This window comes from Lacerta agilis, chromosome 12, assembly GCF_009819535.1.
Source record: "Lacerta agilis isolate rLacAgi1 chromosome 12, rLacAgi1.pri, whole genome shotgun sequence".
Taxonomy (NCBI): Eukaryota; Metazoa; Chordata; class Lepidosauria; order Squamata; family Lacertidae; genus Lacerta; species Lacerta agilis.
In genome coordinates this window covers 8,336,973-8,625,330 of record NC_046323.1, presented here as the reverse complement: position 1 = coordinate 8,625,330, position 288,358 = coordinate 8,336,973, and the positions used below count along the sequence as shown (strand labels likewise).

At 42.4% G+C, this 288,358-nt stretch overlaps 1 protein-coding gene and 2 long non-coding RNA genes across 16 annotated transcripts; 1 reads left to right on the top strand and 2 right to left on the bottom strand.

Annotated features, from left to right (window-relative positions):
- The first annotated feature begins 78,290 nt into the window (after window positions 1-78,290).
- On the top strand, window positions 78,291-239,158 carry ARPP21 (cAMP regulated phosphoprotein 21). Of its 14 annotated transcripts, none has more exons than XM_033165972.1 (21): window positions 78,291-78,422; window positions 124,382-124,557; window positions 126,320-126,480; window positions 127,209-127,250; window positions 127,719-127,802; window positions 131,359-131,509; window positions 134,312-134,390; window positions 137,407-137,466; window positions 138,423-138,563; window positions 159,434-159,542; window positions 161,730-161,831; window positions 171,856-171,893; window positions 173,660-173,713; window positions 176,860-177,092; window positions 193,718-193,948; window positions 194,960-195,123; window positions 197,215-197,319; window positions 200,370-200,630; window positions 208,989-209,115; window positions 236,618-236,769; window positions 238,367-239,158. In XM_033165972.1, the coding sequence occupies exons 3-21, from the start codon at window positions 126,358-126,360 to the stop codon at window positions 238,625-238,627; spliced, it is 2,517 nt and encodes an 838-aa protein (XP_033021863.1). In that variant the 5' UTR covers window positions 78,291-78,422; window positions 124,382-124,557; window positions 126,320-126,357; the 3' UTR covers window positions 238,628-239,158. The 14 variants fall into 14 exon arrangements, with proteins under 14 accessions (XP_033021863.1, XP_033021871.1, XP_033021867.1 ...); XM_033165976.1 differs by lacking the exon at window positions 78,291-78,422 and adding an exon at window positions 79,191-79,285 and having other exon boundaries at window positions 176,860-177,089; XM_033165968.1 differs by lacking the exon at window positions 78,291-78,422 and adding an exon at window positions 79,191-79,285.
- Window positions 205,133-205,906, bottom strand: LOC117055998. Its single transcript, XR_004427681.1, has 2 exons — window positions 205,876-205,906; window positions 205,133-205,342 (listed from the first exon to the last, which is right to left on the bottom strand). It is a non-coding gene; the product is annotated as an uncharacterized LOC117055998 (long non-coding RNA).
- Window positions 239,159-261,554: 22,396 nt separating the features above from the next.
- Window positions 261,555-284,217, bottom strand: LOC117055833. Its single transcript, XR_004427677.1, has 3 exons — window positions 284,183-284,217; window positions 276,473-276,549; window positions 261,555-261,568 (listed from the first exon to the last, which is right to left on the bottom strand). It is a non-coding gene; the product is annotated as an uncharacterized LOC117055833 (long non-coding RNA).
- Between the last annotated feature and the right edge of the window lie 4,141 nt (window positions 284,218-288,358).

Sequence of the window (288,358 nt, the reverse complement as noted above, 5' to 3'; positions counted from 1 at the left end):
TGATGGCTCTCATCTGTCTGGGTTGCCCCAGCCACTTTGGGCAGCTTCCAGTAAATTCAAACATCAAACACAGTAAAACTTCAAACATTAAAAACTTCCTCCAGATGTCTTCTAAAAGTCAGATAGTTCCTTATCTCCTTGACATCTGACAGGATGGTGTTCCACAGGGCGGGCACCACTACCAAGAAGGCCCTCCTTGTGGTTCCCTAAGAGCCAGTGTGGTGTAGTGGTTAAGAGCGGTAGACTCGTAATCTGGTGAATCGAGTTCGCTTCCCAGCTCCTCCACATGCAGCTGCTGGGTGACCTTGGGCTAGTCACACTTCTCTGAAGTCTCTCAGCCCCACTCACCTCACAGAGTGTTTGTTGTGGGGGAGGAAGGGAAAGGAAAATGTTAGCCGCTTTGAGACTCCTTCGGGTAGTGATAAAGTGGGATATCAAATCCAAACTCTTCTTCTTCTCACTTCTCGCAATGAGGGAACCGCTAGGTCTTCCTCGGAGCTGGATCTCAGTGTATTTTGTATTGACCAGCCAAGGATGCTGTGTGCCTTTGAACTTTCTGTAAACCCTGGACTGAAAATGATGAAGGCTCTGGTGAAATGGAACACATAAAACACCAAGTGGATTTCCTAATATTTCATCACTGGGGCTAGAGACATTTGCTTCTGGGTTGCTGGTTTTTTTTCCTGGCGTGTTGGTAAAAGACTAGCAGTGATTCCATGTGTCATAGCTTACTGGCAATGAAGGATTGTATCCAATGCTATTGAAATTAACTGACCTAAGGTCATCATGTTCATTAATTTCAATGGACCTACTCTGAGCAAGGCTAGTACTGGATTTGAGGTGGTCTGCAAGAGCCGAAACCGTTTTGGCTTTCAAAGAGAGTTACAATAAAATTAAGAATGATAGCACTGCAGCAGAGAATGAAAAGACTTGCAAAGGTTTAAGAGGGGGAATTGGCAAAAAGGTTTGAGGAATGTAAAAATGTTGTCCTTACAGTTTTGTGGAATCATTTGCTGCAAATGAGGAATTCTGTTAACAAATCACTGCAGCTGAAAGATGATCACTTATTGATGGTTGTAGAATTTGCTTTAGTTGTTGAAGTAAGAAGTGATTTTCTGTCAATTGGAAAGGAAGTATTTCCTTTAACAGGATATTTAGTCAATCCTGATGAAGACACAGGTGAGAAATGTTTAAGGAAAAAGAAAAGGCTTTCTGATGAAATTGAAGACAAAAAAACCCCTGTTTTACAAGGGAAACAAAAATTAATTGTGGAAACTTAACACAATTTCCAGTTGCACAACTGAAAAATAGCCTATTCAAAATCAATTTTGGACTTATTCCAGGTGCTTTTTGTAAAGCACATTGATGAGGCAAGTCAAGATGACAACATCCAAAAATTACTGGATATGTACTCAGAGGACATTGATTCTGTTGCTTTTGAAGATGAATTGTGACACTTCCTGCGTTTTGTCAGCAGTGAAGACTTTATATCATCTAATTCTGCCACTGCATCTTACAAGCTTGTTATTAGTGCTTTCGAGTGCCACATTTCCACATGTAGAGACAATTCTTTTTTGTTTTAACATACCCACATCAAATGCAACTGGTGACAAAGCATTCAACACGCATAAAAGAGTAAAAACAACATATGTTCTACTGTATTTCACAGAATCATAGAATTGAAGAGTTGGAAGAGACTATTCAGTTCAGCCCCCTACATCCATGACAGGTGGCCTCTGCTCAGAAACCTCCAAGGAACAAGAGTCCACCAGCTTCCACGGGAGTCCATTCCGCTGTCAAACAGCTCTTGTAGTCAAGAAAGTTCTTCCTGGTATTTAGTCCGAATCTCTTTTCATGTAGCTTGAATCTATTGGTTTGGGTCCTACTCTCTGGAGAAGGAGAAAACAAGCTTCCTTCATCTTCCATGTTATAGCCCTTTAGATATTTGAAGATCACCTCTGTCTCCTCTTATCCTGGGTTAACATACCTAAGTAGGTATAAGGCAGTTTCCTATGTTCCTTATTTAAAAACAATTGAGCAAAAATCTTCCCAGACAGTTTCTGTAATAGTGCCTATGGAGAAAATATCCTTCATCAAATCAATTGTATGGATTGTATAGATACAGTTGTGGTTTTTTTTAAAGGTTACCATCAAATTATTTGTCAAGTGGCCATTTGGAATTTGGTGCTTGCTAAAGACAACCTTCTAAATAGAGAGCTTTAATCTCAACTGATGCACGTACTGGATTTAAAGTAAATTTATGTATGTGTTGTTATAGTAAGAGGTTGTGTGTGTGTGTGTGTGAGAGAGAGAGAGAGAGAGAGAGAGAGAGAGAGATCTGGTTATTTTAAAGAATTGTTTTTATACATGCAATATTTTTATACGTATATGTTTTTATTATATTTTAAATCACTCCATAATATATCAAGGGAAACAATTTGCAAATGAAATAAGTTGTTAATGTTGTTTCCTAGAGATCCTTTTCAAAAGCCTTTGCATACCTCTGAGTGAGTTGTGATTAGTGTGCGGAAGTTGTGGAGTGATGGGTGCAGGGGAGAAATACAGCAGTCGAACTGGGAGGTATGGTTGAACTGGGAGGGTGCTCTCAGAAGACAGCTTAACTTTAGATTCCAATTTGAGCTAGCAGAGCTCACCCATTACTAATGTTGCTCATTTTATTTTTATTTTTTCCCCATTTTTAAAAATTGATTTTAGCCATTTTAAGCACTTTACAATATCGTTAAATTTTCATCCTCCCCCCCCCCTCTCACTGGGGGAAGCAAATTTTCACTCCCCTCTCTCACCGGGAAAGATAATAAACATTTCACATTTAACAATAATTAACATACTCAATATCATTGCTTAGGCCTGGCCCATTTCTGTAGGCCAGATATTCTTCCTTTCCTCAAGTTCATTTCGAGTTGACTTCCTCAGGTCCCCCCCTGTTGAATTCATTATGTATCCTCTTTATCAGTTTTCCAAATTCATAGACATATCTATTTTTACCCCAATATTACATTTTTCTTTCCATTTCCTTACCCTTTTTTACAAAATCATATAACACTAAAATCATTTTCCTTCTTACCAGTCCTATTTCTACCTAAACTAACTCCTTTTATTTTCCATACCTCGGCTCCTAACTTCTTCTGAAACTTTCCTAGGTCCTTATCATTTTTCCTTACTCCAACCTAATTTTATACACCTAAATTTCTTCTGTTTGAACCCTTCTCTTCCTCCGGTCTCAAAATTTTTAGCTATTTTTCCCACCTCTATCCTCCTAATTTTTTAACATATCTTCATTAATGCCAAAATCCAGCTCCAACCGTATTAACCACTTATAGAGGGGGAAATAATGTTGTCCATTTTAAATGACCATCTAGTTTAAGTTGGAACAATATGGATGTAAACTTTTTTTTTAAAGTGCTTATCTTCATGCATCTATACAAATCTGCTTCTCTGTGCAGAGGCACTGACATCCCCATTTTTTAAAAAACAGACATTTCATTGGTTAATATTAGCCGAACAGCTGATTGTCAAATGTGTACGGACGACAACAGGTGCTAGATCAACACAGCGCCTGGAATCTGGCACGGCCTGATATTGCCGCTGGCACAGGCCTGCACTATTCTATCAAGACGTGCCTTTGCGACTTTCCTGTGGTGCCCTGCCCCTTACATATCTGTCTCGACTGCCGAAGGAACACATGCCATTCATGGTGCTTGCTAAAAGGCAGCCGGTGGGAGAAAGGAAGTTGCAACACTTTCAAAGATTGGAAACAAGCAACATTTCTCGGTGGAAACTCGTGCTGTCTTCTCAAAAGGGTAAGGAGGCTCTTGCGAATGGAGGAATGGTGTTGAGGTCATACAAAGAAAGTTTCTGAGAGAGGGGTTGAAGGAGAAATATTAAATGTCGGTTGTGCAATTATTTGTTGAGTGCAGATTCTTTTTTAGCGGCACGTGGAATTCAGTTCGTTCTTTGAAAAGCCACGCTGCCTTTTATACCTTTGCATTAAAATTGCGTATTGTGCTGCCTCTCGTGGTTTGTGAGTTATATGAGGTGTCTCGTTTTAGAATGCAAATCCCCCTGCTATTCCAACGATGACCAAGTGGCGATCATACATTTAATAATGAAGGGCAGTAATATACAATGATGTGAACTAAACGGAAGGGGAGCGCCTGTCTTTTCAAGGGCAGGTGGCTCGAAAGCTCTCAGTCCCTTATAGCCTAAGACTTGGAAGCTCTTGGTGGTGAAAGTAAAAATCATACTGGAGGTAGGGGCCTTCAGGTTAGATGAAAACTGGGAGAAATATTCGCATCAGAAAGTGCCATATGGTTTTCACTACGCACATGCATTAGATAGATGAGATACCGGTAGCTTCAGTGTGTAAACTGACACAGTATAGCTGTCGTGGTTTGATTGCTGCAGTATGCAGGCTTAGTTGAATCAATTATTATATTTGTGATTGGTTTTTCTAGGCAGCTTTACATGTGAATGTATATCACTGGATTATGCAATCTAAGATGATTGCCTACTTAAACAGTGAACAATCTCCCCTTGGTGATGGCAGATGTTTGATTCAGAATGAATCTGTTTAAATCAGATATATTGGGAGGACATCTGGTAGGTATCTTAAATTGAGACAGAGGTATGGTAGAGTCGGGACATGGGTGGCGCTGTGGGTTAAACCACGGAGCCTAGGGCTTTTGCTGATCAGAAGGTTGGCGGTTCGAATCCCCACGATGGGGTGAGCTCCCGTTGCTCGGTCCCAGCTCCTGCCCACCTAGCAGTTTGAAAGCACGTCAAAGTGCAAGTAGATAAATAGGTACCACTCCAGTGGGAAGGTAAATGGCGTTTCCGTGTGCTGCTCTGGTTCGCCAGAAGTGGCTTAGTCATGCTGGCCACATGACCCGGAAGCTGTACGCCGGCTCCCTCGGTCAGTAAAGTGAGATGAGCACCGCAACCCCAGAGTCGTCCGTGACTGGACCTAATGGTCAGGGGTCCCTTTACCTTTACCTATGGTAGAGTCAGGAAGCTGATCTGCATGGAGGTGTGGAACCGATATTTGATGGAGTTTCATGGCCCCCAAAAGTCTAGCTTGAGGGTTCTATTGCACTCAGTGCTACCAGGGCTTCCCTAGCTGTACCCCTATCTAGAGAAAGTGGACCTAGCCACAATCATTCTTGACACCATTACATTCATGCTTGGCTGCTGTAATGCACTCTATGTGGGGCTGCATTTGAAGATAGCTTGGAAGCTTTGGCTTGTGAAGAATGCAGCTGCCTGGTTTCTTGTGGGTTCCAAGTTACTGGAGCAAATAACAGAACTTATGTACCAGCTGCATAGGCTGCCAGTGCATTTGCAGGCCCAACTTACATTGCTGGTTGTTAGTTAATGGTGGTAGTAACAATAATAATACAGTCGTACCTCGGGTTACATACGCTCTGGGTTATGTACTTTTCGGGTTACGAACTCCTGTGACGCGTGGATGCACAGAACCGTTCTGCGCAGTTTGCGCATGCGCAGATGTGTTTGCGCATGCACAAAACGCTACTTCTGGGTTTTTCGTGTGCTTGTTCGGGTTGCATACTTTTCGGGTTACGAACTGTAACCCAGAACCAATTACGTACGCAACCCGGGGTACCACTGTACTTAAATTGTTTTTTTGGGGTGGGGGGCGGACGCATCAGCAAGTTTAAAAGACTTGAACGGTGTCCAAAAAAAGTATCATAAACTTGCAAGAAAGTGCACAAATAAGAGAGTTAGTGTAAAAAGACAGGTGGAAGGAGAAGATCCAGAAGCACAGGGGAGGAGATTTCTTTGCTCCAGGTAGTAATGGGAGTACAGGTGGGTCCTGGATGGCTGTTGGAAGCAGGGCTTGAAATACCTTATCAAAATGAGAGTTTGTAACCTTGATGCAAAGCCACACCATGAAACTAAATGTAGAGGGTGTGTAGACGGGTATCTCTTAAAATCTACCTGACTCCTTTCATTTTTAAGCTAAATTATGGAAGTTACATAATCTTGAGCTTTTAGCCATTTGTTTTTGAGTTCCAGAGACTTAGATTACCTAAATTTAAAAATAATTCATAGACAGCCAATTTTTATCCGAGCCTTTAGCTCAGTTCTAAATTTAAATGGCTGATTACGTTAAGCCAGACAGTGGGTCGTATTCCAGGTTTAGCTGTAACAGCTGAGTCATCTGATCTGACTAACAAGCCCTAGGATTAAGAGTGTGTCTCACACACAACCCCGGCCTCAATTATTGGCTGCAGCAGAGGGCAGAATAAGCACACTGTGCAGGAGCTATGGTTATCTGTGGAGAGCAGGGTTTCCCAAACTTAGGTCTTCAGCTGTTGTTGGACTACATCTCCCATCATCCTTAGCTAGCAAGACCAGTGGTCAGGGATGATGGGAATTGTAGTCCAGAACAGCCAGAGAGTTTCCAAGTTTGGGAGGCCCTAGTGTACGGGATGAGAGCCATTGTGGTAGAGCATGGTAAGCTGAGAGCATCAGAGCTTGTTTGCTGGGAGAGTTTAGCACGCAATGGAAAATCCAGTTCATAAAAAGGGGATAACACAGAATAATTAATTATTATTTTACTGTTCTTCATACCCCCTTTTCTCCCAAGCTGTTTAAGGCGGCACACGCACACATGGTTTCTTTCCCTTTTATCTTTAGAGCAACCCTGTAAAGTAAGGTAAAGGTAAAGGGACCCCTGACCATTAGGTCCAGTCATGTCCGACTCTGGGGTTGCGGCGCTCATCTCGCGTTACTGGCCGAGGGAGCCGGCGTACAGCTTCCGGGTCATGTGGCCAGCATGACTAAGCCGCGAACCACAGCAGCGCACGGAAACGCCGTTTACCTTCCCGCTGGAGTGGTACCTATTTATCTACTTGCACTTTGACGTGCTTTCAAACTGCTAGGTGGGCAGGAGCAGGGACCGAGCAACGGGAGCTCACCCCGTCGCGGGGATTCGAACCGCCGACCTTCTGATCAGCAAGCCCTAGGCTCTGTGGTTTAACTCACAGCGCCATCCGCATCCCTTGTAAAGTAAGTTAGGCCATGCTATAGTTCCTGAGCAGGGATTCAAACCTGAGCCAGCCCGGCCCTATCATTAGGAAGTGTGAGGCAGCTGCCTCAGGTGGCAAATACTGCACAGCAGCAACAACACTGGAAAATATAGTTAGGAGGTCCCTGGAAGCTAAATTCAGGTTGTTCAGTCAGCAGTAGAAGACTACTGACACCTTGCTGCACAGTGAAATGTCCTGCTTCCGGTGACACCATGGTGAGTGGAAGAATATATAAAAGCAATATTTTTTTTGCTATAGCAGGGAGGCAGTGCCAGATGTGCCCCACTTCAGGCAACAAAATGTCTTGGCTGGCACTGCCAAGAGATAATTTCCTGGTAATACCACTTGTTCCATGCCAAGGGCCAACTGGAAAGGTATTGCTGCAGGGTTTCTTTATATATATATATAATTTTTATTAAATTTTACATACATTCTTTTAAACATCCATTCTTATTCATCCCTTATACATATTTTTTACTTCCCTCAACTGCTTCTCAGGATTTTCAAATTTTCAAATTTCTTATTGTATTTCCAACTTCACTATTATTTTTTATCACAACAATTATTAACATCCAAAATTATTTCCATAATATTTCCTAAATTTAACCTTACAAAACTTCTTGTGGGCCTATTAGCGTGATTTGTTGTTTACAATTGTCTTTCAAATATTTCTCAAACCTAGTCCAATCCTTCAGGAATTCCTGGTCCCGCCGGTTTCGAACTCTTCCTGTCATCTAATTCTGCATAGTCCAGGTATTGCTGCAGGGTTTCAAACATCTGCTGGTAATTTGTATGTAAGGGCACAGTGAAGTTCACACCAGAGCCATTAAAAAAAAAATCATCAGTGCCCTAATATCATGCATATACCCATATGAGAGCTGATATTGCTGTGACTAACCAGGAAGGACAGAGATCTGGTGGGGGGGGGTGGATAGCTCAATGAAAACGTCAACTTGGTGTGCAGTGGCAGTGAAAAAGGCAAAGTGAATGTTGGGAATTATTAGGAAATAAAACTGGCAGTATTCTTTTAGTGCTGTTTCTCTTGTTCTGTTGCTTTTATGCCGGACTGTCAGTTTGCAGGGTTTGTTTTTTTATTTAGCTCTGTTAAATGTGATTTATTTGAGCATGTTATAACTTGAGACTGTGGTTGGACATCTTGCACACACACACACACACACCATTTAAGGTGGAATGGCTGAATATAAATGTTTCGGATACATGAAATATGATGCAGTCACATTTTGGGATTCAATTCTGGTCGCCCCACCTCAGGATTGTTTCCTGGGAAAGAAAGAAAAGAGGAACTGAAATGACGATGGGAAGTTCTTAGAAGACCCACCCGTCAGGAAGCTGGATGAGACCATTGTTGTCTCTCTTAAACACAAGACCATAATAGCACAGGGAGCTCAAGGTACAGGTAACTTTAGTGCCACCTGGTGACTCAGCTGTATAATGATACTATCCACTTTGAGCATCTTAACTACAAGGGAAGGCTAATAATAAAGTGTTTGCAATTTTTTTTAGTTTGGAGGAGAAGATGATTAAGGAGTGCACTATAGCAGTTTATAAATTTATCGATAGTATGAAGAGCTTACGGAAGAGAAAGAGATTTCTCTCTCTCTCTCTCTCTCTCTCTCTCTCTCTCTCTCTCTCTCTCTGTCTTATTATATTAGTATTTCAGGCCACTCATTAAAATTGATAGGCAGAAGGTTCAGAATAGACAAAAAGAAGCACCGTTTCACACAAAGCATAGCTAGCTAACTTTAGAAACTGCTGCTGTGGGATGAGGTTCTGTGCAAAAGCTGTGCTGGCTTCCTTTGAAAGGGCAAGACCAATTTAGAATGGATTGGGCTTTCACCACGATGCTCAAACCCCTAAATACCTGCCAGTTCAAGATAGCGGAAGTGGACAAATGGGCAGATGCAACATTTTTCAGCTTCTCGGGCCTGTGGAAAGTTGTAGGTGCTAATGAATGAGTCTTCGAAACGGAACGTGAGGGCCATTGGGGCTCCAATCCTGGAGACAGTGGTGACGTACAAAAACGAGAACAAAAAAGTAGCAAAAGAAGGCACAGATCTGCATAACTTTGCATATGTTAACTTTTGTGCTTGGTGCAGATGTAGAAATAATGACTAAGTTTTAAAGAGAAATGCCATAGTGTGGAAGGTGACCTGTGTGCCGCTCCGTTGGCTGTCCAGGGGCATCATCATCATCATCATCATCGTCATGCATTATCTATTGCCCCAGTCAGCTCCCAACAAAAATAGTAAAACACAATAAAACATCAACCATTAAAAACTTCTCTATACAGGGCTGCCTTTGGATGTCTTCAAAAGGCTGCATGGTTATTTATCTCCTTGACATCTGACTAGAGGGCATTCCACAGGATGGGTGCGACTACTGAAAAAGCCCTCTCCCTGGTTCCTGTGATTTCATAGAATCATAGAGTTGGAAGAGACCACAAGGGACATCCAGTCCAACCCCCTGCCAAGCAGGAAACACCATCAAAACATTTTTGACAGGTGGCTGTGAAGCCTCCGCTTGAAGACCTCCAAAGAAGGAGACTCCACCACACTCCTTGGCAGCAAATTCCACTTTTCGCAGTGAAGGAACCACCAGAAGGCCCTCAGAGCTGGACCTCAGTGTCCGGGCTGAACGATGGGGGTGGAGATGCTCCTTCAGGTATACTGGGCCGAGGCTGTTCAGGGCTTTAAAGGTTAGCACTTTGAATTGTGCTTGGAAACATACTGGGAGCCAATGTTGTTCTTTTATGCTAACCATAGACGGACAGGTTCAAGGTCCTTCTTGCTCTCTCTTCTTATACTTCTTCATCATCAAACAGAGAACTCCTGCAAAAAGAGGATTGTCCTCTGCAAAGTAGGACATGTGGCCATCCTAAGCACTAAAAAGGAACTGGACAGTCCTCGCGTGGATCAGGCATGCTGGTTTGAGCTCACTGTATAGTTTGCTGGGGAATTACAAGTTAATTAAAAACAGCAGCTGATGTTTCCTGTATGTGAAAGAGAAAGCAGAACTCTGTGAGTGCTTCGGGCTTAGCCCTAATTGTGGTGTACAAAGAATTGGATAACGTAGACAAAGCGAAGATTTTGTTTAATTTTGCTTAATATGGAATTTCTAGCGCTCAGAGCTTTCAGAGGAGGGGGAATGTCACCTGTTTTATGTTCAGAGAATTGCTGATTTAGGTCCGAAGCCAGAGGGCATATCAAAACAAAGTTTACATTACAAACTCTCGACAGCTCTCTTATTTGATTCTAATGTTTGTTTTCACGGCATTTATTTATAGCTACAGTTTCAGAGAAAATTGATCTTTTAGCCATATTGTTTGTTGCATTACATAGTACACTACACCCCTAACATGCCCTGCCATCCTCTTTTTAAAATGTCCTCGGTATTTAGCTTGTAATTATTCTGCAGCCTTTCATGAGAAAAAGCAATTGCATTTCTAAGCTATTCTCCCCTTGCTTCTGTAAACACATTAGGTGGCCAGAATAATTCTAATTTGGTGATAAGCAAAGAAGGGAAATATTATTGCTGAATCCTTTGGTAATGCAACTGCTGATTAACGCTGTGGGGGACTGGATCTTGATGCTACCATCTTGAACAACGTTGGGCAAAATAGGTGCCTGCGAGCCAAAACAGGCCAACTTTTATTAAAAGAAAGCCCAAATTTTGAGACTGGAATTGTTCAAACGAGAAAATTTGTGTACATTTGCTTTCTTTCATTGTTTTATTTAAGCTGCCTCTTTTTGTTGCAGAACTTGTGGTATCTTTTTGTGCCCCCCAACCTCTTATGTGTGCTTGTGTGTTTGTATATGAGTGAGAGAAAAAGTTTGGGTGAACTGGGTTGTATTTAATGTCTAGAGCAGGGTTCAGCAACCTTTTCCAGCAGGGGACCAGTCCACTGTCCCTCAGACCTTGTGAGGGGCTGGACTATATTTTGAAGAAGAAGAAAAAAATTCCTATGCCCTACAAATAACCCAGAGATGCATTTTAAATAGAAGGACACATTCTACTCATGTAAAAACACGCTGATTCCCGGACTGTCCGCGGGCCGGATTTAGATGGCGATTGGGCCGGATCCGGCCCTTGGGCCTTAGTTTGCCTTCCCATGGTCTAGAGCAGGCATATCCAACAGGTAGATCGTGATCTACTGGTAGATCACTGGACGTCTGCGGTAGATCGCTGGTAGATCATTGGCTCCCCCCAAAGAAGCTGAACAACTGTGGCTCACCTAAAAAAAACATTTTACCTCCTCCCTGAAAAAACTCAACAACTTTGACCCAAACCCCAAAACCCCAGTTTTTAACTCTGTGAGTAGATCGCAGTCTCTTGGGAGTTGGCCACCCCTGGTCTTGAGGTTGGCAAGGGAGGCAGTGAAAGCCAGAAACCTGCACGGAAAAGTAATTGTTTGAACCCAAGACAGATTTGGATTCATCCACCTTTGGGAGACAGGTGGAAGGTCAGTTTCTAACCAATCCCATTTTGAACGTTGTGCGAAGGATGCAGACTCTGAAAAGTTTATGGGAAAGCTCCCAAAGATGTCTAGGTCCTCTCTTGCTCCTGGTGATGTTATTGGAGCCCCTGGGGCTTAAATGATGTGACTGTGACTGTTTTAAGACAAATTTAGAATGCCCCCCCCTTTTTTAATGGTTTGTTGTAGATATGTTTACTATCCTGGGCTCCTTTGTGAAAGAATGGCAGGATAGAAAATAATAATAATAATAATAATAATAATAATAATAATAGTATTTTTAGCTGTGGTGTCTCACCTGTGAAATGCCCTCTCCAGAGAGGCTCACCTGGCACCTACTCTCACATCTTTTCAACAGAATATTTTCTCAGGCTTTACCAAGCTGGCTGAATTGATTTTCTGCTGCCTAAATGTTGTGCTCTTCTTCTGTTGGTTTTATTGTCTGAGACGTTATTGTTTTCCTGACTGTTAGTTGCCCCAGGAGTTTATTAAAAGGAAGGCCAGGTTACTGTTAATAAAGCCATGGGGCAGATGCACCCACAGCTTTCTATGTGGATGGAAGCAGGCTTTGATCTGGATCGGGGAGCCTGTGGCATCATTATTATATAATTAAAACTGCATACACTTATGCGAGAGCTGAATTATCATTTACAGCTACCATATGGCATGAACTGTGAAGGGGAAATCATCCGGGATGTATAACACATACATACACAGCTTTCGTGAGCCTTATTCAAACTCTTGTAACTCCCCTCCAAATTCCTCAGTTCCAACACTCAATGGCAACCTAGGGATGTGTGAAAGTGGGTTTTAGCATTCAGTCAAACCATAAAAATTCTATTTCTGTCTTCCGGTCCATTGGAATATGTAGCCTTAAATTGGTACATAAGTTTCTGCAGTTCTGTGTTGTATTTCCAAGCTCATTATATCTCGAGTCTTTGGAGTCCAATGCATATAATGATCACATAATTGCTTAGAGCAGCTAATTCCAATATGGCTTGCAATTAAGGTTACCAACAGTGTGACATTATTTATCTGGACACCATGGGGAAAATAAAGATTGCGTTGGCATGGCAATAGAGGCTCATAAAGCTTATAATCAGAATACAGGGATGCTTCAACGTTTAGGGGAATATGGATAGGAGAGATCAAGATATACACTTGCAGCGGCATAGTTTTAGGTTTTAAAAAAAGAGGGGGGAATTTTGCATGATATGAGGCCCATGATAATGTTAGTATTGTAATGTCTCATTCTCACATTGCATAATGTTGCAGGTTGCATTTAATTACTTAATTGATGTATGAGTATTGGAACTATTTAAATGTCTCCTCCCTCTCTCTCTGCTCTCCTCTGCTGAAGAAGATGGATGTGAGAGTCGTCTTGTCGTTTTGTTATTTGCTTTATAAATAAAACCTTTCCTGTTACTATTAATATACAGTTGCTTCTGCTGCATTCTGCTGTAAAGGACTGAGTTTACTATCTGCAAACGGGCGTTTAATTCTCACAGATAATATGTGCAAAGTTTTGCTAAGATGTGAAGCTCCCACTTAAAATTTAAGAATCTGTTTTTTGGTTTTACTATTTTGTGAAAAAGAAATTGCAGTAACTCAATCTTTTCCTCCTCCTCCTCCTCCTCCTCCTCCTCCTCCTCCTCCTCCTCCTCCTCCTCTTCTTCTTCTTCTTCTTCTTCTTCTTCTTCTTCTTCTTCTTCTTCTTCTTCTTCTTTACAATCCTTATTTGACTTTTTAAAGGAAACTTTGAGATTCACTAGCAAGAAAATATTGCCCTACTTGACACAGAGGGCTGGGGAGGATAGATTTCCTCGGTTCACATTTTAATACAAAACTATCCAATTCATACTTTCCAAACCAATTTTGTTGTTCAGTCGTTCAGTCATGTCCGACTCTTTGTGACCCCATGGACCAGAGCACGCCAGGCACGCCTATCTTTCACTGCATCCCGCAGTTTGGCCAAACCCATGCTAGTTGCTTCAAGAACACTGTCCAACCACCTTATCCTCTGTCGTCCCCTTCTCCTTGTGCCCTCCATCTTTCCCAACATCAGGGTCTTTTCTAGGGAGTCTTCCCTTCTCATGAGGTGGCCAAAGTACTGGAGCCTCAACTTCAGGATCTGTCCTTCCAGTGAGCACGCAGGGCTGATTTCTTTAAGGATGGATAAGTTTGATCTTTTTGCAGTCCATGGGACTCTCAAGAGTCTCCTCCAGCACCATAATTCAAAAGCATCAATTCTTCGGCGATCACTCTTCTTTATGGTCCAGCTCTCACTTCCATACATTACTACTGGGAATCTTAATTCCGGCTTGGGATTCATCTAGTCCAGCCTTTTGCATGATGAATTCTGCATATAAGTTAAATAAGCAGGGAGACAATATGCAGCCTTGTCGTACCCCTTTCCCAATTTTGAACCAATCAGTTTTCCATATCCAGTTCTAACTGTAGCTTCTTGTCCCACATAGAGATTACTCAGGAGACAAATGAGGTGATCCGGCACTCCCATTTCTCTAAGAACTTGCCATAGTTTGCTGTGGTCGACACAGTCAAATGCTTTTGCGTAGTCAATGAAGCAGAAGTAGATGTTTTTCTGGAACTCTCTAGCTTTCTCCATAATCCAGCGCATGTTTGCAATTTGGTCTTTGATTCCTCTGCCCCTTTGAAATCCAGTTTGCAGTTCTGGGAGTTCTCGGTCCACATACTGCTTAAGCCTGCCTTGTAGAATTTTCAGCATAACCTTGCTAGTGTGTGAAATGAGCGCAATTGTGCAGTAGTTGGAGCATTCTTTGGCACTGCCCTTCTTTGGGATTGGGATATAGACTGATCTTCTCCAATCTTCTGGCCACTGCTGAGTTTTCCAAACTTGCTGGCATATTGAGTGTAGCACCTTAACAGCATCATCCTTTAAAATTTTAAATAATTCAGCTGGAATATCATCACTTCCACTGGCCTTGTTATTAGCAGTGCTTTCTAAGGCCCATTTGACTTCACTCTCCAGGATGTCTGGCTCAATACATGAACTAAAACATAGCTAATCCTTTGAAATTTGCACTTTCCCAGAATAAGTGATGCAGTTCTCTAATCAGAGCATGATTACAGGAGAGAGAGAGAATATATTAAGGGATAGCACACGTATAGAATGCATATATTAGTGAAAACAATGTAGAAAAAAATGTATTGTCAAACCAGCATCTGTTCAGGGCTGCCCTAAGTCGTCCTGAGACTTACTGTAACAACTTCATGATGAGTTCCGGCACCTACTTTTCTTGAAAAAAGAACTGGGTATAATTTCCTTTCCCCCCCCCCTCCATTTCTGGTGTGGGTTTGAGGCAAAATTGGCATGCACACACTTCCATAGGCCTTTTAAAATAGTCCGAGAATCTTTCACTCTTTAACCAAGGTGTGTATGTATTTTAGAATTTGCCACCTGTTTAAATTGTAACTTTGCTGTCTGAAGCAGCATTTTTATATATTCTGCCGCTCCTGTTTTGTACAATAAACCAAGCTTTCTTTATTCCTCTGTGTGAGAATAAAGCTGAAAGGGAACAGGGTTTAGTGAGCAGGAAGAAGAAGAAGAAGAAGAAGAAGAAGAAGAGTTTGGATTTGATATCCCGCTTTTTACTACCCAAAGGAGTCTCAAAGCGGCTAACATTCTCCTTTCCCTTCCTCCCCCACAACAAACACTCTGTGAGGTGAGTGGGGCTGAGAGACTTCAGAGAAGTGTGACTAGCCCAAGGTCACCCAGCAGCTGCATGTGGAGGAGTGCAGACACGAACCCGGTTCCCCAGATTACGAGTCTGCCGCTCTTAACCACTACACCAAACTGGCTCCCAGTTTGGTGTAGTGGTTAAGAGGCTGAGGCAGAGAGCAGTCCAGAATCAGAGGCAGAAATGGAGGCTGGGGAGGAGGGGAGCCAAGAGGCAGCGATGAGGCAGTCTGCTGAAGAAGCCAGGGAGTCTCCCCTTCCTGCTGCGACCAGCTCCCCTCTCCCCTGGTCTCCCAGAACATGCAGAGAAATGAAGAAGGTGGAGCACTGAGATGCAAGGTGACAGAGCCTTAGGCTGCTGGGGAAGGAACTGGACAAGGAGCCTTCGAGAGCAGTGGGAAGGTGGGTATCTTCAGTCATTACAACTGCCTCATTGGGGTGAGCCTCATTGGGGCAAGACCTACTGGGAAACATTGCTGTTATTACTAGGTCGACACTGTTTTGGTTTCTTTGACTAAAGAGTTGACTTCTCTCGACACTGGTGTTTTTGTTGGAGCAGCAATGTCTGGTGGTAGAGAACAGAAGACAAACCCATGAAGCAGCAAGACTGGACTTTGTTCATGCGTAGCTTTAAGAATTGTTTTCTGTTAAGTTCCATGTTCCGCAGTTACCGCAGCAGTTACCGTTTGTGCTGAAGGAGCAGTCAGAGTTTGAATTTACCTGCTAAGCGACAGCATCTACTTGCTCTAAGTCTGTTGTAATAAAACCCTGTTCAAGTCCAATCTTGCTGCTTCGTGGGTTTGTCTTCTGTTCTCTACCACCAGACATTGCCGCTCCAACAGGTCATGGGTCCAGTTTTGTGTGGGCAGAGACAGAGCGTGGAAAGACACCCAGAGACTGGAAGCGACTAAGCCTTTTCTCAAGCAGCTGCCTGTGTGAAGGCTGGGTGGAGCCATGGCTGGACTTGGAGCTGAAGCTCAAAGGTTGAGTTTCCTATTTTCCAGTAGAGAAACTGGGAGAATCCAATTATATGTCATGGAGTTTACAGATGCAAGCATTTTTAAAGAAAGAGCAATGTTGGACTGTTGTCGTTAACCCTTCTATAAAAGATGAGGATGCTGAGTTAGATGAAGTAGACCAAAGACTGGAAGATAAAGACTGTTTCTTTGCGGAATGATTCCTAACAGTTTTTTGACCTCCTCCTGACATTTTTGGAGCAGAGAGGTGAGAGCTAGTGTAAATATTAATTGCTTTCTCTTCTCCCTGCTTCTTAACTCTAAGTCAAACCCTCAGTGGCGTAGGAAGGGCGGGGCGTAGGGGGCACTCCGCCCCGGGTTCCAGGGGAGGGGGGTGACACTCCCCAGCCCCTCCCCTGCCACCTGGCACCCCGTCTGTTGCTCCTGCAGCGAGTGAGCGGTGGGTCGGGCAGCCCCACGACCTACCGCTCGCTTGCCGCCTCGCAGCAGCACCGGCCGGATGCTTCGAGCTGCCACGGCTGCTCCCACGGCGAGCCGACGAGCGAGCCCAACCTGCCGCTCACTCGCCAGCTCGGATCCACTATGCATGCCCAGAATTCTGGGCATGTGCAGTGCATCCGATGCGTCATGGCTTCATGACGCACGCTTTGTGACATCACGACGCACACACCGTGGTGCCCTGCCCCCAGGGGGTGCCTCCGTGCTGCCACCCCTTCTTCATAAGAACACCAGAGGCCTGTCTAGTTCATACCAAAGGCCTATGTAGTCTAGTGCATTATCCTGTTTCCCAAAGAGACCAACCAGATGCCTCCAGGAAGACCACACGCAGGACAGGAGCACAATGGTCCTCTTGAACCCACAGCATCTTGTACACAGAGAGTTGCTACCTCTGATCCAAAGCAGCTTTTAAATCAGAAGAAGATTCATTGGGCTACCGTGTTATGCGTTTGTGTGTTGGCTGCAATTTGTCCCTGAGAGCAGCATTTCAGCTTTAGCATTTCTCCTTACTGTCGGAGCAATAACCAGCTGAATGGCGCACAGTTGCTAGTGTTCTGACTTTGATGCAAATGAATAAGTAAAGTTTATGTGTCAATGACAAGGCACAGCTTGTATGCTACATCAGCTTTGTAGTTAAGCAAGATGGTGTCTGGTAATAAAAGTGACACCGAACAAATGCATGAGGGGGAAATCAATATTTTAGAAAATGGGGGGAAAAATATGATGAGGGTCTTTTTTATATACTTAGTCTTAGGAGGTATAAAGAACAGTCTTTGTGCATATTTGACTAGCAACTCACTTATAGAACTTGGGAGGTGTCAAGGGGTGCAATCTTGATAGGCTCTCCATATTAAGCCAAACCAAAAGAGGGGGACAAATAATGTCTCATGTTTTATCGTGTTTTTAATATTCTGTTGGGAGCCGCCCGGAGTGGCTGGGGAAACCCAGCCAGATGGGCAGGTGCGACGAACCTCCCTGCTAACTACCCCTCTGAGCTTGTTTGGAGGTTCTAGCAGGGGAGCGCAGCTATCATATACCCTTGACCGAAGAATGGTACACTCCTTCTATCTGGGATGGTCGTCCTCTTCCACCGAGCACGCAGCTTCGGGAGGGACGCACATGGAGCGGTGAGGGAGGAAGGGGACACCCGCCTAGCCAGCCAGATCAGCCGAATCAACCCTGGCGATCAATGGGGTGACAGATGTCACAGCCAGATCGCCCTCACATCCAAGACAACTTAGGGTTTGAAATCAAACAGCTAAAAGTAAGTAACTACCCCTCTGTTACTAAGTGTATTATTTCTGAGGTGTTCCGGGTCACTTTTTCTATCCACCCCACCTCGATCCTTGAGGTCCGTCTGTGTGGATAATCCCCTTTTATTATAACTAGGGATAACTTAGTAACGGGGTTCTCTTGTTCAGCTGTCATGGCCTGTTATATATATATTTTGCTCTGGGCTCCTGGGTTAAGAATACCTCTCAGCTCTATCAGTTCCGGGTCTCTCTCTCATTAGATCCCCCCACTGTGTCAGTTAGCTAAACCCTTTTAGCCACTGTGTAGCCTTACCAAGGTTTCTGCCCTTTTGCCCCTCCTGAGTGAAACTCCAAGACACAAACTATCACCCTGCAGGTCAGTTTTGTCTTTTCCCTGAGTTCACCTCCTCATGAGCATCCATATATCGCTGGACCAAATAAATGCCTCTTTTCTCTTGGCTCAACAAAAACAAGTCTTTATTTATTTCGGAACATCATGTTTCAAGTACTTCAATAGTTCATCAGCTTGGTTACATCTAAAGTATAAACTCTTTCAGTATAACCTACTATTCTTCATCCTATCCTAGCCTAACCACCACTATCCTGGCCCCACACCCCTCTTCTCCCTGTCTCCACACACACCCTCCCTCTTCTCAACTGCCAAAACAGCCGTTCCCTCCTTTTAAACTGGGGATCACCCCACCCCCCAAAGGATGAACTGTCTGTCAAGACGAAGGTGTCTTAACTCTTTCTGCGCTGGGATGTCATACCTCCTCCACCCTAGGGCCAATCCGTCACAGCAGGGTATAAATAATAAATTATTATTATTATAGCCACCATAATCAGAATGGTTAGGGGCACCATCTTCCACTCAGAAGAAGCCCTTGACAGGCATTCTTGATGCAACTCAAGTAGCCACACATGAGAGGGCAGCCGGGATGACTGCGTTGGCTCCACCACCCCTGACACTGTTCTAGTTGTCCTCCCCAAGTTGAAAGGTGAATGTGTGCCACAGGGAGCCTCGTGTGCTTTTTAGACCGTTTGGCCTTTACGACAGAGCAGTGTTTCCCACTCTTGGGTCTCCAACTGTTTTCGGACTACAATTCCCATCATCCCTGACCACTGGTCCTGCTAGCTAGGGATGACTGAAGTTGTACTCCAAAAAGCAGCCAGAGACCCAAGTTTGGGAAACATAGCAATGAATCCTCCATGAGTCTTTTTCTTCTTCAGCAATCACTTCTTCGGCGATCAAGTCAGATTGTCTTCCATGAACACAGCCTTAACAGTGAGTCCGTAAGTGACTGTGGAGGCCAATTCTGGATCCACACGCCCTTCCACAGTGGGGACATAGGTTTCTGGGTAGGAGTTGATCACAGTGAGGCTTTACCAAATGTGCATTTCTCTTAGCACATCCCCCCCCCTTTGTTCTGAGTTCAAGTGTCTTCAAAGCCCTTGACACCTTTGGTAAAGGCTGTTCTCCAATTGGAGTGCTCACAGGCCAGTGTTTCCCAGTTGTCAGTGTTTATACTACACTTTTTTTAGATTTGCCTTGAGACAGTCTTTTGTTGACCACCAGCATTACACTTTCCATTTTTAAGTAAAGAATAGAGTACAGTGGTACCTCTGGTTACGAACTTAATTCGTTCCAGAGGTCCATTCTTAACCTGAAATGGTTCTTAACCTGAGGTACCACTTTAGCTAATGGGGCCTTCCGCCACCGCGTGATTTTTGTTCTCATCCTGAGGTAAAGTTATTAACCTGAGGTACTACTTCCGGGTTAGTGGAGTCTGTAACCCAAAGTGTTCATAACCCGAGGTGTTTGTAACCCGAGATACCACTGTACTTGCTTTGGAAGACGATAATCAGGCATCTGAACAACATGACCAGTCCAACAAAGTTGATGTTGAAGAATCATTGCTTCAACACTGGTGATCTTTGTTTCTTCCAGTATAAGAGACTGTCTGCTTCAAATGTTCACCCTTCGGCATGTGCTGGCTCACTTATTCCCACTGCCTTCCCTTGCATGCTAAGCCACATTTTAAAAGTTTCAAGAAGCTTTCAGTGTTAGATTGATTGAGGCTAGTGACTGAGGGCCAGGTGTATAATTTTTCAGAGCGATGGATAGATGTTAAGATATACTAAATTAGAGGAATGGTCCACCAGACCTATACTGTCTACTGAGTTTGGCAGCAGCAATCTAGTATCAAATATATAGGTTTTTCTCCTTAAGATCCTATGAAGGAAAATGTCAGATATTGAACCTGGGTCCATATATTTGAAAGCACATATTTTGGCAAAAAGTGCCTTTCAATCTTGAGTTATGGCCTCGTGTTCCCACATTTAGCTTCAGGAGAACAACTGCTAGGCTGCATGACTGGAATCTTTCATTTCTTGATCATCAAGAGAAGGGTAAAGTGGTTTTACTTTATTTTAAAAAGAAAAAAAAAACCTGCAGTTTTACTCTGAAAAAATCTTTGAAACTTAATGAATTATAGGCAAAGCCAACCTCTGCTGAACCCACCAGGAAATTCTTTGCTTGCTTCAATTGATTGTCAGCTACCGAACCCACAGGTGTATTCCAAAGGGAAATAGCAAGGCAAGTATCAATATAATAAACAACTAATCTTAGACACAAAGTTATTGGAAATAGAGAACGTCAGCCGTGTTAGCAAAAGTGGAGCTTCTCAATAACAAAATAAATCAGTGAATAATGTGGATCCAAAGTAGCCTAAACGAAAGCATTTTTCTAGTTGCTAGATGTCTCAGAAACATTCAGCAGTGAAAGCTATGGTGCGTCTCATAAATGCCAACAGTTTCTGTTTCATAAATCCATGTTCCACAGTGCCATATACCAGGAATGTTGGTGCTTAATAATATCAAAAATTACCAGTAAATGCCAATCCTTCATTGTATCACATTGCTAAACCATGTTCTATTATAGTTTGAACTTCTTAGGGGGTCTGCATTGGATTCAGGTGAATCTCAAATCCTGAGCCTGAGTGAGGTGCCTCAGAGATTTTGGGATTGTCAGAGGCAAAACGGGATCTATATGAGAACCCTTGAAATGTTTCACAAAACCTTAGCAATCTAGGTGTCAAAAAATGTATTGTCTCTAAGCTCACCCACATAAGGCAGTGTTCACCAATATGATGCCCATGGCTGCCAGTACATCCTAGGGGACCCACAAAACATCTCAGTAATATCCCTACAAAAATCTACAATGCATAGGAGACAGTTTGCTCTTGCTACTCAATTCATGTTTGCACTGGCCTGGCCTCTCCTTCACTGAACACCACCACCCCTTAAACACGATCGTGTTTTATTGCATAAACAGCGATATCAAACCCTGCACCCATTTGTCTGCAAGCTTTAGCCACTCAGAATGGGTTTCGAATCTCACACAGTTCTGTCAAAACATAAAAGAGTTTTAGCCATCTAAGAAAATTCCCGATAATAGTGTATATGAAGACATGGAGCTGCCGTTTCCCCCCAAAATAAAATGTTGGTTTGGACCTAAGCCAAATTGGACTGCTTTATGAGTTATCAAACTGGTTCTGAATCAAATCTTATATTTGGTGTACAAATATTAGTTTGTAATGTGTTGTTGTTGTTGTTGTTGTTGTTGTTGTTTACTGCATTTTTACTCCTGGGGAGAGGCAGTTGGGAGTTCCCTGTCCCAGGTACCAAAATAACTCGAACCAGCTTTGGGTATGATGCACCTTGACTTGGGGAGGGCTGGGTCTATTTCTGCCTCAGGCAGAATGATGTCTTGTACAGGACCTCCTACCAAGTCTTGAAAGCCCTGAAAATTGCATTTAGTCCACGGATACGTAACAGATGAGCTGATTAAGGGGCCCCAAGGCACAACACATTTTTGTCTGTATCCCCTGGGGTCTTGAAATTCACTCAGTACTTCTGCAAATATAGAAAACAATGTTATGTAATGTGTCTTCGAAACCCAAGCCAGGCATTCAAGATGAAAGACAATCAGCCAGCTTGACTGCTGTCTTCATTTCTTTTGTGGATATAGCTGCTCAGCAGTTTTCATATAGGGATAATGTTTTTTCAGCTTCCCATCAGCCCCAAAAAACAAGTTAAGTGGTGCCATGATAAAGTCTCGGTGCTTCCCGTGAAAATAACCACCAAATGGCAGAATTCTAAACTCTGCATTGTTGTTGTTGTTGTTGTTGTTGTTGTTGTTGTTGTTGTTGTTGTGTATGACTTGCCATTTCTCCCACAGAGCCATGGGCAATGTACAACAAAGGATAAACAACAACATTGCATCTAGTACAGAACTAAAATGTTCATAGAGTAAAAACCTGTAGATTGCTGTTCAGGACAAACATTACCCTATGAGACTTTGGTCAACCGAAGTGTCTTTCAGGGCTGTCTTACCTATAGGCACTAGGGGTGCGGGGCATCTGGGCACCGGGCTCTCAGGGGCACCAGGCCGAGAGTCTGGGGCCCGAGAGTTGAGTCCAGGGAAGAGCCTGCTCATCCATCGGAGTGCCGTGGTTGGCTCCTCTGCTGTGGGCAGCTCTGTGCCACGAGTTCGGGGGCAACTGAGCCAGCAAGATGCTGAGGTTGCCGGCCGGCTCCCCCCTCCTGTGTGCCTGGGACTCGGCAACCTGGGGGGGGGGGTGTGTTGGGCGGATCTTTGCACCCTGGTGCCACATATGCTTAAGACAGCCCTGGTGTCTTTCATGCCAACAATGAAGGGGACAGATGCAACTCCAAGGGGACATTGTCCCAAAGTTGAGGCCACACTACAGAAAAGATTCTTCTACAAGTCTCTTCACCACCAATTCTCAGAGCCCTTCCCACCACTCCATAGATCATAAGGATAAAAAATGGCTGGTTTTGGAGGAGGCACTCCTGGAGATACTTGGGTCCTGAGCCATGTAGAACTTTATAGACATTTACCAAGACCTTGAACAGAGCCTGGTAGCTTACCAGTAGCCAGTGCAGTCTGGTGTTGCATTTTCTCAGCTTCCTGCCCCAATTAATAACTGATCCTGACTGTACTACCTGCAGCTTCTGAATCATTTTCAAGAGTAGCCTCCTGCAGATAGCATTGCAGTGATCCAAACATGAGGTCACCATAGTATGAATTGCTGGTGCCAGGCTCTCTCAGTCCACAAATGGCTGTAGCTGGCAAACCTATCAGAGTTGGCAATCCTTCCCACTGATGTCATCTTCACATCTACTGACGGGAGAAGTGCACTCAAATTCTGAACTCCTCAAATTATTAACCTCTCATTCCATTCCAACGGCCTCTCAAGCTATTTCTAGGAAAGCAAGTTTGGGTTTCTTGGCACAGTGGCCCCTGAGGTCATACTAGGCATAATGCAGCCAATGTTAAGCATTTGGAGAGAAGTAAACAGACACGGGTGGCGCTGTGGGTTAAACCACAGAGCCTAGGGCTTGCCGATCAGAAGGTCAGCAGTTTGAATCCCCGTAACGGAGTGAGCAATGACAAACCTAGACAGCATCTTAAAAAGCAAAGACATCACCTTGCCGACAAAGGTCCGTATAGTTAAAGCTATGGTTTTCCCAGTAGTAATGTACGGAAGTGAGAGCTGGACCATAAAGAAGGCTGATCGCCGTAGAATTGATGCTTTTGAATTATGGTGCTGGAGGAGACTCCTGAGAGTCCCATGGACTGCAAGAAGATCAAACCTATCCATTCTCAAAGAAATCAGCCCTGAGTACTCACTAGAAGGACAGATCCTGAAGTTGAGGCTCCAGTACTTTGGCCACCTCATGAGAAGAGAAGACTCCCTAGAAAAGACCCTGATGTTGGGAAAGATGGAGGGCACAAGGAGAAGGGGACGACAGAGGATGAGATGGTTGGACAGTGTTCTCGAAGCTACTAACATGAGTTTGGCCAAACTGCAAGAGGCAGTGAAGGATAGGCGTGCCTGGCGTGCTCTGGTCCATGGGGTCACGAAGAGTCGGACACGACTGAACGACTGAACAACAACAACAACGGAGTGAGCTCCCATTGTTCGGTCCCAGCTCCTGGCCACCTAGCAGTTCAAAAGCATGTCAAAGTGCAAGTAGATAAATAGGTACCGCTCTGGCGGGAAGGTAAACGCCATTTCCGTGCGCTGCTCTGGTTCACCAGAAGCCGTTTAGTTATGCTGGCCACATGACCTGGAAGCTGTCTGCAGACAAACGATGGCTCCCTCGGTCAATAGAGCGAGATGAGTGCACAACCCCAGAGTCATCCACGACTGGACCTAATGGTCAGGGGTCCCTTTACCTTTAAACAGATCTGCTAAGAAGCAAACCCCACTGAGTTCAAGGGGACATACTCTCAGGTAAGTGTGTCTAGGATTGCAGCCTCTACATACCCTCCCAAGCCATGGGTGTATCTCTCTTTGTGTTTACAAGCACCTGGAGATAGGTTAGTGACCTGTGCAGTTCATGAATACAGCAAGCAGAGGTTCTATTCCAGCCACAGTTGTGGGAGTCATTGTAGCTGTGTCCATGTGCTTCCGAGTTCATGCTAGCACATCATCCTGTAGTCACAGGTGCATACCTGGCAGAGAGAGGGCAATGGCCAACATGGGTGAACTGACAAATCCTAAGCATTAAATTTTGTCACAACCATTTCAAAAGGAACAGTGAGTAGGCTCCAAATCATAGCAACTAATAATTGTTCTCGTTCAAACTTGCTAAAATGCTTCTTGTTTTCTAAATTCCCTCATATGCATAATTACTCAGTCCACGCTGCTTTGTTGTTTGGCTGGAAATCAAGTGCATTTTTCAGTGCTGATTGCAGCTAATTTGATTTGAAGTTGCAGACGATCCGGACTGAATTCTGAAATGCTGCTTTTATGAGGAGCAGGGATATGTATTAGAAGGCATGCAGTGGTATTTAAAACGTACACATTTCCCCCTTTGGGCATCTGTTTTTCTCTTTTTGCAAGTGGCACTGAAAATGCATAGAATCTTTCATTTGTACCATAATCTGTTAGGAGTTAGTTCCATAACATGCCTCCTTTATTTGTCACAGATTACTGCAAAAGCTCCTGTGCCTGAGGGCATTATAAAGCCCCTGTGGTCATTTGTTTCCTGCCAAGAGATACGGATGATCTGTGATAAAATGCTGTTTTAGTTTTATCTCCCCATTGCATCAGCAGTGCTAATGTCACAAGTGGAGATGGAGGAGGTGATTGAAGAATTGAACTAGAAAATGTTGTGGGATGTATCCAGCTTTCTGTGTGTAATGTGCTTGTTGCTCAGATAATTATTGAGATAATTTGGGAAACACACAGAACAATTTCCTCAAGTCGCTCAGAATGATCTATCAGGATTTGGGGATCAAGTCAACTTACATTGATAAAGGTGAAACAAAATAAAAAAAATTCCTTCCAGTAGCACCTTAGAGTCCAACTAAGTTTGTTATTGGTATGAGCTTTCGTGTGCAGGCAGACTTCTTCAGATACACTGAAACAGAGGTCACCAGACCCTTATATATAGTGAGAGGGTGGGGAGGGGTATTACTCAGAAGGGTGGTGGGAATGGGTGATCGGCTGATAGGTGAGGTAAACCTGTTGACGACTGTCAACGACTGCAATTGGTCTTACAGGAAAAAGCAAGGGGTGAGATGGCTGAAAATAGCTTTATCATGTATACAGTGGTACCTCAGGTTAAGAACTTAATTCATTCCGGAGGTCCGTTCTTAACCTGAAACTGTTCTTAACCTGAAGCACCTCTTTAGCTAATGGGACCTCCCGCTGCCGCTGCACCGCCAGAGCACGATTTCTGTTCTTATCCTGAAGCAAAGTTCTTACCTGAAGCGTTATTTCTGGGTTAGCGGAGTATGTAACCTGAAGCGTATGTAACCTGAGGTACCACTGTAATGAGATAAGAATTTCATGTATAATGAGATAAGAATCCAATGTCTCTATTCAGACCAGGTTTTAAGCAGGGCCGTCTTCAGCTTATCTGATGCCGTGGTGCAAGGATCCTTCTGGCACCCCCCACCCCACCCCCATGTATCCCTCTGGGTGGGCAGCAGCTGGAGGGGAGCTCCTCCGGCGGGACGGAGGCCCCAAGCATGACGGAGGGCGGTGAGGGTGGTGCTGCCGGCGGGGCTGGAGGGCGGCTCCTCCGGCAGGGAGGAGGCTCTGGGCACAGTGCGGCATGGCAGAGGCGGATGTGGGTGGCAAGCTGATGCCGGGAGGCACTGCGTCCAGTCTCCGCCTCTTCCGTGGCGCCCTCCAGAACGTGGTGCCGTGGTTCCCCTTGCCACTAGCCTCTATGGCTAAGACGCCCCTGGTTTTAAGTTTGGTAATAAGTTGTAACTTATTACCAAATAAGTTATTACCAAATACCAAAGAGATATAAGGGTCTGGCGACTTCTGTTTCAGTGTATCTGAAGAAGTGTGCATGCACACGGAAGCTCATACCAAGAGCAAACTTAGTTGGTCTCTAAGGTGCTACTGGAAGGAATTTTTTTTATTTTGTTTTGACTATGGCAGACCAACACGGCTACCTACCTGTAACTTGATAAAGGTTTGCATTGCCCAGTCTACTTTAGACAATATTTCAATGTTGAAGTGTGTGTTATCCATCACTCTTTGTGGTGTGAGAACAGGACTCCAACCTCTGCAGTTGATGCCTGTCAAGGGCTGGCTGGACAAAGATGGTGTCTGGATCTGATGAGGGGGCACTGAGAGAAGGGAGGTTCGAGACTGGCTTGGAATAAGGGGATCAGTAAATAAATCTACATAAAGTGGACCCTAATGTGCAGCAGGTCGTCCTTTGGTATCTAGAATGCATTGTTCTAATAACTGAAGACAGATGTGTTGAATTATTCTGATGGCAGTATTGTATTGATGATGAGTTGAACTGCACAATAAGCTCTCTACATGGGAGACTGGCTGCTGAAGAATAGCTCACAGCATCCCTGTAAAGATCAGAATCTTACGTTGGCCGCATAGAGCTCGAAACCACGGTGAATGTGAATTCTGGATATAAATCTCTTGGCTTGTGCTGTTTGATGCAGTTGTCTGCCATCTCAAAAGTAACCACAAAGGAAATGTTTTTTATTTTATTTTATTTTATTTATTTGACAGTTCATTGTATTACTCTTCTTTCACCGTTTCCAGAAGAAGACAATATAAGTCTATAATATTGTGAGGATGTTTGGGCTTTTTCAGTTGGGAGATGTCAAAAGCGGCTCCTACATAAAATGAAAGGAACCCGTCTTGGCAAATCGGCTGAAATGGATGTGAGGCTGGGCAGGCAGAAATGCTTGATGGCTCTTCAATGCTTTTTATAGTATAACAACCATGGGTAATTAAAGCTGCTGTGTCTGTATTAAAAGTACGACTTCTCCTACTTCTCCTAAGCAGTTTAGCTGATTAACAAAAAAAAACTATGCATTATGTTTCACCCTCTAAAAGCCACAGTTCAGTGGAATTTCATTCAGACCACTCTTGCTTCATTCTAAACAGATGCTTCAGAAAATATTTAATTAATGAAAACAATTAGCAAGTTACTGCACTTTGTTATTAAAATGGCACATACACCTAACTGTGAAGACTAACACATGGCGGATTCCACTGCTGTTTTTCTAGAGAAAGAGGTGCCGGAACTCACCATGAGCATCTCCCTCATTCTCTGAGAATGGCAATGGTGCCCACCTGGGAGGTGCCGGAACTGAGTTCTGGCTGAAAAGAAAGCCCTGGTGGGTTCTTGGATCGGACATTTAGCTCCGTCTTTCCGATGCCATTAAAAGTTTGCTCTGTCCAGCAGGGAAGCACATAACCATTGTGACTGACTACTGCTGTGGTTCATCGCCTCCTCTCTTTTGGGCCCTTTAGAAGAGAAGGAAATTGAAACAGGAATGGAAGGAAGTGTATTGGATCAGCTGATCATTGGGGCTTGCAAATCCCTTTTTGGTCCAGCTGAGTCTTTACTTGCCCCACACCTGATGTCATCTATGACATCAGAAGTAGAGCAGGTGGGCTTGTGACTTGGCAAAAATGGCCTCATAGAACAAATGAAGAGGTCTGGCAGGACTTAGTAGGCCTCCTGGCCAGATGTTCCCCACTGCTGCTGTAAGGTAAAGGTAAAGGGCCCCCTGATCATTAGGTCCAGTCATGTCCGACTCTAGGGTTGCGACGCTCATCTCGCGTTACTGGCCGAGGGAGCCGGTGTACAGCTTCTGGGTCATGTGGCCAGCATGACTAAGCCGCTTCTGGCGAACCAGAGCAGCACACAGAAACGCCGTTTACCTTCCCGCCGGAGCGGTACCTATTTATCTACTTACACTTTGACGTGCTTTTGAACTGCTAGGTTGGCAGTGGATTGGAAAGAGTTTCTGACTCCTAATTGTCTAACAATAGCAGTAATAAAACAGCTTCTCAGCTAAATTAAGCTGCTGAAAAATAATACTTCAGGGGAATAAAATGAGGGATTGGCATGAAAGGACATGTGAACTTGGTTCAGGCACTGATCACAAATTCATGGGCTGAGCGTGTGCTCAGAGGCCCCCAGTTCCACAATTCTTGGTCTAGTGAGAGGACCTCAGGGTTCTAGAAAAAAGCAAAGTAGGTCTTGCAATCCTGAAGTCTGTCCACTCCTAATCTAGACAGATCACAAATGTGTTCCTCTAGTTTTTGACTCCAACTTCCATCAGTCCCAACCACCATAACCAATGGTAAAGGATTATGGGAGCTGTAGTTTAATAACATCTGGAAGACCACAGGCTTCCCATCCCTGAGATACACCTTTGGTCGTATGCAACCTTACCTGGGAACAAGTCTGATTGAACTCCAAGGGGCTTACTTCTGAGTAGACATGTATGGGCTTGAACTGAATATGCAGTTTTAGTTTAGTGGTACATATACTTGGGGACAGTGAAAGAAAGTCTTTCAAGGTTTGAGCACTGACTCTTTTCTCATTGTGCTTATTTCGAGCATGCCCAAATATACAGTATTCTAAAATACTAATGGTAGATTTGTTGAGATTGGTTTCACTTCACAGTGACTCAGAGGCTGACTGGATGTGTCATGACATATTTGGCATCCCCTCCGAACCCTTTCATTATCATAAGATCAGTCCAACCAGCATGGGGCATTCTAAAATTAAGTGGGTGGCTGGCAGTGTATGATTTTTCTGGAAGTAAAATTACCATGGTGTGTTTGGTGAGTGGATACCTGAGCGGGGGAAAGGAACGAGTGGGCTCTCCAACAAAATTCCTATCCTCTAGAAGAGTTCTCCTGCTCAAGGTTCTCAACAGCCTAGAACATGAACCTTATAGTGCTGTTTAGCCCTGTCAAGGTGCAAGAAAGATGGAGTTTCAGGACTGGCCAGGTGGGCCTGCTCCCTAGGAGAGGCCAACCAAACCCTGGCTCCTTGCTGGATCACCACAGAGTCTGTGGTCAGGCTGCAAAACTGCCCACCAATGAAGGTAAGTGGACTTTTTTTTTTTTTGAACATTTAAAAGTGCAACCGGTTTACAAGTCAATGGAACAGGAGGCTTCTGCATATAACCGAGTGCTAGAGTTGCATACTTTCCTCTAATGAACACATTTTCAAACATCTTTTTTGGGGGGGGAGGGTGGATAATCTCATCAGAAAATTCAGAGAAGTAAGAATAGCTTCATTTTGGTTTCCATATTGTTTGGGGAAGTATGAATTAGGCAGAATCGCATTAGAGTACCAATCATACTCCATTTCCTCCCCCATTTTTAGTGAGTGCTCCCATTTTCTCACATAAGTGTAGGCACTCTCCTCCAAAGACTGGGATTATAACATTTCATGCAACAAACAACCTGCAGCCACCTCCTTCCTTGAAACATTTCCCCCCAAATCCTTGTCAAGGCATCAGGTATTGCTAGACCAGATACAGTGGTACCTCAGATTAAGAACTTAATTCGTTCTGGAGGTCCGTTCTTAACCTGAAACTGTTCTTAACCTGAGGTACCACTTTAGCTAATGGGGCCTCCCGCTGCCACCGCACAATTTCTGTTCTCATCCTGAAGCAAAGTTCTTAACCTGAGGTACTATTTCTGGGTTAGCGGAGTCTGTAACCTGAAGCGTCTGTAACCCGAGGTACCACTGTACGTAAGGGTTTTCCTGGTTTATAGCTATGACTATTCTCTTAAAGCAGGGGTTGGAAACATCAAACCCAAGAGCCAAATATGCCCCCCCAGCTCCTCTGTCTGGTTTTGGGACACTCCGCACACCACATCCCCACTTCTCAGGCCTTACCCTTTAACTGCCCCTCTTCTGCCCTCTCCTTAAATGCTTTTCCCCTCATCTTGCTTGCTGCAGTGGTGGATACAAGTGCAGGAGAGTTTGGCTCGAATGTAGTCTACTATAAAAATATAAGAGTCATAGCCATTGCTCCACCCACTTTTTGCCTCTGGCTCCACCCAACTGGGCTGAAAAGGGTTTCCCACCCTTGTCTCAGAGGGCATTTGATGTGTGGCCTCTGAAGCAGCAAACCATTCTTTTTAAGAATGCAGGGTGGTTTTTGGCTAGAGCAGTGTTTTTCAACCTTTTTTGGGCAAAGGCACACTTGTTTCATGAAAAAAATCACGAGGCACACCACCATTAGAAAATGTTAAAAAAATTTAACTCTGTGCCTATATTGACTATATATAAAGTAATTTTTCAATTTTTCCCACGGCACACCAGGCAACATCTCGCGGCACACTAGTGTGCCGCGGAACAGTGGTTGAAAAACACTGGGCTAGAGGCACGTTCAGGCTTTTCCTGGCTCGTGTGCTAGAGGAATAGGAGTGTCCCTCTCCTCTTGTCACAGATAAGCTCCTCCACCTGGATTCTTCCATTGTGCAACATGGGTGTCAGATTCGGCCTCTGTTTCACCATCGAACTTGGATGCAAGGTTAATTTAATTGTTTGACAGCTCCAGCAGTCTCTCCCTGCTCCTTTGTAATAGTGCCGAGAGAACAAAGAGGTCTCTGATATTATCTTAAGACAAGAGAATCTCTTGCTTGGCAATTTTCATGCTGTCAAATATGAGGTTGTTAAGGAACTTATCAGTAGGTGGCTTTTGATCAATATTTTGTTAAAGCAAAGACAATTACATCCCAATTTAGCAAATATATGACTAGCTTTCAGGAAAATACTTTCCGACACAATCTCAAGGCTCCTGTTCAGAAAGCCACCCTCCTTTTCAAGTGAAATATCAATGTTTTCAACATGCAAGTGCTCACAAACTTATGACAGAGCACATTCTACTTAAAAATGGAGCCAAGAAGAGCTAACATGATCTCCCATGGAGACAGATTTAGGGCTTGTGCTAAAATGAACGCTCGGCCCACATGAAGTTGTATCAACTTCCTTCTGCTTATTCCTGTTTTATCTAAAATCTTCGGCATCAATAGGGAACGATAGCTGGGTTACACAGTGAGTGAGAGAGGATGTGAATGACTGCTTTTCCAGGGTGTGATATAGTAACCTTCCCCATCCCTTGACAGGGCTTCACTCAGCTGTGGAAGAACTCTAGGAACCAATTGTCAACTTTTGCCAGGGGAAATGTTCACCTGTCACATTCGCCTTTTCCCCTCTAGGAGTTCATTACCACCCTGATAGGTGAAGTCAGACTGCAAGGGAGAGACTGGTCCAAGGAAGTTAGGGCCAAATGACACGTTAGGCAGAGTTTTGTGTAGTGGTTTCTTGGGTGCTTTTTGTTTTTACACGAAAAGCAGCTGACTGAAGTTGCATCTACAAGTGCGGGAGGCAGTGCCGGATTTACATATAAGCTAAACAAGCTATAGCTTAGGGTCCCACTCTCTTGGGGGCTCCAAAAAAAGTAATTAAAGGGAAAAATAACTGGATGTACAATTCCAAAATATAAGATAAAAAACAAATAAAATAAAACCTACATACAGCAACAGTGTTTTGTGTTGTGTAGGTTCCTATGATGTAACTAATGGACCCCACCTGCTAGCCTGCTTCCTAAAGTATCACTGGTTTGCTCAATTCTATATATAGGGTGCCTACATTCTGCATGGACTGGTTGCATGGCAACAAGTGCAAAGGGCTTTAGATACCTATGAGGTCCATAAATTACCATATAGCATATATTCGACACAAAAAACAGCGGCAATTTGTTGTTGACAAAGGACAGCTGGACATATAAAGGGCCCCATTACCTTCAGTAGCTTAGGGCCTCATCAAACCTAAATTCACCCTAGCAGGAGGGACAGGGTGAAGAGGGGGTGCTTATCTTTTCCTCTGGTGATCTTTGCTCCTGACAAAATTGCTCCCTGTCCTCCCCTTTCCCTTTTTTTTAAAGAAGTGGTACAGTTAGCCCTGGGGATCCCGCTGATGTTTGTTTTTATGCTGTTCTTTAGCTGTTTTTTAAAAAAGTTATTTTAATCATTGTCTTATATTTGTTATTAGCCACCCTGAGCCCGGTCTTTGGATTGGGAAGGGTGGGGTAGAAATAAAATTTATTATTATTATTATTATTATTATTATTATTATTATTATTATTATTATTATTATTATTATTATGTCTCTGAGCCGTGGAGTACTGTGCAGTGACTATAGAAAAAAACCCCATACAAAATGATTTTCAAGAGTTTTATTTCCATTTAAACCAATTGCAGGTGGGAGTTTAGCTCACATAAGCAGAGGAGCAAAAAGGTCACACAGATGATTAGCATGGATAAGCAAGTACTTCCCCCCCCCCAGCAGTATTTCAGACAAAATATTCCGATTTCTGCACTCAGTTTGTCTGCATAATCTGAAGTCTGGAGAGGGGACTGGCCCTGGTGGTTTCATTCATTTGCAGCATTTGTGTCCCACTCTTCAGCTGAAAATGCCCCCAGAGCAGCTTACATAAGATCAACAGAAGCAAAACAGTTCCTGCCTGCAGACCCAAAAGGAAAGGGGGAGGAGGAGGGAAGAGGAAAAATAAGCAAACTCAGGCACAGTGTCTTAAAGTTACATTGTGGTTCTCATAATGAAAAGCTGGAATGGAAATAGTTTAGAGGGAGGAAGAGTCAAAGGGAACTGGACTTAACTTTATTATTGTTGCAATTGTCATAGTTTTTGCAATTATTGGTAGTCTTTGCACCGTTTCCACGCTTGGGTGCAATCCATATATTTGCTCAAAATGTCAGATTGCCCTCTTACATGTAAATTATTCTAACTGTGTGAAGCTCCCCCCCCCCAAAGGAAAGAAATGAAGCACCGAAATAAATGCTAGTTTGCTGGATTTGGGGGGTGGGGGAGAGAAGGGGATAGACAGGCAGTAACAGGTTGCCTGTAACATGATTTTACTGTATTATTTAAATCAAGGAGAATAGCCAGTAATCAATAGTCACTTCATTGTAAGCTTTTATTGCATTAGGCATTGATCAGTTCATTTTAAAAAATCCCATCGTAATGCATCTTGTGATACTGCTTAAAGTTGGCCCCAATGAATGCAGAATGCTGGGCTAGATGGGCCTTTGATGATATGATCTACCAGTGCTCATGTTATGTAATTACACCAAACCATAGCTTGCCACCCGTTTCCTTAAACCTTCTCAGGCAGCTTTGCAGGCTTCAGGTCTGGTGCCTAAACTCCCAGTGTTGTGCGTTGACACTTGTAAGCAGGAGGGATGGAAGCCTGTCAGTTGCTTGAGAGACCTCACCCATTACTATCGATCAGTTTTAAAAACAATAATATTTTAATGGTTCCAGTCACATGTTTCTAAACTGAGATTGGGTTAAAACATGATTTTACTGCATTTGTGTATTTTTTTTTTCAAATCAAGGAGAGCACCCAGTAATCAATAGTCACTTAATTGTAAGCTCTTATTGCATTAGGCATTGATTAGCTCATTAAAAAATCCAATCATTATGCATCTTGTGGTGCTGCTTTAAGATTATTATTTTTTTAAAGCAGACACAACACTTTGATTTTTCATAATTTTAATATTTAGTATTTTTGGTTTTTTTATTTTGCAAAATATTACAACTGACTCCCCACAGCACCCGGCAAACCGGAATATGCCCTTGTACTCTGGGCAAGGTAACGTGACTGACACATGATGATGATGATGATGATGATGAGATGATGGATCTTTCCTGTCAGGATGGAGGATAGAGAGGGATGTGGTGGAAAGTAGCCTACTGTACACAGATAAAATTTATGTTCGGTGCTCTGTTCACTTTTGCATCTTGGCCTGCCGGCTGTGATCACATGGTCCTTGAAAGTTTGCACAGAAAGGAATGTGGTTCTCAGGTTCCTCACCCCTGTAGCACATTCTCCTGTATCCTGTGTGACTCCGTGCATGTTGTGAGCAACTGCGGCCATTTTCGAGCCACACACCTCATTTTGCCAATTGAAAACTCCAGTACAATTTTGTGCCCACTGGATTGGCTCTGGGATGTAAGAGCTGGAAAGTGATTCAGAGGGGTACCAGCTGGAATCCCAATATGCGTAGTGTCCCAGACTTGCCAGTCGGAGACGTAAGTGAACATGACAAGGTTGCATATTTCATTAGAGCAGTAGTTCTGGCATCGAAAGACTGATAAGCAATTGCAGACTCCCAGGACTTCAAAGAAACACGTATGCAGAAGCCCCTAAGATGATTGTTTTTATATTGTTGATTTTACTGTTTATGTCACTTGGGGGGCTTTTTTTTTTAAAAGGAAACAACCGAAAAGAATTTTTAAAAGCTAAGCAGCTTCTGTCTGGAGTATCTGGTGGCGTTTGAAAGATTTTGCTTTGCAGACAAGCTCTTGTGGAGCTATTTTTAGCATCTGTTTTAATAATTGAGTTGTAGCAATTGTGTTCGGCAGTCAGAGGAACAGGCAGGAAAATAGCATCTGAAAGAAACAGTACAGAGGGCTAATAATTTAAATCGAAGCATATTATTCTGCATCCCCCCCCCTTTTTTTTTGAAAGGTGGAACGCTGCTGCATGCTGAGCACCTGGGGGAAATGAAAAATGGACACGTTTACGGAGTGTGATGCAGCAAAAATCCATCATGGGGTGCTTGGGTAAAAGAGTGGGAAAGGCTACAGTGGACTAATTGTGATCTGGCAATGGTAATTTGATGGTTTCTGCTGTGATGACCTTGGTTTCTTCGCTCAAGAAGCAGGTTTTGCAAGGAAACACTCAGCCTGGTGTGAGGGCGGGAGGAAGGAAGAGACATGGAAAATGGAACTGGATTTAAAACACAACCCCCTCCTCCATGTAAATGGACGGAGGGGGTTAGGACGGTGCATTGCTGGCTCTCTGCTGGCCTCCTGCAGCAGAGAGGATGTCACTGGTGGTGACGGAGAGTGGAATATCCACCAATGCAGAGGTCCCACCTGTGCCCAGGCTGGTGGAAAGAAGCTGCCAGCAGTTCTTCCTTCAAGTACAGCAGGACAAAAGTCCTGAAAGAGGGGATCTGGGGCTCGCAAACCAGTTGATCCAAAGGCCCACGGATTCCTCAGCCAGCCCACTCTGGGAGACCACCAGCCATACCAGCATGGAGTTGGCATAGCAAAACTGTAGGAGATGGGGTTGCCCCATGGCTTCTGCCCTAGTTTGGGATGTGTGAGTGGAGCCACCATTTTGCTCCACCCCAACTCCACCTAGGAGTGCTCTGAGAGTGGGATAGAGGAGGGAGAGAATTAGTTTAAGAATGTGACCACTGTATTTTTCTAAGCTGTAATTCTTTTTTTTTAATAAAGATTTTATTGGTTTTCCACAAAAACAAAAACACAGAGACAATACAAAACACAAATACAACATACAACAATTACAAACAAACCTAAACATAAATACATCTAAATCGGAACACCAACATCCCTTTACTTGTTACAAAAAAAAAGTTTCTTGTTTCAAATCTTCTTGGGGTGACTTCCCCCGTTTTCTCTCCTTTGCTTTCAATACTAATATACTTTGATAACATCCATCTTTAAATTTAAAATCCATTATCATTATCCATTATCATTAAAATAGCCAAATAAACTTCTTTACCTTTGATTAACCTTATAGTACAACATATTACTTCTTAAGTCAATTCTAAAATCTTATTTACCTAAACTTCTGCTGATAATCATTCAAATATCTCTTCTTTAGTTCAAAATCATAAAAACTTAACATCTTATAATACAACATAATACTTCTTAAATCAAATCTTAAATTATATCTTACTTAAACTGCTGCTGATAATCAATCACATATCTCTTCACTAGTTCAGAATCCTAAAATCTTAACACGCTATCCTCAGGGTACCATAGAGCCGTCCTAATTATAATTCAAACATTTTCACCCTATCCCTCTTCTAACCATTTTCCTTGGCCATCTCAGGCTCACCCACCAGACATCTCTCTATCTCCCTCCACCGTCCTTGTTCAGTATCAGCTCTTTTTCTTTAATGCCAAAAATCAAAACACAGTCCATAGACTTCCTCGCAGGGAGCTTCGGGGAACGCCAACTCTCATCTTCCAGCAACACCATTTCAAAGTTCAGATTATCTTCAACTTGTATCTTCAAAAATCTTCTCACCTTCATCTCTGGGCTCTCACTCCAGAGACAGGGTATAAATCTTCCAACCCTGGGTCTCTCACACCCCCAGGGTTTTAGGGCACCAACCCTGTGTCTCTCACTCCAGCAGGGTTTTTCAGCTCCTTGGAGTTGCGAAGTCGCTTTGTAATATTTCTCCAATATTCCCTCCAGTTCCCTGACAAAGTTTACTTCCAGTTTGGCAAAGTTCTCCAAAATCTCACAATTTTTTCCTGATCCATAAAACAATTCTTCGAAATTCAGTCTTATCAAATCCAATTTCTGATTCAACAGTTCTAATTTTAAAAGGGTTATCCTTTGTTCATGGGTAATGCCCGGATCTAAAACCAGTTTGAAAACGAAAGCGAGCATGGTTGAAGAGGACAAAGGGTATCAAATTTCAGTACTTTCCATCTTTAACTGCTAGTTTCCCAGCGCCATTTTTCCCTGAGGCAGAGTGAAAAGAACAATCCAAAGCTCCAAAGAAGGGATATTTCCAATACCTTCAATCCCCTAACAGGGATTCAATCCATCTCATCTGTCAAGAAACTTCAAAACAACATTGTATCCAACGGTTCAGCTGCAGCTACTGGAAACTTAGTTATCTTCTCTGTCAACAAAGGAGAGGGACGGGCTTCCTTTTAACATCCCTCCCGGTTCCCAATTGTTAAATTGTAATCCAAATAGTCCGTACTTACAGCAGCCGGGGTTTTTTTTTTTCTTTTCAGTTTTCAGAAGAACGACGCGCTCATGCAGGCGGCGGCCGCCGCATCGCCGCCCGGTTGGGGCATTGCCTCCACAGCCCGGCGCTGGGTACCCTTCACTCCCTTTCCCCTTTTACAAGGGGATCGGGAGAAGAGCCCAGCGCTATAACGGGCTCGCTGGAGAGCCCAAGCCGCGGGACGCTCTTCCCGCTTATCGGAGCCCCGCTGTGCGGTAGCGGGGCTCCTACCCCCGGGCTGGCCTGGGTCGTCTCGCTACCGAAATGACCCACGACCGCTCAGCATGGCGTCCTCGCCGGAAGTCTTTTCTAAGCTGTAATTCTGACCACCATGACTCTGTGTCAAAACATCTGTAGGTTGGTTTTTTTCCTGTTTGAAGCATTAAGTGATACTTTTTCTTCATTGCCTCATTCCAGATTTTAAAAGAATACCTGCATTTAACCATGCCTCCCCCAAAAATTTTTTGGGGGCAATCTTAACTCCTAGGAAGTAGTGTGCAAAGACAGAGGGGCTCTTTCAACTCTAGGTCTCAAGGCATCCAGCACTTTACCAGTCTTCTGTAAAACATTGGATCTGACCTAGAAACATATTGACAACCAAGGTAGATCTTTAAAAATCAGAGTTACGGGGCTCCACATGATAGCCATGCAAAAGATGGGCCACTGGGTTTGCAGTTTCTGGGCGTTCTTCAAATGATGCTCTGCATAGAGTACCCTGCAGTAATCCACATGGAGCTTATCAAAGCATAAATCATGTGGCCAAGTTATCTCTGCCCAGGGATAGCCCACTGGCTGGAATTGAGTAAAAGTGCTTTGTAATAAATACGAGCTAAATAACAGGATCAGGGGGTCAGAATAGGCAGTCGAATATCAGGAAAGGAGTGGGTGGGTTCTCCCAGTTATCTGTGCTTCTTCAAAATAACCTGCCGTTGGGTTGGGCAAAGAGGTCATTAAGCTTGTTGATGACACTAATTGATTCAGGGTAGTGGAAACTCAAGCAGACAGCAACAAGTTCCACGTGTAAATGGGCAAGAAACAAGCAAATCAGGTTCAATGCTAGGATGCTTGAGGTGACATAATCATAGGAAGTTGCTTTGGACCACTGGTCCGTTTTAGCTCAATATTGTCCAGCGAATCTCCAGGGTCTCAGCCTCTAACCTGAAGTTGCCAGGGATTGAACCTGGAACCATCTGCAAGGAGTGGCATAGCGTGGGAGGGGCCACGGGGCACAAAATAAAGGCGCAAAATTTCAACACCCAGTACTGCTCCTCAATACAGCTGCATGCTTCCCTCGCTGGGCTGCACTGAAAACAGCTTCTCCATGCGAACTGGGAAGCAACCTCTCCAGACAACGGAACGACTCTTCTTATCTCTGCAGCTGCAATCTGCTGGGTGATGTGGATGCTGTTCGGCAGTTCAGTACTCTAGTTACAGGCAGGTAGCCGTGTTGGTCTGCCATAGTCAAAACAAAATAAAAAAAATTCCTTCCAGTAGCACCTTAGAGACCAACTAAGCTTGTTCTTGGTATGAGCTTTCGTGTGCATGCACACTTCTTCAGATACACTGAAACAGAAGTCACCAGACCCTTATATATAGTGAGAGGGTGGGGAGGGGTATTACTCAGAAGGGTGGTGGGAATGGGTGATTCGCTGATGGGTGTGGAAAACCTGTTGACGACTGTTAACGACTGCAATTGGTCTTACAGGAAAAAGCAAGAGGTGAGGTGGCTAAAGATAGCTTTGTCATGTATGATGAGATAAGAATCCAATGTCTCTATTCAGACCAGGTCTCTCCATGGTTTTAAGTTTGGTAATAAGTTGCAATTCAGCAACTTCTCTTTCCAGTCTATTTCTGAAATTCCTTTGTATTAAGACAGCTACTTTGAGATCTTGTATAGAATGTCCTGGGAGATTGAAGTGTTCTCCTACTGGTTTCTCTGTCTTGTGATTCCTGGTGTCAGATTTATGTCCATTTATCCTTTGGCGTAGCGTTTGGCCTGTTTGTCCAATATAGAGAGCTGAAGGGCACTGTTGGCATTTGATGGCATACACAATGTTAGAAGATGAGCAATTAAATAGTCCTGAGATGGTAATATTTGTTGTTGTTGGGGCCAGTAATGGTGTTGTCCGGGTGTATGTGGCAGCAAAGTTGGCATCTGGGTTTATTGCAGGCTCTGGTACCAGTGTCCATGTTAAGTCTGGTTGTTGCATTATTGTGGGTGAGGAGTTGTTTAAGATTGGGTGGGTGTCTGTAGTTGTCACTCATGTGTACTCTGTCCATTTCCCTCCCACCCACCCCCTGCTCCACATGACCCCAGGCACTGGCAACCCATGCTATGCCACTGTATGCAAGCACCACAAATGCTCTACCTACCACTGAGTGACGACCTTCCTCCATTAAGAATGCACATTGGGACAAAATTTTTACTTCAGCCACACACTGATGGAGTCTGAACTAACTAGGAGATAGGTGATCGAAAGCATCAATTTCATGTGCAGCAGCTGTGAAAAGGGGAAATTCTATTACAGGGAGTATTAGGAAAGGGATTGCAAATAAAACAGCCAGTATCAAATTGCCAATATATAAATGTGGTGTAACAGCATTCGGAATGCTTTGTAGAGCTCTGTTCTCTCTGTTTCAAAAAGGTAGAACTGGGAAAGATGCAGAAAGGAGCACCCAGAATTATCAAGGTGTTGAAGAACCATCTCTTTGAGTCAAGGCGAAACTGCTAAACCTTTTAAGGATATTTTGGTGTGTTTTTTCCAATAACGGCAACTAAGAGTGACTATGATAGGGATCTATTGAATTAATGCATGGTGTGGATAGAGAGAGGTCTTCCTCCTCGATCATAATACTAGAACTTGGAATGGGTGACCTGATGAAACCAATTGTATTGAGATTCAAGACAGGTAATTGAATGTATGAAATTATCTGCCATCTGCTGTGGTGATGGCCACCAGCTTATCAGAGGCAAATTCATGGAAGATACGGGTTGTGTTTTCATGCTCAGAGTCACTAAATGTCACTTGCTGGTGTTAGAGGGCTTGTATTTCCTGCTTGTCGGTTTCCTGAAGACATCTACCGTATTTTTTGCTCCATAAGACGCACTTTTTTCCTCCTAAAAAGCAAGGGGAAGTGTCTGTGCGTCTTATGGAGCGAATGCATGGTCCCTGGAGCCAAACTGCCCAGGGGGGAAAGGCAGATCCTGCTTTTTCTGTTGTAGAAAGAGCTAAAGGCTAACAAGAGGGAAAGAGAGTGCTGAAAAGAACCCGCTCAACAGCTGATTGCAGGAGATCGGGGAGGGAGATAAGGGAGCTAGCTCCCTTCCTGCCCCGCCCAGGCCCCTTGCAGAGTAGGATCCTGGGAAATTGAGGATCCTGGGAAATTGAGTTTTTCAGCCATTTGGGGCTGTTACTTTTCCTCTTGCTTTCTATTACTTGCTGATGCATACTGGTTTGCTTTCTTCTTGCTTCCTATTACCTGCTGGTGCTTACTGGTTTGTACTGGTTTGCTTTCCTCTTGCTTTGTATTACTTGCTGGTGCTTACTGGTCTGTACTGGTTTGTACTGGTGCTTACTGGTTTGTACTGGTTTACTTTCCTCTTGCTTCCTATTACCTGCTGGTGCTTACTGTTCTGTACTGGTTTGTACTGGTGCTTACTGGTCTGTACTGGTTTGTACTGGTGCTTACTGGTTTGTACTGGTTTGTGTTCCTCTTGCTTCCTATTACCTGCTGGTGCTTACTGGTCTGTACTGGTTTGTACTGGTGCTTACTGGTCTGTACTGGTTTGTACTGGTGCTTACTGGTTTGTACTGGTTTGCTTTCCTCTTGCTTCCTATTACTTGCTGGTGCGTACTGGCTTCTACTGGTGCTTACTGGTCTGTACTGGTTTGTACTGGTGCTTACTGTTTTGTAAGCAATGCTTTTCCCCCTTTGCAAAAGCTGCACAAATCTGAACTGATCCTTTGCAAAAAAAAAGCTGTAAAACTTTGAGCTGATTCTCAAAAAAAAAAAAAAAAACCATGGGTTTTAGAGGAGGAAAACCAGAAAAATATTTTTTCCCTTGTTTCCTCCTCTAAAAACGAGGTGCGCCCTATGGTCCGAAGCGTCCTATGGAGCGAAAAATACGGTAATTGGCCAATGTGTGAATCAGGTTGTTTGGCTAAATGGACCTTTGACACGGCTGTTCTCGTGAGGGGTGTGTTAGTCAGACCCAGTGAGATAGCATCTACCATTGTATCTCAGGGGGTTCACAGCAGATATTACAGGCTTTTTTCACCGTGCCTCATTTTTTCTGCCTGTAAAATGGAGGCAAACTGTTTCCGTGTTATCATTTCACAGAGAGTGTACTTAATTGAAAATAAATTAAGTGATGTTTATCACCGGCACTGAAAGTGTCGACAGGCTCTATTTTGGCAAAATGCTGCGACAGAAGTTAATGACGGTGAATATGCAGATGAAATGCATTATTAGCTTTATGAGGCAAATGGAAGCTCTAAATGAAGTGTTTGATTTGATTGGTAAAGCAAGACAAATTGATAAACCTTACTCCATCATCTTGTCATAAGTCTCATTAACTTTTCTCAAAATATCCATTCTTTGAAGACTAAGGAAGCTTTGGAGAAAGTGGAAGTTTCCGAGTGGTGGAGCTTGGCCTTGAGCATCAATGATAAGATTGTACATTGAATAGCAATGGACAGGTCAGGTTATTTCCATTCTGTTTATCATTTGTTCCCTGCTCAGTCCATTCTGTCTCGTTTCCGCATAAATGTGCATATTTTCTTAAAAAGAAGTCCAAATCACCCATATTATTACAACTCAACATGGTGATTAAAGGGCTGCCTTTAACTTATTTTAATTGGAGAAGCTTTAAAACTGGAATGGGTGCTGTTGTCTCTTGGAAATGGACTAAAAATGTCCCTTGAACTCTAGCAGATAGGATGACATTCCCTTCCTCCCAGGTACTTTGTATGAAAAAAAAAAGTGGCTGCCTAGCCCCAGTCTCAAGATTTCATTCCTTAATTGTTCTGCCCAACTTTTATGATTTTTCAGACTTCGCAGAAGCTTGCTTACTGTTTCTGCGGTAACAGAATTAGCAGTATTAAGAGCAATGACAAATACAAGAGTTGACAAGTACTGAAAGAGAAGAGGTCTGATCAGTCACATGCATCTTGATAGTGGTGAATTTGGCAGTTCTAAACAAAAATCCATAGAAACACCACCAATTCCCACTTTTTTATATTCCATATTTTTTTAATCTTACCTTAAATTCCTCGTTGTTAATACGTTGATAGGACTGCAAGAAGCTTTGTAGATTATTGAAGAAATGTCATTGTAAATATGAAATTACAGTGATTAAGTTGGATATGACGATTTAAAGCAATGATTGAGTTAAGAAGTATAGTATAAAGAAATAGATATTAGAAAATCATGTGGAGGGTTTGAGGGAAGTCACGGCCCTAAAAGGCCAAAATGTTAAATGAATGGAAAGACAAATGTGAAAGTTTTTTTTCAATGTATTTATATAAAAAACAATAAAAATGATATTTAAAATAAATATAAAAAGGGGGAAAAATAAATTCCTCGTAGTGAAAAAGAATATGATTAGTATTATATCTTCTAAACATGTTGTGTAACGTTCCCCCTATTGTAGAATAACATTTTTGCTAACTGAGTCATATCAATACAGTCATACCTTGTGTTGCGTTTGCTGCAGGTTGCGAACAGCGCGGGTTACGAACGCGCCGAACCTGGAAGTACCGGAACGGGTTACTTCCAGGTTTGGCGGTTCACGCATGCGCAGAAGCACCGCATCGCGACCCGTGCATGCGCAGAAGTGGCGCTGCGGGTTGCATCCAGAAGTACCACTGTATTTTCACCCAGTGTCTCCAATTGTACGACATTAATTTTTTTTTATTAAACAGCAAAATCATATACATGACTCAACAAAACACATGACAATTTCACAACACAAAAACACACACACTTCTACATACAGCCCATACATAATTTAACAATACTAAAAGAATACATTAAATTTTTAAAGGTATTCGTAGTGCTATTGAATTGGAAGCAATTCGGGTAACTCCTCCATTTTGTCCCAAATTGTATTTTAGGAATAACTCATCAACAACCCTAATTATACCCATTTTATTTTAGAGAAATGGGAACACTGGAGCTACTGGTGGGTTGTTGTTTTTTCAGTTGGTGAAAATCTGCATTTGCATCCTACTTCTGATCACAAGGGAATATGTACATGAACATGGAGAGATCCCAGCGTGTGGTCTGAAGGCACATGTTCTGCCATCTTGCTGAAACAAAGGAAGTCAGGGTTTGGTTGGTGTGTTGCTCTTGTATTAGTAACTTTCAGAATCCAAGATGTTCATAAATATAAGGTGAAGATTATTAACCATCTACAAAATGAAGAGTATGTTCAAGGAAGCCATAGCTTCTCTCTGGCATTTCTGGAGAGAGTAAAAAGGTAAAGGGACCCCTGACCATTAGGTCCAGTCGTGTCCGATTCTGGGGTTGCGGCGCTCATCTCACGTTACTGGCCGAGGGAGCCGGCGTACAGCTTCCGGATCATGTGGCCAGCATGACTAAGCCGCTTCTGGCGAACCAGAGCAGCGCACGGAAATGCCGTTTACCTTCCCTCCGGAGTGGTACCTATTTATCTACGTGCTTTCGAACTGCTAGGTGGGCAGGAGCAGGGACCAAGCAACGGGAGCTCACCCCATTGCAGGGATTTGAACCGCCGACCTTCTGATCAGCAAGCCCAAAGCTCTGTGGTTTAACCCACAGCGCCATCTGTGTCCCTTCTGGAGAGAATAAGGGGTGATAATAATAATAATTTATTATTTGTACCCCGCCCATTTGGCTGGGTCTCCCCGGCCACTCTGGATGGAGTTCTGAGTTGTTCCATCTTTTTTGCCCCTTCCTCTCTCCCTGGTCTTCTGTATCCCCCCCCCCAGCTTCCATGTTGCTCAGTCCAGTCAATACCTGGGTAGGCAACAGCCTTGGAGTGACATACACATCTCCTTGCGTTCAATGGAAGGAACACAAGGAAGAAATAATGTTAGAAAAGAATAATAGTGAACATTCTTAAAGCTGATGGTAGGGTGACGCAGAGTATGTACCAGAAATTATTTCCATGCTTTACCTTGCTTGTGAAAGGTTTTGGAATACAGGGAAGCCTTCACATGAAGAAGTCAAAACATCAAGGATTCCCTGAAGGGCTGCTTCCAGACTCTTGACCCAGTATCAGCAATGGAAGCAGCCATGCTCCCAACTGGGACAGAGTATAGCTGATCTTTTCTCCTGACCAAAAGCGACACCATCCTCCACTGCTGACTCCATGGGGAGGGCTGCGAAGGGTGATACAGCTCAGCTGTTGTTATAAATAAATAAATAAATAAATAAATAAATAAATAAATAAATAATACCCTGCCCATCTTCCAACTGGCTGGGTTTCCCCAGCCACTCTTCCAGCACATATAAGAACATAAAACGTCAAACATAAAAAAACATCCCAATTCAGGGCTGCCTTCAGATATCTTCTAAAAGTTGCGTAGTTCTTTATCTCGTTGACACCTGATGGGAGGCCGTTCCACAGGGAGGGCACCACTGCCGGTTCCCTATAACTTCACTTCTCAAAGTGAGGGAACCGCCAAAAGGCCCTCAGAGCTGGACCTCAGTGTCCAGGCTGGATGATGGGAGTTGAGATCCTTTTTCAGGTATACTGGGCTGAAGCTCCTTCCAAGCCCCTGGGGCCCTCAGCCAATGCCCCACCGGACTAGCTGCTGGTGCTGGGCTTGCTTCTCCACCTTAAGGCATCTAATGCATGGATGGCAAGGGCTGGGCCAGAAGTGCAGCCCCTCAGCCCCTCTCTCCTCCCTCTCCACACATGTGACAAAGGGCTAGTATCGTCTGCCAGTCTCAACTGGCCAGCGTCAACCTCTCTTTCCACCACCTATTAGGCTAACCAATCAGACTCGGAGCAGAACCTTGCCATGTGTCACTTCCACCATCAGCTAAGGCAACCACAAAGGCTAGCGGCCTAGGAAGTGGAAGTGAGTTTGTAGCCTTTTACATAATTTAATGCCGCGCTGTAAATTTGTAACTCGTATCGCACCACATCAAGTCAGAACTCCTAATTAGAACCTTATTGCGCCATCTGGGAGCTTTGCAAATGACACAGGCTGTTAAAGACATGCTGAAAGGCCTATATTTAGCTAAAGCCTCCTTTCTTCTGTTTGTGTAATTGGAGGCTCCCAGAAGTTTTCACTCCGAGGACTGCCAGAGTCTTCCCAAAAATTACAGGCCCCCCACCTTACAACAGATTGCACAGCTCCAATGTACCTTGCATCTTAATCTGTAAATTGATTCCTATTATAGCTAATTCTCTTTCGACTCGAGGCCTCTTCAGTGTACAAGATACTCTTTGCTGTTTTCTCTGCATTATCATTTATTGAAAATCATTGCTTCATGTTGCTTTGCAGGGGAGAAATCCTCAGCCTTGTGTACATTAAGCAATTTCACCGTTACCGTTGCTTTATCTGGAATATGCTGCTTCTGCTTTGTAGCTGGCAATATCCTCAGCAACCCCCAGCAGTAATAATAAGTGTGAGGGGTGGGGTTGTGGATTTCAGAGTGACTGTGATCGCTGAAGGCTCCATCAGTTCCTTTTCCAGCTTGGTTTTTGAAATGTGGCACTTCCCTTTGAATAAATGCCAATGGCCTGAAGAGTGTTCAATGTTCAGAGCAGCTTCAAAATGTGCTTTTCCACATCTTCAAACTCTGCAGCCTTTCCTGAATGGAAAGATGCTCCAATCCCTTGATCATTTTAGGGTCATTACATAAAAACAGCAGCTGCACATTTATCTCTTTCTTCCCAACATTTATGAGATGACCTGTTTTGTGATTAGGGCTGGGTGATATATCAATATATATATCCAAAAGTGGTTTGAAGTTCATATTGTGGTATCAGTTTTATCATTTTTTTACCGGGCAATATATCACAAATTATGGTGTGTGTTTGTGTGTGCGCGCGCATGCATGCTATGCAAAAATCACAATGTGGGGGAAACCGTGAAGCCCACCAATGCCTCTACATAGCTCCATCCTTATTTCAGACATCACAATATATTGGTATATCACAATGTTTAGCTAGTGATATATCACGATTTTGAAAACCTGGGCTGGATCTACACAGATATAAAAAAACGCTATGCAAATGCTATGGGGAAAAACCACTATAAAAAATATGCAATTTGTCATTGAACTCTACATCACCATCTGGTGTTACGTTTTTATAATACACTTAATAATGTTATAATTGCAGCTGTGTAGCTGAGTCCCAGATACCACCTGGCCCTACTGTTTGCCTCTGCATAGTTCCATCCTTATTTCAGACATCGTGATATATAGATATTTAGCTGGTGATATGTCGTGGTGTGGAAAACGAGATATCGCCCAACCCTAGTGGTGATGTCACAATGTTCCATGTATTTCTGCTTTGGTGTTGTTTTTTAATTCATATTTAAAACTTGCTCAGCATTTAGCAATACGATAGTGGTTGTTGTTCAGTCGTTCAGTCATGTTCGACTCTTTGTGACCCCATGGACCAGAGCACGCCAAGCATGCCTATCTTTCACTGCCTCCCGCAGTTTGGCCAAACTCATGTTAGTAGCTCCTTCATGGATCACTGCCTTGTCGTGGCAAAGGGGCTTGAATAACTCAGAGAAGCTATGAGCTATGCCATGCAGGGCCACCCAAGATGGACAAGTCATAGTGGAGAGTTTTGACTAAACGTGATCCACCTGGAGCAGGAAGTGGCAAACCACTCCAGTACCCCTGCCAAGAAAACTCCATGGACAAAGACAACGATACTTAGATACAACGATACAAGAACAAACTTAGTTGGTCTCTAAGGTGCTACTGGAAGGAATTTTTTATTTTGTTTTGACTATGGCAGACCAACATGGCTACCTACCTGTAACTGGAATGATAGTGGTACAAGGCATTAAAAGCAAACACGATAAAACAAATAAAAATATGTATCGAGAAATACTCTGTGTATACCCTATACCTTCAAAGCAAATTTGAGGCGCATTTTCCACTCTCCAGATCTGTAGGACTACAACTCCCATCATCTCTGAACAATGACCATGCTGGCTGGGATTGGCAGGAGTTGAATTCAAAAACATTGGCGGGGGACATGGATTAACCCTCCCTGCCTTGGGCTCCAATCCTAAATACTGTATATACTTTCATTAGAGTCAGTCCCATCAATGGGGCTTACTTCATTGGAGGAGATATATATATAGGATTGCACTGTAACTGGCCCTTTTCTGTCCTGTTTCCACATCTGCTATGTCCTTTTTAAAATGAGCTGAGCCAAATTGAACACAATATTTTAAAGACGTTCACACCAGACTTCTTAATAGAGGCATTATGATAGAAGTCTGGTCCTAATAAACCATGCATGAAGCCAGAACCATTTTGGCCAATAGATGGTCACAAAGTAATGGCTATTCAGTTTTCAGAAATGTTTAAATGGATGTGAGCTGTAAAACATTATATGAAAAGGCTGTTGTGGGCTGCCATATTTTTGTTCACTCTGTTCTCTACATTATTTATTTGGATGCAGACTCCCTGCATTATTCATTGGTACTATGTACCCTATATTAAAGAGTGCCTGCATTAATTGGAATGGCAAGGTTATCATGTTACCAGACATCTGGCTTTTGAATTCAGTGCAAATGTATAGCGGCGAATGATGTTTTTTAAAAAGAAAGCAAAAAGCAGCTCTCAGTTATGATACTGTTCAGCTGTTTAGTAAGGCAGACAGATGTGGGGTATTAATTAACACTTGAATACGTATCATGATTAAATAAGGGGGAAGGGGCAGAGGCAGCAAATCTTGGCGCAAATCCATACTAAATGTACACCTATAAATATAAATTAGCACATGCAATTGTTGAGCAAATTTGTCGTCCCATTTCCTCCCCCACCCCCTTTAAGGGACTTGCTGGGCAGTCAGAACTGAAAGTTCCCAGTTCTAGCAGTATGATCATGAACATTGCAGGAGTATTTAAATCTTGAAAAAAGAAAAAGAAAACAACCAGTATCTTCCCCTTCCATGGTTTGCTGTATCTGCAGTGTAGCACCATCACTAACCATGGTTTATGCTAACCAAATTCTCTTGAAGAGCAGATGCTATGCTAGCCAAAACCTACTGAGACAGAGGAAGCAGTCACTACACCATGGTTGAAGCAATCTTTTTAATTTTTTAATTTCCTAACTATGCTTAGAAGATGAGGTAAAGACAGTAGTTTGCCTGCACTGCCCCCTTGTATTGAAAGGCATGGATTTCATCATTAAAACACTAAATCTCAACTCCTGGTTGGCTTGCTCACCATATCCATTAACATATTATATTTTCCTTCCCATGTTTTGCCTATATTGGTGTTGTTCATTGATTGGTCAGGACATGTATACAGCAAACAGCCTGGAACAGAAAGTAATAATAAAAATCTCTAGTTTTCTTGTTACAGGTGAGTAGCCGTGCTGGTCTGCCATAGTCGAAACAAAATAGAAAATTCTTTCCAGTAGCACCTTAGAGACCAACTGAGTTTGTTCTTAGTATGAGCTTTCGTGTGTATCTGAAGAAGTGTGCATGCACACGAAAGCTCATACCAAGAACAAACTCAGTTGGTCTCTAAGGTGCTACTGGAAAGAATTTTCTATTTTGTTTCTAGTTTTCTTGATGGGGATAATCAATAGGTATGAACTTTGCCTAGCAGAACCATCAGATATATCAAAAACAGATGGTGTTTTTAATTAATTGACAAAAGGTGTGGGAAGAAAAAAGAACCAGCAAAGAATCATTCAAGTGGTTCATTTTAAACACCTGGACAAAGGCTGCTATTCACTTGAAAGAAATAGTATGCATAGGCTGTTTCAAAGAGACTTTTATGAGTCATAAAACCTAATGGTGGACATCTAAAATAATAGGAAAATATATTACTGAGTAAAAGTCCTGATACCATTACTAGTTAATTCATTTCTATGCATAGTTATGAGTCAATGATTGAAGACAGATGTCATATTTCCAGCTTTTCACAATTAGCCTAATTATAGTTTGGTGGGGTTTTTTTTTAATGTTATTCATTTTGGGAGCAGAGACTAACTATGTAATTCACTGTTTGCTTCACTAAGCACCAAGTTGCCCTTTTATTAGATGCAAAACCAACATGTTGTGAGGAGGGGGGTCTAAAGGGTGTTTGTGAAGAATTAATGCAGAATAGCGAGACTACAAATAAATAGCTCCTAATGTATTTAAGTTACCTGTCTGATCTACATTGACTTGGGAGTGGGAATAGAAGGATCTGCCAGTTTCTCCATTTTCCCATCTTAAATTCAGTTCTCTACCTTTTGCACCAGTTTGTGGACTTTCTTTTCTTTAATCCCCATGAAGGATGGAAACTGGTGGAGTGGGGTGGGGCAGGGCGGGGCGAACAGGCAGAAAGGGAAGATCTAATATGAAGAGAACCAGATTCGTGGGGTCTTAATCAAGAATTCTGAAATGTGGTTATGTCTTCCTCAGCATCAGAATATGCCACTGGAGGTGTGAAGTTTATCTTCTCTTGCAAGACCTACCCCTTAGCAGCTTGCCATTATGAATTCAAACGTGAAGGGGCTGAACTCCATTCAACATTCCTCGTGGCCGCAGGAAAATCCTAGTGTTGGTTTGCTCAGCATTGTCATGGCAACAGTCACTTCCATAGGCACCAACTCTTTTAGGGGCCAAGGCAGTTTTTGCCCCCCAATTTTGTTTTGAGGGGGCCTATATTCTTTATTGAAAACTAAAAAGATAGATAGATAGAGCCAGGGGCGTCGCTGGGGGGCAGAGGGGGCGGCTCGCCCCATGTTCCAGGGGAGGGGGTGACACCCGACGCCCCCCCTCCCCACGACGCCCAGCCTCGCCCTGAGCAAGCTGCGGAGCGAGGCAGCCTCGCCGCCGCGGAGCCTGCTCACAAACCTGCTCGGCGGCCTGCTATTTCTGGCTCGGGTGGAGGCATGGGGCGGGGCGGGGCCAGAAATAGTAAAGCACACGCCAAACAGGTTAGCCGTCGGCGTGCGGCTTTGCTGCTTGGGCTGTTGGTGGAGGTGAGCCACGGAGGGGCATGAGAGGCCAAAGAGAAGCCCGCCCCTCCCCTCCGCCCACAGCCCAGCTCTTGGCTCTCTTCCTCCATATGGACGGACGGACTTCGGCGGCCCCCCCCCCCCCGGCGCTCGCTCTGCTTTTGCTCCGCTCTGCTGCCTCTTCCACCGCCGCGCCTCCCGCATCATCCCCCACGGCGCCGGCTGCCTCTTCTCTGCTCACCCTCTGCCTGCATTCCAGGAAAACAGCTGTAGAGCGCGGTATTATTGGTTGTGAGTGTGTGCATGTGTGTGGAAGCGGTTTGGTTTTTTGAACGTTTTGGGTTTTTTTTTTAGAGTTTATCTCGAGCCCATGCCACCTCTGGAGTGCCCAAGTGGCTTAATCCCTTTTCAAGGCTTTGGCAAAGTACGTCTCTCCCATTTAGAGACTCACTCCCAAAGTACATCTCAGTCACCACCACCCCTTTCCCCCCTTCCCATTAAAAACAGGCTCCTATATTTGTGACTGTTGCAGTCACTCTCTCAGACCTGAGCAGCACCCCCGGACGTTTAACGGTCTATTGGCAACTGCCCCGATGACATATGGTATATCCGCTGCCACCAGCCAGTATTCACTCTGGCAATGAATAACTCACTTCAGATTCGGATTGTGGTAAAAATAAAATATAAGTTTCTTTATTGTTTGTACAAAGCGTAATGGTTTCAAATGACTTGGTAAACCGTTTAATATAACTGTATGGTTATTCAGATAAGTATATTTCAACTCTCTACCTAGTATTCCAATAACTATCCCCAATGCCTCCTGTTAATTATTCAATCTGCTCTAGCTCTGCTCATTGGCTCTATCTCCCTCTCTCTATCCCTCTCCAACTCTGACTCAACTCAACTGCTTCACTTCCAACCGCTAACTGCCTTTTCTATCCTCTCTAACTGCCATCCTTCCACACTCTAAATGCCTGGAGAGCTCCCATTGGTCAATCTCCTCCCTGCCAAGTTAACCCTTGGAGAATCTTTAGGGGTGAAACACCACAGTGACCACCCTGAATTTCACCTGCCTTTCTTTGCCTGAATTGTGGGTTTATCTGCTGGAGGGACAATTTCTCTGGTAGCGGGAGGCTTGCTATTAAAGCGCTTTGTTCCAGGGTTTTAGCATTCGCTTCCTTGGTTGTTGTTTGTTGCCAGGCAACGTGGGGGCCGCCATTTTGCCGAGGTCACGTGTTCCGGAGCCATTTTGATTGCACCATGTGGCTGGTTGTTGTTCAGTAAATTAACCACATAATTGCTGGTGATCATTTGTTTGGTCTTTGGTTGTTTTATTTCTTGGTTACATTTAAAAATAATATTAATAATAGTAATTAAAATAAAAATAATTAAAAACAAACAGGTGGATTTAAAGTGCTTTGGTGGAGGTTTTGCTTTAATTTTATTTAATTTGGGGACGGGCTCATTGATAAGGACCGTGCTTTGGTTCTGTGACTGTTCCTCTTGCAGCACATTGAAGCAGCATTTGGCTAATTCTAAGCTGCAAATTAATTTAGGATCGGTTTATTTTTACATTAGGTGGCATTTCATCCTCTGGGGTGGATAAAGCTAATTAAGGGTTGCAATTTAATCGAGGGTTGCTGGACAATTTGAAGCTGTTTTTGATTTAATTAAGAGTTTGTATATATTCAAATTTGGTGTTCTGCTACGCCTTTTACTAGGGGCTCTATTGTGTTACTGAGTTATGTCTTTCATGAGTGACTGATTGCACAGGTATTATTTGCAAAGGCGGCAGCAAAGCAGCTCAACTGCAGGCTGGGTGCCACAACCCAGAAGGCCCTGCCCCATGCACCCATCAGCTGTATGTCTCATACCAAGCATTTGCTTTCATGGGTGAAGAGTGGGTGGGCAGATTCATGTGGGAATATACTTTTTCCAGATATCCTGGCCTCCAACTGTTTAGGGCAGAGATGGTGAACTTGTAACTCTCAAGATGTCGAGAGAGGACTGCGATGCCCATCATCTCTGATCATTGGCCATGATTGTTGGGGTTGATGGGAGCTGGAGTCCAACAGCATTTGGGAGTAGTCCACTGATTTCCATTTCATAGTTTAAAGCACTTTTAATTGTGCTACATAGAAAAAAACAGACCAGAAGCCAGTAAAGATGATATAACTTAAGAGTCCCATAATCTTGTGAAAACTTGAACTGCAGCAGAGTAACTGGGGCTCTTTTTATAAAATTTACACAGGATACACAGCAACAGTTTCTGAACTCACATACCTCTTTTTTTGTATACTGGAAACTTAACTGGAAATTCCTATTTCCAGTTGCATATTGCCTATATAGCTTCTTTTTTCCCCTATAACAATACGCTAACAGTATTTGAGTTGATTGTGTAATATTTTCATTCTTGTAAACATTATAATTTAAAAAAGAAAATCTGAAGGAAAAAAATCACAAATAAAAACTTTATAAGAAGGAAAGCATTGCATTTAAAGTCACCAATAAGTTCTCTCTGTGGTGTTGGATCAGTGATGGTCCATTCTCACATGCAGTCCACCCTTCTTGAAGTCATCAAATAATGAACATGAATGTATGTAGCCCATTGAAAGAACCCTTATGGGAATGCTTTTATTAGGTATTTTAGTCCAGGCTTTGGGAACCTGTAGCTATCCAGATGTTGTTGGACTCGCATCAGATGCAGCCAAAAATGAATTGCATCCAATGTGTCTAAAACATAAGCATAAAATAAAATACATTATAACAGCAACACATGCGGTTTATAAAAAATGCACAAAGCTCTCCCTGGCAACAACCCAAATCATGCCCAATGGCATCCCTCCAATTAAAGTACTAAGAGGTTGCCTTAGCAATCTTGTCAATTGAAAATAAAGTACCGGTAGCAAAGGGGATTGATTTTGATGATGTAATTTCAAAATCTGCAGAGTTGAAAGTTAGGAAAAAAGTTTAAACAGCTTATGCTCACAATATAAATCAACCAATGTAAATAAACAATGTAAATAAACCAGAATATAACACTTTTAACTGTAAGTATCTTATTTTTCCTTCTTTTAAGGGGATGGTGGGGGGGTGGGGTGACAAAATATTTTTTACGCCCGGGTACCAGTTTACCTTGCTACGCCCCTGGATAGAGCACAGAGTAAAATAAGATGTGAAAAAGGGGAGGGAAGAAAAATAAAAAAATACCCTTATTCAACACAAATAAAGAACCTATAAACATTACAAGATTGTTATTGTGGTTAACCAACATTTAACCTAATACAGTTTTTACAAATTCCAAATATCATTAAATTTGTCCATGCCAAACAAATTTGTTTATACACATTTTGTAATGTTTATACCTCCTTTGTAATGTTTTGTTTTGAAATCAGTAAGATAATTTAGTTTCCTCTTATGTCACTTTGAATATTTACTTTATAGTTTACTTTCTTCTGTCTTGGAATCAGCGTGTTTTTACATGAGTAGAATGTGTCCTTTTATTTAAAATGCATCTCTGGGTTATTTGTGGGGCATAGGAATTCGTTCATCCCCCCCCAAAAAAAAAAATTAGTCCAGCCCCCCACAAGGTCTGAGGGACAGTGGACCGGCCCCCAGCGGAAAAAGTTTGCTGAACCCTGTACTGGAGCAACTTTTTGTGAGTGCTAGTTCACCTCATCTACATATATACATATGTACTATGCAGAGAGAATAATCATGTTAGCATATTATAAAATACACAGTTCATTGTGTAGTTATTTGATTACACCTCCCAGATTTAAACTGTCATGTACCAATAATTAGTTTTCATAAGACAATTTAAAGCTTGCCTAGTTTTCTCAACAGCTCTTTCTCTCCCTAGAGACAGTCGACTGTGTTTATTAGTGTTCCCAGACTATACTCTGGGTTCCCTTTCCTTTAAGAGTTTTTCTTTATTTGCATGAAGGGTCAGGAAATTCAAATGCATTATTAAAAGTGCGGCAGAAACAGTATGAGTAATTTACTGTATACTAGAAGCTTACAGCTAAGGAACTGGGCTGTTGCTTCAAATCAACATGCAAAATTCAGCTCTCGCCGAATCAAATAACTGTGAAGGCTCCCCCCGCCCACCCCCTGTTCTGCCGTGGCAGCTGCTGTTGGTGGTCCTTCCTGCGGCAAAAGAGAAAGTCCAGGCAATATTTGTGGAAAGTAATAGCTGATAAACTCACCTAACATGGAGACCTACTTTCCCTCTGTATTCTTTATTGCCCAAAGTGAGTCCAGAAGTGTAGCCTCGGCTTCCACACCTGGAAAAAAAAAATTGCTAAGTCATCCAATTAGGCTGGGATTTGCACCATTTTTTTCATGTCACTCCTTCCCTATGACATTTTGACTTTTCTTGCCAAGCTTCTCACTTAGGGTTCTTTTACTTACGCACAGTGGCATCGCCACATACAGGATTTGATTTGATACATAGCGCTCTGCTGTCATACGTTCCATGCTTGGTTGGGATCATCCATGTAACTAATTCAAGAAGGAGAATGAACCAGCTTCCTATTGGGCAAAGCATTTCCGACAGACACCAAACAGTGTGGGATGTGAAACACAGCAGTCAAATACAACATTCCTAGAGTGGACATGAGAAGGGATGTTTGCTCCAGCCAGGAGAAAACTTCGTGTTGCATCCTGGGCTAGGGCAAACTTCCTCTGCATGTGACTAGAGGTGGGCGTGACCTTACCTGTCCAGGTGACAAAAGGACCAGGCACACAGCCCTCCTCCCTCTTTGACTCCATTCCTCGCAGAAGCAACAAGTCTTCAGCTAGAGATGCCCTGTTGGCTTCCAGCCAACAGAGCACAAAGGGACTATCTCCTTATGGGATAGATTCCACGTGTATATACTTCTGTAACTAAGTCTGCCTTCAGGGATCCATCTGTGAACTGAATGTGTGAGTAAACTTCATTTATACTTTTTACACAAGATTGTGTCGTGTCTATTCTTTTTAAGGGAGAGTAAAGTAGATTACCAGTAATCCTAAATTGAGATGCTTAAACGAGCTTGCAACAACCTAACCGCTGTGTATTTAAAAGGGCAATGTTAAAACTCTGCTGAGTTATAGAACTTGCTAGTGCAAGTTAGGAAGGATATTATTAAACAATATATCCTCCCCTGCCTCCTTGAACATTCCCACAAACAGAAATTGGGGGGGAACATACTTAAAAACAAACAAACAAACAATGTGGAACATACTTAAAAACAAACAAACAAACAATGTGGATGAGTGGGGCTTTTTTACATTTAAGGAATAACATTTAAAATGATTATATTTTTCCTTTTAGTTTATTCATGGTGCTATATAGGGGGATTCCTACTTACATGGGGGTTCTGTTCCCAGCCGCTGCATTCTGGCCCATTCTGCCCCCACCCCATGCCACCCCCATCCTGTCCTCTTTCAGAGCCAAAAATCACACATGCGGCAACAGGCATGCACATGCTGATCACACATGATTGGGGAGGTGCCTGTAGAGCAGGGGTCAGCAACCTTTTCCAGCTGTGGGCCAGTCTACCATCCCTCAAACCATGTGGCGGGCTGGACTGTTTTTTGGGGGGGGGATGAACGAATGCCTATGCCCCACAAATAACCCAGAGATGCATTTTAAATAAAAGCACACATTCTACTCATGTAAAAACATGTTGATTCCCAGACCGTCCATGGGCCAGATTGAGAAAGCGATTGGGCCACATCCAGCCCCTGGGCCTTAGGTTGCCTACCCCTGCTGTAGAGTTTTGTTATCCTCTCCCTAGTTCATATTCCATTTTAACTTTCTTCATCTGTTTTCTTTTTCTGCATTGGAAGCAAGTATTTCCGACATATAATGGGTTTGGCTACATATTGTTACAATATAATGTTTTTTTTTAAAAAAAATGAAAATAAAAATGAGGATGGGGGAATTCTACCCAGAACTTACCTGCTGCAAGAGAATATTCACCTTCAGCAGAGAATATTCAGAATGTTCTATCTTCAGCAGGGAATATTCAGAGCAGCATCGATGGAAATTCTTTTAGCTTCGTCTCCATGTGTTTCAGCTGAGTTAAACCATTTGCATAGGCCTTCCCTTCCTCTTTTGGCAGAATTTGATGGATTTACATCCTCGCCTAAAACAGATTTCCATCTCCACCTAAAGCAACATGCAGTGCAAATATGGAGATTCCTGCTCAAGTCCTGATAAGCAAGGGATTTCAAAGAAAAACGAAGAAGCTCTGATAGGGATTGAGAAATTCCTTGGTTGAGTTCAGCTGCTCCCAACTTTCACCTGAGTTTAAGGGAAGATGCATTTGGAGGTTCCAGGTCAAATTAAACATGTCAGGGATTTTTTTTTGGGGGGGGGAGTAAAGGCGTTTCAGTGCTGGTGACCTTTCAGAACCTTTCTTTAAAATGAATTGCTGGCCAAATCTGTTTACAGACTGTGGCTCAAAACGGAAGATAAGTTAATTTAAGGAAATTTGTGGAAGTTTCCTTTCCTTTCCTCCTCCCTACAGCCACTTGCACCCCCTCTGAAAGGTCTATCTGAAAGATCAAGGGATCCCCTTAAACAATTTAGTTTGGGCACCAGGATTTTCTTTGTGAGGGTGGAATTGCTCAAAATCAGGGTTGGATTCTAAGTTAAGTTAAAGAAGTTCACATAAGCCCTCATTGCCATGCTCCATATGGTCTTGGAGAGGCGGGCACATCTGGTTGGGGGGGAGGAGGAGGAGAGGGGAAGGTTGTTTTCCTTGAGTTTCCTTAGGATCCTTGTCTTAGGATCCAGGTCATTGGTAGGTAGAAAGGCAACAGATGGAGCAGTTATGCAGCCATGGAAAGGACTGTCTGTGTTAAAGTTCTGCAAAGCTTCCAACTCCTAGAGATTCTATAAGGTAAAATTGGAGAGTTGATACTGGCAGTCTAGGTTGAAATGACCATCATATTATGTACAATAATTTCAGTCACCAGTTGCAATAGCAACAGGTTGGGTGTTTGGGTTTTTTTTGCAATAGCTATCCACTGTGAACAATGCGCGGTTTTTATGAAAGCTTTATAATAAACATTTGGCGAGCAATTAAAAATTGCCAGCCAAGCATTAAAGGACAGCTTTGAAACTGACAAGATCAAATAAGTATAAAGGAGAGTGCAATCCCTAATTAAAAACAGACAGTGTAAAATTTGTATTTGCCCAGAACAGTACGAGAGAATCATTGTAATCTGTTATGGCAGATGCTACAGTAAAGGTGACATTTCCTATCTTAACTTTCCCAGAGAATACTGAGTGTTGCACAGTGCTCAAAGCACAAAGGTGCTATCTCAAATTCGGATATGATGGTAGTTCATTATTTTGGAATTGAGGGAGAATTGATCTAGGAGCAACTGCTCAAAGCTACTGACATTTATGGTGTGCTTCAGAGATAATGCTATCTCAGTTATCCTTACAACAATCCTCTGGTGTAGGCCAGTATTATCATCCTGACATTTGTTTGTTTGTTTGTTTGTTTATATTCCGCACCTTCCTCCAAAGGAGCCCAGGGCAGCAGGACAGTTTGAGAAGGGATGGGCACGAGACAGCATGGTTTGCCTCATGCCAACTTGTGAATGCATTGCTTGAGCAAACGTTCAGCTCAGGACCTCAGCTCACCTTATGGTCCATTGCACTCTGTAGTCATGGCTGGTATGGTTCTGAAGTCTTAAGCATATCCAGCGCCGTGGTGCAAAGCTCCCTCCGGCGCCGGCACACGCACACACACACACCCCGCTTCCCAGAGTTTTTTGGGAGGATGGTGCTGCCAGCGGGGCTGCAGGAGGCGGGCAGCAGCTGGGGGGTGGCTCCTCTGGTGGGGAAGAGGCGAAGGCTGGAAGCAGCACCTCCCGGTTCAGCTGGCCGCTTCGTGCCGCAGTGGCCACAGCAGATGGAGGCTCCGAGCGCAGCGCTGCGTCGGCAGAGGCGGGTGAGCGCGGTGAGCTGATGCCAGGAGGCACTGCATCCAGCCTCCGCCTCTTCCCTGGCACTCTACAGAACTTGGCACCCCAGCGCTCCGCGCCACTAGCCTCTATGGGTAAGACGCCCCTGATTCTGAATTTCTCAGACGTTTGATCTTCAGTGTGAAAGGTGCCATTTCAGAGGGCAAGCGGTTAAAGCTCCATTTCCTTTCTGCGGCCTTAGCTTTCATTCATCTTTTCAAATCTGCACACAGCCTCGTCTGCTGCTATTTCAGCATGTTTCCTTTAAAGCAAACAGGAAGAGAGAACCCTGAAATGGCTTCTTCACAGCATGTTGGCAGCCATACAGGGATCACAATTGCATCACATGTCTTCACCACCGGACCCTCAATGGTCAGGGGCAGTAATGCTTCTGAAGATCAGTTGCTGGAAACGGCAGGAAAAAGAGAGCGCCCTTTTGCTCAGGCCCTGCTTGTGGGTTTCTCACAGGCATCGGGTTGGGCACTGTGAGCACAGGATATTGAACTCGATGGACCTTTGGCCTGATCCAGCAGGTTCTTAAATTCTAAAGGAATTTGAAGGTGTTCTGAGAAAGAGGCAGATCGTGGAGAAACAGAAGCCTCTTTCTCAGGGAAAGAACACTTTCTCGGGGCAAGAAATTGGGGGGTGGGTTTGGGCACAACACTAAGCCTCATCCCCACCCTGCCCAAAATGGCCCGTCCTGCACTGTTGGCTCGGTGCAATGGAGCATGGGCCCAGCTCCTCCTTTTCTGTTTAACACACTTTCCCAAAGGACTGCTATGGGGAGACAAGTACTTGCCACCCATACGTGTTTTCCTAGCAATATACTCAAAAGAAAAGGCTTTACATGATGCCAGGGTTGTATCATTTCCTTGCCCCAATGGCAGCCAATGGAGCAGGGTGGTGAGGACATGCTACTGTGATGACGTCACCCACACTTTCCCCACTAAATGTCACCAGACAACGCATGAAGGAAGGCATGGTTTTACAGCGCCCACTCTTTGTGTTGTGTTGTGTTCTGTTGTTGTATAGTTTCAGCCTAATATTCCAGGCTTTCATTTGATGGGCTACATGTGGATTGGTTGTACACTATTATGGTAACTTCCAGGGCCAGCCCTACTGTTGGGCAAAATGAGGTGACCACTTCAGAGAACAAATGCGGGGGGCGGGGGTGGGGGCGGGGAGAGTGATGACAGGCCTCTAGCTGTTCCTTCTAAGCCACCCCCTCCCAACCATTCCCCTTTCAAGTGAAAAATATGTGTATTCCATGCAGCCTCCCTGGCCCACCTCCCCTAAACTAACCATGCTATCTGAGATGCAGTAGATCAGGCATCCCCATACTGCTGTCCTCCAGATGTTTTCGCCTACAACTCCCATGATCCCTAGCTAACAGGACCAGTGGTCAGGGATGATGGGAATTGTAGTCCAAAACATCTGGAGGGCCGAAGTTTGGGGTTGCCTACAGTAGATGATGCTATCTCGCCACCATTGTTGAATTAACATGGGAATCCTCTGTATGGGCAGGTTGCCATATGTCCTCTTTTCCCAGGACACACCCTCTGTTTTGAAATGAGAGTCATCATAGCGATCCATAGTTAAAAGCAGAAGTCGGCAAATGTGTCCTCTTTTTTGCTCTTCAAAATATGGCAACAGAGAGGAGCCAACATCTTGCCCTTTATCTCAGGCAGCAAAATATGTTGGACGAGCCCTGGTAGCTTCTGAGAGAAAGGTAAGGACAATAGAGCACACAGATAACCCTTAACATCCACAGAGTTTCTGTGCTGAATCAAGAGTTGCATCAGAACTTACTCAGGCAAGGAGAACAGTATCTTCACTTACTGGGGCAAAAGAGTTAATGAAATATAGGCAGACATGCAGATTTGGGCTGCATGTTCTGTTGTACAGAAGATTAGCAATTATTAGTCCTAAGTTATTAATTTGCAGCCTTTGGTTAGCTTGTTGTGCACCTGCATAATGTCTCAGCCAAAATGCATTTAAAATGCACCTTTCCAGAACTTCATAATGCTTGGGGTGTGGAAGAGGAAGAAGACAGAGACCTAAACAAACTGTTCTTTATGAAGAGGAGTTAACAATCGTTGATCAAACAGTTCAAGCCACCTGTTGTAGCTTTGTTCTTTACAAGTTCACAAGAAAACTGAACAATCCTTATTTTTAATATTTCCCTTTGGTTCAATAGTTTTGCTCCTCAATCCCCCCCCCCATTTGACATTCCAAGATCACATTATTGAGACCTCACATGGGCTGGTTTGTTTTCTCAGCAGGTCCATTTAATGACTTGTCATTCATCGGGAAATCCTTTCAAATAGCATGATTGATCCTAGCTTGCCTTGATTAAATTATTAATTTTTTCCCCTTACCCCAGAAGAGTTCGGTTAAGATGTTTTTGAAAGGATTGTGTTTTCCTATCTTTATCTTACTTAGTTCAGCTAAGGACAGATTGGTAGTTTTGCTAAAGGTCAGTTATTGTTACTCGGCTAGGAAGAAAAAATGTGTGGCCCTGTTACAAGAGTCAGTATATGTTACAAGTTGCAATGATCTGCCCTGCATGTTGTTGTTGTTCAGTCGTTCAGACTCTTCGTGACCCCATGGACCAGAGCACGCCAGGCACCCCTATCCTCCACTGCCTCTCGCAGTTTGGCCAAACTCATGCCATTCGCTTCAAGAACACTGTCCAACCATCTCATCCTCTGTCGTCCCCTTCTCCTTGTGCCCTCCATCTTTCCCAACATCAGGGTTTTTTCCAAGGAGTCTTCTCTTCTCATACCTTGCATACATTCTCTTCTGCCCTGCATACATACACCCAAAGATGGTAGATACAAGTCATTTCCAAGAGTGTGATCTTTGGAAGAGGAAAGAGAGGGTGGGAGATTGGAATCAGCCATCCAACAGTGACCAAAACTATGTATACTACCCTAGGTGCTGTATAAAATATGGGGATCTCACTACAGGAACTACACACGTTTGCAACTTTTTGCAAAGTGAGTCGGAGCCAAAGGAATGCATGTGTAACAAGAACCACACAAAAACCCAGGGCTGTTAATTTGCAATTTGCCTTTTTCAATGTGCAGACTACAACTGAGTATTAATTTTGAATCAGCTGGATTTTTAAATGTTGTACATTTACTGTATAAATTGGAATCTGTCTCTGGAAAGGACCTTGATTCTGACACACTTGACAAGATAAATCTAAGTCAGGCAGCCACTGTTGTGATGAAGGCTGAAGTTGGATCCTAGAGACATGGTACCTAGCAACAAGTGCTGTGGATCATTCCCAAAATGTGGCTTGCCAAAGTTGGGCAGATGCAAATAATCTTACTTAAGTACCTAATCATGCTTACTGAACCCAATGGTCTTGACTCAACTTTGGCTAACTTAGGGTACTGGTCTGCTTATTTTCTGTTCCCTCTCAGGAACGAACATACACTTTGGAACATCTTTTTGGAAACAGAAAGGTACAACCAGTATGAATTTGTCAAGGAAAATTAATAAATTATGAAACTTTGGAGAGTAGAACAAGGAACTGAAAAGCACATGTCTTATGAGCCAGAAGTAGCTCACCATTGTTATAAGCATAATGCTTGTTCACTTTTTGCACTAAATGCAGGCACAAGCTGTTGTCTACATATGTACAAGTGTTTGTGTGAAAGGGTGTGTGTTTGTTGTGTTGTACACCCCTACATAAACTATACACCTGTTGAATGCTACATGTGGGCAATTGTACAAGTGTACAGCTCAACTATGTGTACATAGGTACACAGATTGTACTCCTGTTGAACGTAACAGGTGAACACCCCTTCTTATGCACAATGTTTTAATTTCCTTTCCCCAATACCTACATGTGTGCAAATAATGTATTCATTTGTAAATCCCTCATCCTTCCCTCTTTTCTTTCCACCCACTTCTTTTCTTTCTCGATGTCTTAAGCAGGCCAGCAGTAGCATCTGTTAGCATTAAGATATACTGCAGCAGTTTTCTTAGTCTAAGGCCCTGTAGCATATTTTTTTAGTAGCAAGGAGACAGGATTTTCCGTCTGCATGATCTATAATGCTCTTCTCTTAATTTAAGATGAAAGGACTATTTTTGGACACTACCAATGACTCAGAATATAGAAGAAGCAATTGTGTAACAGATGCATAACTGAAACCAAGCATTTGCAAACAGTAAGACATGCATCTTGTTTAGCTTGCCGAACACCTTGAATAAAATGAGCAGAGCTTCTGTTCAGCTGGTAGAAGATTCCCCCATTAGCTCCTTCTGAAATCAATTCAGATTGTGTACTAGTACAACTTTTCTTTTGAAGGTAAGTGGTATGTATTACTTTTATCAGTTACTGCAGTGTGATGTGTAGTCTGCATTATTTTCAGAGAGGAGTGTTTTTCTTGGAACTGCATGAGCATGTGATGTTGTTGGCTTAATCTACAACCCAAACAACACCAGCAACTCTGCACTGAACACCCAGTCATTGTGGTAGAGTAGCCACATTGGCAAAATTATTTGAACTATCGGCCACTTTCTGATTATAGTATACTGACATATTTACCAGCCCCTCCAGGTTGAGAATCCATTTGCCATTGTATTGGGGACAGTTTTATTGTGCATTTTCATTGAGGAGTGTGTCCTTTTGTACTTGTTAATTGATCTCCTAGTTTTATGTATTGATGGAAGCCTACTAGCAATTTCAAAATGACACATCTGGCCAAGTAAGCCTGAAGGTCTAAAACCATTTATTGGGGAGGAATCCCCTTTGAATTCAATGTGACTTATTTCTAACATGATGCCACAGTTAGTCATTCGCCACAAAGCTAATGTGTCTGGCTTGTATGTGTGCATATGCAAATCTGGTACATAAGGTAAGTTTTACCTCTTTGATGCACAGGTTCAGAATTTTCAGTTTGATAAACATGAAGCTTCCTATAAAACCTGCTTGCTTGCAATATCTCACTGCATTGTTCTATTTTACGATAGTATTGATTTCCACCCCCACCCTACCCCTATTCCTTATTGTTTTATTCTTTTAACCTTGTGGAGTCTTAGGACAAAGGCAGGATATAAGGTGTTTTAAAATAAATAAACAAAATAAAATAATGAATACTTATCAGCTGATAAATAAAATATATTTAGATTTTGATAGGGAACACATCAAAATTTGAATGCATGCAATAGATGTAATGGGTTTCAATCCTGATAAGAGATAAGCATTCTTGTTTGGATGTCCTGAGGATCTCAGATCAGTTGTTCAGCCTGTTCTGGATGGAGTTGCAGTCCCCCTGAAGCAAATGTTTCTGCAATTTGGGAGTTCTCCTGGACTCAATTCTACACCCAGATGCTCAGTTAAAAGCATATGTTTCATCTGCTCTGTCTTGTACACCAATTGTGCCCTTCTCAGAAGAAATGAAACCTGGTCCCAACAATTCATGCTTTTACTACCTCCAGGGTAAATAGCTGCAATGTCCTTTATGTGTGGCTGGCCTTGAAGACAGTAATGAAGCTGCTGTTTGTTCCAGAATGTGGTTGATGGTAGTTATCCACTTGGATCATATTATACCCATGCTTAGTAAGTTTTCCTGGCTAGGCTTCTCCCAGTCAAAATTAACAGCTAAGAATAGATGGTTTATTCACTTTATCTATACAATCTCATGGGTTTCTGCAAAGAAATCATAATATTAATGCTAATGTTTTTAGTCATCCTTTGAGGATTAAGAAGTTTTCTGCAGCAATTTTATTCCCCCCCCCCCGGGTATTCCGCAAACAATCTATGTCCTTCTAAATGTGTTCGTAGGTAGGGGGTTATTGGTTTGTTTTTGTTTTCTTGGTTTTTATGTATTTTGGGTTCTCCTCATTTTGTATTTTTATGTTGTGAACCACTCTGTGATCTTCAGTTTATGGGTGGTATACCGAATGTTGGAAACTGCTTGCAAAAATGTGTATATAAGGGGGGAAATGCACTAGAATGCCAATAAATTTCATAAGGACTTTCAATTGATGGGGGGGGGAGAAACTGGCATTTGCCCATCACTGGCTCTGAGCCTAATACACAATATTCCTCCCCCCCCCCAAAAAAACCCCAAACTGGTTTCAGCAACCCCTTACAAAACAGGGCAGGTTTCCTTAGAACAGCTTTCCCCCTTACATTTTTCTTCTTACCTAGATCACCCCATTATTCATTTTCTTCATTACATGTTCCCACAGATCTCAATTATTACTGAACGAAGGCACATTTGGGGACATACCTGAGAGGACAAATACTTTGTGCTAAAGAGCTTCCATAGCACAGTGTAAATAATGCAATCTAATGAAATTTTATTGAAGACTATGCAAGATGCGTAGTAAAGCTTGCAGTTCTGCATGCACAGATCTGTGTTTCTAGATGCTCACAGAAGCAACCCTTCCGCCCAAATACAACTCTGGGGAGCCACCAGAGCTCCTGTAGCAAAACATCCCATGCCATGTTCAGTTTCTCTTACTCTGTGCTTGACGGCCGGTCTCTGTTGTGGGTAGGTGACTAGGTGCAGAAGCTGATGGGGGGTTCTTCACCTTTAAGAGTTATGTAGTAAAAGGTGGAAGATTTATACGATCTGAGGAGAAGCCAGAGTATGGAACCTTGGAACATATTTTCATGCTTGGTGGGAACGCAAAATTGTTTATATGTTTTGGACCAGGGTCTTCTATATCCCATCCAAAATGGATAAAACAACCTTTCTCTCCAAACCCAGCCTTAGCCCTGCTTTCACTAAACCCAGATTCCAACCCTACTATCCAGCAGAAAGGTTTGATTCCCCCCCCCCTTTCTGCTGGTGGCCACATGTCTAGTGATAGCATCTCACTGGAAATCCTAGGCAGAGCTGCCGCTTGAGATGTGCTTCCATAATATTTGGGATATAGCTAGTTCAGAATGACTAACCGGGCTTAGAAGAGTTGCAAATTGGGTTATAAAGGAAAATACCTTGATGAAACCTGATCTCCCCTCTTTTCATACGTAAGGGGGTGCGGGGGGGGGGAGAGAATAAATCTCTCCCACCAGCCCCACCTCCCTGTCAGTGGAAAACCTATATGGACTGCTAATGGTTTAAGACCATGTAAAATGACACCATAAACTTAATGCTATGTTCTTTTCTCTGTGGAGACTGTATTGTATAATAAAAATTATAAAATTGGGGGGGGGGGGTAGTTATGTAGAAGAGGGAGTTTCAGCAAGTGCAGATGTTTGACAATATTGACATTTTCTCATTGGCCCAGTTATGATGTAAACTTCATGCAACTTGAGTGCAAACAAGTTCTAGCTTCAGACTTTTTGAAGAGGCTTTGCGCAATGCAAATTTGAGATTTCAGGGTTTCCTGGAGTATCTCAATCTCTCTCCCTTCTATTCTCTTCTACTGCTAATCAGTATGTTTTATATGTGTTTCAAATTCCAGCTTTCTGACTGACTCGGGGGTATCTTAACCATTGCAGAGTGCTTACAAACTCCCTATTTGGGGGAGAAGTATATACTTCTGCAAATGTTCTGTTCCCAGACTTTTATAGAAATCAATGTCTGCTGCAAGACTTCAGCTTTCCTGGAAGCTGAAAACATTGTAGCTGTTTCTGCGGTGCAATTTGAAACCCCCATCTTGATGGATAAGTGCAAATATTCCCCATGTCAGATTTTTCTAGTAATGCTGCACCAAATTTTAGAGCTTATCGAGACGTGGATTTTGACACCTTTAGTATTCATGCAGTAGGCTAGCTCTACCTGGGAAATTAGGGTGTTCTGCCAGCTCTGATGTGTGCCACAGCATTGTAAATGTGATTGCGGTTCCTAAGGCTGAGTAAAACATGGGACAGGTGACATTCTCTAACATATAAATCTGTTTAACTGCCTAACCACAATGGCTTTGTTCTGCCTCCACTGTTGAAGGCAGAAGGCTCCTGAGTACCAGTTGTTGGAAACCCACAGGAGGTGAGAGTGTTGTTGTGTACACAGGAGGCAAGATTGTGGGTTTCATGCATCCCAGAGGCATCGGGTTGGCTACTGTGAGACCAGGATGCTGGACCAGAGGGACCAAGTGGCCTGATCCAGCAGGCTATTCTTATGCTCTTAATTGTTTTGCTACAATGCACAGCAAAATACTTCTGGGCATCTCCCTGGATCAGTTTTATACATTTACTAGCTTGTTATTTTGACTGTTGAGGTGAGTGCAAATGGGAGCCTTGTATAATACAAGGACTGCTGTATCCAATGTGACATGCAAAGGGTTTTTTACACGGGTATAACCATGTCCCCAAGTGCAACCTTTGCTTTTCTCACCATCCAAGTGAATGGCAGCCATTCTTAGCTAAAAGGAAACTGTCAGGCAAAATTAAACGTGTTAAGAATAGGTATTATTGCTTTGTGTGCTGCTAATTTAGAGAAATTTCCATTTCTCCTGGGAAGCTGTTTGATATATATTTGTTTTCAATTAAATTTGCATATATACTGCTTTAAAGAGATTAGATATATCTCTGTGTTTGGTGGTTTTCCTGAGGAGAAACGTACCCACTTCTTCTTCTTCCTTTATTTAATTTACAACTCTGCGAGGGGCTCAGATTGTGGGCACATTACGAAGAGGTATTAATGTAGGCTAAATTACCACGAGCTTTTGTGCGTCAGAAAGCTAAAATCCATCTGCCTTATATCTGGGGTAGTGGAGAGAGAGAGAGAGAAAGAAAGAAAGAGAATGTTATGAGTGAGATGCAAAACCTTATAATTAAAGAAGCATGTAAATAATAATGGAAGTCATTAGTGCTATTCGGTTTGAAAGAATGTTACAAATGTAATTGGAGCATTAAAATGAAAATCCATTATGACAAAGCATTCATGAAAATGTGTGACTTTTATTTTGATAAATGTCAGTTCTCCCCATCTCTAAGGCACCACTAGTGAAAAGTAAAAGAAAAATTAAATGAAATTTTAAAATGCCCTAAACAGTTTCATTTTATGCTTTTAATACTTTTTGCTGCATGCTACTTGTGAATTTCACTGATACACTTGAACGAGTTTTGCACTTGTGAACCTAAGATGACTTGTGGATCCAGAAAGTTTAAGATTTATTGAATGGAAGAGCAGATATGAAAAGTTTGCACACAGAGGAGATATTGTTTTATGGCTCTGTGATTCAGTGGCATAGTGCATCATGAGGCGAAGCAGTCTTAGCTTTATTAAATCTCCTGTCTCCTTTTAGCTGTACCTCCTTGGATGCTTCCTTCTTCTTCTTCTTTAAAAAAAACAAGAAATAAAAAGGAAGGGTGGCAGAAGAGGAAGAAAATGATTTCGCAATTATGGAGGAAATTATATGATGCTAAAATTATACCGTGTTCAGCTATTTGAATGGAGGGACTTGCGCCTTGAAAGGGCTGTAATTTTAGGGTGTGAAAAAATGTAGATTACAAAACAAAGGGAAAATTTAAATATGTCTAATGGATAAGGCAAAGTTGGGGGGGGAGCAGCAGCTGGAGGAAATTTTGAGGCAATTAGGGATAAAGGAAATGTGTTATTGTTGAGGGCACTGAGTGATAAATAAGGCAGCTTGGCAATCAGGTTTGAGGGCCCAGTGGCAGCAGAAGCTAAATATCCCTCCCTCTGTGAACTGTGTTGTGTTTTTATGCCAGTGTCCTTTGGTGCTAAGCAAATCAAAACTTGAGATTAGCAACAGTTTACTCTTTATGGAAACTCCTTTATAACAGATGAGCATGAATATGAGTCTCATGCCAAATTTAATAAGCAAAAAAAGTATGAACTGACAGACAGATACTGATCAAGTCCATCTTTGTGTTGAACTCTTTGGAATGAAGGTAGCAGGAGCAGTCAGGCATTCTGAATGTCCTCTATGACTACAGAATGACTAGGACATCTTAATTTGCTTGTTAGAGAAATGGGAAAAATTCTGGGAAGAATGGAAAATATTATACAACCCTAGCAAAAGGGGGAATGTCTGTAACAGTAATTCTCTACAACTGGTTGACCCATGCTTACACATCATCTGATCTCTGTATATTCAGTTTCTAGATACTTAGTGTTAGGTAGCCAATGCTCTGAAGTAACCAGGTTTGAAAAGTTTTATGCTCAAAGCAATGGAAGGTGATATTTGTGATGACCCTTTCACACATTCAGTATATTGTGGTTAACAATATTAAGTGATGACTATGCAAATGTGAAGTAACAGTTTGAACCAGATTTAAAGGGCTCAGGAAAGCAATTCAAGTCACAAGGCAGGCAGGATCACCTATGTACTAGCACGTCCATAAATCAACACATATAATCCAGACCAGAATTTGTCAGCCTTGCGAAGTACATTTTCTGTTGGGTGATCCCAGTAGAATAGTCAAATAGCTCTGTACGTTGCAAGTAACCAAACCAAGCCAGATGCTCCAAAGCCCTAGGGACACCAGATAGTTGAAACTAGTTAAATGATTTACTGTGTTTCAGCTATATAGTAACTTACCTTAAGTTTTTAAAAAGAGGAAAGAAAGACCTATCTTTGCAGGCAGGAATTCAAAGGAAGCCATTTACCTGGGTTCCAGGAAAAGCTGAGAGGCGAATGCAGGATGCAATGGGTGGCATCTAGAAGAGTCCAGATGAAGGTGAAAAGTGGAAAAATAAAGGCGAAATATAAACAGCACTTGGGAGAAAGCAAGAATAAAAGGCAACATCTGTTCAAAATTGTTTATGGGCCATATCCCCAGATGTCCACAAACAACTTCAGAACTGAAGGAGAGACAAGTTCAAAGCAAGAAATCTCCGGTTCTCAAGAATAATAAATAAAAGGCAAATGAACATAACTCTATGGGAAGAACACGGAGCTCACCAAAAACAAAAATTAAGCAAAGAAATGGAAGAAGTGAGCTCTTCCATGGAGTACAGTCTCTTTTTGATCTTCTTTGACACTCTAAAGTTTCTGAAAATTTATTGGTCCTTTTCTGTCACCCCCACTAAAAATTTGGTTCTCTGTTGGTCATGGGACAGACTTGTGCAGAAACAGTTTTGTGTTGTTTTAGGGACAGACAGGAAGAGTCATGAAAGTCGCCAGCGCTGCTAGCCGCATAGAGCCACAAACCTTGTACTTTCTTCACACGAGTGCATTGTCCAAACTCATCTAAGGCCTTGTCAGCTAGCAAGAAAAAGGCATCTGCCCATTTCCATCATGAGCCAAAGTCTCTTGACCAAAGTTTTCTTCCGTTCCATTCTGGGGCGATCACCTTCACCATACACACAGATGTATCCCCGCCCCAATTTTGCTGATTAATACCTCTTATAACACAATCTTAACTATCTGTACTGAACTCATAAGTAAGGCCCAGTGACTTCAGCTGGCCTTAATTCCAGGTAATACAGTTTTGATAATGCAGCCCTAGTTTCCCTGGAGACAGAAGGTGGCTTTTGGTATGACGAAGCACAGAAGCCTGAGAAACTCATGCTTCCTGTCACCACACCTCCATATCTTACTCAAAGCTGAGAAATATGCATATATTCACTGGGAAGCTTCATGTTCTCACCCTACATCATGACTATGCATGGAGAAGAAATTCAGAGGATCCACATTGCAAAGTGGAAGCACACAATCTCCCCAAGGGTGGCAGCACCCCTGGGGATTTGTGCAGTACATAATAGGATCCTCACTTTCCAGCTAATATCAAGAAGAAGAAGAAACACATCTTATACAAGATTTTAAGGGTCGTTAAAGGATTGTTCCCTTAAAATTTGTACAGCGATGGAACAGACCAAACCCGCCAAGGAACATTTATGAAAGGTTCACAAGCCATCTTAAGTCTGTTTCACCCATGCATAGCCCAGTTACACATTTATATCTCCCAGCTTCAGACAAGTTATGAAACTATGATGTGGGTAAGCATCACAACCAGAGAAGGCTACAAAGCAAGCAAGCAAATACATACTTATCATGTCATAAATTGCAATGACATTTTAATGACATTTTCAAGTTGGCAAGTTGCTGAGCTGAGTCATGGAAAGGTGGTAATACTACAAGATCAGACCAGGGTTGTTTTTCCCTTCCTCATCCCACTTCTGCAGAATAGTATCACCTAAGATTATCACTGAGTTAAGGACAAATATTTGGGCCCAAATCCCCAAATCTGGTTTCTCAGCATCCGTATCAGTAACAGTAACACAGGGAACTGTTAGCTGCCAACACTTTTCTTGCACAATGCATAAACATCCCATTCTTATGGTGTCTTATAAATTGATGGTTTCAGAAAAACTAAGTACAGTTTTCATTCCAATACTTTACAGTTCTTTGGGCAGAATTCAACACCCTTTTGCAACAATAGTTAATAATACCTTGAGGAACAAACAAGAATGTTACTTCTCTGGGACCAGGGCAGAAAATACCGGTAATATACTTGGTTTTCTTTCATATCAGTTCACATTGGTAGACTGATTTTATCCAGAGTCACAGTGATGACCACTATTTTAACTGCTTTGTGTTCTGCTAAGCAAACAAACCAGAAGCCTTTTAGTTTCCTAGGACTAAGAGGGTAATGTTTAATATAATGCTCTAGATTATTATTATTTTATTAAAGTCAGTTATTGTTAGAGGTTCCTTGTTGATTTAAGAGTAATCATATTGGTCTCTGATGTGAAATACTATTGAGCAGGGCTTTTTTCTTTAAAAAAAATGTTTAGGGGTACTCTCATTTTCCTACTCATATTGAAATACTGCTCCTCAATGAGGCCAAGCTTAGATTCACAAAATGTTTAGGGGTATGCCTACCCCTGCACATACACACACACCCAGAAAAAAGTACAGCTATTGAGCCATTATAAGGCAATTCTATGGCAGCAATGTTACATTTGTAAGCTTTTTTACCTAATAGTTTGTGTTTTCGCTAATATTATTTTACTCCAATTAACGTTAAAGTATTTGTTTCTTAACTGCCTTGATCCTCCCTACAAAAATAATTCAAAAAGTATGACACGGGTATTTTAAGTGCTCTCTTTTTATCGTTGTTGTTGTTTTTTAATAAAAAAAGAGATATAGCTAATGTAACAGTCTTCAACTTCAAGAATTTATCTTTAACTTGGATAAATGTTTTCTCTAGAAGTATGAATCATTCCCCCCCCCCATATGTGGCAAAACGTTTCATGGGCAAGTGTCTAATTCATGATAATGTTAATTGAAAATGGGGGATAAAATGTTTTCTGGCAAATGACTTGTGGCCAATGTAACATGTGATTATTCCTTGATAGACACCCACAGATAAATGCCTCTATAACAAGACTTTGTGCATATGACATTTTACTATGCATTCACAAGGTGCAGATCATCACCATCCTTGTGGGGAGTTGTAATGCCTACAGGAACTTACACCTAGCTGTATCGACACCCCCTAACAATTTGGTTTTTTCAACCTACATTTATCGTTTGCAGCCATGGCAGATGTTACTGCAGACTCCTTAAAAAAAAAAAAAAAAAGAGGATTCCATACTAATAGATACCATCTCACATCACCTGACTAACAAATTTTATTTTCAGTTTCCCAATCTCAAACTCAACAATAACAAAGTTGCAAGCTGACACCAGTACTTCAATGGTTGTTTCTTCTTCCGCACTTTATTGCAGCACAATCACATTTTCCATAGCTCTAAAAAGAGGTTTAAATGACGTGTGCTATGTAAGTTGGACCATTGTGCTGTTTCAGTTAATATCTCACCACATTTTCTTAATGCTAAGAACCCCAAAGAAGAGAATAAAATTAAAACACATAGAATTTTCTTTTCATTTGTTGAAGGAGGGAAAATATCCCCCCCCCAATGTAACACACTCATGTTTTGCTTTCCTAAGCTTATCTGATTTTGTTCCAATGCAAAATTTATTGTCATTTCACCAAATGGGAAAGCAAAACTATAAATACAATAAACAGTCATTAACCCATTATTTATTTTCTTGGAGAACTTTTTAACTGAACTTTAGAAGAAGAAACTTAAGAGAGATTCGGAGTCATCTTGCATAGCGCACTTTGGGGCTGGATCTAGACACATCAGAAAAGTGTTTCAGGAAAATGCATTGTAAACCTGAAAGTGGGAAATCACATTGGTGAAAGACGGAACTCCACAGCGCCATCTGGTGCCACAGCGTTTTAACACATATAAAACGCTTTTTCTTTACTAATGTAGCTGAGTCCTGGGTTGTTTTATTCATCTGCAAAGTGACATTTTGAAACTTTGGGAAATTATCTTTAAAATGATATATATGAAACTGAAAAATGAGACTGTAGGTTGACATTTTCATGGAATTACCATATATACTATATATATACCTGTAGTGTTCAAAGAGCTTTGCATACATTTATTTTTGTTCAATTCTTAAAATTGTAAAGTAATCCTTACAATCCTTTGGAGAAGATAATTATTAATTGTCACTATAATGTAGCTGTGGTATCGATGTTGCAAGACAGTGCCTTTACCTAAATCTAGCTAGTGAAATAATGGATGAGACAAGATTTTAATTATATTTTTTAAAATTTCATTTTGGTCTTCAAGTTGACTACATAGCATTTGACAACACCAGTCCCTCATTAATGTTAGGCTTCTCTGCCTTGCATGCCATCCTCCATTAGAATAGCTTCGTGTGTGTGTTTATATATGCTTTGGAGCATAAAAATAGCCAGCAGAAAAAGAGTTACGCAGCTCCTTGCACCCACTACTGTTCTGCTAAAAATTACAGGTACTGGATTCATTAAATGCATTTTTGTGCAATGTGTAGTTTGCCTCCAAATCTTCCTTGTGGTGATGTTTTATTATGATCCAACAGAGTAATAATAATAATAATAATAATTAATAATTTGTAAGCTTTTGTTGATTAATTAAAAATTAGGGCAACAGAGTGCAATCAGTTTGGGCAATCAATCACTGAAAGTGTGAATGGCAATTAGATTTGCCCTGTGAAGTTATAATTGAAGCGGACCTAAACAAAAGACTCTTGGACTACAGAAGCATCCCTGATAGGTGCCCACCCAGACTCTGATTAAAGGCCTCTGGCAAAGGAGAATGCACCACCTTCTTTGGCAGTCTGTTCCACTGCTCCTTGTACCGTCAGGAAGATCTTCTAAATGTTTAGTATACATTTTCTATACATATAATTCTGAACCGATTCGTTCATCCTACCCTCATGAGCAACAGAAAACAAATCTGCTCATTGACCTAAGTGACATCCCTTCAAATCTTTGAAGATGACTGTGTCATCAGCCATCTTCATAATCCATGCCCCACCCCATCCAGTTCCTTCTGCCTTTTCTCATAGGACTTGGTACCCCAAGTATCTCACCATCTTTGTCACTCTCCTTCTGACATATTCCAAGTTGTCAGCTGTGGTGCCCAGAACCATAGTTGTCAACTTTCCCTTTTTTTGCAGAAAATTCCCTTATTCCAGCACCATTTCCCATTGCAAAAAAAGGGGAAAGTTGACAACTATGGTCGTTTCCCAATGCAAAAAAAAAGGAAGGTTGACAGCTCTGCCCAGAACTGGACACATTACTCCAGGTAAGATCTGGCCAAAGCAGAATAGGTTAGTACCATTACTTCTTGTTATAGAATATTATTCCTCTACACTTTTGATGCAGTCTAGAATTGCATTAGCCCTTTCAGCTACTGTGTTGCAGTGCTGACTCATGTTTAGCTTGCAGTCTATTGAAAGCCCTAGATCCTTTTCCACATCTACAGGTACTGCTGTCAAAACTCATCTTGTATTTGTACATCTGATTCTTCCTACCTAAATGCAGATGTTTAATTTATCTCTTTTTAATTCATGCTATTAGTTTTTGACCCAGTTCTGCATTCTGTCCAAATTATCTTGAACCTTGCTCCTATATTCCAAGACAGGGGTTCCCAAACTGTGGTCCATAGATCAGTAGCGGTCCATGAATTTCATTCAGGTGGTCCACAGTGTGTATGTGGATTTGTGTTTGAATATGAGAGATGGCATGTCCAGCACATTAAATATTCACTGCTTCTTTTATTTCTTATGTTGCATTTTATTGCACTGCAATTTTAATTCTATAGAATACAATAAAATAGATAAGAAATAAAATAAGCAATAAAAGTGCATTTAAAATAATTGCTACAATTGCTACAACAGGCAAAAAAAATGACTACATGGTCCAAGACCCTCAGCAATTTTCAAGTGGTCTGTTGTGGGGGGAGTTTGGGAACCACTGTTCTAAGATATTGGATACCCCAATCCAGTTTGGTGTCCTCTGCACAGTCCATCTCAGTTCTGCTCTCTCACACCCAACCACCTTTTCCTGCTGCTGCTTCCCATAAGAACACAAAAGATCCAGTATGGAGAAAGAAAAGTCAGTGGTGTTATCAGGGCAAGACTTTGAGGGCGGAAGTCCAGAATCCCACTCAGCAGAAGTTTTTATTATAATCATTTATTACTTTATATACCACTTACACGCCAAAATGGCTTCTAAGTTGTTTGCAACAATAACATAAATCCATAATTAAACTACACAGTAACAACACATCCTTAACTAAAATATACAGTAAAACAATTAAAAAACATATGAATTACAACTGTTGAAAAACAGTTAAAACCATCAAAGCACAAGTTCAATGGAATGCTTGTCTAAAAACCTATGCGTCTTCAGGAGCCGGTGGAATGCCAATACTGATATGGCCTCTCTTATTTCAGCAGGGTGTTAGCAGTGAAAAAGGCCAGCTCCATGTTACCACAAGCATCATCAGGCTGTGGCAAACCTAACCAGGTTCCATTAGCCGATTGTCGTGGAAGAAGACTACCGGTACTTGTTTTGGATAACCTGGTCCAGAGTTATTTAGGGCTTTGCATGCAAGTAGCCAAACCTTTAAATCAGGGGTCCCCAAACTAAGGCCCGGGGGCCGGATGCGGCCCAATCGCCTTCTAAATGCGGCCCGCAGATGGTCCAGGAATCAGCGTGTTTTTACATGAGTAGAATGTGTCCTTTTATTTAAAATGCATCTCTGCATTATTTGTGGGGCATAGGAATTCATTCATATTTTTTTCCAAAATACAGTCCGGCCCCCCACAAGGTCTGAGGGACAGCCCCCTGCTGAAAAAGTTTGTTGACCCCGCTTTAAATTGTCTCATGGTGAAGAAGCAGCCAGAGCAGATCCCTTAGGAAGGTGCCTAAAATAAGCAAGCATTTTAAAAGAAGTGAAAATATCGTCCAAAGAGCTCTCTAGTGATGCCATGAAGTCCATAGTCTAAAATTATCTAACTAGGGGGAGTAGATAGCAGGTGGAGAATGATACCCTTTAACTGGGATATTATGTTATGTGAATTTCTTTTCCCACAGGGGGTGATGATGCTTGTAGCCCCAGGGGCAGGAGGGGGTAGCAGGCTGAAGAGAGCTGCTTACAACATCAGCAAGGATTGTTTATGGTCACTTCTTTGTTGCTGTTTACCCACAGGAACAAGCCTCCTCAGGAGTGGTATAGGCCACTTTTGGTGTAGTTGGCTGAAAGGCTCCAATCACTCGAGGTGTATACCAATAGTTTGCTAATCCATACTCTGTTGGGGGTCATTCTTGTACAAGACTGTTTGAAAGGCAGGTGTTGACTTCCAATGATCCCACAGGGATATTTAAATGATTATTTTAAAAAGCTTCATAAAGGATGTAATTGCTGCCTCCTACTGCATTTATGTGGTTCCTTATTGGTTTGTGGGTCTGGGTCTCCTGCATTTTTCTCAGCTTTGAAAAGATGTGATCCTTCCCGAAACATACAATTGTAATATACAAATGTGTACATGCACACACACACACACACACACACACACTTACATTTTACCTATTCATTTTTAGCAAACTTGAGAGCTATCAGAAACATACATTTCCTTCTGATTCATCTGGGAAAGAAGAGGGTGAAAACATTCCCTTACCTTAGTGTATGCAATATGCCTGTTTCCTCTTTCTCGTTGATGTGATGGGTTTAATAACTGCAGCTAGTGGTATTAAACGTTTCTGCCTCCTTTCCGATTATTCTAGTGGGGTGTGTTGGTGTGACAAGGCACTCACCAAAACATGCCGTTTCCCAGCAGCTGGCTCTCTGGGACTGCTGGAAATGATCTATAGCAATTAGATCTGGGGCTGAAGCAGCTATAATTTTGTTACATATTAATATCCACCTAGCAAAAAAAGGAGGTGAATGCCCCTTCCTCGGCTGGGCAGAGAACGAGCGCTCTGGATTTATTCAGCTGGTCAAATAAGTGGTGCATCAGCAAGATGAGCGCCAATTATCACGTTTTCATATTGCGTGTCAGGTTTGCACACAGTAACGTGCTTAAAAGAAACAGGACTGAAGGCAGGTACTGAGACGATGGAGGGATGGAAGGGCTGGTGATGAGTCTGCCAGTGGAAAACTTCAGAACTAAGGGAACACTGAGGATCTGTGGATTTGGAATATTTCAAAACAAGTGCATGCTCATTCCATCCTGTTCAGATTCTCTGCCTTCTGTTTGCATTACTAAGGGCTCAGCCCTAAACACACACACACACACACACACACAGAGAGAGAGAGAGAGAGAGAGAGAGAGAGAGATACATTCATGCAAACATGTGCACCCACCCACATCTTGCATCTCTTGGGTGGCCAGGTGATTTTCGCTGCCCTCCCCAAGCCATCAGCCCTGTGGGACTCCAGTGTTTGGATCTGTGGGCTGCTATGCAAGGGCTGCCAAAACAAAGAGCACCCGTTTTAAAACAGGGCACACAGAGAAATGTAAATTATTCCCCAAATGAATATTTTTTTGGGGGAGGGGGGGGGGGCTTCATACAGAATCTCCCCCACAACCCTGCTTAAAACTTAACTGCTGAGGTAAAGCAAAATCCTGTGGTGGTGTTTTAAAAAACCGCAATACATAACAACAACTCTACATTTGAATTGTTGGGGGCATATTTGGAGGATGGGGAAAAAATTGCCAGAGATTAATGAAGCTTCTCCTCCTTGTTAGCGCTGTTCGTGTGCTTTTGTGTCTCACAGCTACACAGGCTGAGGATGGGCGGGCGCGCGCGCTTGTGGGGGGGGGGCGCATGGCGAATGGATGACACAACGTGCCGGCAAAAACACACACACACACACACCACACATTTATGAGGCAGCCAGGAGCCCGCCGTGCCGTGCGCGCCTCTCTCTGCTCGTGGAGTTAGGGAGCAGGAGGGGAGAGGCCAGCAGGCAGCCGCCGCCGCCGCCGCCCCGTGATAAAGACGGCGGCAGAGCCAGCAGCTCTCCCGCTGCTGTTGCCGCCGCCGCCGCCGGCGGGTCTGCGCGAGCAGAATGAGCGGTAGCGCGACAGGCGCTAAGAGCCGAGCCGGCGAGGAGGGCGAGCGCCTGGCACGTTGTCTCCGGTGGGCCGCGTGGGCGGGGAGAGGCGAGGCTGAGGGGGAAGAAGAAGAAGAAGGGGAGGCGGCAGCAGCGAGGCTCGCGGGCGGCAGCAGCCAGTGCTAGTTGAACGGAGGGGAGGACGACGGGGCGGCAGCAGCAGCAGCAGCAGGGCGGAGGACGCAGAGCCCGCCAGCCGCCGAAGGGTTGGGCCACAGGCTGAGGCGGCAGCGCGCGAGGGGAGGGGTGGGAGACGGACAGAAATAGAGGCGGCCGACACGGCGTGAGGAGAAAGCGACCGGAGGCGGCGGCGGCGGCGGCAGGAGGAGGACAGGATTCGTGAGGGGAAGGAAGGGAAGGCGGCTCAGTCTGAGGGGAAAGGGGGAACGGAGGCAGCAGAGCGGGAGAAGGCGGGCGACACGGCGGGGCGTGAGGGAGCCGAGCGGCCGAGACAATAAAGGCGAAGTTCCGAGGGGAGGCGGAAGGGGCGCGGGGCGTGGAGGAGCCATGCAGCCGGGGAAGTGAGTGAGTGAGTGAGAGAGAGGCGCGAGCGGAGGACTCGCCGCCCCGGGAGCGAGGAAGAGGAGGAGGAGGAAGAAGAGAAGGAGGAGGAGGAGGAGTAGACCATGCCTTCCAGGAAAGCAGGCGTTGCGCTGTAGCAGCGCCCTGCTCTGCAGCCCGAGCAAACTCCGCCAAGAAGCCGGAGCCCCCCGCAGCCGGTGTCGTGTCCATTGCAGGTAAACGCCAAGCGACCTCCCCCTACCCGCTAACCTTCTCTCCCCCCCCCACCCGCCTACGTGTGGACGTGTGCGCGTGTTTTCGTTGCCTTCGCACCCGCCTCTTGTCTTCCTTGTCCCGTCGCCGAAGCCTCTCGCGCGTCTGCGATCGATCAGCGCAGGCAGGCAGGCAGGCAGGGTGGGTCTAGCGCGCGGCCAGATGGTTGTGTGGAGCGAGTCAGGGGCTTCTGACGCGTGTTTTGTCGCGCATGCTTTCGGAGGGATCCGAGGTGGTAGCGAATGGTGGCCGGGGCTGAGCATTTGCTCGCAGGGAGTTCTTTCTGCACAGGTCGACACGAGGCTCCGGAAGATGCCTTTTCCACTCAGGGGGCTTGTGGGTGGCGGGGTGTCAACATCAACCTTGTATCTGTTGTGTGTGTGTGTGTTTTGAAAAGGTGGGCTGGGTTTCCCCGGGGAGAATAAATACAGGCAGGCGCTGAGAAAGTTTCCCCACTGAGCCACGATCCCCTCTGCCAAATATGCATGCCGCACAGACACACGTCTCGCATGTTGTTATTAACGTGCTTCATCTCTCCCTTTCCACTTGCGCACTAAATAACAGATGGCGGATAATTTAGGAGTAAGGTTGGAAGTGACTGGCAGAATTGCTAGTGATGGGGGAAATTGTACAGGTTTGGGTAGGTGGCTTGAAATCTGTTGAAAGCATTGCTTGCCTGATAAGATTCAGAACGCGTTGGCAACGTGGGAGCAATTCTCAAAATGACAGTTCAAGATATCCCACCCTGACGCCAGAGATTAGATCCCAGATGATAGGAAAACTTCAGAAAGATGCTTTGATTTGACAATGGAGTTGGAGAAGCATGGTAATTTCAGCTGTCTTTTGCCATTATGATTATCTGAATATTTACTTAGCACCAGTGGTTTCCAGATAGTGTGTAAAAGAACGTGTGTGTGTGTGTGTGTGTGTGTGGAGAGAGAGATAAAGCATAAAACTTTCTTAAAATTGTCAGAAAGACAGTAAAGCATCTTGTATTGTTTTCAGGTACTGTATTCCTAATGCTTAGCTGCTGTGTTTTGATTTGGTTGGAAGTAGTAGTACATTTGGGTTAGCATCCATATGATGCCATGGAAGAAATAGCTTTGCAGCTTGCTGTATCTGAAATTAAAAGTCAGCTGTCTGAAACTCTGCAGTGTTCATTGCTTGCAGTTACTTCATTGCTATTATGTTACACTTTTATCTGAACATTTGTATCCTCCAGATGCTTTGTTTTCTTGGGGATAAACAAAGCATGGGTTCATTTCACCATTCTGTTGTACAACCAGGTTCGTGTTGAGAACAACTTCTTCTTTTTCTTCTTCTTTTTTGTGAAAAGTAACATTTTATCCAGAACTCTGTGAGCCAGAAACATTTTTCTGAACTGTATGCTTTCTCCTTTTCTGCTGCTGTGTTACAATTGTCCATATTGTGTAAGGCAACAAGAGAACTATATTGTTTTATGACTAATTGGATTGGCTTGCCTGTTGTGCTGTACATTTTTTTTTAAAAAAAGTTTAAAATTATATGTTGCTTTAAGTATAAGAATGGTAAAATTTGTGTTTTGTGTTTGTTTTGCTTTTTTTAATCTGCGTTGCTTAAAAATTTAACCGAATACCGTTCTTCTTAAGAGAGTTCATCATGGATTGAGGCAAGCTGCAATGTGCAATTAAGGCTTGCAAATAACTAATCTTACATTGACTTTGCTCTCAGTTTCCAACTGAGCCTGGTTACCTTGAGAACTGTAGCATTAGCGTCTTTAGAGCATGCTCCACTTGGGAGTTCGGGTGTGTTCTATTTGTAACACTACTTAATGAAGAAGCAACTCACTCTGCTATAAAGAAGCACAATGGAAGAGGAGAGCAATGATTGGCTATGGCTACTGGGGGGAAAAAAGAAAAAGATTGCAAAGGTAAAAGCGGTCTGCGGGTTGTGGTGAATCATCATTCCCAATTCCATTTATGTTATTATGCTAGGCAGTATTAAGACAGTATATTTTTAACAAATATTTTCAGTGGTTGGGGAGAGTGTGTGGGATAACTTAAACGAAAGATATTTTGAAGTTGTCATGGAAAGTTGTTGCTCCGTATGGGTTATTTTATGTTGTGCAAACCTATATTAACACGGTTTGTTTCCCCCCAAATTTTGCTAACCAATATTTTCTGGAATAGCCATGTTAAATAATTTTGTTAATATAGGCGATTCTATATGTGTCAATTGCACTATCATGCACTATTGTGCTGTCATGCTATGATTGTGTAAGACTTTGAAGTTTATTCAATTTCTGTCATTCAAAATCATTGCTTCTGGTATTCGCAGAAGGTAACAGCGGCAAACCTCTGGTGGTATTTATGGATTAAACAAAATGCAAATTGTAGATTTGCATGGAGGGTCAACATAATGACATGTGTGCATATTGCTAGAGTATCATTTCATAAATCTGGTGCATGCATCTGAAGTATTTCTGTTGTATAAATAGGCTAGTCTGTTTCATGTAAAAACATTTTTGTTCTGTATTTTCTACCTAAAGTATTATAAATGTTTATTCTACATGTTAAACATTTCAGTACTGTGAACCAGTGCTAATGTGCATCTTAATTTGTGTATGTGTGTTATCCTTGTTGACTAAATCTGGCTTAAGTGACATAAATAAGCGTTACCTGTCTAAATCAAGTTTGGAAGCCTGATGGGTGTTTACTTGAAATAAAGTGTTAGCTAATTAAATGGGGCTTACTCTCTATATGTGATAGTAACCCTGCCTTCTGCAATATGAAGGCTTGTGAGCGTGTTTGCTCACACAAGAATTTTAGTGTTTGCACATAACAGAGCAGTCCTAAACCTTGGGTATCTGCAGATATGATTCAGGTGAAAGGATATAAAACAGATCAGAAAATTGCATGTGGAAGAGACATTGGGATTTGACTGGGTAATTCCAGAGTAGCCAACTGGGACAAATAATTACTTGTCTCACATCACCAAATACATTGTTTTCAGATAACGCATTAACACATTTCCATTTGCCCAGGCATAAGGATGTATCCATTTTTGGAGGACTGGCTAGTTTATACATTATTTACTATAAATTGTGTAGAGAATGAGTTTTAGATCTTTTAAACTATCAACCATGATTGTCAAGGAGACAGAGGCTACCATATGTTGTTCTTACCCATCCCTTCCAAAATGGGCAATTATACTAAAAGGAAGGAGACAGGTCCTTGTGTTAACCGGGAACAATGAGAACAGCTTAGTTAATATAAAAGGAGAAGGGTGTCTGTCATAGTTCTAGAATGTGACCTGAGCAGTCTAGGTTTGGAAATTTGCTATGGGCATCGAAGTGCCAGAAAATGCCATAAAGTCTAGGAGCTAATAATATGTGACAAGGTTATCTGACTTTGCAATAGGTTAGTTGTCATATTTTATGCACACCTAGGTCCACTACAATGGACAAAAAAATTACTTAAACAATGTGAAATGTAATTTCAGCAGGGTTTTTTTTCATTGGATCAAGAACTGAACTTTCTGGGAGTTTGCTAAATGAGTCAAATGTCCCTTGAGTATCAGTAAGTCTAGATAGGTAACACAGTTTGATTTCCCCCCTTTTCTTATTAATGCAAAGAATGAGAGGGCAGAAGCAAAATAACTACATAATATTCAGACATATTTTTCATTGTTTTAGATTGAAACTATGGGTTTAAGAGGAATCCTGTTTGGACTTACTTTCCAGAGAAGGAGCACAATTCAATAATTTTTTTGTCTGACATTATGCCCGAAGAGTAGGTGACCTGGACTATAGATGGTTTCTGCACCATGTGAGAACAGATGAGTGGTCTTGCAGGAGCAAATCAAAACCCTTCTAGTCCAACATTTTCTTTCGAATAGTGTCCAGCCAGATATTTCAGGAACCAAAGCAGGGTATGAAAGTGATAGCCATGTCCTGTAGTTTTCTTCCACATTTATGTGTGCAAAATTACACTGCTTCTGAACATGGAGATGCTATTTAACTACCATGGCTTATATAGATGCTATTAGTATGAAATATTGTAAGATACGATGAGCTTGGAAATCTATGAGCCACTTCACTGAAAGCAGGAGATAAGTCAGTCTGTCTCCTTGGTGCGTGTACTTTTTTTTTAGTAGTAGGCAAATACAAATTTTCATATAAAATACGAAACCGTAAAGATGTGATATGGGAAATGTATGCTCTAGGAAGCTGGCCAGTTCTCTACCATACAGCACAGCAAATAGTAAACCTCAGAACCAACAGATCTGTTCCACTGTTTATAATTACTTGGGCTCTGTCGATCCACATCTGCCTTGGGCCAAGTGATATTGTTTACTTCATAGTGCAAGGCATAGTGAAGTGAGAATAGGAGTGGCGTAATATAGCAAGACTGCCTTCTGGAGGGATGACCAAAGCTTATTGGAGTGGGAACATTTCTAGCCAAATATGTTTTTTAAATGATAATTTTGATTACTTTTTAGGATAATATTCTGAATGATTAGAAAGAACTGCATTACCAAAAATGATGTCTTACAGAGGATTTCATTCATGTAAAGCAGGTTTTTTGGGGGGAGGAGGGATGACTAAATGTTAACTACAGTGATTAGAATACTATGAACTTAATTTTCCCCCGCTCTTGTTGATTAGTTGAGCATACTGTTTCATGCAAAAAATTCTGTGATGGCATCATTTCAACTGTCATAGTCATGTAAAGAATGCGTGCGAAATGATAACTGCAAAGGAAACCTTAATGTTTTAGAAGCATTTACATTATTTCCACATTAGGCACTTTTAATTTCCCCTAAGCTACTAAGATGTCTTCAACGTAGAATCATTGCCATGATGTAAGTACAGTTTTCCAGTACTGTGCAAGAGATGCCTGAGTATTATGGTTTTGTATATGGATGGTTGAAATTGTATTTTGAGTATATCAGCACCCAATAGGACGTAAACAGAAGTATGTTCTCTTCCAATAAGACTTGATTTACTTTGGGTCACACCCTGGTTTTTATTATTTTAATAACAATGGTCTCTTATCTTAAGAAAGCAAATAAACCTATAAACAGTTTGTCCAAATGTGAGATATTCTATTTTAAATAGCTGGCCTCAAGACAGGTAATTTGACATAATCCATAAGCAGTATTTAGTGGAGATATTGCATTAATATTTGGACTCATCTTTTCTCTCTCTTTTTTGGCATTTTGGCAATTACCTCTTTAAATATAAACCCCATGTGAATCCAGATGAAAATAAGGCATCGGGAATCCTCCCCCCTTTTTTAGTTTATTCATAGTTCTTGATCGTGTATTCTTTAAAATCTGTGTATAAAGATTAGAATTTTTTTCCTTCTCATCAATATAACTCAATATAACTTGTGCTTCAAGCAAAATACACTTCTTTTGAAAAAAACTAATATTAATTTGTTTTTCTCATATGATTTTCATATTTTGATTGGAGCGCAAGCGAATTATGCCAACACAATAAAGGATAATGCAGCTAAGCACTATACCAGAACTGCATTGACTAAGGATGTTCACATCTTTGGCATGGTAAAAGGAATATGTTGTCAATGAACTGGACACAGTTATCTGCAGAGGAGCACCTACATCCACCTCATCTCCTTTCCCAAAAATGAGCCACAGGTGTTTTTATTTTATTTTTTTAAGAAGGCAATAGAAAAGCTTTACCTTTTGGCTTGTTAATTTTCCTCCATTTTAGCCTGTTGCCCACAAAACAGCTGCAGGTGCATTATAACCATTTCATAAATATTACATCTGCAGTAGAATGGAAAGTCTTATTAGGCCACTCTGCCCTTTTTTTTTCTAAACTAAGGCTTTTGGAACTTGGGAGCCTAATGAGCAAACTTAAATGGTCATTTGGGAAAGCTTCCAAAACATGAAAAGATCACTTAGGAAGGTTTTTGTTTGTTTGTTTGTTTTTTTGGTCTCTGTCCCTATTCTCCTCATTGCAAAGAAATGAGTACAACAAAATCGTGCACATGCAGCTCCTCTCTGCCTTCCAGGTTACACAGTATAGCTGCATCTGGTGTCCGTGCCAAACATTAATCCCCCAAAGCCAGATAACTTATTCTAGCCTCAGCTAATATTGGAGGCATGACTACATAAGGAAAAAGAGTAACCTACAAAATGCCATCATTTTGAAGAAAAGTTATTAGGATCATAGAAGGTGACCTTATATCAAGTCAGATCAGGAGATAGCAGGGACTGATTTTGGGACCTTTTTCATGCAAAATATATGCCATACCCTGTTCCTTTCCTAGAAAGGACCGATTACCATGCCTCTAGTGTGGTGTAGTGGTTAAGAGCGGTGGACTCATAATCTGGTGAACTGGGTTTGCTTCCCCGCTCCTCCACATGCAGCTGCTGGGTGACCTTGGGCTAGTCACACTTCTCTGAAGTCTCTCAGCCTCACTTAACCTCAGAGTGTTTGTTGTAGATTGTTAGCCACTTTGAGACTCCTTAAGGAGAGTGAAAGGTGGGATATCAAGTCCACACTCTTCTTCTAGTGCAGGCATCCCCCAACTCGGCCCTCCAGATGTTTTGGGACTACAACTCCCATCATCCCTATCTAACAGGACCAGTGGTCAGGGATGATGGGAATTGTAGTCCCAAAACATCTGGAGGGCTGAGTTTGGGGATGCCTGCTCTAGTGCTCGGTCCCCTTTATCTCTCCTTCGGTTTGCCTTCTTCTACTTCTGTTGATCTTCTACTTTTCTTTCCTTTTCTCTCTAGTTCCCAGGTGCTTTTATAACTGGATTGGGGTAACAAAGAGTTAGTACCCACACGCAGAACAGGTTTCCTTGCAACTTAATCAGAAACCTGGCTCTGTAGAGTGAACCCTGATTCCTTTGAGAGGTTCCAGCATGTGGTTCGGTATGCTGAGTCTATACTTCCTACCTAGTCTTATTGTACCCGCAATCTTCCTCATATGAATATGTATTTGTCTTTAAAATATGTCTATGGGTTGTATCCAATTGTCCCCATCCACTGATGGAGAACTCTTTGATCCAGTGGAGAATTTGATGAGCTAAAGGGGGTGTGTGTGTGGAAATTATGGAATTATGGAAATTCCACAATCCCCACCTACCACACTGTACTGAAGGGTCTCCCAATCCCCTTGAACATATTTGGGATGGTCATAGGAAGCTGCAGAGGGAAGGGGGATTCAGGGAAAATAGCCCCCTTTCCACTAACTCTGCTTGATCAGAGAACCTTTAGAGGAATACAACTTTAATGCAACCCTTTAAATCTATTTCCCACCTAAAAACAACAACAACACATATCACTATTCATAATTATTAATGTTTTGGAGTTAGCAAATGAAACTTTAGTTAAAGTTGACCTTTAACTTGGCTTCTAGCAAAACCTACATTAATTTTTCTCATAATCTACGGTAATTCTTTTAAAAAGTTCAGCAAAAAAAATGGGCTGTGGAGAATGAGGTGCTTGTTTGGTGAAATCTACATCTTACCTGCCAGCAGGTGCTATGGCCTTTACACTTTTAAAAATAAGTGATTGAGATCAGCTACCTCATTTGGACCACCTCAGTCTTAATGCCTCCTGATAATGGGTTGACCTGCAGATTGGACACATGTTGAATAAATCATTCTGAGGACTGAGCTGTCTGCAGCTCAGGAATGTGGCCAAAGGTGTAATTTCAATCACAAAAAGTAATTTGTTCCATCAAAGGCTTCTGTGAATGAAAGGGAGGGAGGCATTACCCCTTTCCCATTCAGCCCCTCCCCATGCCATGCGGCCCCTCCCCCTGCTCTACTATACCAGAGGAACCCCCAACTTCCTATGGCTGATTTTGGGAAAGGGCACAGGGAAGGGAAATTGGTGAAATTCACCTCCCTTCTGTGCACAGAAGCCGCTATTGGTTATAACCCTTAGTCATATGGTGACTGCCACTCAAATGCTACCACTCTGTGGGAGGGGTGGGGCGGGAATTGAAATTAGAAATTTTCAGGATACATTCTTATGAGGTTATCAATCTGTTAGGTTTTAAGAGGAATGGTTTAGTAAGAGTGAGGGTTTTTTTGGCAATTTCCCCTGGAAGAAAAATATATTTTCCTCACTCATTGAAACAGAATCTTTGAGCCACTAGATGTAATATGTGTTTATATGTGACATTTAAGGGAAACAATCCAGAGCCTGAAATTCAGGCAGCTCCCCACTTAGGTGATTTCTACTTAATGCGTGGCCAGAAATGTGTGAAAGACCAGCTATTAAGAAATGCTGGAAGCCTGGTTTGTAGGAACAGCATCTCTCCCATCTCTGCCCCAACTTCAGCCACTTGGGAAGGGGGAGCAGGTATGCCAATCCACCTTGGCAGACATCTTCCTGTGGAGGCTGGGAAGGGCTTTGATCAGCTGTGGAAGGAGACAGAACTAAAGGCAGGAGCCTGAACAGAAGGGTGTTGTCTTCTCACCTAGAACCAGACATCCTGCTCACCCTGATAGAGTGTGCATTTTAAGACTAGGGAATAGTTCATGCATGTTTGACCAAGTCTGCAATCCTGTTCTCACTTTTTTGGGAGTCTGTTCATGTAAACCAGGCCTGTCGAACTGGTTGATTTTGATGTACTGGTCGATCGTGAGATGTCCCTGGTTGATCCTGGTTGATTGCACGATGGTGATTGATCGACCAAAAAAGAAAAAAGAAAAGGTCAACAACTCTGGTCATCCTCCCCCCAAAAAGCTCTCAACAACGGTGGTCAATCCAATGGGTTTGCCAGTTTATTTATAGTGGGAGTAGATCGCTGTCTCTTGGAAGTTTGACACCCCGATGTAAACCAATCATCACATGCCACGGACAGATATTTCATTCATACATCAAACTCTATACGTCTCATTTCCACCAAACACAGCCTTCAGTGTGCGGCATACAACAATAATAAAGTCGTATTGTAAAACAATATAATACAATTGATAACAATAAAATACAGTTAAAACATGGTGGGTTTTTTTTTTAATGGAAACTGTTAAGAGCAACAAAGAGCTGGAATGCAACACACTCCGAGAACATACACAAGCTTTCTTGAGAGCTTGTTCCATGGGGATATCAGAGAAATAATTGAAAATACTCTATCTGTGTTGAAGAGAACTTCACTTCTGACACTAGACACACCTGAAAGAATTGTTCTCCAGAACACATCCCAAGGGGATATGTTATATGGGAGAAGCATTTTCCTATGATATTTTTGTCATGGGCTTTTTATGTGGAATCCAGTATCTTGGACCTAGTAGGGAAAAGCCGTGAGTACAATGCAGTGCTCTTTAGTTGACTTGGTACACTTGTTCAGCTTTAAACCCTCAACTTAGCGCTGAAATGATGTGAAATCAAGTTATGTATGTACATGTGCATGTGCACCAGCAGGGGCACATTTAGGGAGGGGAGACATATTGGAGCACATGTGATTATTTGTGAGGGATGCCTATGTTTCTGGCCAATGTACTGTTTGCTTAGTGACGTTCGTTTTAAATGATGAAACAGATATATTCAGTAGGTATGAACATTGACCCTTGTTGATAACATTGCTGTAGTTATGGGGTATAAAGGAGTAACTACAACAGTTGCCCCCACCCCTTTAATATTGATTATCTCTAAAACTAGGACTTTCCTGCACTGCAGGAGGTTGGATTAAATGACCCTTGGGATCCCCTCGACTACAGTTATAGAATCCCATGACTTTCGATTTTGCTGAGAATCTTACTACTCTTAAAACATTTTATACTCCTGGAATATGAAATGATACCCATGATTACAGGAAAGAGGAAGCATATAGAAGATATTGGATTATGCAATGTTGTGATATGTTTATATGCACACTGGTTTACTGCAGCAACAGTTCCCATCAGGGATGGCTCCCAAAGAGAAATGGGACTCAAACCTTTTCTTCAGGGAGCTGGTTAGAAGAGAGGGCGAGCAAAGCTTATCAAGATGTGCTTATTTATTACCCACAAATAAAAAGTATTATATTTAATTCAACTTTACAATGCAATTTAACCAAAATATTGATGCTATGGCTGTACCCTATGCAGTTTGCATGTCTTTAGCCCATAATGTCTGAACCATTACTAGCTCTGCTGAAGTAAAAATTTGAATCTGACAAATCTGCTAACTTCCAAAGCATCAGTTCTGAACATAAACATCGTATGAACTCATTCTGACGTGGTGAATTTTAGATTTTCAAATTTCTAGTTCATTTTTCTGATTTTTTTTTTAATTCAAACTATCGCTTCAAAATTGCAACTCTACATCTGAACTAAATTCATTTCAGTTCTACAATCTATCCTGTTGCAGTCTTATATCTCTTTCAGTTTCAGATTTCTTGATGCGTTTGTTACCTCCTGTTCATTTTAATGCAGAAATTAATGCAAACAACAATTAAAAAAACACATGGCACACTTGTTCATTTATATGTAATTTCAGGATGAAAGGCAAATGCATTTACTTTTACATGGCCTTGATCTAACATATGTAATTTCCTGAACACAAACTGAATTTTCTTCAACAGTTTTGTAAGGTTCCCCCCCCCCACATTCTAAGTGTTTGTTTGTTTGTTTGTTTTTGAGAAAAGGTTAACTCTTGGTACGATACAGCAAGATCATACAAAACTAGCCATCTCCAATTACAATTCATATTGACAGGTATTTTAATAGCCCGGGAGGAGTGCTATAGAATGATTGACTTCCATTGACACAGGATTTTAACAAGGGCAAGTTGAAAAGGAATGCTAACATTTAATTTCTGATGTAGATTAATATGAGATATTTTCTAATGCGAATTGTAACTTACAGCATCAGTGGTGCTTAAGTGCCTCCAAGATCTAAGAAAGTTCTTGTTATATTTGGAGCTATAGGAAATATGTACATGGAAGGATTTCTGTTCAAGTGAATATGTAGTGTAAGACAGGATAGGAAACAGGGAAGATATCCTCCTTCTTAACTGAAGGAAGGAAGCATCAAAATTGTGAGAACTGAAACCAGATTCTTTGCATTTAGGTGTTCTTGTATTTTTTGACATAATGAGCTGCCCCAGCCCCCTTAATAGCTAGGCTGTAACTTTAAATGTCCTCAGACATGGAGAATTAGAGATCTATATTAAATTTATCTTCTCTGTATGTGTGTCTGGAATCATATATAGATCACATGGGTGTCTTCTGGCTTACAGGCATTGCCAAATAATAGTGATAAAGGTATGTGGGAATTCAGCAGGGTGTGTGAAGGAGCATACAGGTGGATCAATTTGCCACACAGTGGCAAGCAGGTGTTCAGAGTTTGTAGGATAGGCTAAGAGGGTTCAAGTATAAGCAGGTGTGCAAGGGGTGAGAGTAGAGTTCTTGTAGGAGAAACAATGGTTGTGCAAGAAAGCGGTTTTATACCAAAGCTGAAAGAAGATAAACTGCTGGTAGAGACGATGCGGCCACAAACAGAAAAGGTGAGTGAAAAGGCGAGGCTAAATTGCAGCAAATTGGAGGCATGATCTTTCCCACGTACATGGAGCAAGCATTCAGCCAAGTCACAAACTGTGGTTTGTTTAGGCATGCAAACCAGAGCACCCCTGCCTTCCTCTTCCTTCAGTCAAACCGGGAAACAAGGTGCAGAGCAGCTAGCTTAGTGTTATATCCAAAGCAGCACTCATGGTTTGTTTCTCCTAGACAAACGATGGTCAGTAAATCAAAAACAAAACTTGGATTCAGACTGTGGTTCGGAAAGAAACAAACGGGCTGTCAATTAAGATGTAACACCAAGCCAGCCATTCCTAGGTTTGTTTCTGTGTTTGGCTAAGGGGAAAGTGAAGCTTGAGAGCTTGAACATCATGCACTAGCATCCAGCTTATGCACAGTATCATTAAGCAAACCATACATTTTGGCTTAGCGTGACATTTCATCACTGCCAAACCTCAAGCTGGCATGAGGTTTGTCTAGAACTTGGGGATAGGTCGAAAGATGGAGATACACGAAGCCTACTGGAGAAAGGTCATCAGTGTGAATCTGCAGGAAGAGAGATGCCTGATTTAAGGATGCAGAAGACATTCTACTTAACCCTTCACTTCTTAGGAGGACCACCCAGCACAAAGGCACATAGTTAATAGCTGGTCTTCACCCTTAAAAACAAACAAACCCAAAATGTAGCTGTTTATTGGGACCTCCATGGCTACCTAGTCTTCAAGGCTTTATTTATTGCCAGCAATAGTTTACATTTCTGCAGAACACTTGGAAAGTTATGCAGCTCTTATCCAGCTGGCAGTGGTCTTGACCCTGTTGACATGAACAGGACATTTCCCCAGCATTCCTGTTTCTGCCACCAACACATCAATCTTATCATTATCCTTCTGCCCCTCTCCCCATTTTAAAATGTTTGTTATTGCAGAATCCAAGAAGTCCTTGTCAGATAAGGCTCCCACTCCTACGTAAGGATCCAACTCCTACATGAAAACCCTTAAGGGAAGCTGATACTACTAAAATTTTACTGTGTGTGTGCATTTTCAGATGCATCTAAATCTCCCATTTGCATGCCCTCTTGTAAGAGGAAGTGAAGTAAAACAACTCTAAAACCATTTCCCCCTCCAGTGTCTCATCACTGGGTGGCAGCTAGATCATGGCTGATATGCAAAGTGTGCAGAACTCCCAATAGTTTTTGTAAAGCAAAGTTCTATTTCAAAAGCCTATGAAGTCTGAATGATGGATCTACTAACGTGTACAGTTCAGTGAGAAAAGGAGGGCATAATCTAAATCTGAGGATGTGTTGGTAAGCGCCATAGACATGTGGTGTTTAATAAGCTGAAGTCAATTTGAAGCAGGATTTTTAAAAAATGTGTCAACTCATGCAGTCAATAGAATATCAAAGAGAGTGCCCGGCCACTTAATTGACATAATGATCTTGACAAGTGTTAACTGCAGCGCTCCTTGTCAGCTTACTGAGTCTGTTAACTTGCTGCAAAGGCTTGTATGCCTTAACATCCATTTGTTTGCTCTTAAATAAAATATAATAGCTGTCTGCAGGAGCCATTATTCATAAAGTTCTTGCCTGTCTCTTATTCTGTATGATTTAGAATACTCTAGAAGTGGCAGAATGCAGCAACAATTTGTATGTGGGAATGATAAAGGGCTTTCTGCTGGAATTAGTTCAAGAAACCACCGTGTACTGGCACTCCTTGTACAAGGTATAAATATATTTCCTTTTACTTAAAGAAGGATGGATGGGGTTAAATGAAAGTATTTTCAAATAAAAACGCTCCCCAGGACTTTTAGAAATGCTATGATTAAGAATGCCCCGCTCTGTGGGAAGTCAGTCTTTGGAGGGGACAATATGGTAGTGATGAGAAAGGTTATCTGTATGAATGCCTTAAAAGCTATGGGCATAGCTATGTTGTAGCCCCTTAATGCCTTCAAAGGGTATATGTTTCTTTAAAGGTCAGGGGTTCAGCAACTGAGAACATCTTCACTAAGCGTCAATCTCTCAAGCAGGCACTCCACTAAATAGTTAAAAAGAAAATGGAGAAGATCCCAAGATAAAAGAGATCTCAACAATTCAGTCTTCTTCCGATCATAAAGGACACCTCCCCCTCCCCAAATTCCATGCTCCCCATGAGAACCTTCTGGAGGCTTGGTCATACACAAGCAATTAGAGTAGCAATATTTCCACTTTTGGTTTTTTTGCAGCATGGAATGTCTTGACAAGAAGTGAATATAGCAATAACACCCTAATTTCAGAACAGAAATGCATCACTGGTATCATCAGCACTTCACAGACAAAAAAAATTGAGTTGTTTCTGTAAAATATGAGCATTTTCTACAATAGTAGACTAGAAGAACAAAATCAAGTCTAAAGGTGATAATTTCCCCTGGTATTTGGGAATGAAATCATCTCTGAGTGTTGAGAGGATGGAATGACATTTACCGTCATTTCTCTTCCTAGTTCAGTAGTTATCATGCTGAGATGGAATTGAAACTTTGCATCCTATTGCATTGCAGGAGAAACATGATAACGCACACAACACGATTCCTGGGGAAATATTTTATGGTCGAAGTCCAAGGATTTATGACTGCAACAAAGCTTTGATTGTGTCATGCTTTCAGTTGGTACATAGAAAGAAGAGAAATTAAACATATAAATACTGCATCCCACAAAACCTTTCCCCTTGGCATAGGTGAACTATGCTTCCAAATAAAATTATATAACGAAACGACGTTTATGTGACATCTGTGGCATATTAATAAATATTGTTTTCATTATAAATTGTTATTAAAATACATAGGGGTTTTTCTTTCTTCCTTTTCTTGTCTTGTGCATCAGAAGTTGGCATTGTCTTAGTTGTCATTCCAAGCAGCTGCTATGCAACTGCTGCTCTCCTTTCAAATAATGGATCTGATAATTTAAAAGACAATTAGGAATACAAAGCTTATTTACTTTTTTAGAAATAGGTCGATTTTTTTGAACCCCTTCGTAGCTTTAGACACCAATCATAATTTTTAAAACCAAAGTAAGCTATATATCTGAGACAACTGCCTCATTGTTAAATGCATTTGTGGGATATATTGTGGCATTCTCTTTAGCATTTATGAATAAAGCTAGGATATTGGCACAGATGCGTTTTCTTACTTTGATTTCTAGGTTGCGCAGCATGTGTTTATTTGGAAGTTCCACTGAGACGCATTCCCAAGTAAGTAAGCAGAGGACTGCAGCCTTAATACCCTCGTCTTAAACATTTATGATACTGCATTGGCTGCAACCCTGAGAAGTCCTTGCATAATAGCATAGTTCTACTCCACGCTGTTGCAGGCAAACTAAGCCTTAGGCAAGTACCGGTAGTAGACATTATTATAGGGTAGACTTGGGGGGGGGGGGATTCTGCTAAAAGGTCTTCAGAAATAAGCTCTTGGGGACTTCATGCTGGCGGTGGGTGGAGCTAGAACTGAAAGTGGGAAGAGTTTGCAGCATTGCATAGGACTGTCTGACTGTCCCTCTGTGTGTGTGTGTGTTAGAGAGCTGGGTCACATACGCAAACACACAATGCGTGGTAGGAAGAGATTCCCAGCAGAGTGATGTGGAGAGCAAGGGTGGGTCCAAAGTATCTAGAGAGCTGCATTTAGTGAGGCCATGTCAAAGCTGTAGCCCATGACTTCTCTGCATGATACAACATCACTGTGTAGCAAATTTCCCCAGCTCTACAAGACAACCAGTTAAACTGGACAAGGCTAGGGAGAACCTCGTGTTGCACATTTTAAACTGATGATGTTGTCGGGCTGCAGAAAGGATATATTTCTTTTGCAGAAGCCATTTCTTTCACATGCCCTTCTCCAGGGCTCCTCCACCCCAGGGGGTACTCAAGGGTACGCAGTACCGGCAGCTTTTTTTGTTGTTGTTGTTGAAAAGCAGGTCACTTGCTGTAACAACTTCATGGTGAGTACTGGCACCCATTTTTCTAGGGAAAAAAGCACTGCCCTTCTCCATGCATTTTCCTCATCCAAAGTGAAATGTCTGGCAACTATCAGTAGGTGGTTTTTTGTTCTTCTTCTTTTTGCTGTGGCACTCTGGTTATGGGAGGACCACCTGATGCAAAGGTTGATTTTAGGCACCAAACACCGCACCTACTTTTTTCTTCTCAGGCTTTCAAAGCACATTTTAGTTAAAAGTTTTGATTGCTCTTTTATGTACTGGCCTCAACATTTATTTGTGGTTAGAAGGGGGGACACACACTTGATCAACCCCCTTAGACTCAGTTTTGATGGACAGATGTTTCTAAGCAAACAAACTATAATTCAAATCGGAGTGAAGTATTTGAAGCTTGATAAGTATACAGTAGGAGCATCCTTTTAAAAGAAAAAAGAAAAAGAAAAAAGAAGTCACTTGAGTCTGTCATTTACCAATATGGGAGCTAGCTTAGAAAATAAGAAGTTCAAATTGAGGACTGCTTTTCTCTTTTCAAAAAGGAATGCCATTTTGGATGTGAGAACTTTCTTTCAGAGGCTGCGCACTCCTTCCTAATAAAACCATCTGCGTTGCGATAAAATTCCTTCTTATCCAAAGTGTGGGTAACACTTCGCTGTATGAGGGAGGTAATCTTGGCAGCATTGAAAGAGGCGGTGGTGTGACTGCTTCTACAGAAACCAGCTCTCTCGTCGCTTCTCGGCCTTTGGGCTAAGATCAAGTGTAGAAACCATCTCTGAGCCCTTTGGATCAGAACAGCTATTGGCCAGTTGTCAATACCCCTTTGGGGGGAAGGTGGTACACATGGCCGTGGTGGGCAGCTGCAGGCACTTTTGGAGGAAACGGATTATTTAGATCCATTCCAATGTGGGTTCAGAACACACTGATGGATGACTTTTGCAGAGAGTGGGACGGACTGTGAATTTTCTCCTACTTCTTGATCTCTTATTGGCATTGGATACCATTGACCATGGCATCCTCCTGGACTGGCTCTGGGAAATGGGAATTGGGGCATTGTATTATAGAGATTCCAATCCTACCTTCAGGAACAAGTCCAGAGAGTAGCATTGGGAGAGTGACCCTGGTGGCTAATCTAGGGAGTGCTGCAGGAAACTATGTTATCTCTGGTGCTATTTAATATCTAAGCCGCTGAAAGTGGCCATTAGGAGTTTTCAGCTGAGGTGCCATCTGCATTTGGAATCAAATTCCCATTGAAAAACAACATACTGAAATCAGGGTTGATTATTATTATTATTATTATTATTATTATTATTATTATATTTTATCATAAAAATTATAAAAAGGAGGGTAGATGAGAGATATCTTCTGTATTTATCTTTTATGTTTTAGTTCTTTGCAGTTTGAGCTAGTACAGTAGTTTAGAATGATAGGACGGAGTGATTAACAAAAAAATTGCAGACTACAACAATGAAACGTCGCATTTCCCATGTCTTGGGTTTTAAGCTGGAATCCCTGATTGCTATGATAAGACTTGCATAGGTAAAGTAACTGAACAAGCCTTCTCCTACATTCAAAAGTGCTATTCCTTACCTGTAGGCTGAAGTGGTACAGTCCATTCTAGTTCCTCAGGATTCTTCTTGATCATTTCCTCCTTATTTTGTAGCACGTGTAGACCAGGATCTGATAATGTCTATATCACACACAGCTGAGACCAGTGTTTTGCAGTGATCTGCACTTGTATCAGTGCACTGATCCTCCCCAGATCACATGCTTGGGCGAATCAATACTGTGGCAATTGCTGCTATGAACACAGAGTACGGTAATATAATGAGCATAGGAAGCACTGCAACTGTTGAATCAAAGCAGAGAGAGTTCTGCTAAGCCCTTGAAACAGAAGGCAACATTTTCTGAGGGGCTTCCATTTGTGCTTTTGCATTAGTGCCTTCACAGCTAAGAGCAGAGTTGAAGCCATCCTGGGAGATTCATTGTATGCACCTCGTTCTTTTAGAGGCATCTGAACCCAGCACCACCACTGTGGCAAACAACCCTATATTAGTAAATTGTTGGTCTTCGTGTCTACAGTGCTGTTCTGGTATTAAAAAGTGCACAGTTTGTTCCATGACACTGATGCTAGCGATCTTTATTAGCCCATTTCGTTGTGTTTCTAAGGCTATTTCTCAGCAATTTTATCTTGTCTGAAAGTTCTTCTATTAGTCTCTTGGAGATTCAGTGTTCTTTTCTGGGCTTCCACAACTCCTAGAGGTATGGCACTCGGTTTAACAAATGTTGTGCAAACATCTCCCTAAGGTTTTAAGTAAATGTGATAGAAGAGAACAGCTTCTGACTGCAGAGGCACTGCTTAAGCCTGCAAGGCACTGCTTGAGTATATTGATTGCCTGTAAAGTAAAAACACAAATTAATTTCAGCAGAATAAGTAGTTATTTGGGCATTCTAAGTTGGTAAGCTTATTTCGTGTAAGGAAAAACGTGAATTGCATATTGTAACCTCTGTGATTGAGATGATTTCTAGGCTGCCTTGTTACTATGAAGGGCAAGTGTTTCTAAGATATATCAAAATACCTTATCTTGGCTGAATATTCTGCATGCCTATTTTATTCTGTCTCATTCACACAGTGTCTGTAACCCTTGACAGTAGGAAGTTCTGGTAGAATTTCTTGTTGCAACTATTGCCTGATGTCATATTTGGGCTAGGAAGTCTGCTAAGGTGGAGTCTCATTGCAAATGGAACATGCAAGTGGGGCAAGTGTCCATTTGGATCGTTGCATTGACCCAGCGATGAAGATTCTCTACGTATGTAGGTATGATGGGTTAGCTGCAAAGTAGAGCAGAAGGTTCGTGTTTTGTTATGATAGCAAGGGGCTCTATAATTAATGTTGTTTAGAACAATATGGTTGAATGGCATACAAAGTACACGTAGTCCAACCCTTGGGCAGGGATCCTCTGCACTGCACCTCCACAACTTCGAACCAATTAAGATGAGTGCAGCCTGTTTGCTCTGCCAGGTGTTTTGACTGCCCTTGTGCTGTAGAGTGAAATAGGCAGCAAAACAAAAGGACATTTACTGAACCCCAGTAAGCCAACAAATTTTGCTGGTTAGATATGTACCTCCTGGTAGGTCACTAATTGCCCTACACGTTTTATTTATGTGTTTGTTCATTTTTATGTCATTCTTTGTTGATCGGTTTCAGGGCAGTATACAATTACATAATATAGAATCAAACTTCCACAACTACACCAAAACAACAGAATAGAGTCCAGTTGAAATTAGTCAACATAACTGAAACACTTTACGAATGAAAAAGTCTTTACTTGTGCCTAAGCAACAACTTTGTGGGGTTACCCTTTAGGTTGGTATAGAGACTGCTGCTAGTGCAGAATGTGGTGGCTAAATTGCTGGGGTGTGTGTGTGTGGGTGTGTGGTAAACTTCACCCACCATATAACACCTTGTTTTCAGGATTTGCACTGGCTACTTGGCCAAGTTCAAGGTGTTGGTATCAACACATAAGGCCCTAGACAGCTCAGGTCTGGGATACTTGATAAATTGCCTTATCCCTTATATACCTAGTAGCTCACAGAATGCTATGGGAGAATTATCAGAAACCTACTCCAATGTAACTCTAAGCAGGGCTTTCTTTGTGGTTGCCCCATTTTGTGGAGCAGCATTCCTATCTGTACTTTTCAGAAACAATTGAATAAAATTGATTTTTTTATTATTTGACAAGCTTTTTCTGGCTGGATGAAAATATGCCTTTCCTTTTCAAACCTATCTTCAGTTATTCTTTCCTCTTCATAAACCATTTTTAGTTATTATATGTTTGTAAATTGGTTGATACACATGTAAAAGGCGATTCCTAAATAGATCAGTAATGAAGACGATACTCAAAACTCACTGGAAAGAGGATATTGCAGATGGGGGTGATAGCTGCAAATGCCCTTTTATTCAATGCAACCCATCTCACTGCTCATAGTGGGAACACTCTGTGAAAGGTATAGGTAGATACCCTCAGTTTACTGGCCAGATGTTAGGGGGACAGGCATTCCTTAGGTACCCGGGTCCCAAACCACTGAGGATTTTTTTTTAGGCAAGCCAGCAGTTTCAATTAATCCCAGAAATGGATTGGTAGACAGTGAAGCTGTTATTACTGGGAATATATGGTCCCAATGTGTGATTCATATGAGCAATCTGGTGCCACTTTTTGTACTAACTGCAATTTCTGAACAGTCTTCAAAGGCAGCACCATGAGTAACACTTGGTAGTAGTTCAGATAGGCTCACATGGGAAGTTGTCAGTGCCTGGATGCCATAAGCAGCCAGAAGACATAGCAGCTTAAACTGGTAGAAGATGCTCTATGCTGCCAAGGTCATTGGCTTCTTGTGATAAAGCTAGATTTTGGAGCAGGCACAGGCTGTGCAGCTGATCTTTTGGAGAGATTGAGACCCTGTGCAGGCACACTGAAAACCATCCCCCTAAACTAGGAAACTTTCCACTCACAGAAGCATAATCTTCCCAGGATTGAGTTTCACTTTACTGGCCCTCATCTTTCCCATTTTTGAGTCTAAGTACCTGTTGAGCACTTCACTTACTGCCTCACCTAATTTAGATGAAAACAGATCATAGAGCCGGGTGTTCATTTGACATTTCACTCCATCTGCTATAGAAAAAACAAAGGAGGCAAGATGGGAGAAGATGCTGTGGGACTGTGGGACTTTAGCAGAAGACCCCAAGCAATAAGATGGAGAAATGGCCTACTTTACAGAGGACAGTTCTCCATTTGAAGGCATCTTTCTGTTTGAAGTGCTATTTGATGCAAGTCTACTTTAAAGATAAAGAACCACAAAAAGAGAGAGAAGTTGCTCTGAAGTTGCATATGAACTGTTAGTACTTGGACAATGGACTTACCTGGCACAGAGGTCATTTCATCACAGCTTTCCCACTACAGTGGAACCTTGGGTTTTGTGCTGTCCTCCTTACGAATGCTTTGGGTAATGAGCTCCACTAACCCGGAATTAGATGCTCCTAGTTGCAAACTTTGCCCTGGGATGCGAGCGGAAGTCACGCGGCGGCAGCGGGAGGCCCCATTAGCAACAGCGCGCCTCATGTTAAGAACTGTTTCGGCTTAAGAACAGAACTCCGGAACAAATTACCATATTTTTCCAGCTATAAGACGCCACCATGTATAAGACACCCCCTATTTTGGGGGACTCAGATTTAAGAAAACGGGAGGAGATGTATCCATGTATAAGACGCCCCCTAAATTTTGACATTATTTTTTAGGGAAAAAACCCTAGTCTTATACACGGAAAAATACGGTAAGTTCACAACCGGAGGTACCACTGTATAATGTGATGCATTCTGTTTTTATTCACATTGTATTTAGAAATAATTACTATAAATCAGCTTATTGAAATCCATGTGTGTGTGTGTGTGTGTGTGTGTGTTGCATTTCCTTCTTTTTGGAGATGTGCAATTGATCCCCTGTTTGAAAGTGAGGACCATAACCGTCATGCCTCCAACTTCTAGCTCACACAAATCAATTCACATTAAACTGTATCCATGTTACACCCCCTTCCCCTTTCCAACACACATGTACACATCATCCTATTATAGGGTATCAAAAGCTGAGGGGGGAGGAAGTAACATGATGCTCTATGCAAAGAGAAAATCAGGTCATTGAAGAGTCGCTTAGGGCCACAACTAAACTAAGTTAATACAACTAAGCAGCACTTATTTTGCCTTGTGATCATAGACTTGGGTACACAACAGCACAAAACCATTTAATATGAACTGGTTACTGTGGCTACAACCATTTTGTGGGTGTGGAAGCTACACAAAGAAAATTGCTGCCCTAATGAAAGCAGATGTTTTAGATAAAAGCTTTTTTTATGTAAGAATATATGTGAATATATGATGGAGAGGAGAGAACAGATAATGCTGTTGTGTTTCTATTTTTGGCAAATGTGCATTTTTAAAAATAAATAAACAAATAAATGGTGCCCTTGAACCAAGTTGCTTACTTATAGGAGAGAAAACAAACAAACAAACAAACTCAACCATTAAGTGTTTTCCAGTGCAAAATGTACTCCCTACCAATTATAGGCTGATATGGTAGCTGTTTCTGAACTATAAAATGGAATTGAGTTGCAACTTTGTTTTCTGCTTTAAGAAAATACTAACCTGCTTGCACAAATCGGTTGATCCAACATCCTTGTCCCAAGTCTTAGGAATCTGTGCTCTAGAGGATGATAGATGAAAGCGAGATAATTTGGGAGGGAATTTCAGTGTAAAGGTAATAAAAATAGGCTTTATTTTTTCATTGATCTATACTGTTCAATCTTGCAGTGATAGAAAAGAGGATGATTAAAGGAAAAAGAGAAAATTTGAAAAAGAGCTTGTGCCTCCTACTCAACCATGTTTTCTCTACAGCTTCATTCATATGCTGACAGCAAACACCCTCACAATGAGTTTATCCCTATGATACACATACTTGAAAACATGCATTTATAAAATTCATGTGTTACATTTTTAGATATATGTGTGCAGTTACATTTGCACTGCAGGTAGTTCTTTGGGTGTATAGCGCAATCTTTGGTTACACTGAAATGTGCTTGTGTGTGTGTGTTCGTGTGTGAACAACATTACCATAATCTTGCTAAGAGGAACCAAATCAGCCAGACATGAAGGGAGAGTTGCTTTTACTCAAAAAGTTCACTTTATGTAAATAATACAGGTGAAAAATTAGGTATGATTTTTATATCTTCACTCAAGTGATCTTTCATGCTAGGATTATCCATTTTTCCAGACCCTCAAGTTAAAAATTAGCTCCTTAGATGTCTCCATCTAAGACATTTATCACAAGACCTGAATTGCTTTACCAGCCTCCAATGCTATTAATCTCTCTTCATCTCTGCACTTCTTATCACTTCATCACTGCTCAAGGCTTGCATCGGTTTACGCTTAGGAGCACTAGTTCCTCTCCTGCAATCTGAGTTCATCTTTTGCTGCTGATCATTGATGGATAAGAATTCTCTGAGCACACCCAGTAGTAACATCTGCATTGCACTCACTTTTATCTCCAGAAATCTAGAAGGATTGCTGCAATCACGTAACTGTAGTTAAGAATTTAAAGGACTGGAATGAAGAAGAAACTGGCTCAATGTATTCCAGCTTCTTTCCTGCTTCTTTTGCAGGCAACTACAAGGATGTTCTCCAATTCACCTTTACTAGCCAGAGCAAAATCAATTGTTGGTACACAAATTAGCATTTTAGACATCGGGACTTGTTCTCTGCCATTCCTTCTGTTGCAGAAGCTTGTGCTTCAACAGCTAAATCAGTACCATGTCCAGCTCCTTGTCCTGTTCTTTCTAAAGAGCAGCTAGAATCTCCTTATGAGAGATTTCACTTTGCTGTGCTGGTGCTAGGAGGATGAGGCCACTTTTATGGTTTTTAGGATGCAGTGAAAAAAATCTCATGCCCTCCCCATTCTCCACCTTCTCATCACTTCAAAAAGTTACCTGCATCACCCCACCCAGCCATACTGTGACTTTGCCAGAGCGTTTGTGCTGCAGGACTAGAGTGTAAGTCAAATAGCATTCATATCTGGTGACTTCAGATGATGAGTTTCTACTGAAAAGACCCATGTCACATTCTCAGAGGCCCAACCACTCAGGACATCTTATTGTCAGACGTACTCATCGTGGAGGGAGGCAACAGATCATTGGTGTGCGGTATTTTTTTTTGTAGGAGAACAGTTAGGGTCAGAGGCACCAGTTTGTGAGGGCGATTTGGGGGGTGGGGACACACACAACATGACAAGACAGTCTATGACTTGTTAGAGCTGCATGAGGGAAAGAAACCATGTGGGGTCTCTGTACCGCAATATTCACAATTATACCATGATTTAAGACAAACTGGATTATTCTGATGTACAAAACAGGCCAGTATGTTTTAGTTTATGTGAGTTGTTCAGAGAGACCCTGGACTATAATCAAAGCATACTTCAATTTCTGTAGTTTGACTCACAACAGCTTTCGAAAATCAGGCGTGATGTGACCAAGATGTGAAAGAGTAGGAAATCAGGCGTGATGTGACCAAGATGTGAAAGAGTAGGAATGACTACTTACCTGTTTTCCTGGTGCGCAGTGGTTGGGGCCCCTTGTGATTAGCCACCATCCCCAGCAGCTGGGACAAGCAGGCTTGGCCGGCCATTGAGAATCTTTCTGCCCTGCCCTGCTGCAAGTCAGGATTGTCTGCAAAAAATCTTTAATTTAAAAAGGCCAATCAGCAGGCTGAGCCTCGCTGGAGGCTGTGAGTTGGCTGCTCCTATTCTGGTCTGCCAGCCTGAGCCAAAATCCACCTACTGGTACATCTGGAATCAATAAAGTTGTGGCCACTCCTATCGCAGATCATTATCTGCTTGCATTTGTTCATCACACCTTAGCTATAGCCACTGCATGGGGAGAGTGGCACTGCGATTGGGACCACAATCTACACCAAGCACTACAAACTTATTTAGTGTGAAAATGCTTCCATTTCACTGCAGTGTTCTTCTTAACATCACAAAAGATCCAACATTTTAATGTGGTTCCGTATTTTGAATAGCGTAGCAGCTTTAAAATGTGACAAACATTTTCAGCTTCTTGCTTGCTAATGCATAATAATAATAATAATAATAATAATAATATTTTTTTAAAAAATCTGTCACTGAAGGTGCCAGTTTTGCTTTATGAAGGTACAGTGTAATAATTCTCCACTGTCAGCCATATCACTCATTCCTAGGGCATTTAAACAAGAGAAATCTGTTAAAATTAGATAAGGATTCAATGACAAATTCAAATGTTCCTTCAATCAAGAGGTGTCATTTCAATGTCATGCATTATTAAAGCCCAACGAGTCTCTGAGTTGTAAGTGTATTTTCTGTATTCTTTGCTGAATTAGAATACATGTGAGATTGTTTGTATTCAGTAGATGCAATAATTAGTAAATCCCAAGGTATATAATAACAATAATTTCGGGGGGGGGGGAGCTCCATTAATTATTTTATTTCCCCTAACATATGAGCACTAAATATGCAAAACAGTTTCATTGGGTTTGTCTTTTAGTATTTATAGAAATGTCACATCCTTCATAACAATCCACACATACTGCCATTTGCAACCTGCTGTACAATGAAAGCAGAGAGTTATACATGAAACCACTTCCATATATTGTGTTTTGGAAGGGGGTTGTGGCAAAGGTATAAATCAGGTCTTCATATTTCTGAACCACTAAGTTAAAAGCAGTATCAGACAACATTGGAGAGTGCAGTGCAGCTCACCTGACTTCTGGTTGGTTGCACCACTGCTGTTTACCTGGAAGCAGAGGTGGCATCAAAGTCAGGGCAGTGCACATACCCTGGGCATTCCCACAAGTCCATTTGCAGTGTACCAAACTCCCCACTTCCTCACACCTTTCCCTTCCTGTAAGCAGCAGCAACACAACTGCCTGGAGTTCAATGCCATATCATCTGCCATTGGTCAGAAGTACTAGCCATATATGGCAGCCCACTAGAGAGAGCGCTAGACATTTTGGTGTCTGAGGCAGGAAATCCAACTGTTTCCACACCCTGAAACCTGTCAGTTTGTGTAGCCAACTGAGTCACCCACAAAATTAGTTTTGTTGCCTGCTTGGGATTGCCATATCCAAGGGAAGAATTTCTCAAACACCTGGTAGTCCTCGGTACATGGCTGGTGATCTCTGCTTACTTTGGGGAGTGGCAGGTTCTGTGTACCCTATATAGACGTAGAAGATCTCAACTGAATGGCTCATTGCAGGCCCCAAACATACTGTAGTTTTCTGTATATAAGACGAGGGTTGTTTTTTTAATTAAAATATTATGTTTAAAATGTGGGGTCGTCTTATACACAGATAGTGCATAGGAGGGATGTGGGGTTGGTTGCTGCTCCGTGGGTGAGCGTATTTTGGCAATCCCCCCCCCAACCAAAGCTCAACAACTCTGGGCAATCTCCCCCCATGTTCTTAATTTTGAATCCCCAAAAGTAGGGGGTGTCTATTTTATACATGGGGGTGTATTAAAAAATACGGAAAAATACGGTATTACCTTCTTCCCTTCCCTTCCCTTCTCTTGCCTTTCCTTCTTGTCTGTCATTCTGATATGGCAATTAGCAGTATGTCAGGGTGCAAAAGCCTAGGTAGCTACAGCAGATGCCATTAATCCATTGTTCCCCAGGTTTTTGCACTAATCAGCACATGATGATGAAGGAGAATGGGGGGGAGCACCCTCCTTTTTCTCTCTTGTGTGTCATTGCTGCTACTCCCATCACTGCTACGTGGCTAGTAAGTAAAGGAAAGGGGATGTATTTGGGGTTTGAGGTGTGGAGGGTTTGTGGCGGAGATGGGTAGTGCAGAAGCCATGTGTTCTTTTCATGGCTCAGATCTTCACCCTAGCTGTAGAATAATTTTGGTATTTGTAACAGCCTTGTCTCATTTGAGGTGAGCTTTAACGGGCACTTGAAGTTCACTTCTGAGCCTGTTTTCAGAGACCTTCATTAGCCTCAAGGCGGCAAGTAAATAATACAGATGATAATCCCTTCAATATCACAGTCCTCTGTGCTTTAAGACAGTAAATTGGTCGTGTACACAAACAGCTGTATGAAAGGAAAAGAGGTCAATAAAGCATTAACGGGGTAATTGTGTAAGGAGGTTTGATGGACATAACATAAATGGCAAGTAAACATTGACATAATATTTTTTTCATTTATTCTGATAGATGCTCTGAGTTTTAGTTCTAGAAATCTGAGTCAGATATTGTAGGGTTAAGACTGAATTTGGGAAATTGTAAAGAAGGACACCCTACATGACAATCTGTGATTGGGTCTCCCTAAATTTTCATTATCTTATTTAATAGTAGCCATGGGGGCAAACTGGACTGGAGGAGAAGGAGGAGGAGGGTTAACTATTCTCCTGCACTGGTTTCTATCTTCAGGACTGCAACCCAATGCACACTTATCTGAGGATATGCATTTCTGTCTAAATATGCATCGGCTACATGCTCTACCTAAATAGCTGCTGTTTATCTTGCCTGGAGCAGTGAGAGGAAGCATAGCTCTGTATGTGATGGGGGAAAGAGTTAAATTTCCACTTTCCCCTAGTGTCCAATTCAAAGTCCAACACATTGGTTTTCAAGGAAAATTTGTTAGAACTGTTTATGGATTACCCATGTTCAGTCCTAAAGATGGGCAGGAATGATGTTACAGAATCTGACACTAGGTCTTGCCTCAGTGAGGTGTCTCCAAGTTCCCTCTTGATCTTACTGGGTTCAGCATTCAAGAAGATAGCAGCCATATGCTTCAGTTGGTTATGCTGCACATGCAGAATATGACTGTTTTCCAGTGTGGTTGCTTTCCCTCCCATTCAAAAGATAAACGGTGTTGCTTGGCCTAGTTCCCATTAAGGTCTCTAGCAGACAGGCAGGTATACTGGGAATTTGAAATGCCCTCTGGACTGCTGCTGATGCCTGCGTTTGTTATGTTCAGATCCACAAGTCACTGGGTTTGGATGGCATTCACCTGAGAATACTCAAATTAACACAAATGTGTAATTGCTGATTTTCTTTTTTTTTCTTTTTTTCTTTTATATTAAAGATTTTCTTGGTTTACAAAATGTCTCTCGCATTTTTCCATGTAACATTTTTACAGATCAATTTTAGTGTTGAGACATTAGGCAGAGAAGGGGGAAGGAGGTGGGTGGGATGGGGGGAGGGTGGGGTGATGTTTCTATTTTCCTTAGTGTATGTAGGATTTAGTGTCAGCATCGTTTGTGTTGGTTCTCTGTTGCTCGCTTGATTTTCTAAAAGAAAATGTAACATCTCCATAAGACCATCCTCCATACATGAGAACTGGAAAGTAGCCAATGTAACACATTATTATTATTTATTATTATTAAAGTGGGTTTGGGTGAGGGAGGGATCCTGGAAATTACAGGCTGGGTTACTTTAATATCTGTCCTGGGGAAACTGGTCAAAGGTATTGTTAAAGAGAAAAATGACCAATAATAGAGAAGAACGAGCCTTGCTGAAGCAGAATCAGCATGGCTTCTCCAAGAGTAAGTCCTGTCTCACTAGCCTATTAGAGTTCTCTGAGAATGTTGGCAAGCATATTGATAGAGGTGATCCAGTTGACATGGTATACTTAGGGCTTATTCACACATGCTCTAGTCCCACAACTTTCCCTGCATTGGAGCAAGGGGGAACTGCTCAGACTTGCGCTTTCTATGCAGGGAACAAGCGGAAGTATAGAAAAGCCCTTAGACTTTCAAAAGCTTTCAACAAAGTACCTTACTGAAAATTCTTGTGTAAGTTTAGTAGTCTTGGAAATATGAGGCAGAGTCTTCTAGTGGCTCAGAAATTGGTCAAGGGACAAGAGCATAGAGTAGGAATACAGTGGAACCTCGGGTTAAGAACTTAATTCATTCTGGAGGTCCGTTCTTAACCTGAAACTGTTCTTAACCTGAAGCACCACTTTAGCTAATGGGGCCTCCCGCTGCCACAGCGCTGCCAGAGCATGATTTCTGTTCTCATCCTGAGGTCAAAGTTCTTAACCCGAGGTACTATTTCTGGGTTAGCGGAGGTCTGTTACCTGAAGCGTCTGTAACCCGATGGTACCACTGTATATGGAAATTTCCCCTGATAGATGTAGAAAGTGAAGTCTCCCCAAGGATTGCGACCTGTGCTTTTAAACATTCCCACAAATAATCTAGAGTTAGGGTTTGAGCAGTGAGGTGTCCCGTTTGCTGCCGATACTAAGTTGTTCAGGGCTCATTAAAATGAAAAGGGATTGCGAATAACTCCCAAAGGCCCCCTCCACACTGAATGAATGGTAAATGACAAAACTAACTCCGTGTTGTAACGAAGTACAAAGTGATGCGTGTCAGGCAAAGGAATCTTCACATATACACATACACGCAGTCTGAATTGGCAGTGGATGAAGATGTTAGTCCAGTGTGTGGCAGGCTGCGAAAAGGCAAATTCCATGCTAGGGATCATTGAGAAAGGAACTGAAAATAAAACTGCCAATATCACAATGCCATTATACAAATCTATGGTGTGACCACACTTGGAACACTGTGTACCATTCTGGTCACCTCACCTTCGAAAGGATGTCATGGAATTGGGACATGGGACAGAAAAGGACAAACAGAATTATCAAGGAGATGGAGCAACTCCCCTCTGAGGAAAGTTACAGCACCGGAAGCTTTTTAGTTTAGAGAAAATGAGAGTAAGATAGAAGGGCTACCTTTGAAGGTGACCCGGAAACTACAATTAATCCAGAATGCAGCAGGTAGACGGGTGACCACATAACACCAGTCCTGAAAGACCTACATTGGTTCCCAGTATATTTCCAAGCACAATTCAAAGTGTTGGGGCTGACCTTTAAAGACCTAAATGGCCTCGGACCTGTATACCTGACCCCCATTGTTTCAGCCCGCACTCTGAGGGCCTTCTGGTAGTTCCACCCTGTGAGAAGTGAAGCTACAGGGCCCTGTGGAACACCCTCCCATCAGATGTCAAGGAGATAAATAACTATACAACCTTTTGAAGATGTCTGAAGGCAGCCATGTATAGGGAATCTTTGAAAGGTTTTATTATGCTTTCGTATGTGCTGGAAGCTGCCCAGAATGGCTGGGGCAACCCAGTCAGATGGGCGGGGTACAAATAATAAATTAGTAAGGAGAGACAAGCAGTGTATAGTTTAACCTATGGAATTGGCTCCCTCCAAAGGCAGTGATGGCCACCAACTTGAATGGTTTTTAAAAAGGATTAGACAAATCCATAGAGGACAATGGCTGTGTTCAGGGGCGTATGAAGGGGGCGGCGGAGGCAGCGGGCCACCCCGGGCACCGCCCGGGGGGGTGACAAGATGGCCCGCTGCCTCCCACAGCTGTAGAGTGGCGGAGGGCGCACACACAGTCAGCGTGGGTGCCACTTGCGCCGCTCGCACAGTGACCGCACGGGCTGCCGCTCACGCACTATGTCCAAACGGGCGTCTGTATGGACTGCTGCTCGCGCATGGTGTCTGTACGGGCATCTGTACGGGTGTCCGTATGGGCTGCTGTGCGTGCGCAGACCATGCGGACGTCACGTATGTGACCCGCCCCTCAGCGTCCTGCCCCAGGTGATGGAGAGGGTTCCTCTGCCACTGGCCATGTTCTCCCCTCCCTGTAAGAGGCATCAGTTGGTGGGAATCACAGGTTGGCAAAGTGCTCCTGCGCTAATGTCTAGCTTTCAGGCATCCCACAGGGATCTAGCTGCTGGATTAGATGGGCCATTGGCATGATTCAGTAGGGTCTTCTTACATTCTTAAAAGTACAAAACATGTGCATGCATGCATACATCACTGCTTTTTCTATTTAAAATGCTTGTGAATGGGGCCCCATCCTTTCCCATTACTACTTGTGCATATTTTGAGGGAAATTCATATTTGCAATAGCTATACTTGTGTTTTGTTCTTGTATCTTTGCTCTCAGAGTATACCACTGTATGTTACAATTTACAGCATTTGGCTTGGAAATTAAATTTTTACTGAAATTTAAACAGTAGTCATTATAGCCGTGCATTACAGATGCCTCTTTTGCAACCTAAATATACTTTACTTGACCATGTTAAGTACTGGGTGGCAATACTTTTTCCTGATTGCCTCTCAATAACTTTGTTAAATGACTTTTTGCAGTGTGCACTTTGCAGTTGGATTGATGCTTGATCTGATATACTTAGAAGAGCAACATGGGTTATTTCACATAGAAATGGAATGTTGTGGATTACCTAAGTTTCTTTCTGTATGTTTCTTACACTTTAAATCTCAGCATTATAGATGCTTTGATGCAGTTAGCTTGCTTAATACGAGACAGATTGTTTCACAGAAAGTAAACAAAGTTTTGATAATTTAATTCCCTTATTTTGACACCATAGCTGAAGCTTTAGAGGTTTCTCTTCAGGTAATAAGATTTAAAATATTTTTAAAATGTTTTTCTTTCTCCCCTTTAAACTAGATGGATATTTTTTATGTGCTACATTTTCAGTGGCTTAGATAGAATTAATCCCTTTGGGGATGTTGATTGGATTTCCGTTTCCCAATTTTCTGCAGTATATCCAAGTTCCCAGAGGTGCTTTGAGTAGCCATTTGACCAAATTTGTTAAGCTTTCTTTTTAAACCTGTTAAGACTTCTGTTCGTCAAAGTTTTATTTGGATTAGGTTTGGGAAACTGCTACGCTATTTACCAACTCGGTTAGTTTCCCCCCACAGACTACAGCTAAATCTCAATAGTATAAAGTGCCTTCATTCAAAGCACTGCAGCCCTCGTCTTATACGGGACATGTTGATATGAGTGTTTGTTATTAGCAGCGAAGACCTAAAAACATGTAGCGTTGGAGGGGGTTGGACTAGATGACCCTTGGGTCCCTTCCAACTCCTAAGATTTTATTATTCTATGAACATTACTCACACCCGTCTATGAAATATTATACGTTTACCCATTTTTCCTTGGTGCATGCTTCATTGCATTTGACCATTATGAATCATTTTAGCAACGCCAAACTTAATTCTTCTCCAGCGACCTATCTTCAAGACCTCTTTGCGTAGAACCATTAATTCAAGTCAGGTTAATGTCACTTGAACTCACACCAGCCTTGGCTTTGTTTATGAGAAAAGCTGGCTAGACAGTGGGCTGTGCAGGCTCCTAGAGAGGAGCTCACAGCTGCGCCGTCGCGCCTTCCTGATCCTTTTTGATGCCAGGCCACAGCATGAAACAAAGGGCTTATCCACACTTACCTTCCTTCTGCTCTTTCCAGGCATGGTCCGCCATTTAAAGCTCTGTGTCTGAGCACCCTTTTTTTCATTTTTGGCTCTGGAGCCTTTCCTGCAAAAACCCGCTCTTTAAAGCTCAGTCGGAGCAAACATCAATCCATGGAAAACCCGAACTGATTCAGTTTTAAAGAGTGGTTCTTCATGGGGGAAAGCTCGGGGCAGGGGGGAACCACTTACACATAGAGTAGGCTAACAAAGCTCTGCCTGGAAAAAGGTAAGTGTAGAAAACCCCTAAGCCAAGTTTTGGTTTCGTGTGTCATCCAAATTGGAACTCGTGGCGAGGAGAGAACTTTGGGCTGCAAATGGGGGTGAAAGCTCAGGCATTGGGCTACAGCTTTGACATTGCTGCCAGTAACTTCCATATTCACCCTCCATATCTTACTATTGTCATTGCTATGGTCAGAAATTAACTAACAGTTGCTGGGGCCAGGAAGGAATTTTACACACAAATGCAATTGTGATGGTCCTGCTATCCCTATAGCAATTGCAGGATTTGGACCTGATGGAGCTCTGTATCAGAACTTTCATTGCAAGTGGGGTGGGTGAGCATTAGGCAGGATCCATAGTTGGGGTAAGTGGGGAGGAGGAATCTGTTTTCTGCCTGAGAGATCCCCATAAGAGGTCTGGGGGTGTCGCACTATGGCCTCAGGCCCAGCTTAGGGGGCTGGTGTGGTTGCTACACTCCTTTGTTGCTTGTAGAGCCCATGGTGACTCCCTGAATATTGATCCCTGAATATTAACTGGGAGGGTGCCATTGTTCAGCAACTGAGCTGCCTGATAATGGGACGGTTGCCCTATGCCATGCCAAACTCTGGTAAGCTGTAAACAGTAAAGCGGCCAATTTTAAACCCATGCCAGCCTTATTGAATTCGTTGCTCCTGCACGATTTGCTTCTCTGTGTGTGGGTGCAGAATTGGATTGTGAACATTGTGACAGCTTTGTTCACTAGCACTTGGCATGTTTGTGGACATTCCAAGCCTTCGCAGCAGCTGAGCCATTTGGTGTCTGAGCCTTCCTCTTTACAAGTGCAACACGGCCATCAGCTGGGTAGCTCCGTTGGTTAGAGCGTGGTGCTCATAAAGAGTCTTTGCATTAATTTGCTCCATATTAGAGGGCTCTCCTTAGTCAAGGAAACCTTGAGTCAATGTAGCGTATTATATGCAACATTTAGAATAATACCTTGCAGAAGAATTAAATACTATGGGATGAATACTATTGTGTGATCAAGGCCTGAAGGTTGCCTTGTGAAGCAATTCTGCCGTTGAGGCTTCTTTCCATTATGTACATACACTTGATCCCCGGAAGAGTTCATTTGCCGCTAGTTGTGTCAATGATGAGATCTAGTTCCTCCCTATTGACTGCTTCAGTGGCAAACCTTCTTTTTTATATTAAAAGGCCCCTAAACACTAGCAGTGGAAGATCAGCCGGTTAGTGTTGTATCTAAGGGGGAAATAAGAGATTATTTCAGGGACATCTTTTTCTGAATTTAGTTATGGTTCTATGATTGGCACCCATCAGAGGAAGGTATGTGCCACGCAGCAGGTCTAAAGCTGAAAATTTATATCTACAAATTTTAAGTTTTGTATAATTTATATGTGTTTTTATCTTATCCTTGTCTATCATAATTGAGAGAATGTGTACGTGTACCCCCTATTTTGACAGTTGCCCTGTCACCTATTTAGCATGCTCTATTTATGTATGTAGGGACACGGGTGGCGCTGTGGTCTAAACCACTGAGCCTAGGGCTTGCCGATTGGAAGGTCGGCGGTTCGAATCCCCACAATGGGGTGAGCTCATGTTGCTCAGTCCCTGCTCCTGCCAACCTAGCAGTTCGAAAGCACGTCAAAGTGCAGGTAGATAAATAGGTACCTCTCCGACGGGAAGGTAAACGGCGTTTCTGTGCACTGCTCTGGTTCGCCAGAAGCAGCTTAGTCATGCTGGCCACATGACCCGGAACCTGTATGCCGGCTCCCTCGGCCAATAAAGCGAGATGAGCGCTGCAACCCCAGAGTCAGACACAACTGGACCTAATGGTCAGGGGTCCCATTACCTTTACCTATTTATGTATGTAGCTGCTTTTACCGTATGCTGGCCTATGGCCATAATAAGGATTTGACTTGACTAGTTGGAGGAATGTATGAGGAAGAGTATAAAATATTGGTGAAACTAGTCAACGTCATTCAGGCAGTTGCTGAGAACCCTCTTAGAATTCAGAGTGACGCAAGGGTATTCAACACAACAAGCTCCGACTGCTTCTGAATCATGCCTATAATTGCTGCTATATTTCATCAGTGAGTTAGCATTATCGTCACTTGTCTATGCTTTTTCATCCTATTGTGATTTTTCGGTTGTGTGGGTGTGCAGTGAAGGCTTCTGTTTGTAATTGGCGATATTTATCACTTGTTGCATTAAGTGTGAGCAAAATGCAGCAGAGGAAGTGTATGTTCAGTACTTTTTCCTCCAATCTGGCCAATGCAGGTTTTTTTTTTTTTTTTTAAATTCAAATCAATGAGAGCCAAACGATTCTCTTTTATTATTAGTTATTTTGTTCATTAGTACTGTTATATTTTAGTACTATCACTTGAGCAGTGATAGCCTTAGTATACAGACCAAGCCATTCATCACTTGTAAGTAGTGAACAGAAACATGGATATGATCAATTCAGTTTCTTGAATTGTATGAATCTATTTCTTCTAGCACACTTCTTCTCTTATTGTGGTACATATTGGTCTGGATTGCATGAATTGATTTCTTGGATGCTGGTGGATGATCAGCCCTTCTTGTGTTAGCCAGCTTTACGGTTTCATAAACTCTGAGGGCTGGTTCATATAGTTGGCAGCACTGTCACCTGGATAATATGTGGATCTCCAGATGTGGGTGCCTGGAAGAAATATGTCTTCCCTTCCCCATACACACACTTGAAAAAAGTGCTTCCACCATTGCAAATACTAGCAACAGCAAACTGTTCTCTTCCATGTAATTGGGGGAATGCACTGCTGGCGGTGTGGGTTGCATCATATGCAAGGTTCTTGGAAATTGTGACATGTGGTCAGGAAACCACTTCCTGCTTCTCACCTATTTCCAAAAGAGTGATTAAACTCAGCTATTTGCATTGTGTTGTATTCATTGTTTGGTGTTCCGTTCTGTTCAAAGTTATTAATCATGCATAACCTTCAAATTCCAAAAAAATACATATATTCCAAAGAATGAAGGGGAGGAAAAAAACAAAAAAGCTTACTGACATTTCCTAATCATCTCTAAATTAGGTTAGAACAAAATTAAAATAAGCACGAACTCTTAAGTGTTTTGTAGAAGTTGCTTGCAAATCTTTTATAGAATGGAATGGTAACATAGCAGATTTGTTACATATTATGTACCCATGAACTGGAGGGCAATGTACGATCTGTTTCCTTATTACTGTGTTTGAGTGGTATGAGAACAATCCTATAATAGTGGGAAAATATTTTTGCATTTTTAATGTCTCCAGGTGGCACCTCCAGGGAAGAGAATTTTTTAAAACCTGTTTTTAAAATTAGTATTATTAACATTCAAAATGTCTTTTATAAAATTAGAATTTATGACTCTGGAAAGCCATTTCCATACACGTTGCCTGAAATGGAAGAAGCCTGCTGAGAACCTCAAATCTATTTATCTTACTATTTTTATTTGATGTCTCAATATAGCACTGCAGCAATCGTCTGAATATAGTCTAAAATAAGGGAAAACACCATTGAATTAACTGACATTACAGGATTTGCACTGCCTTAAATTGGAAATTTTAAGTTATGAAAACTGAGTAAGGTATATCTAACAATTACTAACTCAATAATTTTGTTGCAAATATTTTTGTTGGCAATCCTCTGAAACCTGTGTATAAATTTACAGTTTTTAACATGCTCAGATGTACTATATGATTTCCGCCCGCCCCCCAGCTTAATATAATATGTCAATAAGCATTTGAGCTATGATCTCAAACACACACATTTGGGGGCAGACCACCTTCTGTACAGAAACATACAGACTTTGGTGTAGCAAATGCACATCTGAAGGTGTCCCAGTTTTCTATAATTTTTGGCACATCTCTTTTTTTCCCTTCAGTACCTCATGCCCACCTGCATGCATGCTAACTATTGATAAGAACATAACCAGAGCTTGTTGGATCAAGCTAATGACCATCTATTCCAGCATCATGTTTTCACAATGGCCAACCAGACAGGTGCTTGTGGGAAGCCTGCAAGCAGGACATGAATGTGACAGTGCTCTGCTCACCTGCTATTCCCGGATGGTATTCAGTGAAGGTAGAGCATAGTCTTTGTGGCTGGCTAGTAGCCATTGATACCTTTTTAAAGCCTGTGTTATAAAAGGAGAAATCCATCTTGCAGTCAAAGATGTGTCATCACGCCTCTGGTATCACGATTCTCTGGCTCTCCCTGTGTTATTACTTATTTGTTGTGAAGAATTTTTAAAAAAACTCACTCTGATTTTGAATTATGACTAATGAAGAGTTTTAAAAACATTCTTAGTCATGCAGTCTTTCACGCAGAGGTTATTTAAATAAATAGGTTCAATTGATATCTAGACACAGCCAAGAGTGTGAAGATTTTTTTTTTTTTGAAGCAGCAACATTAAAATGATCTCCAGCCCACACCTGAAGCTTGGCCCAACTCTTAAGACACTTCCAAAATGATATGCCGGTTTGGAATCCTGTTGAGGGTTCGAGGAAACATTTTATGCCTTGAAATGTAGTGAGAAGTTGGCAAAACTGTTTGGTTTTGGCAATTGCAATGGGACACAAGAGGCAGGTGGGATTGGGGCTTCTTTTTCCAGCTGGAATTTGCTGGAACTCAATTCTGGCAGCTCTCAGGTGGGCGCCATTGCCATTCCAAGCGAAAGAGTATTCATAATGAATTCCAGCACCTCCTTTTCTAGAAAAACAGCACTGGGTAGGATCCATATGTGCCCTTGAAACAGCAGGGTGGCAGTCTTTGTGCTGGAGCAGTAATGTAGTACGTTTGCGGTATCTTCTGCCATTGTGTCCTATAAAACTTGAAGCTTCCAGATAGCGTCACAGGCATTCAGGTGTGCAGTGAGTAGCAGCACTCTTAACGATGGGCAGTTGATGTCATAAATGGTGGTTGCCAGGTCCTCTGCATTTTAATAGAATTGGGTGCACCTATAATAAATGTTGGCTACACCAGCAATATGGGACGCTGGTGGCGCTGTGCCGCTTGGGCTTGCCAATCGAAAGGTTGGCGGTTCGAATCCCCGCGACGGGGTGAGCTCCTGTTGTTCGGTCCCTGTTCCTGCCAACCTAGCAGTTCGAAAGCACGTCAAAGTGCAAGTAGATAAATAGGTACCGCTCCGGCGGGAAGGTAAACGGCGTTTCCATGCACTGCTCTGGTTTCACCAGAAGCGGCTTAGTCATGCTAGCCACATGACCCGGGAAAACTGTCTGCGGACAAACACCGGCTCCCTCGGCCTGTAAAGCGAGATGAGCACCGCAACCCCAGAGTCGTTTGTGACTGGACTTAATTGTCAGGAGTCCCTTTACCTTTCACACCAGCAATATGGACAACAACTGGTTTTATTTATTGGTTTCTGGTTCACAATTTTCAGTTTGGCATCTATCTTGGAACTGTTGCCAGGAACACAGGTCTCAATGGCACTCAGCTCCAACTATTTCTCGAGAGACCACTTTTGCCTTTTGGCCACTAGGAGGCAACCATAGAAACATATTACATCACCCCTTTCTGTCACCTGGGCTTTTGGAGTGAAACTATAGATTCAAGGGTATCCCTTTTAGCCTGTGTCAAGTGGAATGAGGCAAACTCAACCTAGGATAGGAGCCCCAAACCTCTCAGAAATATATATTTCTAATAATAGAATATATATTGCCATTTATTCCTAATCATTGAATATTTACTGTTCAGTGGATGTTGACAGTGCAGACTAATTCGCATTGCACCAAATTGTATGGATTAAGAACAGAGCTGAATTACTGTGGGCTATGATTTTTGAATTCAACTTCTTTAAATGTATTTGATATGAATAAATTTTCATTCATAAACACACGCACCTTTTTAAAAAATTTTTAGACCACTTTTCTGGGTTACTATCTGCCCAGAACGGCTTACAAATGAACAAAAGATTTTAAAAGGTATACAACAGTCCAAAATTTGAAACTTTAGAATGCTACAGATCAACTTTTGACTAAAAGAAAAATACAGAACCAGAAGGATATAATTGAGACAAGCTGTCACCCAACTAACAACCATCATGCCAGGAAGGAAAGATGACAAATTAGCCTTAGGGTCTTCTGAAAGCCTGCAGCACAGAGCTTTGGTTTAGGCCCAGCAGAAGGAAATTCTAATGCACTAGGGCCATCATAGAGAAGGATCTCTCCCTCGTGGCCACCCCCTTGCACTAACCTAGGGGTGTACCATGGGATTCTCTGAAGAAGATCTTAAAGTGCAGGCTGGATAATATGGGTATGAGTAGTCCAATTAATCGCTTGGGCCCGGCTGGTTAGAGTTTTAAAGGTCAAAACCAGCACGTTGAATTGGGTTTAGAAATACACTGGTATCCAGTCCAGCTGATATAGCATTATAATTTGAATGGTGAAATGAGTGATTTTTGCCACGTTTTTAATATTTGTATAAATTAATTCCAGCAAAATAATGCAAATGGAAGGGAAGTAGACTTACCAAAGCAAAGTTCAAGCAGGAAGTTCAGATGAGGAAAGTGAGTGTACAGTGGCCCCTCGGGTTACAGACACTTCAGGTTACAGACGCTTCTGGTTACAGACTCCGCTAACCCAGAAATAGTACCTCTGGTTAAGAACTTTGCTTCAGGATGAGAACAGAAATTGTGCGGCGGCGGCACGGCGGCGGCACGGCGGCAGCGGGAGGCCCCATTAGCTAAAGTGGTACCTCAGGTTAAGAACAGTTTCAGGTCCTCCAGAACGAATTAAGTTCTTAACCTGAGGTACCACTGTAGTTTTTCAAGCAGATGCCTTTGATTCTTTCCCCTCTTGTCTCTTTGGGGTGTATATTGGGCTTGGTTGTTCAGCTGGCTGAGGAACCATCTGCAAACCCCTGCTGAACTAGTAGAAAGGGTATCCCTTTACTTTCAGTGGCTGTGTTATAGTTCCACACCATACCAACCGAACCTTGAGCTCTGTTGTGCTTCCTATCAAAGGGTAGTCCCAGTTTTTTTTTAAAAAAGCATAAAATCATTTCCCCTGATAAAGCATCTACTCAAACTTGGGAGCCACGCCATCTTGTGCAGCTGTCTTTTTTGACAAAAGCCATCTTCTTTCACTGTGTTGGGTTAGACATACTTAACAAATATTACTTCTTTCCAGTAGCACCTTAGAGACCAACTAAGTTTGTTCTTGGTATGAGTTTTTGTGTGCATGCACATGAAAGCTCATACCAAGAACAAACTTAATTGGTCTCTAAGGTGCTACTGGAAGGAATTTTATTTTATTTTTTATTTTGTTTTGACTATGGCAGACCAAGACGGCTACCTACCTGTAACTGGAAATAGTAGTTCTGTTTGGGCATGCAAGCAAGCAGAGTGAATGGAGGTGAGCTTGCTAAGCTCTGCACCCTTCCTTCACAACATCACTCTGCTTTTCACTCCTCACAAGTCATTGTTCGAAGTCTGAAGTGGGGAGCTGCTTCTTATTGCTAGAGGCTCCCTGCATGTTTCCACTTTCCCAGGATTCTGAATCACCCGAGAGAGTCTGTGTGAACAGAGGAGTCTCCCTGCTTTAGACTTTGCTCTCCAAGCCATGGCGAACAGTTGAAATGGGTAGAGCTGGAGCATAGCTTGATCATCCTTGCTCATGTTCCGCCTTTATATGCAAGCAACATGCCCAAAATAAGGCTATAGTGTATATCTGAACATACTGACCATGTTCCAAGGCTGAAATTGTATATAACAAACAACAACACAACAACAACCTTATTTATACCCCCCATCTGGTTGGGTTTCCCAGCCACCTGGGTGGCTCCCAGTCAATATTAAAAACACAATACAGCATTAAACATTAAAAACTTCCCTAAACAGGGCTGCCTTCAGTTATAAAAATCAATGACAGGAGAATTTGCTAATAGGATTGGCAGATTAAATATTTAAAGGGCAATGGTTGGGAGGAGTTTTGTGTGCAATAAAGAATATCTATTGGGTTGTATGTCGTAATGTATTAAAATATGGATACTTATGTTGTATTGTGATGTAATATAGCCTGTATATGTATAAAGTTCACAGTACTGAAAGTTAGGAATAACAGGCTCCCTTCCGCGACTCATGTACAAATAGCAGAATATGGATATATCTGAAACTTGTAGAGAATGGCATATACCGTAAGCCTGAAGTTTGCACACATTTAACTTGTGCACTTTCAGATTTACATGCTTGGTGTTTTTGTGTTTTTGTGTTTTTAAGAAATAAATTAAAAAGGGGACGGAGTGGGGGTGGGTGTTTGGGGGGAAAGGGTTTGACAATCTCACACACCAGTGAACTCACTGTGTTTTGACTATATTTTTGGGTTTAGACGCAATGCCTGGAATGTAACCCTTGCATGAGTTCTGTATAATGAAACTTCATATCTAACCAGAACCTTCCCCCCAAATACTAGCAACTGAGACAAAGTAGCGCTGATAACACTAAACTGTGGTTTAGCACTAAATTGTGCACTTTCCTCTCCCCCTTTCTTTGGTCCAGCTGTAAGGAGACTGGATATTTTTGCTTCTGTTTTAAATTAAATGTCATTCATCATTATGTCTGAATTCTAAGATGTGATAATTTCAAATAAAGTTTAGAGGAAGAAAGCAGCTTTGTGAGCCATGCTTTTAAAGCTGTCTTGTTTCAGAACAAGCCAAGACTGAAAAACAGTTTGTCCAGGTTCAGAATGAAGGATAAGCTGCTGGCTGTGCTGGAGAAGTGAGCTGGTTGCTGATGAGCATGAGGTTAATTTGTGTAATGGCAAATCATAGTATAGCATTGCATTCAAATAAGGCCAATATTTAGGTGATTCAGGTGAAATAGGTAGATGGAGTTTCTTTGATCTATGTAGCTGACATATGTAGAATCATACCCCCATGATATACTGGTGACCCCGAAGTGTCTTTATGTTTTCTTCTGTTGGGTTCACGTGTTTGAGTCACCTTTTGAGCAAGAACTACTTTAGACATATCATGGCATCATTTCAGTCTGGATTAACAGGTGGAAGATCACCTGATGGAGAGGCAGGATTCAAATTCAATCAATTGAAGGAGGTTTTCTATTTAATCATTTGCCATTTCATTGCCCCAGCAGGCATATTATGCAACCCAGAACAGCAGCAAACAACCTGATGTTGGGGTGCAGTAGGCAGGGGTTAGGGTTGGCATGGCATCATGGCCAGGATCCGTTTATTAATCCATCCACCCCTTGCTGGTGAAATGTGCTCCTCTGTGGCTGGACCGCATCATACCCATTTCATGGGAGTCGCCCAGTTCTAAACCCTGTCATGGTGCAAGCCAAGCTTCCCAAGTTTCACTGGGCAACCAGGGTGAGGAGTCCAGCCAGCCAGAGACCCCAACCTGAGCTTGGGACATGTCATAGCCAATCCTCCCCTTAGACCCCTTATGGGTTTCCCACTTCACTGCGTTAATCCTGCCCAGTGCACTTATACATAGACAACATTGTTCCACCTAAAGAAGCCATAAATGTTACTTGGGGGAAAGGCAAAACAACAACAACAACAACCCAACCAAGGTTTGAGAGAAAAACTTCCTTTCCAGCCCTGTCAATTAGTGATCCGCATTGCTCAGTGAAGGATCTAACATGAGGGTGGGTAGCTCACAGGGCAAAACCACCCCAAATTCAAAATAGCCTACAGGGGAACTTTCTCATTTGCTGCTTATCGGGCCCTGCACCACTGGGCACAGCTGCCCTGCACACATTGCACCTGGAAGGGGGCTAAGTGCCACTGTCTTTCCTGGACATTTGCTTTAAAATGTTAAATTCCCCCTGAATGGGCATGTAGGACACCCCACCCCCCCAGAAGAGGATGTGTCTGAGAATTCCCGGACTTATGGCAGCCCTATCTTATGGTGGACTTTTCTTTTTTAAAGAAAGAACTGTGGGGAAAATATATTTATAAATCATCATATTGCACAATGCAGTGGAACCTCGGAAGCTGAACGCCTGTAAACTCGAACATTTCGGCTCCTGAACCATCGGAAACCGGAAGTGATTGTTTGGTTTTTGAATGATTTTCAGAAGCCGAACATCTGGTGCTGCTTCAGTGGCTTCTGATTGGCTGCAGGATGATCCTGCTGCCAATCAGAAGCCGCACCTTAGAAGTCGAATGTTTTGGAAGTCAAACCGACTTCCGGAACAGATTCCATTTGACTTCCAAGGTACAATTGTAGTTCATTTGTTCAGTTTAAGCCACCCAGAGTGGCTAGGGAAACACAGCCAGATGGGCTGGGTATAAATAATAAAATATTAAATTATTACTATTATTTGCTTATGGGGGGAAGTCCCTACAGCTGTCACCCTGAACTACCTGAACTTAGACAACACAATTATGTTCCATCTCATGGAGACAAGTAGTCTTCCCATTAATGTCTAGTACCCTAGTTCAGATAATTTACCTTTCTTTCTTTTTTTTAGGTAAGGCAAGACAGGGCAGTTGTATGACAAAAACATTATTTAATTAAAAAAGTCAATTATTATTATTTCCTTTATACATGGCATGAATGTGGATAATTCTAATGGAGCTTGACATGATCATTAGCATTACTAGCACAATTCTATGCATGTCTACTCAAATGTAAGCCCCATTGAACTCAACAAGGTGTACTCCTAGGAAAGAGGGTAAAGGATTGTGGCACATTCCCAATCTGTGGGTGATTTACCACTTCTCAAGTTTGCGGTGGCCAGGGCAGAAGATGGTGGAGGTTATCAAGGAAATTTTGGATTCAAGGCCACCCCAGATAGATAGACCCATTGGAATGTTGTGGTCTGTTTCACCTGTAGGAAAACCACTAGAAGTAGACCTGTGCCTATCAAGCTTTCTGTGGGTCTACCTGTGGCCATTGGGGTGAATGGGTTGTACTATTGGCAGAGTACTTCCCCACCAATGGAGGTGCAGATGTGCCTCATTCTGGCTCCCCTCAGCCAGCCTTCAGCAGGAGTTTGAAGGATTGCTTTAAAACTAAGCATTATTTTGTATATATTTATTTCAAAATTAGTAAACATAATGATAAGTATTTAGCCAATTTGTAGTGTGCTTTCTGAAGCTGTATAAATGCTCTTTTAAGCTTTAAATAAATGTGTTTTAGGTTTATAGCAAGCAATTAGTCTGCACTTTTATTTAGTAAGAATCTAAATAATAAATGGATTTTTTATTTATTTAAATCAATTATTTAAATTGGCCTTTTTGCATGGTGATTTGAATCAGTGATTTATACCCTAATGAGCTTAGTGCTGGGAAAATCAGGATTGTTAAAATAAATGTGGAGATTATTTATATTATTTTAACATATGAATATTTTATTTTTATATTGTTGTATCTCACCCTGGTGCACTGTGGTGAAGGGGGATCAAGAAGAAGCAACAACGAATTGATGATGATGGTGATGATGATGAGTTGAAACCCATTGAAACTCTATTCAATGAGGTACAAAGGCAGATGGGTGTAATGCTGTGGTTTTGGAAGATACCGGTAGATTAGATCTGAGTTTTAAAGGGGGGGGGGGTTGGTAGGTTGCAAATAACTGGACATTAACCCAGATTCACAAAACCAAATCACTATGGCAAAATTCTCTGAAAAGTAAGCCATAAATAACTTTACCACATTTTTAAAATATGCCTGTGTGAATTGCCTTCAAAGTTGTATCTACTCCAGACCAACAGAATTCAATGGCACTTAAACTGATTTTTGGGGCAGGCATGCCTGCTTATGCAGTTTGTAAAATCGCAATTTAATATCCTAATCTTAAATTTGTTATTTAGAAGCAAGCCCTATTGATTTTAACAGAGTTTAGTTCCAACTGAGGTACAATCTGATGTTTGTAAGCACCACTTGGGAGTAAGCACAGTGGGACTTACTCCCAGGTCAAGATGGATTTGATCATTCTTACATGGTTGGTTGTGATTGGAAGTACCGAAACTCATGAGATGTTTGAGCCCATCCCACCTGTAGCTCCTGGGGCACAAGTAGAAGCAAATTGTTAGCCAGAGAAAGTGACACACTGCAGCACTAGGGATAGGATATCATGAAAACTGAAGTGTTGAAGGATGGCATATTGATCCTTACAAAACGGGAAATAACTATGTACTTGCTGCTTGATAACCTAACCATATGGAAAGGCCATAAGATTAAGCTTTGAGTTTCTGGATGGTCAAAAAGCTAGTTCACTTAAAACAGATTTTACAAGCAATTTCTGAATGTATGTTTCATATATGATTCTTAGACATGATACTCATTATATGTTTTCTCTCCAGTGAGAATTGGGAAAAGATAGCCACAGTGGAAATAACATGCTATTTTCACATGAAACAGTGTATATTTTGAAAACTCATTGAGGAATCTGTTTCTTCATAATCAAAGCATTTAAATGCAGGTTGAAATGCAGTTCATAACAGCAGTGCATGTTTCCCCATCATGAAATACATGTGTATCGTCGTTGTTTTAGGTAACAGGGTTCATTGTATTTTGAAAAGTGGGCCCTGAAAATCTTAATGAAGTCTTATCTTTAAAAGACAAAACAAAACATGTACAGGTATCCAGACTTAGTAATATTTTTACCTGATGCACCACTTCCACATGTTTCCACTGACATGGATCTGTGGAATGCCAAAATAGAATGTTTGCTTCTTCTCCAATATTTTATATGCTTTTGAACAAGTCAATGTGTCTTTCTTGTTATAAGGCAGTGTACTGTGGGTTTGCAGTCCAATTAATGGCTCAACACTCATTCAGTCCTAACGTTTTATTACTTCTTTCAAGCAAAGCAGGCTAGTTTTATTTGGCGCCATCAGCAGCAAACAATCAACAGCTTGTAATGTCTTTGTGAGTTTATAAGGAGGCACTAGCACTTTTGCAAAGAGCTTTGAATCTTGGATTGGTTTATTAAACGGCTCTTGAACAAACACTCCTGATTCTGGTCCAGCATGGAAGTCTTTTGATGGATTGTGCTTTTCGCAATTATTTTTCTCTCCCCATGTCATAAAATCAGGGAAGCACAATGCGGATTTTATTTTGTTTTCTTTGGAGCTTAGAATGTTTCCAGTTCATTTTCTTACTACTTGGTAGGGTTTTTGTTGGGTTTTTTTTAGCGAGAAAGGATAAGCAGTGATGAGTTAATCTGTAATTGGTTTGTTCTCAAGGTGCTGCGGCCACTCCATTGCTTCAACAGCAACTGCATTAAGTTTTCCCCCACCTCCAAGGACAATTACTGTGTTGCTACTAATAAGTCTCAGCCGAGGAGGGAGTAGATAACATTTACTGTTGTTGCATATAAAACAGAAGAGGTGAGAGTAACGCATTTACTTCATGGCAATTTGTCTGAGCAGCTCTCAGCATAATAAGAGATTAGAATATGGAATTATTTTTTTTTATTATATAATTAGAATATGGATTGGGGGGAAATAAAAACTCTTCTTTGTAACAGTTATTGAAATAATTGTTTGTGCTTCATTTGGACAACAGAACTGGTCCATTTTACAGTTGTTGCCACTGTTCACGATTTAATCCTGCTCTAGAAACTGCTGTGCTGTGTATTTCCTGGCTGGTGACATCTCCTTTCCTAAAGATTTAATGAAGGTTTAAGTGGTTGGGCTGTCAGATTTTCAGTCAGTTGCCAAATCCAGCTCTTGAAAAGGCAGCCCATGATATTTAAGTACTTTGTAAATGTTTCTATTTTCCTGTTAACCTCTCACTTTTCTTTTTAACCAAATGCCCATTTGGTAGCAACATTCGGTATAAACATAGCGTAATGCATTTTTTGAAGCAACTGTGCCTTCTGTCTCTCTCCCTAAGCAATCTCTCTCCCCCCCTTCACATCCCACGTTATTCTGACTTTCCCCCTAATTTCCATTGCTCAGAATTGTTAACTCTCTCTTAGCCATTTTTAATGGCTCTATCTTATTACAATCGGCTCATTTATACCTGCTGCTGAGGTCACTTTAGGAAAGAAAAGCAAAGGAATAGTATTAATTCTGAAAATTGAAGCTTTAGTTACAGCAGAGACATTATTATTTTTTCTTTAGTGGCAATATTGGTTTCCACTGAGGCAAAGATGAGCCTTTTTTAAATGCAAAGTGCTAGAATTCACTAAAAAGGTTAAAACTGAAGTGAGTAATCTTCGGCACATAATATGCAATTGTTAATTTTAGCTCCGTGCGTAGGAGCTGTTATGACTTGAACAGCCGGCTCTAGCCTTCATTAGAGGAGAAGCACACAGTTTTTTGAGACAGGTGGAGCTGGATCAAGCTGTGAAACTGATTTGCTTGAAGCTGGTCATTAGTGTTAGAAATCTGGTCTCTATTTTATCTTTTAACCCTACCATGATTATATCTATTATTATTGGTATTTACTTTTTGTCTTCCCTCCCCCTCCCCACCAGGTTGATGACGATGATCTGTCAAACTCTTTAAAGGAACAGCATGGAGATTGGCACTCTGAACTGTTAAATGGGGTCATGGGACTCACATTGTCATTGATCACTTGTGTGGATTTAACCAGTGAGGAGCAGCATCAGCAACTGATAGAAAAGCATCAAGAATTAACACAGCACTGAAGGTAAACAGCTTCTTTTTGTTAGGTACCCGTTGGCAGAAGGAGGTATAATTTCTGTGGATTTGTGCCATGCCCATAACCCACACCAGGTCTGTGAGCATGTTGCACCTCTGGAGTACATACCAAGCAACAGGGATAATGGTTATGATTCAGGTAACATATGGTGTTGTATTTGAATTTATGAGAATGAATGGCTTAATTTCAGATATGAATGCTCTGCAAATTAAACGGAGCAGCTGTAGGGGAAAGTGTGTGTGTGTGTTCTGAGAAAAGAAAATGTAATAACATGACAGTATAACACAATAGCTTAGATAAAGAATGGGTTTGTTTGATTGTTACCAACCTCCTCTCTAAATCATGCAACTTTTGCCCCAGTGTTCACATATATTTATCTTGTAAGTTTTGGTTTGTGTGTGTGTGTGTGTGTGAAAAAAAAACATTCATTGTTCAAAGCCCCAATTCTTTTCACAAATCATGTTCCCCTTGAAAATTTAATTATGGAACAAGACCCTTTGTGATCTTTCTGTTAAACTTGACAAAGTAAATGCAGCCAGGATAAATGTATACCCAGTTTTCGGATTTTCTTTATTTAAAAAAACAACAACCCTCAACGCACATTGTATTTTCCTTTTGAAATAAACAAAGAGAGGCAGCATTACAAAGATCTATTCAGTGTTAATTGCAAACCTGTGAAAGAAACAATATGAAGACTCGGTTTATCTAATAACCGTTATTAAATTGTGAGAAGGGCAAATACTGAAACCTGTTTCGAAATAACTCCCTCTTCTCTACCACACTTAATTTTCTTCTTAAGATTTCTCTTTCCAAAAAGTAAAATAAAAAGGCATTTGGGGGGGGGGTAAGAGAAGAACAAAAAGTGCTAAATTATTCATGAGATACATCTGACAACTGATCAGTAGCGGAGGTGTTCGGAGCTGAGGGGTTTTTCATGGGGAGGAAGAGGGAAAATAATAATAGGGTTTAACTTTGAAAAGCCGTATTGAGCGCCTTTGCAGCACACAAATGTGAGCTGAGACGAACGCAGTTAAGATATCTTCATCAGAGCTTCCCTGCCAAGGGCTTCTAGGAGGATTTTTAACTGTGCTGGAGAGTGACATGGGGTTTGGAGGAGGCTCATGGTTTTTATAATGGAGCTGTCAATTTGATGGCTTGAAATGGTGACAATGAGGGTTTTATTGCCAAATTTAGAATTAATGTTTATGTTGAGTTCCTCTTCATCCAGGGCTTAATTTCTCCCTTTCTTGTGGGGAGTGCTTATAACCTTGTTGTGTGTACACAGGGGGAAATGACTGACTGGTAGAGGTGTGGATAAGTTTTTTTTTAAAATTTTCCAAAAAGCGATTGACAGTCTAGCGGAAGGTCTGGTCTGCTTGACGCCTCCCCAACAGAAAAGCACGAATAGGTTATCGTTTATTTGGTCCATCACCTACGTGGTAAAAGAATTCATTTCCATCCCACATCCCTAGCTGTGGGACAAAAAGGGTAGGGGGAGGAATTTCACGTCCGTATTTTCTGCCACAATGAGTACTTGAAAGCAAGCTGTTCTACTTCTTAGCTTTTACACAATTCAACGTTCACCTAGAATACTTCAGTCCATTGCCGTCTGCTGAATTGCATTGCCCTAATTCTTGAGTTTCTTGCTGTGCTTTGTTAGTTCATCATGGAGGAAATAAAAATATCTCTCATGGGAATCAGATGGCAAATATCACCTACTATTTTGTTTTTTAATGTCTTGACCTTTCAGGTCATCAAATCTTGTTCTATTAATTTCTACCTGGGAGAATGTCTGAGCAAGGTAAAACAGAAGACGCTGGAAACGAGCAAGACTCAGCCATCTCCCTACAAGAGAATTGCATCCATAACTCAGAGGTAGATGAAAAAGATGAAAATGGCAAATCAGACCAGGTAAGAACAAAAAGTGACTTTTCTGTTAAACTACTGGACTTTTAAAAAGCAATTTTGTCATTCTTTAATTTTTAAAGATCTTCTCCACACCCATTTTGAGTAGGTATTGCATGTCTTAGATTTTCCGTTTCAGTTCTGGAAAATCTGTATTTTTCTGTACACTGAATTCATCACTAAAATTGTTGCGTTGGATGAACACAAATAAATGCATATCAGATCAGTTCCTAGCTATGCAAAAAAGAGGAAACTGCTTATATTGTAAGAACCCATTGGGAAACACTTATGAAAGTGGAAAGGAGGAGAAGAAAAGTTATCAGCACCACTGTGTATAGATAGAACTTTTGCAGTGCCTATTGTCTCTGGCTTCAGATTGCTATGAAAAGAAATATTTTTTTTAAAAAAACAACAACAATAAAATGCCACACTGCTTTGAATTTTCAAGGAGAGATGAAAACAAAGGGGTTTCAGAGGGTTTCTTTAGTCTTATGTTGTAAAAATAATGCTTTTATGTGCGTATAAAAATGGAAATGATTTTGGCTGGTTACCACCAGTGATATTGATGCTAAGGCTCCTTAGGGAGTCATTCTAAGGTCCACAAGTTACCAAGTTATCTGACAATCACCACATGAAACTGGTACTTCATGAATGATTTAATGAACTTGCTGCTATCCCTGTAATGCGTATTCTCCACCCATAGACATGCATAATTTGTCACTTGCTGTTTGCAGAAACGAGGTGCTAACCAGAACCAGCAGAAAAAGAGATTCAAGGTAGAGATTTTGACTACTTTCTCAGAGCCACGATAAACTAGCTGGGGATGGAAAGGTGCATGTATATATTATGAAAGCGTATTCCTATTTTTTTTTCATTCGTGCAATAGTTAGTTACAATAAGGTTAGTGGACTTCCTTGAGTTATTAGCTATTTACTTTATACAGTGTAAATGCTTAAGATCCTTTTTCATTTGAACACCTGCATTTTGGTGGGAACTTCCATTTTATATTAAATTCTGCATAGGGATTACATTATTTGCAACCGTCACTATATCTGTGTTCTACCTCGTGCCATCCCAGCAACACAGAACCCCATGTCAGTGAAACAATATTTTTCCCTACTTTGAGGTCTATCTCTTTACTTTTTTATTTTTTGAAACACAGTGAGGAAGACTAGTACACACACACACACACACACACACACACTGGTATTCAAAAGTGATTTCCTTATTCTTCTCTATTTCAGTCAGGAGGGAAGGGTAAACTGGTCCGAAGTCTCGCTGTCTGCGAAGAATCATCCCCTCGTCTGGAAACAGAGAATGACAACCAGGTATCTAAGACCAAGCCATTAACTGCATGGTTAACTTTTCATGTGCATGATGGCATATTTGGGCTTTAACTGCATTTATTGATTTTGGGAAACCAAAATCACCTTTCACAAGAGCATACTTTATAATTATTATTTTAGAAGTTGTCTGGTTTTTAGCGTGTACTTATTTTGAAATAAATGAGTAGCTCTACAGTATGTCACAGGGTGTTATTTGCTCTCTCTCTTTTCCAGACCCCCTGAAAATTTCAACAAATGGAAAAGAATTCAAAAGAATTCAGATTAATTATTTTTTAAAAAATTCAAAAAAAAGATAGAATTGTTATTTTCTCTAAGGCTATCTCTTGTAAGACTACACCAGACATAGTACTGAGTTCACTCTGGCATCTAAGTCATGCAAGGTCCATGTATCAGTTCCCCGGAACCTATTTCACAGTAACATCCAAATTCTTGACACTTTTAAGTCAGAATGATCTAAAATACAGTGCATTGTATTCCATATGGTTCATTCTTCTGATTCTTGGTGCCAGTTTTCCAACTGCAAAGCATGTGTTTGATTTAGTCTGTATTGGTGTTGTATACCATTTATTCCAAAGAAATAAATATATGGATCAAATCAGGAAAATTTGATCTAAGAGACTTTAGAATTTTGCAAAACCTTTCTTCTACACTTATCGCAAAAAAGGAACGAAAAACAAAGAAAAGCTTACATTGTCTGCTTATAAAAGCAAATTTATCAAGAACATAAACCAAAAAAGTAAGCTTCTTGCCAGTATTTCTTACTTGAAGACTCAGACATTATTTGAAGAATGAGATCAGCCATAGAGAGGGAGAGGAGACAGAAAACGAAAGATGAACTCTTGTTAGCACAAAATAATTCTCACATTTAAGTGTACTTTCTAAGACTTTCCGCTACTAACTTGAAATGAAACAAATCAAACTCTCCTCTTTGGACTCTTTACTACGGAGAGTTTTATTTTTTTGAAAGACCAAAAAACCCACCACCCCATATCTTATTGCGCTGTGGGGTTTTTGTACTTTCTCGCTGCTCTACAATGACAGTTTATGCAGTAGGACACTAGATAGATTATTTTATGAGTTGTGGGTAAATATTTTGAGAGGGGGAAGAAACAATACTATGACACATTGACTCAACTTGCATATAAGAAATGTATGGCTTTTGTTCTGCATTTAATTTGTGTTTTCTATCGTTTTAAATGGAAACTGAAAGGAGGAGAATATAATATTGCAGTATATTCAATGTTGCATGGTAGTTACTGATGTACTCTGCAAAAAAAAAAGGGAAAAGGAATTTTATACACTTCAGAGGCTAGCAGGTTTGGAGGTAAAGACTAGATACCTCTTCCAATGGTGCAATCCTATGCATGCCTACTCAAAACTAAATCCCATTGAGTTCGATGTCACTTCTAGGTTAAGTGTATATTTAGGATTTCAGCCTAAACTGCCCACAAAGCAAAGCAGAACAAGGCTGGGATTCACATTTCTTCTGGTTCCTGCCACTGTTTCGTCCAGTACTAGGGAGAACGATTTGAGTATAATGTAAAGAATGCAGGGATTAAAATACTTTCTGCCACCAAAGTCTCCTCTTTAAGGATTATTGGCTTTTTATAATTAGATGGGAAGTATACTTGATTTAAAACTTTATAATGGTTACCATTGCACTAGGAAAGTCAGAGGTGTGCTCTCCTTTGTGAGCTGATTGAAGGATACTGGAAAGGTTGGGCCAATGGAAATTGTTTTTCTTTCTCTTTTTCTCTAAGTTAATTTGGATTTTTTTTCTCTCTGTTAGTTTATTTTAACTGTTTACAAAGCACAGGGTCTAAATTACCAGAGAATGTATGGTACATTGCCAGTACTACAGATTGTACTACAAACCTAATGTTTGTATTATATTTAAAAAATTTGCCTTGATTTTCCTGTGTAGGAAAAAAAAATCTTGTTACCTGTATTACTTGATCATGAAAGCTTATCTGATCGCACACTTTGTCCTTACTTTAAAGGAATGTTGCCTCTAATGTTATGATATTGGTTTATCAGTGTATTATTGCAAACTGAACATCTCCTGTTGTTCGCTAAACTTTTCCTGTATGAATGTACTTATCAACGTTGTAATTTTACTATTGAGTAAAAAAAAATCAATAAAAAGTGAATATAAGAAACAAACAATATATTGTTTTCACGACTCTGCAGCACTTCTGTGTGTGTTTATTTCAAATGCAATGAATATGTAGAAATGGTATGTTATATGTATGGCACAAAGTATATTTGCTGTATGCCTACATGTCTGTTTTAGACTGTATGTAAAGTCTGTCTTCCTTTCCATCCCCTGTAAAAATGCAAGTGCACTATAACTATCATTTTGACTCCAGGATAATAGAGTGTACATAGCAGAAGCAATTCTAATTGTTTCCCTTAATTGAACAACACAATTGCACTTTTATCAGCTTGCCAGATTACTTGCAGGGAGCTTACCGCAAATTCAGACAGAGCTACTAACTATAAACCATGCATTTTCACTTGTGTATTTCTCCCCAATAATCTTCAGTTCAATTCGCAATACCTTCAGAATCACGGAACCTAAGTTAACATAAAGTTATGTCCACTCCAGTGATTTCAACGACGATTATGTACATAATTGTCTACTGTATTGAGTTCATAAACAGTTAACCTCCCCCCACTGTTCAAAATTTTATAACATATTCCCTAAGAACTACACTTATATTCAATGCTGGTCCTACTCAAAGTAGACCCATTGAAATTAATGAATATGACTAACCTAGGTCCATTTCAATGGGTCTGCTCTAAGTAGGACTGGCATTGGATAGAACTCATTCAGATATATTTCAATGTGCTAGTTGATGGATCTAGCAATACAAGATTAATGTTAACGTTATTGGGACCCCATCAGTGATACATATATTTATAGGAGGAGTGGACATTTGAGTTATTTGTAATCTAATATGCAGACTTAACTGCAGCACTTGACCAGCAGCAAGTTCTAACTTCTTAATTCTAACTAGGTGTCACCAATTTCCTTATTTCAATTTTAAACAGAAATAAATTAAGAGGTTTTAGGTGCCTCAGTCATCAGTCCATTTACTTTGAAAGACATTACCTTGATTCCAGTGGGATGTATTTTATGCCTAAGCTTTTGATCCTGAAGATCTTAGTTGTAACCCCCTCATTCCTGAGTACTTTTTCTTAGGCACTTTTACTTAAAAGTGCTTCCCACTGAGTCCAGTGGGATCTGCTTCAAGGAAATTATAATTAATCTGAAGCAAATAAATTAGGATATATTCAGAATTAAATCCTAATCCTCTGAGGTATATAAACGACATAAACTATATAAGTAGCAGGAAGCAAAATAAATACCGGGAAGGAAAATTTGTCCCTAAGAGTACAATTCTCTCTCCCCGCCTTAATATTAAGTTCACAGAAGACAGTTTGGCTTCAGCTTTTCTAAGCATGCACTTCGTAATGCATTTTGGAAGCCAAGTTTCCTGAATCTGGCCCTAAATTATTATATTTTTTTCAACAGGAATCAATACAACTGCAGCTTTCAAGTTTCCCCAGCCTACAAGAAGAGGATAAATCTAGTAAAGATGACTCTGAGAAAGAAAAAGAAAAGAATAAAAACAAAGAGAAAGATAGAAACAGTGAAAAACCCAAGATAAGAATGTTATCAAAAGGTGAACAAAAATATTTAAGTCGTTATTCAGTCATCTATCATAGTCATGTATGAAGACGTTTTTGAACGCAAGAATGTATTTGCTTGTTTTGTTGCTTGTATATTTGATATTCTGTATACGTCTGTGGGGTTGTAGTGTATGTATTTGTTTATACATTGTTTGTGGAATGTATGCAGTATGTCTCTATTATCTAACGAGCCTGCACAGTTTCTGACCCACAAACTCAAATGCAAAGCCAATTGTCAGGGGGCTGCCATTGCAAGTGGGCAAGGAGTTGCCAGGGCCTTTTCAGTATCGTCAGCCCCCGCCTCCGTTGCTGAGCAATTCCTCCTCTTCCAGTGAGGAAGGTGGCAGCAGTCCCTCTAGTGGAGAGGGAGAGTTGGGAGCAGGAAGTAGGAGTCAGGGCTCTGACAGGGGAGAAGAGCCCTCGCACCAGACAGGGGCTGGAAAAGAGGCACCTCTTCCACCTCCCCACTTGCGCAGGGGGGAAAGGCGCAGGGGAGGGAGGCGGGGGTTCCACATCCCACGCCTTTTATGCTGGACAAAGAACCGGAAGGGGCCATTCCCGGACTCTGCCGAAGGATGAGCTGTAAGGTTTTCAGTGGCTGCTCATGAGTAACCAGGCTGACGCAGAAACTTTTAAAACTAAGTTTCTTTATTGTGCAGATATATACAGTGCAGCTAAGAAAAACACGTCCAGCTCCCAACTCTCCCTCTTCACTAGAGGGACTGCTGCCGCCTTCCTCACTGGAAGAGGAAGAATTGCTCAGCAGCGGAGGCGGGGGCTGACGATACTGAAAAAGCCCTGGCAACTCCTTGCCCGCTTGCGATGGCAGCCCCCTGACACCAATCCATGTATGCTAGACTTCCAGGGGGCTTCATTAAACACTCTGGTTTGACTTGCTGCCTGGAACTGCAAAAGCAAGGGAACTGTGAAGAAATCTGCTGGTCGTAATATATGGCCAGTGGTCTCTGTTCAGATTGGAGGGTCACACATACTGCTAACCTCAAATTTGAATAAGTGACTGCATTAAGAGGGAGGATTAATTATTCAGCTTTGGGGAGGACAGTACACTTGTTCACTCACCTCTTTCCCCCACTCCCACCCAATGTCCCTGGAATGAGATCAGTGTTGGACCTCGGGTTCGGGCAATCGCTTCCTCCCCTAATTCACTGTAGAGAAAAAGTAACCACAACCAAACCATATAGGGGCAGCTTTCATGCAGTGTATGTTTGTATGTGGTGCATGTACACAATTATTGTATGTGATTGCAAGGAGCCAACTTAAAATACTGCAGGAAAATGGATGTAAGAATAGCTACCCAGTTTTGCTAACACATGCCATATAATTTGTTGTTAGCAGCACACCACACTCTAAAGCCAATGTCCATATTTTCATGCTGACTCGGATCCATGATCATTGATAGCAGTTGGGTGGAAGGGCAGGTGCCTACAATGAGTTCTTCCCAATAAGTAGAAAGGGGAAGAGTGGGACCTTTTGCAACTGCAGATATTTATATCTCTGCAAATAACCAGTGTTGCCCTTTGGAGGGGAGTTATCACTGCTCTTGCGGAGTCTTCCATATGTGTTGAGTGAGATCGAAGCACAGAAACTTGTTGCTAACAGAGCCCTTGTCTTTTTATATATTGTTCGGAAATTGACTTAAGTCTTAAATATGAGTTAGTATACAATTAAATTGCCTGCCGCATTTTAAATGTCACGCATGAAATGTGCAAGATTATCAACAGATGGCTGGTTTATTTGTGGTTATCCAATCTTGCCCAGTTTATTTACAATAGGTTTTTTTTTGAATGAAGTTTTGTTCTCATCTCTATGGACAATGTTAGAAATCCATTGTGAATTTTTTTTAAAAAAAGTGCATTTCATCGCTATCTGCACATACACACACGTCGCTGCTTCCCAGTGTTGCATGATACAGATTCTTATTCATATCCAATATCATTCTATCGATACCATGCAACAAGTGGCTTGGAACGCAATCTGCAAGGCACTTTGCCAGTGTAATGACGTTTAAATGCATCATGTGATGTTATAAATGGGTGCTTTATGGATTGTCAAAAAGGGTGTATACTTCATTGGTGAATGGAGTAAAATGAATCAGTCTGGCTGAAGCTGGACAGAATGTTAAAAAACACCCTGCTGTCTTCGGGTATTTGGGGATGTGCAATATCCCTCAGAGAAATGTGCTAGTCTTTTTAAAAGACTTCTGTTTTCTTCAAAATTCAGTTCCTTCAGTAGATGCCTCCACATTCACACTGAAATTTTGCTCTGAGTGAAATTCAGTGCAGTTCTAGATCAGCAGTTCTAGATGAATACATTTATAAGATGGTCAGGAAAAAAATCCCACATTGTGTTCAATCAACTCCTCAAAGTGGTTCTGATTTGTCATTTTCTATCTCACTCATGGTTGACCAAACAAAACTAATTATGTCCAAAACTTCCCTGGTATTTCACACATACACACATGCACAATATTAACAGTTCAAATAGTTGGAAAGGCTTTAGGTGGATCTATAAACCCCTTGTATTATTCTAAAGCACAGCACTTTAAATTAATATCCACTTGTACTTGTTGCTTGTAGCTGTTGGTACAGTGAACATAAAGGACAGGTACCCTCCCACTGTTCTGTGGGGTATTTTTGCTGATGCAAGTCACAGCCTGCATGTGTTAGGTATTCTTTTAGACAGCTGGAGAAGGAGAAAACTTTCCTCCACACAATGGCTTTAATTTTTTTTCTACCTTAAAAAAATGAAACTATTAGTAATGTATGTTTTTTCAGACTGCAGCCAAGAGTACACAGACTCAACAGGCATAGATTTGCACGAATTTCTGGTTAACACATTAAAGAATAATCCCAGGTAAGCATGCCTTTTTTGTGTGTGGCTTGAAATCTTAGCAATTGGGAGCAACATGGTGTTAGTTCTAGAGTGGTCATGGTGTGGAAAATAATACCTATGCTGCCATGAAAGCATATTGATTTTTAGCACAAACCCCTATAAGTACTCCATAAGCTTTCCCTTTCCCCATAGTTCTAATTCCTTTCTCGGGGAGTTAGCCACTTCCATCCACACACCTCTCTTCCGAGACATGCAACAGAGCATCTAAAAACCCACAGCCATCTATGTCAGTGTTTCTCAAACATAGCCGTACTGCAAGATGTGATGTGGGCACTGTCATGGCAGCCAAAATCAACATCTATCACAACCATCTGTGATCATGTAATCACACATTGTCAACAATGTAAGGCTAATGCCCAGTGAACATAAATGGCTAGTGATATGGGGAGCCAAGTAAAAAAAACAAACCCTTGTGTGTTTGGTGGAGTTAGGATTCAGAGACCTGGTGGGGACAGGCAGAGAGGTTTAGAATACAGATACCCAATAAGGAGGAGCCCAGCTTAAAATATTTGTTTCAGATCCCAGGATAAGCAGAAATACTGACTAGGCTTATGCTGTCTGTGTTTTGTCATAAAACTAAACTGTGGTTTAGGGCTACAGGCTACAGGTGGTGACTGGAAGAAGGAGGGTGTGGGGCCAGGTTAGGTTTAGGTTAGGTTAGATTAGGATACGTTGAAGATGTGTATATGTTGCTGAAAGAAAGAGTTTACACTGTTATGAAACTAAGCTTATGAACCATCACTGAAACCGTTATGTTCTGTAAGAAATAAGACCTCTTATTGTTGAGCTAAGAAAATATCGTTGTTCATTTGGTCCAGCGAGTTATATAGGCTCTTGAGGAGGTGAACTCAGGGAAAGGACAAAACTGACCTGCAGGGTGATAGTTTGTGTCTTGGAGTTCCCTCAGGAGGGGCTAGCGGGCGGAAACCCTGGTATTGCCACAGAGTTGCTAAGAGGGCTTAGCTAACTGATATAGTGAGGGGATCTAATGAAAGAGAGACCCCGAACTGTAGGCAAAGGAGAGGTTAACCCCTGAAGCCCTGAGCAGAGGATATAACCGGCCACGGCCTCTGGACAGGAAAACTCCCGTTACTAAGAGATTCCCAGATTATTAATAAAGGGAAGTGAAATAACAGACGGACCTCAGAGGGACAGGTGGGGGCATTGTAATTTGACCCAGAACACCTGATTAAAAATTCACTTAGTAACGAGGGGAGAGTCTGAAGTGGAGGTTCGCCTCATTAATTAATTAATCGCATTAATGTCTTGGGCACATGTACCACACACCCCACCCTCATTACAACATTTGTTTCCTGTTTGGTCAAATCATAGGTAAAACTAACAGCAACAACTATTTCTACCCAATATTTCCTATTTTGGACATGATGACAAACTGTGATTTGTTGAAAATAAGAAGTGAATGCTTTCAGTCTCCTTGTGGTCACACAAGATGATAAGGATTGTGGGGGTGGGGGAAGTGAATAATAAGTTCATGTACTGAACTATGGCTCAGCATAGCATATGTTTTTTGCCATTGAAATGGTTAATCATGCTTCAGCCTGGTACCAGTTCTTGAAACAGAATATAATAATCTGTTCACTTGGTGAGGCTGGGGGCTGCAATGCAGACAAGGTCCTGTGAACATTTTCAGTCTCTTAACTGCTACACCTTAGACACTCTTACACAGGGGTCAGCAACCTTTTTCAGCTGTGGGCCGGTCTACCGTCCCTCAGACCTTGTGGGGAGCCAGAATATAGTTTTAATAATAATAATAATAATAATAATAATAATAATAATAATAATAATAATAATAATAAATGAATTCCTATGCCCCACAAATAACCCAAAGATGCATTTTAAATAAAAGCATGCATTCTACTCATGTAAAAACACCAGGCAGGCCCCACAAATAACCCAGAGATGCATTTTAAATAAAAGGACACATTCTACTCACGTAAAAACATGCTGATTCCCAGACCGTCCGCGGGCCAGATTGAGAAGGCGATTAATAGTACTATACATTTTTATAGTATATCATAATGCACAATGATGAATGAATAAATAATTTTGATGGCTTCTAATTTGATGCAGATTGCAATTTCTAATCCAAGAAAGATTAGAAATCTCTAGTTCTCAGTTTCTGACAATTATCTAAACCTCACTATTATTATCATTAGCATTACCCCATGGATAATCCCTCTAGATATTACTGAACTATAATTCCTACCGGTGTCAGCATGGTCCGTGGTCAGTGATTATGTGAGTAGTGATTTGGAGGGTCATAGACTAGCAGCACACACACACACCCAGCTGCAATACATTATTTCAGAATCAAATAATGAGGGCTTGGATGCAAAGGACTATGCACATTAGGAGAAAATGTATTAGCATTGTTCTGTGGACACCTGCAGAAGAAACAAAATAGAAAATTCTTTCCAGTAGCACCTTAGAGACCAACTGAGTTTGTTCTTAGTATGAGCTTTCGTGTGCATGCACACGAAAGCTCATACCAAGAACAAACTCAGTTGGTCTCTAAGGTGCTACTGGAAAGAATTTTCTATTTTGTTTCGACTATGGCAGACCAACACGGCTACCCACCTGTAACTGGAACCTGCAGAAGAGGTATTGGGAAACTAAATATAGCAGGGGTTGCATTACAACATGGGTGGCCACCATGAGACACTCCTGAAGCTGGATTCCCAACCCATCAGTCACCACCACTATAGCCAATGGTTAGAGATAACAGGGTTGTACCCCGAAAGCTCCTGGAGGGCCACAGGATTATCAGCCCCCCGCCATCAGGATGTGAACTGTAATATCTTCGCAAAGTAAACAAGTACTTCATAAACAAGTACTTGGGTTTGTTGTAAAGGGACAGAGCAAAGAGACATCAAAATTATTTCAGTAGTTGTAGTCCTCTGCCCCCACCACCAAAAAAAACCCCTGAGTAGTGATTTTCTTATTATTTTCTTAACAGGGATAGAATGATACTGTTAAAACTGGAGCAGGAAATTATTGATTTTATCAGTGACAACAGGTAAGTTAATTTTCAGTATTGATTTCTTGTTTGCTGACTCTTGTCTGTACCAGGCACTCATAGACTTTCGTTTTGAGCAATATTATTGCAATATGAAAATACAAAGCTTTTAACGAAATGAATGTCTTTAGTAATTATTCATCCCTAAGGAATTAGGTAAACGTCTTTAGTATGGATCCTTAATTGTGTTGTGCTGGTTTCATTGGCAAATGCCCCCAGACAGTCCTATGTTTTCAGAGCTAAAGAAGGAGGCAGCAATTGCTCCAGACCTACAGACTTTTGGGAGACTAAGGTTCAAAATGCTCCTCTGTCCCAGTGCAAAGTTTGGGCATTCTCACCCCACAGGGTTCAAACTGAGTCAAAGGAGATAACTTCACATATACCCACCAGAACCCTTTGGAGGAAGAACGGGATACAACTAAATAATTACTGCTAAATAGTTATTTCTGAGCTCTGCTGCTCAAATTATTTCTCATGTACAGTTACCATTAATTTCAAAGGAGTTTGCATAAGCTATTTGAAATAAAAAGAGATTGTTTGATGCAATTGTTTGTTTGATGCTAGTCAGAATATACCTACCTGCCTGTTTGGGCAAAACACGATCCAGTATCTCACTATAAACAATTCAATTTCTTCCCTTCAACAATTTTAATAAAGCTATAAGATAACGCAGGTTGTTTTGTTCATAAAAAGCAATAGCTTAAAACATTTTGCATATTTATATTTTAAACACAGACTTGACACATGCAGAATATTGGGATGGATGACTGGGAGAGTTATTGTTAAAGAAACTAATGAAAATTGCAGACTTGGCATACCAGATCTGACAACTGCCCATTAACGAATGTTTTAAAAGATCATGGGTGGTTGGTGGTTGTTGTTTTAAAAAGTGGACTGCTATTGTTCCATCATGTCAGAGGCTACATCATATTGAGCCCGTTGACGTTTTGTTCCAGTAATCATTATAAAAAGTTCCCCCAGATGTCGTCATATCAGCGAATGCTAGTGCACAGAGTGGCAGCTTACTTTGGCATGGAACACAATGTGGATCAGACTGGGAAATCTGTAATTATCAACAAGACCAGCAATATGAGAATGTAAGTGCCACCTCACTGTTCTCCTTCTATTCCCCTTCGCTAAGAATCGGTTGAAGTGCATTTCCTTTATCGCATCCCAGGTGTTTCTTCCTTTGTTCTTTGATTCTATTTGAGTAATACATTTTTTTAAAAAAATATTTATTTTACCATTCATTCTCATGTGGAGTCTCATTATGCCTGTCCTTGGAAGAACACTGAGGACATGAAATATGTCGAAGCAAATCAATCTAACTGTTGTTTGTTGATAAGAAAGCTGTGCCGTGCCTCTGGAATGGAATGTTGTATTTCCTAGCCCCTCATTACTGCCGTAATGTTGGAGCGTAGAAAAAGTAAATTGTTGACTATTCTTTTTGGAGTAGTGCAAACTATTATGTGTAATACTTCTCGAAAGGTTAAATGTACTGTGTGGCATCCCCCCCTTTCTTTTTACAGGACTCTCCTTTTGAACAATGAGTTCCTTATCTGGTTTCCACTTTTGTTCTTCCAATGCAACGTTTTTCCATATATATCATTACCCTTTCACAGCTGAGAAACTGTCTTTGAATTAATTCACTTTGCATAATAAATGAGCTAAGAGCATCTGTTGTGTAGAAAATGGGCATCAAAAAATGCAAAGAGTTGCTTCTTATATCACAGGGTAGGCAGGAATGCATTCGTTTAATCCTTTTTCTTAAAAAATGTTTATCCAGTTCCACCTCAATAGGTACCCAAGGCAACTCGCAACAAGAAGGCACAGACAACCTTTTTAAAATGACAATACCACAATACACACTAATGTCTGATGCCTAATGGTGCAATCTTAGAGTGCAGTCCTTTTATGATCAAGCTGCTTTGCAATCGCTCTGTTGTGTGTGCTGAACTCTGGTGGATGCAGGTTCTGTTAATTTCAGCGGAGGCAACTGAAAGCTGCTGTTTGATTTGCTACTAGAATTAAAATAAATTAAGCACCCCATGAAGATGAAGGAATTCTGGATTATTTGGTGTCCCTGCTTCTCTAAGAAATCACTGGATGAAGCAAATAATGGAAACTTGTTTTGTCCTGCATGAAATTTCAAGTCTGCATCCAAAGAATGGGATGCTTTATTCAGATCAATGTCTGAAATTTAGCCCCTATACCCCCTTCACTTATTAGCCCTTTATTGCCTTAGTTCATTAGTTCCTGTTTCTTAGTTCCTATTTCTTAATTTCTTACCTTCTCTGCTCCTTCCTTCATACTGTTTTCCTCTGGCTCCCTGTTCCTATTTTCTCTGCTTCTTCAAAGTTTTCAGCCTGATAAACTAAGCTCTCCTGTCCCTAGCTTTGTGAGTTCCTAATGCAACCCAAACTGACAACTTTCGTTGCAGGACTTAAGAGAAACTGGACTGCAGACATTCTGACAACATGGTTCCCTGACCTTTGAAATGTGCATGAACATTCTGTAACCATGAACATTCTGCAGCTATGTCACTGGCTCAGCTAATCCAAGTCAGGATAACTGAGGAATTCAATATTTACACATTTCTATATGAAATGCCCTAGTTTCTCACTTCTCTGAATGTTTCATTGCAATTATTGGCAGTTCTTGCCTTGCGCACACATGGAAGTATGTATTTAAGAGAAAACACACACATTTAAATTACTTTGAGAGAGAAAACGCACATAAAGGCTTATTCAAAAAAGTTTGTAAATCTGCATGCATTGCACAGGCATATGCAATAAACTCTTGGCAGTTGCTTCTAGGTTAAGTAGTTTGCAGATAAGACAATTAATAGTGCATAAGGAGCAGGAGTGTATGTATGCTCTGGGCCCAGCAGTCATACACAACAGCTCTTCTTTCCCTTCACCTCCAGGGCCGTCTCATCCATAGGGGCTGGTGCCACGGTGTGCCAGGGCACCGGGCCCCCCAGGGGCGCCCCCGCAAGCCCGTCGGCATACAGGGCTCCCCCTCCCCAACCCGCCCCCACGGGCGGGTGGGCGGGTTGCAAGCTGGCCACCCTCGCCTCCCGGAGCCCCAGCTGAAGCGCTGGAAGGGCACGCAAAGCCCCGCACCAGCACCACGCCCCTCATCCCCCACTCACCCACCCCCCTCCCAAGGGGCGGCCAGCGCGGGAGGGAGGCGGGCGGAGAGGCGGCACACCGGGGGCACTGAGGGATCGCCGCGCCACGATGGCCGATCCCTCTATAAGACGGCCCTGTTCACCTCCATAGGGAGGTAGATTATCTGGGGGAGGTAGCAGCAGAAAAGTGTTGGACAGGGGAAGAGTTAAGCATTCCCCAAGTACTTTTCTGTTACAAATTGCCCCCTCCAGAAGTTGCTTTGCAAAGAAGAAGAAGAAAAAGCCTTCAGGCTTTTATATGTGTCTAACGTGTAGTCTTGCTCTAAGAAAGTCAGTTTCGAAAATGGTTCTTAGCATACATCCAGTATATTCAATAGCACATATTGTAGCTATAAAATTTAGATGGATTGCTTCCAAAACAGCACCATTTTCTTAGGCTTTAAGGTGACAGTTGCATAGACTCAGCAGCCCAGGTTTCTTTAACCTTGAAACCTGTTCCCAAAGAACTGCTTGTTTAATTCAACATTAATTACGTGATATTATCGTATACCCACAATTCCTTGACCAAACAAGTAGTTGTATTTTGCCTCCCTACCACTCTGTTTCCCTTCTGTGTTAGTTTCACAATTTTCATGTGACGCTTGGAACAGGAAATGATACACAGATTCCATGGACTCTTCATTAATGAGGGTCAACTTACTATTATAAGAATGCTACCAAAACTCTTTCCAGACGTTTCCCACATTTATATTCACTAAACTTAAAGGGAGAAGAGAAGGACCTGCTGGTTAGCCCATCCGCCACATACACACATTTGGCTAAATGTGTGATCTATATGCACTTATGGGGTCTCTTTGGCTGTGCATGTATAAGCCGTGGATATAACAATAACACTCTTTTATGTGCATTCAATCAACACATTTATGAAGGTTTGAAAGAGCCCGTAGTGAATGAGGAGTTCGCCTATTCTTCAAGCATAATTGTTTTTAGCCAGTGGCAGACATGCCCCCATTCAACTGACCTGTGTACACTGGAACTGGTCCAAAACAGAGACTGTAGCTTTGACTTCACGCCAAAGATTTATTGGAGATTAAATGGGCACTCAAATCTAGGAAGTGGATGGATGGGTGGGTGTGAGAGCAAATTATACATACCCATAGACCCATATACATACCCATAGGTCACTCTTCTTGAAGCCTTTTTTGTTTTGTTTTGCTGCTGTGTGTGTGCTGGCAATATAAAAAAAATACTACAATATCCACACCAAGCACTCACATTTCTTCACCATTATTCTCTCCTTGGAACATTGCCCTCCTTAAAATGATTCATGAAAATAACTGTATGAAAATAAGTAACTCTCCTGTTTTGCCATGCATGAATGGGGTGGAAAATTTGGCCGCCATTCAATAATAACTCAGTATATATGAATTTATTTATTTACTAGTGTGTTCTCCCATACATTTCATGGAGAATTCTGGTTATATATAATCCTTCATTTGAAATGAATAAGAAGCCAGTGGGTGAGGTGTCAGGTGCAGCACCTTATAGTTTTCAGAGCCCTAGTGTCTGGAACATATTTGTATTATGCTCAGTTTGACTAGAAGTCTGTGGGCTGTGAATCCTATATTCCCCCCCCCACACACACACATCAACAAAACATTAAGGAAAGGTCTATGGTGGCATGCCATGAAGTACAACAGGCAAGGGTTGTGCTTGCATGGAAATGCTTTGTGCTTGTTCACAGGTCTCTCTTGCATCCCTGACTTTGGTGTGACTGTATGTTGTATTATCACACGGGTTCTGGGCATCTTTGATGTTCCTCCAGCATCCTAATGCAAAATTATAATGCAGAAGAATTATGTCAGCAGAATGTTACATATTCCGTTGTGCCAAATATGTCATAGCTGAAATATAATGTGGGTAGCACTGCCCACACTGAATCTGTTATCCCTTGTGTCAGCAACATAGGGGCTTGATTCACTGCAAACATCTTGTACCAGTTACATGGGTGCAGAAGCCATCCATTTATAGCTATACAGATATATTTATTTACATTATTCTCTAAGAAATTCGGCAGCAAGCAGTGGGCCAGTTCAGATGTACTGATTCCACTCTGGTAAATCTGTGGCATCTTTATCTCTTCCCTCCCCTCCTCCCACCATCATAATCATTCGAGCCACAGTTTCCTGTGACATCCAAAACAGGAGACTCTGGTTTAAGGGCACCCTCCAAACCAGACTCAGATCCTTCTTTCTTATTCTGGCTCATTGGGGCCCTTAAACTACACCTTCCTGGTTCGGACATCAGAGGAAAGTATGGCTTAAGAAATGAAGACTGCAATCCTTCGCCCAGTTATTTGACCATAAATCTGACAGTGAACTCAGTGGGGCTTACTTTTGAGCAGCCATATATCAGATTGCACTATAAGATAAATTTTCTGAAGCTGGTTACAAAAAGAAAATAGAGGAAGGAAGGAAGGAAGGAAGGAAGGAAGGAAGGAAGGAAGGGAGTTTCTGGCCTTGTGCTAATTTTATTTTTTACATTTTCCACAAGTGCTATTTGCCATTCTTTGTTGTACCAATTTGTCCAAGCAGCACCTTGCAAGTTGTCCCAGCATCTTGTTGTTATGAGTCTTATTAAAGGTTTAAGTTACTGTAATATTATCTCCCGTGAAAAGATTGAGGAGAGCCAGCTCTGGACATTTAGATACGTTTTGTAAGGTAATTGCTTTTATTTGGACAAATACATCTTCCCATGACTTACTGAACTCTGATTGTTACATCTGAACAAGTACTAAGTTGGTTTCCAAACAAATAACAATGTACAATTCCTTTATCTTTTCTCTATATGTAGCTAGATAATATCTCCCAATCTCCCATAAAGCAACCCTGACTTGATAACTTGATGTCTTTAAAACCAGTTACGGTAAACTTGCCAAAAGTTTTCCACTAGAACAGAATAAAGTTATTCTAGAAAACCTCTTAATTTCACATCAACACAGCTTGCATTCTCTTAAAGCTCTGGTCATTAATAGAATGATTTCTTTAAAATGCTAAATAAAACTATAATTTTGTGGGAGCTGGAGATATGTGGGCTACAAGGTATCTCCCATTAGGTGTTCATTGAAAACTTCAGAGAGCAATTACTAATGCTATTGTGTCAGTCAGGTAGGTTGTAATATGTGGGATCCTCTAGTTCTTTTTCTCATGGGGCTTGCACATTTTTCTTAATGATTTGAAAGAAAAAAAATGGTTTCCAGATCTACAGATAAAACAAAACTGGGAGGCAAAGGACAAAGTAAGGTTGAAAATGATCTTAGCAAACAGCAGGAATTGAAAAAACAGCAACGTGAAAATTCCCAAAGGCAATATATTATATTTACAGTTCCGTTTTGAATGTTTGCTCTGAAATAAGTCTCAGAAGTAAATTTGCATTGGATTGCAGGTTTAATTTGTTAAGAAGTGCAATATGCAATCATGGGAAATTAGGTAATAGCAAAAAAACCCAAAACCCTAGGTTTGCTAGTTCATACCTAGAGAATTTAGCCTTAAGGATCTCATTTACTAATCAAAGCTAAATATATTTTGGGTTTCATTTGGAACAGGGGTCAGCAAACTTTTTCAGCAGGGGGGCGGTCCACTGTCCCTCAGACCATGTGGTGCGCCGGACTATGTTTTTTTCGGGGGGGGGGTGAACAAATTCCTATGCCCCACAAATAACCCAGAGATGCATTTTAAATAAAAGGGCACATTCTACTCATGTAAAAACACGCTGATTCCCGGACTGTCCGCAGGTTGGATTTAGAAGGCGATTGGGCCGGATCCGGCCCCTGGGCCTTAGTTTGGCTACCCATGATTTGGAACATAGGTTCAGGTGGTCTATTGTGGCATGTAATGCCCTATTAGTCAGGTTTGCAACATAACATATGAATGCACATGGGGTAGTCCCAATGAAATCATGGCTGTTTTGCTCCTTCCCTGGTTCTCCTGGGGCTACCTGGAGCTAAATTAGTTTGGTTTGCAGTCATGTCCAACCTCGGCATGTAGTTTGTTTCTATCCAGACAACCCCTGCCTATAAGTACAGTAAGGTTTGTTCTTGGCTTACTGCTTGTAGTTTATCTGGGGGAAGCAAACGATGAGTTCAGGTTCAGACGTAATGCTCAGTGGGCAGGTAGGGAGAGGTGATGGCAGCACACTGGGTGAGAAGCAAAGCAGCCATGAGGTTTATTGTGAATGCCTGTGCATTTGTATGTTCATGCTTAGCTATGGCTTGACTTGGCATCACATGCAAACTGTGCCACTGTGTCATATGAGCAACGTAATAAATTTCACATATGTTCAGACATGATGGTGTATCATGGTTTGGTGCTATGTGAACCAGCCTTTAAGGACCTCATGGGCTTGTATGCTTTGCTCTCTTCTTGCACACTGTTTTTGTGATTTGTTAGGGGTACATGGGGTGTTAGGGGAGGTGTAGTACTTCTGGTGGTGACACACCATACTCCTTGTGGGATAGTTTGTCCACCTTTGGTCCCAACCCTGCACTCAGCTCTCACCTGTGGCTCCTAGAACTGTCAGCATGCAACAGCAGCCACACCCAGGAAACGGCTTCAACTGACTGGCTAAACAGGTGAGGGTAGCCAAAGAGTCTTAGATCCTCCATGAGTTAGGGACTCCCTTGTATGTGAAGATAGGCTCCAGTGGATTGAGTGGACGAGACCCAATGGTGGGTCCAGGGGTTAAGAAGGCAGTTTCTGCACATGCTGTAGAGAGAGGTGAGGGGCAGATAGGGCTCATCATCCTATGAAGGTAGCCCACCTAGAAGGAAAACTCTGATCCTAATCCACCACTACCTTGTGGGATATCTCCAGGAGATAAACCCTACAGAAATCTGGAATGGAGTCCCTAAGACGGTTGGATTGCATCTTGTGTGCCTTCTTCTGGCAACTCCTGCAGCCAAGCTGCTGCTAAATGTATTGCTTTCCTTTCTTTTGTTCCAGAACAGCAAGGCCTTGTTGTCTAGGCAGCCCAGGACCTCCATACACACTGCTCAGGGCTTGTGCCCCAGGGAGGTCACTTTGGTGCCGCTAACACAATGGTTTGACTTCACCCCCGGAGGCGCACTCCATTGTCTCTCGAGACAGATGGTTGCCAACAACAACAAGGGAGCAAGAAACCATGATCCCTGGTTCAGATATAACAGGAAGCTGTTTATGCTGCTTGTGCTAGAGGTGGAACAACGGGGGAGCAATTGGGCAGTGTACACCAGCATGCTGCTTGTTTACAGTAAATCACGATAAGCTTGAAAGTCTGAGTTATTGTGCTAAGCTAAGGGAACACAGCCAGAGTTGCCAAGCCAATGTTAAACCTTAAAAAGGACACACTGGTAGAAAATGAGAGGGGCTGGTGGAGGTTCCACATGCCTGAATCCGTTTGAGTAAGTAGTGTTTTACCCCATAAATGTTATCCATAAATAATATCCCCATTTGCCTAGGAGGGAATGAATCATTAGGCTCATTTATACATGAGAAAGAAGGAGCTCAGAAAAGTGTGTGCCCTTCTCATTTCTAAAATCCCACAGTTTATTAATTAACTTGGTAGCGATTCCAACAGTATGGCCACAGGGGAGTCAATGCTCAAAACTAAGCTGGCCGTAAATGCGGTAGTGAGCCACCTGAACATTCTGAACTCACAGGAGTAGGTGCCATATGGAACTCTGCTGCAACATGAATGCACAAAGTCACCTTCTGGCATGAAATGTGCCTGTGAGAATCTGTCCTAAGTTATGAGGAATAGGTGTTTATTTTTGTTCCTTTTACAAAATGTAATCTATTGATCCAGTAGCTAATGTGATTCTGTGGATTTGCTCAGCACTGATATTTGCTCTGGGTGATTAAGATTACGATCTGTTCCAGAATAGCACTCCAGATATCTTGAGCAGGGTGAGGAAAGATTTGTTGTGGGTACAAAGCGTTGAAAAGGCATTTAAAAGAAAAAAAATAGAGGGACTGCCATTTTATTCATCATTGTACAGAATTGTAACCATTTTGACTCTGCAGCTATTATGGTTATATGAAAGATTTTGCTGCTCTCTGGGGTTTCTTGTTTCCTCAACTTAGCCCTGACGTATAGAGCTCCCTCACCCTCCAAAAAGTTATTCTGCATGTATCCAAGAACAGAACTTGGGAGTAATGAACCATCTCTAATGTCCCCGATATTAATTTTTCAGTATAATGTAACATCTAAACTAATTTGTTTGGAATTAGGGTGGCCATGTACTTTATAACTATTACACTGTAATAAAATGTTAGTTAAATATTGGTCAATCATTGCAATCTTTGTTAAACACTGCAGTCTGACAACTCAAGGGTATAATCCTGCCATAAATAAAATTAAAATAATTAGTCTTTAGTCTGACCTTGGAAAACGGAAAACTACCAAAGGAAATGTAATGTACTGTAACATATTAGTGCAAACTTCCCTAAATTGCATTATTTTATGAGTCAATATTAAACTAGTCCATGGCATACTTCCAAGGACATTTATTTGGGAGTGCAAGCTTCCACATCATTGGAACTGCCATTCATTGGCCCAGTTTGCACATAATGCTAAGCCAAACAATGGCTTATCGCAAACAAGCAAACATACAGGTATCTAGAGTGAAGACTGCAGCTGCTGCTGTTCCTTGGGCTACCTTGAGCTAAACTACTGTTTGACTCATCTTCATAATTATGTCCAAACCTAGGATTGTCGTTTGTCTCACTAGAGACAATCCACATATGATAAACCAAGAGCAAACCTTTGCTTGCACCTTGTGATATGTCTGGACAGTGAGAAGCCTTGATAATTATTTCATTCATTCATTCATTCATTCATTCCCCACCCATCTGGCTGGGTTTCCCAAATTCCCCAGCCATGAGCTCAAGGTAAAATGTAACCCTAAGCCAAACCTGAGTTGTGTGGAAGCAGCTAGACCAAGGGAGGAGTGTGGCAGCTGCAACTGTAGCATTCACTTTCGGAACCCTCACATTTGCTAGTTCTTTCTACGGTTTGGCGGCTTAGCATTCTATGCAAACTGGGTCATTATCAGTGCTTTTAAAATTACTGTCATGTGGATTTCCACCTGTAGTGTGAAATGTCCATTCCACATCCATTCATAAAATGGTTTCTATTGTTGTCAGTTGAGAAGAAAAGTTATTCTTGGGTTATATATAATATTGTATTATACAATACAATATTATATATAATACTATATTACTGGAGAAGTGTTGGTTTCTAAAATTACCAGTTTTGGAATAAAGTATATACCAGTGGTAGCAAACCTTTTAGAGACCGAGTGCCCAAACTGCAAACCAAAACCCACTTATTTATCGCGAAGTGCCCAGAGTTGTTGAGCTTTTCATTGAGGGTTTTTTTTGGGGGGGGGAGGCTTCCCAAAGTTGTTGAGGTTTTTTTTGGGGGGGGGTCACATAAAAGTTGCTTTGCTTTTTGGGGGGATGCCCCAAAGCTGCTGAGCTTTTTTTGGGGGGGGGAGAGAGAACAGAAATAAATGACAAATAATACCTTCGCTGGAACTAGCACGCAGCACTGATATCGTCTGCCAAAGCGCCAAAAAAAACCCCCAGCAGAATAAAGGTTAAAAAAGAACACTGCTATGCCCAATCAGAAACAGCCACGGACGCAGCAAATTGAAAAACAGACCAATCGCGTAACACAATCTCCGGCGGCCAGCAAAAAAAAAGATTCCAGGTTTCAACAGCAGGCGCAACCTGTAGCGTGGGGGTGGGGGTGGGAGAACAGATGCGGAGGGGGGGAAACAACAGCACAGATGGGCCAATGGCGCACATGCCAGCAGTGAGGGCTCTGCGTGCCAAGCCTGGCACGTGTTCCATAGGTTCGCCACTGCTGGTATATACAGTCTTTAAAAGAGCAGTGGCTAACCCTAAAACTTTCTTTGACTTGCCCAAGGCCTCCCAAATTTGTAATAGTAGTAGTAGTAGCAGCAGCAGTAATAATAATAATAATAATAATAATAATAATAATAATAGCTTCCATGGATCTTGCACTTCAATGCCATCTTTACACTTTTGTGGGGGGTGGGGGTCAGTTGTTATCCACTTGATCTTTTAAAGAAAAGAAACGTAAACTTTTTTCTTTTTTTTACAACTGCTCCCATGGGTCTCCTGCTGTGATACTGTGAGGTCAAAAAGGATTTAGTGCCGTCCCATCCCTCTTGCAAATTCATTGATTTAAAAATGTTGAAAATAATTTAACAAGGTTTTTGTTTTTAACACTGCACATGAGTGTAGTGATTCTGTGATGCTGAAATTTTTTTTGTAATCCCACAAGACACACACCCCCCCCCCAAAAAAAATTCTTCCCTTTTTCCAGTTCTCACTCAATACACATATGTGCATGAGAAAGGTAGAGGGCTGATGCAAATGAACAGGAGGAAATAAGAAAAGCAGTAAAGTTTTGTTTATAACCATGCATATGCAACCCCAGGTAATTCAGAACTCTGGGTTATAATATGATGAGTATTTTGGGGAGCATTTCAACTCATCAATGATTGCCTCAGTGGTCCTCATCTGTTTCAGTTGCATCTCAGCTGCTCCTGGGAAGACACAAGCTAGATTCAAGGTTATCTTGACAGGGTGGAGAACTGGCCCCGAACTTACAAAATGAATTTCAACAGAGATAAACATAAAGTTCTATCCTTTAGATAGGAAATAGCAAGGGCACAAATACAGGACGTGTGACACTTGGCTTGGCAGCGGTATGCATGAAAAATATCTAGGAGTTTTAGAGACCACAAAGTGAACACGAGTAGTGCAGAGGCTTAAAAAACAACCACCTTTCTAAAAAGCTATAAACAGAAGTATCGTGTTGACAGATTCATATGTGTGGGTACTTAGGAAACAGATTGAGCCCAGAGCTCTTCTCCTCTCCTGACTTAATTGCACCCCATAAACTGGTTATACCAACAAAAACCATTCTCAGAATATCCACTCAGGCAAGATATGCAACAAGGCACACCGACTAGTAAAATAAATAAATCTTACTACATAAGCAGTAGTAAATTGGGAGATCGGATGGGCAGCATGATTGAAGCCTCTCAGATGACAGCTAAGAATAAATATGTGGGTAAAGGAGATACAGCAACCCCTGTTTCTGACTCGCTTGAGAGGGTTTTCCAGCCAAATTGCTAACCTGAATATTGAATTTATTTTAAAGTGGCAATATGAGTTCAGCACATAAAATCAAGAAGTCGGCTAATAGACATAGAAAAAACAGTGGGCTAGGTCAGGCATAGGCAAACTCGGCCCTCTAGATGTTTTGGGACTACAACTCCCATGATCCCTCGCTAACAGGACCAGTGGTCAGGGATTGATGGGAACTGTAGTTCCAAAACATCTGAAGGGCCGGGTTTGCCTATGCCTGGGCTAGGTTTTAGTAACCAGAATGAGCCAGATTAAAAAATTAAAACCCAGAGAGAACTAATTTTAAAGCTTGCTGATCAGGAGGATTGGGCGAGAAGACTGACTGTTAGGACCTGCAGCTAGAAAACGATGATTTGATTTCCACCTACAGTACCTGGTGGAAAGATTTGGTGCCAAATTTGACTCTCTTCAGACTGGATATTGAGATAGCTCACCGAAGCCTCAGGTTGAAGCCAAAGAACCCACCCTTCAAGGGATGTGATAGTAGCATTTGCTAATTACACTCATATATTGAATAATATATCTGAAGAAGTGTGCATGCACACGAAAGCTCATACCAAGAACAAACTTAGTTGGTCTCTAAGGTGCTACTGGAAGGATTTTTTTATTTTTTTATTTTGTTTTGACTATGGCAGACCAACACGGCTACCTACCTGTAACTACGCTCATAAAGACACTCTTATGCAAACCCTTAGGAACAAAGGCCACATTCTTCTCTTTTTGCTGGATTTGAGTGCAGAGGCTAAGGAGAGGTAGGGCTTCCAAGACTGCCACCAAACAATTAAGAGAAGCAGGGATAAGGTATCATTGGGGATTCATTCTAACTGTGAATATTGATGGTAGGAGCTGTTTGACAGTGGAAAGCTGGTGGACTTTCCTCCCTTCGAACTATTGAAGCGGGGGCTTTGTGGCCACCTATCAGGGGTGCCATGGTAGTGAATTTCCTGCATTGGTCTGGTTGTGGCGGGGAAGAAATGCACTCACTTTGCATCTTAATGCAAACCTATTTTAATTCATACTTTCCAAACTCGCATGTAATTACAAAATACAGTTATCCTGGGAAATTCACACTTTCTGAAATTTTGAGACACAGTTACCCAACCAAAGATGCGCACATAAATGCGTATATTGCGTAGAATTGCGTACAAAAGATGGTATTAGGAAAACATCCACATGCGAACGCGTATGAATTTCTGTGTCGACTTTGTTTTAAAATCTGCAAACTGATGGGGAAATGAGAAAAAAACTGAATGTAAAAGGGCAGAAATGAGAAACTAAATGGGTGAAATTAATCTGTGCCAGAGTTGAATTAGCTCATGGGTAGGCAAACTAAGGCCCGGGGGCTGGATCCAGCCCAATCGTCTTCTAAATCTGGCCCGGTCCGGGAATCAGCGTGTTTTTACATGAGTAGAATGTGCCCTTTTATTGAAAATGCATCTCTGGGTGTTTTGTGGGACCTGTCTGGTGTTTTTACATGAGTAGAATGTGTGCTTTTATTTAAAATGCATCTCTGGGTTATTTGTGGGGCATAGGAATTCGCTCTTTTTTTTTTCTTTTCAAAATATAGTCCGGCCCCCCACAAGGTCTGAGGGACAATGGACCGGCCCCCTGCTGAAAAAGTTTGCTGACCCCTGAATTAGATTATCCTTTAGGTAACACTACGATTCCTTATTGTGGCAATGCATTCAAACAGCCAATCACATATCCCAAAGCTGTGCTTCATCAGTTTGCCACCTCTGCTTCATCATACGTAAGCATTTATGGAGTGGTTGTCATAGAAAATATGCCCACTGTTGCAGTGATGTATTTCACAAGTTTTTAATTGCCATTAACATATTTTTTTTTTAAAAAAAAGGATGAGATCACCTTGCGTGCATTCTATAAAAGCATGATTCATGGGCACAAAAAAAATGTAAGAAAATGAGCTATGCTATTCCACCCTGGTCCTTGAAAACAGAAGGCATTAGGATGAAAAGCCAACTGGAATTAAAGAGAAACAGAAATTTGGGAGGTGAGGGAGGAAGGGACGAATGCAGCAAAATCAATTGAAAACCTGCATAGTAGTGCTTTAAATCAGCACAGTCCTTTTCCATTCATTCAAATTATATTTGTAGCAGCATTTTTCTAACTCCTGGGGTGGGGGGGGGAGGGAACATATATCAGCTGCATTAGCTGCCTGATGGTATATTTTTATAATTAGATTTGTATTTGGGATGTGTGTGTGTTTTGTGGTGGTTATCCTACAATCACACTGGGCAGCTGTTGTCCTCTTTCAACAGTGTTGCTTCTAAAGGTTTTCCTTCATTCTGCAACCAATCTCGCTGAAAACATCTAGTGTGCTCGTATTCCACATCCAGTGCATTCTAATAAGACATTTATGTGTTGAGGTTTCTGAGATCTCTCATTGAAGTATTGCAGCTCTCTTGAAATAATGCGCTCTTAATTGTCACCGAATGGCACTGCCATCCCAAGTATTTTCCGAACAGTTCTAAATTGGGGGGGGGGGGCTCCGTCTTTCTTCTCTATCCTTTGTAGTGCTGAATATCTCTGTTAAGCATTAAGGAGCCTTTTGGAGGTAGCTGTCCATGAGAATAGGAGGTCCATGAGATGGAGGCACCTTGGAGCCTAGGTGCATTCAGCAGGATGCACAGAGATTATTCCTTCAGGCCTTCTGCTTCAGTACACGAGGGTCAGGAGCAGAGTTGGTGTATACAGAGCTGATGGGGCAGGGCTAGTGCATATGCTGAGGTCCATTCTGTGTGCAAGTTTAGTGTGTTCTGAGAACCTATGTTTGAACATGGCTCTTGTATTCTCTTCATTTTTGTCCTTGCTTCTCTTTTCCGTCTGCCCGCACTCTCCTGCACATTAGGCCCTGCCTACATGCAGGCACTATTTGAAATGACACCTGCATTATGATTTGTCAGCAACATCCCACCGCCATATTGCCCTTTCACAACATGTAGAGATTGCACTACTGCGGTGCTTCGGGTTCCGAGCCATGGCTAGTTTTGACGTAGAACATACGCACACGATACAACTGTACAACCTGGTGACATCTCTATACATTGTGGGGAAAGGAGGCAGCAAGTCTTCACGTGGACCCCATTTCCAGTAGTCTGTGGTTGACAGGGCTGACCCACCCATGAGGCAAGGTGAGGCAACTGCCTCGGGCGGCAGGATCCACGGGGCAGCAGATCCAGCCTCCAAGGAATGCATCACCTGCTGCTCCTGTTGTCTTAGCAGCAACAGCTGTGGTGCCTGCTTGGAAGCCGGATCTGCCTCAGCAGCCCGTCCCCATGCCATATCTACAGTGGCCTCTTGATGATTAGGGGGTGCTGCAGGTCCCCTCCCACCCTTGTTCCTGGTGTAGACACGGCTACCTACCTGTAACCCAACTTCCCTGTTTGAGGTGGGCACCATTTTATGGTGCCAAAATGCCTTGGGCTGGTCTTGTTGGTTGGTGATTATAACATGCAGGTTGTGCCTCTATTAGGGAAACCAGGCCCCTCTGTGCAACTCCTGGAGCACCCACAGTGCCATTCAGATGAAGTCCAAGCATCTTATTCATTATTCTATCTCTCTACTCAGAGTGTGCTGTGAGAAGTGGGCCTTGATGGTTTTCATGGTCACAGGGCACCACTTTTGGATCTAGGTGGGTGTGCACAAGATATTTTTAAAAAGGGTGATTCAGGGAAAGCTGTTGGGAAGGTATCCTTCCATTTTGTGTACAGTAAGCTTAGAGGATTGCAATTCATTTCCCTCAAAGATGTACCTGACACATGGATTCTTTAAAATGACACACTGAGGCAGCAGCTCATAGAACTAGGCATACTATGGATCCCTGTACTGACTGTTCTGTCTTCTTTTCATCTCTCCTTTTTCATATTCAGGTATGAGTTTCTTTATCTTTTTCTTTCATCCTTGCATTACAGTGGCTGAGCACCACTTGCACAATCCCATTCTGTTTCCAACTGTGGACAATACAAGTTCATGGTATCTTCTTCACCTTCTGCTAGACAGCCTTGTTCCTCTTATCTCATCCATGCTCCTTTTCCTCAACCATGATGCCTTTTTGCAACATTTGAGTCCCTTCTCCAGCCTTCTCTTCCACTGATTCATTCTTCCGTCTTTCTTCAAACCTTTGCCACGTACATTTAAAATACATTGACATAGTATTTTGATTTATTTAGATAAATAAGACAATGAAGGAAAAGTGAGCTTTCATCAATTATTAGAAGAACACACCTCACTCATTTAAGATAATGAACATGTGCTTGTTCTATTTTGATGTGGGTACATATGCTTCAGTATACTGTAAATCAATAATATTATATGTATTATTATTATTATTATTATTATTATTATTAAGAATTAGGGTCTAGGTTCCCCCCATTAATAGTTCTAGCAATGCTAGAAAAGGAAATATATGGTAAAATACACATGCTTCCATCAGGTTGCCAGTTTGAAGGAAGCATCAGAGCAATCTGTAGCAAACGTATCCAGCAACTATGCCCCTATACACAAATGGAATCAATAATTTTGCTTAATCATAACTGACTTATTCCTTCATTTGCTGTACTGGAGGAACCAACTCTACAGAGTGAAAATAAAGCCAACTTGTTCAACAAAGATGCAAAATTCACTTCCTTTAGCAATGGCCTTTGAAGGATACATTGAAATAATGGTTCTGCAAACATGAGATAGGCCTCCCTTGTGAGGATGTCATTCTGCCTCCCACCTGCAATGTCTTTTTTCTTTGCTCGAGCCAGAAAGAAGAATGGAAATAGGTAACGAAAATACTGGATAGCAGCTTAAAAGCATATTTACCTGGAGAGGTAAAGCGATCGTCTATAGCAGGCATAGGCAACCTTCGGCTCTCCAGATGTTTCGGACTACAATTCTCATCATCCCTGACCACTGGTCCTGTTAGCTAGGGATCATGGGAGTTGTAGGCCAAAACATCTGGAGAGCCGAAGGTTGCCTATGCCTGGTCTATAGTCTCTAGCTATATGATAAGTAAGCATTGCCCCCTTATGCTGCAGCTTGACCATCTAGGAAAGTGGGGACCATGATGGATATTGCTTGACTGTTTGGCCAGCAGCTCTTCACATGGTTAGAAGTATCACATGGCACCACATGGCTAATGCTTATTGGCTTTCAGTGCAATGCTGTCCATTCTAGCCTGTGAGATAGCCTACATAGCACTCGGAACTCTTGTGCTGATCTCAGAAGAGCTGAACATCAAATGTTCTTCTTCTTCTTCTTTGGCAATCACTCATAGCTAAGTAAGATTGTCTTGGACATGATTTTCGCTGCTCCACAGCTTCAGGAAAAATGCAGAGAGCAAAACCAACCCCTGTATATGGCGTTTATCGACCTGACTAAGGCTTTTGACACTGTAAATCATAATGCCCTGTGGACTGTCCTTCTGAAAATTGGCTGCCCAGATAAATTTGTAAATATCATTTGGTTCCTCTATGATAATATGACAGCAACAATTGCAGATAACAATGGCTCTCAAAGTGAACCATTCACAGTGGAATCAGGTGTTAAACAGGGTTGTGTTATTGCCCCAACTCTATTCATTATTTTCATTGCCATGATCCTACACTTGGTCGAAGGGAAACTCCCCACTGGAGTAGAAATCATATATCAAACAGATGGAAAGCTCTTCAATCTGAGCAGGCTGAAAGCAAAGAGTAAGATTACTGTAACTTCCGTCATAGAGCTTCAGTATGCTGATGACAACTTAGTGTGCACACGCTCAGAGGATGACCTCCAAACCATCTTAAATATCTTCGCAGAAGCTTACGAAAAGCTTGGCCTGTCGCTCAACATCCCAAAAACCAAAGTGCTGCACCAACAAGTGCAAATAGCCCTTCTGCAGCGCCACAAATCCAACTCAATTGGATTTTCTTTTCTTTTTTACTTGCAAGGTTGTTTATATTGAGCCCTTTCCCTAGGAAATTAAGCTCAAGTAGTTGGATGTGTGACCATTTTCTCCCCTTTCCTTGTGAACTGCTTGTTTAATAATGACCTGGAATTGTTTTCAGAGTGAATTCATTCAGGCAAATTCATTCAGGGTCGTGTGTCCCCCCCCCCAATATCATGATCATTATTACCATTATCATTACTGTTAATAATAATGATTATACCACACCTTTCCTCTCATAAGAATCCAAGTAATTGGGCAAAAATGAGGTCTGCATTGACACAATTATCTACATGAAATAGTTTGTATATGCAGAGAAGATTATTTGCATGTAGTTTGAATTTCTTAACATACGTGTGCACAGTGGGAAGTAGCTCTCTCACAAGCAGGTGTGTTGCTACATACGGTATATAAAATGTAGTGCTAGAAAATGTATAGTTGAATCAGTATACTAAAAATTGTGTTCATGTGCTTTAAGATAGAGATATATTTCACACGCTAATGTATTCCATCCGTGTTTCATCAACTTCACAATTTTAATTCAACTATATACTTAAATGGAAGGCCAAGCTTTTAGTTACACTGCTGCATCCTAGCATCTACTTTCCCAGTCACTGTACTACTGCAAAAAGTTCTTTTCCTTTTCCTTTTATGCTTAGACTTACCTATCTCTTAGAGTGGAAGTGATGTTTTTGTTTACATGCTGTAATAGATAGATAGTTGAAGGTCAAGTAGCTAAAAATAAAAACAATCTCCTGTGCAACAGAGAGAATCATTACCGCTTTGTTAGCCAACAGGAATTGAGTGAGAATTTTAGAGTCAGACTACACATTATTCAGAGTGAGATGGTTGACTGTGGTAATCAAATTGGGAATTGTGGCACTCGGTCTGCAGATATGGTGTTATATTTTAAAACACTCCCCACATAAAAGTGGGGAGAAACCCTCACTGTACGTTGCAAAACAGGAACTTGAGGAGGGAGTTTTCATGCATCCTTTTCCCTCGTGAACTAGTTTTAGTACATTACATGGGAGAAATGTTCAGATATAAGACACCCCCCAACTGCAGTTTGAAGTGGTAAAGTTCAATATCTGAAGGAACATCTCCACCCTCACTAATGTCCAGTTCCAAGGTCCTTCTGGCATTTCACTCATTGTGAGAAGTGAACTTACAGGGAAGCAGGCAGAGGTCCTCCCATCAGATGTCCAAGAGATAAACAATTATACGAGTTTCTGCAGACACCTGAAGGCAGCCCCGTATCGATACGTTTTAAATCAGGCATAGGCAAACTCGACCCTCCAGTTGTTTTGGGACTACAACACCCATCATCCCTGACCACTGGTCCTGTTAGCTAAGGATGATGGGAGTTGTAGTCCCAAAACATCTGGAGGGCCAAGTTTGCCTATGCTTGTTTTAAATGTTTGATGTTTCACTATGCCTTTTGCATTCTCTTGGAAGCCACCCAGAGTGGCTGGGGCAACCCAAACAGATGGATGTGGTATAAGTAATAAATTATCATCATCATTATTATTATTTATAATTCCAACTACTAACTGCTGCTGCAAAGGACCACTTAGGGTTTTTTTTTGCCAAATCTTTTTTTATTATTATTTTCACTAATTAAAACATATTAAAACAAATTTAAAGACCATCTAGTCCAGCATCCTGTTTTCACGGTGGCCAATGCTTATGGGAAGCCCTGAAGGAAGATCGAAGTACAGCAGCACTTTCCCCACTTATAAACCCCTTAAGCCAGGCCTAAATGATTGTGTATTCATGCACTCTCCTGGAGCTTTTTATAACTAAGACCTTGGTGTTCCAGGAAACATGTTCTTAATTTTTTATCAGCAGGCTTTGCTGGAAGTGAATACTCACAGCTACCACGAAATGGATGGAGTTACTGGGATTTCAAATGCAATGCACTTTAACATTTCAAAGCAAGTGGCGTGGGCGTGATGTGGATGAATACCCTCCGAAGGAGTAAAAATGAATGGCGGGGACATTATTAATTTTCGAGTGTTGTATCAAATGCCCTTCATGTAAATGATTTCAATGTAATCAATTGTTATCGGCAGCACGTGGGCCGAGATGCGTGTTACATTTATGTTAGGATTTGGCTGCAGCAGTATGAAGAGGGCTTATGAATTGCAGTCAGAATGGTCGCAGGTTGGCATGCATGCATTAACATATTGCCTCTACATTTATTATAAACCCCGTATTGAGGTTAAGGAAGATTATTTATATATGCCTCAAGTGTACATGGTAACCTTCCAATCAGCAAGCCCAAGAGGCTCAGTGGTTTAGACCACAGCGCCTAACCGTTGACATGGTAACATACATACTTACCCGCAAAATAAAAATTAAAATTGTCAGGTCCATATCCCCAGAAGCTTACACTCTAAAGGGGGGGGGGAGACTGCAGAGGGAAGGGAGAGAAAAGCAACAGTTAAGAAGGGATGCTCTCCTTCAGTGTTGGGTGTTAACAATGTATTTACTTTGGAATCCCTGTTCATCTTTATCTTTGTAAAGGGGAAGGGAGGAAAACATGTTTTTTTTAAAGGTGTGCAAATCTGAATTTTCAAATTTTTGGCAAGGAAGCTATTTCTAACGAGGCTCCTCCAACCTCCCACAATGTTTGTCATGCTGTTCGTGTTGAGAGGAGATCTGTGCACAGATTGGATCCATTACTGTGCTGTTTATGATACTCAGGTTCTCAGTTCTTCCTTGACAGTCCTGTCTGTCTCCTGCGAATGCTTGTGGAAGTAACACATGTGCACTGAGCAGAGAAAGAATCCTTCTGTTCACACTTTTCCTTCCATTTTATAAATGCTCCTGAATTAACAACACACACGTTATGTGACAACATGCGATTCTGTACTTTTTCAAACCCAACTTGCTGCACTGGCAGAAAAACGCGAAATCTGGGGTGCTAATGACAGACTAAGATGCGCAGTGTCCTGGAGATTAAAACGTTCCCTAAGTCTGCAATTATGTCAATTGTTAGCTCAATGTAAAGAGACACGTTTCTCCATATCCTTTTTAAACAATGTCGTAGCAGAGCACAGAGCAATTTATTTCAGTCTCTGAACCTAGAAATGTGAAGTCATCAGCTGGTAATGTCTGGCCATTTAATAACCATCTGGATGGATTTTAAATCAATTGGCAAATCAATACAATGTGACAACTTTGATCTCCCCTCCCCAATTTCCCAACTGTTGGATAATTGTTTGTTTAAAGAAAATACTGCTGGACCCTTCCCCTGCCACAGTTCACCAATTCAATGTATTATGAGAAGTTCTGTAGAACACCCCCATCAAATTTGTCTTTCCCTTTCAATCTGTATAAGCCTTTATTAACTTGCAGCATTGCTGGAGGTCATGATAACTGGAAAAGCCAATTAATATATTGTTTGCTGGCTTGCTTTCTTATTATTCAGTCACTGCAAACAGACTGCACAGGCTGATCATTCAAATTCACCTTGCCATGCACACAACAGCAAAATATATTTATAGCAATAACAGCAGCATTTGAACAGATGCTACAGATTGTTACCAACATCAGCAGCCTCAACTGTGGTCTAATTTTGCACTAAATGCCTCTATTTAAAAAAGAAAAGAGTGCTGACAAATTCAAAGCAAAACAAAATAGATTTTTTATTGATATGTTTTACTTTGCTGGCAGACCAGAGCAAAGGTTTTCTGAACATTTAAAAGATGAAAAAGGTGAAGATTCCCAGAAGCGATTTATCTTGAAGCGAGATAACTCTAGTATTGATAAAGAAGACAATCAGGTTGGTTCTCGGTTCGAGAGTTGCTGAAATTCGTTTTTTTTATTTCCCTTTTTCTTTTTGGAAGTGGGCTGACTGGTGTTCTTGGTGTTCCTTTGTTGTTGTTTATGCTGCTGCTGCTGCTGCTGCTTTTCCTTCCTGCTCATCTTCCTCTCCTGCTCCCCTGTTTTTGGCACACAGTGGAATAGCATCGGCCATAAGTGTGTTTGCTTCAGCAGTGGCAGTTTTGCATGGGCAGTTTTGCTTGGCACAGGACATGCTGCATGCTGAGGAGTGATTTGGAATGTTCAAAAGGGCCCCCCGAAGCCCATTTGGGGAAACTTTTGTCAGCTGCGCTTTGGCAAATGTCTTTGTGTGTCTGTGGGACTTCTTCCAAACTTCTAGAGTCATGCCAAGCTGGTTAGAGATTAATACGGACTAATAACAGCCATAAGATGTTACGACGAGACCAGATTGACTTTGCAACCATCAATACATGATTTTTCACTTGCCGGGGGGGAGGGGGATTCTCTTTGTAAACCGCTTTGAGGTTCCCCCCCCCATCAATCAGTGTATAAATGTCATGAAATAGCAAACAAACAAATGATTGAAAAATTCTAGACCGCCCCCCTTATCATAAATGAAACTTGTTTGCTTGTTTTTGCATGTATGTGGCAGAAATCTCCCCTTCTGTATGCTGCTTGTTGTGTTCTCCTGCACCACTAAAGGTAGTTTAACAGCCTTTTTTGTGGGGGGGGGGGAATAAACCTGTGATGGAAGTGAAAGTTTTAATTCAAAAGAACATTTTAAAAAAGGAAGAACTGGAAAAAGGTTTTTGATTCCGAAAGAGTTTTTAAAGGAAAATTCATAAAGGTAAGCTAATGTGTATGTTCTCGTTTAATTTTGGGTAAATCCAGCCGCTTGACACAAGAGAGCATCTCTCCGCCTCTTACGAAAGATACTGTTTCCTTCCCCATTTTTCTTCTGCAGTTTGTTGCTGCACATGATAACACAGCTGGTTTTCAGAAATGGAGAAGAAGGGTTTAGGGAACACAGATTGCAAGCAAGGAAGGTAAAGGGCAGAGGGAAGATAACAGCGCAGTTAAAGGAGGAAGGCAAGAGAATTGCAGCTACAGGCTAACAGCAGATATGAAGCTTTGTACAGGGCAATATCTTCCCCATTAAGCACTTTAACATGTTTTATTGCTTTCTGGACTTTGTTGCAATGAAAGTCTGCATTTCCTCTCCAGTTGACGGTAACAGCCTAAGGATTACTACAGAAATGATTAGAACTCTTGTGCACAATATTCTCAAAACCATTTCTCCTCATCTGTGAGGCTTTTTCAGCCTTTGATATCACTCGCCTTTCCACGCTCTTTTCCTTCACTTGATTTGATAGCTGCTGCTTCAATAAATTAACAAGGGAAGTTTGACAAATGTGCTCCCCCCCCCCTGACTAGTTGGGAGCATGCTCCTGAGTGGAAGGAGCCAACACATCTCTACTCTAGATTGCAGATTGATTTCCAAATCAATCATGCTACCTCATCTCTTCTTATACAGTGGTAGAATGCATACTTTGCAAACAGAAGTTCCTGGGTTCAATACCTGGCAATTCCAGTTGACAAGGTCTCAGAAAGCAAGAGGGGGCTAAAACATCATTTAAACCAGTGTTTTCCGACTGTTTTCGGGCTACAGTTCCCATCATCCCTGACCACTGGTCTCGCTAGCTAGGGATGATGGGTGTTGTAGTCCAAAGACAGCTGGAGACCCAAGGTTGGGAAACACTAATTTGAATTATTATCCTGTACACCTTTAGGACACACATGTCCCCAGTGTAGCTAACTATGAAAAATAAAAGCATTGCAGTAAATCAAGGAGTACCAAAGAACTTGGGGTGCTGTCTGATAGAGCAGATAGGACTGATCTAGACGGACAAGCAGCGTGGCTGAGTATAAGGCAACTTCATACGATCAAAGAGAAGAACCCAACAAGCCAATGCAAAGCAGAAATGTTCCAGTAGCATCTAGATTGATGCTGTAAGGTACATAGCACAACACCACGAGTCGCATGCCACTTTAGGAATGAGACGACACAATCATTCTCATGCCTCATTTGTTTAAGTGAACATTTATTATTCTCCGCTGACAGTTACTTAACTGCAGTTTTTAGCAGCTCAACTTATATAATCCTCCTGGTTTTTTTTATGCTCAGCAAAACAGAATTCATCCATTTAGAGATGACAGACGAAGTAAATCAATTGAAGAGAGAGAAGAGGAGTATCAGAGGGTGAGGGAGAGAATATTTGCACAAGATGTGAGTAGTTGTTTTAATTGCCTCTTTAGTGCCATATCTTTATCAGTAGTCAGCCAGTATCCTCCCACTCTGACACTGTGGCAAGATTGCACTTTGTGGCAGGAGACAGTGGAGGGATGTGAATTGAGCAAGGGGGGGGGGGTTGATAATGATAAAAGAGTTATTGGATAAGATTAGCTGCAATAGGGCAGGCGTGCTGAACTTGCTTTGCTTTAATTTTTAAATCTTGGTGCATAGGAGTCATTCTGTAACACCCGGATGCGGAACATGGATTTAAATAGACACTTTTGTCCACCTTTTTGTTTCATTAATCCAGGAGTGGTTTTTATTATTATTAAAGTTATTCTAACTATTCAAATGGGAGAGTGGAATAGTGAATGTGTGATCTAGCAGCCGTTTGAGGGGAATATATAAATCCATCATCTTACAACAGTATTAGGATAAATGCCATGGGGTACTTCACTTACCACGTTTCTGCCAGATACGACTGTTCCTTTCTAGGGCTGGCATTGAGGCAGCAGTCCTGTAAGTTGGAAGCACAGGCCAACTCTCCTATGTTCATTGGCTGGGATGTTTGGTTTCATGATCCTCTGCCTGCCCTTTGAACAGTTTTGCAACTTAAAGAAAATGAAAATGCTTTATGAACTTTTAATTTAATGAATGCATAAGTTGTACTTAAACTAAAAGAAAGAAAGCATAACTGAAAGACTATCTGAAAATGGGAGAAATATCTCAAGCAGAAGCCAGTACGTTTTTAATTGCAGCATGAATTGTCCTTGCAGAAAAAAAGTCCCCACTATGAGCTTCTATTTTTAGATATATCTGTATGCAGCCTTGCAGATCATGCCATAGTTTATGGATGCTGAAAGCTCAGTCCAGAAAGTAATCTCAAATAAACAAGCATTTAACAAACAAACAAACAAACAAAATGGGAAGGGCAGTTTTGGTGGAAGGGTGGCTTCAGAAATATTTTGGGAGCTGGTGTTGGACTGAATCTAGTTTCTAAGGCTAAGTTCCCGTTGAATATTAGCCTACAATGGATCCACCACACAAGTGATTTATTCCTGGTCCAACTGCAGCTTCCAAAGACTCTTCAGAAAGACAACCCCCCCCCCCAATGCCCAGCCTTGATGCAACTAAGGCATGCATTACTGTAAACAAGTCTGATTCCTCAGGAATGGGTGCAGCTCACACTGCAGCCAAATTTCAGCAAAGGCACCCCAGGAACACCTGCCCCCTGAACATCCATATGTGTTCCTAAGCTGTGAACCTAATTTTTCAGGGGGGGAGTAAAACCCCATCCAGAAAAGGCTAAAACCCTCTTCCAGAGTCTTCTTCCTGATCAGGAGCAGATATGTCTTGTCTGGATTGAACTGCAGTTTTATTTTTTTAGCTCCCATCCAACCCACTGCCTCCTTCAGGTACCAGTTCAGAACTGCAACAGCTTCATTGATATTAGATGAAAAAGAGGAAAAGGGGCTGTATCTCTTTCATATTTCAGTGAAAATGCAGCCCAGACTTTCAGACTACCATTCCCAGTGGGGGACAGAATCAATTCCTGGCTGACACCATATAGTACACCAGTGACCAAGGTACCGAACAGAAAAAACTTCATCACCTTCTTCTGGGACCAACCCCTGGGGAAGAACTGGAAGCACTGCAAAGTAGTAACCTTGAAACCCATCTCTATCAGATAGTTCAGAAGGATGCCATGGCCAATGGTACTGAATGCCACTAATATGTTCAGCTGAAGCAATAGAGAAATGTCCTACCTGTCTGGTTCCCAGTGTAGATTCTCTACTAAGCAACCAAAGGTATTTCAGTCCCCGAACCAGACATGAACCCAGAATGAAACAGGTCAGGGTGGTCCAACTTCTTTCTCATGCCATGTGGGCCACAAGAGTACTTCAACATGGAACCGACAGGCCGCGGGCCCACTGCTTTGTCACATGGGGACTGTTTTGTCACATGGGGGGAGCAAGGCAAACAATTGGTGCCCCTCAAGCCCTCACCCCCAAGCCTTCCCAGTCATAGTTTGAAATACTAGCCTAGATAGACAAATAGTTTGGTTCTGGTATGAGGCTGCCTCCTATGTACTTAAGAGTTTGGTTGTTCCATATAATTTCAGCTTGAGACCCAAGCTAGTTGTTACTCAGGTGAAAACTTGTAGTCTCCTAAATGTTCGTTATTTTAATGAAAATGAAAAGCATAAGAAGTTTGTTTTTGAGCAGAGGAAAGCTGAGCTGAGTGGAAGGCTGCTGAACTCTTTCCTCCCATTTGTATTTCTTCTCAAAATCACCCTCTCCAGTCCACTTTTCTCCAGACTTCTGCTCAACTCAGTTGCTTAGAGCATGATGTTGATAACTAAATACTTTTTGCCTTAAATGTTCTGGTGCCCATGCACTACTTCTTATAAGTGTCATTTTCTTTTGTACCTATGTGCTTTCAAATGATAGTGCATGTTAAAAGGGCACAGGTTGTGCATCAGAAAAGTTAAAACCCAAATTAAATCTGTTTGTTGCAGTTATATTTTGCTGCAATGTGTTCTCCTAGTTGGGAAATTTTGGCCCGCGTTTATCCTAAAACTTCATTGAATTGTTTTCTTTCGGTCCAGATTTATTCTGATTGTTTTTTGAACTATTTATTGAATCCAATTTGAAGTCCTGAATTGGTGCCTTAGTCCAGTTTTCAATTTTTAAATGAGAGACAGGCACTGAGTTTTTCAGTTACTATGACTGGGAGTAGAAGATAATACTAGGCATTTAATAGGCATTTGGGATTTTCCATTCAGTAGCATCAAGAGAGCAGATTGGTCTATTTTAGCCTGTATGAAAATGATGAAATTGTGAGTAGATATTTTTCAAGATTAGCATTGCAGATACTTCTCCTCCAGGTTCTTATACATTCAGTTGATTATGAAATCAAACTAATCCCATTTCAACAACACATCAATAACTATCAGAATAGCTTTTGAGGTTTTTTTTTTGTTCAAAGTGTACAGTAAAGTAAGCCAATCTCACCACCATTGTACAAATATTTATTCATTTAGATATAAACTAAAGCAAAAACATTTTTTTCAGCCTACCAGGTAAGACCACAAACATTTTAATCTTAGGCAGCCCAAACGTATAGCTACGGCAACCAATTACACCTTTGTAAAAATTCAATATAAAAGTATTGCCAAAGCAATAATTCTTTACAACCCTTCTGTGAGGGATAAATGAATATTGGAGTAGGTTTAGAAAAGGTATTTAATAAAGTATATTGTAGCTGTGGCATTCCCTTTCCTTTTGTGAAATTTGGGCTGCCATACTGATTTGAATCTAATATGCTACATTAGAAACATGTTTACAAATAAAAATTGCCCCCTCCAATGTAATGAATGATCACATGATGCCATGCTATGCAAACTAGAGGTGAATTAAATCTTATAACTAGGGCTGCCATTTCTGAATCTCCCAAAACAGGGCATTGTATATTATGTGAATCAAATATGCACTTGTGCAAATTAGATTAATTATGCTACTATTACTACTGTTTTCAGCTGGTGCGTCACCTCTTCTCGTGCTATATGCAGCAGAGGCTGTGAGGAAAGGGATGTGGAAGTCCAATCAGATTTCACTGCCTGAGAAGTAGCATTTTTCATACATCATCGAGGGGGTAGCTGCCTCCATCCTCAATTAATAGGAACATAAAACTGAAGACTGACAAAATATAAAAAGGGAGATCCCAGTGCTGTTAAGGCTCGCTGTCAGATATCTGTGTTCTCTAATACCTGTCTCAGGTGTACCAGCAAGTCATATTTTGGTAACTCAGTGGTTGGGCACACGCTCTGCATGCAGACAGTCCCAAAGTCCAGCCCACATTTCCAGATAAATGTTCAGGAGTGCACCAAACTAAGAATTTGCATGAGCAGAATGACTTCCACTCAGAGTGGCTGGGGAAACGCAGCCAGATGGGCAGGGTATAAATAATAAATTATTATTATTAACTCCCTTCAGATGTCAAAGAGATAGGCAACTACCAGACATTTAGAGGACATCTGAAGGCAGCCCTGTTTAGGGAAGCTTTTAATGTGTGATATTTTAATGTATTTGAATTTTGTTGGAAGCCACCCAGAGTGGCTGGGGAAATCCAGCCAGATGGGCGGGGTACAAATAATAAATATTATTATTATTATTATTATTATTATTATTATTATTATTATTATTATTATTACCTGCTCTGGGTGGTTAGGGTGAGGGGAACCAGAGCAGATTTGAAGTTGGGGGGGATGCAAGGGAAGGAGAGGGAAGGGAAGTTCCATTGCACAAGCAGAAGTTATTCCATTAATTCAATTGACTCACTTCAATACAACCCATCAAGTGCTGGAGAGAAAACAATATTGGGCTATTTGAACTAATGGTCTGACTCTATAAAATGTGCAGCTATGTATGACTACATGACATTCGTGGCCTTCCCAAGCCATCCACGTGCTGTCTCTCTACTGCTCTTTCTCCTGCTTCGGAGAAGAAACTTTTCGTTTGGTGCTTAAGCATGGGGCAACATCCGCTCATTTCAGGCACCTGTTTGTGGGTCAGTTCCCCTCCGTCCACTTCTATATGAAATCTCTTTTGCTGTGAAGTACAGAGTAGTTATTTTAATAGGTCCTTCCACATTGGATAGTATATCTTTGGATTTCTTGACTTTCTAGATTTTAAAAAAATAATAAATTACTGCATCCGTTAGGTATTCTCCAAAGCAAACTTCTACAAACTGCAGTATAATTGCAGTGATCAGGTTCACAACTGTAGCTGCCCATGTCTGAATGTTTTAACCCACAACAAAAACTTTTCTAAACCTCATTTTTTTAAAAAAAACAACCCACCAAGAACAAAATCTGGTCTAGGTGTGTTATTGGGAGCAGTGGCGTAGCAAGGGTGGGGCGTAGGGGGCGGTGTGCCCTGGGTTCCAGGGGAGGGGGGTGACACTTGGGTTGGGTCCGCCCTGCCGGCAGGCCCGAGCAAGCCGCGGAGCGAGGCAGCCTTGCCCCACAGCCTGCTTGCAAACCTGCTCGGCGGCCTGCAAGCAAGCCGCGGAGCGAGGCCGTGCTGCCACCCAGGGCCCGCCAGCCAGCGCCGCTATGGGCAGCTCGTGGGCCACCGCCACTGCTCCCACGGCGACCTTGCGAGCCACTGAGCGATCGGCAGCTCGTGGGGCTGCTGAGCACGAGCAGCGGGCGTAAGGCTTGCATCCCCATGAGCTGCCGATCGCTCAGCAGCTAGCACGGTTGCTGTGGGAGCAGTGGCAGCAGCCCGGCGATGGAGTGAGCATGCGCCGGATTTGGCACATGCACACTCCGTCCTGACGTTGCGTCGTGATGTCACGACGCAACGTCAGGACACCCCACCCCCAGGAGGTGCCTCTGTTCGCCACCTTGGGTAGCGATGAGGCTTCCTCCACACCTGATTGGGAGGGGGAGTGCCTGCAATCTGGGACAACTCCAGGGAATCTGGATATACCCGTTGCAAAAGTTCACACTTCATGGGTGCAAATATACAGCTCTTGCTCCAGCTCCAACTCACCACGGGGATGATGAAAGGAGTCAATAACCATTAGATAGCTTGTGCTAAAATGTCCATGTTTGCTAAATATGTATGACCCTGTATCCGTGCTATTTTTCTAGAAAAAGAGGTGCGGTAGCTCACCATGAACAACTCCCTTGTGCTGGAACTGAGTTCCATCGAGTTCCAGCTGAAAGAAAAGCCCTGCCCTGTTTTTATATTACATTTGCCAATATAGACCCTGAAGCTGGCAGTCAGATATCTCGATTAAGGACAGCAGAGCAGAAATTACACACAGCAGCTTTTTCATTTCATTTTAATTGGAAATTTGCAATGAATAAATTATGAACATGAATAATACCACCGTAGCAACTTCCCTTGTTTTGTTTTTTTTAATTATAAATTGTGTTTAATTTATGCTGTCCCCACCCTTCTGATACGCCTCAAATATCTGCTTTGGCATCACTACAAGCAGATGCTGTCAGGAGAAAATTGAACAGATTGGCAGCTGTGTAAACAGAGAGGCTTGGGTTGCTAAAAAGAAGATACAGGGGTGGGTGATGAAGAACTGCAGAAGAAACATACAAAGGACACGCTTTTGCAAGGTTGGGAAATAGGCAAGAGTAGCAGTCTGGTTGGTCAGCAGAGGTTGTGTGACACAAAATCCTCTGTTATTAAATGTGTGTGCGCACATTTCTCGTTAATGTCCTATCACGGAATGTGTAAATTTATTTTATAAATATGTAATGCCTCAATACCTCTTAAGGAAATCCTTTACTACTCTGCCACTATTACTTAAATTTACAGCCATGGCAAATCATCACAGCGCTATTAGAAGGCAACATTAATAAGATCTATTCCCATTGTTTACATGAGAATCTTGCTGTACTGGCCAGTCTTGGTTGTGTTAGCCAATAGTCACATTTGAAGGAAGCATCCAGACATGACCTTCATTCAGAAGGATGCTACATTTTATCATGGAGTGCCCACCATACTTCTCATGCAGTACCCATTGACAGACCAATCCCCCATGAAATTATCTATTTATTTTGTTTAATCGAACATGTAATGAATTCGATGTTGTTTAGGATTTTTTTGTGAATAAATACATACATTGAGCAGAGCAATGGAGCAGTCACTTGAACGATTTAAAACACAGTTCATTTAAGTAAAATGAGTGAATTTGGTCTACGGAAGAAGGAAGGTTCATGTCAGGGGGGGGCATGTACAAAGGGAAAACAAGAACAAGCAAAGACCAAGGATGTGAGGGGCAGCTACTTATTTGTGACTTCGGAGCAGGGGTGCCCATACCATTCTGGCAATCCACCTTGTCCCAGTTTCATTCAGATGGATAGATAGATAGACAGGCAGATATATACACACACTATATACCATAATAAGCATATTAGAGAGTTGCGCTTAAGTCTCACTGAAATCAATGGAGTTTAAGCCACGGCTAACTTGATTCATTGATTTTTGTGGGATCCAGCTAAGTCTGCATCCAGGTAATAATTTTTTTAAAAATTATTATCTCTAGATTTGTGATAGCTGCAAGTTCAGAATCTTGATTTTTACGATACAGAATAGAATAGAATAGAATTTTATTTACGGCCATAGGCCCATACAAGTAAAACACATAGATAACAACTTGTGCAAGTGAGAACAACATATATGCAAGTGAGTTACGATACATATAAGCACTATTCTGTTGTTTCCCCCCCCCATGTGGCTACTACTGCACAAGTCAGAGGGGGCCAACTTGCCACCACCACCCATGCCCCCATTGCCAAAGTATTGGGGGCTGACCATCTGTGGTGGGTAGTAACGGATAGGCTCCCTATGTAAGGCAGGATCCAACAAGATCAGGGTTCTAAGTCCCACAGGGCACCAGGTTTCCTGGCACAGTTGTTCAGGCTGCAACTCATGGGGTCCTGTGGCCCAAAGGATAGTAACTGGGACATGGAGGAAGAGGCTAAAAAGCTTGCCCCTATCCTCCCCTTCATACAGTGGTAATGATATGGGGGGTAGGAGGAGAATGACTAACTGAACAGGGAATTGCTTACTTAAACTACAGTTGAAGGTCATCTGAATCCTAGGTCCAAATTGAGTTCTTTATCCACACTGCTTTCTACATAGCCCCTGATTATTCTCTCCCCTCCCCTCTCCCAAGCTCTTCTTAAGTAAGCCATTCAAATAGTTTCACAAGGTTATGTTAACGAAGCACTTGATTACAGATAAAATAGCTTACACGTCTTCCAGAAATATTAACACTATGGATTGGGGGGGGGGGATGGGAAATTAGTGTCAGAGGAAAAGACTTCTCATGGGAGATTGTAAGACGTTTTCAGCATGTAGAGATAGTTCAGCATGTAGAGATAGTTCATTTGCAGACTGAGGTTTTTGTCCTGCATTCATTTAAACTTGTGATTGGCGGGCAAGCGAAACATTTAAAGGTAGTGTTAGCAATTGCTGTGCTATTATGGCACAAGCATTAAGCAAATGGAGCATTGCATATAAAAGAGCAAAGTGAAACTCAACATGATAATAGCTAACTTGCTTCCCCTAAAGCTTGTCAGCTCTTTCTTTCTTAAAGACAACAACAACAAGGGTAATGTAATACACTGTGTCTGTCTTTTGTGCCACGGAGACCCACATCAGCACTGATAAATGCATATTCCAGGAGATGGCATGGCCTCGTGCCAGCTTCTGCAGCATGGAAGATGAACGGATCTATTATTGAGAGTTTATCCATAAGACTGTAATGCTGATTACACCGATACCCTTCAAGATACTGAAGAGGTAACAGTCATCTTACACTTTTCAGTAACTATTTAGTGCTATTTACCCTTATTCCTGACATGGACAACAGCAATTTTCATAAGCTACGTTCCCTCCGCAGACTTGACCTCGTATGCACACCTGAGCTCTTCTAGTCTTCTCTGACACAGATTTCTGAGCCGATGTTCACTTCATAATTTCCACATCCAGCATGTAGTGCAGAAACGCAGACAACACACTAATGCATTTACACAACTGACAGCAAAACCATGGCCTCTCTGAAAATGATTGCCATCAAGGGTGGAGAACTATATTGCACGTTTTTCTTTCATCTTAGGAAATACAAATTAGTTAATTAAATAAAATGGGCAGTTTAAGATGAGTAAAGCAGCAAAATGGGGGAAAGTGTTGTTGTTTCCCCCTCACATGAACATGTTTGTTATTCTCTCCATGCTGTAAACTATGTGTCCTTACAGCATTTTTTTTTCTTGTGGGAAATTTGTGCAATCAACGCTGAACAGCAAACAAAAGTTTGAATGAGTCAGGCTCATCTCATATACTCCATGAGAGACCCTGTATTATTACATTGGGAGTTGGGATCATCATCGCTATTACAGCTTGCAAATGAAATATCTGTTACTGTAAATTGCCACAGCCTCCTTGGCCTCAGCCAAGCAGCAGCTGAGTTTATGCAAAATGTTTCAGCCCCATGTATTTCACAAGAGAAAACTAGAAATGAACATGGATGTCTCTGATTTATCACAACAGTTTTCGGGAGTCCCTTTCTGAACATCCTGTAAAAAAAATGAAAATGTACACAGTATCTGGACTTCCATAGCACTAGAATTTGATGTGGCTCATGACGTAATTTGAATCATCTGCAGTTTCATAGTTGTGGAAGCAATGGACCTGATCTATTCATTGCTTCTCTCTCTCTCTGTCCGTCTCTCATTCATTTCCACTTCTTTTGTTTAAATTCACTGCAAGTTTGGCTGAGGGTTTTTTCTTTCTTTCCCAAAACATCTATTGTACTCGTTTTATTGTACCCAATAAAAAGGGAAATGGAGAGTCAAAGGCAATGAGAATAATTCATGGATTCAACCAATGTTAAAATGATAGATTCTTGGCAATGGAATTTATTTTTTGTCAAATTATTTTCCATCCAGGACGCATTAAAGTACCGTTAGCTTTCTTAAATTTGTTTCTTATAATTGAACCATGCAGGATTTAAAACTATTCTACCTGCTTAAGCTTCACCCACTCTATGTTTTATTAGCTCAGCATATTTTCCTTCCATTTGTCTCTCATTGACTTCTTGGCTCCAGTCAAGAAGTTAGCTGTTCTTGTGCCCCACTGAAACTGATAGATTAGTTGCAACATACCTGTTCCTCTGATTTCAGTGGGTTTTAAGCACTTCTAGATATCTTTGTTTTGGGACTGTTGCTTGAGCACTTCCTATTCTTCTTAAAAAATATCTGAAACCTGTACTCCTCTGAACTCTTCTGAGATAAGAACTATTGATATATGGTTACTCCCACAAAAACAATCTGTTATGAATTCCTTGTTAACCATCGTTTGAGCGTTCATTGTATCCATGATGCATGAATGTGGAAAATAATTCCGGTTTCAACCTGGAAAACTCGGATGTGAGGGTTACCTTGTTTACCAACCAAAATGCTTTTTTTATTTGTTTTGTCTTCCAGTCAGTTTGCTCCCAAGAAAACATTTTTCTGGATAACAGGTAAAAATGTGCATATGCATTGTATATATTATGGGTTATTTACTTATTTGGCATATTTTAGACAGACCTTCAACTTGAGTTCTCAAGGTAGTATGCGAATATTGCAGTGAAAAAACAGCAGAAACCATAAAATGATCTAATTCACGGGTCAGCCACAAAATAGCAGCAACACCAACGTCACAATAAAGGGGAACTGTCCAACTAACTCTTACGTTCCCCCAAAGCCAGATGAAACAGATATACCTTTGAGAGACGTCAAAAAGATGTCAACGTGAGATATAAATGTATCTCTAATGGAAGGGTGTTCCATAACACAAAAGGACATTCCACAAGTCGCCATGGAATGTGCTGTGGTTATAGATGAAATTATCAGCAGAATTTAAGGCGTGCATTGGCAATTAATGGGAGAGGCATTCCTCCTAGGACCTGGGTCTCAAGCAACGGTTGTGGAGTTCAGCTCAGAATGATCCCACAGGTATTAAAACCCTTTCCCCTGCAGCCTTCCTGGAAGAGATTAGGGGGTGGTCATGGGGAGGGGAAACAAATGAAAATTATTTCTTTGCCCTTTTCTCTTAGTAGGATTCCTCCAATAGAACAGGAGCCTTCCACAGATAGAAGCATTCCTTCTATTCATGGGAGACGAAATCTGGACCCAAGTCAGTAATAGCCGCAATTTGTATTCTAAAGCTACTTTGGCTGAGGGATCAGTTAATTTGTCCCCACTTAAAGTAGCTAGCATGGAGTATATCAGGCATAGGAAAACTCGGCCCTCCAGATGTTTTGAGACTACAATTCCCATCATCCCTGACCACTGGTCCTGTTAGCTAGGGGTGATGGGAGTTGTAGTCCCAAAACATCTGGAGGGCCAAGTTTGCCTGTGCCTGTAGTATATGCAAACATTAGAGCAGATGAATACATAGCATTTGGCACTTAAGCCACTAATTTCTTAGGTGTGTTACATATTATATTAGTGATTAAAAACAAACAAATGCACACACGCACGCACACACGCGCACACACACAAACACACTGGGGAAATGTAACTAGGTTTTACCGAGTATCCAAGGCTGTCCGAAGACATCATAGTGACTGAATTAGAAAATCCAAATGGCTCTTCTCTCATTCCACTAATTAATGTGGGGAAGAATTCACTAGGAAGGTCTCCAGTGCAAGGAAACCTCACTGAAATAAATGGGAACTTCACAAATGGACAGCCTCAAGGGTTTGATCTGGATCTCTCCCACCCTTAATGACAGGTAAAATCTGCCACCAATGGTGGCCATTTCACCTTAGAACGACATACAGTATGTGAATATTTTGAGTTTCAGAGGAGAGCTCATGCTGTCTTTCTCAGATACATAAATGCTCTTGACTTGTGGAAAATGGAATTATTCTGGCTGCAATTACATTACTGAAAAATAATGAGTGTCTTAATGTTATCAGAGCCTACTCTAGTGTCACATTACGGAGTGATGCACTGCCATAAATATTTTTTATAGCAAACATGTTGCAACCAATGCAAAAATAATTTATAGAAAAGGGACAGTCATTCAGTGTCCACAAATCAATATCAAAGAAGAGGGCCGAAAATCATCCTTATGGCTACTGCACTAAAGCTGTTGTGCCTTTGACTGCAGTCTTATTTTAAAAATAAGGAGCGTGATAAAAATATATATATGGCTATAACAGCTGAAGCATCAAGTTAAATCCAAGTTTTGAAAATGCCCTGTTTTTAAATGTGTTTCCTTCCTTTTCATTTTCACCAGGCTCTTGGAGGATAGCATATGCAATGAAACCCTTAAGAAAAGGCAGCTCTTCAGGTATGCACAATGCAGATCGTTAAAGATATATTTGTAATTTTGCATTGTTTAAATGTTTATCTTTGACCTCAGAGTGGGCTATGGCATTAACAAAACCTAAATGAAACCATTGAAAATATTCAGAAGATCCCAAATTGATCCTCCACACCACACCCCGCTCCTCTCCTGGAAATGTCATATCCAGCAAAGCTTTCAGAAGCATCTCAAGAGTGAGTCTTAAATGAGTCTCCAAAGGGACAGAGTTACACAGTTGAGATAGAGATGATAGATGGATGGATGGGTAGGTGGATATAGTTCATAGATAGTATACCCAGTTGTAATTGTGACTGTCAGTTGACTTTAGGGATCATGGCAGGACAAAGGGAAGAGAAAGCTTCAGTTTTATACGTAACTAGGGAATCATTTCACCATGGTGACGTGAAATTTCAGCATGTGTTATTGAAATCTCTAAATATGTCAGTGAAATCAGAGAGACAGCCCAGGATTTGTGCTGATTTCATATCTGTATCCCCTTCTATCCCTGTTTTTATTTGTTTGTGTTTATTTTTAGTATTTTTAATATTTGGAAAACACTTTCCACACAGGTGGCTCATGGAAGCAGTGGGTTTGCTCTTCAACCCCCACATCTGAGATACATACAACAATCTGCAGTAGTGGTGGGGAAGCACTTATGCATACTAGGGATGGTTTTTAACATCATGATATATCGCCAGCTAAACATCACAATATACCGATATATCACAATGTATGAAATAAAGATGGGGCTATGTAGAATCACTGGGCGGCTTCGTGGTTTTCCCCACATTGTGATTTTTGCTTAGCGCGCGCGCACACATCATGATTCACAATATACTGCAAGGTAAAAAATTATGAAACCGATACCACAATATGTACTTCAAACCAGTTTTGGATGATATATCGTCCAGCTCTAATGCTCTTTTTGTACACTGGAACCTCCTGTACATGGGGTGGATCTCTGGATCTAGGTTTGTGTGCTTAACAAAAGGAAAATTATAGCCAGGCTTCCCTGAGTATTTAAAAGGCAATTACTTTGCAATGCTGAATTTAAAATAATAATAATAATAATAATAATAATAATAATAATAATAATAATAATAATAATAATAATCTGCTTTCCTCTGATTTGAGATGCACCTCCTGCTGCTAGCATGTGGCAGCAACAAATATGAGACCCTTAAGAAGAAAATAGTTTTAACTATTATGTTTTAGAGGTAAAGGGTCCTATTTTAAGTTGAGTGAGTTGAATGTACTTGGTGTGTATGATATTCAGTCTCCTTCTCTGTGCCTCAAATTGAAAAACAGCAAACACTATGCAGAAATGTAAGCCTCAGCTACATGTGGTGAACTGTAATGTTTACTGGATATGCCTATTAGAAGGTAAGGGTGTAGTTTTGTTTTCCAACGTGTAAGTGTGAAGTTCCGGGTAACAATTTGAGAAATGACGCACTCCCTATTTTGTGGAGGGTTTGATATGGTTTGATACCGTATACTTAGTTACCATTTGCATTGAACGAGCATCTCCCATATTTTGCTTGATTTCTTCACAAACTATTCAAGAGAACAACTTCTATATTAAGGAGCTCAGAGAAATACTAATAGATCCTTGAGTTCCAGGAGCATTGTCATAACTGTCACACTAGGAAGTATGAATAGACAAGGGAAATGTTCATAGAAGTTGTACGGAGCACGTGCGGCAGCAGTGAGGCAATTATGTGAGGAGTGGATAAATAGGCAGGTTACTGAAGAGGGTGAGAGCAAAGGGCAACTCTAAAGTTTAATAAGAAAGGATAATTATAGCAAAGCAGAATTAAGAGGTTTAAGATTACAGCAAGAATCTATTTGATGGGCTAAAGGAGAAGAATGAGCCCCTGAAGGGCGTCAGTACAAGTGCGTGGGGGGAAACCCTGAAAGGGGTTGAAAGAAGATATATTTGAAAAATTCCAAGTTGGCGCAGGGCAAACATGCAAGTACGTAAAATGTGTGAATATGTTTAATGTGTCCGTATTGAGGGACCTAGCAGGACTGCTGCGGACAAGGAAGGGCATTTAACTTTGACCTCCCATGCAATGTTCCCGGTGAAAGTCCCTCCACTCAAAGCTGTGTTTCCCACCAAAGTGGGGCACATAGTAGCTTCAGGGGAAACGTTTTGTTTGAACTACTGCACCTAGAAAACGGTTAAATACCCTTCCCCACCCAATATGCCTCATAACCTTCCCTCACCAGTTACTATTTTTTAAAAAACAACAACAACAACAACAAAGCACGTTAAATGCATTCACACATTTAATGGTTCAACTAGTTTGGCCCTCAAAGTGGCAGTTTTTGACAACAAAGATGAAGGGTGGAAGGAAGGTTTTAGGGGTGCCTAGTAGTGACTCAGGTACAGAGATGGATACTTATCACTGCTATGTGTTTTATTTTTTTCAAGTGCTTTTGACTGTATGTGGAACTTGAATTAATTGAAACTAAAGTGAAAGTAGGTTTCGTGGGAGAAGTGTCAAACTGCAGGGAAGTATAAAGTACACCTGTAAAAAAAGAGGCCAGCCTCTCTGATTGCATGGTTGTGTTGTTAGCTGTTAACATGGTGGTTCTGAAATGCAGAACACAGTGTTAATTCTATAGGCTTCTAAATTGCGCAAAGAGAGTGAAGTTCCAACTGTTATTTAACTATCTATCAGAGGAATGTGGTGCTCTCCAGGTGCTGTGGACCACAACTCCCATCCTCTCAAATCACTGGCCACGTTGACTGGGAGTTGTAGTTCAAAACATCTGGCCACATCTCATCCTGCTGTTCTTTCAGCATAAATGGTTTTGTGCCCTCAGATTTGCTCTTGCATTTCAAACTCGGCAAAGAAGTTTGTTGGGCTTCTGGCTAAAGCATGCACATCAGCAAAGGCAAAGATTAATTTTTGACCTACTTTTCCTCTTGCACATTTTGTGATTCCCTCAGCTGAACGCAGCCCTTTGCAGCAGCCCACCAATCCTGACTTTTCTGTTCGTGTGTACTCTCACGTGTGTACCAACCTCACCAGTTCTCATTCAGATTTGCAGCAACTTGAGCAAGAATGGATTCTGGCCTGATACATTTGTTTTTGTATCTCCCCCTCCCCACTTTTGCATGGCAGGGGTAACAGGGATAGTACGGGGAAGACATCTGGCAGCCGGCAAAACAGTACTGATAATGAGCTAAAATGGCCAGACCACCAGAGGCCCTGGAGCAGCACAGACTCGGACAGCTCCAATCGCAATTTGAAGCCAGCCATAACGAAGACGGCAAGTTTTGGTGGAATAACTGTTCTGACAAGAGGAGATAGCTCATCAAGCAACAGGAGTACCGGCAAACTGTCTAAAACAGGTAGCTAGTACTGTATTGGGTTTGTCAGAAGGTTTGTCTGCTAAGAGGATGGATGTTCTGCATGATCATTCTGCATCTGAGCTGGCTGCAGTAAATATGTTAGTGCTGTGTCTTTCACCTTCATTCGTGGGTGCAATGCCTACTTCTCCAGGGTCTTTATAATTAGTTGGTAAAATTGATTTAAGAAACCTGGCCAAAAAGAGCACAAAACATACAGGTTCCATTAGTCTCTTTCCATATGAAATGGGATGCATAAAATGTGCACTTGGTGTTCGCATGTTGTTTTATTTTCTCATTCTGGAAGCAAAAATAAAAAGAAAGCGTAGTTTTGATTTTAACTATGGCTGTGATTTGGAGATTGATCTACTGATTTTGTACACAGGAAGCAAAGAGGCTTCTTTAGCTGCAATGTTACATGTGCTTTTAAATATATGATTTTAAAGGAAATATATATTAAATTGGAATTAAATCTGTTCTTAGTGTACATTGTAAACAAAGAATACACCACAGCTTTACCTCTTTAGCCTCAGCTGCCCAAAGCCAGATATAATAGATATGTCTTAATACTTTTCTACAAGATGCTTAAGTTCAGGATTCAGTGACCCTCAGGTCAAACGAAATCTACAGTTGTGGGATGGAAGGGCATGTATAGGTTCAAGGCTTGTGCTTATAAGAATATTCTGTAATTTATAGGATGTAATCCTTAATGATGCCATGCCTACAAATTGATTTTAGCATGTACTGCTTTTCACTTTCTGAGGGCTGTACGGACACAAACTTAAACTCAGTTTACCAAACCTTTGTTAGCAATAGCTCACTAAACTCCGACATATTGCAGTATGTTCTTTAATGTGCTTCAGATTTTGTTATTTGTTCAGTGGAGAACTGTCAGTATATTGAGTGGAAGAAGAGTGTCCACTGAGATATGTAAATCATATTATGATACAAGCGAGCAATCAGTTGAACTCCCACCAGTTCAAATGCAACACAGGAGAAACTAAAAATGAGCTTTTGCTTGTAGGTCCATAAGCTGGAAGAAATGCATTAGTTCCCCCAGCTGCCTCTTTTTCAATCAAATGTTCTGGGTCATACGTGGAATACAGAGGATCTCGTTCCTTTGTGGGGGAACCTGGGGGAACCTAGGAAAGTTAATTAAGCTTCATTAATATGCAGTTTTATCTCCGGAATCACTACCTCTTCTCATCTTATGGTGTGTCCATGCTTTGCAACCATCAGGGCTGATGCCAGTGCCCTAACCTAATGAACTTTGCAGGCAGGCTTGGTGCAGGGTTTGAGCACAGGGTGTTTGTGGCCTTATGGGTCAAAGCTTAGCTTGTTAGGCTCAAGGTCTACTCCAAAATTCCAGTCTAGGTTCCAAGGGATCCAAGCTGGAGTGACTTCCATTTCTGCATGGTATGGGATAGTATCAGTGGAAAGCCCTCATCACAGGGAGTTTCTGCTCGCTGTGTAAGGGAAGCTGTGGGAGGTTATCATCATCATTATCATCATCATTTTATTTGTATGCCGCTTTTCCGTAGTTAAAGCAATGCTCAAGGCAACTTACAGCATGACAAGATTTACACAATTACCAACTTAACAAAAGTCACAAACAATAAATAAAGCACATCCAAAGGTACACAACCAAATGGAAAACAATTTCCACATAAATCATAAAATGTAAAACTAAAAATACAACATTAATATCAGCACAAATTAAAATTACATAAATTAAAAATTAAAAATTTTTTTAAAAAAGCATCCATTTCTGTCGAGCAGCAGCAGCAGTCCTTTATGGAGCCCTCCAGCCCTGCCCCAGGCTAGGTGGAGAGAGGCAGGACAGGGCCCTCAGGCTCCCAGGTTATCTCTAGAAATGATTTGTAGGACTGCATCATGAGCTTTGGTCTACACAGTATCATAGAATGATCATTAATCATTAAAAGGAGGATTTAATGGTGTGACTTTTGAATACAGAATTCTGCAGTAAGTTTCTGATACTTTTAAGATGTGTCCCGTTTTTACCAGTACTGTGAAATGAATATGCATTTCTGCACCCCCGTGTTAGGGACTGCTCTCTAGAGATAGGGAAGGGAAAATTAACTTCCCACTTTTCCATGTGCCCTTGTCCAGGTCTGTACTTAGCCACATGTGGTTGAGGTAGGGGGTTCTTGCTGTCTCAGCTTCCATCTCGTTACCAAATATTTTCTTGTATTTAGGTATAGTTTATGGGCTTCTGCTGTCGGTTCTAATCTCTAAAGCCAGGTGCTGCTCTTTTTCTCCAGCCCGAAGGGAACTCTTCTAGTTTTGGAGACTTCCCTCTTGACACATTGAAGAACAGAAATTTATAAATGTCCCTTTTTGCAAGTTGAACAAAGGGAAGCAGGCAAGCACCCACATCGCTACATTTCCCTCCAAAACAGCAGCATATCCTTGGAGCCCCCAACCACAAGGCTCTTCTTGAAATCTAGCTGCAATAACTCAGGCATCTATTCCTTTTTAACTTCCAAATGATTTCCTTCCAGCTCACACTCCGACAGATAGGGTATATCATCAAGGACCAGGCATTCAAAGCCATCAATGCTCATTTAAGCAAGCATCCTCTAGCCATTAATATCCTCTGAAGAAACATCTTTAGCTATTAACTATGCAAAAGGCTAAAGAAAATCCTTAATATCATTTTTTAATTTGATTTATACATTTATATCCTACCTAAGCAACAGTATTCCAGGTAGCTTATATCAAATATGGGAAATTGTGCTTGAAGTGCCTATCAGGCTAGCCAAACATTTAACCAACTGGTGCCTAAGATGCTACCCAGGGATGCAGATTAATGTTGAACCACCCACAGGATCTTTCAGATTCAACAGCTCAATATCTTCCTCCCCTCTGATCCTTCTAAACATAGCGATCCTTTCTCTCTGCACAGGGATGAGCGCTGCGCATGGGTTTTTATGTGCAGAAGATGGGTAGAAGCAGGATGAAGGGTGGGGTGAGCAAGTGTGGATCTAAGCATAGGTCTTAGTTTACATACGTGCTCAAGGAAAAAGCATTCCATTCAGCTGCAGTGACTTTATGGCAAAAGAGGGAGGATTGGTAGTGGGAAATAAGCCAGCCCGACCACACCATTCCTCCCAGTCCTTTCACTCCTCTGGCTTCCTTGCATCCAGACTTCACACATTAAAGGATCTTAAAACTTGCATAACATTTTTGTTGCTAAAATTATACATCAACCCTCCCAAGAAGAAGAAGAAGAAATACACGAGGAGCTCCAATAATTCAAGTTTATCTACCCTAGATATTCGCCTAACCTCCAAATGAAATCTCTTATGACACATTTAAAAGCACTTCAGTGATAATGTCTTCTCCATTGCAGGGTGATTAGAAATGTTGAGTGCTCCCTTCCCTTTAAATTTTGAAAGCTTGTCAAGACCCAGATCAGGAAGAAAGGTTGCAGTAACTCAATGAAAGGTTGCAGGAGGGAAGGAGGGAGCACAGGACTGGTTGTCAAAACAAGCTCATAGTTTCCAACTCCAGAACATAAAGTGAAGCTGTCAGTCAGCTTGGGGAAGTCAGGAGAAATAAGGCTGTGGGGAATGGATTCAGAAGGGATTGCTGAACCAGGAGGAGGATTATTCAAAGTAATAATAATAATAGTAATAATAATAAATACACACTCTCCCCCAAGTTCTACTTCATGCTTCTCTGCAGTAATCGGAGCCTGTAGGTGAAGGCACATGTCATTCAGGCAATATAGGGACTGTTCAGATGTTTAAATTCATAAAAATACTGATGTCATTGAAAGGGATTGGACCAGGGATGGAAGAATCTGTGGCATTGCAGATGTCATTGGACTTTATCTCCAGCCAGCATGAGCCAGAGTCAGGGATGGTGGGAGTTGTAGTCCAACGGGATATGGAGGGCTCCAGGTTCCCCATCCCATGTGCATATAAAATAGGTTCATGGAAGCTGAATGGAACCTTCCTATTTAGAGGTCACAAACTGCTGCATATCAAGTGCTGGAAACAAACAACAGGGGGTGGTTGTAGATTGTTGGCACAGAATGCTCAGCTAGATGGACCTTTAGTCTGAACGATCAAAGAAAGTGTGTCCCTGCTACGGCATACTGCAACATTCTTGATAGTGTAGGAAAAGTTTATAAGTGGGGTTCGTGGGGTGAAAATCTGTCATCCAGCAAACACCAATACTTGTCTTCTGTTTGTAACTGTCTAGTAGTTACAGATGGTAGACAAGTTAAGAAGTCAAACTGGTTTTCTGTTTACGTATGGCAAGCATTCATTATCAGTTTCCAGGAACATAGTTCATACAGCTGGTTCCCAAACTTTTGCTGAGGGTCTTGGCAGACCACTTACAGATTTCCCTGCCTGCTGTAGCAATTGAAGTCCATAGGGATATTGAATGCAATGGATGTGTCGTCTCCCCTCTTCAACCACAAATCCACAGACATGTCACAGACCATCCAAATGAAGCTGATGGACTACTGATGGTTCGTGGACCACAGTTTGGGAACCCCTACCATAAAAACCACCCATCACAGTACCCTTTGTCATACTTAACCTATTGGTCTTTGAGAATTATGTTTAATTTTGTGGTATCTAACATAGCCCTGGTAAACATAGGCTGCAATCCAATACACATTTACCTGGGACTAAATCCCACTGAAAATTCAGTAGAGCTTACTCATGCAGAGGATTATAGTTACTTGCTGTTTTTGAGATTGCTTGGCTGTAGTAGTGAAAGGCTAAGTCACTTCCAGTAAAAGCATCTATTTGTGATCACTGACAAAGAGCCTCAAGGTTTTCTGTAGACAAGCATAAATTATCTGTTGCAAGATTGTATCACTACAGGCTGTAGGCGAGGGGAGGATTGGATGAAAAACGCTTCCCCATATGAAAAGGGTTCCCATTCCAGTGCGATAGGTTACCTGTGCAGAGAGTTACTGATGTGGAATAATATTCAAACAACCAATTCCTCGCCTGCACTCTAAAGAAGGGCAAGTCTGTAACTGATTCGTCACAAGAGTCTACTGATTATGGATGGTTTAGAAAGGTAGAATAATTCAACTGCTGATTACATCAGTTCCCCGCCGAAGCACACCTATAGACACTTGTATACTTCATGTGTGCTAGTTCTTATAGATCAAATCATTTTAAGGAGACTAACTAATTTACTTATAATATATATTTATAATACTTCCCATAAAACAAATACCTTAGACATCATAAAGGAAAAGTGCTATGTCTATGCAGTCTCTTTTAACAGGAAAGAGTCAACTCGTGATAACTTTTCCCTGTTATTCTCCTGAAGTAGTTGGATTTATATGTGACTATATTTTGAAGTAACTACCAGTAATTTTTCCCCTAAGATATTTCCTGCAAAAGAATATAGTTGCTTGTCATGATTTCCCCTTATCTCTTACTGATGTTTCCTGAGGCTACCAGATGTAGTTTCATTTGAAACCTTGTATCTTTAAAATAGGTATAGGGTGATAGAATCGTAGAGTTGGAAGGGACCCAAGGGTCATCTAGCCCAACTCCTTGCAATTGAGGAATCTCAGCTGTTAGAATGGAACACAGCAGATACCCATGTTAAATTGCATATGTCAGTAGCAGCTGCACAAAGCCAGGACACATGAATATTTTCTTTCAGTTCTTATACTCCAGATGATAAAAAAACACTTCCAAGAATAACAGTTGGCTGAAGATTAATTTACAGGCATTGAAAGTTGACTGAATTATTTCATCGCAGACAAATACATTAAGATTTCGCTCTTGTGCACTTATTTTTTTTAAATAATAATAATAATAATAATAATAATAATATGTGTAAATTATACAACAGGGTGTGGTGAACCTGCTGCCCATGGGCCATATCCAGCTTGCCAAATGCACATGAAGTAGCTCTCCAATGCTCAGCAAATCTTCCTCCTTGTATGTCATCATGGCTCTCCTTTCTTGGGCACTTGTATTCTCTTCCGCTAGCAGAATGCATGAGATGAAAGGCGCTTTTTCCAAATAATCAGAGGCTAGGGGGAGAATAACATCTCTGCCAAGCTCAGTACTGTGATGGGAAGGATGATTCCCACCCGACTCCTCTACTGATGGGCACAGATTGACAATGGAGCTGGGGGTCTGTGGTGTGTGTGTGTGTCTGCCTGCCTGCCTGTTTGTGTGCATCTCTAACTCCCTGTGTAGGTCTGCCTAGATACATGCACATTTCTGTGCTCAAACCTGTTCACTTTCACATTGGCCACGTGGCCCTCAGAAAGTTGGCCAACAGCAGTTATGGCCCTTGGGTCCTCCTATATGGCATTCATCATCCTGAATGTTCTGCATTAGCCCACCATGTTCATTTACTAAAATGTTGGCCCCCCACAAAGCAAACGACAAAGAACTCTAGTGATATGACTCAGTCACCACAATTAGCTGAGCATCTCTAAACATTATTACTAACTTCCCTTTACACTTTAATCACATGTTGTTGTGCTGATCCCCCCCAAAAAAACCATTTTAATTTAAAAGCATAGTTTATCCCAGCCAGTAATATACTACCTTGTTGCTCGCATATTGTGAGCTATAATGGATATGGAAGGATGCATTATTAAAGCTATAAATCAATACCAAGGCTGGGGAAGTTAATAATTTAACAAATCACTTGGGCTGCACTCCTGCAATGTATGACATCAAAATAATTCAGTTAAAACGATGTAAATGTAATGCAGCTATACAACTGCAATGTTTGCATCACTGGGGGTGGGAGCATTAAGGAGAGCTAAAATTTTGTTGGTTCCTCCCCCTCCTCTTCGTAAACAATAGCACACTATGTCAAAGCAACTATGGACACAACTTTTGTGTAGTTATATGAATAACAGCCTGATTTTGGCCACAATGTACCACACAGTGACCATTGCTAGTGTTGTAGTCTGTAATTTTAATCTGCAACAGAGGCATCTTAAAACCTGGAAATTTAAAATAAGGAATGGTAGAAATGTTGAGATCCAGCTACAGTGTGATTTGCCAAGGCTTTCAACCAGTGTGCTATGGCACCTTGGGGTGCCTTGAATGATGATCAGAGGTGCCACGGGCCACACTGGCCTCTGTCTCTCTTTCCTTCCCTCCCTCCTCTGATGCCCCCTCACATCTCTGCCCCCCAAAGGCTTACACAGCTATTTGTTGCAGCAGCCCTGGCTGCAAACTCCCCAGGCAAATGGTCCTCTGGGGCTGGCCAGGGGGTGCTGGTTGCCAGGAGCTGAGGCGGCCCAGAGACCAGGGGTGGTTGCGGCAGCTGCCTGGAGACTCCCAAGGAGAGGGGAGCAGAGAGAAGGCTGAGGGAAAGCCCCTTCCGCCCTTAGAAAGGAGGGGGGGTTGCAGTTAGCACGAGCCCTCCACGTGCACAGGGGATGCTTGCATCCCCTGGCGCTATTGGGTGTGCTCTGGGTGCGGTGCCCAGCTGGCTGACCAACCGGTGCAGCCGGCTAGGGCGTGCCCACTGCACTTAAGTGGGCTCGCAGCCAGGGCTCGCCCTCTTTTCCTGGGCTCCCGTTCCTTCCTGCAGCAAGACACACCGGATCAAGCCTCTATGGATCAAGACCGCCATGCTGAAATCGCTTCCCTGGCCCTTAGCCTCGGAACTTACCTGAACTAGCTGAAATCACGGGGCAGATTCCCCAGAATCGCTCCACAAAAAAAAAAAAAAAAAAAAAAACGGCGTTTTTAAACGCCTAATTTCTTTTCTAGGTCCTCGGAAGCTCCCTCCCGAGCTGATTCTCATGGAGGTCCTCCTGCTGAGCCGGCATCTAGCGACCACGTGGTGTGCAGCGGCTCCTTCCGCTTTCGATTTGGCGGCCGCTTCACAGCCGCATCTGTTCTTCTCCTTCAGCAGCTAATCCTTCTCTCCTTTGTCCTTTTATTTGGGGCGTTTTGCCTTTTAGCTTTATTTTGCTCAGTTTCTTTAGCTGCGATTTACCTCCTTCGGTGCCTGCATCCTGTATAGCGATCGAGAGCGCTCTGGGGAGCCCCGTGCTACAGCTGATCGGATCAGGGAAATCCCGGCCGGCTACAGCTGTTGGAGCCAGGGAACCCCCTGCCCGCTCTGCAGCTGACTGCGAGCTACGAAGGAGCTGTTTCTGAGGGGGGAAAGCGAATGGACGTCCCCAGCGCCTTGCCGAGCCGCCGATCAGCTGTGCTGACCTTGTTAGGTTCGGGTGAGGAAGGAGCGACGATTTGTGAGCTGCTGCAGCGCTCGCGCCAGGTTTGAAGGGCTTGGGAGCAAGAGGGGAGAGGTTGTGATTCCCGGTTGGTTTTTGTGTCTGGGTGGAAGGAGGATCGCCTGTATTTCCCTAGGAAGCACGAGGCGTTAAAGCCTGCAGCCAGGGGGAACTTGAGGCAGGAGGGAAGAGTCTGTGTTTACTGTGTTACCGATTACCGGGTTTATTTTGCTCTCGGAGAAGGCTAAAAAGGGAGCCTTCCTTGGTTCTTTCGGCTGCCGCCTCTCAGCTGTTTCCCTCTCTTACTCCTCATTCTGCTGCTCTGCTTGTCTTCTGCCTCATCTCCCACGTGCTTGCGCGGATCGGCTATCAGCTGGGCTGTATTGGTAAGCTGTGCTCCACTTCACCTCCCTCCTCTGCGTCTTGTTTGGGAAGCCTGTTTGGTGAGGGGACCCTCCTTCCAGCCCCCTTTCTCCCCCTTGTTTATTTAGTTAATTTAATTAGCTTTCCCTCGGCTCTCCTTTGCTCTGCCCGCTGCCGGTTGCTATGGAAACAAATTGAGTTCCTGCTGGGTGTGTGGTTTTTTGTCTATTTACCTTTTGTTTCCCACCTGTGCCTGCAGCCGGTTGCTAGAGGTAACAAATTACACTGGGCTGCGAAAATAGCAAGGGCTGGCAATTTTAACTAATTTTAACTTTTCCCACATGTGGTTTACACTAGCTGCAGGGAGTTGGGATTCTTTCCTCTCTACTTCCGGGTTCTCCACCACGTGTGCTGGCTGGTTGCCAAGGGAACGTAGAGACTCATTTTAACTAGGGGCAAGGGGGCCCGCCATTTTAACTAAGGGCGAGCGGGTGTCGCCATTTTAACTAAGGGCATGTAGGGGGTTGCCATTTTTAACTAAAGGCACGTGGGTGGCACCATTTCGATAGGCCCATGGGGTTGTAGGAAGAAGGAAATACAGCGGAGATTTTTCCATTTAATAATACTTTGGGGGTTTCATTTGATCTGCTCCAGATTTCATTTGATCTTCTCTAAATAACAATTAATTGATAAATATAATACATTAAAATTATATTAGTAAAATGACAACCGCTGAGGTTACGGCCACCAAGGGACTTTGTTTCTCAAGGCATTTGCTGTGCTGGTGTTTGGCAGCTGCTCTACCGTTCCCATTCAGTTTAGTTGAGGGGACAGCCAGAGTCTACATTGCTTTACATACTGCAAATTTAATCTAACAATTTCATTCAAGGTATTTCATTATATGGGTTTGAAAATTTTTAAGCTATTTCCAAAATTAGGTTACCGCTGCAGTAGCCAACAGTGGAAGTGCAATATGTCTGTATGTTTTACTCATTGCTCTTGACCGCATGTAATTATTCCAAATTCAATTTGCGCTATTTATCGCTGGTTAAGTTAACTCTAGGCTTGTTTTCCTTGGATTCTAATCATTGCAGTCAATTGCATTTAATTACCTCAACATTCAGGATACGTGTCTGCTTCAAGTTGATCATAAAATAATATCCTAGGTTGAAAACCCCCTTTTCAGCCATGCACTGGTCCACCGTCACTTTTTGGTGGGCTGGTCTATATTTTAAAATAATAAATAAATAAATAAATAAATAAATAAATAAATAGAATGAATTCCTATGCCCCACAAATAACCAGATGCAATGTGCGTGACCCAGGTGGCGCTGTGGGTTAAACCACAGAGCCTAGAGCTTGCTGACCAGAAGGTCGGCGGTTCAAATCCCCGCAACAGGGTGAGCTCCCATTGCTCGGTCCCAGCTCCTGCAAACCTAGCAGTTTGAAAGCACGTAAAAGTGCAAGTAGATAAATAGGTACCGCTCCGGCGGGAAGGTAAACAGCATTTCCGTGCACCGCTCTGGTTCACCAGAAGTGGCTTAGTCCTGCTGGCCACATGACCCGGAAGCTGTACGCCGGCTCCCTTGGCCAGTAACATGAGATGAGCGTCGCAACCCCAGAATCAGACATGACTGGACCTAATGGTCAGAGGTCCTTTACCTTCAAATAAAAGCACACATTCTACTCATATAAACACACTCATTCCCTGCCGTCAATGGCCCTAATAATAATAATAATAATAATAATAATAATAATAAAAATAAAATGAGAAGGCGACTGGGATTGCCTACCCCTGTAATAGAGGCATTTATTTGCTTGATGGTTCTTTAAGTTTAGCACTCTGGGCGCATACGTCATAGTTGGATTATAGTCAGTGGAAACAATACTGAACTAGGTTTGCTGGTCTACAGTGCCTTCTTAGAAAATAAATAAATAAAATAATAATTAAAAAAAAAAGAGGTTTAAGGACTTGGGGCAGACTGGCGATTTTAATTTATACGCTGCCCCGCTTGAACAATTAAGGTAGTCTGGACTGTGCAGGAGTTGCTTGGTTGGCAGAGGGGTTTAGTGTCTAAGAGGTATTGTTTGCAACGGTTACGTTTGACCCCCAGGTGGGACAGCTGCATATTCCTGCATTGCAGGGGGTTGGACTAGTTGATTCAGAGCCCCTTCCAACCTTATAGTTATTCCAGCATGCATAACTTTAGGGTGGTTTGGTTCCATACATTTTCCAGGGTTTGTCTGAAAGGCAGTTCACTTATGCTGCGGCAATTCTATAGCCCGTATGGTTGTGCATAGTGCTGATAATGCCAGGGTCGTCAACTCCAGCCTTGAGAATTCACACTTCTCCCATTTTCAAAGGAGGGTTCATTTAGCTGATCCTATCCGCTCATGGGTTTTGGGAATTAAGGTAATGTTCTTTTCACGGGTCTTGGGAAATGGTTGACATTGCATATATAACTGTATATAAAGGTAAATAGCAACTAGACTCAGGTTCTTCCCACGAGCATCCTCTTGGTATCTGGTTACCCTCCATAATACAGTGATTAATAATAATAAATAAAACAATAAAATAAAATTCTTCCCAGTAGCACCTTGGGACCAGCTGGGTTTGTTCTTGGTGTGAGCTTTCGTGTGCCTGCACACTTCTTTGACTATGGCAGACCAGCACTGCTACCCACCAGTAATAATAAAATAGTGCTGGTTAAATTGGACCACGGAACTTGTTTTGAAGAAGGACTAATGTTTTCAAGCTGTGCTGGTTTTGGTGTTTGTTGTTTGTTTGTTTGTTTTGTTCTATTTCCCCTAACTACTCTCCATTATTTGTAACAGGAACATTTCACTTCATGCTGCATCTGAAGCATTAGTTTTCTAGGTTCTTGTACCATTATCAGCTCCTGGAAGTATGAAATTTGGCCTATATAATTTATCAGGACATTCCACAGGGGCAAAGTGTGTTGCTTGGCCAATCAGAGCATAAGAACATAATCAAGAATTTCAGGATCCAGGTTTGGAGCAAAAGACACTATTCTTAAGGGAACCCCTGCACAAATTTGAAGGAAATATGCAGCATAGAGAATTAAAGGAATATATGCTGTACAGACCCTCCTACAGTTATATTCATGTGCTGCTCCATACAGCATTCAGAAAACAGGTAGTACAGCTCTGATTGGTTAGAACGGTATTTATGGGTATGGGAGCACAACAATGGCATGTAAGCACCATGAGGTTCGATCTGAAGCATCCCATCCAAACTTCTTTGCAAGCTGAACTTCGAACTTCTAAAGGAAATTGAGTGAGAATATTAAGACTTCATTTAGGCATTTCAGTTATCCAAGCTGGTTGTTGTACAAATTGTTTGGCCTCCTCCTAAATTGTCAAGCCACTTCTAAATCGCCAAGCCACTTCTGAGCTGTATTAATTTCACAAAAGGAAATGACCGTGGATCGTTCCCGTGCCGCATCACCCATTAGGCTACTGGCATTGAAGCTCCTCCTTGAGGGACTGCTGAGCTTCGCAAGTCAGGTGTTGACCCAGGCCGGCCGCCTTGGGGTTTGGCTTGACTTCTGGGATCTTTACAATGGGGTATCTTTGGCAGGGCAATTGGAAATTGTTTCTATACTATTAGGGCAAGCAAGGGCCTTGTCATGAACACCGGTGGGCGCATGAAGCTGTCGTGGTTACTATCACATGCAGTTTAACCTTTTGAAGTTTCTTCTCATAGTAGTTGCAGTTCGGATGGAAGACTTCAGAGATCACCACGTTGGTCTTTGGACTGATAATTGAGCAGTCGTCGGTGTCCGTGCAAAGCAGGCGTCGAGTTCCAAGAGGGTGTTGCTCCCGCTCCGCGCAATTGTGCAGTTTTGCCTTAAGTTTATATTCATATTCATCTTCCCATACATATTTATTCCTGTGGTTACTAATGGGGTTACTAATGGGGTTTACAATGCCTACCTCGATGGGCAGAGGGAGTAGCGGTGTCTTGGCTCTGTACACTCTCAGGTCTCTTAAGAAGGCCTGGGCGGATGTTATTGACTCAGTTCAAAATCATTGGTGTCAGACATGGACTATTTGGGAAGATCTGTGGGTATCAGGCATAGTCAGCCCTCCCACGGCTGATCAGGTGCTTTATTACTTTGCATACCAGCTTATTAAATAGGAGTAAAAACAAACAAACAAGAAACATTACGATATTAATAATAATTAAAAATAATAATAATTTAATAGATATAAATAAAGAGTAATTGCGGGTCAACAGGAATAGGAATCTCGCTTCTTTACCATCGCGTTTCTATGGCCTTGGTTTCCGCTCCCAGAGGAATATTATCGAAAGGCTTAACCTTGTCCAGATCAGATTTGTTTGTTCATGTCTTACACCCCAAATCTGATCAGCAACTGATCAAATAAAAAGGGGCCATTATCCGACATCAAGCAACGGGGCGCCATGGGCCTTTTCCGGTAAAGGACACTAGGTGATTTCTGTATTGAGGCCAGCCAGATCAGGCCCATTCCTGATTCACCAGGGCGGCTCCCGCCTTACATGCCACCAGTTCACACGTATTATGCGCAGGGCGATTGCCACCGGTGGTTTCCCCCAGCTGAATCTGCCGCCCACTCTTTCCAAGTTGGAGCTGCTGCTACTGCTGTACATCTTGGGTTATCAGCCGAAAGGATAGAAGGCTTAAGGGTGGAAGTCTAACGCCTTCAAGGGGTATGTTCGCAGTTCATGGTAAGCTACTTCGATCTTCCTCACCTTGTGTTGTCATTCCCTTCTTGCTTTCAGATAACCATTTGGTGCACATTCGGTTATACAGCCACAGCATAGTCCACTGGGCCCAAGAACGGGCCATTGATCATGGTCTGGGGTGCAGACTTGGCCTGCCGCAAAGTCATTGTTTCCTGGATCTCTAGAAGGGAATTGCACTGGGATGAACTCCCACCAGAGGTGAAAGAATGTGCTGGGATGAATGCCTGGTGGCAGTGAAAGCCAGGGCCACCTTGCAAGGCCCCTCGGATGTTTTACTATCCAGCTGGGAGAAAATGACTTGGCCTATCGGAAGGGCGTGGACTTGATGCGGGAAATCTTTAAGGACTTGGATGAACCTATTGCCTCTTTCCCTATCCTGACCCATTTCTGGTCATCGCTGCTGGAGAGGCGTGTGTGGCGAGATGGGCATCATAGCTGACGTGCATCAGCAGGACTACCTTGCCCTATTGCTTGGGATGAGTTCCTCCCTACGGTAAAAGCCAGGGCTGCAGCACTTACAGTGGAAATTTTTCATGGACTTGGATGAACTGTTGGCTATGACCATTTTCTGGTCTTTGCTGCTGGAGCAGAGTGTTTGGCGTGACGGCAGTTGCCCGGTTGCGGTGAACAGAGCCAGAAAGCTGCTTGAGAAGGCGGTGGCCCGCCGCGTGGTGGCGCTGGGTGGTTGGGTCATCACTCACCCCGCTATAAAATTCAATGAGACGGCTATGTACAGGAATGATGGCGTACACTTATCAGATGTGGGAAATGATGTGTGGTTAGCAGATATCATACTAGGTATTAGATATTGGTTACGGGTGTGAGGGTATTGGCGGCGAGCCAAATGTTTTGGCTCGATTGGCGGTTAGGCATTGGATAAGGTCAGGAAGGTTAGGAGGTGGGGGGGGAGGACGGGCCAACACCTCCCCCCAAGTGCTGAAGGGTACTTCGTAAAGGAGTCCGGGGGGCGTGTCCGTGTCCGGAGCCGTGGGTGGTCAGGGCCTAAGGCACGCCCCAGATCGGTGATCACAGGGTGAGTCCTTAGCTGATGTGCAGCAGCAAGGGCTCACCCAACAGTGGTTATCCCTTCCTGGACTGCCAGCACGTCGTACTGGAGTCGGATATAGTCTAGTTAGATCCAATGCCTAAAGCCAATACCGCTCAACATCCGGAACCAATAAAGTTGTGGCCTTTTATTCTCCATTTAACCTTATATACAGTGTCTTGTGTCTTATTTATTCACGGGAGGGGTCGGGATATCGACATGCAAAGCCCCTTCCGCCCTTAGAAAGGAGGGGGGGTTGCAGTTAGCACGAGCCCTCCACGTGCACAGGGGATGCTTGCATCCCCTGGCGCTATTGGGTGTGCTCTGGGTGCGGTGCCCAGCTGGCTGACCAACCGGTGCAGCCGGCTAGGGCGTGCCCACTGCACTTAAGTGGGCTCGCAGCCAGGGCTCGCCCTCTTTTCCTGGGCTCCCGTTCCTTCCTGCTTTCCCTTCCCACCCTCCCTTTAGGTTAGGTTTTCCTTGACCTTGCTATGGACCACGGTTGGTCGCCGTTGAGGGGCCTGGTAGGAATTTTTCCACCTGGCAAATTGGCTCCGCCTTGTGGTTTTCGCCTACCTCGTAGCAACTCGTCACAACTTTGGTTTGGCGGTTAGGCATTGGATAAGGTCAGGAAGGTTAGGAGGTGGGGGGGGAGGACGGGCCAACACCTCCCCCCAAGTGCTGAAGGGTACTTCGTAAAGGAGTCCGGGGGGCGTGTCCGTGTCCGGAGCCGTGGGTGGTCAGGGCCTAAGGCACGCCCCAGATCGGTGATCACAGGGTGAGTCCTTAGCTGATGTGCAGCAGCAAGGGCTCACCCAACAGTGGTTATCCCTTCCTGGACTGCCAGCACGTCGTACTGGAGTCGGATATAGTCTAGTTAGATCCAATGCCTAAAGCCAATACCGCTCAACATCCGGAACCAATAAAGTTGTGGCCTTTTATTCTCCATTTAACCTTATATACAGTGTCTTGTGTCTTATTTATTCACGGGAGGGGTCGGGATATCGACATGCAACACTCCACAAGGGAGGGTGTTCAAAAAGGGGTGAGAGGCTGCCGGCTCTACAGGCAAGGGGTGACGTAACTGGGCTCCTGAGCCCCACAGGGGTGCCGCAGAAAGAATGTAGTTAGTTAAGGGAGCCGTGGAATCAAAAAGGTTGAAAACCTCTATGCTAAGGAATAGTGCTGAACTGTAGCTCATTTAACAGCAGGTGATGAACTGCGTCTGCACTGAAAGCACCCACAAACTGGTGAAGGTGCCTAGTAGTGCCAACTGTCAGGAGTTTTCTATCTCCCCTCAGCGCTTTTATGTTGAATTCTGTATTATGGGTGTTTGCTTTACTGAATGCAGCGTCTTTTTGAGCTGGAAAATTGAAATTTCCTGTTGACCCGACAATGTTTATTTGCTAGGTAGCATCACAGGATGCTTCACATTCTTGCCACTCTTATCCCTGGCTTTGCTCACTGACCATGTACTTTGGATACCACAAGGTGTTTTGCCGGGGTGGGGCTGCTTTGACTCTGGGTGCCCTGCGCAGATCCTGCTTCATGTTGAACAAGCCCAGAATCCCACCACGGCGCCGACCTTGGCTTGTAATTAGGAAGTCAGCTTAAGCTGCTGCACTCTACTAGTAATGTTATGTCTAGTTAAGATGCAGCCCCATGGGTGATACCAAGTGCTGTGCAAGCAGACTTCCACCCGCACAGTGAGACTTCCCCTTCCTCTCCTCCACCCTGCACTTTGAATCTGCTCTGGAGGGTCTCGCAGCCTTCCAGAGCTGATTTTTGGGTGGTTAGCAGGGACTGCGGGAAGGGAGAGAGAAAAGGAAATGCATGAGCATAAGTCCGTTCTGCAAACTAGCTGACTGGATGTCATCAAATGCATTTTTTAACATGCACACACCTGGTAGAGCATAGCCATATTATACCTGGTCAATGATCATGAGTCAGCTCTCATTTGTAACATGGAATTTTCCTCGGCAATATATGCCACCCACAGGTTTCTATATTCCATGTTGGATGATGTGCTTGCACTGTTGTATGTCACAACCATGTTCCCCAAGTGATACTAGCAGGCTTTGCAAACTCATCCATGGTTGCAGTTGGGGGGGGGGGAATGCTTTGGGTGAGGTTACAGATAAATAATTTGCTTTGTAGAAGTTACTTAGTAATGTGGCTATTGCTCAGTCCGTAAGCCCTGTCTACCCTGCAGATGTAGTGTTTATTACAGTAAACCTGGCTTTTTTCAGGTTCAGAGTCTTCCAGCAGTGCTGGGTCCTCAGGATCTCTGTCAAGAACACATCAACCTCTCCAAAGTGCATCACTTGTCCCTGGAGTTACAGCCACCTCTTCGAGCAATGTTTCCTATACAGACAATGGAATAAGTGGCCAGGTAGTAGCAAACAACACCAGCTACATCATACTTCCACTTGAAGCTGCAGGGATTCCACCGGGGAGTATCCTGCTCAATCCACACACAGGTCAGTCGGTTTCATGTTTCCTATTATTTTAGCAAACCACAGCCCATAGAAAAATCCGGGTGCTGATCATTACTAAAACAGAAATTACAGTTTCCAAGAGACAGATATCTTGCAGCAAGATACCACATCTTTCCTTGGGGATCTACAGGTGAGGTTGCAGTCACATGAAGGGCAATGTCCAAATAGGGTTCCTGCTTTTGGGCAAAGAAACTGCCTCATCGGTAAACTATGCACTGAATAGGTATTTCATGAGCAGTGAACAGAGTCATTAATAATGTACCAAAAGAAAAAAAGTGGAGACATAATACATGGCATGTCAGCACAGAGGGAGCAAATGGATACCTGGAGTTAAATTTTTCATTAAGAACCCTTAATGCATTAAGAGCTTACTGGAATGCAGTTATTATTTGAAAAAAGATCAGCATGGGCCATAAGCTCTCAAAAGGAAGAAAGCATCTATCTATGCTGCACTAATATCTGATGGCTTCAGCTAAAGATCAGTTAAAGTTCCACATTAGGTTACAATCCTATATACACTTTTCTGAGTGTAAGTCCCTTTGAATTTGGTCTTACTGCTAAGAAGGCGTGTAGGATTGCACTCTTAATCAGTCAGTTGAACTAACTGATATGGCCATTCCTTTATAGAATCACAGAATGAAGGAGGCATTCTTAACTAATTGTGCGTCCACTTAATTCATTTGTCCTAGAGAAGAACAAGCATAGTGAACTTAACAATTTATTCAGAATCTATAATTTCTGATTTAGTGCACTTTAAGAGAAAACATTGCCTAATGGCCGACAAAGTCTCAACGGCAAAAAAGAAACAAACCAAAAATCTAATCTTGTTGCTTTGGACTTGGAACATTTCCATTAATCAGTACTTAAGGGTTTGGGGAAGATATCCATACATTTGTAAGAGAATTTAATGTGTTGCTCTGGGTCTTTGTTTGGTAGTTGCTCTGTTTTTGTAAAGTTGTCTTGAAAAGTACATTAAAGATTTGTTTGTTCCAGGTCAACCATTTGTAAACCCTGATGGTACACCTGCAATATACAACCCACCCAGCAGTCAACAGCCCATGAGAAGCCAGATAGTTGGACAGTCCCAGCAACCGCCTTCATCCCAGCAACCTGTGCAGCAACCACAGCAACAAATTACAAGTCACCTTGTCACACAGGTAAGGGGGAAATGTCTGCCTATATGCTAGCAGCTATGGACCCAGTGTGAGTCTACTAGAGCAGTATTGTTTGGTGCTGCCTTATTCGTAGGCCATATAGGGACGTGGGTGGCGCTGTGGGTTAAACCACAGAGCCTAGGGCTTGCTGAACAGAAAGTCGGCGGTTCGAATCCCCACAATGGGGTGAGCTCCCGTTGCTCGGTCCCTGCTCCTGCCAACCTAGCAGTTTGAAAGCAAGAAGTGCAAGTAGATAAATAGGTACCGCTCCGGTGGGAAGGTAAACAGTGTTTCCATGCACTGCTCTGGTTTGCCAGAAGCGGCTTAGTCATGCTGGCCACATGAACCGGAAGCTGTACGCCGGCTCCCTCGGCCAATAAAGCGAGATGAGCGCCACGACCCCAGAGTTGTCCGCGACTGGACCTAATGGTCAGGGGTCCCTTTACCTTTACCTATTCGTAGGCCTAGCCAGAAAAGGAGCAGTTAAGGCATTGAAGTAGCACATCATGCAAGATTTGCATCCAGTGACACCTTGAAACACTGATGACTCTTAAGGCACAACTTCTACAGATGACACACAAATAGTTGTTTCCGTCAGCAGCTTTGCAAGGGATCATCCAGTGCACCCCTCTGAGCCTATAAAATATAATGGATTCCTCCTGCTCACTGGCCCCAAACTGATATAATTTAGGAGGTTTGTTTGCATTATCATGGCAGCCTTCCAAGCTGTGCGTTACACCAGCCGCATGTACCTCCTCCATAGGTAAACAGCAATTCAGTATATAATGTCTCCCATCCACAAGGCCAATTCAGCAGTGGCTATGTATGTTCTTGACACCCTTTTGCAGTAGGTTCTGACTATTGTGAGCCATCCGTTTGTTTGAGAAATTGGCGCTCTCTGCTTCCCCTGCCTCCCATCCCACCCCATCATCATCTAAATCCTACATAAATCCACTCAAAGCGATTTACATTAAAACCCATTTAAAGCAACAATAAAAACCTAAAAGCAGAACAATTCAAATAAAAAAAACTCAAAAATGCACAGTTAATGAAAACACAGTGCACTAGGAGAGGCCAAAAGCCCGGGAGGGGGGGGAGGAGTATTTGCATGGCACTTAAATCTGTGGTGCCAGGTTTGCCTCCCCAGAGAAAACATTCCACAAAAGCCGGGCCACCATTGAAATGACCCCTTCTCTTGTTGCCAGCCTCCCTCCCCTACCCCAATGGAGGGGGGGGGCACGGGATGAAGGGCCCTAGCTAGAGAGCTCCTGCGAAACTGGAAGGGGGGGAAGTGATCTCCATGCTAGGAAAATATTTGCCTGCTCTGCCAAAAAAAGGGGGGGAGGAACAACCCTATCTGAGATACAAATTTGCTTTGGATTTTAATTGTCACTGAATTTGGCATGATGTAGCTAACATCCTTTCTGATGCTAATAATGCCTAGGCCCTAGGAGACATGCAAATTATTCTCACGCATATCTGCAGTTACTGAAGCAGATGGTGGTGGAGAACTAAACCTGTAGAAATGCGTAGTATACACAGAACCTTTATTTAAGTGACCCAGCTTTTTCTCCTAATGGGCATGATGGCGATTGCACCCTGGTTGTTATTGCTAGGTTGTGCACGGTAAAGCTAAGTGTTAACAGGATCCTTGCTACTTTTTCCCAGTAATATAAGAGACTCGCACCAATAAAGGACCCACGGTGCTAGCTACACATTTTCAAAGGACCGTTTCTATGGCTTGCTCCTCAGCAGTAAATGCCACATCAGTCCCAATGCCAGCACAGTTGTACAAGCCCTCACATCATCCAAGTAAGAGCATTATATCAGCGTTGCATTAGAAAGTGTTGTGTTTCTTAGTGTTAAATCAAACAGGCTTTTCGCCACTGAGTTAGCATTGCAGGCATGCAGGAGTGGGGAATGCAGTCTTAAAACAACAATATCTGACCTATTGCGCCCTATGCCAGATGAGCTGGAAGATGTCATCTTTATTTACAGGCCTTGGCTCAAATTAAGAAATGTCTGTCTTTGTCTGAGGGCAATAATTGAATCTCTCCCTTCCTCCGCTTCTGTTCTGTTTCCTTTCTGCCTCAGCCAGTTCAGGCTCTGCAGCCTTCTTCTCAGTCAGTACAGTATCCAGCCGTTTCCTATCCTCCTCAGCATCTTCTGGCAGTGTCTCCAACACAGCAGTTTCCTGTGGTACTACAGATTTTATTGCTTTTTATGTGGATTGATTACATTGTCTGAGCTTGCTTTCTGTTTGGGGGCATTGCTATCTGGAGAACTGGAGAGAAACAGAAGATAATTGCTGTAAATCTCTTGTCTTACTCAGTGATGCTGGAACTGCTTGTCACTTAGGCCTGCACAGCCAAATATATATATATACCTAGATGGTGCAAGATTACCGGAAGTGTGTGTTTGTCTGCCTTCCCAAATTGATGATTGATAAATTATTACTCTAAGGTGGTTGCCTTTTAAACCTCCTGGTTCAATTTGTTCTATTTTCATGTGCGTTTAGAGCGCTAAAGATACAGCATCGCCAGCATGACTAATTAGCATTATTATTATTTTTTAGCATTTACGGTTACACCTGGGGGGTTTTTGTTTTGTTTTTGAGCTGCTTGTGTTTTGAGTGCACAGACGTTGGTTAGGAAGTAGTTCAGGGTTTGTTTTGTAAGAGCTTGGACTGAATTTCAGGATTCAGTAAGGCTTCCACAAGATGTTGTGGTTGGCGCAAAGGTTATTTGCATGAACCTTGTGGTTTTTTTCTTTTTAAAAAGGAAACATGGGGTATCTTGCAGCCATGTGAAAGGGAAACATACTTTGCAGTAGGAAATGAATGCCCATACATACTTCGGTCCAGCCCTTACAGTGCAGTGGCAGGAGTTGCAATAACTTGAGGTTTACACTGCTGGTCTGGAAGGATCCCAACATCACAGTTGCACTGGCAGGACCTTCCTCAGTCAGAAAAGGAAAGAGGGGTAGGCAAAGAAGCTGGAAAGGTCAGTTGACAAAGGAGGAGAAATCATCATCATCATCATCATCATCATCGCCATCATCATCATTGCAGGAACTTCAGAGGGGAGTTAGGAACCAGGTAGCAGAGAACCAACCATTCCACATTTCCCCCTAGCCCTCTGTAGGGGATCTGACTTTGGTTGGTGAAGGCTACTGTGGAACAGGTACATCAGACACTCTAGGCCAAGCAACTGGCACCAACTTTGGTGGGGTGAGTCCAAGTCATCTCAGTAAATAGGGGCTTAGGGGGCACTTGATTGCTTCTGTTAGACTTCTGGCTGTCTCCTTTGGAGCTGTCAATGGTCGCAGGCAGAGGTAGCACCACAAACTACAGAGTTCTTCCCGGCGAAGAGCTGTGTGAGAATGCATGTTGTTGTACATGCAAGAGCAATGAAAATCTTGTGTGGGCAAAACCATAGCAAAACAAGGCGGTAGGGAGTTAGTGCCCTTTGTATCTCTTTGAAGACGCATCAGGTTTCCCACAAAGAATTTCAAAAAGATACCTATCTCAGAGACAGGATTTCGGAAGAGGGACAAAGAGCACCAGCTCTCTTTGTGGTATGTTCTGTGACATACTCCATGAAAAACAGCTGCTGCAAATTCATTACTGATTAATAGCAGAGAAATATGGTGAGGCTTACTGTATCATGGCAGAGCAAGAACAAACTTGATTTATTAGTAGAATGCAAAATAACTAAGCACACTTGAGGAGACCGTGCTTATAGTGGGAAGAGCTGGTGAATGCCTGAAAGGGCTTGCAGACTCGTACAAGGTGACCTTGACCATTTGCTGCTGGAAGAGGTTACTTCTTTATCGTTCCCCAGTACAGGCGTATGTGCTTTTGCTCTTGTCAAGTTCAGTAACTTCCCCAACTCTTGTCTGATTTGCCTAGACAGCCAAATAGACTTCGGCATTTTCTTATTCTCAGTCTAGGTACGCCAGCCAAGCGATGGCTCAAGGTAAAAACTTGAGAGGATGCAAAGATGAACGAGGGGAATGAGCTATGGAAACACTGAGGCAGTTAGGGCTCTGCACTGGTTAGAGGCTTGTGACACAGGGCATCCCAAATGTAAAAGTCAAACTGCCCGTGCGAAGCTAACTTTGACATGCTGTTTAAGGATTGCAATTAAGTTACAGTTGACATTTTAATAGGTTAGGTAGGCTGGCATGTGTGTTTAGACCTTCATCCCAGCTGTTTCTTTCCCTTCATTTTCTAGGTCATTATAAAACAACACATTTTCTTTAGTCATTTAATGAGACTAAAGCAACAAAATCAAAGAGAAAACCAGTACTTTTTTTTTTAAAGAGAGTTATTTATTTTTACTTACAGTGCCCAATAAAAGATTTTTTCAGCAATGTGAGACACCATTAACTGGTTTTGAAGGCTGCATTTGTTGCCTTCTTGAGAATTGTTTGGAAATACATAAGCTGAATGTTTGGTAGATGGTCATATTTTTATAAACCTGCATTCATTTAATGGTTTTTCCTGCAGTCAGCTACAATATGGAGCTACTGTTGAGTACAGGCCTTAACTTTCATTGCTCTGCTTATGAAATAGTTTTTCCTGAGGCGTTATCATTGACACTGAATTGATGAGGAACCACATATGTTTCCATAGCCAGATGACCACTGCAGGGAACATGGATGAGGCTGATCAGCTGGGTTACTTAAAGGAGTTGGAGGTGTTAGTGTCCCAAGTGTTTGGGTATTAGTAGTGGAACAACCAGCCCCCTTAAAACCCTTAGACTGAAGTCCTATACACACTTGCCTGGGCATAAGTCTCATTGAACTCTGGGGCTTACTTCTGAGTAGAAACGAATAGGATCTGCTGAAGTCTTTTTTTAAAAAAATAAGTTTGTAAACCATTCATCTTCCTTTGGGGGTGGCTGGGAAACTGTTCTTATTAACTTTTGACATCAGAAGTTATGGGGTCATATCAATACCAGGAGAGAAGAATCTTTTCAAGGTATCATCAAGACTAATGTAGAATTCCCCATTTAGATTTGGGAAGGGAAGTGGGGGGGGGTGATGGCAATGTTTTTTACTTGCTTTTAGGATTAGGTTTGTTTGTTTGCTTTCACATAATTTTGTGTTTGTGTGCGCATGTGCTTAAATGTACTTTCCCCTGCTTCTTGTGCATGCTTGTTTGAACCCATTTTTTTTGTTTTGTTTTCTAAATATCCGCTGCAGAGATCTCTGTTGATCATTTTCAACTGACTTTTGCCTCACAGCGAGATGACATGACAACACAGTTTAGCCAGATGAGTTTAAGTCGTCAGTCATCGGGAGACAACCCTGATTCGCCTTCTGGTCCTGTCTACCCATCACCTATTATACAGCAGTCTTCCCCACAGACTGGTTACGTCATGGCATCCAGCCAACAGCTCCCTCCCGGAGGTTTTGCAGGTTCAGGTCCACCAGTATCCCAGCAAGTACTGCAAGCTGCACCTCCACCGCAGGGTTATGTACAGCCGCCGCCACCACCTGCTCAGGTAAGCCCTCCCACCCCCACCCTCGAGCATCAATTTTACATTATTTCAGTATTACATTATTTCAGTAGCACAGTCTTGAAGGAAGTGAAGACAGCCAAGGAACATTTTCAGAGGTACAGCGCCACTAAATGCATAAAATCTGAGGCAGTGAAATTTTCATAAGGTCAGTTTACACAGCAGGATAGGACAGAGTTTTCTATCCCATGGTTTGTTTGGTTTTTGGAGATTACATTATCACATGCCATCAGCCTTCTCGTTGCTTAACAAGGGGGTGGGTTCATGTGGACAAGCAAATGCATTAACTAACCACATGGATTGAGCTCACTTTAAAAAAAATTAAATTCTTGGTTTACAAAAGAACATGCATTGTCTCTTTTTTCAGGTTCTAGATTCTTTTTTACATCTGATGTGAGACATTAGTGTTGTCTACAGAATAACATTGGGCTTGAAGAAGATGGGAGAGAGAGGAGGAAGGGTTTGGGCTGGTAATACTTAGCATGTATGTAGGGTTTTACGTCAGTGTCACTTGGGTCGGTTCTCTTATTTGTTTCACTTCTTATGTATTCCCTAACATTTATGCACTGCTTGATTGTGAAGAACCCCCTCAAAGTGGGTCCCTTCATTTCAGCAACTCTTCTGGAATAGCTCTGTTGGTAGAGCATGAGACCAGGGTCGTGGGTTCAACCCCCACATTGGGATAAAGAATCCTGCACTGCAGAGAGTTGGACTAAGATGACCCTCGTGGTCCTTCCAACTCTGCAATTCTGTGATTATGGTCAGGTTCACACCTATGCCACAGCTCACCGACCATGGCATCATGTAACATCTTCCATGCATGAAGATGGGAATACAGTTGTGTTAATGGTAAGGTCCCACACATTCATCTGAGAGCTTTCATTGCTGAATCTTACAGTGATGAGCATGGGAGCCGACTCCCTTTGGTCCCGTTCCCCCAATAAAATATTTGAGAGGGCAGCACCACCCAAGTTGATTGGCATTGCCATTCAAATGGTGTGCATGCACCACATCTTGTGATCAGTTATGCAGGGCAGGGCTTACCTGGTCTCCCCAAATATGGTGGCACTCCTGGTGATGAGAGCTCAAGTGACGTACATCCATGTACCTATCAGTCTTTTCGGTCCAGGGCTTTGGACACATGCTCTGCTTCGTGATAGTTCTGCATATTATTATTATTAATAAAGATAGTACATCCATGGTTCCCCTTCTTTCCCGTGTATGAGCTTCTGCATAGCGTCTAGTGGAAGCACTAGCCATGAATCATATTTAATTGACTTGAACATGTAAGGCACTGGAGATCTCTAATGTGTTCTGTCTTCTTGATTAGGTTTTATTGTTTGCCACCAAAGTTCCCTGTTTGCATCCTGAGGATCCTCACAGAATAAGGAAAGTGATTATTGACGAGGAGCAAAATGTCCAGGGAATTTTCTAGCCAACTCTTACCTTATGCATTTTTATTAGAAAGCTAAATTTCAAAGCTTAATTACAGCAAACTGCAACCAAAGAGACCTTTGCATGCTGAAATCTAGTAACATCACTCTTTCACTCTCTCAGTTTAATGTCCAAAAACAGTTTTTAAAAAAAATTAAAAATAAAGAAATATGCCAGTTCTTCCCCTTGCTTTATTTTTGTTAACTTATTTCCTTTGACCAGGACAGGTACAGTTCTCAGCTATGTTGCTGTTTTTATCCCTAGGTGTTACTTCCAAGAATTCATGCTTGCACTAAAGGCAGTATTCTCTCCATACCTCCAGTAATTGTTAATTTTTTCTCAGTGCCTGCTGCTCACAAATTAATTTTAGAGGGCTCATTCTGAAATAAGGAGCCTAGTTATTAGAAGACAGCAACAAAGTAATTTGCAGGGTTGTTGTTTATTAAGTGGTATCCAAACCCCCTGTCATTAGGACAAATGGAGCTTGCTAATTGTGTGGGGGGGGGAGCAGGAGCAGAGAATTTTGTTGGGTTCACATTTTTAGCAAACTGACCTCTTGGTCTAATACACAAATAAGAATGTGAATTTTACAGTTCTCTGGACTTTGCAACTTAGGCATACCAGAACGTATTAAAACTGGATATTTTAGGATAAAATGTGCTTAGAAATACGTACATTGAAATAAAATATTATTTTAATACACATCAAAGTTCATATTTAAATACAGATTTCTGTACTTTAAAAAAAAAAACACATGCAAATTAATGCTGCAGTCGGACAGAATGGACTTGATGAAAAACCACATGTGAATTTGACTTGGACCAGAAATACACTGATCTGTCCATCACAAAGAGGTTTACATATTACAAGTGTTGTACTGCTATCAGTTAAGCACAGGCTACCCAGTGTTAGAGTTGTGAGAGGTATGTTTTGTGCTAATCACTGCAGCATCGCAAACTGCTTGGGCAGGCTGAAACATCTAGCAAGTCCAGCCTCTAACAGACATACCTTCTGTATTCATAGTCTCATAGAATTGCAGAGTTGGAAGGGGCCACAAGGGTCATCTAGTCCAACCCCCTGCAATGCATGAACGCACAAGCCCGGGATTAAGAGTCTCACACTCTACTGACTGAGCTATCCAGCCTGGCTTCCGTTTCTTGGTCATTCAAGTGTACGAGGGAACTGTCATAAAAATTATAAAAGCCAGTGAGAGCAAATTTTTCACCTTGCTCCATATTAACTGGGTCCTTCATAATGCACTGCCCTTGCTTGAGGAGACAACATTTTTCACTCCCTCACTGAGCGCTGTCAAGCCACACTTACCTGTAGTAGCATTTTGGTAGGTGACGGCTGCATCAATTGGCTTTCTAGTGTAGCAACTTTGCATATGTTAATGCAGTGACCAGAAAAAAAAATCACAAAATAAGTGTTTTGTATGTGTGGTGGGCTGATGGGCAGAACTGTGTTCCTACACCAATTTTTAATAGACTTCTTAAGTGTGGTACTGAAATATGCAAACTACAAGACCATTAGCAATGTGGAGTGAATCTTCATTCTTTCTCTCCCTTCTGCTCTATCCTGGTATAACAAAGCCCCTAGAATGGACCAATCCTTAAACGGAGACATTCTCAGTTGATATAACAAATATGAGACTGATACACAATTAGGTTTTCATGGAAGCTTCTTTCCTGTGGCTACACCCCATACCAAGAACTGCTAGGGTCAAAAATCTGCAAGGTACGAAGCCACTCCAGTTACAAAGTCCATGGACATGGAAGTCAGATAATGTGGGGAAAGCCATATTAGTGCTTTCAATCACCACCTTCCAATCCGGCTTCTGATACTAATGATATTAATTGTCCATTGTATGACTCACCCAGAGTTAAACTTATCTCCTCTTTTCAGATCTCCTTAGAAGGTCAACCAAATGATTTGAAAATTAAATGGCTGTTGGCAGATGTCAATAAGTGCATCAGCTATTGGGAGGCACTTATTGACACCTGACAATTTAATAATAAATATATATTTTTTTAAAAAATCTCCTTAACTAATGTATGGAATAGAAGTGTGGCGAACTGGAAATACCCCAAAGCAAATATTAAAATACATTTTGCCTTGTACCTGATACTCCTCCTCCCCTTGCCCCTTCTGTAACCATTTCCTGATCTTGTCATCTTCCCTAAATCTATCCAGTTTCATTTCCTTCTTATCTGACTTGGTTTCTCCTGGTTGTTAGCCCACTCAAACATACTCCTCATACCTCTGTGATCCAACTGTTACTTCCTATGTCCTAATACCTAACACATGGCAGATTCTGTGAGCGTTCAGAAAACTATGGTGTAACTTTAATTATGGAGCTGAATTATGGAGCTACATGATAATGTGTAGTGGTTAGTAAATATGTATTTGCATGATCTGCTCCATTTCTTCCCTTTTGCCACTTGGAAATATGCCGAGTCTTACTGAGGTTATAGCTCCTCCACCACATCCTACCCCAAGTTTCGTTTCAGTGAAGTATGAAACTTTGAATCATGTAGGGCCGTGCTTTTCATGTGGCAACTTTCCATGTAGCCAATATCATGGAATAAACAGAATGGCCAGCATGACCCCATGTGCCTCAGAACTTCATATGTATTGGAAACAAAAGAGCTTCTGAACTATGAGGGCAGATGAGATACTGCCTTAGTAATTTGAGAATTGGGTAGGAGTCACCCTGAGAAAATTTATTCTGTGTTTCACTGCTGTTTTCAACTGGTCGAGCAATACAAGTAGCTTAAAGTGTTGATGTTGATGATGATGTTCAGTCGTTCAGTCGTATTCGACTCTTCGTGACCCCATGGACCAGAGCACGCCAGGCACACCTGTCTTCCGCTGCCTCCCGCAGTTTGGTCAGACTCATGTTGGTAGCTTAAAGTAGGTCTGAATAAACTTTAGGATTCCTCAAGTTGTTTTTTGTTAACAACTTGATGGGGGGGTTACAGACAGGGAGATTCCAATGTACTTACTCTACTTAGCCTTGCAAACTGTTGTGATGCAACCATCCACAGAATATAATCAATGTGAAATCATTTTTATTTTATCTTTTTGCTCCATGGTGTCCTGCTGTCAGATTTGGTATCATAATGGGGCGGCTTGTGTGTAAATGTCTAATTAGTTTCTGTAATTGTAGCAGCCCAAGAGGCTTTTCTTCTGTCGGATCCCATAGCCCTGAATGCAGCTGGCAGTAGGCAATTTGTGAGCATGTCCAGTCAGTGTGGGATTATCTTTGAAGGAAAAAGACGGAAGTTAGCTGAGCCTGGGAGTCTAAAGATATCACACATTAATATATTAAAGTTTAATTAAAGCTGCCTTTGCCGCTGCCTTCTAAAGCTCAGTTTCCCATTTTTGCATCAAAGAAGGAGCGGATAGATTTTAAAAGTGGCACATCTAAGAGGAGTGGAAAGCATTTGTTCTTCCCTTGCTTTTTCCTCCTGCCCTGCATTGTCTCGCTCTGGCTGAGACATCCTTTTAGAAGCTTAACAGGAGTTCTCTTTTGCTGTCCAGCCTCTTATCTGATTGTTCTGTGACAGTTCTCTGTGGCAAGCTGATGACTAGAAAATGCCTAGAGCAGCCTGGTTTTTACTTTCAGTGGGAGAATATTCCCACTTTACTCTCCCCACTTCAGAAAAATGTGCTGCACATCCTCTGATCTGCACTTCTATCTTCACATGTACCTTAGTAATCGTAGCCAAGAACATTATGTCAATAACCAGCATCACTTTTCAGTCAGAGTTATCTGACCAGCAGCCAAACTGACCTTAATGCTGCTGCTGTTGCTGCTGCTCCTGATGATGATGATGATAATTTTAAACCACCCTTCAAAAATAAAATCCCAGGGTGGTTTACAAAATAGAATCAATACTATAAGAATTCAATGAAATATCTGAAATATAAACACAATAACATTTAAAGAAATTACTTCGATCCATCACTAAAGCACAGCATTAAAAAGTCACAGACCTTGAACTTCTCAATCTGTGCCCAAGGCCTAGGTGAAGAAACATTCCTTCAGGCTGCACCAAAAACTCCATACTGGAAGGTGACAACCAGAGTTCTCAGACGACGACGACAACAACAACAACAACAAAAGACAGTGGTCCCTATTCTGCATGCACCACCAAGGAAAGGGCTACCCCACCAGAAGGACCACAAGAAGGTGTTTGAGACAGCAGATATTGAGAAAAGTGCCCCTTCAAGTATCTGAGACCTAAATCATTCAGGGCTTGGACTATGATAGCGTCCAAACCTTGAATTGATCCCAGAGCCATATTGGCAGTGCAGTTCACACAGGATAGGCACTGTCTAATTAAATATGCTGCTTATCAGTCTTATGTCCACATCTTGCCCTAGATGTGACTTCCAGAGGTAGCCTTACATAATGCGTATTACTGTAGTCTGACAAGGTTACCTGAACATTCAAGGTTACTGTGGCAAGCAATCCTGATCCATAGACAGGTAGAACTAGCTGGAGCTGGAATATATGCCACCCTTGCCCTGATGCCACCTGGGCTTCCAGTTATGGTGCTGAATCAAGCTATGAAGCTGCTTCTTGGGGGGGGGGGAGAGAAACAGGATTTATCTCCAGTTCCCAGACACAAGAACCACTGACCAACAGCATCTCCTTTCATGTTGTATCAGGGTACAGCATCAGTTTATTGGCCTGCGTTCAGCCAGTTATAGCCCCCAGACTCCAGTCCAGCAACTGCACAGCCTCATCTTGTTCAGATAGTATAGATGTCATTTGCATAATGTAAAAAGTTACTCCATCAATCATCCCAAACGACATGTTTTTCCCCACCTAATATTACATCAAGCAAATGGCATTCATTTGAAAGATCAATGGCAGCTCCAGTGTCACTAAATGGAGTCTATAACAAATGCTTTCTCTTTCAGTCAGTTTTAAAAAAATAATTTCCCTGTGGCTAACTCCAGATAAGAGTATCTAAATTCTACAGAGATAAATTGATTTATGTCTCTATAATACTTTGTAACTATAAATTGCTAAATGTAAGCTACCAATTTATGATTATCCAAGAATGTGTGTTATGGTTTGCGGGATGTGGCCTTGCCACCAAGCTCTCCTTTCAATATCAAAGGTGCTATAATTTGTTAATAATGATTACAAGGTGGAGGAAAGTCATCTTTTCCAACTCGTCCATTTCCGTCTTCATTTTTCATTACTCTTGGTTCTATATTCCTGGCCTGAGGAGTCTCTGAATACAGAATACCTAAAGCAGCAATGAGGAGCCTGTGGACCTTCAGACTCCTATGAGACTCCAGTTTCCATCAGCCCCAGCTGACAAAGCCAGTGGTCAAAGATGATGGGGACTGTAGTCTAAAAACATGTGAAGGCCCAGAGGTTCTCTGTTCCTGATCTAAGGGATGGTTAGGTCAGAAAACACTAAACACTGATTTTTTTTCAGCCAGAGCACAGTTCCAGAACCTCTGAGGTGTGTGCCATTGCAGACTAGCATTCCACCCACCTGCTTCTTGCCTTTGCGTACTTCTGAGAAGCCCCAAACAAACATTTCAAGTCAAAGTGGAAGCTGGCCAGCATGTGCAAGCCTACACTTTTTTAGAACAATGACTCTACCTAGCTCCTAGCCGCTCCCAGCTCCTCCTAGCTATGATTGGTCAAGCTATGGGGCGGAGCCAATTCAGATTTCCTTTTCTTCGGTCCATCTCCCATGTAGTGGTGGCAGGCTTTAAGCTTTCCTCCTAGTCTCTAGGTACTGCAGTCTTCTGCAAAGGATTCCCGCACAGCAGGGGTGACTTTGCCAGCCTTCATTTCATGTTTGCAGACATCTTTGTAACGATAATCAAGGCATTCATTTTGTGCTGTCACCTGATGAATTAAAAGCTGAGCTTTGTGGTCCTAAACTTCACAAAGGCAAGGGAAGATGTGCTAGGTCTCAGTTGCCACGCTGATTTCCAGAGCTGTAAAGGAAGCTGTTAGCACACTTCCTGTACAAGAATAATCAGCAGCAAATTTCCGCGCCCCTTTCTGTATCCATGCCCTGGCACACCTTAATCCAGGTGTGTGCTGAATGTGTGGTAGGGCTTGTACACCACTGACACTTTCCTCAGTGTCCACCCAATACTGCACCAAAAAGCGGCATGCATATTGAAATAAACAGAGGCCCCCACCGGACTAAAAAAAAAAAAGAAGCACAAAAGACTTTGAAAAAGAAAGAGCAGGCAGCATTTGTTCATAAACTTTTAGAGGATTTGTCAAATTGATGAACTTGCTCTTCCACCAGCTGCCTCTTCTTGTTGTAATTTTCCTGGTCCTGGAGATTTTTGTTTCCTTTCCCCATTTCTGCAGTGAGTCATCCCAGGGGCTGCATTCCCTCTTCTCACCTGATTCCAATGGTCTCTCCTGTTCCTTCACCCTACCTTTGTAATCATCCCTGTTACATGAAGTAGTTCGTGCCTTGCAGTTTTCTCTGTGATGTTATATTCTTTTTGTATAACTGTATCTAATGGCGTTGGTGATTTGCAAGATGTCATTCTGAACTTGTGACGAATCCAGAGAACAGCAAGTTCCTTGCTTTCTCTAGGTGGTTGTCATTACACACACACACACACACACACACACACACACGTGTGTGTGTGTGTGTGTGTGTGTGTGTGTATCTGTGGATTAGCCAATATTCCACTTGGTAGAATATTTGCCGTGCTTTAAAAAAAATTACAATTCTGCAGCTTTTCCTAATATTATCAGGAGACTTTTAAGCTCGAAAATCCTACATTTCATGAATAATTCTGTACATGATCAAATTGATATGCTTGAGCTGTGTATTGAATGAATTAGAGAGTTTGGTTTGTATGGCTTTACAATAAATTTTTCCTCTTTCCTATTTTCCACAGATGCCTGTGTACTATTACCCCTCTGGTCAGTACCCTACCTCAGCAACTCAGCAGTACAGGCCCATGGCCTCTGTTCAATACAATACACAACGGAGCCCACAAATACCACAGACTGCACAGCAAGCAGGTATTTTCATCTACTACTTGATTATTCAGCTAGATCTTCCAAGTTATGTGTCTGGATGAATTCGTAGGTGCCACAGTCTAGTCAGTATGCCTGTGTATGATGAGAGAAAGCAGCCTTGGCTCCCAAAATTACATCCCCAGACCCACTTAACTCTTTACCCTTAACTCTTTACCCAGCTGAAGACCTGACCCAAATTTGTTTCTGCAAACAGTATTCCACAACAGTGTATTTGCCAGTCAAATCTTTTCACACAGACCCTTCTGTCAGAGCTCAGCTGGACTCTCTTTAGTTTAAACATGCACAAATACTGCATGGTTCAGGGAGAAAAGTGTGGCAGTAAAAATCAGAGATAAATGGTGGCCCATAGAGTAAAGAATACCCCCCCCCCATCTACATTGGGGATGAGGTGAGGAAAGCATATTCCCTTTCTGCCTTGACAGACTTACTGCATCTTATTTATTCCTTGACTTATGAAATAGTTTTCTAAATCCGTACCGTTCCTTCCCTTTGCAAGGGTCTTAAATATTTAAAAATGCTTCATTCTAAATAACTAAATATCCAAAGGATATTCATACTTTTTTTTTTTTGCTCTGTCGCAGCAAGTCTGTATGTCCTCAAAGCATCAATTCTTAAAATGCTGGATCAAAGCTAGGGCATGAAGTATATTACTAAGAACTGTTAATATTTCAGTGATAACTTGAGTAGCATCATTATAATGAAGTGCCTGGATCTTTTTAAAGTAGGTACTGGTAGAGAAAGCAATGAAGGGTGATTGCAATGTGTACGGACGGGCCTGAAACTCTGAAATAGGGAGACAGCCACCTGAAATGTTCCACTTGTCCTCGTAATGCTACGCTGTTTTCCAGTTCTCCATCTTGAGTTAGTCGTGATGAGCGCAGCAGGTAACAAGGGTCTCTAGAGTCTATGTGGTTCCCCGTTGGTGTAGATCCCTGCAGTGATGAGCAGTTGGAAGGGGGGCCGTTACACTGTAAGAGAGTGAGTAGCAGGTCTCACAGTGAACCGGTCTCTTTTCCTACTGTGCCATGTCGCGCCTAATAATGGCAATTGACACAGAAAGAAAGAAAGAAAGAAAGAAAGAAAGAAAGAAAGAAAGAAAGAAAGAAAGAAAGAAAGAAAGAAAGCTGCTGATGTGTGTTTGCACTGGTCGGTGAGATGCTCACTGTGTTGCTGTTGAACAGAACCTGGGAACGTGAGGGTAAGAAGAATCATTGGGTTCTATAAGTTTCCTGTCCTGCTCAAGATATTCAGTGTTAACTCAGTTATAAAAAGATGTGTGTTGGCTACCAAACTGCTACTACTTTTATCAGAAGTTCTCATGAATTCACGAATAAATTAAAACCAGTCTTCGAGAGGCTGTGATAACATAGCGCTTATAAGTTATAAACGTATTACATACTTTATGTTCTGAGATGAGAAGGCCTCCAAGGTCCCCATTCATCTCCATGTCTCTCTAATATAATGGAGATAGAATTGTAATCCTTCCATTACCGTTCATGCTACTCTAGTGCAGCAAAACCTTTATAATTGATTTGTATGATTTATTGTGAACAAATAATGATGAGCATATACATTTTGTACTATTTTCTTGTTTCAGTAACTTCCAAGCTATGCCATACTGGTTTGGATGAGCGTTCTCAATATCGGTGACACTCTTTCCCTCATTTTGTACCTTTTAGCAAATGCAGTAACTGAAAGGGAGAGACAGAGAATTCATTTACGCAAAAACAATGGCTCATTTTGCTTCACTTGTACTGACAGCATTGCTCCATATTTATTACTGATTTACATTAAGGCTTCCAACCAAATGAAAAATATATTGTATGAAATTATCTTCTTCTGCTCTGTGATTCTTAATCCATATTTAACCTATTAGTTAAATTGTGCATCGGTAATGTGGAAATCGCTTTAAAGTAACCATATATGGAACATTCTGAACTATACCAGCTATGTTCTGGGAAGTTATTTGATCATAAGGAAACATTTCGTATTTTTACCCATTTAGTTTTAATTATATTTTGTTTTAACACTGCCAGTTCCACAGTTAATATATTGTATGTTCGAAAGACAATTTTCAGGCCAGAATGTTGAATATCCTGAATTCTGTTGTGTATATTCTGAGTATTCTTTGCTATGCTAGTTGACTGATTCAGTAGAGCGAGAGAAACACTGTCATTAATTTGTTACAATAATATGTAGCTACATTCTAGTATTTCTTCCATGTAAAATTACCACTTTGATCTCTAAACTATGTGGTTCATAATTAATTGTTTTTCAGGGTATCTGTATCTTTGCAGAGGGCATACGATGACATCTTTTATTGTGTTAACCTTTCTGAAATGCTCATAGCACTGAGGCATGTAATATGTGATGAAGAGGTGTCCCAAATAATGCCTCGATGTTTGCATTGATCTTCCCTGGGAACTCTGGCTACCAAGAGCTGTTGTATCTTCTTTCAGGCTGTAGTTTCTGCACTCTATTCAGAGGGATGAACTAATCTTTAAGCATCTTTTTTTTTAAGCAAGCATATGAGTTCCACAATTTAGTAGAGGAAAGGTAGTTCAGAGGTTTGAACAAGTCTTGCAAGCCATCCTTCCCTCCCATAAGGCTGTGGATATGGTGGACCAACTCTCAGTAGCTGAAGTTACCCGTAGAAACATACATGCCAAAGGGTTAACCACTTTTATAACATGTTGAACATACAAAATGGAGTTTAGAACCACAGAACTGGAATCAGGGCTGGGGACTCTACTAAGTATGCTAAATCAACATGGTATGGTTGAGGAAAGCTACAAATCCCACTAGCAAAGAGGAAAAATGTTTGCTCGGTCCAAGAATTTGCACAAGGTTTGAGATGCTCTGTGTGTGCACGTGTGTGCGTGCACGAGCCTGTTCACATGCGTGCATGCAAAGTCTGAGCAAAACGGAAGCTGAAACAATTTAGTTGACATGAATGGCTTTGTGGATAGTAAGGGGCATACCAAATAGTAAGACTTCAATAAATATATATCACATAAGAGGTGGCTGTGGAGCTGTGTGTAGATGGATGAAGCAGCTTCCCTAAAGATTTAGTAGCACTCTTTGTTGCTGAGGGATGCTAGGAATCTATAAGAACTGAAGCCGTATGGCAAAACCCATGGGAATGTTAGCAGCGCCTACCAGCAGAATAGCAAATGCAACGAACGAGGATTTCTGAGCCTTAGGAGCTTACGCACTGTATAACAAAAAGAAAGTTCACCTGCCCATTGGGTTCCTGGAAGCTTTCATCTCTCTTGCAAGCTTGTAAAAGCATCTAGTTTTCCCACTGTGGGATATAGAGGTCAAGGCGAGCTCTGATACAAGCAATTTGTTTTTGTTGTGCTCAGAAAAGGTCTGCTTAGGAGTAGAGCAATATTGATGATTTCTAGAGCAATTGGCTGAAGAAAAATGTCAGGATAGCACCCTTAATGCACGAGGGAGTACGTATCTTTTCTTCTTCATTGCTTTGGTAAGGGAGCAATATGAAGTTAAAATGGCTCTAAGGTGGCTGTGGGGGGGGGGGGTGAGCTACCTAAAATTAGATTACAATCTGACAGCAATAAATCATTTTGCAAGAAGGATGAGAACTCGTGTGTGTGTGTGTGTGTGTGTGTGTGTGCTTTTGGAGAATACAGCTTGGCTGTTAAAAAAGTGAGACACATTTCCAGAATACTCTGCTTCACAAAATATTCATCATAGGAGCACCTTGTTTAAATTATTACTCATTGAAAAGCTTTGTTACACAACTTCATTCAGTTTTTTTAGAGTCTGGTTTAGTTCATTTCATCAGCAGCATTGTAATTAAAATAATCTGTCTACGGCAAATCTTCATTATCCATAGTCAATGGAAGATTTGTTTATTTTTAATCTGCCTATTGGTTAGCAGGGACTTTATCAGGCTTGCAGTTAGTATACAGCACAGTTGTTTTCACATTATTGCTCAGACTTGGACTCTAGCAAAATCTAAATGGATGGGGCTACAGAGGAAGGGTCTCCAAATATTCTCCCCATTCAAATCGAGTCACAGCATGAGTAGGAAGTTGAATGGTGTTGACCATATAGAGCAGAGGTGAAAAAACTTTCCCTTCCATGTGCTTCATATGCTGAGTGGGGCAGAAGGAAAAGTGGACAGAGCAATAAAATGTGGGTTTTACCTGTGTACTGGAGGCCAATTTCTAATTTCACACATACCTCTCTGTCCTCCATCCAAGCAGGTGAGGCATTACCATAGTTCCAGGGCACATTAAACTGAGTTAACTCCAAGTGACTTACATAGAAGAATTCTGCATATGCTTGTGTCTTAAACCCACTGGCATTTAAAGGATCTATCTTTGGCCAACCCATGCTCTTCACTTTTTGTCATTAGCTCAGTTAGTGTGCCTGCCTATTAACATGTGTGGTATTAATAACATATCCATTTCCCTGCTAACATTTCGATTTCAAAAATCAGAACTAAAAATGTGTCTGGCCTTAGATTAACTTTTTTGTTAGGGTGCTTTCCCCTGCAGATGAGGCCTTGCTCTGTGTCTGGCCATTTATTTATTCTATTTATTTCTGAAATGTGAACCCTGCACCTTCAATGCCAGCTTGCCATTTGCTGGGCAACCTACAAACAAAATACAAAAGTTTGTTCTGTATTACGACTGCAACATTCTCCCAAAGCTCCTCGCCCTTCCCTTGGGGTGCTTCCACACACAAATCCATGCGCTCATGTGGGAAGGCATTTTGGTCTTGAGCAGCCATTTTAGCAGCTTAATTTTTAACTTGGAGAAATTTTAATTGTGTGGCTGTGCTGCTCTTATTTTATGTTTGTCATAAGTCATTCATGTTTTTCCTCATACGTTGCTTTTTAATCCTTTGTTAGTTAAATCCATTTACTAAGAAACATAACTTTAACATTCTTTTGTAAACAAAAATTAAGGACAGGCAAGAATTATGATAATAGGAAATGCCCTTATATATATTTACATCAATGTGAGGCTACATGGAAGTGATGAAACTTCTGATCTCCCCGATTCAAATAACTCGATTCCTATGATTAATTTATTGTAACAATTACATGTGGTGTTGACTTTCTGTAATATTTACCAGTAATTCATTGAACTGTGGCACTCATCTTGGTTTCCCTGCATGTTGGTTATTTGATTTGGCCACATCTCTCCAACATATTCTGTTTAAGGAATAGCATCTAGTTAAGCAAATAAATCTGTCAAGCAATGCCAGGTTTCTTGACCAGAAAAGATAAAAACAATCTTGCATTCTTGTCAGGTTGCACTGTACAAATTGCATTTCTGCCACTATCAGTATTTTATTTCTGAACTTTGACTTTTCCTTGTGAGTAGTTCAAAACCATCGGAGTCTGGCTTTTCTGGCTGCATGATAAAAATGAGTATCACTTCCCCCCCCCCAGCCCCCTCCAACTCTGCAAATAGATGAAATCAGCCCTGGGACATGATTTAGCAGCGCTTGTCTTCAAAACGTTTTCCGAATCTAAACTTTGAAGCCCTTCAGTATACCCCTTTGTAGTAGGCAATTGGTCTTGTGTTCACCTTCCCAGATGAAGAAACCAGAGGCGGATGAGTCATTTAACTTCTCTGGTACAAATAGCTTCACAGCGTGATAGAATTGTATGTTTACACCTTCTGGTTATGTTATGTCGAAAGGTGGTGGGCTGGGATAGTTTGGTTTGCATGCCTTAGTGGGGAAGTCTATGAACAGTCAGAATTACAGAGTGTGGGCCCAAGCCCTAGACTGGTTGCTGAAAGGATAGACTGGGGTTGTAGGTGCAGGCCAAGTTACTGCAGAATAAAATTAAGTTACCTGGTGCAGTGGAAAACTCTTGGCCCAGCTGGAGCTTGATTGCCCAGATTAGGAGCCCTAATTGGCACAGGTGATGGCTGTGGAGACATCCTACTTGACTACAAATGGTGCAGGGCAACATAGTCAAGTAGGAAGATGAACCAAACACTGCTGAGGCATCCTACGGCTGGGTCTAGTGCTGTATATGGATGAAGATAGTCTGGTGGGTAAATTGTTTCTTTGGAATTGTTCCTTTGGGGTTATTTCTCAGTGTAAGGGGGGGTTTATTGCTGTTGAAGAAGGTTTGCTGCCTGAGGGTTTTTTGTGGCTGTTTGAGGAGGTTTTCCTATTCTGTTCAAGTAGAAATGTGTTTTCCCTGCTATATTGACTACCAAAGATCATTTGAAGAACCTGCAGTGTTAACTGGCAAAACACCTGTTGGGTTATGTTCATAAAGTAGCAAGAGGGGGAGAGCTGGCATTTGCTTGGTGTGGAACAGTGACTTTGCCATAACTATGGCTAATCTTGCCATTTCTAGAGATGCAAACATCTTTTTTTGTCTAGGCATTGAGGTCTAAGGGTGGAGAGCCATGCATGTGGAAACAGGCAAACAGCCCTTGGGGCGTTATACTTGCATTGCCAGAATCCACAACCATTCCTTGGGGGGTCAGCTTGCTCTTAGAATTCTTTCTCCAATGCAGTATATATGTACCTATCAGTGTTTCCTAGGTTGAATTGTAGTGGCATGAACCAGAACCAGCCTGTGTAAATTACTGCTACTCAGAGAGTCACATGGTCAGGGCAGAATCGGGCTGCCATAAAGGAGAGTGGGGCAGGAAGCAACTTTGAGTAAGGGGAGGTGGAAAGGAGCAAGATTGACCATCCATCTATTACAGGCATCCCCAAACTGCAGCCCTCCAGATGTTTTGGCCTACAACGTCCACAATCCCTAGCTAACGGGACCAGTGGTCAGGGACATAGCTATCAACTTTTCCCTTTAAGGGAAATTCCCTTATTCCAAATAGGATTCCTCACAAGAAAAGGGAAAAGTTGACAGCTATGGTCAGGGATTATGGGAATTGTAGTCCATAACATCTGGAGGGCTGAAGTTTGGGGGTGCCTGATCTATTAGTTCATGCAAGTCATCACCTCATACTGACTGCAAGATCCAGAATAGCTGCTGAGTGCCAGTCTATTCAGAATTTCCTTGCTGAGGCCCCTAGCGAGGCTTGTGACACCTTCAGCCCACAATGATGCAAAGGCCAGCATCCTGTCGCTCCTGCTTGTAATGGTTGGATTGTGTCCAAAATAACTAAATCTTACAGAATCTGTTTTAGATCATTATTGAAAACAATCTACTGAATAAAGAAAGACTTAATGGTATTATACTCTGTTGGTTGAACCACAGCCTAGAAGAGTTAAGGTGTTCAGGAAGATTAACACAGAAATTTAGGAGCAGAAAATTCTGGCATTATAATTCATTGCAGTGTTCCTATGACCTAAAGTAGGTTATTCTTATTCAAATGTGCCTGTGTTACTCAAACACATTATCATTCTCCTTTTAAAATAATCTCTGCTTTTTCCAGAGAACAATTGACTGCATACAATAGCATCTCTGTCAATAGGCTGCAATTACCTGAAGCAGATACATATTTAAAATATACGTAGTTCCTTCCATGACAGGCATTTGCAGGTATTCTACAAACGCCAAACGTTTTTTCCTCAAATGAAGGGCAATATATCTGTCTTAATAATGTACAGGTAGCATTTATAGCCGCTGCTCAAGGGGTGGAAGATTATTGCCTTTATACTTTTATTCATAAACAAGCTTTCAAAGAGGCAAAAGATGTATCTTAATGAATGGGCTTAACTAAAATGACAGAAACAAAGTGACAAGAAGATCCTTAGTTTAAGAATCTGCATGTGTATATAAAGTGCTTATAGTCTGATTCTACTAAGCTTTAAAAATGTGTGTGTGTGTGTGTGTGTGTCTACATGCTGATCACCAGTGCTTAATTACTGCAATGAGGCGGGCCTTAGCTAATCCCAGATATAGAAACCTGGATTTGCTTATTCAGTGGTGAAAGGAAGACACTTCAAATACTTTCCCAAACCATTCTCTAATTTTACAATTAAACTGTTATGGCAAAAAGATGGGACTCGCATTATTGTTTCAGACCCCGAAGAGGGGAAAAACAGGCACCACCATGTGTTTGGCACTGTGACATTACTTCCAAGAATAAATTCTAGATATGTCACACACACACCCAAAATAGGCATTTTTCACAATTCCTCTAAGGTTGTGTTTTTCTGTTTCTGAAACTCAGGCGTGTGTTGTTGTTGTGTTGTTGTTCATTACACTTTTATGTACTATAGCTTATTCCATTACTGCAAAGGCAGTACAAGCTTTGGACAAAAAAAGTGAAGAAGTTGCTCATATATTCATTCCTGATACATAATGCAAAGGTACTGCAGAGTTGGAACTGCACCTAGCTTCTCATTTGCAGCATAATGTGGCCCACTGGGTAAATATAGACTACTATGATTTATTGAGGAAACAGGTGTGAGCATGTTAAAAGAATGGTTTGCCTCAGAGAGATGCTTGTAATTGACTAGCAAAATGGCATATGTTGCTGTTTCGAGACAAGTTGCTATTAATCAACCAGCATTTGCTTCGTTTTCAGGGAGAAAGTAAGGAACAGACTTGGTATCCAGCCAATGGCATTTGAATAGATATTTTTTTATAAAAGGGGAAGGCGATTAAGCCACTTTCCAATAAATTCTCCCTAGGATGGAAACTTATGCATTGCCCCCCAAAAAGGACAGAGATGTGCATGAAATTTGCATATGCTAATTTATATGTACAGATGCAAACTTAAAAATAACTAGCATAATTTAAATGGAAATCCAGTACATCTTACCATAGTGGTGACCTGTATTCCTGCTAGTGATAAACTTATGCATCATGAAAATGTACCACACTAAGGCTTCAATCCTAAACTAGGGAATTAGTGTGACTTCTGAGGACTGCACTTTAAAAATAGATTTCAAGCCATCAACAAAATCTCAACCCAGTATTAAGGCCAAGGATACTATAGATGCATTTACCAAGTACAGTGGATGCTCGGGTTGCGAACGCGATCTGTGCGGGAGGCGCGTTCGCAACCTGCGCTGCTGCGTCTGCGCACGCGTGTGGCGCAATTCGGTGCTTCTGCGCATGCTCAAACCGTGATTTAGCGCTTCTGCGCATATGCGAGTGCTGAAACCCAGAAGTAACCCATTCCGTTGCTTCCGGGTTCGGCATGGTGCACAGCCCGAAATCGCGCAACCTGAAGCGGCCATAACCCGAGCCATGACTGTAATGTAGGTACCGTAAGAAATGCAACCAAGCATCCAGTTAACCAGATGGCAAACCACTTTGTCACATTGCCAATGTGAGGTGAATTTGTGTGTATGGTTGGATTACAACGTATACAGTATGCCATGTAGTTATATTACAACTTGGCAAATTTGTGCAAATATACTGATCCTGGGGGAAATCGTTTACCTTTATATTGGAACATAAATTTGGGGGGAAGGTACTGTAAAGGGAAATGTATTTCTTTCTCATAAAACAGTTCAACTGTGAAAATCAGTTAACTGTATTCCATCAGGATTTGAGCTGAAAGGGGAATAATAATAATAATAATAATAATAATAATAATAATAATAATAAATTATTTATACCCCAGCCACTCTGGGCGGCTTCCAACAGAACAATAAAATGCAATAATCTATTAAACATTAAAAGCTTCCCTAAACAGGGCTGCCTTCAAATGTCTTCTAAAAGTCTGGCAGTTGTTTTTCTCTTTGACATCTGATGGGAGGGCGTTCCACAGGGCGGGTGCCACTACCGAGAAGGCCCTCTACCTGGTTCCCTGTAACTTGGCTTCTAGTAGTGATGGAACCGCCAGAAGGCCCTCGGCACTGGACCTCAGTGTCCGGGCAGTATGATGGGGGGGGTGGAGACGCTCCTTCAGGTATACTGGACCGAGGCCGTTTAGGGCTTTAAAGGTCAGCACCAACACTTTGAATTGTGCTTGGAAATGTACTGGGAGCCAACGTAGGTCTTTCAAGACCTGTGTTATGTGGTCTCGGCAGCCACTCCCAGTCACCAGTCTAGCTGCCGCATTCTGGATTAGTTGTAGTTTCCGTGTCACCTTCAAAGGTAGCCCCACATAGAGTGCATTGCAGAAATAAAAGCAAGAGATAACTAGAGCATGCACCACTCTGGCGAGACTTCTGCGGGCAGGTAGGGTCTCAGCCTGAGTACCAGAATGGAGCTGGTCCCTGGATACAGAATTAACCTGCACCTTCATGGACAGCTGTGAGTCCAAAATGACTCCCAGGCTGCGCACCTGGTCCTTCAGGGGCATAGTTGCCCCATTCAGGACCAGGGAGTCCTCCACACCTGCCCGCTTCCTGTCCCCCCAAAAACAGTGCTTCGGTCTTGTCAGGATTCAACCTCAATCTGTTAGCCACCATCCATCCTCAAACCGCCTCCAGACACTCACACAGGACCTTCACCGCCTTCACTGGTTCTGATTTGAAAGAGAGGTAGAGCTGGGTATCATCCGCATACTGATGAACACCCAGCCCAAACCCCCTGGTGACCCCCCCCCAGCGGCTGCATGTAGATGTTGAAAAGCATGGGGGAGAGGACAGAACCCTGAGGCACCCCACAAGTGAGAGCCCAGGGGTCTGAACACTCATCCCCCCCCACCACTTTCTGAACATGGCCTAGGAGGAAGGAGCGGAACCACTGTATAACAGTGCCCCCAGCTCCTAACACCTCCAGATGGTCCAGAAGGATGTTATGGTCGATGGTGTAAAAAGCTGCTGAGAGATCCAGCAGAACTAGAAAACAGCTCTCACCTTTGTCCCTAGCCCGCCGGAGATCATTGACCAGTGCAACCAAGGCAGTTTCAGTCCCATGATGAGGTCTGAATCCCGACTGGAAGGGATCCAAATGGTCCGCTTCTTCCAGGCGTGCCTGGAGTTGTTCAGCAACCACTCGCTCAATCACCTTGCCCCAGAATGGGAGATTTGAGACTGGGTGATAGTTTGCCATATTGGCCGCATCTAAAGATGGTTTTTTAAGAAGCGGTTTAATAACCGCCTCTTTCAGCGGGTCTGGGAAGGCTCCCGCGCAGAGAGAAGCATTCACCACCCCATGAAGCCCATCGCCCAGCCCTTCCTGGCTAGCTTTTATAAGCCAGGATGGGCAAGGATCAAGGAGACAGGTGGTTGGTTTCACTCATCCAAGCAGCCTGTCCACATCCTCGGAGGTAACAGATTGGAATTGATCCCATGCAATTGGACTAAACAGGACTCTAGCACCCTCCCGCCCCGGCCCTGCTCCCATGGTGGAGTCTACCTCTTCCCGAATCTGAGTGACTTTATCTGCAAAAAACTTTGCAAAATCATTACAGGAGATCATGTGGCCCATACTGGGCCCTGATGAAGCAGGTGGTTCTGCTAAATTGTGAACCATCTGAAAAAGTCTCCTGCTGCTGTTTTCTGCAAATGCAATAGAGGCGGTGAAGAAAGTCTTCTTCGCCGTCACTACCACCACTTGGTAGGCTCGACATTGAGCTCTAACCCGTGTCTGGTCAGATTCAGCATGAGTTATCCACCACCAGCGCTCTAGCCATCTCAGCGATTGTTTCATTGCCCTCAGATCCGGGGAAAACCACGGGGCTGTCTGGGCTCCATGGAATCGGAGAGGGCGCTTCAGAGCCAAATAGTCAATAGCCCAGGTTAATTCCACATTCCAGCAGGTCACCAGGGAATCAGCTGAAAGGCCATCAACATGGGATAAAGCATCCCCTACCACTCTCTGGAAACCATTTGGGTCCATTAAATGGCAGGGGTGGACCATCCAAATCAGTCCCACCTCCCTGCAGAGGGGAAGGGCCGTGGAGAAGTCCAGTTGTACCATGGCACTTCTTTAGTTTCGCTTTTATTTAATGTCAGATCACCAGCATCCAGGGGCGTTACTAGCCCCTTGGCTGCCCGAGACGGGAAGCCAAGATGCACCCCTGGGGGCGGGCCATTGCGGTGTGTACGTGCGTCATGACGCACGTACACACCGCAACACCCCACCCCCGGGATGCCGGGCGGCGGCTCCTGCCTCCATAGGGGAAAAAAGGGAAGCATAGCGGGTGCTTGAACGCGCCCGCTTTACTTCCCCCCCACTTTTCCCTTTTGGCCGCTTCTTTCAGTGCAAGGGTCGGGCCAGCGAAGAGGGGACGTCACGCTTGTCGCTGGCATGACGCCCCCTCGTTGGCCCGCCCCTCGCACTGAAAAAAGCCGCTGGAAGGGGGGGAAAGGGAAGCAGAGCAGGCACGTTCAGGTGCCTGCTTTGCCTCCCCCTTTCCCCCTTCCAGTGGCTTTTTTTCTGCGAGGTGTGGGCCAGCGAGGAGGGGGTGTCATGCCAGCGACAAGCGTGACGTCCCCTCTTCGCTGGCCCGACCCTTGCAGAAAAAAAGCCACTGGAAGGGGGAGAAGGTGGCATGACCCCATTCAGGGCCCGGCCGGGCAGGGTGGGGTGGGGGTGGCCAAAGTGTCACCCCCCTCCCCTGGAACCCATTGCCCCCCCGCCCCCTTGCTTCGCCCCTGTCAGCATCCATAGAGGTGAATACCAGGTCTAAGGCATGTCCTCGGCTATGAGTTGGGCCAGACTTATTCAGGGACAGCCCCATGGAGGCCATGCTTTCCATGAAGTCCCGAGCAGCCCCTTGTACGGTCGTGTTGGCATGGATGTTAAAATCCCCTAGGACAACCAAACTAGGTGTCTCCAGGAGAACATCCACCACAACCTGAAGCAGCTCGGGCAGGGAACCCTTGGTGCAGCGAGTGTGAAGTGTGAAGGTTGTCAGTGGTTATTACATGAAGCTCAACAATGACTGATGAACAGTCCTATAAGACTTAGTTTAGGCTATGCTCCTCAAAAGATTTGGAGCAAATCCCCCAAAGTGATATATATTTTCCCCCAACAGTAAGAAATAATAATAGTATAATATAGCAGTATAAATAAGAGGTGCCTCAAATTGTTAAATTGTGTATTAAATGGGGGAACTGAGCAAAAGAGCTAAGGGAACGTTCCTCCCAGGTTTTTATGTCTGGTTGTCATTCTGAAAATATCATGGTAACAGCAGCACTGTTTTGATGCATCTATAGGAAACATGCCCTGTGTTTTGTAATGACGGGTTATTGAAAAACCTGAAAAGGGTTAAATCATTGCTGACATCTGTTCATGAATTCACAGATCTGAAGGGGGTGTGCATGTTTCAAATATGTTTGAAAGAACTGAGGTCCCATTTGTGATTATTTTGAAAGAAAAATATGAATTTAAAACACACACACCCCTTGGATACCTGTTACAATGCCTGTGCATTTCAGACGCTGGCATCTGAACTTGGGTACAAAAATGGCCCTTCATTTTGCCCTGGGAAACCAGAAAATGCATGTCCATTTACATGCTGTACTGCTGTATTTTCTTTTCTAAAAGCTGTTGTAAAGTTCATCACAATAATGGTATATTAAAGTAATTCTTTTCACGCTGCACTGAGCTTAAAATAATGCTGAATGCATCCAGTTTTCATTAGCTGGCAATAAAAAGTCTGTTAAAATTACACTTTACATGTACTCAGTTAAATTCCTGCAAATGCATCTAAAACCTAAAAGATGCTTTGCAGCGTGAAATAAATGCAGCTTGATAGCAAGCAATGTCATTGCGTAATATGTTCCTATTTACCTAATCGTTAAATTAGATCCATAAAATAACTTGACAATGGAACTGAATTGATATGAAACTATAGTTGCAATTCTGAGCATGCTTTCCTTGAGCTTAGTTGTATTTATCTTTGTATACTTCCACATAATCCTATGTAATATTGAGGTGTAAGTCTGGCTCAGTTCTTCTCAGGATACTGTAGAGGATCGGTTCCAAAATCGGCAAATGAATTATTTTGTGATCTTATACCCACTTGCCTTGTTCTTGAGTATATTGGGATTTTACTATTACAGCACAATCCTATACATGTCGTCCCATTCCATGGGATTTACATAGAGAGAAGTGGGTACAGGATTGCAACCCTAGTCTTCTTTTTTTATCTATGGCGCATCACAGTTGCCTTCATTTCCACACTGGTATGTACAGAAACCTCAATTTGTTCATTCTCCTGAATGGGCACATCAGGGCAGATTTTCCTCTGGTGGCATTCTGTACCCTTATGCTTTTAAGATCTGATTATTGTGGTGCTTTCTCCTTCTTGGTTTCAAAGACAGGGCACCGTCTGTGACCTCAGAGGTCATGTTTAATTCCAGATGCCATTTGCAAGCCATTGTAAATGTGAAAATGTGGCTATAGAGGCACAGTCTCTGTCATAATGTTATCTTCCTTTCCCGCCTTCAAACCACAGCAAAGATTATTCTTCACTTATTCTGGATGCCACCACATGTGAGGCATTATCATGAAAACCACATTATCGCAGTAATTTGGGGCCTTTGGGCATCTGATGTGGCAATTGCCTTCACTGGGTCCTGGTACGTCATTTATCATTGGCGGGGTCTACCCTGCTGAAATGTGCCCTTTGTGGGCAGAGGCAAAGCTAATATACTTTCAAAGTGTGTTTGAATTGCCTCAATAAATCACAGCTGTCAATGTCAGCATTTTGATCATTTGCCGGGACAATATGTTATCTTCCTGCTTTTGGGTGCCTGTCGGGACTTTTATTTGTGCAAATCGTAATGCATCATAACATGAAATTATGCAAAGCACATTCTGATGACTTCCTTTATTATTTCATTTTAAGATGGAAAGTTTGCTTCAGAATAAAGAAAAGGCACATTTGTGGGTTTTGTTTTATAGTCGTAATTAGGGTTTTATTTTTATCAGTCGACTATAAAAGTGGTTGAAGCCTGTTTTTAATGTGTTCATTTTCATCCTCTTAAATAGTTTATGTCGCAGACTGTATTTTCATTTAGAATCTGAGGCTTATATACATGATTGTTTGCTGGAGAAGGAAATGCCAAGAAACATTACCCATCTTCCTACTAACTAACCCCTAACAACTTCTACGGTGTGAACTGCTACACAAACAAAATTAGTTAGATACCATACAGGGGATAAAAGCGTCTTTCTCTTTCAATAAGCAGAGCATGGTCTGAGAGTCTATAACACAGCCACTTTGCTAAAGATAAGCAGGTCTGGGACTGGCCAATGCCTTAATGGGAGACCATATGGGAACCTTGTGGAAGTTGCCTTTTATTCTGTGGTGGAAGAAAAATGAGGTACAGTGGTACCTCTGGTTAAGAACTTAATTCGCTCTGGAGGTCCGTTCTTAACCTGAAACTGTTCTTAACGTGAAGCACCACTTTAGCTAATGGGACCTCCCACTGCCGCTGCGACGCCACTGTACGATTTCTGTTCTTATCCTGAAGCGTTATTTCTGGGTTAGCGGAGTCTGTAACCTGAAGCGTCTGTAACCTGAGGTACCACTGTATAAATGTGTTAAAACAGGGGTAGCCAACCTGATTTCCTGCAGTTGTTGCTCTACTCCAAGTCCCAATTGTAGCTCAGCAACATCTCACGCTTGGTTAACACAGTGCTTAACTGTGGTTAAGGGAAGAAAGCCACGCTTAAGTCAAGGCATGTGGACAAAGAGCAAATGAGCTCCTTGGGGTACTAGGCATCCATTGATTATGAATATTATTGGTAACCAATTCAAGATCTTTGCTACATCTAGACATTTCCAATGATTGAACATTAGATTTATCTTTTCCCCCCTTTAAACATTACCGTTGCTATATACAAAACAAAATCCTTGTTAAAATTCTTATGGAATATTTATTTGTTCATTACTTGCAGCATAATTTGCTTACACTTTTGCAGAAGTTTTTGTTCTAATATAGAGTGAGATATTGAAGAAACAAGCTCTATAAAAGGTAGCTTTTGAAGTTAGGAATGATATATTTGCTAGGAATATATATCTTAAGGATTAAATTGTGATGTCCTTTTGTTTTTAATAAGTCACATTAATCACCAAAATAGGACAATAACTGAAACCATAAGGAACATTTTATTCTGCATATTACATTTCCTTGTCATTAGGAAAAACATTTGTTACTTTTAATTACATATTATAGTGGTGATTTGTTGTTTGGTGGATCTTGGAGGGAGCTGATCTTTCTGCAAATGCTGTCCAAGCTTTGGATGAATTAATATAATCATATACCACCACCCTCCTAAAAAACCAAAGTGCTTTTTTGTGTGCAGTTAGCTATTTTAAGTGCTTTTAATATTAGTTTTTGCAGAGGAAAAAATTCATTGACTTTGTCTAGATAATCATATCTCAATAAGCCAAAATATGGACAACCCTTTTAGCCATTCACTCAGCCTCTTTGCTTCATCGCAGGAGATCTCCCATTAAATATAGTTTCCCATTCCATCTGATACTGATAAACTATGGCTAGCAGCTTTAGAGCAAACCCAGAGTATTAAACCATGGTTTTAAATTGGTTTAATATCATGAAGCTGTTAACCACAGTTTTCTAGTTCAGACGAAACAAAAAAACGATTGTTAGTGGGAGACTTCATGGTATTCCTGCTTGGTGAAGGATCTGTATGTGTGGCCAGAAGCCAAGATATAAATGACATGACTGTCCCATTGCTTAGTTTCACAAATGGTTTTATTAAAACCAAGCAGGTCCTTGTAAGTCCACTCCATTGGGTCACCAACATCATGTGCACAAGTGGCCTTGAGGACATTTGAGAGCACCCCTTGTCCCCTTTGTGGTGTTATTAGGGTGGTTACCTTTGAAAAGTAGATAAAGGTATGGGAAAGGAGAAGTTGGAAGACCTCATTCCCACTTCGTCTTGCAGCTCCAATGTGCTTTTCAATGTTCAGACTGGTCCCCAAGCAGCTGGAACAGAAAGTTGAATGACAGGAGGTAGGGGAAAGTGAGGTGCTGCAGGAATTGGAGGGGGAAAGAGAGAGAGCCTGTGTCCAACAAGTCAGTTCTGGTAAAATAAATATCCTTAAATTGGCAAAAAAAATTGTACAGTTTCCCCTTCACCACCAATGCCAGATCATATCTGTCCCCATTGACTCTGTTATGAAAATAACCGATCCAGGGCTTCCACGGTGCAAAAACGTGGAGTCTAGTGGGGAGGAGGGACAAGGTACTTGAACCCCTTGCCCACCACTGTCATCTAGGTTCAGAATGGGGGTCCTGTGCATAGAGGATGGAAACTTCCCATTGAGACAAATGGGAAGCTTCATTGCAATGTAAATTGCAGGTGTGCCCCCCCCTGGTCAGAAGCAAGACCACCGCAGGAGGCAAAGGGCTAAACCCCCCCAACCCAGGATCCCAATCCAGATAAGGAGAACCATACTGGCAATTTGAGTCCCTTGTATTTAAATTTCATCATTTAATGTGTGTTCTAATAAATTCTGGACACCCTCATGTGGTCAGTAGATTGTTTTAAGAGAAAAACGTGCTGCTGTCTCCTCCCTGCCTACCATGGGGTGGTTTGCAGCATAAAAACACAAAATACACAATAAAAGCACGCAAAGGAACAAAACAAATCCATAACCTGCCCCCTCACAAATGTATTCTTCAAATGTGGTTGCAAAGACTGCTCTCTCTCACCCCCAAATGCATAGGCCCACTGACAAGTCTTCCTCTTATGATAAGCTTGAGTTAAATACAAGTTTAATATCAGATATCATATTTTGGGGACATAGCTTATAGAGACTGCATTTGCAAACAATGCAAAATTGTTTTTGTTTCGCACAATGCTGGCTTTGGTTGAAACATCTTTATTACCCTCATCCCCACAAAGCCGCAGACTGTCCTTTGGCGTTAGTGAGCTCAGCAGCATGAAACATTTTTATTTATTTCACTCTCTTCTTGCTTGTGTCATTTATTGGCTGGGTGACGCTTTTGTGTCTCGCAAAATCCAAGGATTTCGGAATACCGAAAACATCTGCCTGGGCAGTGTTCAAGGGCTGTGGCTCAGTGCTAGAGCATCTGGTCTGTATGCAAACATTCTGAGGTTCAGTTCCTGGCATCTGGTGGAGCTGGCAGTGTTTCCTGCCTCAGACTCTGGATAGCTGCTGCCAGTCTGTGTAGACAGCACTGAGCTAGATGGAACCAGTGCTCTCACTAGCTTTCTTCTTCCCATGTAGATGTTTGCTTTGAAGTCAGTTCCTCTGAGCTTCATTGTGCTTAAGTACACCTTGACCTGGAATGTAGTACTCATTTAGTTCTGATATTCATGCATGGATTAATGCATTTCTGCCAGGTTTAGGGCTACAGATAGTTTCTGGACTCTAGACAAGCCAATTTGCCTAAATTATACTGCTATAATTGAAGCCCCTGATTTAGAATGTTGCAAGCAAAAATAATTGCAGTTGCTTCGCCTTACAGTCACTGCCCCAGAAATGCTCATTTTTTAAATAAAAAACAAAAATGAATGTTTCTTTTCAGAATTCTGTGGCTGCCTTGAGTTTCATGTTATATAAAAGGTATCCTTAATATTTAACTTAATAAAAAAAAGTCTATTTGAAAAAGCAAGGGGTATTTTGAAGCAAAAAAAACAGAAACAGCAGGCGCAAGGTTGGATTTCAATAGGAAACCATTTTCCAATATCAAGACATTTTCAAAGCTGCACTGTGTTTTGGAAGTGCTTTTTTGTATGAGAAAAAGAACAGACAAGGTGCATTCTTGCACTGGGGAAGTGGTTCCCTAGCTTGCTCGAATCTGTATTTCTCCATTCATTTCTTTCCCATTTAAATACCTACTCAGATACAATTGTGTCAAATGAAAGCTCTCTCGCGTTCCCTATTCTGATGGCAAAAAAAACCCCAAGTGTGATCATTTATCTTTAAATTGTTCAACTGTGCCCTGTTTCGTGTTCTTGTTAATAATTCCACATCTCCTAGGAGCCATCTCTCATTCAATTTCCTCACATAAGCCGCAGGGTTGACCTTACCTACTGTTCCCTTGGAGAGAGAAAAGAAAATAAGCTGAAATGCCAACCTACCTTAATTAAAAAAAATTGGTTTCAAATATTTATCTGTGATGAGAAGGATACTATTATATATGTTTTTATTACGCAAATCATGGACACATACCACAAGCACTTTTGTTTTGGCTTTTTCTGTTGGTAGAAATTAAGAGTGAAATTAAGACTAATTAAAACTAGTTTACCATGCAGCAGTGTATGTTTTTGTTTGAATGATAGTTTGATGAGTTAGCATGACCAAAATATTTTATTCATGCCCTGCTGAAGAGACTGAGGTGGAGTGAAATTACTGCGTAATTAAGGTTACTAGGTTTTTTGATTTATGGTTAAAGGTAAAGGGACCCCTGAACATTAGGTCCAGTCGCGGACAACTCTGGGGTTGTGGCACTCATCTCACTTTATTGGCCGAGGGAGCCGGCGTACAGCTTCCGGGTCATGTGGCCAGCATGACTAAGCCGCTTCTGGCGAACCAGAGCAGCGCACAGAAATGCCGTTTACCTTCCCGCCGGTACTACCTTCCCGCCAGTATCTACTTGCACTTTGACGTGCTTTCGAACTGCTAGGTTGGCAGGAGCTGGGACCGAGCCACAGGAGCTCACCCCATCGCAGGGATTCGAACCACCGACCTTCTGATCGGCAAGCCCTAGGCTCTGTGGTTTAGACCACAGTGCCACCCGCCTCCCATGATTTATGGTTACTGTATATTAATATATAGCAGACCAGTAGCGGCTGGGGGGGGGACGTGGATAATTCAGGAAAGACACACTGCAATATTGCCATTTTTTTCCTCCAGTAGGAAGAAAGTATCATTTATTTCAAAGGACTTACCTGTACTGCCCACTGAAACAAAGCCAGCCAGTTGTGTCTAATTCTGTACAGGCATCCCACCTGCAGATTGAATGAAATAATGTGGACATAAGGAAAGTACATAAACAAGTAAACTTCGCTGTCCTCCTGTGTCCAGCTTCTGCTGCTTTTTCTGCTGCTCTGGGCTCCTCCTAAGTCCCAGATAGGGATGTTCAAAATTCCTTCCTCTTCTTGCTTAGCAACAGGGAAAGTGGTTACCTGTACGGTACTTAGGAATGCTGCTGCCTGCCAAGTGCCAAAGCCTCAAAATTGTCTGTTTTTGTTTTATAACTTTCTTTAAAAGTGTCTGGTTGACGTACTTTAAAAAATTAAATAAAGCTAAGAGTCTGGGCTGATCGCCGAAGAATTGATGCTTTTGAATTATGGTGCTGGAGGAGACTCTTGAGAGTCCCATGGACTGCAAGAAGATCAAACCTATCCATTCTCAAAGAAATCAGCCCTGAGTGCTCACTAGAAGGACAGATCCTGAAGTTGAGGCTCCAGTACTTTGGCCACCTCATGAGAAAAGACTCCCTAGAAAAGACCCTGATGTTGGGAAAGATGGAGGGCACAAGGAGAAGGGGACGACAGAGGATGAGATGGTTGGACAGTGTTCTCGAAGCTACTAACATGAGTCTGGCCAAACTGCGAGAGGCAGTGAAGGATAGGCGTGCCTGGCGTGCTCTGGTCCATGGGGTCACGAAGAGTCGGACACGACTGAACGACTGATCAACAACAACAAGAGTCTGGGGCCCCTGTTAGTGGCCCTGGTTTAAATTGCGAAAGAGACATTATTTCACTAGGGGGAGGAGGCCAGGATTATAAAAGGTCTTCTTTTGCAAACATTCGAGATTACATGGCCAAAAAATGCAGTATGTTTTAAGACTATCTACTATACTTAGCATATATTTAGTTTATCTACTATACTTAATTTTGCGATCACCACTTTAGTTTATTGTTGTGGTTAGTAGAAAGGAGTTTGTTCAGTTGGAAGCAAGCCGACAGAAAGATGCTCTAGTTTTGCTCTATTCATTGCGCTGCAGCACTACATAGCTAAGCTGACATCCCCCTAGAATGATGTAGTTGTATGTTGGGTTCAGTAAGTGCAGATGAACAGGGCCCTTTTAGTGACAGTGTTACTATAAATATACTGCTGCTTAGCTGAAAACAAGTCTTGGGAGGTTGGGATTTCTGTACCAGAACTAAAGGGCATTTTAAAATCAATAGCATTAGGAGATAATATACTAACAATAATTATCTACAGAGGATACTAGTTCAAAGCTCTGCTCTTGTGCAGCTCTAGCTAAATAGAGGAATCTTTGACATAATTCTAAGACTATTTGCCACACTTGCTATGTTCAGTGAAACTAAGAAGAGTGCCACCAGCTTAAAGAGTGTTTTGATCTTCCACAATTTGAGAGAATACTGATATCATTAGCACCAGAGAAAATTAGCCAAATCCTGCATTAATGGCAAGCTTCACTGCAGGGTTGTGGTATATTTTAAGATAAAGGGAATTTTCCCATTGAAGTAAACAAAGACCTTCCCAGGCTTTGTATTTTGATTGAGCAGCTCAGGAAATTGCATGCTGCATATAAATGTATGTAGCAGTCATGGCAGCAGGTGTTTACTTTTAAAGAAGAACTTTTGAGTAGAAAAGAAGTAGCTGTGCCTGATCCTTTCCATTTTCCCTGTTCTATATCTCCCTGGCCTGTGTTGGTTTCCTCCTGCAGGGCTGCAAACACATGTTTCTCTTTGTAAATACGCACCTGGAACCTTGCAGAAGAAACTAGCTGGAGAGGAGTTTTACAAATCCAAACAAAATGGAACCAACGTATAGGTTCCAAAATAGATCCTGTTACAGTCTGTGTTCCTGGAGTAGGGAGTATTTTTTTGTATCTTTGGTAATACATAACATACTGGAACCATCTAATTAAATACTGTGCATCTTATTTATATATCCCAAAGCTTCTGCCTCTTTTACCAGTAGCAGTAGTTTAATAATAATCCTTATGTCTTTTGTAGAATTATGCTTAATATGCATGTAACAGGAAGAATCATTGAATTGTCTTTATACTCCCTTCAAGTAATCCCCTCTATCCAAAATAACTATATGTAGCTTCTCCTTTGTCTGCTGGCTTAATCGCAACATTGGAATTATTTTCCAGTGCTTCCAATGCCAATGTTGCTTTTAACTTACAATTCTAACAAACTGCCAGATGCAATATTTCTTCAAACCTCCTTTTCAAAATACATACCTGGAGGTTCCTGAATCATAATCTTGGGAAATGCCAAAGACCTTTTTCAATTTTAGAAATCGTACCAATTCTAAAACATCTCTTCTAGTGTAGTGTGTATTGTTGTTAATGTCACATTGTACATATTATCTCTTTGGGACTATCAGGACTGAAGTTCTTTGGCATTTGAGGGTGTGAAAAATGAATTCAAGATCTCTTTGTGCTGTTGCCACTCTCTACTGTAGATCTCCTCTGACGGTATATATAATGTTAATGTACTAGTTTTTAAAATCTCTGCTAGGTGTTTCACAAGCCTTGTTTAATCGCGCAGTCATGACACTATCAAGTGGCTCATTATTCTTGCTTTACCACTGGACGACTGAAACGAGTACCTCCAAGCCAAATAATAAATCTTTAGCCAAGCAGGAATCTCAAAGATGGCATCCAAAAACATACACTGCCCTTTGCGCTATGACTGCCCTTTGCGCTAACACATTAAGGCTGCAATCCTGCACTACTTCCTTGGGAGTAGGCACAATTAATTAGTTATGTAATTAAAAGACAGTTTATTTTAATCCTGCTCTTCATCCCCCAAAAGGAAAAGGCTCCCAGAGCAGCTTACAAATCACAAAAGAAAGCCGCTGTCCTCTATCTTGCAATAAAATAAGACATTACACAGAAGACAGGCGAGAAAGCATCCACATTGAAGTGGATATGTATAGGATTGCACTGTATAAATCAGACGATTGGCTGGTTAGATGTGTTTATTCAACTGTGTATATGTAGGTTATGCTTAGAGATGTCTTAGAGCAGTGCTGGGGGACCTTTATCTGTTGGAGGACCACATTCCCTTGTGGGCAACAGGGTCTGCAATGCAAATGCTACCTTTGTACAGTAGGCTAGTTTCTCCATCATCCCACCCAGGCAAACAAGAAACACCGTCAGTTCAAGGACAGATTTCAGCAGGCAGAAAGAGTGCAAAGCAGGTAAGGGGTGTGGCCTGTTGAGGGCATGAGGCCTAGAAACAAAGATGTAATTAGGGGAGTGCAAACTGGGCAGTTGCCCTGGGCAGATAATTTGAGGAGTCAGTGTCTCCCCCCAAAAAGCTCAGACAAGGCCCTGGAACCAGCAGCTGCCAAAATGGTCTCATGGGTTGTTGTGGGAAATAAACTTTCTGCACCAGCCAAGGACAGTTCCTGCCCACACTCTGAAAGAGGAGTTGGCCCATGTTCAGTAGAACCTCTCTGAGGCAGAAGAATAGCAGGGAGGGGAGTTGTGCTCAGAACAGGTATCTCTGCTACTTCATTCCACATTCTCTCGTGCCCCTCTGCTGCTCTTCTCACACTCATCCATCTTCCCTTCACTGCAAAAGCAAGCTTTTCACTGAGCCTTCCTTCCACACACATAGGCTGTTCCTGCTAAGAAGGGCTTTTTCGTCCTCTGCACCTTTGCTTGTGTCCCACCCTCTCTCTTTCCCCATTTGCTGACGCGGTGGGGTTGTAATGCACGTGACTGGTGCTGTCTCATCTGGGAAGTATGCTTTACTCATGATGTAAACCCTGCAGAGCTCAAAATGGAGGGATGTATGATTGCAGCTTCCTATATTCACATGCATGTTTTGTTATTGAAGGTGGGGGGGGGGGACAGTGGCAAATTTCTTCTGCCCATGGGCAGCAGACACCATAAATACATCACTGGTGAGAGAGGGAGGTTGCATTTGACTCCCCCCCCCCCACAGGCTTAAAGTTCCCCAACCTTCTCTTAGAGAAACGTTTTGAGCACTGAAGGTTCTGTGTGTCTTGTTTTGTGTATTAAATAAATTCTGGTGAAAATGGGGTTTTGCCATATGGCTACTGTCAGAAGGACCTAAAATAGTATCTGTAACATGTATATATGGTGCAGTTTGGGAACATCCCAATGATAACGTCATAATCTGGATCACGTGTGCCTGGAGCAATACTTTGGTAGTTTTCTGGCAAAAGGGGCCTAAGGAGGAGTCCCTCTGTTCATGGCCCCATGGCTTGTTCCAAGGAAGGAAAACTAGCAATATAATTGGGGGGGGGGGTTGTTAGGCAAGACTGTCCATACGTGTCTTGGGAGAGCCTGGCAGCCCATTTACAGAGGCTTGGGCAGTGGGCACTTGGAAGTGGAAGAAACCAGAGGCCCTGCAATGCTTTGGTACTTGTGGAGTATTTCTGAAAGCCATGGTGACAGCATGGCACTAAAATCTGTAAATCACTCTTGACAATGGGTTACCTTTTCCTAAGCCACTTAGACTTGGGCGGGGGAAGGGTTTACTGTTTTGTGGCATTGTTTGTTGTTGTTGTTCAGTCGTTCAGTCGTGTCCAACTCTTCGTGACCCCATGGACCAGAGCACGCCAGGCACGCCTATCCTTCACTGCCTCTCGCAGTTTGGTCAAACTCATGTTAGTAGCTTCGAGAACACTGTCCAACCATCTCATCCTCTGTCGTCCCCTTCTCCTTGTGCCCTCCATCTTTCCCAACATCAGGGTCTTTTATATGGACGTTTATATGAATAGATTAAGAAGCCTCAGAATCTGCCCCGGGGCTAAAGTCAAAGCAAAGTCTGCTAGTCTGCAAAGGCCAGTAAAATCCTTTATCTTAAAGGAAAGCAGAATCCAGGCCTGGGATTTTGGGCTCACATTTGCCTCCAAGTCCAAATCTAGAAGAGGAATGGGGGCCCGGCCCTTCCCAAATAGACCTGTTATTTGCGAAAGGATCTAGATTGAGATAATGAAAGCAGCAAACCTGTTTTAATTACACTCCTGGGTTACATGGCTGGCAGAGGTGTGCAACTGCTGTGCTTTGTCTTTTAAGCACCATAGCCTCATTAAGAAATTAAAACAGTGGTGAGCCTTTCGCACAGCAACTCTCCCTCTGGGGATGCTTTAAATTTTCTGACTGTCTGCATAGTGATACGGATCATAAAAGTTCAGAGAATTACCTCAATAAGATGACAGCCTCGTCGTCCATTTACACAGGAAATCCAATGCTCCCTTTTTCCTCGGAGGCACTCATTGAAAATCCATGCACGGCTCATTTCTCTGGCCATTTAACAATGTGCCTCATGTTTGCCCTGATTAAGGGGAGTGGGGAAACACCCTGTCTTTGTAGCAGATACAACATGGAGGGTGATATAATTGCAGTAAAGAGGCCCCGGAGCTTGGGGTAATAGGGTGGTTCATCTGATGTGTACTGCCGTTGGAAAAGAAGCCCTGTGTGTATGTTCTCGGGGGAGAGTAAAGAGGCTTTCAAGGAGTACAGTAGATGTAGTATGAAAGCTAATGAGGAAGAGCGCAAGCATGGAGGAAAAACTGTTTCATACTTCTGTTTCTTCCACTATACCCTGCCAGTTTTTTCCTGAAACGTATAAGCACTTTGAATAAGTTTCATCCTGCCTTTCCATTTTGCCCCTGTCCTTTCCTTACCATACTGATATCTAGGCTACCTAAAAATAGGAAGCCACAACGCCATGCAGGGTTGAGCATGCAGAACAGGGGTCGGCAACCTAAGGTCCATAGGGCACAAGCTGCCCACGGGGGTTGTTTAACCGGCCTCCAAACCGCCCCCGAACTGAGCTGCCTGTTCGGTGAGTCCCTGCGCGCTGCACTAAACCAGCGCGGTGCAGGGACTCGCTTCCGTGGCGCCAGAAATCGCGTCTGTGTAGATGCAGGAAATCGTGGGCACGCGTGCGATCCAGCCCACGGAGAGATCTCTGCTGGAGTGAACCGGCCTAGGTGAGGTAAACCTTGCCGACCCCTGAGGCAGAAGAACCAGTGTGGTTCAAATGCAGCTCCGACTGGCTTGTGCCTCACCCCTGCCTCCTAAACGGCATCGGTAATATACTTTGTGGGAAGCAAAGAATGTTCTTAAGGCTGTAACTGGTGGAGGATTGTTCTAGTTCCAACTTCATCTTTCTCCTATACTCAGCCCAGTGTAGTGGTGAACCTTGGGGTCTCACACTTCAGCGGCGCCCTGTGCAGTGCCAAAATTCAGGGCCCCTCACCTTCCATTCTACATCATAGTTGCAGCATAGTTGGTTTGGCTTAGTGTTATATCCCAACGTGGCCATAGTGACACTGAAACAAATTATGTGCACAGATGTTTAGAATGAATATTTACCAAGCTGGAAAGGCCAGTGGTCTAGGAGGACTAGTCCCCTGGTAAGTTAGAGTATTAAAGCCTGGCACCTTCAAAGCCTAGGAAACTTCTGTCCAGCTCAGGGAGGGAGGCATGATGCTCATGTGTATAATCCTCTCTCCCCCCCCCCCATTGCCCTCGCAAACTGGGGCCTCTGGCCCTAACTATTCCCCTATGAAAAACTTCACTGCAGACCACTGCAGAAGACCATCTTAAATCAGGATTTTCTATACACCATCCCATATGCTCTCATATACTCCAATCACACATTACCCTCCATACAAAAGAAAACACCAACACCCATGTTACCGTGCGTCACAAGCGAAACATTGTGATGACATTAAACATTACAATTGAGTTAAATACCGTAGATACATCTTCCCAAAATATGATGCAGGGACATGGCTCAGTTCCAAGAAAGGTATCCCACTCTATTGTTTAAATACAGGAGCGCTGTGGAAGTATGCACATGAATGAGAGGTGGGAAGATTATTTAAATCTGGATAATGCCATCTTCTAAAATAGGTAGCCAGAGAGCCAAGGACAGCTTGAAATCTGAGCATATTTTCACATAAGCACTGCTCATCATTTAATATGTGATGGTCTCTCTCTCTCTCTCTCAGCCTCTTTTTGTTTTCAATTATGCATAGTGCCATTCTATCAACTTTGTGGTGGCACTCAGAGAATAAGCTCACTTCAGGCAAATAAAGAGTTTCTTCAGCAAGCAAATGTTGTGCTATTGCAATGTGAAAGTATATGAGTGTCATGGCGGCCCAATTTCTATTCATGAGTAGTTTGTTGTTCAATATACCTCACGACTCGGCGATCCTCTGCTAGGCATCTCTCCATTGTGCAAGGAAATAGAAAGCAAACAAAATCACAGCAAATGTCACTCCACCAAGAGCTAATAACTTTTCTCTGAAGACTTGTGTATGTACAGCACATTTGGCTGGGAGTTCTGGATTGCCTCATATTAAAAAAATATATCTCTGATTGATATTGTAAGGTCACTTCCCCCCTACCCATCCCCACCCCAAAATAACCTCACCCTGATTGACATTTCTATTGAAAAGTCTGCATATAGAACAGAAGTGTCACATCAACTGTTGTTTTTTTGCCTAATCATTTTCTTTCTTTATCTGCTTCATTCTTTCTCTTGATGATTTTCGTTTTTAAAAATGCACATCTCAAACAAGGAATATTCAAGAAAAAACAAAATACACTGCAAATAATAATACCACAATATAATGCACAAAGATGCAATCCAAAGCCTAGAATTATGACCCAGGTGACATTTTTCTAAGTGAGCTCTCATCTGAAGCTACGTATTGTCGTTTCTGTCTTTCAGGTTACCAGTCTGTCTTACCTAATCAACAACAAGGGTTCCAAGGACTCATGGGAATGCAGCAGCCTCCCCAAAGTCAGAACCTAATGAATAATCAACAGGGAAATCAGGTGCAAGGCATGATGGTCCAATACCCCACCATGTCGTCGTATCAGGTACAAAGCATCTATATTGAATGTCTTCATTTTGGGCATGTGGATTGCTAAAATAAAGGCTACTACCATTCCATAAGAAGTCCATATGTGTCCCTACATCAAATTATTTGAAGCTGAAAATTTGGGAGTAAAAATCACCACCACCGTACAGTTCCATCAAGTAATAAATTGGAAATCCAATTGGTCTATATAATTTTTTCCTGTTACAAGAGGTAATAACAGCAAAATTGACACAAACCATACACATAAAAACATGCTATTACAAATATTGAAATATGCTTAATAAAATCATTGTCGTACAGAACAAGAACTGTGTTTCTAAATAGTTTCACATTTGCCACTCAACTTAGTTCATTTAACTTTATCTTTTCTGAAAGTGGGAAAGCAGCAAAATACCTGCCCTTTACCCCTTGTTTAAAACTCTGGTTTAGAGCCCAATGAATATAATTGTAATTTTCAAATGATCTGTAAAAAGTATTTATTTGACTAGTGGCTTTAATACCAACATTTGAGGGCCATTTATCTTATCAGCCCCATTTTTAGCCATTCTGTCAACTCCTCATTTCCATTCTGCATTTTGACTGGGAGCTACAAAAGTTCATTCCTTCAGATAAAAGCCTTTCTTGCCCTTGTGCCACATTTGAGATACAGAACCACCAACGCTTCCTCCTTTCATTTTTCATGAAATGGCAGGAGCAGGGACCAAGCAACGGGAGCTCACCCTGTCACGGGGATTCGAACCGTTGACCTTCTGATCGGCTAGCCCTAGGCTCTGTGGTTTACACCACAGCGCCACCCACGTCCCTAAAACACAGCTCTGTGCTATTCTGCAGCTTTGCTTTTGTGTCACACTGCCAACAAAATAGCATTTCCTGGTCAAGCCACATCCCACCTCCCCAGACACTTGTTTTGGAAGTCAGAGGTGGAAAATATTACACAATCTAAAAAGTAGACATTTGTGTCTGTGCTAACACTCAGTAGGGGGAGGATCTTGTTTCCTGATCTCCTAAACAATAAAATTCAAGACAAATCCATAAGTCTAGATCCATCACCTGTGTGACTCTTTCTCATCCAGTGAGAGAATTGCACCAGTTCCATTTAGAACACTCTACCAGTTCACTAAACTGATGTCTAGTATTCTGGTTTTAAAGCCATATCCTAAGTGAAGGAAAGAGTCTTTTCCACTTCACTGGGGCTATAAGAGGGGCTATTCCAGAACTAATTATTTCTGGAAGGAACTCGTATGCAAAGAGAACTGAGTTGTTAAAACTATACAAAGTGGACTACATTTTAATCTCCTCAGCTCAGCACTATATATCAGTACACATTCAGCTTCCTATATCTTCTGCTTCCCTCTCCCTACCTGTCAGCCCAAGCATACAGGAAACAATACGTTCACTTCTTAAATTCTTCAGCTACTGGTGAACTAGCGTGCACCCCAGTCTAAAGACCGGGCATTTCATAGAACTGGAACAGACATGAGTCAAAGGTGGAGACCAATTATGAAAGAAAACAAGACAGAAGGAAAGAAAGCTTGTTAGGGATTTTAGAGATGAGCTACAGTATGAAGACCCTAAATTTGCTTCTTGTCTTTTAGGTGCCAATGACCCAGGGTTCTCAAGGACTGCCACAACAGTCGTATCAACAGCCACTCATGCTACCTAATCAATCAGGTCAAGGAACACTTACAGCCACTGGAATGCCTGTTTACTGTAATGTCATACCTCCTTCCCCACAGAATAATCTCCGATTGATTGCACAACACTGTCCTTCTAATAATGTTCCACCAGTTATCCCTGCCAACTGCAGGACAAACTGTGCGAATATTAACAATGCTGGATGGCAGGTCAAGTACTGAAACTGTGAATCCTTTGTACCAATATATAAAAGGTAGCTGGTTTTTTTGTTTTTTAAATGACAACTATCTCATGGCCTTCAAACGAAATGAGGAAGAACACAACAAGAGTTATCAGTTGAGGGCATAGAGTCAGTGCTGCTGGAAATATGTAAAAACAACAAAATGTAATAAGTTGTTCTCGCTGGTTAATGGTGCATATTTTTGTCATGTCTGCTAGGTCTGCCTTTATAGCTTAGCTAGTGACATGAAATCATTGAGGTAAGATTTTTTCCTACCACTGAACACCACTGTGTAGATTATAATATCCCTAATTCAGATTAGTTTTGTACTTTGTGTTGAGTTTGTGAAGCGAAAAGTATTTAAAAAAATATAATAAAACCACATTGTACCAAAGTTGTAATGGACATTAAAAAAAGCTGAATGGAAGGAATAATTTATATACACTATAGAGTTTTTTATGGATATCTACTGTATTGTAGTGTTAAATCACAATAAAGCTACTTGACCTCATGAAGAAAGGTCAGCTTTCTACTATCTGCTTGACTACTTATTTCATGCCTTTTCACTTAGCTATATTTCATATTTCTAGATAATCAAGAAGCCTATCAGTAAAACACCTTGCTATTCTTTTGCTGATAAAACTACATTGATATGAGATTCAAAGGCAAATACAAATTCCTTTGTATTTTGAAACAAATGCACAGAGGTTGCCAGTACTGCTTCTCATGTTGATTTTGAAAGAAACACTCTTTGGGGATTTTTGGGAGAGATGCCTTTACCTGAAGAACTGATGAAATCTCATGCACAGGAGAAAAGTTACTCAGTATTCTGCTTCCACTTCCCTTCCAGTCATATCTAACAGTTATGAGATATATTGATATGTTAGAAACCCCATCATCACACAAATCAGATTAGGTGGTAAAAGCTGTGCCTCGATTTTATGATGCAGGTAGGAGGGGTTCAACTGAATGAATTTCCTCTATTTAAAAAGTGGGTGGGTGAGAGAAGGCAAGGTTATAATCATACCCTGAAATCACAGTTGAGAATTGGGTGTTCTCCATTCACACAGAGCAACTATGAGGTCCAGTATCCCTGCCTGACATTCCACATGAACAGGCCAGATACCCAGAACCTGCTCCCTAATCTTCTGCAACATACATGGATTCCTCGGCAAACTGTACATTCTGGGTCCTCTGGAAGTAGAACGTCTGCAAACCACTGTCTGATCCTACTGTGTGAGTGGTGCTTGTTTCTGTCGATGGGGGTGTGGGGAGTAAGACACTTGCCGTGTCACAATGACAATTCAAGTGCCAAATGTAATGCAGAGCAAGGACTGTACTCCTGGCAAAGTAAACAGCACCACGGAGGAAAGAGAAGGTGGTTGCAAGTACACATATTCCTTCTGCAAAGTCACATTATCTGCCTCAGTTCTCAAGCGAAGAGGTACAATACTTTGAAAGAAAAAGAGCTATTGAGATTACTTCACAAGCACAACATTTTTTTAAAGGATATGTGATTGGGGAGGGGTTCGTTAAAGCTAAAGTAGAAAGCTTGGGGTTTGGATAGGGGCAAGTCCCGATTAGTTCCCTGCTCAGCCATGAAACTCTGACTTGGCCTTTGGCATAGGGTTTCCAAGAAGGTGAGAGTGTATATATGCCTACTCTGAAGTTGGCCCCATTGAATTTATTGTAGGTTATTCCCAGGTATACCCAGGGGGTATACAGGGCCAGCCCAATACGTTCTTCCTGCTTGAGACAGAATTACAAATGGCACTTTCCTCCCCAAATAAAGGTGCACAGTACTCAAAGCTGGCTAGTTTGGCACCTCATAAAATCTCATGGTGCACCTGCCCCAGCAGCAACAAACATGTCTCTCCCATATTGGTCTCTATAGCCACAGCTACCAAACTTTCCAACAGTTTGAATTCACCCCCATAGGCAAACTCCGGCTTTACCTCCGAAGACAGATGAATGCCAACAACAACAACAACAACAACAACAACAACCTCATAGACAAAAAAAAAAACCATGGAGTCAAGTGCTAAGAATAAATCCTTTTTTGCAACCCACAGCTGATCTGTATTGGCTGTGTTACTAATAGGAAGGAACATGACTTGTTAGTCCCAGGAATACTATACTCTTTGCATAGGACAACTTGAGTTTTCTGATATCACATAAAAGCTCTTTATCTCAAAGAGGCCACAGGCAATTAAGAGGATACAGGGTATGAGTTCTTGTCAACCAGTTTCTGTAGTAATTAAATTATTGTGTTTGGTCACTATTTTGAATATTCGTAAGAAAGTTTGTGAAATAAATCCATTTCTAAGACTGTATTTTAAAAGAAATAAATGACAACAACAACGACATACCCTTCAACATTCCTCAGATGAAAGAAGGTGTCATGGGCCAGGAATCGGCTTCACCTGCTGAGCAGCAGCCTGAAGGAGCTGAAGGCAGAGAGACCCCCTGCTGCTGATCAGCCTTATTGCTCCTGATGTGAAGTAGCTGGTTCCAGTTTTCTTAAGCAGAGTTTCCAGCCTCAGTCAGTTGCTGGAAACAACATTTGTCGTTCTTGGCCAGACCTTGCTGCTCGTGACCTTGGGCTCTCAGCTTTCTTGACCTGTGGACTGTCTGACTACGTGAGCGAGATATTCCTCACCTTAGGACTGGACTGAACCATGCATACAGACTCTGCCTCCAGGCAAGTACCTGCCCCCCCCCCCAAGACTTGGCTGGTTGCACATCCGTGAGGGTGATGAATTGAAGACAGTGTTTAGGACACAATATGGGCACTTTGAGTATACGATAATGCCCTTTGGCTTGACCAACGCGCCCGTGTTGCGGTAGGGGCAGTGCTACCGCAGGCTAACCCACAGTCTTCGGTACTCTTCCCCTGTGGGTACTACTCCTGAAAACTTCAACCAGCAGAGCAGAATTATGGCATTTGGGACAAGAAACTATTGGCTATCAAAATGGCCTTTGAGACATGGTGTCATTTGTTGGTGGGGACCCATTATCCAGCTGAAGTTCAGGCAGACCATGGGAACCTAGAAAATCTCCAGTCAGCCAAGAACCTGAGTCAGCACCAGATCCACTAGTCCCAGTTCTTCTTCCTCTTCGATTTTAATAGCACCTATCTTTCCAGCAGCTAGAACCAGCGAAGCTGGAATATGAGTGGTCTGACGATGCATTATGTACAGCCACAATCTTACCTCCTGCCATCTTTGCTATGGGCCAGGTTTATGGAAACTTTCTGTGGGAGCTGCAGGAGGAGCAACAGCAGGACGCCTATGTGCAGCACAGGTGGCAAGAATTGTCTGACCGGACTGGACACACTCCTCACTATTGGCCAGTGCACCAGGACCTGCTGCAGTTTTGCAACCGTTATTATGTGCCTCCTGGTCCACTGCAGGGAACTGTTCTGCAGTTATGCCATGACAGTCTTCCGGCAGGGTATTTCAGATGCTTCAAAACTCTTCATTTGGTGGCCTCATCTTTGGGTCGAGGTGGAGCAATATGTGGCCTCCTGCCCTGTCTGTTGTCAGGATAGAGACATCCCTGGAAAGCTGGCAGGACACCTTCTACCTTTACTAATACCTAAATGGCCCTGGTAGACCATTTCCCTGGACTTTATCATGGACCTGCCTCAATCCCAAGGTGCGATTACCATTTTGGTAGTGGTGGATACCTTGACCAAGATGGTGCATTTTGTCCCTAGCACTGGCCTCCCCTTGGCCCAAGAAACTGCCGACTTCTTCTTGAGGGAGATGTTCCACTTCCACAGCCTGCCGCAGTGTCACATGTCCGATAGAGGACCACAATTAACTCTGCAGTTTTGGTGGGTCCTTCTTAAGGGTTTGGGGGGTGCAGCTCCATCTCTCCTCTGCCTACCAACCTCAATCAGATGGGCAAATAGAGCGCATAAATGGGATCCTGGAACAGTATCTGCGGTGCTTTGCCAACTTTCATCAGGACAACTACATCTCGCTCCTGGTGGCTGAATTCTCTTGTAACAATGCTCTCCACACTTTGACATTCCTGTCCCCGTTCTTTGCCAACTATGGGTTCCACCCCTGCTTCTTCTCCCTGCCATCATCTCCTTCCACACTTAGTGGCAGATCAGTTTTTGCAGGAGCTGCGGGCCATCCACCACATTCTTTGCGAGCAGCTCCAATGGGCAATGGAGCATTTCACTGACCAACATCGGCAAACTGGGGGCCCCCTGGCTTGGTCTGGCTCCCCACCCAGCATCTGCCCGTCCAGAACCCTTCATGGAAACTGGGGCCCTGGTTCCTCAGTCCCTTTCATGTGGAGATTGTGATCAACCAGATGGCCTACCAGGTCAAGCTCCCAGCTTCCTACAAGGTACATTCGGTCTTCCACCATGCCTTGCTCATTCCTGTGGCCCCTGCCAGTAAGCACCAACCAGATGCTCCCCCTCCGCTGCCCATCCTGATGGAAGGGGAACCAGAATTTGAAGTGGCACAAATTTTGGACTCCCGTCAATGGCGACAGCACTTCCAGTATTTGGAAGACTCAAAGAGCTATGGCCCTGAGGAACGCTCATGGGAAGATGCCTTGCATGTCCCTGGTTGGTCCGGCAGTTCCACTATTGGTACCCCCATAAACCAGCACCCAGCCAGCGTGTTGGGGGTGCCTTGGGGTGGGGGATAGTGTCATGGGCCAGGAATCAGCTTCACCTGCTGAGCAGCAGTCTGAAGGAACCAAAGGCAGGGTGATCAGCCTTCTTGCTCCTGATGTGAACCAGCTGCATCCAGCTTTCTTAAGCAGAGTTTCCAGCCTCAGTCAGTTGCTGGATACAACATTTGCCATTCCTGGCCCGTCCTTGCTGCTTTTTGCTTCTCATGACCTTGGACTCTCAGCTTTCTGACCCTCTTTACCCCTCCCCCCAAGCATTTCCTATCAGAAAAAGGGCAAGTGGCACCAGCACACCAACGGGACATAGCACACACACCCTCCACTGTTTAGAGAAAACACTGTCTAGAGAAAAGGTATCTGAAGAAGTGTGCATGCACACGAAAGCTCATACCAAGAACAAACTTAGTTGGTCTCTAAGGTGCTACTGGAAGGATTTTTTTATTTTTTTATTTTGTTTTGACTATGGCAGACCAACACGGCTACCTACCTGTAACTAGAGAAAACCCCTTAATCCCAATTTTATTTTATTATTTGGTAAATTTACAAAAAGAGAAACGCACACAAATTTTAGAAAGGGGGAAGATTGGATGCAAATGCACAAAATATATATTTTTTAATTCTTCCCGCCCTGGACCTCAGTAGTGGCAGCCTCTCCTCCTCCTGCCAAGGAGTGTGGTGGAGTCTCCTTCTTTGGAGGTTTTTAAGCAGAGGCTTGACAGCCATGTGTCAGGAATGCTTTGATGGTGTTTCCTGCTTGGCAGGGGGTTGGACTGGATGGCCCTTGTGGTCTCTTCCAACTCTATGATTCCTTGTCCATTCTCCAGCAACTGCTTTGAGCTGCCCAAGGGAGGAGGCCAGCAGCAGTGGCCATGGAGAGGCAACGGGATGCTCCCTCGCAGCCACAGCAGTCGTCTCTCAGGACAAGTGCCGGCTCATCCTCCTCCCTGAGCTCGGCGGCAGCAACACTGGCAGGGGAAATAGGGACATTCCATGATCCAATCCGAACCCAGAATGACTTTCGTAATTCCAGAACTGCCCCTGGAAAGTCAGGACACTTGGAGGGTATGCAACAAACCCTGGTAGTCTCCCTCCCAGCACTTTCAGGAAATGATTCTTTCCAGTGATTCCAGCCAGTGTGGTATAGTGGTTAAGAGTGGTAGACTCGTAATCTGGGGAACCGGGTTCGCTTCCCCGCTCTTCCACATGCAGCTGCTGGGTGACCTTGGGCCAGTCACACTTCTTTGAAGTCTCTCAGCCCCACTCACCTCACAGAGCGTTTGTTGTGGGGGAGGAAGGGAAAGGAGAATGTTAGCCGCTTTGAGACTCCTTCGGGTAGTGAAAAGCGGGATATCAAATCCAAACTCTTAGGAGAGTGCCATAAGGGGTGCTTAACATTTTCTCCACCCACCAATTCTTAGCCCTAAATTGCTGTGTGCTTTACACACACACACACACACACAGAGAGAGAGAGAGAGAGAGAGAGAGAGAGAGAGAGAGAGAGAGAGAGAGAGAGAGAGATTCAAACACATACATTTGAAACTCTGCTGGGGAGGAGCTGCTTTAGGGTGGAGGAACTAGGGGAAATGATTAAGCCTAGACATCAGTCCTCTGCTCCAAATATCTTCCTTCCAGTTTTGTATGTGTAAAAAAGAATCCTCAGGCTCCCATTGCACATGTTTGCATGTAATGTGTAGTTTGGGCCTAAATTAGAAAGCAGCCTGGTATTTTCCTCATATTTCCACACAAGGAGATTATTACTCAATGCTCTAATTTCTTAAAATTTTTGCAGAACACATGCAAATTTTTAATCAAGATTTGTTAACTACTTTTCACAGCTATGCCCATGTCTGTTCAGTCTCTAAGGCCCAAACCTATTTTTATGTTGGACCAAGTATCAATTTGCACTTGCTGAGAAGAGGTGGAGGGGAATGAAGGAAGAGAGAGAGAATCCCTTGGGAGCTTAAAAAAAATGGAGGTGGAAATGACCCCTTTAAAACTGCAAAGCCAGCATAAAACCCTCTACTCCAGGCAATAAAAGGGCAATAAAAGCTAAGGGCATTGCGATAACAAAGCGAACCACTTTACAAAGTATAAATAACCCACACTGAACTGTACTAAAGAAGTCTCCGGAGACCCACTTAAAAAAGACCCTCTCTGTTATGGTTCTTCCCCTCAGGATATTTGGCATGGTCGAAAGTCACCCAAATTTGTATTATTGCTTCTTTGCTTTGCTTTTTTTTAAATGCAGAATGAATTGCAACAGCCATAAAACAAGCAGAACTTGCTACTTTGGCTTGCAGTTTTTCCATGATGGCAGTCTCGTGGGAGAGATTTGAGTAAGCGACATAGGCAATTTGAAAACCTATTGACTCACATTTTCATTAGGCTGATCCAGTTTGAAAGGGCAGAGGTTGCTTTTGATATCTTCTCACTCTCCCACCTTGTTGGTCTAACTACATGTAATGAAGTTTCCAGAGCTCCTGTTTGTTTGTTTCTTTGTTTGTTGTCTACATGCAGATGATAAAATCTTTTGATGTCCTATGCAGAGCTGTCAACCTTCCTTTTTTGCAATGGGAAATGGTGCTGGAATAAGGGAATTTCCCGCAAAAAAGGAATAGTTGACAGCTATGCCTCTATGCTGGGTTGATGAGGATACTCACGGGAAGGTGGTGGATGACCAGAAATTCTCCAAGTATCCCTATTTTCCAGGGATGTCCCTGATTTAGAGAAGCCATCCTGGTTTCTGATTTGATCCCGGAATATCCCGCTGTTCCTTAGGACATCCCTATTTTCATCGGAGAAATGTTGGAGGGTATGTGACTGATGAAGGACTCTGCGTAAGAGGCATGGGAAAGGAAGAACTCTGAGGGTGGAAGGCTGGGAAGAAATGGAAGTGGCCTGGTGAGAGCTGGTAGGATCCACGCCCTTTTGTGTGAGAAAAGGGTTAAGATCTACCCCTGATATAGGGCAATTTAATGTATTTTATTTTTCTCCATCTGTCTTTCGCCTCCTATTTTCTTTCTTTGTGCTCTTCCTCCCTCTCTGCTCTCTCGTTTTTTCTTCTTCTCTGCTTTTATCTAGATTACTTTGGTTTTTATTCCATTGTATGTTGAAAACTTCCAACAAATCGGGTCCTCCATTAAAAGAGGGAACATGTTGCGGTGCGACCGGCAACCCGACCCAGTGTTGTGGGGGTAATTGGAAATCATGGCCACAACCCCTGATAGGTCGGTCCCGTGTTGCTGGGGTGAAATCTGACCAATGGGGCGTCGTAAAATACAGCAACGCGGGACCTATTTAAGCTCCATGCAAGGCTGCTGAGCTTCCTCTTTGGGGCCTTACGCATCGGAACACCCACCACCTCACCCTATATTTAGGGCTGGTGCTTGACCTTGCTATGCCGTCGTGTGTCGTCTGTCGTTGGGACAGGGGCACGGCAGGAATTTCCCCCACTTGGCTGATTGGCTGGTGCCATTTGGGTTTTGCCCGCCGCATAGCAATTAGTCACAACTTGTAAGTTGCTGATAGGCTCTGGTTCAGGTGATAGGCTTGGCACGTGATGTGGCCACACCTATGCAAATGCAGGATATTCTGGTACAGGAATCCAGGGACTCATTGGTTTGTCGGTCCCTGAAAGGGGTCCAGCTGGTGCCCAAGTCCAGGGGACATCAGGACAGCTGATAGTTACCCTTACCAGCAGCTGTCCCTGGTGTTCATCCTTGTCTGTCCTACGAACGTGGCTCTGGGACAGGGCTGCCTGTAAGGGTGCAGGGAGATAGTCGAACCAGAACCTATGCAACCACTTACTTGGTTGTAATCAATAAAGTTGTGGCCTAAATTCTGCCAAAAACCAAACCAAATATCTGTCTCTTGTGTGAATTTATTTGGGGAGGGTTAAAGGTCTAAACACGCAAAATCTCAGACTCTCCAAGTGTCCCTATTTTCCAGGGACAGTCCCAGGTTTACAGAAGCTGTCCTGGTTTCTGATTTGATCCCACAATGCTCTGCTTTTCCTTAGGATGTCCCTATTTTCATCAGAGAAATGGTGGATGGTATGGTAGAATGTCCCTATTTTCATTGCTCATGGAGTTACGTGACTCCTGAGCCAAGGAGATGAGTAACTATACAACCTTTAGAAGACATCTGAAGGCAGCCCTGTAGTGGGAAGTTGTTTTTTAATGTTAAATGTTTGATTGTGTTTTTATATATTCTGGAAGCCACCCAGGGTGGCTGGAGCAACCCAGTCAGATAGGTGGGGTATAAATAAAATTAGTAGTAGTAGTATTGAATAGGACATCCCTACTTTCATAGGAGAAACATTGGAGAGTATGGGATGGCTGAACCATTGCCACATAGATAGGGTGATAAAGTTGCAATGGGCAAGTCAAAGCCCACAAAATGTTCGTCCTATGATAACACTCTTCAAGTCAGGTGGTTTAAAGCAGCCGTAATTTCTGTACCAGAACTTTGCATGTGATGTCTCTCAACTAGACTACTGTAGTACACATTACATTGGGCTGCCCTTGAAAATGATTTAAGAACTGCTGGCACAGAACATAGGAGCAATGCCAAATGTAGGTCGTTCCCCACACATAGGAAACTGAGCTCAGAAGATGCAAAATTGAGAATATCCATATGGCGGTATCAAATTTTGGCCTTTCACAGGGCACCGTATTACAAGAGATTACCAAAATCTGCCCCTGGTGGCAGCACACTTCTTGGCAAGTGCGGGTAGGAGAAGGCATCGGGGGACCAGCCAAGATGCAAGGCAGAGCAATAAGAGACAGAAGAGCAGCTGTGACAAAACATTAGCGTTGGTGTGTCAGCAATGTGCTTTCGTCACAGTGAAACTGCTGGCCAGACAGGACAGATAATGTGAGCACACGCACGAGAAGCACGATTGCCCAGAGTAGGGCAAAGACTGTGGCAGCAAAGCCCGACAATCCCAAATCTGGAGTCCATAATCTAAAATAATATCTCAGACAAGAGGATAGGAATGGCACCTGGCACTCTGTCAGCTAAGCTTATAAACGATGACGTAAGGAGATGGCATTCTTTCCCGCTCACCATCTCCAAACATAGTTTCTGTGTCGCCTCTAGCCACAGCCCCATAAACAATGGTGGGTGATAGTTTTACTCATAGTACAGCCATTGAAATTAATGGAGCTAACTTTAGTCAAGCTCATTAATTTCAGTGGGTCAGCTCTGAGTAAAATATATCACCTGTCGGCTTCCCAAGTTTGTCTCCACCTGGCTGTTATAGACACTTCTTTCTACAGTAGTACAGTGGTGCCTCGCAAGACGAAATTAATTCGTTCTGCGAGTGCTGTCGTATAGCGAATTTTTCGTCTTGCGAAGCACCAACGGGGGAATAGCGGTTTGACGGGGGGGGAAGCGTGGAAATTTTTTGTCTTGCGATGCAAGCCCATAGGAAAATTCGTCTTGCGAGACAGCCTTTCGCTAGCGAATGCCTTTCGTCTAGCGAGTTTTTCGTCTAGCGAGGCATTCTTCTAGCGAGGTACCACTGTAGATTTATTTTCCATGTGACTGGGCATGCAGCCCATTTCAGGGGGCCCTATCCATTCACCTAAATGAACACGACTGTGTGCTTTTCGTTTCTAATAAACTATGCACATAGAAAGATAAAAAGGAAACCCACTTCTCTTCATCCAAAAATGAACATCATTTAAAGAAACAAAATGAATGAAAATTTAGTCATAGAAATTATTACTGTTTTCTTCAACATTTCTACCACACACAAATTGTTTGTAGTCACATCTCTGAGGTAATGATATATATACTCAGGGACTCGTCAACCACATGGGGCCCTGCTTCTGCATTTACTACAAGTATACTTCCAGATCTGCCACTGTCTACATTACATGTTTAGAATCTTCTGCTAAGTTTTTCTGATAGTTGGAGATTTCCAAAGAACTACTGCTTTTGTTAAAAACACATATTGCCCCAATCCCACTGACAAATCCACTTATCCAGAATCCACCATTGATGCATAAGCTCAACACATATAAATCAGTTCACATGTGGGACACCTTCAAACACTTAAGGCACTTCCCCACAGTCACCAAATGCATAACCGGTGGAGAATGTGTCCATCAGGCATACCCACAACTTCCACACAGCCCACTCACACATGCTTTTAATGTGCCGAGAGGCCATTTTTGGACAAAAAGCAACTCTAGTCAAGGGCTAGGGAACCTGTGGGCCATCACCACTGACCATTGGCTGTGTTGGCTGGAGCTTGGAGTTGGAGTCCAGCAGCATCTGTTCCCCATGCGTGCTCTTGTCTAGGAGAGCAGTCACTAAGGCTTGGTTCACATACATGCTCCGGACAGGATGCCTAACTGCAACATCAAATGATGACTGACATGTGTGAATGACCTATCACAGATCTAGCACCCCACTCAGCCCTTCGAAGGTATCCAAAGTTACCTCAAACAGAATGCTTCCAGCTTTAGATTAGTTAGATGGAGGATCCAAAGGTCACTAGTAACAGTCAATTTGGCTCGCACAATTCGCTTTAGGTGATGTGTAATCAAGTACTATATGATATGAAAGTCTCAGATTATGCCACCAGACTGAGAGATTCCAGAAATATATATTTTGTGGGTCTAAGAATGACCAAAACTACGAGTCTCCCTAACATACCTGACTCATAGGCCTAGCTGGTATCTGGGACTCAGAAAATGTCATTTATTGTCAGTGACTGACTCAACAGATGTACATTCCTGTCAGTCACTTTTTTGTTTACATCTGCCCTTGGTTTGCAACTGGCTTGTACTGACAGTCTTAGGTAGGCAACTATGTGACCTTACGACCGCTCAGAGATGGCTTTCGCATGGAAGCATCTGTCACAAATCCAGCCGGGATAAAATAAGTCCGCAGCTCTGCAGCTTGCCACGCTGATGATACTTGAGACAACATTTGTTCCCAAGTCACGCACATTCTGGACTCTTGTTCTCATGTGGGGAATGGAGAGAAATATATTTGATGAGACAGCACTGGACCACCATTCCTCAGCTGTGAGACTTATTTGGCCACCTTCCAGGGCTAATATATGGTAAAGGATTAGAACACACATAATGTGCGCAGCTCAAATTTGAGGCGATAGGGTCTTCCTACATAAGTATGTGGGGCAGCTCTGTGGTATTGTTTTCTCTGTTCCAATAGAGTTTCCCTTGGGAAATGCCAATGGGTTAGCATGTCCTAGAATGCTTACAGCTGACCCACCCACAGAGAGAATCTCTAGTGTGCAGGGAATGTGGGGTTGGACTCGAGAATGATTTTTATGGAGATGTCATGCTTCACTTACTGTCTTTAACACAGAAATACCAAGACAGCCAGAGCCAATCAGAATAAAGAAATTTGAAGAGAAATTAGAAGCAAACTATTCCCCCCCCCCAGTAATTCTAGCACTCTAGTTTCATCCCCCCCTCCCCGAGGCAACTGATGGTCATCTCAGAGATGAGAAAAGCAAAAGCCTGACCACTACTTTGTATATATTGTTCATGGAGGAAAGTAAATGACAATCTTTGACAAAATCTCGAATTGTTCCTATTGCTAGCATGCCCTGGATTAAAACTTGGCCAGTTTTTAGTCCCCAAGTATCACATTAAACAAGCAAGCCAGAATCTGCTGGTCCAAAACAGGCCCGGAGTCAGCATTTGCTTGCTGGCAGCTGCTGGGGCTCCAATGCCCAGGCTCATTACACCAGGCAGCTGGGACTGGGAGCCATCCATCATTTTAATTATGCCCACAATGCCTCTGGCATAGCACTGCTCCAGGGCATTGTGAGAAATGAACACAGCAGCCCCTACGAACATTGGCTGGTAAGCAGGCCTATGTACAAGGGGGAACCACGGGAGGGCACTTTGCTGCAGACCACATGAAACCAGACAGCCCTGATTCAAATCCTGTTCACAAAAGCATTTCCACAATCCTACGATCCTAAAACTTGTCTAGCAAGATTTATATACTGCTTAATCAACAAAACCCTTTAAGCAGTTTACATAAAACAAAAGGAGGACATAAGGAAAGCCCTGTTGGTCAGGCCCAAGGCCAAATGTGGTCTAGAGTCCTGTTTTTACAGAGGAAAGCAAGGTGCCTGGAGGAAGTCTTTATTTGTGCATTTTGTTAGCTTTGGCCCAGTTCTCTAATCTGTTAAGGTCATCTTCAATAGCACATGGCACCATCACAAAGCATTTCAACAGTGGCCATATTTGGAGACTAGCAAATAGATGTTGCTTGTGGTTTTCCTCTCCAAGTTCGTGGGAAGGGTGTTTGAGTAGCCATCCCTGGCAGCTATAAAGTGATCCTAACTGCCAGAAATACTGGGTTACATCCTGTGAGGTGCTGAGATGTGCTTGCAATGTACGGTGCACAGCAAAAAGCTGTGGTTGCAAATATCCCAAACTACCATATACTGTAATGTGTGCAAACTGCAAATTGTGGAATTGATTTGTGTATCGGTTCATTTCTCTTGCAACACACAAACCAATGTTCATCACAAAATGTTCAGAAAATGGAATTCTATTGACTTAAAGGGATCAATGTGTGTGTGTGTATATTTAAAATGTGTTGCATTATGGAACTTTATACATAAAATTGCATTTTATATGTACTTATAATGCCAAAATTATGAAGGATTATTCAATAATCAAAATGATTACTGTAATAAGATGAATTGGTTATTGCATAGCTTGTCCTTCTAGTTTACCGGGGTGTAGAAATATTGCACACGTTACATTAAAACAACCAGGTAAAGGTAATAAACCTGCTTCTGTGTTACAAATTACAGATCATAATATTCACAGATCAATTCCTTGATCTAAAACACCATTCCCATTTTCAGATATAATAGGGGAAAGTCTAAAAACGAAAACAGTTGTAATAATCCACTACATTGAAAACTAGGCATTTTCCAAAATGCTTCTACAGCCATCATGTGTATAACATATCTACAGTCACTTAAAAGGGGACCTTCCCATCACATTTTACCATTTTCTTATCAATAACGTCAGTAAGCACCCCATATTTTAAAAGACTCAAAACTAAAAGTACTGTCCTGATCCCCTGGCCTACCTGGCATGCCAAAACCAAGTCCAGAATCTGAGGGTCAATCAGCAGCTGCAAAGTCCACAGTCCGAGATTCAAAGGCCAAAGGTCAGGAAACGAGGTTCAGGGTCAATCCAATTTCGAAGTCAGGATGCAGTCCAGCCCAAAGAAGAAACCCATGGCAGTCCAGGAGTATTCAAGGCATGGGCAGTCCAGGAGTATCCTTTAACATGGGCAGTTGAGCAGACACAGCACCTCAGCTCTGCTGCCTTCTGATACTGTGTCTGCTGACTGCAGCATCTGGGCTTGATGAGGCAGGTGACCCTCACCTGCACTCAGCTTGCCCCAGCTGAGGAATCACAGGCCTCCTTCCCCACCTGAGGAACTAGGCTGCAGGCCCTGGTCTGCCACTGCTTCCTGGAGTGCCCTGCCTGCTGTTCCCTACGTCTTGGGACCTGCTGTGTTCATGGGGATGGGGGCCTCTCTGGCTTTGGCAAGGGGTCCCACTGCTTGGCTTCCTGTGCACTGGCCCCTGGCCCCTCATCATCCCCTGTCACCCCATGACAACCATGCACCAACCTCTCCTTCCCCACCCCCAGCTTGCCGCTGTGTGACCCAGTCCCAGCTGCACCCCTCACCGGGATCCTCTTCCTCCTCCCCAAAGTCCTGCCAGTTCGTGACAAGTATAAATTGATAGGTTCTGCTTGGAACTTCATGGCTGCCATTACAACCAGGGGGTGTCTCAATACATTGTGGGCCCAATTCATGTGGCATGACACACCATAGATGAAGATATGTGGAATCCACGGGATCCCTCAGTGCTCTTAGAGGATTTCCCAGCTGGCATGGCCGATGCCCCTGCTGAGGTCACAGTCTAACTGTGGAATGGTGAGACAGAAAGGACCACTGAGTGCATCACTCCCAAGCACTCTCTCTGGGTTTCTGGAGGTTGTAGACAGGCGCATAGCTAGCCGCTGGGCTGCTGGGGGCGGCAAGCCCAGTGGCACCCATGGGGGCGGGGCGTCGCTCCGTGCGCATGACGTCATGACGCATGCGCACGAAACAACGCCTCCGCGCGGGCCAGTTGGCCCGCCCCTCTCCTGCTGCGCTCCGTGAGCGGAGCCGTCCCGGGGAAAGGAGAGGGGTTGGGCCAGCTGGCCTGCCCCTGTCCTTTCCCCCAGGCTCCGCTCCCTGAGCCCAGCAGGCAGGGAGCGGAGCGGTGGCGCGTGGGAGTGGTGGGAGGGGCCGCCGGTTGTTACTCCACGTGCCGCCATTCGTTCCTTCGCCCTGGGAGCAGCAGCACCGCACACACAGTGCGCTGCTGCTCCAGGGGTGACGGAGGGAGCGGCGGTGCGTGGGAGTCGTGGGAGGGGCCGCCGCTTGTCACCCCACGTGCCGCCGTTCATTCCGTCGCCCCGGGAGCAGCAGCACCGCACACACTGTGCACTGCTGCTCCCACGGCAACGGAGGGAGCGGCGGTGCGTGGGGGTGACAAGCGGCGGCCCCTCCCACCACTCCCCACGCACCACCGGTCACCCTGGGAGGAGCAGCGCTGCACGGATGGGGTGCTCGCTCGGCCGAGCAAGTACCCCGTCCGTGCAGCGCTGCTGCTCCCGGGGTGACGGAGGGAGCAGTGGCGCGTGGAGTGGCGGGAGGGGCTGCCGCTTGTCACCCCCACCCGCTGCTCGTCACCCTGTCACTGGGGGCGTACCGTCCCTACCGGCCCTCCCCAGCGACGCCCCTGGTTGTAGAGTTCCCTGGTTCTCAAAGGAGCTCAGAAGGAAATGGCTGTAACTCAGTGGTAGAGCATGCAGAAAGTCCCAGGCTGGGCTGGAAATGATACCTGTCTGAAACACTGGAGGGCTGCCCTTTATCTTCCACCGTGAAGGCAGATGAAAGAAATTCATTCAGTTTCTCTGCAATCTCATTACCCTCCTTCGTGTTTATTCCCTTATGATTCAAAGGTTCAACCACCTCCCTAGACAATCTCCTGCTACATTTACAGAATTTGTTGTTTGTAGCAAGGCGCTCCTCGATTTCCTTTCTCACATCCCTTACTGTCCGTTGGCATTTCTTTTGCCAAGGTTTGTGCTCACTTTTGTTCTCCTTATTTGCATAAGACTTCCATTTTCTAAAGGATGCCTTCTTGTCTCCGATAGCTTCTTTGACCTTACTCATTCACAACATAGACAACTCTGCTTGGCCCTCATTAGATCTTTTTTGATTTACAGTATGCATTGAAATAAAAGTTTAAATGAGGAGCACTTGTTGCTTATCATCTTATTACAATAGTTGTTAATTCTGATGTCATAAAATACAGTCGTACCTTGGAAGTCAAACGGAATCCGTTCCGGAAGTCCGTTCAACTTCCAAAATGTTCGGGAACCAAAGCACAGCTTCCGAATGGCTGCAGGAAGCTCCCGCGTCAGACATTCAGCAAACCGGAACACTCACTTCCGAGTTTGCGGCATTCGGGAGCCAAAACATTAAACTTGCAAGGCGTTCATGATCCAAGGTATGACTGGGGCTGGCTTGGGGACACATTTCATCTGCCAAGATACCTAGTTCTATCCCCCAACTTCCTGTTCCTCCTATCTGAACCTGAAAACAAGTCTCTCATTTGGCAGTGGGTTCTGTGATTCATTGTTTCTTTTGTCTGAATCTCAGGTGCAGGACACCTGTTCAAAAGCAAAGAACAAAGACCTGGCTGATGAACACCCAACGCCTGGTGCTTTATATATATTCATACACACAGCACATGCTCTCCAAGACAGCTAACAGGCCTCCCTTGGTAGTGATGCTAAAATTCTGAGCAGCAAGCAATATCTTTTCCTGTGCATTGTAAAAAGTGACTTTTTGTGGTGTTAGCTTTCTTCAGACCTTGTCGAGTTACAATTGGAAAAAAAAGTCGTCTCAAGAAGAAACCTAGGAAGACTGAGAAATCTTGAAAAAGACAAACCGCAGGGACTCTTCTCTCATGTCCTAGTATAACCTACTGCAAACCTGAAGGAACAAATCAAATGTAGCTTTTGAACTTCTCCAGCTGAACATTTTTATTCCTCCCCCCTTCCTGATCCCTCCCCTACCCGTTTTTGCTGATTTGCTGAGAGATCAAGATATTAAATTGTTATCAGTTGATTCTCTCTTGCAGTATCTCTTGGTCTCATATCAAGAAATAGCTCAGCACATTCAGCAGAGACATTCAAAAATCAGTGTCTTTATGGGTGATCAAAAATAAATAATGTCATATCAGCCATTTTGCTTTCACTCTGCTGTGAAGTGGGAAAACTGTAGTTTAGTTGACTTCATCCGGTGGCAATCAAGCTCATGGCCTCTTTCAGCTAGATTTGATGGAGTAATTTGTTTTACAATGCATTTTATTTGAGTCCAAGAAAAATATATTTTTATACTTCAACACAGCTCACTGGTAGACCACAGACATGTATTGGAATGAAGGCATGAGAGTGAGCTTAGGTGAATTGGCCACAGTTATTAACTTGCAAGGCTCTGCAACAAACATTGATATTCCCTAATTTTCTTAACTCCAGTGTGGGTACCCTAAAGGTTGAGAAGACAAGTGTTGCTCCATTTCCGACAACACACACCACTCTAGCTCAATTTGCAGGATCAACCATCTTATTGATCCACGTTTTCACTGTGTGCTTGCCTCAAAAGTGAGCTGCCCCCCCGTCTGCTCTACCCCACTCCGCAGGGCAGCATAAAATGCAGGGGTCGTCAACTTTTGGGGGGCTAGTGGACACATAAGAAAGTACAGTGGACACCAGTCACAAAATGGATGCAACAAAATGGCTGGGAGGAGCTGAACAGAAAGATGGAACAATCTCTCACACACTGTGGATGTTTTAGGAGATATTTTCTGACACATTTCATAAGCACAATAGGAGATCCTGGTCTAATCCTTAGGCAGGGGCGTCGCTAGGGAGGGGCGGTGGGGGCGGTATGCCCCTAGTGACTGGGATGACAAGCGGCGGGTGGGGGTGACAAGCAGCAGCCCCTCCCGCCATTCCCAAGCGCTGCCGCTCCCTCCGTCACCCCAGGAGCAACAGCGCATGGCCGAGCGATCACCCCATCCGTGCAGCGCTGCTGCTCCCGAGGTGACCAGCAGCGTGGGGAGTGGCAGGAGGGGCCGGCGCTTGTCACCCCCACGCGCCGCCACTCGCTCCGTCGCCCCGGGAGCAACAGCGCACGGCCGAGGGAGCACCCCGTCCGTGCAGCACTCCTGCTCCCGGGGTGACCGGCGGTGCGTGGGGAGTGGCGGGAGGGGCTGCCGCTTGTCACCCCCACGTGCTCCCACTCGCTCCATCCGCCCGGGAGCAGCAGCCCACGGTGTGTGCGGTGCTGCTGCTTTCGGGGCAACGGAGCGAACAGCGGCACGTGGGGGTGACAAGCGGCAGCCCCTCCCACCATTTCCACGCGCTGCTGCTCTCTCCGTTACCCTGAGAGCAGCAGCGCACGGCCCGACGACGGAGTGCGCCTGTGCGACATTTCGTGCAGGCGCACTCCGTCGTCGGACTGCTGCTTCCACAGCTTCCTTTTGAGCCGCAGAGCTTAAACGGGGCTCTTCGGCTTAAAAGGGGGCTGCAGAAGTGGCGGCGGCACTCCCGGAAATGCCCCGGGGGCGGGGCATCTTGACATCACACCGTGACGTCATGACGCCCTGCCCCCGGGGCGTTTCCGTTGCCGCCCCGGGTGCCGCGGAGCCTTGCTCCGCCACTGTCCTTAGGCTAGACTCTTCAGGAACCAAGGGCACCTTACTTTCCGCATCTACCCCAAGCTGTCCAACCAAGGAAAGTAGGTTGGAACACTAACATTATATATTTGCATCAAACCTTTCCATACCCTCCAACATTTCTCTGATGAAAATGGGCATGTTGTTGTTACCCTGCCCATCTGATTGGGTTGCTCCAGCCACTCTGGGCAACTTCCAACATATATAAAAACATAATCAAACATTTAACATTTAAAAAAAAAATCCCTATACAGGGCTGCCTTCAAATGTCTTCTAAAGGTTGTAGGGTTACTTATCTCCTTGGCTCAGGAGTCGCATAACTCCATATCCTCCAACATTTCTCCGATGAATATAGGGACATCCTATGGAAAAGTGGGGCATTCCAAATCAAATCGGAAACTGGGATGGCTTCTGTAAATCTTGGACTGTCCCTGGAAAATAGGGACACTTCGAAGCTCTACCTTTCAGGAGCTCAATCAAGGCTGCCTACATTACCATACTATACCCTTTTTTATCTTTGTTGCACCCCTGTGAGCTGGGCCAGGCTGAATTAATATACAGGTATGTACTTAAGCAGCACTTCTTGCCAGTAGATTGTGGGGTGGTGGAGCAAGGGCCCCAATCCACTTGCAGCATACTAAACCCAGAAAATCCTGTTGTCATTCCTGCCTTTAGCCATGATTTGGGCTGAAAGGATTCAAACAATCAAAGTGAAGATTGAGAAACTGACAAGATTAAACTCCCAATCACAAAAGGGCATGTAAATACAGCCGTTGCCACTTTCCATGCTAGTCCAGGTCACCTGTGCAGGTGAATCTACCTCAGGTTCCCTGCCTGGGACCTGATTTCCACCATTTCCACACACCCCTACTGATGAGAAGCTATTGATGGGAGGAGGATTTTTGTGGGTGCAGGTCATTTCTCAAAGGAAATGGCTTGAAACAGCGGAGCAAACAGATTTTCTGGTGTGATTTCAGACCTCAGATATGGAGCTGGGCAAGTTAGCTGACCGAACCTTAAACATTCTGAACTTCCTTCACACAAGTCGCCCGAGATAAAAGTGAAAACAGGGAGCCTTGCCTGGCAGGAGACAATCTTCCGCAGCATATAAGGCAGTGATTTTAGCACACAGAAAAACAGAGGAACACAAACTTTCCCGGATGAAAAATACAGCACTTTAAAGAGGATGAACAAACTCCCGCTGATTCCCCACACTCTGTGCAGCAGTTCTGACCCTAGCCAGCTCTGCAAGCACAAATAAAAGAGATAGTGGAAATAAACTGTTTATGCGCAGGGACCAGGTCTCATCGAATAAGTTTGTTCAGAAATAACAAGATGGAGGCAATAAGAAAGGAGGTCTGCTGTTCGCGAGGAGCTATATTTCAAAGGCAGGAATTCCTATTGAGCAAACATTCAAGAGCAATGAAAATACAAAGGGATTTCCCAATTATTAAAAGTGAATGTTTATTTTATCAGATTTAGAAAAAATAACTTGGGGAGCTGCTGAAAGAGGGAGAGGAGGAAGAATCCTTGAAAGATCAATATAAGGCCGAGGATTTACAGATTTATTCTGTTTACTCATGTTTGGACAGTATGATATGTCTACACTAAAGTAAGTCTCATTTAATTCAATGATGCTTCTGCCCAGGTAAGTTGGTCTAGGATGGCTGGGGTGGGTAATTTTAGGACGGCACATAGTGTCCTCTGCTGGGGGTGGGAGAAGCTCTGCTGAAGGCGTTTGGGACAATCTTGTGCAATGGTGCAAGATTGCACATTGCCTTTTGTGGAAGTTGTGGCTTGAGAATTGCTTCCTGGATTGACAAAATCATTTCAATGCCATAAAACGTTAAACTGCTTTTGAATTTGGCATATTCTAGGAAGCAGCTGTTGCTAGGGTGGTGTTGCTACTGATGCTGGCCTGCTTTAGGAAACAGGAGGAGGCATTTGTGTCTAAGGATGCTGCTAATGGCCTGAAATGCTGTATACAGAACCTTCATCTCCTGGCTCAAAAAAAACCTCAAAAGCAGTGCAGAGAGGAAGAGCAGGCTACACCCTTCCAGGTATAATAAAGAACTTTGGTTTTGGACTCAAAATAGCTTCATTTGGTCTGGGGTTTTTGGAGGGATGGATGGAATTACAGAATCATTCCATGGAAGGGTGGAATCATGGTGAGTTCCAACACCTTCTTTTTATTATTATAGAAAAACAGCACCGAACATAATGTATGCATTCTAAGCAACAATGTCAAATTATACCCAGCGGTGAACTCCACAACCTCTATAAAATACAAAAGTCTCAGAACCTAAGTTTCAGAGTTCTGGTGCAATGCAATGAACTCCATGATCCAAAAGGAACGTGAAATGTGGGCTCCTTGGAAAGGAATTTCCCTATGCTAAATGGTAAACTCCTTTTGAAAATTAAGAGAGATTCAAAAGCAGATTGTGATGTGACCTGGATCAGCTGTTCTAAGAAAAAAGTCAACCTGAAGCCTCACTGGGCCAGCAGAAGTCATTGGCCTCAAGCAGCTGTTTGGATTCCATCCATTGTATGCTGTTTATTAATAGGCCTTTTGAGCTGCTTCTTAAGCCTTGTTCATACATGTTTGGACATAATTTCATTACTGTACAGTTGGTGGCTGGCAGCTGACTTTACTGGAAAAACTGGCATTTGAAGAGATCGAAAATCTCTATCTGCAGTGTTGATGCAATATGGCCGATCAACACACAAGCCATCTGTTGAGGTTGTAGTCATGTGTGTGCTAGCTGTTAGTTTCCAGGTCTAGTGCAGATTGTAAAATTTTCTTTGAATTGTGAATTCTTTAAAAAAACAAAACAACTCAACACCTGTTTTTACAGAGAAGAGACATGCTAGAATTATATCAACTTGAGTCTCATTTTTAGACATATAATTTTGAAGCTTCTCCTCTTAAACTCCCCTGTGGTGAGCTGGCTCCAAAAATTGTAATGTTATGTGCAACTACGTTCTACCTGAGCTGCGTGACACGTCTGCTTGATGAGCAAAATCAGAGAGCCCTAAAAGACAGTGTATCAAGAAACACCGCCTGCTGTCATTGAGGCCACCCACTGGATCTCAAGATTGTGGCTTCTTATTTTTGTGACTCTCGTCACGGAATAGATAATTGACAGCATATATTATGCAGCTACCATATGAGTTCACACCAGTAGTTCCCCAATTATCCCACATATTGAAAAAGATATATAGATTGTCGGGCAGGGATTTTTTTTTCTTGCTAAAAAACTTTTTCCAGCAGTAAATGTAACTTCAGGTAAATGAAGCTCCTACTTTATTGCTCCAGAGGAGAGTGTTTCGCACTTGTTTCAGCAACTTTGGAACAGTGCTCTGAGAGATAGGAGGGATTTGTCCAAAGGTGAACACAGATTAAAGAGGACCCACCAACTGTAGGGATCAAGCTGACAAGAGCAGACCAGCTGAGATAGATGAAAAGACCACAGGATGCAAAACGACAAATGGTGCTTAGGGAACAAAGCCGGGTTCAGGTGCTAAACATTTTCCCATGTGAAACAACCCTATGTATGCAGACCATGGAAGGAAGGGGCATGTCCACAGTTGCAGATATCACTTCAAGCAAGTGATGGGTATGAGTGTGGTAACTGAAAAATATCCAGAGCCAGTAGGTTCTAGGTCAGATTCTACTTATTCCATGAGACTAAGGTGGAATCTACACACATGTAAAAAAACACTGTGAAAATGCTTTTTTAAAAAAGGGTTTTGAAAAATACATTGAATTTGGCATAGCTCACTTTGCCATCTAGTGTCATCTTTGTATATTGCACTTTACAACATATTTAAAATGTTTTATTTGCAGCTGTATAGCTGAGTCCTAATATTGGTTTCTGATTCTCGTGCCAGCTCCCCCCCCCCCCGGGTGATGCCAAGAACATCAGGAAAACACCATCACCTTTGGCACACAAAAATACTGGGAAACACTGCAACACCCCTGTCAAAGCTGCACTAGGCCTCAAGCACCACTCCTGGTAATGCAGGGGAAAGAGAGATTGGTTCTCTAGTGAGATCAGTAATAATAGGCAATGTTGCCCAAAGGATAGCTTACCCGGTATGATCAACTTTCCTTGCATTGTTCCCCCATGAGAGGCCACCGACCCTATTCTGGGCAGCATTCTCAGTCCTCCTGAGGCAAAGGTAAAACCCCAAAGGTCTAGTTGATGTCCATCACCAACTGATGACTTCCAGGGTGAATGTTTTTGTTGTTGTTGTTGTTGTTTAGTTGTTTAGTTGCGTCCGACTCTTCGTGACCCCATGGACCAGAGCATGCCAGGCACTCCCGTCTTCCACTGCCTCCCGCAGTTTGGTCAGACTCATGTTGGTAGCTTCAAGAACACTGTCCAACCATCTCCAACCATCTCGTCCTCTGCCATCCCCTTCTCCTTGTGCCCTCAATCTTTTTAATGTTTTAGTACCCTAAGGCAAAAAGGTTGGAAACAATAGATTTACTTATCAACATTTAAATAAAAATGCATATTACCAGCACCTCAGTCAACATGCTTTTTTAAGACAAGGAAATAAATTTGAGGTGACTTTTGGTTAAATAAAGAAAAGCTGCAATTAATTGTTTAAAAGAAAGACCATCTGTAATGTTTCCTCTTTTTTATCTCTTATTACAAGTAACAAAAAAGGGCATTTAAGAACACTTCAAAGCATAACCTTCCTTTTCAGCCCACAACTAAAAGTTTACCTTCACCAATCAATATTGGTCACTGCTGAGGAATCAACTAGGCTGAAATCCCCCACCCCAATAGTGATCTCCACCAGGGGAGAAGAGTGCTACTGGTGGGGGATCCCAGCAATAGATTCCTGAAAGAAGTCATTCTGGGGTGGTGTAGAGTTGGGCTGGTCATTAATGTGCTGGATCCAACTTCTAGAAAGGGGCCCAATTAGTTGGATAATCCATTAATTTTGGCCCTCCTTTTCACTGCATACCTACTAATATTGTAAAAGGATACCAGCAACTTCAGATAGGAGATAAACCAGGGAAATACTGCCTGAGTCATCTGAAACTTCCCTCTTATGTAAATTTAGGATGTGAGCAATGGATAATTAATATATTTCAATGGGTCGAGATTGGCACACTGTAGAATTTCCATCTCAGAAGATCTACGTTTTTAGCATTTTAAATCGACACAAAAAGTTGAGATTCTGTTGAGAATCTGAAAATAGACTTCAGTGAATCACCCTAAAAGTTTTTCAGCCACTAGAAAATACTAGAAAATTACATTGACATTATGACTGAAGCCAATTTTATAACCGTTCCTTTTGTCAAAATGGCTATTTTGAATGAATGAATACATTGCTTTCCGTTAAATATTTCTTGAAATACAATTTCATTTCAAACGAGTTGTGTTTTGCTCACTCACAATGTAAGCCTATCCATGCCTACTTAGAAGTAAGCCACATTGAATTCAATAGTATTTAGACCCAGTTAGGTTTGCAGTCAGAGTCTTTCAGTCACCCTGAACCAGCAAGAGCAATTCATGGTTGTTGTTGATACAGATGTGAATATACATCTTGGTGGATCTCCCCAGATGGATCACAATGCTGAGCCTAACCTCGTTGGACCTGATGAAGGTGTCTTTTGATGGAATTGGGACCAATGATTGGTAAGCATTACCTGTAACTATGGCCAATGTCTAGTGCAAGGGTGGAGAACCTTTTTCATCCGGGTGGCTCTATTCCCTTCTGAGGAAAATGGCTACATGCCAGAGGTAGATAAGGCCAGAGGCAAAAGTGAGTGGAACAAGGTATCAGAAGATACCTTTGGACACTAGGCTAGTTTCTAAGCACACCCAGGCTCCCATCTCTATCCTCCACCCAATCAAGAAGCATTATCAGAGTTCAAGGAGACATCTCCACTAGACAAAAGCACTTGAAGAAGGTACAGCGCAGAGTCCATGAGGGGTGTGGCCTGAGAAGAGGCTGTGTGGTCTGAGGAGGATCCTAGTTCCCCTTCGCCATTTAGCTTCTCAATGATATAATGTCTGTTTACTTATTTTGTCACAATATCTGTCCCTTGCTTCCCTCAGCTTTTTACTTTACTTTTGCCCAGAAGAGACACAGAGGAATCAAGGCATGACAGAGTTAAGTTCTGAAGGCTGACTGTCGAGCTGTTTTATGAACAGGAAGGTACTGATTGCAAGACTCCATCAAATCATTCCTGATAAGTGGCCAGGTGAGATTCTATAATGAATGACTTCGGGTGGCGGGAAAGTGCGACAGGATAAAAGTAAAAGGAAACAAAATGGATTAAAGTCTGAAAGGCTCTTTCTGTACTCGGCACTTTTAAATTAATATCCCTTCTTAGATGTCAAGTATATGACAAACATGCTACTGGGTTATTTATATGTTTTATAACATGGACCATTTGTAGAAAAATGTATGCCTGGAATCAAGCATTATGAACCATAAACTGTGGTCTGCGGAAAGCAAGAAAGACTGCAGCTGGTATCCTTCCTATTGTTATTCAGTCCATCTCTCAGGCCCTGATGTTGTGCTTTCATTAATTTTTCTATTAACTTTCCCCATCAATGTGATTAAAGATTCATTAATCTGAAGCAAAGGATAAAAGTGAAATAAAGATTGGATCAAACCCATTTCATGCACTCAGATTAGAGCCAAATATTCGGGCTTTATAAAGATGTCTGGTGTAGCCATAAAACAGATGTGTGTGCAAAGGTTTTTGTTGCTGTTCTAATGTTCAAGCCAAAGATGGCCCAATTAAATCTCCACTTTCACTTCATTTGCAACCGCTCGGCTCAGCTCTCCTCAACCTCATCAGTAGGATTTATAATTGCATATATTGCTTCAAATAAAATAAAGTACTAGCAATTAATTGAGGCTGCAGTTCTGTGCCCGTTTACTTGAGAGTAAACATGAATCCAATGGGGCTTACCTGAGTAAGCATGCATATGATTATGTAGCATGCCATGAACTCCTTTGGTCTACATCAGGGATGGGGGAACTGTGGTCCTCCAGGAGATATTCTCAGACCACAGCTGATCATTGGCCATGCTAGCTGGGGCAGATGACAATTAAGAGTCCAAAAGTATCTGGAAGGTCACAGATTACTCATCCCAAGTGTACATATTGGTGGACATTTCCCAAGATACAGAATTTCACATTATTAGTTTAATTCAGAATTTTTCTTGACCTTCTTCAAGACATTCATTTACATTTTGTCAGGGAACAATCCTGATTCTTCCCCACTTTAAACTATTATGGGTGTGGGCTGTGAAAGAAATGAAAGAAATGACAATTTCTGCGGTTGACATGGCAATTAAAGTTGTATAGAAATCGATAATAGGCATGTAATAGCTGACAACTGCTCCTACATCACTGTGATGTAGGAAAGGCTATGGAATTGTGCCAGAATCCATAACTGCATACACTGAGAGATTGGGGATGTGCTAGGTTTCTCTGTTCTCTGTCACATCCTAGTCACTTAGCTTCGCAGTCCTTCACATGTTGGAGAGGCAAGGTCTGTGGCATGGTGCAGAAGACACTCTCTAAGACAGTTTAACTTCCTACAAAAATTTGACAGCAATCTGGTGAATGGGTCGGTTTTAATAAGCTGCTGCTGAGCAGAGGCAGGCAAATTGAACTCTATCCACCTCAAAGCATGCTGTTGGCAGCAGGCTGCTCAGTGATGGTGTGACCCCAGTGGGGGTCACCTCAAGGGGGAAACAGAAAAGTGGGTCATGTCTTTCCTTCGGGGGCACCATTGCAGGTAAAGACTGCATGCCATAAAACTGGCATATGGTGGAGGGACCCTGGTTGAGAGAGGCAGGAAAATGGAGATATCTCAGGGAGAGGGACTGGGAAAGGAGAGGAAAGCTTTCAGGTGAAAGCTGGAGGGTCTGTCATTTTCTGGGGTAGAGGGATTACACTCTAGTTTTGTACAGGGAGATATATGCACTTATATCTTATTTCTGCAATTTAGCTATCCTGCTGTTGATTTTCACCTCCCTTGTTGTTCAGGAGCTTATTGTTATTAGATACATACTCTGTTTTATAGATGCACCTGAAATAAGTAGGTAATTACAGTGTCTCATAATTTTAAGTTTTTCACAGAGGTTATGGAGTTTATTGTTGGGATATTCTGAACAATTTCACATAGCTGCTTAGTATATATTCAATATGGACTATTATGTATTTGTATAACTTTTAGATATTGGTATTGTATAGAGATTAAATTTTGAGTGACTTTTTTTTAACGTTCTATGTTGTAAACCACTCTGTGGTTTTCTGAAGAAGGTACGAGGGTATTTCTCCACCAGTAGAGGTAAATAAGTAACAGTCTTAGGTTGCAATCCTATACTACTTCCCTGTGAGTCAGATGCATGGAATTCAATGCCATTTACTTTTGAGTAGACATGTACTGAGTTGTGCTGTGAATGTAATGTAGGTTTGTGGCACTGGCGGATCTAGGGATCTTTATGCCTTAATTTTCAGTCAGCATGACTAAAAATAAAATGTATGGCTCTCTGGTGAGGGACCAAAGTAGATTTAGCTAAAATATTTGCTTATGAGGTGCTGCTGAGTAAATCCATGGATCTGAAAAGAGTGGGGAAAATTAGGCTGAACAATTTTCAGCACCTTGGAGAGCAAGCAGGCCATGGGAGTATGACTTATGTTGCCACTTGGCACTGAAGATAAAAAAAAGGATGGAAGCCATTTGGCCCCATGGTGGCCCATTGAGCAAGCTTGCTTTGGATAAATTCTGTGTCCTTTATACAATTTTGCCACTAGACCTATCGTCTTCCCCAAGGCCCAATAGGATTCAATATTTTAAACCGAGCCTTCACTTTTATTTCCTTTATGTATACAATTCTGTTTTAATAGTGACAGTAATGGTAAGAATATAAAAAGGCTTATATGTGGACAACAGAATGAGTGAATCAGTAAGGTAGCTGTACAGATGTTGATTCGATGTGTTCTAAGATGGCTGCGTGCACAGACGCAGTGGCTCAATGCTCTCTCTTTTTTTTTTAACGTTCGTAAGGCTTTTATTGTTGTTATTGTTGTTACTTGTGTGAGTACATTCGGCTGGCGAACAAATGTTTAAATGGAAAATGAATAGATTTGTCACTTTAAGAGGATATAGCTCACTCCTGAAGGAATAATGGCAGTTATGGCAGTTATTAAGATCTAAGATGGCGGCACGCAAGATCTACAGCCAGGAGGAACTCCTAAGGGTCGAGTTACAGTTACAAGCTGATTATTTTCACCCAGACAACATTATGGTGGAAGTAGCTAAAATACCAAGTTCTCCATGGATTACTATCCCCTTAGGGAGGAGGCGCAGGCGACGCAGAGAGAGGAAGCAAAGGCGGGGCTGTTGGGCTTTATCAGCAGCCAGCAAGACTACTGTGAACATCATTGCTGGAGATTTCAACCATGCTGAACTTAAAACTGTGCTCACTGGAAAGGTCTATTCAAATATAATATGGTTACAGGACTTTACAGCTCCCACATTTGAACTAAACTGACCATAGGTCTCTGTTCCTTGTACCAGCATACATCCCCTCAGGAAACGGACTCTCTTTAACAAGGACTGTTAAAATCTGGCATGAATGTGCTACTCAACAGCTGTAGGACTGTTTCAAGAGAACCAATTGAGATATTTTCAACCATTCAGTTCTATGCTATATCAATCGCAGCACAAGTAATGTTTTGTGTTGTTTTTTTAAGGGAAAGCATCCAATTTCACTGTATTTACAATGACAATAAAGAAATCTTGTCTTATCTTATCTTATCTGTGAATCATTTATTATGAATATAGTTACTTGAGTATCATTGTTAAAATAAGATAGCTAAGGAAAAGGCTTTTAAAGATGATTCCAGTAGCGGATACTTCAAGGTGCATACTTTTGGTGGCCTCAATTGTTATCCTGCAAGGGTTCACAAGGGAATGTCATCTCCCAGATAATTACTGTGCTGTAAATAAAAAAGATACAAATCCAGATGAAGTCTGGGAAATGGTCCTTGCTTCTCTTCTTTGCATCTATGGTGGAGATTGCCATTACAGCATCAGTTAGCTAGATAAACATGCATCTGAAACTGCTGGCATAAAACTACCTGTTTCCTAGTTTGCGCCAAGAATGAAAGGAATCATGTGGAATTCACAATGAGATTCTTTTTGTATTGCCATCAATTGAAAGCAAATTGGTGGAACCGCGATTCCAGTTTATTAATTAAGTGAACTGACCCCTGAAGGTTGATGTTTAACTGTTGGAAGTGTCAAACTAATCAAGCAAAGTCAGCAGAGGCGTTTTCTCTTGAGGGAAAATGTGTAATAGGCCTTAGAGGCAGTAGTTCATAGTCGTAGGAACCGATGGAAGGATCAGTCTGTTTTTGAGCTGTGTTGGTTCTGGATGTGTTCATTCATGAATCTGTTCCATAACACTGGACCAATAATTGGTCTCACCCTTATTGCATCTCAATTTTTAGAGCTGGAAAGAGTTCAGAAAGGGGCAAACTGAATGGTAGAATAGCCCCTCCCCACCAAGGAAATGTCCCAATGCTGGTACTTTTTAGCTAAAGGAAAAGGCAAGCAAGAGGAGACACGACAGAGGTGTATAAAGGTATCCATGATGCGGAGACAGTGGATAGAGAAAAGTTTTTTCTCTGTCACTTATAAATACAATAACTTGGGGGCATTGAATGTTGGAAGATTCAGGGCAGGCAAAACAAAGTGCTTATCCACGTGGCACATAGTTGACAGAACTTACTCCCACAGGAGGTACTGATGGCCACCAACTTAGATGGCCTTCAAAGAGAAGACAACAATTTCATGAAGGATAAGGCTATCAATGGCCACTTTCTACCACCATTGTCAAAAGTAGTATACCTCTGAATACCACTTGTTGGGAACAACAAGAGGAGAACTCAGCTGTTGCACTCAGATCCTGTTTTATGGGATTCCACTGTGAGAACAGAGTGCAATGCTTGATGGACCTTTGGCTTGATCCAGCAGATTTCTTCAAAACGTCAGTTATTTCTGTACATATTTTTTCCACAAAATATGCACTTTAAAAAAAGAGAGAACCTTAAAAACACTCATATTGGTAAACACTTTGGTGCATTTTAAAACCTAGAACTATGTGGCAAAATTGAGAGAAGAGCGAAAGCCAGAAGGTAACTGTGTTAGTTCGAGAAACATGAACCAGGTCGGTTTGCTTTAAAGGCCAGGCCAAACAAAACCCTGAAACACCTCATGCTGCAGGTAAGAAACAGTTCGACTGTGTCTTTATAGCCAATATTATATGAAGAAATGTTTTTAAAACTCCAAGGAAAATATTTTCTCCTCTCCTGCTGATAGCTTATTTTCCCCAAGTAGCAAATTAGAAGGTTTGGGGAAAATGGGTGAAGAAAGATGTGAAGGAGGAATAAAATTCTAAAGTTGAACCTCAGTTTATTATACGGAATACAGTTGTTTTTTATGGCTTTCTTTTCATGCCCTCATTGTGATACGTTTCTGTCAGAGACAATGTAGACAGGCAAAGGGAATGTCACAGAGTATTTTCTGAGAAAAGTACTTTCCTGAGCAAAGGAGGAGAACTAATTTAGACAGGCTCTACAAAGAGCTCTATGTGGGCAGGCCTTTGCTGGAGTCCAATTAGAGTGAATGGAGTCCTGCTAATCCACCCACATGCTAGCAATTTCAGGACTGCAACCACAATTCCTTGCCTGTGTTTTATTTTGGTGGGTTGTTGTTTTTTTGTAGCATGGTCATTTCAATCAACCAGCCTAAGGTCTAGTCCTCAATAAGGTTTCAGACTGTATCTGAGCAGCACCACTTTAGATGCATGAAGACTTACATGGATAACTGCTCTTCTGTATACTAAAAATAATTCCTAGAGTTACATGTTCAGCAGATGGGATTTAGCCTTCCCCAAGAGGTGCTAGTTTTGTAGCTAAAGCCTTCATAATAGTCACTGCAGTATACCAGCTCTATAAATGGTGCATTTTAAAATGCACACTTAAAAACTAGAAAAATACCGCCCTCATCCTATTGTTGTGGTAGCAACAAAATAAATCTGCCATGCTAGTATTGGTCTGTTTGATAAAACAAAGTTTCTGGTATGCATCTATGAATCCAGCAATCTACCCATTTAAATTGGCCACCTCTGTGACATTAGACCATGCAAACATTTTTGTTCCTGACTGTAGAATGAACACACACACACACACACACACACACACACACACACACACAGGGTGACACTGCAACCAGGTATCTGTAGTAAACAGGAACATGCAAAATGAACTGTATTTTCTAAAAGACAACATCCTCCACAACTCCTCAGGATATACTGGTAGTATGGAAAGGGGGTCTGATTTTTTTAATGATATGGCATCTGTCAAAGTAAGGTGACAGTATCAAATTTCCAAACATTAATAGTCTTCTGACTTTATCTTTCCTAATCTGAACTTGGTGCTTCATACCAACACTGGACAAATGACTAACAAAAGAAGAAGGGGGAGATAGAGAGAGAGAGAGAGAGAGAGAGAGAGAGAGAGAGAGAGAGAGAGAGAGAGAGAGAGAGAGAGAGAGAGCTTGACTGCTTGGCCTCCACAAATGTGTCCTGCCATAATTGCTTTACTGTTGCTCCTTGTTTGCATACTTGTCACAACTGTTTGCTTAATGTTTCGTATCGTCCATTTATTAGCAGAAAGGAACCATAGATTTCCCTGCTTGTTTTCATTGTGCGGATGAAGTCTGTTAAGGAGAACCCAATTGTAAGGGCTGTTCTCTTCCCAAGTCTCAAATGCTTACACTTGACCACATTAATTTCCGTTTTAACCTGGCAACTGATTTATTGACAATGTGGCAAAGCAATTAGCAGGGGACTCAACCTAGTGTTGCTTTGGTGGTAAACAGTATTTAATCTGCCCATTTCTATTAAGCAAGGCCAATTACACGGTTACATGCTGGAACTGAGCATGGCAGGTATATCAAGTCCCAATGCTTTTATGCTGTTCTGGTAGCACTGCCCTGGGGTATGATTAATGGGAGCGCCAACACAACCCCGAGCCCAGAGACATCTCTGTGATGCTGATAAGAGTCTGAAAATGTAGCTGTGAAAGGAGAGCCAAAGAATAAAGAGCCTAAGGGATGGAATAAGTATCACAGACAAATGTGTACAACAAAGCTTCAATGGCTGCTTCTTCAAGGCAAAATGACTTCTGTAAGCAGCAGTTTTCAGCAGTGGTGGGAGAAAAGTCCTTAGCCCTCCCACCATCCACTAATTTTCTCTACTGCAGCTCCCCCCCAACAGCGTTCCACATATTCAGGAGGCAAACACAAGTCTGAAACCCCGCAGGGAGGAAAATGAACTGTGACTAGAGATGGACAAGCGTCCAAGATAACCTGAGATTACCTCAGAAACTACTGGAGTTCTTTTTTTAAAAAAAGGGACTTCTTATTTTGGAAGAACTCAGGCCATTTTCATAAGTCAGTTCAGGGCTCTTAAAAATGACCTTGTCCCTGTCCCACTAGCTCCCCTGTCTCTGCCGCCTAACTTCCTAAACTTCCTTACCTTACCTCACCTGACAAGCAGCAGCAGGACCAGGAAATCTTGGCCACAGTAGCTCATGCAGTGGTTACTTCAAGGCTACATCCCTGCAATGTGCTCTTTGTAGGGCTTCCCTTTTGCTTGCTCCGGAAGCTGAAGTTAGTGCATAATGCTGACAGGAGTGAGACCTTTCAGCACATATCATCCTGGCTCAGAGACCTGCACTGTTTGTGAATTTGCTGCTGAGCTAAATTCAAGGTGTTACTATTAGTATGTGAAGGCCTTTGGTCGGGGTTCAATCGGATTCTTTTCTTTCTGTATAAGACCAAGCATTAAAGAGGCCTCCTAGCCCACTCACAAGTCCTTTATAAGACCAGTGGAAACAGTTGGCCCTGGAGGGTATTAACCACTCTCAATTTTACCCGTGGACTGCCATCTGTCCAGATTTTAATTTGCTCTGAACTAATTTTAAGAGTGCTCACTGGAAGGACAGATCCTGAAGTTGAGGCTCCAGTACTTTGGCCACCTCATGAGAAGAGAAGACTCCCTAGAAAAGACCCTGATGTTGGGAAAGATGGAGGGCACAAGGAGAAGGGGACGACAGAGGATGAGATGGTTGGACAGTGTTCTCGAAGCGACTAGCAGTGGAGGATAGAGGTGCCTGGCGTGCTCTGGTCCATGGGGTCACGAAGAGTCGGACACGACAATGACTGAACAACAACAAAAATTTAAGATGTATTTTAATTAATTGATTGCCTGTTTTTATGTTCTTATGTTCTTTGTATACTGTGTTAGTTTTATGATGTTAGCCACCCTGAGCCCGGCTCCGGCCGGGATACAAATAAAAATTTATTATTATTATTAATTTATTATAACAACTTGGTACCATTTTACTTACAAGATGGTCCTGCTCCCACCTGCTGTTACAAGTGCTGCATAATACTTAAACCACATTTGTCAGAAGTCAATCTCTTGGTGTGGCAGCACTCACACTTTGGAACTCCCTGCCTATTGACCTTCACTGTACTCGTTTTGGTACCTGTTTAGGAAAGCCTATCCAGACATGCAGAATTTTGACATTTGTTTTACTCTGATTTTTAGCTTAATGTTGATTTTAATTATTTACTGAATGTTTTGAATAACTGTTTTCAGCTGCTCTTCACTGATACCTTTATTGTTCCATTCTTTTTTGCAAACCACTTTGAGGTTTTTTACAATCAAGCAGTACACAAATCTTGTGAAATAAATAAAATTCTGCATGATCGATAGATAAGATGCAATCAAGCTATAACACCTGGGACACTGAACCACGAATGTGAGGAAAGTAGAAAAACCACAGTTCAATATTATGCTTTTTCACTTTTTGCCCGTTTATGTTGGTTCAATATCCCAGGTGCTGTTTCTTGATTTAATATGATTGGCCTAGGTTTCGTTTTACCTCACTGCAAAAACTCTTGAGGAGTGCCTCATTTCAGAAGATTTACAGATTATAAAATATTTAAGACATTGACTCAGATTTCCCAGAGTTACTTCTATTGACGTCAATAAAGAAAGGGTGATTTTGGCTTGGAAATAGGTTTTCAGCTAGGAAGTAAATAACAGGACAATAAACCTGCCCTTGGAGATTCATATTAGCATACTGAGGTTTGTAAGTAACTATGTTATGCACTTAAAACCATATTTGAACATCCAAATATAAGATCTCATTATTTTTTAAAACAAAAAACAAAAAAAATCTATCTGATCTTTTTTATATAAAGTTTTAATGTACTGCATAGTGTTTTTCATATTTTGTCCCAGCACAGTTTAAGTTGGGGAGGTGCAAACTCTATACAGAGAATACTCTTTTGAAATCCTGGCACAGAACAACTTCTTCTGGTTTTCTCTCCGTCCTCCTGCCTTGCAAAGATACAGTGGACACTTAATGAATTTTCAGGCACAATCCCTAGATACTTAAGGCTGAGGGGGAAAGTTGGAGACTAGTAAATTTTACATTTCTAGGACTCAGCATCAAACAACTAGATCTTCCTGTGTTTTTTCAGTTCTGCTTATACTAAGAGACAGGAAGTCTCTGATTGACAGGAAATTTAGGACTCAACAGAACAAAGGACTGTTGCACTCTAGCACTGGATTTTAGGTTACTGGGGGGGGGGAAATAATGATGGGCAGGGGCGGACTTTGGTCTTTCCAACTCCAGTGGTGCCCTGTGCAAGGCCAAAATTTGGTACTCCCCACCTCTCGTCTTCATTCTGTTCAATTCACTATGTCACAGTTACAATGCCCTGCGGCACCCAGTGCAGTGGAACAAGTCGCACTGCACCACACCCCACTTGTGAGTGGGCAATGGTTCACGAAGACTATCAGTCTGGCCTGATACAAGGCAGCTTCCTCTGTTCCTACACGACTCAAATGAACTGAAAATAAATTCACCATTAACTTCTTTCTGTTATGTCTACAGTAAGCGCACCACACAAGGACATCGTAAACATTACTGAAACATGTTTCAATTTGCAACCGCCTGCTGGCTTACTGGGATAATGAGAGGAAAGATCTGTATGGCAGATGGCTCAATGGATGACTGTCTCTCAGCACATCCAGCCCTCTCCATCCCTAGATTAATTTTGCTGTTGCGAGGGACAACGGAGGTGCTGAAATCTAATCATTTCCACTTTGAAAATCTTCTTGCTTTCAAGAACCCAACCCAACCTGCATGGAAAGTTATTTGGCTTGGAGACAGCATAGAAAGGAAGTCTCTTCTCCCCAGCTTCCTCAGACTCCAGAACCTAAAAAGAGACTTGCATCCTTTACACCACTAATGGAGTGCTCCCAGCTTATTCACCCCACCTCTGTAAAAAAAATTTTTTTTTTTAAATGCAAAAGGAGTGGTGGGGAGGATCCCATTCTTGCAACAGATAGATAGATAGATAGATAGATAGGTGTTTATTCGGCATTTGCGCCCGTCATATTCTTGCAACAGAGCAGGACTTGGCACATGACAAAATCATAGAGGCCTGATAGGATTAAAGAGACTTCCAGATGCAGAAAAGGAGCTACAGTGATACCTCTGGTTACGTACTTAATTCGTTCCAGAGGTCCGTTCTTAACCTGAAACTGTTCTTAACCTGAAGCACCACTTTAGCTAATGGGACCTCCCGCTGCCGCGCCATCAGAGCACGATTTCTGTTCTTATCCTGAAGCAAAGTTTTTAACCTGAAGCGTTATTTCTGGGTTAGCGGAGTTTGAAGCGTCTGTAACCCAAGGTACCACTGTATTCTGGCTCAGGCCAAAGGCCCATCTGGTCCAGCATTCTTTCCTTTGAGTGGAAAACCAGATGCCTGTGAGAAACCTTCAAGCAGGACATGAGCACAACAGTCCTCTCTTGCTGTAGGTCTCCAGGGCCTAGGATTACTGTAGCTGACAGCAGAATCCAAATATGTATTACAAACATCTAGCAATCATCAGGAAAATTAATCAATTTACTCTGGGTGGTGGGATCTCCCTCATCCTTGGAGTTGGGGGGGGGTGGAGATAGAATCACAGAATCGTAGAGTTGGAAGGGACCATGAGGATCATCTAGCAACACACATTGCACCCTGTGCACTTATAGTTTACATCATGGATTTGGTTCATGGTTGACGCTAAGGCAAATGAGATTGAAAGGAACGAAGGGAAAAACAAGTAAGTAATTGTTTTCTGGAAGAAGTACCACAAGTCACTGGCAAAGGGAGGCTCTGACACTCTCAGCGCTAAGTGTCACTCACTATGTGCCCAATATTTCTCTGTGATGTTCATATTGGCAGATTGCTCCGTGCCATTATCAACCCCTGTATGCCTGCCTGCATGTGCCAAGGGAAAGGTGTACAAAGGGAAATGCTTCTATACAGATCAGAATAACACTGAGATGCCATCACTTTCCTTTCCTCTCTCCTGTCCTTGTCTTTTTGCAGTTTTTCTCCTTCATGCTCTCTGGCAGTGCGGCTGAATGTTGATGAGACAAAGGGCCAGATAAAACTAGGAGATAATGAGCAAATATTTCCCCATTCTTGGTGGCTGTCCTTAACAAGCATTGATTATTTCTTACTCATCTACTCCCCTAATTTTAATGAATGGCCACTCTGACAGGTGCTGAATATTTATCACTGTACTGCATTTGTTAAACCATAATATAAATATTCCAATTAATCTTTCTGCCCAATTGACTTTCAGAATGCAAATGGAATGGAAATGGGGAGAGATGATTGGATGTCACAAACTGCTTAATTGAGAATGGTGACATATCTGGAGCAGCAGTACAGGGAAAGAGAATAATATTCTGAAAACAGTCATTTGGGACTATTTAAGACAACAACAGCAGAGGTCATTGCCAGGGAAACAAAAATCTTGTGCCACAACACTTTCCACAATGCAAAAATCCACAGATCCTGGCCTATTTTTATTATTGGGAAAGGTAAACAAAGTTTTTAAAGGGCAGTGGTGATCTATTGATTTTTAATTATTTATATGCCGCTTTTCTGGGCAAAGATCATGCATAATGACAAGCTCTGAGCATTCTTTAAAAACTAACTTAGAGTTACTCAGAAATGTGAGTGGATTGTTTAAACAAATTTTCTCCTTTTCTACCCACCTGCCTAATTATATACATTGGTCTCTGTTGCTCAAAAAGAAATTGATAAGAATAATCCAATTTTCAGACAGATGAAACAAAATTTTGTTTGATCTAGCCAGGCTTTTTCATCTGAAACCACACAGAATTTCTAGTCTACCCTGTTATCCCAGGTAATAAAGCAAGAGTAACCATTGAGGGCTGTTGATTATGGTGGATCTGTTGACTGGAATTTGGGAGAAATGTCATGCGCTCTTGAGGGCTGCAGCACATCTGTGAAGCTGGTTTTAACAAACCTCTGCTTGCTCACCCAGCTGGGCTGAGCAATTTCCTTTTGACAGGTGAATAAAACATCATTAATTTATTTCATTCTTGCTGTCAAGGCAAGAGTGTTGGTGAATATAGCAGGCTTTGTGTCTGGGCTGTTTACATTTCATGACAATTTTGCTGTGCTAAATTAAACCCATACTAGCAGTGAGCAGAGCAGCACTGGAAATGACCCTCTCTGTCTGAAGCTTCTCACGAGCCTAATAATCTTGTTATCTCTGCTGGCAAGCAGCTGCAGTAAATGTGATCTAGGACATAATTTGACCAATAGACACTTGAATCCTAAAAAGTTATCCTTCATATAAATTTGACAAAAACTGACCCCCGAGTCCAATTTTGCCATTCCTGTTTGAAGAAAAATCCCACGGTAATACTATGGTTGGTGAAAACATTGAGGTGGGTCTGTTTCACCTGGCTCTTTGTATGGCCTCTGTAAAACCCCTGTCTCCATAAGGGCCTCACCATCTTGTCAACATGTTCCTGAAAACTACAAAAAAATAAAAAAAAATGGTCCCATTCTATATTGCAATATTTTCCCTTCAGTTAACTTTTGGAAAAGTTGTCTTATTTCTGTAAATCTTAATAAACTGTATTACACCTTGCATTTCCAGAAGTTCTTGGTTTAACTCGACTCAAACGGCTAGTTAAAATGAACAACTTTCTTGGTTGTTTCATTTTAATTACGCCGATAATTCATACCCTTCCCTCCCACTTAATTCTATTCTACCTCATATCTAAAAGCATTCTTCATTTCAAAAAGAGGAATAAACTTTTAGTTTGGTAAACTGTGGAATGAGGGATGTGACATGCTGAAGAATCAACTCATTAAGCTTTAATGTTACTAATGCTCTTAACACTAATTACCCGTTCATTAAGTTGATTGTCTTAGCAGAAAATCTGCGTCCACCTCTCTGCTGGTTCATCACATTAATTTGCATGTTCTACAAAAGAGAGAAACAACGAAAATTAACAAAGTTAATTCTAATATACTTGAGAGGATATGACACTGTTAAAATTATTTATTGGTGGGAACTTACTTAATGCTTCCAGACTGCTCTGAATGTTGCCATTTCATATCATGTCTTGAAAGACAGATTATCATGCTGCTCAAGTAATCAAATATATTAATATGAGGACATTGCGTCCAGGGAATTTGGATGTGCAGAAAGATGCATTTAAGTCCATCAATTACTTTTGGAAGGATAAACAAAAGATTGATAGTTACACTGGGATACAGGGTCCAGGTAACATCACAAAAAGGTCTCTAAATAGGAAAGAGTATTTCTTGTCCATAGCTGCTCTTGTACATAGCTTTCATGCCAGATTTATTGAGATTTTCCATTGACACATATATTTCACATAGGAACAAGCTCCAAAGGAGCTGATTGCCTGGTATAAATATTCCGAGGTCTCATTGACTTCAATGAAAGAGTTGTACAATCCAGAGCAATCAAATGTGTGGCTTGGGGCAGAACTCAATATTACAAAAACAGCAAAGCTTTAAATGGCAGCCACCACCCCATCCATAATGTGTGATACACCTTCTTCCATCACTCTCAGATGCGATTACATTGTTTGTTTGCCCAGCCGCCACCAATGATGTGGAGTAGAGATGGGTGATTGTACAGCATAATAGTGTTAGGAGGGGGATAGGGAAAATTTCCACCATGTTTATTGGTTGCCCAGTTTCAGTGGCAACTCCAAATGAAGCTGTCAAATAACTCTGAAAATTAAGCACATTGGGCTTGAGCCATTCGTTGCACTTAATTCTCATTGAAAAATCAAAGGAATTTAACCCAGCTATGACTAACTTTTTAGAATGATTTCAGTGGGAACTAAGGGCAACGAACTTAATCCAGATCCAACCCATTATATCAGCCCATTTTAAAGATAATAATTGCAAATTATCTGAAAAGTGAGTTTCAGCTGAAGAAAGACGCCAAAGATTATGTGCAGGACCCAAAATTAAGCATTTGGAGGTCCTACTGGTTTCACCGAAAGAGACAGCTTCCAGTTTAATTAATTGGAGTTTAAGTTTGGCTGGACTAGCTCCAATTTATATTTGTTACTATACTTTTGAATACTTTCCCCATGCTTTCACTTAAAAATGCTATGCCCCTGATTGCCCAGTCTGTGTAACTACCCCCCACTTTATGTAAAACTTACGAAGTACTTAATTAGCTATTAACTCTGGAAGAGAAATAGGGCCCAATGGGAAGGTAACTTATAATTATATAGTGTTATGATCAATTAGTTTCGCCACAGAGCGTGTGTGTGTGTTGGGAAGGTTGCTCAACACCTGCACTTGGAAGACTGACAATTGACCATCCATCATGATGTAAGGAGCATGTCCCTGAAAGCCATATGGCCAGGTTAACAGCGGAAGGTCTATGAGCACATAATTAATGATTGCAGATAATTATCTGTTCTGTAGTGATGAGATTATGTAATACTGAAAGAAGATACAGTCCAACTCATTGGGGATGATGATATTCCTTATCTACAGACGTCTGATTGTAACTTAGAGAAGAAGATTAGATGTTAACACAAGTTCAGAATTACTGGTTTTTAGCATCAAATGGCATGCGTCTGAATTCAGCAAAGCCTGTAATAAGTTTACAATGCATAATGCTGTATTTGATAAATGAGAGCATTCATACTAATACTAATAGTATCTTATTTTTTGTGTTGATAAGATCAACTTTTCGCTGAGATACGGTAGTTTTATCTAAATCTCTTCCCCATCTAATTTTAGACTTATCTCCCACCACGTGCAATTTCATCCAGATCTTGAATATTAGATAATAGTCCAAATATTTATATATATACATCCCACCTGTAGGAGATACTAATCACAGATTTCTCATCTGTGAGAGAGAGACATGAGAGAAATTTGGAAACAAAGCCCACACACAGGCTAGGCTGAGCAAAAGAGCTGGTAAACACATCTTGGGGTGGAAAAAGAATTGGTATGCATGGGCTCCTCTTTCTCCTCCCATCAATTCATGGCCTGTACATTTCCATTTATCAGCGTAGGGATAGAAGGTTTAAAACGGAGGCAAGCTTTTCTATGATATTACCTTGGATTAAAAACTCATAAAAATGAGATGGTGGGGACAAAGAGAAATACTGACCAGATGGCAGCTCTCGTTTTCAGGTTTCGCCACTCTACTCTGACAGGATTGTGCTGCTTTGTGGTGAGATTCATTAGAGTTGAATTGGCTGTTTTTTAGAAAGAAGAACCAGCTAAATTGCTGAGGTGTAGAAATTTCTACTCATATCATAATTACAGGTGGGCAGTGGAGTGTGTAATGAGTAAGTTAGGTAAGGAAGGATGTTTCGAGAGCAAGCAACGGTGATTTCCCTCTGCTAGTTTTTGTTGGCCTGAAAAAGCCTTTTAAAATATTGTAACAACAAAAATTAAATATGTGAGGTTGCCCTTTTATGGGTGTTCTGTAGGTATGTTCTAATCATTGTATTTTAATTGTTGGCTTTTTCGTGGTTTTATTAATATTTTGCTTTGGTGTTGTTGTTGTTCTTTTTAAAAAAGCAACCAGTGTTTTTAATTGAAAAGGAAAATGTTCCCGCACCATATTATATGGAAAGGAAAAGAGTAACATGCAGAAATAGGAGAACTGAAACATGGTTGGAAATATACAGCATTCATATATCATTATGATGTGCTTTATCCCATTAGAATGGGCATTACACCACACTCCTATGTGTCATTGCACACCTCCCTAATTGCCAATCCCCAAGGGTTCCAGGCACTTATCCAGGGTTTGGTTTCCTCAGAATCAGGGATGGCAAAGACTTGTGGTGTTTTTAGGGTATATGGTTCATTTACACATATATACAACCTGAGCTTATGATGGAGGGGGTCACAGCATTAACACCCCAAAAGAGTCTTGCTTATCCCATGACTGCAGCCTTGTATTCAAGCAGAAATCAAGCATGTCTGTCTGTCTGTCTGTCTGTCTCTTTCTCTGACTTCTACCTCCTTCTAGCTTCTAGCGCCTACCTCAATTCTGGCCCTTGTCTTTCTAACTACCAGCAAGCTGAGGGAGACTTTTGGTACAGAGCCACACCATTTGTCACCTTGTTACCTTGTCAACCCGTATCTGGGACTCACCAGGAAGTTGCCCTGGCAATGCCATGATTTTGAATCCTTGCTTAACTTTTAACACACACACACACACACACACACACACACACAGATCAATCTAGTTAAGTTTGCCAAAATCCAATCTGTGATTTCGGTAGTTGCCATTCTGCAGGATTATCAGTATTTTATAAAAGGATGCTGACAATTAATTGTTAATGTTGTCTGCTATCTTACACATTAGATCATCTGATTAAGGTATTCAGTTGCAAATCTCCATTTTGAAAGGGAGTTGCATTGTCTTTTGTTCTCAGGTACAGTGAGAGAATTTGAATTATGGTGCTGGAGGAGACTCTTGAGAGTCCCATGGACTGCAAGAAGATCAAACCTATCCATTCTCAAAGAAATCAGCCCTGAGTCCTCACTAGAAGGACAGATCCTGAAGTTGAGGCTCCAGTACTTTGGCCACCTCATGAGAAGAGAAGACTCCCTAGAAAAGACCCTGATGTTGGGAAAGATGGAGGGCACAAGGAGAAGGGGACGACAGAGGATGAGATGGTTGGACAGTTTTCTTGAAGCTACTAACATGAGTTTGGCCAAACTGTGAGAGGCAGTGAAGGATAGGCGTGCCTGGCGTGCTCTGGTCCATGGGGTCACGAAGAGTCGGACACGACTGAACGACTGAACAACAACACAGGGAGAGAAGGATGTGATAATGAAGCCTCTCCAAGAGCTGCATATCCTTAGGCTGGATGCAAGCTATGGGAGAGATAGAGCTTTGTAATTATGTTATATATTTAAGATGAAGAACCTATGCTTAAATATGCATTTGCTTTATTCAACTTTCTGGATGTATGGTTAATGTTTTTGTACCTGTTTTGAAGAAGTTCTGGTTAGCAAAGCTTTGAATCATAATAATTATGGGTCTGGACAATTTTTATTCCAAAAGGAACCAGCTTTGAGGCATCCAACTGCGTCATGCTATGCAATATTAATATCTGCAATAAACAGTATGTTCACTCGGAACATACAGAGAATGTGTGTTTTGGATTATAGCCTATCGAGGCTTACTTAGGACAAAGTGTCATTGAAGTCAACTGTCCTTACTTGTGAGTATACATATATAAGATTGCACGGCACATTTTCAAACACTGTCAATAAGCAAAACTGGTCACAATACATTTTTTTCAGAAGGAAAACACAGATGAATGCATATCAACCATCTCCTTCTATGAATGAGTCCAAATCATTTCACATCAGAGTTTGTTTTGTTTGGCTTATCCATTAAAACCAAGGATTACATTTACCTACACTTACCATTGTTCTGTTCTTGAATGCTTCCCAGAACAATGGGGACCCTGGAAGGGTGGCATTGAAATGAAATAAATAAAGAAGGCATCCATTGAGCTTAGGCTCAATGGAGATGCTTGAAAAGTACAAGGACACCGGCTTTCTCCTCTTACATAATGGGCTATTAGCTAGCTTTATAGTACACTTTGTACCCGATTGCAGATGGGTGTCCTCAACAACAGAACCACAAGACCCACTTTCATCTTCACTGAACAGACAGAAGAGACAGGCAAGAAAGGTGGGGGGGTGTCTTGCTACAGCTGGAATATGCAACTGCAGAGCCAAAAATGCCAGGAAGAATCATTGTTTCCAAATCAGAAAAAGGTGCAGAGCCATTTCCCTGCTCCTATGAATAATGCATCGAATAACTCTGCGAACATGTCCAACTGGGCTGCTTAAAATAGCTAGGAAACCAAGAGTCTTTGACCTTTAAAATATCCCTCATGTTGTGGCTGCTGCCAGGATTGATTTTTTTTAAGGGGGAGGGGACTTGTTCGTCTCCACAAACCAACATGTTATAGCAAATAAGTTTGGATGTCCTAAACCACTACATACTGCTCACGAGCTTAGGCTGCAATCCTATATATGCACTTACTAGGGAGTAGGGCTGGGTGAGCCTGTCAAGTTCTGGTTCTCTCCTTTCCTCACTTTTGTAGTCTGAAGCTCAGTTCTCCACATTCCCACGCCGATTTGCCATTTTGTTAATTTAAAGAAAGTACTTATGAATATTGTCAGTGTTTTAGTGCATTTTCTCCTGTTTGTATGCAATTTCGCCTAACACACACATTTCCCCCAATAGAATGCAACGTTGTATGTTGTTTGTATTAATATATGCACTTTTTTGCACACTTTATCCTGGCTGGAGAACTGAATTGCAAAATTCAGATAACTTCACATTTCAAAGGGTGGCTGTGTTCACCTTTAAATGGGATCGGAATCAAATTTATGCCCGATGCCTATTTGGCAGCAAATTGCATGGAACTCACTAGGACTTATTTCTGCATAGAGATGTATAGGATTGATGTTAGTAGAACAAATCATTATAATGATGCATAATAATCCAGTCTTCTGTCTGCCCCCAACAATGCTTGATACCTGAAGGCCATTTCACAGATTACACAACAACAAACCCATGATGGTGCTGTGGTCTAAACCACAGAGCCTAGGGCTTGCCAATCAGAAGGTCGGCAGTTCGAATCCCTGTGACAGGGTGAACTCCCTGCTCCCTGCTCCCTGCTCCTGCCAACCTAGCAATTCGAAAGCACATCAAAGTGCAAGTAGATAAATAGGTACCACTCCAGCGGGAAGGTAAACGGTGTTTCCGTGTGCTGCTCTGGTTCACCAGAAGCGACTTAGTCATGCTGGTCACATGACCCAGAAGCTGTACGCCAGCTCCCTTGGCCAGTAAAGCGAGATGAGCGCCGCAACCCCACAGTTGTCCGCGACTGGACCTAATGGTCAGGGATCTCTTTACCATTACACTCAAAATATATAGTACATATTTATAATATATGTATCATTGCATTCACAGCTGTGCAGTAGATCCAGACAATCTAAAGCACTTGACTTAAGTGCCTTGGATTTCAATGGGAGACATTAAACCATCTGCATTAACTCTCCCACTGAGATTCATGGATCTTAATATGCTTCATTTTGCCTATATCGTATTTCCTTGACTTGGTGCCTTCCAGACATCATTGGACTACAACTCCCATCACCCCCATCTATTGGCCATGCTGGCTGAGGTTGATGGAGACTGTAGTCCAAAACATCTGAAGAGTGCCAGGTTTGGGAAGTCTGGCAGGGTGCTCAGGCACAGAGTTTTAAAGCTAACACTTTTTATGCTGGTTCACCACCACTAAGCTGTGACTCCTTCCTACACCATCATGGCTTGAATCCATTTATCAAGGACCAATTTAGTGTTTGGTTCAAACCCAACAAAAGCACATTTAAGATGGGGAGATTATGCACAAGTTTCTTCACTGAAATCAATGGGAGCCAAAAGTCCATAGCTGTGGTTGACTGTTGTCCAATATTCCTAGATATTTTACTGTAATTAATGTTTAGAGATGACATAAGAAGTGGTAAGAAAGTGGATATTTTAATCAGTAGCGCTATATTCAACAGGTTCCACCACTGGATGATAATAGCGGCAAAATGATGGATTGTTTTGTAACCTTTAACACTTTTGATAGATACTAGTGTGCGGGATAATAGGCTGACATTTGGTTACATTTCTCTGCGACAAGCTTTTCTGTGTATTCATGAATAAGTAATATCAACAAGTTGGTGTATGACTGGCATGTGTCATAAATTATACATGTCAGACCTGCTGGTCTTTGTATGGGGATGTTTTATGCATCACATTTTTCCGGTTGAGATGGATGGCATAATAAATCAAAATCACTTTCATTCATTTCTGATTACTTTCTGTGTCTGATCTGTGTTAAAGATTGTTGACATCTCTTAAGGACACTGGAAAATCAACAGGTTCATGTCAGGAAAGTGTGCCTGTCGTACCAATGTTCTGACATGGGAGAGAAAAATAATCTTTCTGAAGACCCCAACTTTCCCATGGTAGATGGTATAATATATTGAATAATATTTTATTACTGCTAGAACACACTGGCAGCAATGTGGGTGATTTTGGAACATAAATGGGTGTATAACTGCCCAGACCTTGAGTTCATCATCAAAGATCATCAAAGGTTTGCCTCCAAGTTCACCCACCTAAACAAGTGAGGCATATGTTACTTACGAGAGGGTCTTTTTGGTGGTGGTGTCCTGATTATGGAATGCTCTCCCCAATGTTGATCACCCAACACCTGCGTTAAGATCCTTTTGGTGCAAGGTAAATGGCTTTTATTTTATTTTTTGGTCTCCCTGTTTTTGCCCTAGGAGCAGATTATTTCTGCTGGGTTTTAAATGTTGCTATGCTTTTAGTGCCAGTTTTAGGAACAAAATGGGAAAGGGTTGTTTTAAATGTTTTAACTAAAGCTTTAATATTTAAACTGTATATTGTTTGAACTCTACCCAGTTCGTACTACCCAGAGGAATTTGTTGACCCGGCTGTCAGCAAGTGTTCTAAATTAATTTAAAAGATAAATAAATTGAGGACTCACTCAGCACCATTCTCCTCTCTCCTCATTAGCAATTGTTACATAGAACAGCAGGGGTGGGGAATAGTACTTGATGCCCTAATGATTAGCACCTGTGACCGACAACTGTCAAAGTTCAAAGGTGGTTGCTGTAACTGCCAATCAACTGACTGGCAGTTAGAGCAACCTCCTCGGAAGATCTGCTTTCTCCTGATTGGTTCAGGAAATGTGCCTTCGAAGAGGTTCCTTTTAACTGATAGTCAGTTGATCATTGCCTTAAGGGAGCCTCTTTGAAGTCTCTGCAGAGAAAAATGCTCACTAAATTGTAGCATTTTGTCCTCTGCAGAGAAATCAGTATGTATTCAAAGTGCTGTTCAAAAATATTTTTGAGTATAAAATAATAATCTTCCCAATGCTTTAGATCTTCTTAAGATATGGAGTGAAACAGAAGATTTTTTTTAAAAAAAAAAGCACTCAAGAAGAATTCAGAGTATTTTTCTTTGTCTAATTTCTAATAATCATTGTCTTCTCTCCAATCCCACCCACCCCTGTCTCTGACAGCAAATATTTCTTTTCCCCATTCTTCCCATTTATCTGAAAGAGAAAAGTGTATACCTTGTGGCAAAATTCAAAAATAGCTATGAGTGCTCCTTGAAGTCGTTGACACCTGCACAAACTGCCCTGTTTTAAATTAACACATTTTAGATTAATCAACTTGGAAGGAGAGATTAAAAATCATCAAGCTGGTCTAACAGAACATTGTTCACAGAACTGTTTGATGCAGCAGCCTGTATCAAACCCTCTATTGTGGAAAGCAGTCTGAAAAATATCAGCTCCTTCCCTGTAACCTTTGAAAAGGGGTAATTTCTTATTTTAACCTTTTTAATTCCTCCCCCCCACACACACACACTAAGTGCAGCTTTTGCATGTACCAAATAGCATGCTTCTTCTAACCAGCGGCTCATTAAGCTGCCAAGCAAAATTCTGTCCTGATGATAGCTTTGCTCCTTTGCTGCTGCTGCTGCCGCCCTCACCCCCTCACACACAGCCGAAAGCACAAAGCCCAGTGAATCTGTGTGTGTGTGTGTGTGTGTGTGTGTGTGTGTTTCATTTCCAGTGTGAACATGTGTGTCTGGTGTGCCAGTTGGCACAGTTGCAACTCCCAGAACTTGGCAACACTCAAAAGGGCAGCAACACCACCTTCTCCTTAAATTGCAGGTGGGCCAATGCATTCTGATGTGTAAAGGTTGTTATTTACCGGTATTTACCTGGATGAATGACCACATGCTCCTTTCCCCCAGCAAGCCTTCAGATATGTAGACTTGCCTACAATGCACACCTGTAGTGCTCAATTTTTAGGAGGATGCCTGGGCACCTTCCACATGGGTCATTGGCAGGCAGCACAGCTAAGCCTCTCACAGCTTGTGCATTGATTGACTGATTGATTGATCTAATGCATAGTGCAATCAATCAATCAATCAATCAATCAATCAAAGAGGTAGCCATTCTTCAGGAGCCTGGTGAGAAAAAGGTTCACACCTGGCAGAAGGGTTAAAGGGCACTGTGGCTGAAAGAACAAATTTAGTTTTTATCCATGAGTCTTCTTTTTCTGTTTGTGTGAATCTAAAAGAAAACTCACTTCAAATGCCAGTTCAGCGAAGGGAAAATATGGGAATTAAAGAATTATTCCTGCTGGGATAAGGGCCAATGGCAGTATTGGGGCTTGCCCAGGACCCCTTCCTACCTGGGCATCCTGCAGTTGGTGCCCCAAATGGTCATGGTTGGAAGCACCATGTTAATTTCCTCCAAAGGCAATCCACATGCTAAGTAAAAACATGCCACAGGCAGCTTTTTACTCACAATGCATTGGAGCTGAAGCTTCAAGCACATGGATTCCCCCCGCCAAAAAAAAATAAAGATGGTAGCTGCTGAACTGTACAGAACAGCATCATCAACAAGGGTTCTTCTTCCCTCCTGCAAATATTCACTCTCTACTCACCAAAGTACTGTTCGCAGGTACTTTACCACAACACGTATCTAGAACAGTACTCTGCTTCCAGAATCATTCAGAGATCTTAGCACTCTGATCATGTGATTCCGGTCCTTAAATCCCCACAACAAAGCACTCCATGGCCTTGCCCCCATTTCTCTGCCCTTATATCCCAGTACATCCCTCCCTATGTGATCCTTACTTCTCCACCCACAGCTTCTAAGGGCTCCTGCTGCCTCAAATGACTTCATCCTTTCTCCTTTGCTGCCCTTTACGCTTGGAAGGGCCTCTCTGAACATCTGGATGATGCCCCCCTCTCTGACTTTTCTCAGTAATACTCTTGAAAAGCCACTGTTCTCCTGAAGACTTTGGCCTGGTCACCTGGATTTGTGTAGCTGAAATAGCCAAGATTCCTTCCTTGTTTATCCCTGCATTCACTTTCTTCTGTTTTAATTAGGCAGGGTGTTTTTGTTTGTTTTTTTAATAAATAAATAATAGTTTTTATTGTATCATTTTATGAACCATGGCTGCCAGCTGCTTTGATTTTTTAAAATGAAATAGCAGTATATAATATTTGTATAAATAAAAATTAAATAAAAATATTCCAAGACAAATGTATATATATGAAAATCAGACTTGAGGAACAACTAGATGGAATGAGTGCAAACACTTACAGACTCCTAAGCTCAGTGAAAGGTTAGCTAAAGTACATCTATCCTTTGCTTTTCTCTAGGTTATCCTACTGCTACTGGCATTAAGCTGGTGCTAATGTATATATCATCCAACAGTTTAAGACAACATCAACAGCTTTTCCTTGAAAAAGTTTTTTGAGTATTTCCACATGAAGAACAGAAGGTGGAGCCATTTGCTAACACTAAACCCATGTCATTTGTAGATGCCTGCTATTACCTATAGAATACCCTCCTTGTGACTCTGTAAGGTACAGATTGTAGCTGATGTGTCTTGATGTCACTGCAGTCACCCCACCAAATTCCTTTCTAATTATAGGTTATTCAAGGGGAAGACTGGGAAGGACACTTCTTAAAACTGAAAAGCTAAGCTTGTTATAGTCTTCTAAGTCATCCTTTCTCATCTTTGGGTCCCCCAATATTGTTGGATTACAACTCCCATCATTCCTAGCCAGAATAGCCAGTGGTCATGGAGGATGGGACTTGTAGTTCAAGAACATCTGGAGACCCAATGTTGAGAAAGCCTGGGCTAAGTGGAACGTGGCACTCCAGATGTTGTTGAACTACAGCTCTCATCAGCACCAGCCACTATACATCCAACAGCTACTGCCAGATACAAGATATCTTGTATCTGGCATAGCCAATGGCCCAAATCTAAACATTCTTCCTAGGAAGTTGTTAGTCCCAGTGAATTATACTCCCAAATAAACACACTTCTGTAAGTAGACTAGAGAAAGTTTCAGCGCAGAGGTTTTCTATTGCATACTCTGGTATTAGTTGGCATCCATCTATCTTAAGAGACAGTGGAGGAGTGAGTCTTTGGGGCTGATGTCAAGCTTTTGGATTGTTACAGCTCCTGCAGGGGAGACATTTTGTTTGTTTGTTTGTTTGTTTGTTTGTTTGCTGTTGGAGGAGACGAAGATGACTAGTTGTGCTGCTGCAGATCCACCATGGCGTTTCTTCTCCCCACACTCCTCCCAGCAGTCATTTATCCTCTGGCCAATGCTATGACTGCCTTTCTCCAGGCATTGCGGTCGTCTGCAAGGGATTCCCACATGCCAGGGTTGATGTTGCCAGCCTTCATGTCATGTTTTCAGACATCTTTGTAACACAGATTTGGTCTGCCAATTGGCCTGGTGCTGGAAGCCAGCCCCCTGTAGAGCACATCCTCAGGGATCCTGCCATCTTCCTTTCTGTGGACATGACCAAGCTAGCATAGACCTCACTGAGGCAGGAGTGCAAACATGCCGGGAATGTGGACTTGGGAGGGTACATCTTGGTTTGAGACTCTGTCCTGCCCTCCAAATTCCTCCTGATGCAGCGCATGTGAAAGGCATTGAGGCATCACTCCTGGCAGTTGTAAGTTGCCCATGACTCATTAACTAGAGGGAATGCCAGGCTACAACAGGTAATGGGTCCTTGACTTCTCCTTGAATCTTGGTGAACAGGCACTATGTAGTAGTACCCTGCTAAGAGGGAGCAGAGACTTGGATTTAAAATAGGAGTAGGAAACCTCAGGGC

What these genes read in the sequence shown, in the direction of transcription:
- ARPP21 (XM_033165972.1), top strand. Translation starts at nt 126,358, where the DNA reads ATGTCTGAGCAAGGTAAAACAGAAGACGCTGGAAACGAGCAAGACTCA. An exon ending in AGAGAATATTTGCACAAGAT is followed by an intron (nt 161,832 to 171,855) that starts GTGAGTAGTTGT and finishes TTTGTCTTCCAG; the next exon opens with TCAGTTTGCTCCCAAGAAAA. An exon ending in CCTGCTCAATCCACACACAG is followed by an intron (nt 193,949 to 194,959) that starts GTCAGTCGGTTT and finishes TGTTTGTTCCAG; the next exon opens with GTCAACCATTTGTAAACCCT.